At 40.1% G+C, this 288358-nt stretch overlaps 2 protein-coding genes, 1 long non-coding RNA gene and 1 pseudogene across 12 annotated transcripts; 1 reads left to right on the top strand and 3 right to left on the bottom strand.

The window, feature by feature from the left end:
• Positions 1-84990: 84990 nt before the first annotated feature.
• On the bottom strand, positions 84991-112678 carry LOC139357812 (uncharacterized). The gene is made up of 4 exons (XR_011611594.1): positions 108770-112678; positions 86591-86770; positions 85441-85510; positions 84991-85218 (listed from the first exon to the last, which is right to left on the bottom strand). It is a non-coding gene; the product is annotated as an uncharacterized lncRNA (long non-coding RNA).
• A 4601-nt stretch (positions 112679-117279) lies between these two features.
• Positions 117280-117524, bottom strand: LOC112423681 (V-type proton ATPase subunit e 1 pseudogene; annotated as a pseudogene).
• A 2617-nt stretch (positions 117525-120141) lies between these two features.
• LOC105464820 (family with sequence similarity 98 member A) lies at positions 120142-135619 on the top strand. Its single transcript, XM_011712908.3, has 8 exons — positions 120142-120297; positions 123816-123964; positions 127093-127227; positions 130776-130960; positions 131973-132053; positions 132602-132718; positions 133575-133742; positions 133828-135619. The coding sequence occupies exons 1-8, from the start codon at positions 120245-120247 to the stop codon at positions 134503-134505; spliced, it is 1566 nt and encodes a 521-aa protein (XP_011711210.1). The 5' UTR covers positions 120142-120244; the 3' UTR covers positions 134506-135619.
• Positions 135620-155230: 19611 nt separating this feature from the next.
• On the bottom strand, positions 155231-282845 carry LOC105464819 (RAS guanyl releasing protein 3). 10 transcript variants are annotated; one of them, XM_071076494.1, is made up of 20 exons: positions 282572-282844; positions 271128-271251; positions 248670-248766; positions 207121-207192; positions 206491-206623; positions 201720-201822; positions 198307-198369; positions 197620-197751; positions 196215-196362; positions 194258-194431; positions 193765-193881; positions 190914-191189; positions 184321-184398; positions 179121-179237; positions 175136-175251; positions 169294-169441; positions 163468-163504; positions 161351-161476; positions 160657-161015; positions 155231-157062 (listed from the first exon to the last, which is right to left on the bottom strand). In XM_071076494.1, the coding sequence occupies exons 5-20, from the start codon at positions 206501-206503 to the stop codon at positions 157015-157017; spliced, it is 2055 nt and encodes a 684-aa protein (XP_070932595.1). In that variant the 5' UTR covers positions 206504-206623; positions 207121-207192; positions 248670-248766; positions 271128-271251; positions 282572-282844; the 3' UTR covers positions 155231-157014. The 10 variants fall into 10 exon arrangements, with proteins under 10 accessions (XP_070932595.1, XP_070932592.1, XP_070932591.1 ...); XM_071076491.1 differs by lacking the exon at positions 207121-207192 and adding an exon at positions 203142-203338; XM_071076490.1 differs by lacking the exons at positions 207121-207192; positions 248670-248766 and adding an exon at positions 203142-203338.
• Positions 282846-288358: the final 5513 nt, after the last annotated feature.

Here is a 288358-nt window from a genome sequence, read left to right as displayed (position 1 = left end):
TTGGGAGGTCAAGGCGGGCAGATCACGAGGTCAGGAGATCAAGACCATCCCGGCTAACACAGTGAAACCCTGTCTCTACTAAAAATACAAAAATTAGCCGGACATGGTGGTGGGCGCCTGTAGTCCCAGCTATTCGGGAGGCTGAGGCAGGAGAATGGCGTGAACCAGGGAGGCAGAGCTTGCAGTGAGCCTAGATGGTGCCACTGCACTCCAGCCTGGGCAACAGAGCAAGACTCCGTCTCTAAAAGGGCCTTCCCGTCTAGCCCTTCCACTGACCTGATTCAACCCTGGGCCCCTGGCATTTGAGTTATGCTGCTTCACATCCTCTTGCGTGCCGTTGAACCTGTAGTTTTCTCTGCTTAGCAAATCCTTTTTTATTCTTTAAAGCCACCTTTTCTGAAAGCCTTCCTTAGCCCTCATACTCAGAGTTCCTAACACCCTCTTGTGCCTCTACTCTATACTGTGCACTTTTTATTGTTGTACATATCATTGTAAACATCTGCCCATTTCTGCTGCTCAACTGCACTGTTGTTTCCTTGAAGTCAGAGACTATGTTCTATTTAATATCAGCCCCTTCAGTGCCAAGCCCTTCAGAGACACTCAAAAAGCCTGCCTCACCCTGATTTCATCAGGAAAATAGTATAGACAAGACACAAAATGTATTTGTAAAATAGATGCCTAACTAGTAACCGTTTTACAATTGTGAAATCCATCTTAGTAGAAAGGTTACCTTTCACTGGGCCCTAATAAAAGAGGGTCTATTAGTCTATTTTCACACTGCTGATAAAGACATACCCAAAACTGGGAACAAGAAAAGATTTAATTGGACTTACAGTTCCATATGGCTGAGGAGGCCTCAGAATCATGGTGGCAGCAAGAGAAAAATGAGGAAGAAGCAAAAGCGGAAACCCCTGATAAACACATCAGCTCTCATGAGACTTACTCACTATCACGAGAATAGCACAGGAAAGACCAGCCCCCGTGATTCAATTACCTCTTCCTGGGTCCCTCCTACAATATGTGGGAATTCTGGGAGATACAATTCAAATTGAGATTTGTGTGGGAACACAGCCAAACCATATCAGAGGGGCAGATGTACACTGTTTGTATTGTAAATGTAACTGCCGGGCCCCAGTTTCTGCAAGTATCAGGGGTCTACAATCTTAAGGACTCCCATAGACTACTACATTTTCATACTCACCCACTTCAGTTAAACCCTCTAAGTTAGCAGTTTCCACTCTGTTAACAATTTGTCATGAGTATTTATTCGTCTTCCAGTTGACTTGAAATGAGAGAAAAGACAATGGGCAAATCAGAACAACACCTGAGTGAACTGTTCATGTTCACAAGTGTGAAAGCTACCAAAGCCATCCATGAATTGAAGAAGAACTCTTGGTTTGCCAATTAACAGAGAACAAGAGTATGCTTCCAGGAACCTTCCTGGGGGGCACTGCATTTTAAAATTGACCATTGATAATAACAATGATGAGCTCAACAAGAAATAGAATCTTACCCTCCCGACAATTCCCGTGTTCAGAAGGGACAGTGTTCTAGCAGAACAGTCAGTCAGTGACTTTCAAGTTAAAATATTGTGTTTCAATTCTTTTAAGAGCATGTGGCCTTCAAGAAGATATTTAACTTTGCTTAGCTCGACTCTCCTCATCTGTAATACAGAATTATCTGTAACTCACATCATCCTTGTGAGAATTAAATAAATAAGGTCATATGTGAGAAAGTGCCTAGTCTAGGCTCTTGCCTGATTAAGGTTTTAATAACTCTTCACTCAAAGCAACAAGTGTTTTCACCAAATGCATTTTCCTTATGTTGTAAAACCCAAGCACAGCAAATCAGAAGAAATTGATTCTTATAGATTAAGATCATCATTCAAACTCACCGGCATGAGTTTAAGATATGTTGATTTTGAATTTCTCATGTCAATCTTCTATACAATCAGAAAATCACTTTAAGAAGCTATGACAAACTGCCAACCATATATATGAGGCTATAATACATTTGATTTTTTTTCCCTGAATAAGCTGTTTGAAGAATGATAGCTAGACAGTAAAAAAGAAAATCAATCCCTCTGGAAAGTTAGTAGCTTTATATACCTTTGCATCCCAGAAAATACCTAAGCAGATTACAAGCTTTCTACATTTCTGAAAAGCCCATTTTGGTCTGACCACCTGTGTTCTAAATTGTACAATAATGGAATTTTAAAAGGTCGTGTGATAGTAAATCTCTCCAATCAACATATTATAAAACCAACACCACCAAAAATTTACCTCTCCAGCACAATATGGAAAGACAACTGCTCAGATCTCAGAGATGTAAAATGTTGAGCTTATTTTTTTAAATCATGTTACTCATTGATTGTAAGGTTGGTAATACTTAGACACAATGCTTGAATTGAGAAAAAAAATAATCTGCAAGCTTTTGTGTCTTTTGGTATGCAAAATGATAAGTCCTGTCAAGTAGACTAGAGGATAAAGTAAATCTTTATTAAATAAAAAAACTATTAACCGGCCTTTGGTGTAGCCCTGCTTGATGCAAATTATATTACTTGTCAAGACTTTTGTTTAGTCACAAATAAAAGGTTTAGTGGATAAAAGTTTGGCCTTTCGCTACAGGTTTTCTGCCAAACTGTGACCTGAAATGAATGAATTGGTATTGAGTGGGGCCTCCTGACTCTGTAATTTAATGCTGACAGTAATTAGCTAAGAAGGTGGTGTTATAATGAAAGCCCAGAGCATAGTGTTTATGTGATTTTACACAGCTGCAATAGATGGCACCTCCTTTTTCCGTCTTTTTCATTTACTACCTCTGAAAAAGAAGAAGGTGCAAGTCATAAAAGACACAGGCTGCTTGACTCTCTGATAAATCTCTGGACAGTGAAGACCTTGGCTTTAAATTAGCTGTCAGGCTTCAGCCATCTTACTCACTAGCTCACTCTGGAGTTAGCAACAGTGCAAAGAGATTATAAATGGATGCCTATGTCTTGATTAATGCCCTCTTTAGTAAACAGACTTTACACATAGAGCTGTGGCATAGCAGATGCCCTGTTATAAAGGTTAATCTTCACTTCAATAGCACATTCAAGACACCACGCTTTTTCACAGTTCTTCTCTTTTCTTTCTGAATTTCAAATTCTCTTAGAATAAATGAGAAAGAGGAAACCTAATAGCAGAATCAGGATCTATTGTTAGAAACTTCCTGTGTAAATAAAGGATCATTCCTGAACCTCTGACGGTTTCATAGAACAAAGGAAATCCTCTGTACCAGTCCAAATTGAAGACTTTCCTCCTTGGCCTTTAAAAAAAAGCTTTAACAAGGAAGGCCCACACCTAAGTGACCCCTCTGTGCTTCTAGCTCGGGATAATTTGCTTGATGGAATGGAGCATCAGGCTGGAATGGAGGTTTTGCACCAAGTAGTCTAATGTTAGGTGCCAGCAAGTAATCCGACTTTATAACCAAACACTGAGAATCCATTAGGGGGCCTGTCCTTTTCCAACTGCTGCCCGTCTTCGTGTTGCCTGAATGTCACTTGGTTACACAGGAAAAAGATGGGGAGAAATGAGGATGCAAAAAGAGGCAAAAAGAGTGTGCTAATACATTTTTACTTTATCCAAAGTTTTAGTTCCAGAAGAAATGTTGATATGAGATTTTTGTCACATCAATTACTCTCAATGAATTGGAAGCAAATCTTCCTTTCATGTGTTTATTGACATTGTCATTTACTCAGCTTTATAAAGTGTTTTGTTGACATAAATTAGATCTTTGTTTACTCTGTTCCAGACAAGAACAAAAATAAAATTCTCATAAAAACGTCTTTAATACTTTGCTATCCTAGAAAGTAAGCAATTCTGCCTAAGATTAGTAGGTTACATTAGTCCATTTCCAAAAGGAAAATAGTAAGAAAGCAAAAAGAATGTACAGAAAATTGGTTAGAAATTCCAATTAATTCTAGTTAGTTTTTCAGTCTTTTTATTCTATATACAGATAGTGTTTGCATAATTTAATTTGGATTTTCAGAACACTAATCCTCTCCATGTTTAAATGAAATAGACAAATACACATCCCCAAAATTGAGGGATTATATGGCCATTTGCCACTGTTCGCCTCCAATTACTGCATGTTCTTACTCTGCATCGTCTTTCTTCTTCTGAAGTAAAATCCTGCTGTAGTAAAGAGACTTCTAATGTAATCTGAGTGAAATCTATGGTCAGTTGATAGAAAGATTCATGGTGCCCCAACTACCCTCTTGTCTTTATCACTAAGAACTCAGAGAGGAGGCCGGGCGTGGTGGCTCACACCTGTAATCCCAGCACTTTGGGAGGCCGAGGCAGGCAGATCATAAGGTCGAGAGATCGAGACCATTCTGGCCAACATGGTGAAACCCCGTCTCTACTAAAAAATAAAAGATTAACTGGGTGTGGTGGCGTGTGCCTGTAGTCTCAGCTACTCAGGAGGCTGAGGCAGGAGAATCAGTTGAACCCAGGAGGCGGAGGTTGCAGTGAGCCAAGATCATGCCACTGCACTCCAGCCTGGCAACAGAGTGAGACTCCATCTCAAAAAAAAAAAAAAAAAAAGAACTCAGAGAGGAACCATTATGCCCTGTGAAAGAACCATAAGAACCAGAAACTGGCAAGTAAAAAATACAATGGGAACCCTCCTTCCTTGGGAAAATAGGGACTACTGGGGTTAAGCAAGGTCTAAGAATGTGGAGCAAAAAGAGCATATTTTAGGACCTGGGGAGCAAAGAGTCCAGTCCTGGTTCTAGTCCTCTTACTATAGCAGAGTTGTAGACCCTGCTTAAGCAAACAAAATACCACCTATATGGGATTTGAGAACCAAGATCAACCAAAAGCAGAACAAAGTGTTAAGAAGAAAAAGAGATAATACTTCTTTTGAAGAAAAATTAGGATATATCTTTTTAAAGAGTTAAGAGTATTTGTGTTGGTTGGTTGGTTGGTTGGTTTAAAGGTATCCATAGCACCAAGATGCTTTATGCCTAGGAAGTTGAAGCACTTTACACCATATAAACAAGCAGCATCCCAGAAAGGGTGACAGTTGCCTGAGTGTCCTTTCTATAAAATTTCAGATCCAAAGTTGGTGATAGGATAAGCCTTGCATTTTGGACAGAAAAGCATTGGCACAAAACAGAAATAAGCTTAAGTGCCTTTGGAAAGAAATGTTTTATATATTGTGATAAACTGAATAATAGCCTACAAAGATATTCAGGTCCTAATTCCTGCAACCTGTTTAAGTTTAGTTAAATGGCAGAAGGAACTTTACAGATATGATTCAGTTAAGAATCTTATGATAGAGGGATTAGCCTGGATTATGCAGGTGGGCCCTAAGTGTAATCATAAATTTACTTATAATAGGAAGTGGAGGGAGATTTGACAACACAAGAGGAGAAGGAAATTCAATGACAGAAGCCAGAGATTGGAATGATGTGAAGAAGAGGTGAAGTCAAGGAATGCAGGCAGCAACCAAAAGCTAGAAAAGCAAGAAAATGTATTCCTCCCTCACTACCACCACTCCAGAACCTCCAGAAAACCCAGCCATGGCCACACTTAGACTTTAGCCCAGTGAAGCTAATCTCAGACTTTTGGCCTCTGCAATGGTAAGAAAATAAATGTGTGTTGCTTTAAGCCACTATGTTTCTGGTAATATGTTACAGCATCAATAAGAAACTAACACAAAAATGTTCTGGGTTCAAGTTAATATGAGGCAGCCAAAGACATAAGAAAGGTAAAATATAAAAATAAGTAAAAATATGGTAGTAAACTCTCTAGTATTTTAAAGAATGAATCTCAACTTCTAAAGCATATTCACCCAAAGCTAAATTTACCAGAAGTGGATGGCTTCATGTAAGAAACCACTACAACATTCCTAGTGTTATTTCATCTGATTTGTAGTTGGTTAAAAACTATGTTTATTTTGATCAGTACTTCTTTTCTTTTTTGAAACAGGATCTCCCTCTGTCACCCAGGCTGGAGTGTGGTAGCATGATCATAGATTACTGCAGCCTTAAACTCCTGGGCACCAGTGATCCTCCTACCTCAGCCTCCTGAGTAGCTAGGACTACAAGCACTCGCCACTACCCCTGGCTCATTTTATTATTATTATTAATTTTATTTATTTATTTATTAAAGACAGAGTCTTACTCTGTCGCCTAGGCTGGAGTGCAGTGGCCGGATCTCAGCTCACTGCAAGCTCCGCCTCCCAGGTTCACGCCATTCTCCTGCCTCAGCCTCCCGAGTAGCTGGGACTACAGGTGCCTGCCACCTCACCCAGCTAATTTTTTGTATTTTTAGTAGAGACAGGGTTTCACCATGTTAGCCAGGATGATCTCGATCTCCTGACCTTGTGATCCGCCCATCTCGGCCTCCCAAAGTGTCATTTTATTAATTTTTTTTGCTTGAAACAGGATCTTGCTATGTTGCTCAGGCTGGTGTCCAACTCTGTGCCTCAAGCAATCCTCCCTCCTCAGCCTCCCAATATGCTGGGATTATCAGCATGAGCCACCGTGCCTGGCCAGTGCTTTGATTTCTAAAGTCATGTTATACTAGCTACTCCTTAGAATTATTTTAGTACTCTCCTGTGTTCTCATACTGCAGGGGCTAGAAGTTTGGGAGCCACATTAACTCAAAATCCCTTGCCGGTAGGATTTCAGTTGAGATTCCACCAAAGTGAAGACTTACAGGAGATTTAAAAGGCAGAAGGGAATGGAATCCCTTCTTCCTTCCACAGAAGTTCAGACTTCACAGCAATGGGAGCAGCAGTTTCCATTTTGGGTCTTATGGTCTACAGTCAGGCTTCAGCTGGAATGGGGGCAGCACCTGCCTACAATTTCCTAGTTTGTGGGAGGACCTCTGCTTTCTGCTTTATCTTCTTCTGGTTTTTCCTACAATTTTGTAAGCACCCTGCAAAACATTATTTTCTCCTCAATAATTTATATTTTTCTCATTGAACTCTGATTCTTACAAATGAGAAGTCAGAAAAGAAATTTTTCCTTTTTAAAAATATCTAGAGCTATGTTTCTCAATTAAGATAACTACAAAACATATTGATTTGAAACTCCCAAAATAGTTGCTAACATGTAATTCAGAACAACAAAAGTTTTCTGTCATGAATTTTGGGATATACAAAAAACAGGAAAGAATAGTACAGATAATAATGGAGTTGGGCTGTGTGGGTGGCAGCAGGGTTGAAGGTTCACCTTATAAATACTATATTACACAGGCCCATTTGTACAAGTTTCTACCACTGGGTAGAAGTAGAGAAAGGCTAAGTTCTGGCATGGGTAAGGGAACAAAGGACACTAGACTGCCATCTTGCAGTTTTCTATTTCTCTTTAGTATTCTTCAAACACGCATAAAGAACTATGGCTGTTTTGTTTGGTTGTTTGTTTCCAACATACCTAATACTAGAAGAATTAACCTCTTGCCCATATCCTTCACTAAGTCTATATGAAGGTTAGCTGTTATCCTGCTAGTCTAACATTTAGGTCATTTTAAAAAATAACAGGCTGGGTGCGGTGGCTCACACCTGTAATCCCAGCTCTTTGGGAGGGCTAGGGGGGCAGATCACTTGAGGTCAGGGATTCAAAACCAGCCTGGCTAACATGGTGAAACCCCGTCTCTACTAAAAATGCAAAAAAATTAGCTGGGTGTGGTGGTGGGTGCCTGTAATCCCAGCTACTAGGAAGGCTGAGGCATAAGAATCACTTGAACCCAGGAGGTGGAGGTGGCAGTGAGCTGAAATGGCACCACTGCACTCCAGCCTGGGTTACAGAGCAGGACTCCATCTCAAAAAAGACAAAACAAACAAGCAAACAAAACAAAACAAAACAAAAAACCGTGTTATTAAGAAATAACATAAAAATTTTAAAAATTCACCTTTTTAACGAATATAATTCAGAAGTTGTTAGTATTATTATATTCACAGAATTATGCAACTGTCACACTATCTAATTTCAAAACGTCATCACCTTTAAAGGAATTTTGTTGTTCCTTTGATTACACATTAGTAAACATTACCCATTTCACTTTATCTCAGCTCCTGGTAAACACTAATCTACTTTCAATTTTAATGGATTTGCTCTTCTGGGCTTTTTTGTAAATTAAATTATATAATAGGTACACTTTTGTGATTGGCTTCTTTTATTCAGCATAACATTGTAAAAATTAATCCATGATGCAGCAAACCTCAGTGCTTCACTTTTTTTACTGCCAAATAATATTTGGTCATATGGATATACCACATTTTGGTTATTTGTTAATCAATTGATGGATATTTGAGTTGCTTCCATTTTTCAGCTATTGTGAGTAATGCTGCTATGAACATTGGCATTCAGGTTTTTTTGCAGACATGTGTTTTCAGTTCTCTTAGTTATATACCTACATAAGAGTAGATTGCTGAATCATATGTTAGCTGTAAGTTTAACATGTTGAGGAACTGTTAACCTTTTTTCCAGAATGGCTATACCATTGCACAATCCTATCAGCACTATGTGAGGGTTATAATTTCTACAGATCACTGTCAACACTTACGATTTTCTTTTTCTTTCTTTTTTTTTTTTTTTTTTTTTGAGATAGGGTCTTGCACTGTCACCCAGGCTGGAGTGCAGTGGCACAATCTCAGCTCACTGCAAGCTCCACCTCCTGGACTCATGCCATTCTCCTGCCTCAGCCTCCCAAGTAGCTGGGACTACAGGCACCTGTTACCACGCCCGGCTAATTTTTTGTACTTTTAGTACAGACAGGGTTTCACCGTGTTAGCCAGGATGGTCTTGATCTCCTGACCTCGTGATCTGCCGGCCTTGGCCTCCCAAAGTGCTGGGATTACAGGTGTGAGCCACTGTGCCTGGCCAACAGTTACTATTTTCAAACTAGTGGGTTGTAAGTATTATCTCATTGTGATTTTGATTTGCATTTCCTTAATGACTAATGATGTTGAACATCTTTTCATGCACTTATGGTCCAGTGTCCTATAGTTTATATAACTTGTAAATATGTTCTTCATTCTATGGGTTGTGGTCAGTTTCTCAATGGTGCCCTTTGAAGCACAAAGTTTTTAATTTTGATGAAGTTCAATGTGTCTGTTTTTCTCTTTTGTTATTTTTGTTTTGGTGTCATAGCTAAGAAACCATCACATATTCCAAGGACACAAAGATTTACTCCTGTGATTTCTTCTAAGAATTTTATAGTTTTAGCTCTTATATTCAGGTCTTTGATCCATTTTGAATTAATTTTTAAATATGGTGTGATGTGGGGGTACAACTTCATTCTTTTATGTGGATATCCAGTTATCACAGCAGCATTTGTTGAAGACTATTCCTTCTACTACTGAGTTGTATTGGTCCCCTTGTCAAAAATTTGACCATAAAAATAAAAGTTTATTTCTGGATTCTCAAACTATTTCATTGATCTATCTGTCTATTTAAACATTAGTGCCATGCCACCATGATTATTATAGCATGGTAGTAAATTTTGAAATCAAGTAGTTTGAGTCACCCAATTTAGTTCTTTTTCAAGACTGTTTTGCTTATTCTGAGTCTTTTACATTTTCACATGAAATTTAGGATCATCTTGTCAATTTCTGCACAAGAGCCAGCTGAAATTTTGTTAAGCGTTAAACTGAAACTGTAAATCAGTTTAGGGAGTATTGCCATTTTTAAAAAGTTAAGTCTTTCAATCAATCAGTATTGGATGTCTTTCCATTTATTTAAATCTTCCTTCATTAATTTATTTCAATAATGCTTTTGTGGTTTTCAGCATACAAAGCCTACACTTCTCATGTTAAAGTTTTTTCCCAAGTATTTTATTCTTTTTGATGCTAGTTTAAATGGAATTCTTAACTTCATTTTAATATTGTTCATTGTTCGTGTATAGAAATACAATTGATATAGGTAGATTGATATTGTAACTTAAAACCTTGCTAGATTTGTTAATTCTGATAGCATTTTTTTTTTTAACTTTTAGGTTCAGGAGTACATATGCAGGTTTATTATATTTTTAAAATTCTGTATCATGGGGGTTTAGTGTACAAAGTATTTTGTCATACAGGTAATTAGCATAATACCAAACAGGTAGTTTATCAGTCCTCTTCCTCTTCCCATTCTCCACCCCAGGTAGGCTCTGGTGTCTGTTCCCTTCTTTGTGTCCATGTATACTCAATGTTTAGCTCCTACTTATAAGTGAGAACATGTGGTATTTGGTTTTCTGTTCCTGCATTAGTTCACTTAAGATAGTGGCCTCTAGATCCATTCATGTTGAGGCAAAGGATATAATCTTATTCCTTTTTATGGCTGTGTAGTATTCCATGGTATATAGGTACCACTTTTTCTTTATCCAGTCTACTGTTGATGAGCACCCAGGTTGATTTCATGTCTTTGCTATAGTGAATAGTGCTCCAACAAACATATGAGTGCATGTGTCTGTAAGGTAGAATGATTTCTATTCCTTTGGGTATATGTCCAATAATGGGATTCCTGGATCAAATGGTAGTTGTTTTGAGGAATTGCCACACTGCTTTCCACAGTGGCTAAACTAATTTACATTCCCACCAACAGAGTATAAGCATTGTCTTTTCACTGCAACCTCACCAGGGTCTGATATTTTTCAACTTTTTAATAATAGGCATTCTGACTGGTATAAGATGGTATCTCATTGTGGTTTTGATTTACATTTCTCTAATGATCAACCATATTGAGCTTCTTTAAATATGCTTGTTGGCATTGTGTATGTCTTCTTTTGAAAAGTGTCTGTGTCTGTGTTTTTCATATACTTTTTAATGGAGTTGTTGGGTTTTTGCTGGTTAATTTGTTTAAGTTCCTTGAAGATTCTTGATGTTAGATCTTTGTCAAATGGTAGTTTGGAAATATTTTTCCCTAACCTGTAGGTTGTCTGTTTACTCTGTCGATAGTTTCTTTTGCTGTGCAGAAGCCCTCTAGTTTATTTAGGTCCAATTTGTCAATTCCGTTTTGTTGCAATTACTTTTGGCATCTTCATGATGAAATCTTTGCCAAGGCCTTTGCCAGAATGGTATTCCCTAGGTTTTCTTCTAGAATTTTTACAGTTTTAGGTTTTACATTTAAGTCTTTAATCTATGTTGAGTTTATTTTTGTGTATGGTATGTGGAAGGGGTCCAGCTTCATATCTTCCATATATGGCTAACCAGTTATCCCAGCACAATTTATTGAATAGGGAGTCCTTTTCTCATTGCTTGTTTTTGTCAACTTTATCAAAGATCAGATTGTCATAGGTGTGTGGCCTTATTTCTGGGCTCTCTATTCTGTTCCATTGGTGTATGTGTCTTTTTTTCTACTAGTACCATGCTGTTTGGGTTGCTGTAGATTTGTAGTATAGTTTGAAGTTAAGTAACATGATGTTCCAAGTTTTGTTCTTTTCACTTAGGATTACCTTGGCTATGTGAGCTCATTTTTTGGTTCCATATGAATTTTAAAATCTTTTTCTTTCTAATTCTGGGAAGAATGTCATTGGTAGTTTGATAGGAATAACAGAGTCTGCAAATTGATTTGGGCAGTATAGCCACTTCAATAATATTGATTTTTTCCTATCCATGAGCATGGAATGTTTCTCCATTTGTTTTGTCACTTCTGATTTCTTTGAGCAGTGTTTTGTAATTCTCATTTTACATGTCTTTCAACTCCCTGGTTAGCTGTATTCCTTGGTATTTTCTTCTTTTTGTGGCTATTGTGAATAGGATTGCATTCTTGATTTGGTTCTCAGCTTGGACGTTGTTGATACATAGAAATACTACTGATTTTTTGTACATTAGTTTTGTATCTTGAAACATTGCTAAAGTTGTTTATCAGACCTAGGAGCTTTTGGCCAGGGACTATGGAGTTTTCTAGACATAGAATCATTTCATCTGTAAATAGAGATAGTTTGATTTCTTCTCTTCTTATTTGGATGCCTTTTCTTTCTTTCTCTTGTCTGATTGCTCTGGATAGGACTTCTAGTACTACTTTGAATAGGAGTGGTGAGAATGGGCATCTTTTTCTTGTTCTATTTCTCAAGGGGAATGCTTTCAGCTTTTGTTCATTCAGCATAATGTTGGCTATGGGTTTGTCATAAATTGCCCTTATTATTTTGAGGTATGTTTCTTCAATGCCTAGTTTGTTGAGAGTTTTAAACATGAAGGGATGTTGAATGTTATTGAAAGCCTTTTCTGCATCTATTAAAATGATTATGTGGGTTTTGTTTTTACTTCTGCTTATGTGATTAATCACATTTATTGATTTATGTATGTTGAACCAACCTTGCATTCCAGGGAAAAAGCCTACTTGATTTTGGTGGATTAGCTTTTCGATGGGCTGCAGGATTTGATTTGCTAGAATCTTGTTGAGGAATGTTGTATTTATATTTATCAAGAATACTGGCCTCTAGTTTACTTTTTTGTGTGTGTTGCAACCAGATTTTGGTGTCAGGATGATGCTATGTTGGCCTCATAGAATGAGTTAGGGAAGAGTCCCTCCTCAATTTTTTGGAATAGTTTCAGTAGGAATAATACCAGCTCTTTTTTATACACCAAGTAGAATTTAGCAGTGAATCCCTCTGGTCCTGGGCTTTATCTGCTTCATAGACCTTTTATTACTGATTCCATTTTGGACCTCATTAATGGTCTGTTTAAGGATTCAACTGTTTCCTGGTCCAATGTTGGGATGTTATATGTTTCCAGGAATTTATCCATTTCTTCTAGGTTTTCTAGTTTGTGTGCATAGAGATATTGTAATAATCTATGAGATTTTTCCTATTTCTGTAAGTTTAGTAGTAATGTCCCCTTTGTCATTCTGATTATGTTTATTTGGATCTTCTCTCTTTTTTCTTTATTGGTCTAGCTAGTGGTCTATCGATATTATTTATTCTTTCAAAAATACAACTCCCAGGATTGTTGATCTTTTGTATGGTTTTTTGCATCTCAGTTTCCTTCAGTTAGCTCTGATTTTGGTTATTTATTGTTGTCTGCTAGATTTAGGGTTGGTTTTCTCTTGTTTCTCTCTGTGTGATATTAGCTTGTTAATTTGCAATCTTTCTAATTTTTGGATGTGGGCATTTAGCACTATAAACTTCCCTCATAACACTGCTTTAGCTGTGTCTCAGAGATTCTGGTATGTTGTATCTTTTTCTCACTTGTTTCAAAGTATTTCTTGATTTCCACCTTAATTTCTTTGTTTGCCCAAAAGTCATTCAGGAGGAGGTTGTTTAATTTCCATGTAATTGTAGGGGTTTGAGCAATTTTCCTAGTATTGATTTCTATTTTTATTGTGCTGTGGTCCAAGAGTATGTTTGGTATGATTTTTTTTTTTAATTTGCTGAGGATTGTTTTATGGCTGATTTGTGGACAATTGTACAGATATTCCATGTGCAATGAGAAGAATGTATGTGCTATTGTTTTGGGGTGGAGGGTTCTCTAGATGTCTATTAGGCCCATTTGGTCAAGTGTCGAGTTTAGGTCCCAAATATCTCTGTTGGTTTTCTGCCTTGATAATCTGTATAATACTGTCTGCGGGGTGTTGAAATCTCCCACTATTATTGTGTGGTTGTATAAGTTTCTTTATAGGTCTCTAAGAACTTGCTTTATGAATCTGGATGCTCCTGTGTTGGGTACATATATATTTAGGATAGTTAGGTCTTCTTTTTGAATTGAACCTTTTACCATTATGTAGTACCCTACTTTGTCTTTTTTGACTGTGGTTGGTTTAAAAATCTATTTTGTCTGAAATTAGAAAAGCAACCTCTGCTCTTTTCTGATCTCTGTTTACTTGGTAGATTTTTCTCCATCCCTTTACTTTGAGCCTATGGGTGTTATTGTATGTGTGACATCATACAGTTGTGTCTTGCTTCTTTATCCAACTTCCCACTTTAATTGGGATATTTAGCCTGTTTACATTCAAGGTTAATACTGATATGTGCAGATTTGATCCTGTCTTCATGTTATTAGCTGATTGTTATATAGATGTGATGGCATATTTGGTCTGATGGTAACAAATTCCCTTAGCATTTGCTTGTCTAAAAAGGATCTTATTTCTTCCTCACTTATAAAGTTTACTTTGGCTGTAAATGAAATTCTTCAGATGAATTTATTTCCTTTAAGAATGCTGAATATAGGCCCCTACTGTCTTTGGGATTGTAGGATGTCTGTTGAAAGGTCCACTGTTAGCATGATGGGGTTCCCTTTGTATGTGACTTGCCCCTTCTCTCTAGCTGCCTTTAACATTTTTTCTTTCACATCAATCTTGGAGAATCTAGTAACTATGTGTCTGGGGATGGTCATCTTGTATAGTATCTCCCAGGGTTTCTCTGCATTTGCTGAATTTGAATGTTGGCCTCTCAAGCAAGGTTGGGGAAATTTTCATGGACGAGATCCTGAAATATGTTTACCAAGTTGCTTGCTTTCTCTCTTTCTCTTTCAGGGACAGCAATGAATCATAGATTTGATCTCTTTACATAATCCCATATTTCTTAGAGATTTTATTCATTCTACTTTATGGTTTTTGTCTGTATTTTGTCTGACTGAGTTGTTTCGAACAACTGGTCTTCAAGCTCCAAGATTCTTTCCTCAGCTTGGTTGATTCTGCTATTAGCATTTGCAATTGTATGACGAAATTTTTTCTTTTTTTTTTTGAGACGTAGTCTCGCTCTGTCACCCAGGCTGGAGTACAGTGGCACGATCTTGCCCACTGCAAGCTCTGCCTCCCTGGTTCACGCCATTCTTCTGCCTCAGCCTCCTGAGTAGCTGGGACTACTGGAGCCCACCACCATGCCCGGCTAATTGTTTGTACTTTTAGTAGAGACGGAGTTCCACCATGTTAGCCAGGATGGTCTCGATCTCCTTACCTCGTGATCCACCCGCCCTGGCCTCCCAGAGTGCTGGGATTACAGGCGTGAGCCACTGCACCCCGCCCATATTATGAAATTTTTGAAGTGAGCTTTTCAGCTCGATTATGTCAGTTTGGTTCTTTCTTAAAATGACCATTTCATCTTTCATCACCTTATCATTCCTTAGGTTCCTTGGATTGGGTTTCAACTTTCTCCTGAATGTAGATGCCCTTTGTTCCTGTCCATATTCTGAACTCTATTTCTGTCATTTCAACCATTTCATCCTGATTAAAAACCATTGCTGGGAAATTTGCATGGTTGTTCAGAGACAAGAAGGCACTCTGGCTTTTGGAGTTATTAGAGTTCTTGCACTGGTTCTTTGTCATCTGTGTTGGATTATGTTCCTTCAGTCTTCGAAGTTGCTGTCCTTTGGATGGGTTGTTTTTGGCTTTTATCTTTCTTTGATGCCCTTGGAAGTTTGATTGTGGTATAAGGTGGGTTCAGTTGACTGGGTTCATTTCTGGAAGATTTTAGTAGGCCAAGGTCCAGCTCAGCACTCTTGGTCTGTGTGCTGTAACTCTGTGGGCTCGTACCAGGCCTCCAGATTTGTTCTGTGGCCCCTCATCGTTAGTAACCTGCTACACTGGAGGGGCTTAGGTGTTCCTGGTCTGCTAGCCACAATACTATGATGGGTGGTGCCAGCCAAAGCACTTCATCAGGATGGTGGCACTGGCATCCATGCTCACTCACATGTGCCCACAGTCGTGGCAGCATGGCAGGGTGCATGCGCATTGCCAGGGATGGGGAACCAGCAGAAGCAGGACTGTAGTGTTCCTGCATGTGCTTGCACCAGTGACTGGGCACAGGTGGAAGTGATTGCTGGTGTCCATACTTGTGTTCCTGCATGTGCTTGCACCAGTGACTGGGCACAGGTGGAAGTGATTGCTGGTGTCCATACTTGCACTTGCAATGGCAGTGGTGGCATTCTAGGCAAGGCACTGGTGGGTGCAAGGTTGCTGGCCTCTGTGCGCATGTTCACAGAGGCAGCAGTGGCAGTGTTGATTGGGAACAGATTGCCATTATCCACGACCTCATTCAAGCCAGTGATAGTGTTGGTATAGGACAGCAGGGCTGCTGGCACCTGTGTGTGCATTTACACTAGTGGTGGTGTCATTGCAAGGGCGGTGGGCAGGGACACTGGTGTCTGTGCACTCATTTACACCAACAGCAGTGGTGTGGAGTTGCTGGTGGAGCCGTGGAGTTGCTGACATCCATGAGTGCCCGTGTGTCAGTGGAATGTCAGCAGGTTGCATTCATGGCAGCAGCAGTGGCACAACAGAGTGCATGTGCACGTGTTTGTCAGCGGAGGAGGGAAGAAGAGGTCAGCCTGTGTTCATGCTCCAGCAAAGCAGTAAGGGGGTGGCCATGGGCAAGCATGTGCTGGCAAAGCAGCACAGCGGAGGCTGCAGTGGGAGGAGGGTGCAGGTGGGCTGGTGCATGTTGGTGGGGATTGCTCTGCCCGAGCTCTCTGATTATCAGGCAGAGTCTTCCAGCAAAAGAGCTATAATGAGGGCACCCAGGAAGCACCCTGGTTGGGCAGCTGAGGCTGCGCTTTCTGCGGGCATGACGAGGCTGGGGCCCTGAGAATAGCCTGGGCACTCAGATAGAACTGGACTTATCTCACCAGAGAGCTTGTCCTGCTCTCTCTAGGTTAGACAGTCACCCTGTGGCCAAAGTGTCCTAGAGGAGCATGGCAGCCTTGGAAGATGGGCGTCCCTGGCCATGTTCCACTGCAGACATTCCCTCACCAAACCCTCTGGGCTCCACGCAGCCTGGGGTCCTGCTCCTACCACCTCTTTAAGCAGCTCCCTTTGCCTGCTCAAATGTCCATGGGGCTTATGGGGTTTCCTATCACCTGAATTCCAGAGGTCTGTGGCAAGAGTTGACCGTTCCTCAACTATTCAACTCACCCCTTCCCCAGAAGTTGCTGAGAGCCCAGCATGAATCCCGGTGCTCAGTAGCTCCATGCAGCATTCCCAGCTTCCTCCTCCTTCAGCCCAGTGTCTGCATCCTCCCTCTGTCCAGTCTCAATGCATTCCCTTCAAAGATCTGCTTAGAGTGTGCCAGTCTTCCCAATGCCCTAGTCTCTCAGTGGCAGATGTTTTTGCTGGCTGTGTCTAGTTCGCCTTCTTGGCTCGAAATTATGATAGTATTTTAGTGGATTCTTTAAGATTATCTATACATGCCTTCTGTGAATAGGGAGAGTTTTACTTCTTCCTTTTCAATCTGATGCCTTTCATTTATTCTTCTTGCCAATTACCCTGTCTATAACTGAGAGTCCAATGCTGAATTAAAGTGACAACAGCAGACATTCTTATGCTGTTCCCAGCTGTAGGGGGAATCATTCATCAGTTTGCCATCAAAATATAATGTTTGCCAGGAATGGTGGTGCATGCCTATAGTCATAGCTACAAGGGGGGCTGAGGCAGGAAGATTGCTTGAGCCCAGGAGTTTGAGGCTGTGGTGAGCAATGATCACACTTGTGAATAGCCACTGCACTCCAGCCTGGGCAACATAGACCCATCCTAAAAAGTAAAAAAAAAAAAAAAAAAAAAAAAAAAAAGACAAAAATACAAAATCAGTATTACTGGGCCAAATCAAGGTGTTAACAGGGCCATGCTTGCTCTAGAGACTCTAGAGGAGAATCCATCTGCTGCCTCTTCCAGCTTACGGTGGCTGCCAACATTTTCGTTTTTCTCTTGTGACTGCATCATTCAAATCTCTGCCTCCATGGTCATATTACCTTTTCTCTTCTGTCTGTTTACTGGTCTCTTTTATAAAGACACTTACGATTGCATTTAAGGCCATGCAGATAATCTAGGATCATCTCTCCATGTGAAGATGGTTGACTTAATAACACCTCAAAGACTGCCATGTGAGGTAATATTTACAGGTTCCAGGAAATCAGATGTGAATATTTTTGGGAGGGGCTATTTTTTCACAAATTTTGGAAGAATTTGTTAAGGAGTAGTATGCATTCTTGTTTTTCAACATTTGGTAGAATTCACCAGTGAAGCAATATGGAGAGAGCTCCAGCAAGCTTTTCTTTATGGCAAGTTTTAAAATGACATATCCAATTTCTTTACTTATTACATGTCTTTTCTAGTTTTCAATTTCTTCTTGAGCCAATTCAGTGGATTGTGACTTTTTGGAATTTTGTTCATTGTATCTAAGTTACCTAATTTTGTTATATGGTCATTCGTGTATTCCCTTATAATCTTACGTATGTCCTTAAGATCAAAGTGATTTCCTGTCTTTCATTTCTGATTTTAGTAATTTAAATTTTATTTCTTTTTATCTTGATCAGTCTAGCTAAAGGTTGTCAATTTTCTTGATTGCATAAAAAAATCAAACTTCATTTTCATTAATTTCTGTATTGGTTGTCTGTTTTCTATTCATTTATTTCTACTTTGATTTTTATTATTTATTTTACTGGTGCTTTTTATTTCTTCATACGGATTCAAGTTACTCTGCAATGTCCTTTCATTTCAATTGAAAGACTCCCTTTAGTATTTTTAGTAGGGCAGGTCTGCTAGCAACAAACTCTCTCCATTTTTATTTATTCTTAGAATGCCTATTTCTTCTTCATTTTGAAAGGATAGTTTTGTCAAATATTGTATTCTTGGTTGATAGTCTTTTAATTCCAGTGCTTTGAATACATTAAACCTCTGCCTTCTGGCCTCCCTAGTTTCTGCTGAGAAATTAGCTGTTAACCAAATTGAAATTTTTTTTATGTGATGAGTTGGTTCTCTCTTCTTTCTATATTCTGTCTTCTTGCTTATCCCTCAACAGTTTGATTAGGATGTGTCTAGATATGTATCTCTTTGAGTTTATTTTACTTGGAGTTTGTTAAGCTTTTAAAATGTTATATTAGTCCATTTTCACACTGCTGATAAAGACATACCCAAGACTGGGAAGTTTACAAAGGGAAGAAGTTTAATGGAGAACTCACAGTTCCATGTGGCTGGCGAAGCCTCACAATCATGGTGGAAGGCAAGGAGGAGCAAGTCACGTCTTACATGTATGACAGCAGGCAAAAAGAGAGCGTGTGTAGGAAAACTCCCATTTTTAACCTTATCAGAACTTGTGAGATCCATTCACTATAATGAGAACAGCATGGGAAAGACCTGCCCCTATGATTCGATCATCCCCGACCGGGTCCCTCCCACAACACGTAGGAATTACAGGAGCTAAAGATGAGATTTGGGTGGGGACACAGAGCCAAATCATATGAAATGTGTAGATTAATTATTTTCAGCCAATATGGGAAGGTTTGAATGTTATTTCCTCAAACATTCTTTTACCCTCTTTCACTTCCTCCCCTCCATCTGGGAATCCCATTATGCATTTGTTGACATACTTCATGGTGTCATTCTGTCTCTGAGGCTCATTGTTCTTTTGTTCTTTTTGTCAAACTAGAAAACCTCAATTGATCTATCTTCAAGTGAAAAGAGGCTGAGAATAGAGCAAGTTAAAATACCACAAAGCTCACTGTTTTACCAAGATTTAGTCATTTTTCTTGAATAAATGCTCATCAAATGTTCACATCCTAATTAATTTCCAAATTTCTGAAAATGTTGATTTTGACCATTTTTGCTAGCATCCTCATTGCTTCTATAGAGAAGTCGATTTTCCAGGGTTATTACTCCACTATTCTGGAAGTACAATCTTAGATCATATTCTATTAAAGGAGCATCTGTCTTCTTCCTGATCTTAAGTTACATCACCATGCCCTCTCCTATTCTTTTTGGCATAGGAAGTATCAATCCCTGCTACCCCTTAGCAGATCTCTGACATTTTGGGCTTTAAAAAGTTTTACTGTAACAGGTATGGAAAGAGCAAGTCAAACACACTCAGTTTTTATCTTTCTTTTTTCTCAGCAATGAGAAAGTAAATATAGAGAGAAAAGAAAGAAGGAAAAGCTAAATTCAGATAGTCTTTCTTTGCTATAGACTTGGGATTTTTTTAATGACAGTTTTGTTTGCATTACTGATTTTCTGTTATCAGCCCAAAACTGTAATAGGATCAAACATTGTATCTATAATTATACATAATATATATAACATAAATAGTAAGCATGTGTAGGGTTAAACTGTAACACACCTAAAGACATGATGAAATTGAGGGGAAAATTATAAGATAGATTCCAAAGACACGAAATTTGGGTATTTTACATTTTGCATTAGTTAAAAAATAAACTATAGCAGTAAGCCTAACAGTTCGATGTTGCCTAACTATATCTTATCACATCCATGACAGCATTGTTTAATTTATTGCATACTTGTATAACCTTATTTTTATGAAGCTGTATTCTACATAGTATCCTCTTAAACTTGTACAGTATAAAACACTGTGTTTCTCTGTGTGTGAGCACCACCAAGAGCTAGAAAAGACAGCCTTTCCTGACATTTGATTATTCACTAAGACTAATATGGCAAGTGATATGGACAAACAAAGGCAGGCTGAGTTCATTCCACATCACCTTTCAAGACAGAACAAAGAACCTGCCTTTTTTTAATCAGCTGAGGAAATATGGTATGATCATTACTAAGGAATATGAATGAAGCAAAATGATGCTATCTTAGCATTCTGAATCTTTACCTAGATGAATACATGACTATAGCTGCCAGGAGGAAACAGATACCAACTTTGTAGTTAAACCTAACTACATGTTAAAATTAAAGATATCTTGGATAAACAATATAAAACATGGCTAATGATTGCTTATTACAATCATTTATACAGCTTTAAGATGTTCATAGAAAATATCATTAACTGTCCTCTCCATTTGTGCTTCTATCTGCTAAATATATGGCTTATTTGTCATTAGGTCTTCTACTTATTCACAGTTTTTTTTCCATTTATAGCTGATGTGTTACTTTTTGAAATTTCAAATCATAAATTTATTTGAACACTGTAAGGTGTACAATACTCTGCTAGATGGTCCACAAAGGAAAATATAAGTTAGAGTTTCTCTCATCAAGCAAACTAAAATCTCAATGCAGAGGGAGGATAGTGGCAGTGGGAAATAAGAAACATTTGTTCTGTGTTTTAACACTTACACAAAAATCTTAGGATGTTGATTCAGGACATTTGTGGACCCTCCCCCTCAAAAAAGAAAAAAAAAAAAACCGTTGGCATGTTTCTCTCCCTAATCTCTAAGCATGACCTTTCGTCTGATTTTCTTTTTTTTTTTGAGATGGAGTCTCGCTCTGTGGCCCAGGCTGGAGTGCAGTGGCCGGATCTCAGCTCACTGCAAGCTCCGCCTCCCGGGTTCCCGCCATTCTCCTGCCTCAGCCTCCCGAGTAGCTGGGACTACAGGCGCCCGCCACCTCGCCCGGCTAGTTTTTTGTATTTTTTAGTAGAAACGGGGTTTCACCGTGTTAGCCAGGATGGTCTTGATCTCCTGACCTCGTGATCCGCCCGTCTCGGCCTCCCAAAGTGCTGGGATTACAGGCTTGAGCCACCGCGCCCGGCCTGATTTTCAAATATAGTCATGGTAAGTTAATCATTCTTCAATATATATTTTAGATAACACTAATTAAAATACATGTGTTTAGTTTCTAAAGATAACATTCCCTCAAGTACTCTCAGAAAGTACTTATGAAGTCACTAAAAAAATTAAAAACTCCAGGCCCAAGGAGGACATTTCTGAAAGCAGTGGCACAAAGATGAAAAGTCTTTTGTAAATGTTGATTGGTAGAGTGAAATTTCACTTATAATATGAATGTTTTTCCTGGTACCTAAGAAAGCTAAAGAAATATTTACATGCAGATAAGTAAGATCTTTAGAACCAGACATTATTTAAATAAAGTGTACCTACAAATAAAATACAAAACATTTTATTTGCTTATTGGCATATTAGGTAACTATAATGACATAAGAGAACCAGAATAATGTTAAGATGAAAAAGAAATAAAAGATGACAACAAAAAATATTTATAGAGGAGGGGACATCAGCAAGAGGGCATAGTAGGGAGCCCTACACCCTCCTTCCCGCAACAAACATACTGACTCAGCAACAAATTCACTTTCTGAAAAGTTTACAAATTTCCTTTCTGAAAAATTCAAAAACTAATTTAAAGGCTACTGTACCCCAGGTAAATGCAAAACCAGACTCTAAAGTTTGTAGGGAGGTTTGGGACACCCTCTCACCAGAATCCCTAACCCTGGATCAGTGCTATGTGATCTGGAAGAGACTACCTAGCCCCAGCTTCTCTCAGAGTAAAAAAAGAAATCGTATAACTGAAGAACACAATAACTGAACTAAAAATTTTACTAGAAGGATTCAACATCGGCCGGGTGCGGTGGCTCAAGCCTGTAATCCCAGCACTTTGGGAGGCCGAGACGGGCGGATCACGAGGTCAGGAGATCGAGACCATCCTGGTTAACACGGTGAAACCCCGTCTCTACTAAAAAATACAAAAAACTAGCCGACCGAGGTGGCGGACGCCTGTAGTCCCAGCTACTCGGGAGGCGGAGGCAGGAGAACGGCGTGAACCCCGGAGGCGGAGCTTGCAGTGAGCTGAGATCCGGCCACTGCACTCCAGCCTGGGTGACAGCGCGAGACTCCATCTCAAAAAAAAAAAAAAAAAAAAAAAGAAGGATTCAACATCAGATTAGATCAAGCAGAAGAAATGATAGCAAACTCACATACAGGTAATTGGAAATAGCTTAGTCAAAGGAACAAAAAGAAGAAGGAATTTAACAACTATCAGAAACTACTATGAACACCTCTATACACACAAACTAGAAAATGTAGAAGAGAAGGATAAATTCCTGGACACATACACCCTCCCAAGAGTGACCCAGGAAGAAACTGATTCTTGAACAGACCAAAAATGAGCTCCAAAATTGAGTCAGTAATAAATAGCCTACCAAACAAAAAAAGAAAGCCCAGGACAGGTGGATTCACAGCTGATTTCTATTAGATGTACAAAGAAGAGCTGGTACCACTCCTACTGAAACTATTCCAAAAAATTGAGGAAGAGGGACTCCTCCCCAACTCATTCGGTGAGGCCGGCATTATTCTGATACCAAAATCTGGCAGAGACACAACAAATACAGAAAACTTCAGGACAATATCCTTGATAAACATTGATGCCATAATCCTCAACAAAATACTTGTAAACAGAATCTAGCAACACATCAAAAAACATATTCACTGTTGATATGGTTTAGCTGTGTGCCCACCCAGATCTCAATTTGAATTGTATCTCCCAGAATTTCCACATGTCGTGCAAGGGACCCAGGGAAAGGTAATTGAATCATGGGGGTTGGTCTTTCCTGTGCTACTCTTGTGATAGTGAATAAGTCTCATGAGATCTGATGGGTTTATCAGGGGTTTCCACTTTTGCTTCTTCCTCATTTTCTCTTGCTGCCACCATGTAAGAAGTATCTTTCACCTCCCACCATGATTCTGAGGCCTCCCCAGCCATGTGGAACTGTAAGTCCAATTAAACTTCTTTTTCTTCCCAGTCTCAGGTATGTCTTTATCAGCAGCATGAAGACAGATTAATACAGTAAATTGGTACCAGTAGAGTGGGGTATTGGTGAAAGATACCCAAAAATGTGGAAGCAACTTTGGAATTGGGTAACAGGCAGAAGATGGAACAGTTTGGGGGGCTCAGAAGAAAACAGGAAAATGTGGGAAAGTTTGGAACCTCCTAGAGACTTGTTGAATGGCTTTAACAAAAATGTTCATAGTGATATGAACAATAAGGTCCAGGCTGATATGGTCTCAGATGGAGATGAGGAACTTGTTGGGAACTGGAGCAAAGATGACTCTTGTTATGTTTTAGCAAAGAGACTGGCAGCATTTTGCCTCTGCCCTAGAAATTTGTGGAACTCTGAACTTGAGAGAGATGATTTAGGGTATCTAGTGGAAGAAATTTCTAAGCAGCAAAGCATTCAAAAGGTGACTTGGGTGCTGTTAAAAGCATTCCATTTTAAAAGGGAAGCAGAGCATGCAAGTTCAGAAAATTTGCAGCTTCATGCAGTAGAAAAGAAAACCCCATTTTTTGAGGAGAAATTCAAGCTGGCTGCAGAAATTTATATAAGCAGCAAGGAGCCTAATGTTAATCCCCAAGACCATAGGGAAAATGTCTCCAGGCCATGTCAGAGACCTTCTTGGTAGCTCCCACCATAACAGGCCTGGAAGCCTGGGAGGAAAAAGTGGTTTCATGGACCAGGCCCAGGGTCCTGGTGCTGTGTGCACCCTAGGGACTTGATGCTCTGTGTCTCAGCCGCTCCAGCCATGGCTGAAAGGGGCCAACATGGAGCTCGGGCTGTGGCTTCAGAGGTGGGAGCCCCAAGCCTTGGCAGCTTCCATGTGGTGTTGAGCCTGCGGGTACACACAAGTCAATAACTGATATTTGGGAACCTCTCCCTAGGTTTCAGAAGATGTATGGAAACACTTGGATGCCCAGGTAGAAATTTGCTGCAGGGGCAGGGACCTCGTGAAGAACCTCTGCTAGGGCAGTGTGGAAGGGAAATGTGGGGCCAGAGTCCCCACACAGAGTCCCTACTGGGGCACTGCTTAGTGGAACTGTGAGAAGAGGGCCACCATCTTCCAGAACCCAGAATGGTAGCTCCACTGACTGCACTGTACAACTGGAAAAGTCACAGACACTCAATGCCAACCCATGCAAGCAGCCAGGAGGGAGGTTGTACACTGCAAAGCCACAAGGGCGGAGCTGCCCAAGACCATGGGAGCCCACTTTTTGTATCAGCATGACCTGGATGTGAGACCTGAGTCAATGGTCATTTTGGAGCTCTAAAATTTGACATCTCTGCTGGATTTTGGACTTGCATGGGGCCTATAATCCCTTTGTTTTGACCAATTTCTCCCATTTGGAATGGCCATATTTACCTAATACCTGTACCCCCATTGTATCTAAGAAGTAATTAACTTGCTTTCGATTTCACAGTCTCATAGGCAGAAGGGACTTGCCTTGTCTCAGATGAGACTTTAGACTGTGGACTTTTGGGTTAATGCTAAATGAGTTAAGACTTTGGGTGACTGTTGGGAAGGCATGATTGGTTTCGAAATATGAGGACATGAGATTTGGAGGGTCCAGGGGTGGAATGATATGGTTTGGCTGTGTCCCCACCAAAATCTCAACTTGAATTGTATCTCCCAGAATTTTCACATGTTGTGGGAGAGACCCAAGGGGAGGTAACTGAATCATGGCGGATGGTCTTTCCCATGCTATTCTCGTGATAGTGAATAAGCCTCTTGAGATCTGATGGGTTTATCAGGGGTTTCCGTTTTTACTTCTTCCTCATTTTCTCTTGCTGCCACCATGTGAGAAGTGCTTTTCACCTCCCACCATGATTCTGAGGTCTCCCCAGCCATGTGGATCTGTAAGTCCAATTAAACCTCTTCCCAGTCTCGGGTATGTCTTTATCAGCAGCATAACAACAGACAGATACAACTGTGATCAAGTAGACTTCATTCCTGTGATGCAAGACTGTTTCAACATATGCAAATTAATCAATGGATAAAAAGAACTAAAGACAAAACCACATGATTATCCAATAGATGCAGAAAAGGCCTTCAATAAAATTCAACATCCCTTTATGTTAAAAATCTCAATAATCTAGGTATTGAAGGAACATACTGCAAAACAATAACAGTCATCTATGACACACTCATAGCCACCATTACACTGAATGGGGAAAAGCTGGAAGCATTCCCCCAGAATACCAGCACATGACAAGGATGCCCTCTCTCACCACTCCTATTCAACATAGTTTTAGAAGTCCTGGCCAGAGAAATCAGGCAAGAGAAAGAAATAAAGTATGTCCAAATAGGAAGAAAGGAAGTCAAAATATCCCTGTTTGCAGATGACGTAATTCTATATCTAGAAAACCTCATAGTCTCGACCCAAACCTCCTTCAGCTGATAAACAACTTCAGCAAAGTTTCAGGATAAAAAAATCAATGGACAAAAATCACTAGCATTCCTATACATCAATAACAGCCAAGCCAAGGACCAAATCAGGAACACAATCCCATTCAAAATTGCCACAAAAAGAATAAAATACCTAGAAATACAGCTAATTAGAGAGGTAAAAGAGCTCTACAATAAGAATTATAAAATACTGCTCAGAGAAATCAGAGAAGACACAAACAAATGGAAAAACATGTCATGCTCATGGATAGGAAGAATCAATATCATTAAAATGGCCATACTGCCCAAAGCAATTTACAGATTCAATGCTATTCTTATCAAACTACCAATGACATTCTTCACAGAACTAGAAAAACTATTTAAAAATTCATATGGAACCATAAAAAGATAGCCAAGGCAATCCTAAGCAAAAAGAAGAAAGCTGGAGGCATCACATTACCTGACTTCATGCTGTACTATGGGGCTACAGTAACCAAAACACCATGGTACTGATACAATACAGACACATACATCAGTGGAACAGAATAGAGAGCCCAGAAATAAAGCCAAACATGTACAACTATCTAGATTTTGACAAAACTGACAAAAACAAGCAACGAGGAAAGGACTCTCTATTCAATAAATGGTGCTGGGACAACATATGCAGAAGATTGAAACTGTACCCCTTCCTTACATCATATACAAAAATCAACTCAAGATAGATTAAAGACTTAAATGTAAAACCCAAAACTATAAAAACCCTGGAAGCCAACCAAGGCAATACCATCCTGAACATAAAGACAGGCAAACATCTTATGATGAAGATGCCAAAAGCAATCGCAACAAAAGCAAACATTGACAAATGTGATCTAATTAAACTTAAAACCTGTCCATGCGTGGTGGCTCACGCTTGTAATCCCAACACTTTGGGAGGCAGAGGTGGGTGGATCATGAGGTCAGGAGTTCGAGACCAGCCTGATCAACATGGAGAAACCCGTCTCTACCAAAAATACAAAATTAGCTGGGTATGGTGGCACATGCTTGTAATCCCAGCTGCTCAGGAGGTTGAGGCAGGAGACTCATTTCAACTCAGGTGGTGGAGGTTGCAGTGAGCGAAGATCGTGCCATTGCACTCCAGCCTGGGCAACAAGAGTGAAACTTCGTCTCAAACAAACACACACACACACACACACACACACACAAACAACGTAAAAGCTTCTGCACAGCAAAGTAAACTATCAACAGAGTAGACAGCCTACAGAATGGGAAAAAATATTTGCAAACTATGCATCCAACAAAGATCAGCACCTATCCAGCATCTATGAGGAACTTAAGCAAATTTACAAAGAAAAACAAATAAACCCATTAAAAAGTAGGCAAAAGACATGAACAGACACCTTTCTAAAGAAAACATACATGTGGTCAGCAAGCATATGAAAGAAAAAGCTCAATGCCACTGATCATTAGAGAAACACAAATCAAAACCACAATGGCTCACACCAATCTCACACCAATCAGAATGGCTATTACTAAAATGTCAAAAAATAACAGATGCTGGTGAGGTTGCAGAGAAAAAGGAACACCTACACACTGTTCTTGGGAGTATAAATTAGTTCAATCATTGTGAAAAGCAGTGTGGCAAATTCTTGAAGAGCTAAAAACAGAACTACCATTTGACCCAGCAATCTGATTACTGGGTATACACCCAGAGGAATATAAATCATTCTACCATAAAGACACATGCATTTGAATATTCACTGTAGCACTATTTACAATAGCAAAGAAATGGAATCAACCTAAATGCCCATCAATAACAGATTGGATAAAGAAAATATGGTACATATACACCATGCAATACTATGCAGCCACAAAAAAGAATGAGATAATGTCTTTTGCAGGAACATGGATGGAGTTGGAGGCCATCATCCTCAGCAAACTAATGACTGGAACAGAAAACCAAATACTGCATGTTATCATTTATATGTGGGAGCTAAATTATGAGAACACATGGACACAAAGAAGGGAACAACAGATACTGGGGCCTACTTGAGGATGGATGCTGGGAAGAGGGAGACGAGCAGAAAAGAAAGCTTTTGGGTAATAGACTTAGTACTTGGGTGACCAAATAATCTGTATATCAAACCTTCTAACATGAGTTTACCTATATAAAAACTCGCACATGTATCCTTGAACCTAAAATAAATATTAAAAAAAAAAGGAAAAATGAATTTAAAAGAGTGAAGAAAACTTAAGGCACTTGTAGTACAGCATCAAGCAGACTAATATACACATTATGGAAATTTAAGGAGAACAGAGAAAGTGTATTTAAAAAATAATGGTTGAATACTTCCCAAATCTGAGGAAGAAATGAGCACCCAGATCCAAGGACCCCAAAGGACACCAAATAAGAGAAACCCAAAAACTTCACACCAAGACATTTTAATCAAATTGTTAAACGTCTAAGACAAAGAGAAATTTTTGAAAGCAGCTAGAGAAAAGATCTTGTCACATACTAGGAAATTCCCAAAAGACTATCAGTGGCTTTTTCATAGAAACCTTGCAAGCCAGACAAAAGTGGAGTGATGTATTCAAAGTGTTAAAAGAAGAAAACCTGCCAGCTGGGTTCAATAGCACACACCTGTAGTTCCAGCTACATGGGAGACCTAGGTGGGAGAATTGTTTAAGCCCAGGAGTTAAAGACCAATCTGGGCAATATAGCAAGACAGCATCTCATAAATAAATAAATAAATACCATCTGCCAACCAAGAATACTATACCCAGCAAAACTATAATTCAAAATTGAAGGAGAGGCCAGGCACAGTGACTCATGCTTATAATCTCAGCACTTTGGGAGGCTGAGGTGGGCAGATCACTTGAGGTCAGGAGTTTTGATTAGCCTGGTCAACATGGTGAGATCCCGTCTCTACTAAAAATACAAAAATTAGCCGGGCATGGTGTTGTGCACCTGTAATATCCCAGCTACTCAGGAGGCTGAGGTAGGAGAATTGCTTCAATCTGGGAGGTGGAGGTTGTAGTGAGCCAAGATTGTGCCACTGCACTCCACCCTGGCAACAAAGCGAGACCTTGTCTCAAAGGAAAAAAAAAAAAAAAAAAGAGGGAGAGATGAAGACTTTCTTAGGCAAACAGAATCTGTAAATGTCTATCACCAATAGACTGCCTTGCAAGAAATTTTAATGGGAGTTCTTCAAGTTAAAATGTAAGAATACTAAACAGCAACATAATAGCATAACAAAGAATAAGACTCTTTGGTAAAGGTAAACATATAGACAAATAAAGAATACTGTATTACTGTAATGGTGGTAGGTAAATCATGTCTAATTCTACTGTACAAGTTAAAAGACAAAACTGTTTAAAATATATATAACTAGAATTATGTTAAAAGATGCACAATGTGAATAGATGTAAATTATAACTACAATAACATAAAATGAGGAGGGAGACATTAAAGCGTAGAATTTTTATATGCAATTGAATTTGTTATTAGCTTAAAATAGACTATTATAACTAATAGAATGTTATTAGCTTAAAATAGACTGTGGTTACCCCAAAGTAACCACAAAGTCTGTAGAAGTTACACAAAAGAAAAAGAGAATACAATAAAAGCATTTCAACACGAAATTCAACACAACACAAAGGAAGACAACAAAAGATAAAAAGACAGACCAAAGAACTATAAGATTAACAGAAAACTAACAAAAGCAAAACCAAACCCTTCCCTTTCATAATTATTTTAAATGTAGATAGATTAAACTTCTCAATAAAAATACATAAAATGACTAAATTAATTTAAAAACAAGACCCCAAAAATATTTGGAAACTAAAAACACACTCTTGAACAGTCATTTGGACAAAGAAAAATTTTTTTTAATTACAAAATACTTCAAGAGAAATGCAAACAAAAATACAACATACCCAATGTTATGAAATTCAGAAAAGTTGTACTAAGAGGGAAGTTTATTGCAATAAACACCTACATTTAAAAAGAAGAAATATCTCAAATGAACAACCTAACTTTCCACCTAAAGGAGTTAGAAAAAGTAGAACAAACTAAACCTGAAGTTAGCAGAAGGAAAGAAATAATAACAATTAGAGCAGACATAAACAAAATAGAAAATGGAGGAAAACAAATTTTAAAAATCGACAAAGCAAATATTTGGTCTTCTAAAAAGGTAAAATTAACAAACCATTAGCAAAACTAAGTAAGGAAAAAGAGTGAAAACTCAAATAAAATTGGGAACAAAGGAGGAGACATTACAACTGATGCCACAAAATGAAAAGGATCATAAGAGACTACTGTCAACAATTACATGCTAGCAAACTGGATAACCTAGAAAAAAAGTATAAATTTTTAAAAACACACCTTACCTAACCTAACCTAAGACTTAATCTTAAAGAAGTACAAAGAGAACAGACTTGTAACTAACATGGAAATTAAACAGTAATCAATAATCTACCAACAAAAACAGGCCAGGACCAAATGGCTTTACTAGTGAATTCTACCAAACATTTAAAGAAGAATTAATGTCAATTCTTCCCAAATTCTTCCAAAAAATTGAAGAGGAGGGAACACTTCTAAATTTACCTTAAGGGGCCATTATTACTTTGATAGCAAAGTCAGACAAAAATATCACAAGAAAATAAAACTGCAGATCAATATCCCTGATGGTTATAGTTGCAAAAATCCTCAACAAAATACTAACAAGCCAAATCCATCAGAACATCAAAAGGATCATACACTATGACCAAGTGAGATTTATCCACAAAATGCAAGGATGACTCAACATACAAAAATTAGTTAATGTGATATACCATAATCACAGAATAAGGAATGAAAGTTACATGATAATCTCAATAGATACAGAATAAGCATTTGACAAAATCTGATGTCTTTTATTGATTACAAAAAGAAAAGTCTCAGCAAACTAGGAACAGAAAAAAGGGCCTCAACGTAATAAAGGCCATATATGACAAGACCATGGCTGACATTATATTCAACAGTGAAAGCCTGAAAGCTCTTTCTTTATGATAAGGAACTGCAAGAATGCCCATTCTTGCCACTTATTACTGGAAGGTCTAGACAAAGCAACTGGAAAAAAATAATAAAAGGTATACAAATCAGAATGAAGGAATAAAATTGTCCCTATTGCAGATGGGATATTCTTTTACCTAGAAAATCCTAAAGACTACATAAAATTTTGTTAGAACTCATAAATGAATTCAGTAAAGTTGCAGGATATAAAACCAACATACAAAAATCAGTTGTGTGTCTATTCACTAACAATGAACTATCTGAAAAATAAATTAGGAAAACAATCTCATTTACAATAGCATCAAAAAGAATAAAATAGTTAGAAATAAGTTTAGAGAAACAGGTTGAAGACTTGTAAACCAAAAACTAAAAAACACTGATGGAAGAAATTAAAGAAGACACAAATAAATGGAAGGATATCCTGTGTTCATTAATTGGAACCTTTAGAATTTTTTAAATGTCTCTATTTCCTAAAGCTTTCCAAAGACTCAATGCAATTTCTATCAAATTTCATATAGCATTTTTACAGAAACAGAGAAAGAGATTCTTTTTTTTTTTTTTTTGAGACAGAGTCTCACTCTGTCGCCCAGGCTGGAGTCCAGTGGCGCAATCTTGGCTCACTGCAAGCTCTGCCTCCTGGGTTCATGCCATTCTCCTGCCTCAGCATCCACAGTAGCTGGGCATGCCCACCACCATGCCCAGCTAATTTTTTAGTAGAGACAGGATTTCACTGCATTAGCCAGAATGGTCTTGATCTCCTGATCTCATGATCTACCCGCCTCAGCCTCCCAAAGTGCTGGGATTACAGGTGTGAGCCACCACACCTGGCAGAAAAAGATACTCTAAAATTCATGTGGAACCACAAAATACAATGAATAGCCATACGAATCCTGAGAATGAAGAACAAAATTGGAGGCATCACATGTACTAATTTTAAAATATATTACAAAGCTACAGTAATCAAAACAGTATGTTACTGGCATAAAGACAGATAGGTTAATGAAACAGAAAGGGACCAAAAATATACCCACTCATATACAGTCAAGCAATCTTCAACAACCCAATAATGAATAATGAGATTGAAGTCACAATTAAAATCTTCCATCAAAGAAAATCCCAGGGCCTGATGGCTTCACTGCCAAATGTTACCAAACATTTAAAGAAGAACTGATACCAATCCTACTCAAACTCTTCAAAAAATCTGAAGAGGAGAGAATATTGCCAGACTCTTGCTACAAGGCCAGCATTACTCTGATACCAAAACCAGATAAGGGCAAAAAAAAAAAAAAAAAAGAAAAGAAAAGAAAACTAAAGGCCAATATCACTGATGAACATAGATACAAAACTCCTCAACAAAATACTAGCAAATGAAATTCAACAACACATTAAAAAGATCAATCACCAGGGTCAAGTGGGATTCATTCCATCGATGCAAGGCTAGTTCAATGTATGTAAATCAATATAATCAATAAACATGATACATCACTTAACAGAATCTACAAGAAACACCATATGATTGTTTTAATAGATGCTGAAAAAGCATTTGATATAATTTAACATCCCTCTATGACAAAAACCCTCATCAAAATGAGTATAGAATAAACATACCTCAAAATAACAAAGACCACATATGACAAACCCACACCTAACATCATATGAATGGGGGAAAATGAAGGTCCTTCTACTGAGAGCTAGAATAAAGGGTGCTCACTCTCACCACTGTTACTCAACATAATAATGGAAGTCCTGACCAGAGCAATTAGATAAAAGAAAAAAAAGAGGGGGCATCCAAATTGGAAAGAAAGAAGTGAAATTAGCCTTGTTTGAAGACAATATGATCTTATACCTAGAAAAACTAGAAACTCTACCAAAAAACTCTTAGAGCTGATAAACAAATTCAGAAAAGTAGCAGGATACAAAATCAGCATACAAGAATCAGTAGCATTAAATACACCAACAGTGAACAATCTACAAAAGAAATTAAGAAAGCAATTAGATTTCCAATAGCTACCAAAAGGTAAATTACCTATGAATCAATATAATAAAAAAGTAAAAGATCTATACAGTAAGAACTATAAAACAGATTTTAAAAATGAATAAAAAAATTAAAAGATATTCCATTCTCATGGGAGGGGAAGAATTAATATTGACAAGTGACAATACTACCCAAAGCCATTTACAGATTCAATGCTGTCCCTATGAAAATACCAATGACATTCTTCACAGAAATAGAAATCAAAGCTGTATAATTTATGTGAAACCACAAAACACCTCGAATTGCCACAATTCTGAGCAGAAAGAACAAAGCTGGAGGCATCACACTACCTTACTTCAAAATTTATTATAAAGTGAAAGTAACCAAAACAGCATGTTTCTGGTATAAAACAGGCACATAGACCAACGGAACAAAACAGAGAACCCAGACATAAATCCATGCATTTACAGCCAGCTCTTCTTCAACAAAAGCACCAAGAACATACAATGGGGCAAAGATAGTCTTCTCAATAGTGATGGAAAAACTGGAGAATTATATGCAGAAGAAAGAAACTAGACCCCATTTCTCATCATACACAAAAATCAAAATGGATTAAAGACTTAAACCTGAGACCTGAAACTATGAAACTACTAGAAGAAAACATTGGGGAAACACTCCAGGACATTGGCCTGGGCAAAGATTTTTTGTATAAGACTTCAAAAGCATAGGTAACAAAAGCAAAAGTAAACAAATAGGATTATATTAAATTAAAACTTCTGCATTGCAAAGGAAATGTTGCAAATCAACAGAGTGAAAAGACAACCCACAAAATGGGAGAAGATATTTACGAATGATCCATCTGACAAGAAACTAGTAACCAGAGTATATATGGAGCTCAAACAAGTCAATCACAAAAAAACAAATAATCTAATTTTAAAATAGGCAAAAGATCTGAACAGACATTTCTTAAAAGAAGATATACAAATGGCCAACAGGTATATGAAAAATGTTCAACATCACTAACCATCAAATGCAAATCAAAACCGCAATAAGATATCTTACCCCAGTTAAAATGGCTTATATAAAAAACAAACAAAAAAAAACAGGCAATAACAGATGCTGGCAAGGATGTGGAGAAGGAGAATCCTCATACATTGTTGGTGGAAATGTAAATTAATACAGCCACTATGGAGAACAGTATGGAAGTTTCTCAAAAAACTAAAAATAGAACTACCACATGAACCAGCAATTCCACTGCTCAGTATATACTCAAAAGAAAGGAAGTCAGTATATTGAAGGAATATCTGCAGTCCCATGTTTATTGTAGCATGATTCACAATAGCCAAGATATGGAATCAACTTAAGTGCCCAGCAACAGGTGAACGAATAAAGAAAATGTGGTGTATGTACATCCATGTGACAACATGGATGAACCCAGAGAATATTATGTTAAATGAAATCAGCCAAGCACAGAGAGACAAACATTGCATGTTCTTAGTCATATGTGGGAGCTGAAAAAGGGGATCTCATGAAGACAAAGAGTAGAATGGTGGTTACCGAAGTCTAGGAAGGGTATGGAGGAGGGAGGAATTAAGGGAATTTTTTAAAAAGAACATAAATACATTTATTACCATTGAACTGTATACTTAAAACAATAAAGATGGTGAATTTTATATATATTTTGACTTCAATAAAAAGTCCAGTTTTTAAAAAATCATGTGCATTATACATTCATCCATTTATTCATTTTGCAAATAATTATTGAGCACCTCCTCTGTGCCATGTACAGTTCTGCATTCTAGCGACAGACTCACAGGGCAAAATCACTGTGTGCAGGATGATGCTTACATTTCAGTGGAGGGAACAGATTAAAAGCAAATAAATACACACCATAAGGCCAGATGGTGGGGAAAAAAAAAATGCAAAGGAATGTCAGAAGAGCAAGTGGTGCTATTTGCCAGGAAAGACCTCTAGTTTTTTTGCCATCTGAGTCTAACCCAACCCTTTATTTGGAAAGTGCCAAGGTCAAACAATATAACTCCTTCTCAATTCATTACTATTAACCTTGCCACAAGGGTACAAAAAAAAAATCTCCCAAACTTCCCAACTGAGTATAACCAACGAAATCTTGAATACTTAGCCTTGCCAGTTAAAGCCGGCCAATTTTTGCAAAATATGCAATCTTTATCCCAAAGCCAGGTTGGGGAACCAAGAAGAAAGATTAAAGACACGGTCACACCCTTTGAGTATCATCAGCTGTTGCCCAGCATACTCCTGACTCCTATATGACACTTTTTATTTCTCCAGCTAGTTCAGAAGACTAGGTGGCTTTTATATAGATACAGAATAGAGGTAGAAAAACAGCCTGCGATTCCATATATGTCTTATAAACTATTCTGTTGTTTTGTCTTATCTGTTTACAATACACTATTTATTTATTTATATTTGTACAAGACATCCCGTTATACACTTTAGTTCAGGCTTTCCTGGTATGAGAACTTAATATACAGAAACATAACTCAATATTTTAATAAGTTATATAGAAATGTTTTCACCCCCCAAAACATGCCCTGGGAGAAACACCAGATTCTGCGAGCTACACTGTTTATATCTTTGTCAGAGCCACTTGTAAGCTGCAAAATCGTCCTTACTCTTTCCTTGCTATCTCTTAACATGGATGAAAATCTAGCATATGACGTTTATCTTCCACCAAGGTACAAATAATCCCAGAGGGCAGAAAGCCTTTGATTCTATTTGCATCTATCTAAATTGACTTATGCAGAATTTGTGTTCCCTCCCACCATAACATTTTAATAAGTGTTTACATACTACCACTCCCCAAAGACTCAGCTGATAAAATTCTGTCTTGGAACTAATTATACTTCAAGACAGTCCTACTCTCCACGGACATACTCGAGACAGAAACATCCAATCCTGATATTTTAAATGAATGCAGAGCTCCGCCTTGTGGATTCCATATGTAAATGCTACTACTTCCTAAACAATGCTGAATTCACTAGGGAAAAATAACCTAAGTGGTACCTTCCTTTGTAAAAATATTCTCAGATTTAGGAAACATAAGTGTGTAAAATTGGCATCTCTGCCTAGTGTATAAACTTTACTGGATAAATGAATGCTCATTCATGTATTTAATTTCAGATTCGATCCTGTTGGGTTGTTGTCTTGCTGTTTCAATATTCAATGAATACTTTCGCATATGCTACCGCCTTGAATACTGTGGGGTTCTGAGACTTAATGAATATGCAGCACCGCCACTCGTGAAGAGTAACATAATGTGTTATGGTATCGTCCCTACTTTTTATTTGAAAGGATTTTCTATCTTGGTGTGAAATGCAGTACATAACAACCAGGACTTAGGGATGCAGGCAGGGCTGCTTCCTGGGCCAGTCGCCAGTGCAGCCGCCCAGGGACTCCCATTCATAACAGCCTCTTGTTTGGTGTTTAATGCGCTGCAATCTTTGTCTTAAAATTCTTACCAATGTTATCTTCAAATTTGTTTTTGTAAGTAAAGTCTGATGGGACAATGGAGCATATGCCAGAGGACTTGAAGTCTTGGCTCTGAGCAGTCCTGCCTCCCACTGCCTTTCTGGAACAGGCTCCGGGTTGCCAGGCTCCTATCTCCAGGGTGCTCTGAACCCGATCCAACCCTCCATTTCCACTCCCCACCACCACTCGGCTAATGCTGCCACCCTCCACCTGTGGTGGAGCCCTGGGTATGGGCACGAGGGGCCCTTGGAGTCATGCATATGGGAATGCACGTGCCCCTATCTCCGGGAGGGACATGGCAGTGGCCAGGTCCTCTTTCTGGGCTGGCAGCTCCACAGCATGCTTAGTAGGAGATGTGGTGAGGGGCTAGGCTTTTACCTAACCCAAACCAGGTACCTTATGTATCACGGTGAGGAGGTTGCAATCCCTTGGGGATCACCTGTCCACTGTTGGTTAAAGCAAAAGTTCCAAAGGAAAGGGAAACAGATTTCTCTCAGTGGTTTGGTGCTAGCAGGAGGGGGACCCCCAGCAGCTGGTGGGCACAAGCATAAGTCACAGGATGGGGTCCCACAAATGTCCCCATGCCCGAGGCAGTATAACATGAAGTAGCAAATAAAAGACACTGTGACAGACCAAGACAGATTGTGGAAGAAAAGGGAAAGTTTTTAATTTTTAAACAAGGGCGCTACATTTTCATATTACACTGGGTTCAGCAAGTTGTGTAACCAGTCTTGATTATATGCTTTCGCCAAAATGCTTTCAAACTTTTCTCAAAATTCTGTATCTTTTTCCTGTCAAATTATTTGTCTAATTGGATGTAGAGAAGCTGTTATAGATAAAGAATGTATGAAAAGAATGATTCATTACTGGCCAGTCCAGAGGATGTGGTCTATAACTCAACCCCACAAGATAAAACTCCAGCTTCTGAGATCACCTTTGTAGCTTTGATAAAATATTTCATGGGCTAGAATCAGTTGCACATAAAGAACCCACCATGTGAGCACATGTAGGTGCCTTAATTCTTTTTCAAGATATTTGCAATCGTGAATCCTCATCTGTATGTAACAGAAGTGTTAGCACTGACTGGGGATGCGCCAGTTGGTTGAGGCTTAGTAGCCCACATTTTCTAAATAATTAAGAATGAGGCAGGGCGCAGTGGCTCACGCCTGTAATCCCAGTACTTTGGGAGGCTGAGGCAGGTGGATCACCTGAGGTCAGGAGTTCGAGACCGGCCTGACCAACATGGAGAAACCCCATCTCTACTAAAAATACATTAATGGGTGTAGTGGCACATGCCTGTAGTCCCAGCTACTCGGGAGGCTGAGGCAGGAGAATTGCTTAAACTTGGGAGGGGGAGGTTGCGGTGAGCCGAGATCGTGCCATTGCACTCCAGCCTGGGCAACAGGAACAAAACTCTGTCTCAAAAAAAAAAAAGGAAAAAAGAATGAGCTGTAAAAGGTATGGAATAAAATCCAGGATATGAGGTGATGTTTCTAAAGTATTAAGAAAGGGAAATAGTGGAGAAAGTTTGAAGCATGGCTTTCAGATGAAATAAGGAACAAACTTCCAGGAGGTGCAGAGAGAACAAGAAAGTGTATCTTGGGATATGATAACAAAATTATACTGACAAAATGCTGACTGCATCTGAAGCATTTGATGAAGAGGAAAATAGAGAGGCACTGACAGATTCAAAGGATTAAAATGACATAATCTCAGTGACGAGTTGGCTGACATTGTGTTTAGTATTGAATTAAAAGAATAAAGATTAATGAGAAAATGGTGAGTGGCACAACTCTAACCTAATGTGAAAAGATAGAACATTTAACTCATAATAGAAAATTAGTTTAATGGTCTATAGCCATAGATAGATCGATAGATAGATAGATAGATAGATAGATAGATAGATAGATAGATAGATATAGAGATAGATAGAGAGAGAGAGAGAGAGAGAGAGAGAGATAGAAAGAAAGAACCAGGGACTAGATAACTAACTTGGAAAGGTACTAACTTGGCAATACAGAATAAGAGACGGAAAACTCTTTTCTGATCAATGTAATGCAGAATTTTAAGGACTGAGCAAGAAGAGTGGAGTAAATATGTTACCAGTAACTCTGAGGTGCATTATTAGAAGAATAAGTGTCTCAGAGACTGAGGAGAGAAGCTGCAAAGAGAAATAAAGGAAATGCTTGAAGGGGCAGAAACATGCCCAGAGCATGAGCCATTGGCTGAGCAGGAGAGAGTTCAGGGCCTTAGCAGGAAACCTGGTGATTTTCCACAAACAAATGAACCATGGTTCACAGGAGGCCCCTACATTACAATACACTCAAACTTGCCCTAAATGTTCATGCCTGGATTTCTCCAGCAATAAATCCTTCTGGATGAAGGGCACTGACCCCACACCCAGAAGCTCTAACTTTCCTACTGATGAACTGTACAAAATGAGAACTTGGCACCATAAGCCTTTTTTTGAACACAGAGACAATCACATTTAACTAATAAATAAATTATAAATGCCCTTACAAGATCAAGAAAAAGTAACACAGTGTTTTCTACCAAGTAGACAAACCATAAAGCTTCCTTCTTTCCTCCATCAACTCCCCTAAGTTTTTAAATTTCCATTTAAATACATTGTTCAATCTAAACTGGCATTTTTAGCAAGAAAGAGAGAGAACCAGGAGAACACACTGATCACAGAAATCTTTGCCGAGGTTCATAGTTAAATCAGAATGAGATGTGGGCAATGTGTAATGAAACACATATTTAAAGTTTTAGTCACAGATGATTGTTGCCACGTCTATCAGGAGGGTGTCTACCAATACAGTATTTACTGATGATTCTACAACATTCCAGTAATTTGAAGTTAATAGTGTAATTGATCATGGCCTGGTTTTCTCAGTGTTTTTTTATGTTTTTAGGATATTGTCTTATATGATCATGCATTGCTTATCAACAGCGATATGTTTTGAGAACTGTGTTGTTAGGCTGTTTCATCACTGTGTGAACATCGTAGAATGTAACAAACCTAGACGGGATAGCCTACTACACACTTGGGCTATGTGGTACAGACTATCGCTCCTAGGTTACATACCTGTACAGCATGTTACTCTACTGAATGCTGTAAGTATTTGTAACACATTGGCAAGTATTTGTGTATCTAAATATATCTAAACATAGAAAAGGTGCCATATAAATTATAAAATATTTAAAAATACTACCCCTGTGTAGGGCACTTAGCACACATGGAGCTTGTAGGACTGGAAGTTGTTCTGGGTGAGTCAGTGACTGGAGAATGAATGTGAAGCCCGAGGACATTACTGTACACTACCATAGACTTTAAAACACTGTTTACTTAGGCTACACTCTATTTATTTATTTATTTATTTATTTATTTATTTATTTATTTATTTTTGAGACAGAGTTTCGCTCTTGTTGCCCAGGCTGGAGTGCAATGGTGCAATCTTGGCTCAGCTCAACCTCTACCTCCTGGGATCAAGCAATTCTCCTGCCTCAGGCTCCCGAGTAGCTGGGATTACAGGCATGTGCCACCACTCAGGGCTAATTCCGTATTTTTAGTAGAGACGGGATTTCTCCGTGTTGGTCAGGCTGATCTCGAACTCCCGACCTCAAGTGATCTGCCCGCCTCAGCCTCCCAAAGTCCTGGGATTACAGGCGTGAGCTACCACACCCGGCTGCTACACTGAATTTTTAAAAATATTTTTTCAATAAATTAACCTTAGTGTACTGTAACTTTTTAACTTTATAAAATTTTTATTTTTTATAACTTTTTGACTCCTTTGTAATAACAGCTTAAAATACAAACATATTGTACAGCCATATTCTATAAGTGTTTTTGTATTCAAGAAAAAAAAATTTACTTTTAAAATCTTTTCTTAAAAAATCAGCTGGGCATGGTGGCTCACACCTGTAATCCCAGCACTTTGGGAGGCTGAAGCAAGAGGATCACCTGATGTCGGGAGTTTGAGACCAGCCTGGCCAACATGGTGAAACCCCATCTCTACTAAAAATACAAAAATTAGCTGGGTGTGAAAGTGGGCACCTGTAATCCCAGCTACTCGGGAGGCTGAGGCATGAGAATCGCTTGAAAGTGGGAGGCAGAGATTGCAGTGAGCCAAGATCACACCACTGCACTCCAGCCTGGGTGACAAAGTGAGACTCTGTCTCAAGAAAAATAAAAACATAAAAATAAATAAATTTTTTTCTTAAAACAATAAAATTCAAGCTCACACATTAGTCTAGGCCTGTCATCACTAGGCAATAGTAATGCTTCAGCTCCATCATAATCTTACGAGACCACCATCATATATGTGGTCCATTGATGACTGAAACATCTTTATGCAGGGCATGACTGTATTTTACTTCACAAACTTTTGACTTTATTTCTGGTAGAAATTTTTTTTGATGTTTCTTAAATATTTCTTAACTTCTTGAAGTTACCCGGACCTGTGAGTTAATGGAGAGGTTAACTTCAGTCTAGCCCCACAAACTTCGAATTGCTTTAGGGGAAGTGAATACTAAGAAATAAGATTCCTGCCTTTTAAATTCAATTCTCAATCTCATTTGCTACAGAAAGTTGAAAGTCAACTGCTCTGCATTTAAAAAGCTTTATTTTGCTGATAAATTTAGAAATCCTGAATATTGTCTTATTTGAAATAATCACCTCCTAAATTCACTCCTGTAGCTAAACGGGAGAATCATCATAGATTCTATTCAAGGTCATCTACCCTCTAGGTCAGTCGTGCCCTTGGATGGCACCTTCTAAAGGATGCTACATTTTTTTTAAGGAAGAGAAGCAATGCTTAGCTTAGCCAGAATGTCCTATCTCAAAATATGACTTAGAGCAAATTTTCTGAACATTTTTCTGTTATGTATCTCTATGGTGGTTTGGTGTGAAACTTATGAACCCTTGTCAGAATGATATTTTCAATTGCATAAGGTCATGTACAAGATTAGAAAGAAAACAATTACACTGAAATATGGTAGTCAAATCATTTCTAAACTATTATAGAATAATGCATTTTTAATTTATTAACATATTAATAAGAAAATTCAGCAAAGAACCATACCATCATAACTTTAAAGTGTGATTAACAAGAAAGACATTTCAAGATGCTGCAAGAAATGTGATATATCACGTAAATATCTATGATTTCTGTTGATGTTAAAAGCACTGGTACTAATAACACTTCCATGGTATATTGTCTACATTCACAACCAAAGGAAATGCTGGATATCAATTAGATGTAATTCTTCCACTCAAAGTTGCTAGACCCCTGTTTCTATCCGTGAACACTCACGGGATTCATGGACTAGGTTAAGAACTCCTGAGTTAGGGGAATTTAACAGCTTCAAGAAAGGGGCTTGCGTGTGGTGCTTTGGGAAGCCAAAGCAGGAAAATTGCTTGACCCCAGGAGTTTGAGGCTTCAATGAGTTATGATCACATCACTGCACTGCAGCCTGGGCAACAGAGCAAGACCCTGTATCTAAAAATATAAAAATAAAAAGAGTTTAAAGAAAAAAAATGCAATACTAGCTCGTTACTAGGTTACATTTCCTTGGTGCTGATGTGTATAATTGCTGCTTTTAATACAAGTATAGAATTATCCTTTACATTCAAGCCTCTAAATTCTCCATATGTTCACTACTTTAGTGATTTGTAGATTCTGTTATAATGAAAGTAAATTCTATTCTTTTTTTCACCCAGGCTGGAGGGCAGTGGTGTGATCTTGGCTCACTGCAGCCTCCATCTCCTGGGCTCGAGTGATCCTCCCACCTCAGCCTCCCAAAGTGCTGGGATTACAGGTGTGAGCCATTGCACCTGACCCGAAGAGAATTCTATATGTAGCATGTTCATCTTGACTTAGTTCCAAGGATTCTTCCAAGGATATTCCAAGGTAGATCTAGAACATGATACTGATGAAAATATGACAAGGAGGCTTCCATGTTGCTGCTCCAGTAAGCCAAATCTTCTCCTAATTGCATAATGTGTAATGTTTAGACTTTCCCAGATTAGTGGTTGATTTCCTGGAAAAACTTTGTAAACACTAAATAGTCAATAAATTGCCATCTACAAAGCAGGAAATTTCAAATCCACGCCAAATACAATTTCCTTCTCATAAACACCAAAGAGTTTTTTCTGAAAGGAGCTCAGTTTCAAATATAACATGTTGTAGTTCACAATTGTTTATGCACATAAGCTACTAGATGACTGCTAATTGATTGCTTTACTCATTTATTTTGCAAGGAGTTTATCATAAATCTTAATAATGACAATTTACTTCCTCACACTAGACCAAGTTACATCATTAATCAAGCTGCTACAGTTTGAAATGAAAAACAAAATATTTCAGTAAGCAGTTGTTTAACAGAGAAGAAAATTTCAGTGTGTTGTTTTCATTATGATCACTTATGTAATAGTACCATCTAGTGGATTCTAAGCCATAACACAGGAAACTAATAAATACTAAGCTCTGATTTAGGAAAAGTGTATGTTTCTTTTAAAAAGGTTTTGTTGTATGTATATTTAGTAGACTTCTTACATCCTCACCAAAAGTATCTAGGCCAGGGGCAGTGGCACATGCCTGTAATCGTAAGACTTTGGGAGGTCAAGGTGGGTGGATTGCTTGAGCTCAGAAGTTCAAGACCAGCTTGGCCAATATGGTGAAACCTTGTCTCTATAAAAATTATCTGGATGTGGTGGCACACTCCTGTAGTCCCAGCTACTCAAGAGGCTGAGGTGGGAGGATCTCTTGAGCTTGGGAGGCAGAGGTTGCAGTGAGCCAAGATTGCACCACTGCACTCCAGCCTGGGTGACATAGCAGGACGCTGTCTAAAAAAAAAAAAAAGAAAAGGAAAAAAAGTATGTGGGTATACATAACCGACAAAAGACCTGAAAGTAACTAGAAAACACATTGCTTACCACACCATGAAGTTTTATTTTTAAGACCGAGATGGCTTATTTGAGGAATACAAAGTAAATATATAGTTATTAAGTCTTATTAAATTTCTGTTGTCCACATTACAGCATGGGTATTCCCAAAGAGTAACATGCTAACAGTGATGACTGCATAACACTAGCCAGATAAGGCTACAGATATATTCAGGGGACAGTAAGTTATTGAGCAACCAGTATGACATGTATAGTCCTAGGAAGATAAATACAAATAAGATAAACTTTATGACCTCAAGGATTTCAAAATATTATTGGAATGCCAAATAAAAAATTATAAACAAGTGTGACCAAAGAGGTATAGAAAAGGTATAGTGTTAGCATAGAGGATGATATATAGTTAGCTCCCTAGCAGAGGATCAAGTAAAGCCTCCTAGAGGAGTAACAGAAAACTTGACTCAAAGTGGCTTTAGCAATAACACTTCACATAACAAGAAGTCCCAACATACAAAAGCCCCAGGCTAGGCTAATCTGGCAATTAATTCAGCATTAATTTTGTGATGTTATCAAAAGCGAGGTATGAAGGAAGATGCCAGTAGGTGCTGTCCACCCTGGTGGAAAATGGTATTTTTATCACTGACATGGTTCAGAATGTCTGGTGCACGGTGATCATCAAAAGCAGATAGACTTCAGTCAATTTTATTATTGTTTTTAAATTCTCTACAGACAATCCAGTCTTTTTTTGCCTTTATTGTGTAGTATCCCATAGTAAGGAAGAAAATGCACAAAAGTAATTTTTCTTTTAACTAAAGGAAGAGAGAGAGGGAACAGAGTACACTAATCACTAATTGATGGTGCCTGTTTTATATATCCTGCTGGACAGAAATGCAAGGAAACCTTATCATAGCAACAGAGAGAGCCCTCCTTTGGTGACCCAACTGTCACTCCGCGAGTCTGTTGCCTGGGAGGATCTCTCTTGTCCCCTGTCCACCTGGACTTCTGGTTTTACTCTCCAAGATGATATCTTTATCCACTGTCCTCATGACTACATGCAACAGGGTGAGATGAATGCCTTCTTGAGCACTGCACATCTTTAGCAGATTAATGCATCTTGATTCAATTACTGGTCAAGAAACGTAATTGATAATGTTTGGTTTAATGAAACAGATGGCCATTTAGAGCAATGCGTATAACACCTCACAAGTTGGAATTTAATAGAAGGGGGAAAAGAATAAGAAATGGGTGACAGGTAGGCAAATAAATAAATAGTGTCTGCTACCGTCATTCTGTGGAGGATATTTTAAGGGTAAGCTTGTATTTTTTATGCACAGATTCATGGAAACCAAGTAGGGTTTATTCTAGAAATGCATAGTGTGTTACAACTCACCATATTAAAATATCTAAGCAGGAAACTTATATGACAACTATCCTAAATACTGAAATAGAAATAGGTAGATATTTCCTGAATATATTATATATTGATGTATTTATATTTATTTTATGCTATGCTATTTAAATATTATATTTATTTATATTATATTAATTATATATGCATAGTTCTATTTCAATCCCAAAGCCAACATAGCAGGACTAAAGGCAATCCTATTAAAGTTAGGAGTAACACCAGAAAGCCCTAATAGTGTGAAACAAAAACAAAAAGAAAACAAAAGTAAGACAAGGAGGGTACCTGTCCAGGAATCTATCAAAATGTAACAAGGTTCACTTGGGGGACTGTTTCTCCAGGGTGACCACAGTGCTCATTTCTACCCATTGAACAGATTGTAGATTCCAACTAGAGATGCAAGGATTTATTTTTGATGCTGTACAGGTTTGGCAACCCCTTGTACATGAACTGCCTTTAACTTAGCTGATGGATCTACAACCAGAACCAGGTATCCTCAGGAACCCAGGGGTATGGAAGCCATCAGGAAAGCTGAGTCCTTGCCTCTAAAACATGCAAAGAAAGGGTGATTAGATGCTTTTCCCTTTACCTCTGAGATGCCTTTAATACCTGGTTTATTTCTTCCATGCATATACCACTTTCACTTAAAAATGGACGTTTCTTGAGCAACCCACTTTGTTGGGGTTCTCATTTGGGATTCATCAAATGATAAGAAAAACAAAACTTAAGCACACATGACCTGCCTATGTTACTCTGTGTCTACCAGCACCCAGGCCGAGGTGGGCGGATCATGAGGTCAGGAGATCGAGACCATCCTGGCTAACACAGTGAAATCCCGTCTCTACTAAAAATACAAAAACAAAAATTAGACGGACGTGGTGGCTGGCACCTGTAGTTCCAGCTACTCGAGAGGCTGAGGCAGGAGAATGGCGTGAACCCAGGAGGCGGAGCTTGCAGTGAGCTGAGATCCAGCCACTGCACTCCAGCCTGGGCGAAAGAGCGAGACTCTGTCTCAAAAAAAAGAAAAAGAAAAAAAGAAAAAAGAAAAAAAAAAGCAAAGAATACTCTCTGAAATGAGACGGTGGTGCCAGGAAAGTGCTACTAACAAATTCCAAAGGGCATCATTGCCTCATGGTCACATCTTTTTTCCCATGGGTTCTGTTCTATAAAATGTCATCACTGAAACATGCTGTCCAGGTGACTGGCCACAGTCTGAAGGAGTCTGTACCGATTGTTAGAGAGCTTCTAAGGCATGTTGCTGGTCAAAGTGGATGCCTTTCCAGCAATCTAATGGCTGGGCTGAGGAGAATCCCTATATGAGATAAGAAGCACATCCAATACTGAACAAGTTTACCATAGGCACTGCAAAACTTGGGTTTTGGGAGGCTTTTAGACCAAAACTCAGATAGTTGTCTATTTATCTAGGACAGACAGTATGCTGTCCCTATCTCTAACAATAAGAATAATGCCATTCTTGTAGTGGTAGTAAGACAGCTCTGGTAAGGTTTCATTGTTTCCTGTGTCTCAGCCTATCCAATGGTGAAAAATCGAGAGAGATTTAAAGTTGTTTTAAGGCAGCATATTGAATATGAGTGTAATCCAAGTCCCATGAAGTCAAACAGTGTCTGATCGTAAGGATGCAGTAGAATCTGAAGAAAACATTAGCACGTCCACCAGCATGAGCCAGGCTCCCCAGTCCACCCAATGGACTCTGTGATTATTATATCTGGCAGTGCAGGGGCAAGGAGGACTGCCGCAGCAAAGAGCTTGCAGCAGCAACCCACAATGAGGCATCAAATACCAATGGCTTTGTCACCAGCCACCTAGTGGTGCTAGTAGGGTGGAAGAAGTCTCTTTAAGCATGCCTGCCTCTGCTAGTTTCTTGATCAGTGTATGAACCTCTTTTCATCCTTTGGCCCAACCTGGTATCCTACACTGCTTTACTGATACCTCATAGCTGAGCTGGGAAAGCCCTGGTGAGTCTCCGGTTGCCCATTTGTTCTACTACCACTGTTCTAATCATAGCATTTCCTTATTAGGAGCATCCCTTACAATCAAGAGAAGATTTACGTAAACTTAAAACAAATCCAACCACAATCTACTTAGGAAAAGGAAAAAATGGATAAGACAAGGATTTTCACTATGCTCATTAGTTTTTAATATTGTTCTAGTAGGTATTAGCCAATTCAATTAGACAGGAGAGGAAGTAAAAGAATCATTAATTATAAATGATATAATTGTATATTTGGAGAACCAAAAAAGATAAAAGAAACATCACAAACAATAAAATAATTCTCTCAAGTGGGTAGGCTCAAAACTAATGTATAGTTATTAATAGCCTTCAGTGGTCAAACGGCCAATTAGCAGATATATTGGAAAGAAAGAGATCATTTAAAACAATAACAGAAGAGATTATTTATGTTGAAACAAATTTAAGAACTGCATTGGGCTGGGAGCAGTGGCTCATGCTTGTAATCCCAGCACTATGGGAGGCCGAGGTGGGTAGATTGCTTGAGGTCAGGAGTTCGAGACCAGACTGGCCAACATGGTGAAACCCCATCTCTACTAAAATACAAAAATTAGCAGGGCGAGATGGCTAGTGCCTGTAATCCCAGCTACTGGGGAGACTGAGGCAGGAGAACTGCTTGAACCCAGGAAGTGGAGGTTGCAGTGAGCCAAGATAGCATCCCTGCACTCCAGCCTGGGTAACACAGTGAGACTCTCGCCACAAAAAAAAAAAAAAAATGTATTAAGAATATAAAAACACTATAACATGTTCATTGAGGTTAAAAAGACTTAAACATATGGAAAAAATATCATGTGCTTGGCTTAGAAGACACAGCATCACAAAGATGTCAAATATTTATACATTAATCTAAATTTAGCATACTCTCAATTTTAAATTCCAAAAGGATTTTTTTAATTAAACAAGCAGATTCTAAACCACATTGAAAAGTAAGTAAGAAAATGAAAACAGATGAGCAAAAACTTGCCCTATCAAGCTGGAATACTATGCAACCATAAAAAGAATGCAAGAAGCTATTTATGTACTCATATGGAGTCATCTTCCAAGATACATCGTTAAGAAGGAAAAACAGGGGTCAAAACAGCATCATATTATGCTGCCAGGGGAATATAGAGAAACTATTCTATTAAAACATATCAAAAAATGATGAGCTTTTAGGAGGGGAACTAGGTATCTGAGGAGTAAAATTGAAGTGTGACTGTGAACATTGCGAATATTCTGTTTGTTTAATGGAGCATTATCTGTCTTTTTAGTTTCAAAGCATAGTCCAACAATGTTTGAGTAAAGGCAAAATAACTTGGTCTCACCTCTTTTTTTATCTATTTATTTTTTATTTTTATTTTATTTATTTATTTAGTTAGTTTTTTTTGTTTGTTGGTTGGTTTTTTTTTTTTTTTTTTTTTTTTTTTTTGAGACGGAGTCTCGCTATGTCGCCCAGGGTGGAGTGCAGTGGCCGGATCTCAGCTCACTGCAAGCTCCGCCTCCCGGGTTTTTACGCCATTCTCCTGCCTCAGCCTCCCGAGTAGCCGGGACTACAGGCGCCCACCACCTCGCCCGGCTAGTTTTTTGTATTTTTTAGTAGAGACGGGGTTTCACCGTGTTAGCCAGGATGGTCTCGAACTCCTGACCTCGTGATCCGCCCGTCTCGGCCTCCCAAAGTGCTGGGATTACAGGCTTGAGCCACCGCGCCCGGCCAGTTTGTTTTTTTTTTTTTTTTTGAGATGGAGTCTCGCTCTGTCACCCAGGCTGGAGTACAGTGGCGCAATCTCGGCTCACTGCAAGCTCCACTTCCCGGGTTGATGCCATCCTCCTGCCTCAGCCTCCCGAGTAACTGAGACTGCAAGCACCCACCACCATGCCCAGCTAATTTTTTGTATTTTTAGTAGAGACAGGGTTTCACCATGTTAGCCAGGATGGTCTCGATCTCCTGACCTCGTGATCCACCTACCCTGGCCTCCCAAAGTGCTGGGATTGCAAGCATGAGCCACCACCCCCAGCCCTCACCTCTTTTTTTAACAGCAACAAAAACAAATCTGGATCATTAAAAACAGATTATTTATTTGTTTGTTTATTTATTTATTTATTATACTTTAAGTTCTAGGGTTCATGTGCACAGCGTGCAGGTTTGTTACATACATATACATGTGCCATGTTGGTGTGCTGCACCCGTTAAGTCATTACTTACATTAGGTATATCATCTATTTAATTAAAGACAGGTGATCATCTAGATCATTAAAGACAGATCACTTATTTCATTCAAAATTCTCAAATTACACATAACTCCAAAAATCATATCTTCCCTTTGAAGACAGTCATCTGGCACTCCTGCAGATATAGTATTTTTGTGTATGAATAGTCAGGGAAGGCAAAAAAAAATTATTTGTTAAACAAATCAAGTCCTAAAGTGTTTCAAGGAACACATTTTTGCTTTGTAAAAACTAATACATTATCCTAGTTTTCACAGTTGCTTTATTGTTTTTTCCTAGTTTCTTGAATATCTAACTTATTTATTTTGATTTTTCCAAGCATTTGATACTATGAATTTTCTCCTGTGTGCAGCTTTAGACATACTCCCTAACATTATTTTTTTTATAGAGTTAGGGTCTCACTGTATTGCAGGCTAGTGTCAAACTCCTGGGCTCAAGTGATCATCCCACCTCAGCCTCCCAAAGTGCTGGGATTATAGGAGAGAAACACCACACCCAGCCAATTCCCTAACTTCTGATGTTAGTTTTCTCATAGTTTAAATATGTAGGTTATAATAGAAGTTTGAATATTTCTTTGACCCAAGCTCAAAAACTTACTTTATGACATAAAATAGTTTTATTTAACACTTCCTTTGAATTAATTATAATATTAGATTTATACTTGTAATGCAGGTCTGAAGAACAAGGGATGTATGTATGGATCATCAAATCTTACCTTATTGAAAAAGTTTCTGATCACTGCTGATTCGTCATCATCTTCATCTATCTAATAAAGTCAGTTTGGGCTGGGTGTGGTGGCTCACACCTGTAATCCCAAAATTTTGGGAGGCTGAGGCAGGAAGTCACTTGAGTTCAGGAGTTCACAATCAGCCAGGACAACATGGAGAGCCCCTCATCTCTACAAAATTAAAAAGGTAAAAAAATTAGCCAGGCATGATAATGTTCACCTGTGGTCCCAGATACTCTGGAGGCTGAGGTGAGAGGATCATTTGAACCTAGGAGATTGAGGCTGCAGTGAGCCATGTTCACACCACTGCACTCCAGCCTAAGAAACAGAGACAGACCATGTCTCAAAAAAAAGTCAGTTTTGACATATAGGGGGCTGAATCTCTAGGGTGGCGTAACATGGCTGATTTCTGCGAAATGAATTACTAAATAAAAGAACAAAACAATTATATCCTGAGTAACGATCCTACCCCTCAGGCAATCTTCTTTACTGCTCTGGTTTTCACAGTTTTTGACCTGACAGAATCATTATAAACATCTATTATTTATAAATCATTCACACAATGGACCACAGAGGATTCTTTGTCACAGCCTCTCACTTTTTATCTTCACTGCATCTAGCTTACTGATGGAGTGCAAAGAAGAAGTAGCCCTAACCATTCCAGGAATCTATGCAGTGGTGTTCTGCATGAATACTTACTCCAAAAGCTTTTTATTCTTTTATCAACAGAGGATGACTTTTCACAGAGATGACACTTAAACAAAATAGCCTCCAGATTTCACTTAATAAATGAATTTTAACATAACTCCATAGGCAAGAAAATAATTTAGATTTTATTTCTAATATTACATTGCCATGCTGGGCTGCATTTCTGAATTAACTTCTTTTTAAATAGCATATCAGAGTCCAAATAATACTGATGCAGAATTTTTCTCGGCCCTTTTGCCAGGCTTGCAGCAGGGGGCACCCTGTCTACTCGGCCCACTGGGCCACCTTTGGCTTGTACTATGGCCCATGGCTCCCATGGCTGCTGTGACTGCACAGTCAGTCCCTGCATTCAGTGGTCTCCAATTCTTGTCCAACATCCAAGAAGAATGAGGTCACACTGACAATTGAAGGGTGATGAGGGGAGAGAATTTTATTGAGTGATGAAACAGCTCTCAGTGGAGAGGAGAGGGGAAGTTTGGGTTGTCTCTGTCTCCTGCCTGAAGGTAGGCAGTCCCCACTCCTGCCCAAAGGTGGACAGTTTCAAAGTGTGGCTGAGTTCAGGGTTTTCACAGGCACAGAATGGGGAGGGCATACTGATTGTTTTGTGAGTAAGTAAAAAATGTTAAAACAAAGGCACCACTCAAAGGTGGTCACAATAGTGTAAAAAAATTATGGAAGGTTAGGTATATGTAAAATAGATGAAAGCAGGGATCAATAAGAGGAAAGTGCACCAAATAGGAAGATAGGTTCTCAATCCAATCTGTGGATTTAACTTGTAGCATGACTTTCAGGCTTTAAACTGTCTTCTTTGACTTGGAGATGGGGTTTCACTGGGGACTCACTCCTCTCTGCCTAAGCATTTTTCTTCTTTCTACCTCTATCATTCCCCACTCTGAAGAAGTACATTTAACTTCCATTAGGATAAGAACGATGACCAATTTTAACTACTTCATGCAGACAGGGCCTGTTATTTTGGGAAAACAGCAGTCAGATCTCCCTCAGAGGCCTATCTAAGGGTCCCTGGTAAAAAGAAGTCATCATCCAAGGCTCTGGTTGCATGAACATTGGAGTTCGATGGCCTGAAGCAAGAAGAGAAAAAGACGGTTATTAGAAGACATGGATTAAATGGAACAAGGGGATAAGGACAGCTCAAAAATCCCCAGGCTGCTGACATGCCCAAAAACTGGTGGCTGTATTAATAGTTATGCCTGCCAAGATTTGGGTGCATAGGGCTTGGTTTTGTTTAGTTAGCTCCTTTGGTCTTATTTTCCCAAAAAACAAACCTCCTGGTATGGGCACCCTATTTACTCCTATCACCTGGCAAGATTTGCAAGATAATTGCCCAGAACTAGAATATTTGATCCAGATTTTTACATTACCTATTCCTTTTGTTCCTTCTGAGCTGCAGCTGGAGATCACTGGTTGGTTCACAGGAATAAGCAGGGTTAGTCTAACACATACATGAAAACTTAAAAAGCAACTGACGTGACTAGAATTTAATGACAAAAGTTTAAGTTTTGAAACATAATTTTCTCTCTCTAGTCCTCATTTTTGTTTAGAAAAAAATCATGATAGGACTGATTCTTTTGCAAAATAAACTTTAGTCTTATACTTGGCCTGAGTATTTGCATAAAGTGCAGCAAAAATAATTATTTTCATATACTCTTTTTAAGTGGGCTCTGATGGAACTCTGTTCCATAAGGAATCTCAGACAAGACTTTTTAAAGCCAAGCCCAGACGTGGGTTTTTATCCTCAAATACCTTTGAGTTTCCAAATTCCTCTCTTGTTGGGGTCCCAAGATAACTTGGGGCTCCTGAGCCTGTTAGAAAATGACATTCTTTACTCAACACAGGTTAGCAACCCTGTACAGGAACTTTGTAGACGAGATATGAGGCCAGTTTTCCCAAGGGGGTTTTATTGGCTCTGCAAGTAAAGCTTGGTTCCTTAAAGGGAAGCACATCCTTCCAGTGGAAGCCTTGGTAAAGCAACCAGTCTCTCCAATTGCATCCTGTTGCAAGAGAAAATGGATTCTTATTGCACTTATGCAAACATATTGCCATAAGTTAAGAATACTCACAAATAGCTTCCAAATTCTAGAGAAACCAGGCAGAGAGAAACAAATATGCTCCAAATTTTGTTCACAGGCGTAGACGTTACTCAATTGTCAAATACTGTAGCTAGCTCAAAAGAAAAGTTTCCTTGAGTCTCAAAAACAAAACAAGGATCAGCAATGTTTTAAGCAAAAAGTTAAAAAAAGATTACTTCAGTTCTCTGTCGGTTTAGTTCATTCAATTAACTCTTTTCTGCTTGATACTCATGAACATTTCATCTCTTCATGAGTCTTGAATATTTTTCCTTTATTCCAATGTCACAATCTCCAAAGACATCAGGAACCATCTTTTGAAAAGGATCAAAACAAGACAAAAAAACAAAAAACATGATTGACAAATTTGGTTATTTCTATAGTTTACAATAACTTAACATAGTAACCTTAATTATAATTGACACATATACTTAGACATTAGAATTTTAGAAATCCATACAATTTTGGAACACATATTATTATTCACTAAAATATAACCTGAACAAGATTAAACATTATTTTTATTCTGACAATCCCATGTAACTAAATATGTCAGATAATCCTGTTTACCTCTCTTTTGGATGCTTCAGGAGCCCTCTGTAGCATTCAAAATTCAGGAGTCAGAAAAGACTATTCCAAAGCTGAAATTTGATTTTGGGAAGCCTATGAAATATGTTGAAGGTATAAAACACTTGATATTATGAAATAGAATTCCAGGTTACTGTAAGTCATTTATTTAGCCAAAATGACGACTCAAAAAACATTTTTTTTGCAGTTGCAAGATTTAATAGAGTGAAAACAGAGCTCCCATAAAATGGGAGGGGACCCAAGGGGGGTTGCTGTTGCCAGCTCGAATGCCTGGGTTTATATCCCAATCATTGTCCCTCCCCCTGTGCTCTCAGGTGATAGATGATTGGCTATTTCTTTACCTCCTGTTTTAGCCTAATTGGCATTTTAGTGAGCTCTGTTTACTACCTGACTGGTCAGGTGTGAGCTAACTAGCAAGCCCTGTGTTTAAAGGTGGATGTGCTCACCTTCCCAGCTAGGTTTAGGGATTCTTAGTCGGCCTAGGAAATCCAGCTAATCCTGTCTCTCAGGCCCCCTCTCAACAGGAAAACCCAAGTGCTGTTGGGGAGGTTGGCCGACAACTGTTCTAACTGCTTCTTGCTGAATTGGGGCGTAGGAGGGGTCGTGCAGTTGAGATTTCCTCAGAAGGGGTGTCTTCGATGTCATCAACATCAGAGCATGGGCTAGCAGGCTGGTCCAGGGGTCCGTGGTAGATCTTAGTCATGGACTGCATCTGGGGCTCCATTTGAAAAACCATTTGTAGTTTTATAGCTTCAATTCTGGAAGAGACAAACTTAACAAAGAAGTTAAAGATACAGGGATTGAAATGCAGTGCAGGAGATTATTTCTTTGGCACACTTCACAGGCCCTGACTATCTGCTTGATAGTTTTGAAAAGGCCTGGTCCCAGGCCGGGCACCGTGGCTCAAGCCTGTAATCCCAGCACTTTGGGAGGCCGAGACAGGTGGATCACGAGGTCAGGAGATCAAGACCATCCTGGCTAACATGGTGAAACCCCGTCTCTACTAAAAAATACAAAAAAAAAAAAAAAACTAACTGGGCGAGGTGGCAGGCGCCTGTAGTCCCAGCTACTCAGGAGGCTGAGGCAGGAGAATGGCGTAAACCTGGGAGGCAGAGCTTGCAGTGAGCTGAGATCCAGCCACTGCACTCCAGCCCGGGCGACAGAGCAAGACTCCATCTCAAAAAAAAAGAAAAAAAAGAAAAAAAAAAGAAAAGGCCTGGTCCCAAAAATAATGATTTGGCCATCTGATGGGTGCTATCAATGCCTATGTGAAAGGTTTGGTGAAGGGTTTTAAGTAATTTCCATTGGTTATCTGCAGGCAAAAGTATTTTCCCTTCTTTGGTGGCTAGCCATCCTGGGGGGGAGGAAACTATGTCCTCGTGAGGTTCTCCATTGTCTTTCTTCAGCTGAGTACTGGGGCTTGGTTTCCCATGGGGGATTACCCCATACTAGGGGTCCTTCTATAAGCATTTCTAATGGAGGGTCCCACCTTGCGGCTCTTTTGGCTTCAATATCCGCTTGGCAGTTCTCTTCTATTTCCCTTTCCTTTCGTTTCTGATGACCCCGGCAGTGTAAGACTGACACCTCTTTAGATTTCTGTATAGCCGATAATAATCTCCTAATGGCTTCCTGATGTTTGATAGGTGTTCTCTCAGAAGTTAGGAATTCCCTTTCTCTCCATATTGCTGCGTGGGCATGGAGGACTAGGTAAGCATACTTAGAGTCTCTCTATATATTTACCCTTTTTCCTTCTCCTAATTCTAGTGCCTGAGTGAGGGATATTAGTTCTTCCAGCTAAGAACTAGTTCCTCTAAGGGGATTAGTTTAAAGTATTCCATTATCACTGACCACTGCAAACCCCGCTTTTTGAAGTCCATTTTCTACAAAGGAACTTCCATCAGTATACAAGTTGAGGTTGGGATCAGTCAAGAGAACTTCTAGAATGTCCCCTCGAGCAGTGCAGGTTTGAGCAATTACTTGTTGACAGTTATGTTCTACTTTTTCTTCATTGTCTGGAAGAGATGTGGCTGGATTAAGAGTTGCAGAAGTGTGCAGTTGCAGCACTGGTCCTTCAAGTAATAGTGCCTGATATTTAAGCAAACGGTTGTCTGACAGCCACAAGTCTCCTTTAGCAGTGAGTATGCCGTTCACATCATGAGATGTCCACACAGTAAGATCTCTTCCTTGTATCATTTTAACTGCTTCAGATACTAAGACTGCTACTGCCACCACTACCCGTAAACAATGAGGCCAACTCTGTCACTACATCAGTTTCCTTACTCAGGTATGCCACAGGTTGCAAGCTGGTCCCTCGGACCTGTGTAAGGACTCATAGAGCTATTCCTATTTTTTCTGTGACATATAAAGAAAAGTCTTGCCCTGTTGGCAAGCTTAACACTGGGGCTTGGGTTAGGGCCTTCTTCAGGGCCTGGAAAGCCACTTCTGCTTCAGGTGTCCATCTTACTAAATAGGTATTGGCTTTCTGAGTTTTCTTAATTAGTGTATATAATGGGCTGGCTATTTCGCCGTACCTGGGAATCCATATTTGGCAGAAGCCTTTTATGCCAAGGAATCCTCTTAGTTGCTTTAGTGTTTTGGGATGAGGATAAGTCAGTATAGGCTGGATACCTTTCTCACTGAGGGTGCCTTTGGATAATTTTAGCCCTAAGTATTTAGCCTGCTGTGAGCAGAGCTGAGCCTTTGGTTTGGAGACCTTGTAGCCACAGGTGCGAGGAAATTTAAGAGTGCTTGGGTGGGGCTGGGCGTGGTGGCTCACGCCTATAATCCCAGCACTTTGGGAGGCCAACACAGGCAGATCACAAGGTCAGGAGATGGAGACCATCCTGGCTAACGTGGTGAAACCCCGTCTCTACTAAAAATACAAAAAATTAGCTGGACGTGGTGGCAGGTGCCTGTAGTCCCAGCTACTTGGGAGGCTGAGGCAGGAGAATGGCGTGAACCCAGGAGGCAGAACTTGCAGTGAGCCGAGATTGTGCCACTGCACTCCAGCCTGGGTGACAGAGTGAGACTCTGTCCCCCACCAAAAAAAAAAAAGAGCACTTGGGTGGCTTGATGGCACAAGGTTTCTGAACAACGGGTGGCTAAAAGTATATCCTCCACTTACTGAAGGACAAGAGTGTCCAGGTATAAGAACTGGCTCAAGCCTTGGGCTAATGCGTGGTCAAATAGATGGGGGCTACCTGTGAACCCTTGGGGTAAAACAGTCCAGGTGAGTTGAGACATTGGGTTTGAAGGATCTTCAAAGGCAAACAAGAATTGAGAGTCAGGATGTACAGGGATGCAGAAAAAGGCATCCTTAAGGTCCAGGACTGTAAACCACTCTGCTTCCTCTGGTATGTGGGAAAGCAGAGTGTAAGGGTTAGGTACCACTGGGTATAGAGGGAAAACAGCCTCATTGATAATCCTGAGATTTTGCACTAACCTCCACTGTCCACTGGGTTTCTGTACTCCTAAAACTGGAGTATTGCAGGGGCTATTCCATGGTTTACTAGGCCTTGGGCTTTTAGGTCCTTAACAATCTTTTGGAGGGGACTCGGGTCTAAGGGGGTACTGCCTTTGGTAGGGAAAGGAGGCGGAATCCTTTAGTTTAACTTGAACAGGACGAGCATTCTTTGCTCATCCATAGTGTCCTTCTGTTGCCCAGACTTCAGGATTAATTCCTTCCTCAAGCAGGGGACAACAAATGGGTGTTCCTTCTCCTATGTTCAGGTGTATAATGGCCCCTGCTTTTGCTAGAATGTCTCTCCCTCACAAGAGAGTGGGGCTTTCAGGCATAATTAGAAAATCATGTGATAAGAGTAAAGTTCCCCAGTCACAACTTAGTGGCTGGGGATCTAGTGACTGGCTGTCCTAGGACCCCTCGGATATTGACAGATCAGGAGGACAGTTGTCCGGGACAGGAGAGTAAGAATGAGAAGGCCGCGCCAGTGTCCAGGAGACAGTTAACATCCTGGCTGTCAATGCTCAAGCATACCTGGAGCTCTGTGAGGTGATGGCATGGGCTGGCGCTTGCCCCAGGCACCCTCAGTCCTGCTGCTGGATCATCTGGTTAGTGGCTTCTGACTCATAGGACCTTCATCCCCTGGGGCAGCGGGTCTTCCAGTGATTCCCTTGACATAGGGGGCAAGGATGAGGGGGCGGCTTATTTCTATTCGGACAATCTTTTTTAAAGTGTCCTTGTAGAATGCACTGGAAGCAAGCCCTGTTAGACATTTGATTTGCTCAGTCTTTCCGTGTTCCAGAGCCTCCCAAGTCTGCTTGCCTGAGGGTCATGACTAAAGCAATGGCCTTTTTATCTGTTTGTCCTGTTCTGCCTGCTACTCCTTATCTCTATTACAAAAAACTGAGGTTGCCAAGTTCAATAGGATTTCTAAGTTTTGCTCCGGGCCTAAGGCGGACTTTTGAAGTTTTTTTCTAATGTCTGCAGCTAACTGAGTGATAAACTTATCCTTTAAGATTAGTTGGCCTTCAACAGAGTCAGGTGACAAGGAGGTATGCTTCCTCAATGCCTCCCTTAGTCTCTCCAGAAAGGCAGTAGGATTTTCTTCCTTTCCCTGTGTTATAGTGGACATCACTGAATAATTCATAGGCTTCTTCCTAGTGTTCCTTAGTTCTTCTAGCACGCAAGTTAGCAAATGTCTGCAGCACCAAGCTCCATGTTCTGATTCTGTGTCCCAATGAGGGTCTACACTGGGAACTGCCTGCTGGCCTGTGGGGAATTGTTCTCTTTCCTCTGTTGCCATCCTATCATTGACCTGACTGAGATAGCAGAGATCACCAAACTCTCGGGCTGCAGTTATGGCAGCACTTCTCTCATTTGGAGTTACTGTCTGATTTAGAAGTAACATTATATGTCTCCATGTCAGATCAAAGGATCGTCCTAACCCTTGTGAAACACCAATATAGCCATCAGGGTTATCTGAGAATTCACCTAGGTCTATTTTAATTTGCTTCAAGTCTGAGAGGGAAAAAGGTACATACACTCTGGGCCGAATTCTCCAGAATACATCTTAGGGGCGTTTTTGCCTTGGGGGGGGAACATTTCCCATCTGAAAAAAGAACATAGGGATGCCAGTACCCCTAGTCATTTTCTGATGAGCATTAGTCTTAGAGCATCCTCTATGGTCCTAATGCTTATTCCTTTCCAGGGTTCGTAACCACCCATGGACCTCTGCTTATCAGATTAGTTATGGTCACCGATGTAGCAGTCCTGCACCTGTATTCCCACCTTTCTTGACCACAAAGAAAGGGGTCCTGGCTGCTGGATTCTAGTGGTCCTTTACCAGCATGCCCGACATTGCCTTTGCACTCAGGGGTGAGTTCCAGGGCTGGGCGGGGTTCATAAGTATTTCATAATAACCCAGTTGCCCCATCAAGATGCATTCCTACAAACAACAGTTCTTATGCAAATTCATTTCAGAGAGGGTGTGGGTAACCTTTTGAGTCAGGATTGAGATACAGGTTTTGATTCTGTAAGTACTTTAAGCTTGGCTGAGTGCAAACAGCTTGCACATTTGAGCAGACCAATTATTGGGCAATTTTCTTAACTCTGCTTCTACAGGAGTTTCCCTCAATTATTGAATACCCATTGTGTTTTTTTCTCTATCACCTGGGAGGAACTATCTATTGTCCTGTCCTGAAGGGAGTTCCTCCAAGGTCTGGTCGGACCTTTGTATGGTAATTAAGATTTAAATCCCCTCTTAGGAAATCTGCTGGGTTAAGGGAATTTTCAGTGGTTAATGTTAAATTATCTTTCTCTAACAGAATAGCCCCATACTTTAAGATTTTTGAGTTAGTAAGCTACCTTTTCGCTTTTTTGACTTCGGATAGTTCTGAACTGGTGAGTTGTGCTCACAGTAAGGTTTCCTCTAAAGGCTAATTTTCTACTTTCTTCTGTTAGCAAAGCAGTTGCCACTACAGATTGAATGCATTTGGGCCACCCACCAGTTCCTGGGTTAAGGATTTTTGATAGGAAGTCTACTGGTTGTCAATGACTTCAGTGCTTTCGGGCTACGCCCTTATTTACACTGACAACAAAGTGGTATTGTGGAGTGTTACAGGGTCATGGAGAAAACCTTCAGTTATCAATTATAGGTTTTAAATTTGCCCTGGCTTTTACAGAAATAGGGTAAACTGTTTTTTCTTTACTACTTCTATCTTTCTCTTTCTCTCTTACCTTCTCCTTTCTGTCTTTGTAGATGGATTTTTGGAAACACAGTGGAAGAACGTTCGCTTGTTGCCCCCATTTGCCACTATAGGAATATGCACTTCCCTTTTATTTACTCAATTTGCTTTCATCCTGATGTATTATGTTGTTGTAGACCCAGTTCCAGTTGTTAAAGTGCTAGTACTGGGTTATCAGTTCTAAGGCCCTGGCAAGGGTGGTGGGGAATGGATCCCACATAACTGCCCGCGTTGAGAGCTGTATGCCTAAATTGGGAGGGACACCAGGGATAAGGCTCCCTGGGTTCTTGGCCTAGGCGCCTAAGGATGCAGCATAGGACTTCCTTAGATCCCTTTGGAGATACAACCTGCTCTAAAACTTGGAAGAGGAAGTGAAAGTCTGAAGTATTAGTATCTAGGAGGCAGGGATCCGAGGAAGTAGATTTAGAGGTAAGGAGAATTTGGGGGCTACACCTTCAAGAAATTCATGGTCAGGACCCAGAAGGTATGGGTCAGAAGGAAAGGCAGGGGCGCACACAGGGGCGACTGTTGAGTAGGGACTGGCTGCCCCATAATCTCAACCGGCTAATGCCAGGAGTTCAGGATGACAGGTTTCTGCCTCTAGCCCTCAGGTTCCCCAGGAAAATTGAAAGCAGAAACTGGTTCCAGGCAGACCACGCTCCCAACCCAAAAGGGTTGGGGTTGTTAGAAAGCCCTTTCCCAGACAGCCTCACACCTGAGTCTGAAGTCCAGCGGCCACGCTAATTGTTTTTAACTGGCCAACAGGTGCCCGGTATTTTCCTCCAATTCTAAGGAAGGATAGGACAGGATAGCAAGGGAAAGTGGTCCAATATTACTCACTGCTTTGGAGGGCCCTTTGTGGTCGCCAAAATGTCACCAGGGGTGTCCTTGTTCTTAGAGCTCCCAAGATGGTGGCGGCTGCTCTCAAGATGGCAGCAAGCCTCTTATTCTTTGACCTGGGGTTCTTGGCCTCATGGATTCCGAGGAATGGAATCTGGGCCATGTGGTGAGTGTTATAGCTCTCTTAGAAGCCGTGGGTCACGGAAGAGAACCGTGGAACCCAGCGACTAGTGTTCAGCTCGATTAGGATGAACCCAGGCACTTAGCCATGCAGAAACAATGGTGAACCTTTAGTCCGATCAGGGCGGCAATGGGTGCCTCGCTGGATCAGGAGCACAGCGGACACCGTGCGGGATCCATAGAGGTGAAAGTCAATGGCGGGTCTGCAACAGCAGCGTTCAGCAGTGGTGGAGGGCGAGCAAAAGCTCAGCTCGAGCCCTAACAAACATGGACCAGTAGAGTGTGCAGTTGCAAGACTTAATAGAGTGAAAACAGAGCTCCCATAAAATGGGAGGGGACCCAAAGGGGGTTGCCCTAATTAAGCTGACTTTTAACCATAACACTCTCTCAAAAAAAAATCCTTTTAAATCCCTTATTACCCAACTTCAGCCACACCAAGTGGCCAATATTTCTAGCTTTTAAACTTTACCAAAAGTAACCTCATAGGTGAAACCAACAAGCCTCAACTAAGGTTATGACTTAACCGTGAGTGTACAAGATATTTTCAAACAGGTGGTAAGCAGCTTTTACAAAATCTAGAATCTTTAAAGGTAACTCACAGAAAGGAAGATTTAAGAAAGGAAGCTATTATGGAAGTTGTTCATGGAGGGGAAGAGAATCAGCAAATGGTAAAAGTCACACAGATATTAACCAGAAAGTACTCATTCCCTAAGCCAGGATTGAACCTGGGTCACCATTGTAAAATGGCGGAGACCAAAAAAGTACTGCCACGTGGTTACAAGGTCAAGCTCCCAAGTACCTAAAACAAAACGGAGACCTCATCCCATTTTTTTTCTTCAGAGACCTATAGCAAAGTTAGTTACTGACCAGTTTGCCAGGCTGGCTTGAACAATGGGCTTATGGGGTCCTAGACCCACATTTTGTCGTAAGGTACCCCTGTTTCTGATAGAAAGATACAGAAAGACAAATTCTTAGCACAAAGTACAACAGATTCTCTACAGCTTAAGACTCATCTCACAAATCCTTTTTCCATTAATCAAAACATTTCAGAGGATATAAACAGTGATTTTTATCATTCATTCAAACAGTTTGCACAGAGAGAGAGAAAAACCAGAAGTCTGACTGGTAAATAACTTTTACTCTTTTGCCAGCATATCAGGCTTCTGGGTTCCCTTCCCCCAAGCTATGAAGCCCTTTGACCCTGGAGTTCTGCAAAGGGGGAGCAGACAAATAGGTTATTTGCGTACTGTAAACGTTGTCCTTCCTCAAGAGATTGCTCAGAGTTTTCCAAGTTCATTTTTTAAGTCAAGTGGTTTAAGGTTTGTGGAAATTAAACTTTTCACAGAGGGGAATGTCCTGTGGTATGGAGATACGATTATTCATCCATGAAGAGAAGACAGAGGAGGAAACAGGAAAAAGAAGGTTGATTTTCTCTTTTCAAAGGAATCCCAGTGATTCAGGATTAATTCAGGAGACATACAGACTGAAGATGGTTGGTTACCCATCTGGAAAGAGGGGAAAAAGGGATCCCTTAGTTGCTTTCTCTTCCTAGCAGATACCCGGGGTATGTAAGGGAGAGAAAAAAAGGTATCCCTTTTTTCTTCTGTGCTTATATCCCCAAGTCCCAGCAACCTTGGCAGGTGTTTCCTATTGAGTACCAATGTGGCTTTCATCCATGTAACAGGGAGGTCTAGAGGGTAGGAATTATCTGCACCCACCTACATGCTAGCCTATCCTCCCTGCTGTCAGTAACTTCATCTATGCCATGGATACAGGCATGACCTCCATCCATGAAATGAGGGGTGCCTAATTGGCAGTAATTAGTCATGCTCACCTATGCTGTGCCCCTTAACGTCCATTGTTGCCTGCCTCTGTATCCCTCAGATCCAAATTTTCCTTTCTAAGGCTTCAACCTAAAGCTTGGAATTGAGTTTGAGACAAAAAGATGCCTCAGGAGGATGCATGGACTCATAAAATTAAGTCCCAGGTGGCCCTCTCCAAACTTGCAGCCAGCAGCCAGTGGGAGCACTCCTCTGTTGCTTCCTTATTATAAGTAGAGTGGTAAGGTGAAGCTGTGGAACCAGGTTCTCCTCAAACAAGAGAGAGAAAAGGGACCTGGCCTAATAAGATGGCTTCTAAAAGGAAAAAAAAAAAAAATCCCTTGCATAGAAAAACTCCCTGTATCCACAGGTCTATGTTAACTCCTGACATGGTGGAGAAAAGAAACAAAACAGCTTAGGTGCAAGGAGGGGAAGGTGCCTGGGGGAATAAGCCTCTTACTCTTATGCAAATGGACTCCTTCAACAGGGAAAAAGCTCTTAATTGCTGCCTCCTCCCTGTTTCTAAGAATGAACAGAAACTCTGTTGTTCTGAATTACATTTTTGACGACTGGGCTAAGTGCCCAGTCTACCCAGTAATATTTCTGTAGTTTGCAACAACACGCTTAACATTATAAAAGAGAGGTAGGGGCCATTATGACCATGAAAGGAAGAAGGAATATATCATAGAAAAGACTAGAGGTCTTGGCTAACAACCTGTTAGGTGGTCGGAGACTGGAGTGAATCCAGGGACCTTTGGATAACATTGAGGTGTAACCTCAACCAGATGCCCTCAGTTTTCCCAGGACTTCCTTCCATTCATGTGCAATGGTTAGACCTCCGTGAAAGGAAACAAAGCCACCATTCCCAACACCTGGGAGTGACAGGTTGGTATCCTTCCAACAAATCCCAGACAAGCCCCCAGATACAATGCAGGACTTTTCTCTGCCTTTTTGCCAAGCTGACAGCAGGGGGTGCCCCATCTACTCAGCCTTCTGGGTCGCTTCTGGCTTGCACTCCAGCCCACAGCTCCTGTGGCCATCACAACTAAGCACTCAGCACCCATGTTTAGTGGATCTCAAATTTTTGTCCTGCATCCAAGAATGAGGTCACACTGACAACTGAAGGGTGATGAGAGTGGCGAATTTTATTGAGGAATGAAACAGCTCTCAGCGGAGAGGGGATGGGAAGGTCAGGCCATCTCTCTTGCCCGCCTGAAGGTGGGCAGTTCCCGCACCACCCAGAGGTGGGCAGTTTCACAGTGTGACTGAGTTCGGGGTTTTTATAGGCACAGAATGGGGAGTGTGTGCTGATTGGTTTGTGAGTATGGAGAAACGGTTAAAACAAAGGCATCACTCAAAGATGGGCACAACAGTGTAAAAAAACAATTAGGGAAGGGTAGGCATATGTAAAATAAGTGAAGGATGGAGATCAATCTGAAGAAAGTGCACCAAACAGGAAAACAGGTTCTCAATCCAGTTCGTGGATTTAACTTGTAGCTTGGCTTTCAGGCTCTAAACTGTATTTGACTTGAGGGTGGGGTTTCACTGGGGACCCGCCCCTATCTGCCTAGGCATTTGTCTGCCTCCTGTGTCTATCAATACCTCGACTTATGGGTTAAGTTGATGAGGTAACACTGACAGGCAAAATAGTGACAGATAAATAAATAATGATTGGGCCAGGCATGATAGTTCACACCTGTAAGCCCAGCACTTTGGGATGCCAAGGCTAGAGGATCACTTGAGCCTAGGAGTTCAAGACAAGCCTGAGCTGAAAGGAGCTGGGCACATTCCTCAGCCCCGGGCTCAAAACTCCCTGAGCCTAGCACAAACACATCCCATCCTCCCATCCCACCACCATATATCTCTCAAACTCCCTGAGCCCAGTACAAACACCACCTGGAAAGTCTCCGATAAGGGGACAGCCGTTCAAGGTTACTGAAAGCGCAGGAGCCAAAAGAATTTCTTTGTTCCCCTGCAACTTTCGGGCTATAAAAAGCAGAAGCTCGCATTGTTCGGGGCCCTCTTGTATACTGTGTAAAGGAGGGACCAGGTTCGAACTTGTAGTAAAGATCCTTGCCGCTTGGCTTTGACTCTAGACTCTGGTGGTCTTCTTTGGGGAACAAACAGTCTGGGCATAACAGAGCAACATAGCAAGATCCCCATTTCTACAGAAAAAAAAAAAAAAATCAAAAAATGAGCCTGTCATGGTAACATGCACCTGTAGTCCCAGCTACTAGGGAAGCTGGGGCAAGAGGTGTTTCACGCATCCGTATGAAGAGATCACCAAACAGGCTTTATGTGAGTAACATGGCTGTTTATTTTACCTGGGCACAGGCAGGCTGAGTCCAAAAAAGGAGTCAGCAAAGGGTGGTAGGATTATCATTAGTTCTTACAGGTTTTGGAATAGGCGGTGGATCTCACAAAGTACATTCTCAAGGGTGGGGAGAATTACAAAGAAACTTCTTAAGGGTGCGGGAGATTATAAAGAACATTGATCAGTTAGGATGGGGCAGAAACAAATCACAATGGTGGAATGTCAGTTAAGCTATTTTCACTTCTGTGGACCTTCAGTTGCTTCAGGCCATCTGGATGTATACATGCAAGTCACTGGGGATATGATGACTTAGCTTGGGCTCAGAGGCCTGACAAGAGGATTGCTTGAACCCAGAGGTTCAAAGTTGCAGTGAGCTATGATCACAACACTGCACTCCAGCCTGGGAAATAGAGTGAGACACTGTCTCAAAAATGAATAAATAAATATTGATTGAATGGGGAGACAGAAAGAGAGAGAAATTAGATCAGATAGATAGATAGATAGATAGATAGATAGATAGATAGATAGACAGACAGACAGACAGACAGACAGACAAGTTATTACCGGATCCCAGCAGGGTATCTTCTCACTGGGCTCTGAAACTGTTTAGCATGGAACAGCTTTGAAATCCTCAGATCAGCCTGTGGCTCTCAATTCTCATCAGAGTTCCAAAAATACTTCTTCCTCTATTAAAGTATTAGCTTACTCTAAGTAGTAGCTACACATATGGTTATAATTTCCAACTACTAAAATTTGCATTTGTAAAAGGGCATTCTTGGCACCCTGAGCACCTCCTTTGCCTCACTTCTGTGCCAGCGCTGTTGCTGGGCTACAAAGGGATTAGGTGAAGATCAGAACTGTAATAACACAGACATTAACAAATTTCCCACCTGGTATTCACAGTCCAGTGAAGTCTGCTCATGTCAGTTACATTTTATAGAAATATATAAAATTAATGCATGTAAAAGTAGTCAAAGCCTTTCAAAGCCCTTTAATTTTTTTTTTTTTTTTTTTTTTTTTTTGAGACGGAGTCTCGCTGTGCCGCCCAGGCTGGAGTGCAGTGGCCAGATCTCAGCTCACTGCAGGCTCTGCCTCCCGGGTTCACGCAGTTCTCCTGCCTCAGCCTCCCCAGTAGCTGGGACTACAGGCGCCCGCCACCTCGCCCGGCTAGTTTTTTGTATTTTTTAGTAGAGAGGGGATTTCACCGTGTTCGCCAGGATGGTCTCGATCTCCTGACCTTGTGATCCGCCCGTCTCGGCCTCCCAAAGTGCTGGGATTACAGGCTTGAGCCACCGCGCCCGGCCTCAAAGCCCTTTAATTATCTGCAAGTCTCACCAACTAGGCCCCGGATTGCCAGCCACTGTTCAGCATTAAAAATGATGTGTAAGAAAAAACTCAAAAGAATATTATCTGCAGCTCTGTGTTTTGCTGAAAACTTCTTGGTAGCTGCATCTAGTATTCAAATTTAGGTTTTGCTTCAAAATAGTAAAGTCTCACAAGAATATAAACAAAATAAACTAAGTAGCTCAGAAGATAATATTTCCTCACAAAGTAGCTCAAAAATAGTCATTTTCTATGGAATTACTTTTCCCCTAGGACTGTGAGTATGCTCTGATATTATCAGGAGTTTCAACTTAGCTGAATAGGGGATGTTACCTCTCGTTCTGTTCAGATACTATTAATAAGGATAACAGCATCGGCCGGGCGCGGTGGCTCAAGCCTGTAATCCCAGCACTTTGGGAGGCTGAGGCGGGTGGATCACGAGGTCAGGAGATCGAGACTATCCTGGCTAACATGGTGAAACCCCGTCTCTACTAAAAATACAAAAAACTAGCCGGGCGTGGTGGCGGGCGCCTGTAGTCCCAGCTACTTGGGAGGCTGAGGCGGGAAAATGGCGTGAACCCGAGAGGCGGAGCTTGCAGTGAGCCGAGATCACGCCACTGCACTCCAGCCTGGGAGACACAGCAAGACTCCATCTCAAAAAAAAAAAAAAAAAGGATAACAGCATCATATTCAGTATCTACATTTTTTTAAACAAATGCACTTAACAATGTATGTTTATTGTCTCTTACCCTCCTGATAACCTTGTAAGGAAGTTAATATTCCCTTTTCACAGCTGAGGAAGCTGATGCCTAGGAAGGTTAAGTGACCTGCCAAAGGAGACAGAATTAGAAAATGGAAGCACTATCATCACATTGAGTTGTGTCCAGTACCAAAGCTCTGTCAATTTTGTTACACCTTCCAGTCTGGTAAAGGCAGGGACCCTACAGTTCTTGTCCAAGGTGTCTCCTATGACAGATGGACACATCCCCATGGGGCTTTTAAGAATTTGAAGAAACACCAAAATATTTTCAGGAAAGTGAAACAAATAGTGCCAGAGGCAACACACATACAAGTGATCATGTTTCTTGCCACACTTCTCCATGATAGATCATCATCAGTCAAATTATTCCAGGCCATAACTGAAATTTGATATGACATAGATTATAATTAACTTGAAACGCCTTACATAATAACCTGCACCTTTCTCGCACTCAAATATGCATCACAGAATACAGAAGAATGAAAGTGACTGTGGTACAGGTACAACATTGAATGCATTCTAAATTATCATTAATGTTAAAACAAATCATTTGTAAGCTTTAATAGTTTATTTCTAGAAATCAATTTCTTGTGACATACTTCGCAGCTAGTTGTGATAGATCTCTCTGTCAACACCGCAGTTAGGAACCACTCATGTGGCATATAGTAGGCACTCAAATTTTAATTTTTTTGGATGAAAGCTATAATTTTCCTTAAATTAATGTAAGTATTGAGATCAAGCATGTGAGTAGCAAAGATTGCCTCCTTGACCAAACCATAGTCAAGCTCCTCTGAGCAATCTTTTTTACTAGGTGCAATTTTGGGTTCTTTTGAACTTCTTTGTGGAGTCCAGTTTTAGTAAAAATCCTGTGAAGTCTATCCAGAATCCTCCATTCATGATATCTGATGATCCTCAATATCTATCAAGTTTCTCAACCTCTACCAATCACCATGTGATGTCTGATCATCCTGGCCTGTCTTCAGCAAGAATCCTGTTAGGTTGATTTAGCCATAAACCTTCTTCCCCTTGGTGTTTCCTCTTAGTAATTTTCCATCCAATGGACTCCACCCTGCTCCTTCACTCCAAATTCTCACTTTTCCTTTCTATATTCAAAGGTGAGCCCAGTCTCTCTACCATACTGCGAAACTTGATTGAAATGGTCCCTGTACCTATCTTGATGGTCTTGTATAAAGTCTACTTCACCATGTTTTAACAAGTGTCATGAATAATTTTTTAAACTTTTAAGTAATGGGGTACATGTACAGGATGCACAGGTTTGTTACATAGGTAAATGCGTGTCATAGGGGTTTGTTATACAGATTATTTCATCACCCAGGTATTAATCCTAGTATCTGTCAGTTATGTATTTTTCTTCTTTAACATGAGAAAGGGAGAAATCAAAAAAGGGAGTAAATAAGTGATTCTGTCATCTGGTCAATGACTCAACAGCTCCCAGGACAGGGAATTTACTACGTCTTTAGGTGGCTCATTATAATATCAGAAACTTACTTAGATTTTGAGCCGAAAGCTTTTTCCCTAAAACTGCCACCCACTCATTGGTGCATGTTCTATTTCCTGCAACCGCACAGAACTACTTCACTCCAACTTACATGTGACAGTCCTAAAAATATTTGAAGAAAGTTATCACATTCCTTCTCTCTAGGCTAAACATTGTCATTTCTTTCAACCATATCTCCCACAGTGTAATTTTTAAAATCTCATTATCCTGGTTACTCTCTATTTGTCTTGCTCTTGTTTCCTTTCCTTCCATGCTTCCTCCACATTTCTTCGAATTCTTCCTGCGAGTGTTGATTCTGTATCCTTGACTACTCAATAAGAGTGTCTTTTTCATTCTATGGAGCAAAACAACTCATAATTCTGTTCTAGTGTTATCGTTCGCCTGTTGGCTTTTGATATTGCTGCTGTCACCCTAAAGTGGTGATTTTCAATCTGTGTTCCTGGAAACCGGAGAGCTCAGCAGAAGCACCTCCAGGTAGTTGAGGAGGAGCTAAGAGCTGGGAGTGGAAACCTCCCACATCTCTGCTTCAGCTAGAGCAACTATACTTTTATCCACCTCTATATCCAGCTTCTGCATGGAATTGCATTTGAAAAGATTGTTCTGAAAAAAAAAATTAAAGTTTTCACAGCATCACCTTTCAATAGAGGTTGGAATAGTACAGGAATGTGCAGAAGACAGCGGGAATCCTTGGAGCCAAAGAGGTTACCATAGATTTATTCGGGCAGGAATACTTTGTCCTAGGAACTCAGCTTCTTCTAAACAGTCCACCAACTTGAGATCAAAGTATCAATTGCATTCAGAGGGGGTTGCTTCTGTTCTTAATAGCACAGACACTTTCATCTTCCCCACTAAAATGAGCTCCTGCCTGGCATGACTGTGTGTAGCCAGCTCAATCCACTTAATTGTCACTGGGGACACAAAATGGGGCAATTCCATGGTATATGGGAATGGAATATCCTCAAATTCAGAATATGTGATGCTGTATTTCCATTCCCAAAGGATGGGATGAAGGTCAATGGCCAGTTTCTCCTAGGTAAGGATAGGGTCATTATTTGGAGGCATAATTAAGAACCATTTCCATGCAAGGGTTTAGGAAATTGGTCCTCAATTTTAACCACACATTAGAGTCTCCAAGGGAATTTAGATAATACCAGTGCCTAGGCATTATGCTGAGAGGCTCTAATTTAATTAGTTTTGGGTAGGACTCTGGCATCAGTATTTTTTAATCTCCCCAGGTGATTTTGACACGTAGTCAGAGCTGAGAACCTCTCATTTAAGATAAAACTAATTGAACATGATTTAAACAAGAAACCATTTGTTCAGGTATGGAAAGGCAGTAGAACTAATGGTTGAAGTGACTGAGGGATTTAATGAGACTAAAGAGATTATTCTGTGGTGAGCAGGAAGGGAAGAAGGTACCAGGAAGTAATTGTTTCATTTAGCATTTCTCTTGGACTTCAGAATGATACATTTGCATATTGGAAGGGTACATTTATGGTACTCTCAATATGCACCTCAGAAAGATTTTTAAACCATCTCTTACAGGCATAGACAAAAGGCTAGCCACAACCAGAAAGCTTGCTAGCCAATTGTTGTCTTAAGTATAGTAGAATCAAGGAAGGATTTGAGTCCAGGGAACTGAGACAAGGGAAAGCAGAATAAACTACATCAAACTTCTCTCTATCTCTCTCTTTTTTTTTTTAATAGAGACAAGATCTCGCTCTGCTACCCAGCTGGAGTGCAGTGGTGCAATCATAGTTCACTACAGCCTTGAACTTCTGGGCTCAAGCAATCCTACCACCTCAGCCTCCCAAATAGCTAGGACTTCAGGCACGGAGTGCTGCACTCAGCTAATTTTTTTATTTTTGTGGAGACAGGGTCTCCCTATGTTGCTCAGGCTGATCTTAAGCTCCTGGGCTCAAGCAATCTTCCCACCTCAGCTTCCCAAGATGCTGGGATTACAACTGTGTGTCACCACACAGAGCCCAAACTTCTCTCTTGTTTGCACTCTCAACTCCCTGGTCCCTTATCTTTCCTTTTTTTTAACTGTATTTGTTGAGTTCCTCTGTATCAGGCCAGATGTATTGAGTACAGAAAATAAAAAAGTGAAGACATTAACTTAGGGCTTGATTGCCAGTATGAGAGCTTATGGTCTAGCTTTTCCTTCCTTCTCATTCAAGTTTTTTAAGCAGCATGGTACATTCCATCTGTCAGCTTTCCCACCTCCAATTCAGATCAATCTTCCTTCCTTTCCATTGCCCTATAACTTGCAAAGCTATAATCACCCAATGGGTTTTCCTGCCCACTGCACAGAAAAAATCAACTCACTGAGACCAAGGCATTGCAGTAAAGAGTTTAATTAATTCAAGTGCACCCATGTGGCAGATGGAGTTATTACTCAAACTAGTCTCCCCAAAGGCTTGGAGGTTAGGATTTTTATGGCAATTTTGTGAACAGAGGGCTAGGGAATGGATAATTCTGATTGGTTGGGGATGAAATAATAAGGGTGTGGAAAATGGTCCTAATGCACTGGGTCCACCTCTGGGTGGGGCCACAGTACAGTTGAGTCCGGGTGGAGTCAGTCTGAAAAACGTCTTTAAAAAAACCAATCAGGCCTGGCGCAGTAGCTCATACTTGTAATTCCAGCACTTTGGGAGGCCGAGGCAGGTGGATCACCTGAGGTCGGGAGCCTAACCAACATGGAGAAACCAGCCTAACCAACATGGAGAAACCCCGTCTCTACTAAAAATACAAAATTAGCCAGATGTGGTGGCACGTGCCTGTATTCCCAGCTACTTGGGAGGCTGAGGCAGGAGAATCGCTTGAACCCAGGAGGTGGAGGTTGTAGTGAGCCGAGATCGCGCCATTGCACTCCAGCCCGGGCAACAAGAGCAAAACTCCATCTCAGAAAAAAGAAAACAAAAAAAAAAAAAAAAAAAAAGGAAAAAACGATCTTAGGTTCTACAATAGTGATATTATCTATAAGAACAATTGGGGAAGTCACAAATCTTGTGACCTCCTGCCACAACTCCTGAGCATTTAGGGATTATAGAAACTACACCTACATTGAATGTGTCAATCAAATTCAAATTAAAATACATGTAATTGTTGAAGAAATGGTTTTCCAGAAAAAAAAAAGTAAAATATTTTATATCTTTTTTTTTTGAGACAGGGTCTCACTCTGTTACCCAGGCTGGAGTGCAGTGGTGTGATCGTAGCTTATTGCAGCCTTGAACTCCTGGACTCAAGCAATCCTCCTACCTCAGCCTCCCAAGTAATTGGAACTACAAGCATGCACCACCATATCCAGCTAATTTGTGTTATTTTTTGTAGAGATGGGATCTCACTATGTTGCCCAGGCTAGTCTCAAACTCCCGGGCTCAAGCAATCCTCCCACTTTGGCCTCCCAAAGTGCTGAGATTATAGGCATGAGCCACTGTGCCTGGCCTTGTTTTACATCTTTTTAATGAGAAAAAGAATTACAGGTCAATGAGATGCTTAAGACAGAGTTTGAATCTCTTCCATTTTTCCTGAGTCTGATATAACAATTAACATCCTTTATAGTCAGTACTCCTGGGAGAAACCTAAAAAAGAAGCAGGAAGAGAGGATATTTAGAATTTATTTTTTTAAGATATAATAAGAACAAGAGCTATACATAGAGCAGTCTCTATGTGTATTTGCATAGAGATGTATGGCTCATCAGCTGAAAGAAACTCAGACAGTGTAACAAACTTTCCTTGCATTTCTCAAGGTACATGATAGAAAATCCAGTCATAACTCAAAACAAAATTTCTTAAATCCTTTTTCTCTTTTTATTCTTCCCAATTTTTTCACGCCTCCCCACCAAGAAAACTGTCTGTCTCCAGCAGCTAGCTAGGTACACCCCCCTACACATCTTCATCGCTTCCTACCACTCATCTCTTAGTTTCCCAACTTAAGTATTTTCCTTTTCCTCTAACCTTTCTTGTCTTATACCTATCCACTGGTTTTTCAGATTCCAGAGACCTTTTTTTTTTAGACACAGGGTCCCCCTATGTTGCTCAGGCTGCTCTCAAACTCCTGGGCTCAAGCGATCCTCCCACCTTGGCTTCCCAAAGTGCTGGGATTACAGGTGTGTGCCATCACACCCAGCCCCAGATTATTTTAAAATCCTGGAATCACGCTGGTAGAGACAGAACTCTCCTTAGACGCTAAAAAGAGGAGAGAATCTGTGTAAATGAATACAAAATTACCTTTAGTTAGTAAAAGGGTAGGAGAACTCTCTTTATGAATAAATCTTGTTTCCACCACATTCATCTATATAGTATGTAGCTGAATGGGAACTCATCCACACCATCTGCCCACTGACTTCTAAGTCTGGAGGGAGGCAAAGCAACTCAGATTCAGAGTTCTCTGTTTCCTCCATAAAAGTAAACTGCCTCTAACGTGTCTCTTCCACAGCACATATAGCACCAAGAACACTCTAAGAAGTCCGTTCAACGTTTCCATCAGAAGTCAAAACAGAGGATGACTTACGGAATGCCAGTGGGGTGAGGATTTTTTCAGGACTACTCCCCCCAAAAAACCAAACATTATAAGCATGCAACAATTTAATGTCTCTTCAAATTCCCTAAGGAAGAGCATACAGCAAATGAAGAAATATACTAAATATTGGTAAGAACAGCAAGAATCTGTGGGATTTAACCCATGACCCAGTCCCTCCCTCACCCCCTGAGCTCAACATAAGGAAAGTTTCGATCTGGGTAGGTGAGGCTAAGAACACAGGGCTCCCTGTCTCTCCAGTTCCCAGTCAGAAGCTATGAAATCTCACCAGGAGAGGCGTGTTGCTAGCATTGCTCACCCCCCAACTCTGAGCTTCCTGTGGCAGAGACTAAATTCTAGGTGAATATAGCCAAGATGGTGAGGGCTCCCTGCCTCCACCCAGCTTCCACACAAAGGGTGGAGGCTCTACCCGAGTCTGGTATAGCAGGCCAAAAATCCTGGAGGCCTCATAACCTTCACTGATATGGTTTGGCTGTATCCCCACCCAAATTTCACCTTGAATTGTAATAATACCCAAGTGTCAAGAGGAGGGCCACGTGAGATAATTGAATCATGGCAGCAGTTTCCCCCGTGCTGTTCTCATGGTATTGAATAAGTCTCAGAAGATCTGATGGTTTTATAAATGGAAGTTCCCCCTGCATAAAGGTGGCACCAGTCTGGGGTTGGATAGGTAGTTGCTGGGTAGGTATACTTGCAGAATTATTATTTTGTGTTTAAGATTATCATGACCTTTGTACAAGGTTATGGTTTTTGCAGGGTCTTTTGTAATAGTTTTTATCAAGCATTTATGCATGAGAACCATCCCTTCATGGCATTCCTCAGCTCTATTTGTCAGATTGTTTCATTTTGTTTTTAACACAAGGAATTCATTCCATTTTTATTCTAATAACCTTCACATGTAACTCACACACAGGGAAAAAAAAGGCAGGCAGCAAAAAAAATGCCTGTGAAAGAGTTCAGATATAGTAGATAAGGACTTCATATGAGCCATTATAAATATGTTCAAAGAACTGAAGAAAACTATGCTTCAGCCAGTGATGGAAGGTATGATGGCATTGTCTCATGAAATAAAAAATATCGATAAAGAGATAGAAATTATTTTTAAAGGACCAAATGGAACATCTGGAGTTGAAGAATGCAATAACTGAAATAAAAAATTCACCAATGAAGCTCCACAATAGATCCAAACTAGCAGAAGAAACAGTGAATGTGTAGATAGATCAATAGAGATGTTGCAGATCAATAGAGATGTTGCAGTCAAAAAAAAAGAGAGATTAAATAATGGTGAAAAATGAACAGAGCCTCAGAGAAATATAGGACATTATTAAGAGCAACAAATACACATAATGAGAGAGACAGAGGAGAAGAGCAAGAAAAAGGAGCAGAAAAAATATGTGAAGAAATAATGGCTGAAATCTTCTCAAAATTGATTAAAAAACAGAAATCTGCATATCCAAAAAGTTCAAAACCTCCAACAATAAATGCAAAGAATAAATGCAAAGAGATATACTTCATAGTAAAATGTTGACAGCCAGAGATAAAGGGTACATCTTGAAAGCAGAAAGAAAAAACTACTTATAAAGCAGTGCTCTCCAACCTTTTCAGCACCAGAGACCAGTTTCATGGAAGACAATTTTTCCACAGACTGGGAGTGGGGGTTGTGGGTGGGAGCGGCAGGGGTGGTTTTGGGATGAAACTGTTCCACCTGTGATCATCAGGTATTAGATTCTCATAAAGGGTGCACAACCTAGATCCCGCACATGCATGGTGCACAATAGGGTTCGTGCTCCAATGAGAATCTAATGCCACCACTGATCTGACGAGAGGTGGAGCTCAGGCGGTCATGCTTACTCACCTGCCACTCACTTCCTGCTGTACAGCCTGATTCTTAACGGGCCATGGACGGATCCCTGTTTTAAGTACAAGGGAACCCTAATAAGATTAACAGCTGACTCCTCATCAGAAAAAATGGAGGCCAGAAACAATCACTTGATACATTTAAATTGCTGAAAGAATAAAACTTTTAATAAGGATCGTATATCCCACAAAACTGTCTTTTAAAAATAAAGGCAAAAGAGGCCAGGTGCAATGGCTCACACCTGTAATCCCAGCACTTTGGGAGGCTGAGGTGGGCAGATTACCTGAGGTCAGGAGTTCGAGACCAGCCTGACCAACATGGAGAAACTCCATCTCTACTAAAAATACAAAGAATTAGCTGGGGGTGGTGGCACATGCCTGTATTCCCAGCTACTTGCAAGGCTGAGGCAGGAGAATCGCTTGAACCCGGGAGGCGGAGCTTGCGGTGAGCCGAGATTGAGTGCCATTGCACTCCAGCCTGGGTAACAGGAGCAAAACTCCCTCTCAATAAATAAATAAATAAATAAAATAAAAAATAAACAAATAAAGGCAAAATAAAGACATTCTGAAGAAAACAAAACTGAAATAACTTGTTGCTAGTAGACTCACTTTACAAGAAATACTAAAGGAAGCTCTTCAGGCTGAAAGCAAGTGATCTCAGACAATAATTAGAATACACAGAAATAAACAAAGAGCACCAGTAAAGGTAATTATGTAATTATAGAAGATAGCAAAATGCATTTTTTTCTCCTTTCATCTCTTAACTTATTGGAAAAACAAATGTACAAAACAGTATGTATCTTTTTGCATAATCAGGCCTGCAACACATACCAATGTAAACTATCTTAAAATTACAGAACAAAGGAAGGAATGGAAGAGAAGCTGTATTGGAAAAAGGAAATAATACCAGATGGTAACTTGAATCAACAGGAACAAAGAAAGAGACCAGAAATGGTAAGAAAGGTAACATAGCACCATTTATAAATATATTATTGCTCTCCTTTACTCTAGCAGCTTCTTTAAAATACATAAAATTATACAAAGTAATAATTATAACAATGTATTCTTGGTCTTGTAACATATAACTAAAATATGTATAACAATAATACCGCAAACAAGAGAAGTAGGACTAGAAATATATAGGAGCAATGTTTCAATATCTCACTGGACTTTAGTATAAATCTAAAGTACAATTGACCCTTGAACAACACAGGTTTGAACTACACAGGTCAACTTATATGTGGATTTTCCTACACCTCTGCTTCCTCCACTTTCAACCTGAAGACAACAAGAATGAAGACCTTTATGATGAGCCACTCAATGAATAGCAAATATATTTTCTCTTCCTTATGATTTTCTTAATAACATTTTCTTTCACCTAGCTTACTTTATTATAAGAATACAGTATATAATAAAAGTAACATACAAAATATATGTTAATTGACTGTTTATGTTATCCATGAAGCTTCAGTTCAACAGTAAGCTCTTAGTTGAATCTGGGGGGAGTCAAAAGTTATACATGGATTTTCAACTGCATTGTGGGGGTGGTTCCCCAAACCCCACATCATTCAAGGTCAACTGTAGATACCATTAAGTTATGAGGTGTATGGTAAGCCCTAGAGCAACCACTGAGAAAATAAATGTAGTGAAAACAAATCATTAAAGGAATTAAGTTTTTCCACTAGAAAATATTCACTTAGTACAAATGAAAGCAATAAAGGGTAGAAGAACAAAACAGTCATGAGACATATAGAAAACAAAGAGTTAAATGACAGACATTAATTTAAATGTATCAATATAACATTAAATGTAAATGATGAAACAATCCAACTAAAAGAAATTATCACACTGGATTAAAAAAATAAGATCCTATCATATGCTGTCTACAGATGCAAACTTTTGAATTAAAGATACAAATGGGTTGAAAATAAAAAGATAAAATGGATATATCATGGAAAGGGCGTGTAAAAACTCTTGAACACGGCCGGGTGTGGTGGCTCACACCTGTAATCCCAGCATTTTGGAAGGCTGAGGTGGGCGGATCACTTGAGGTCAGGAGTTCCAGACCAGCCTAGCCAACATGGTGAAACCCTGTCTGTACTAAAAATACAAAAAATTAGCCAGGCATGGCAGTGCATGCCTATAGTCCCAGCTACTCAGGAGGCTGAGGTGAGAGGATCGCTTGAGCCCAGGAGACAGAGGTTGCAGGAAGCCAAGATTTCTCCACTGCACTCCATCCTGGGCAACAGAATGAGACTCTGTCTCAACAACAACAGCAACAACAACAACAAAACAACTCTTGAACAAGGAGATTTGATGAGTTTCACAGGGAGGTGCTGGAGGTGGCCTGTCCAGAGAACATGGAAACTCAGTGTTCGTCTCCCCTACACCTTGCATCTCTTCCATCTGATTGGTCCTGAGTTTTATCCTTTATAATAAACCAGTCAATGTAAGCAAAGCATTTCTCTGAGTTCAGTAAATGTAAAGTATTTCCCTAAGCCATTCTATCAAACATAGAAGTGGGTCATGGGAGCCCTTAATTCATAGCTAGTAAGCTCTCAAATTGTGGAATCTGATGCTAACTGCAAGTATATAGAGTCAGAATTAAATTAAATTGTAAGACACCCAATTGATGTTCAGAGAGTTGGAGAATTGCTTGGTGCAGAAAAAAAATTCGCACATCTGGTATCCAAAGTGTTGGCTGAAAGTATAGAGAAACAGAGTGTGTTTTGCTCAACCACTGGTAATTGGAGACAAATACTGCACCTTCAGCACTACATAGAGCAATTAGGCAGAAGACGAACAAGAAAACAGAAGACTTGAGCAACACTGTAAACCAACTAGACCTGAGAGACATCTATTCAACACTTCACCCCAAAACGGCAGAATGCACATTCTCCTGAAACACAGAACATTCTCCAGAGGAGACCACATGTTAGGTTATAAAACACATTCCAATAAATTGAATAGGACTGGAATCATATATGTTATCAGACCACAATGGAATGAAATTAGAAGTTAGTAACAGAAAAAAAAAATTGGCAAATTTATAAATATGCGAAAATTACACAAGATATACTAAATAATCAATGAGACAAAGAAGAAACCACAAGCAAAATTAGATAATAAAATGAATGAACAAAAAGACATAATACACCAAAACTAATGCAATGCAGCTAAATCAATTGTGGGAGCCAAGAGAAAAACTTCCCTTTCACCCTCTGAAGTTTTGCTGAAAAGTCAACTCGCGAAAGGCAGATTAATTAGAGAAAAGGCATACAAATGTATTAACATGTTTACAGAAAGAACCACAGGATGACCACCCATTCACCAACAGAGTTCAGAAGCTTATATACCATTTCGAAGTTACAGAATAAATGGGGCTTGGATCCTGGCAAAACAGATTATGGGAGAGAGGAGAAGCAGAATTCTGTTGAGGGGCAATAAAGAGGAACAGAGATTAACTGATACATAATTTCCTTTGGATTTGAATGACCCTGGGAGAAAGACATTATCTTGTGAAATGAATTGTCAGCGGTTCAGATCTGCCTTCATGCTTGGTCTTACGGGAGAAGAAAAAACTACTTTTTTGTTTGTTTGTTTGTTTGTGTGTTTGAGATGGAGTCTCACTCTGTCACCCAGGCTACATTGCAGTCACATGAACACAGCTAACTGCAGCCTTGGCCCCCTGAACTCAAGTGATCCTCCCTCCTCAGCCTCCCAAGTAGCTGAGACCACAGGTGTGACTAATTTTAAAACTTTTTCTGTAGATTCAGGGTCTCACTATGTTGCTTGGGCTGGTCTTGAACTCCTGGGCTATAGCAATCCCTCTCACCTTAGGGATTGGGATTACAGGTGCGAGCCACCACATCCAGCCAAAACCATTGTTTTTTGTTGTTGTTGTTCTTGGTCAGGATTTGGGGCAGATAAACGAGCTTCGGAGAACAACTTCCTCAAGGCTTTGTGAAAGTAGGTGGTAGGGGGAGGTCAGAGAGACCATAAGGCTTCTTCTTCAGTTCAGCATGTCAAAGCACCACATTTTAGGGCCTCAGTTTTTGAGCCCCAACACAACACTCAAAGGGAAATTTTAAGCCATAGACATCTATATTAACAGAGAGGAATAATAACCTAAACTTGCAGCTTAAGACATTGGAAGAAGGTCGGGCATGGTGGCTCTCGCCTGTAATCCTAGCACTTTGGGAGGCCGAGACAAGTGAATCAGCTGAGGTCAGGAGTTCGAAACCAGCCTGGCCAATATGGTGAAACCCCCTCTCTACTAAAAATAAAAAAATTAGCCTGTAGTCCCAGCTACTTGGGAGGCTGAGGCAGGAGAATAGCTTGAACCCGGGAGGCAGAGGTTGCAGTGAGTTGGGGTTGCACCACTGCACTCCAGCCTGGCAACAGAGTGAGACTCCATCTCAAAAAAATAAAATAAAATAAAATAAAATAAAATAAATTAACACTTGGAAGAAGAAGAATAAATTAAACTGGGAGCGAACAGAAGAAAGACAATGCTAAAGGTGAGCGCAAAATTAAAAAAAAAAAAAAAAAAAGGAAAACAATCAAAGAAGCCAAAAATTGGTTCTTTGAAAAGATAAAGAAAATTGAATTTTAGATGCACTGACCAAAAATTAAGAGAGAGGAAACACTCAAAAATTTTCAATCAACAATAAGAGAGGGAACATAACGATCACCTTATAGAAATCATAAGAGTTATAGGTGACTACCATAAACAACAGTATGTCAACAAATTAGATAACGTGGAAGAAATAAAATTTTCTTTTTTTTTATATATATATATATATATATATATATATATATATATATATATATATAATTTTTTTTTTTTTTTTTTGTAAAGACAGGGTCTCACTATGCCACCCAGGCTGGTCTCAAAGTCCTGACCTCAAGCAATCCTCCTGCCTCAGCTTCCCAAAGCACTGGGATTATGAAAAATTCTTAAAAAGACACAAGTTGTTGCGGCCAGGCACAGTGGCTCACGCCTGTAATCCCAGCACTTTGGGAGGCCAAGGTGGGTGGATCATTTGAGGTCAGGAGTTCTAGACCAGCCTGACCAACATGGTGAAACCCCATCTGTACCAAAAATATGAAAATTAGCCGGGTGTTGTGATGGGCACCGGTAATCCCAGCTACTCGGTAGGCTGAGGGATGAGAATCGATTGAACCCAGAAGGTAGAGGTTGCAGTGAGCCAAGATTGTGCTCTGAAGCACAAATCCCATTCTGCCTTGAGACCAGGGCCCAGTCTTTTGCATGAAGGCTTAGTCAGTTGTTGTCTGTGTGCTGTCTGCAGGAGGAAGTAGGGGCTAAGTGGGCCAAGGCAATGCTCTGCCAAGTCCATGTTCTGGAGAAAGCGAGTAGCAGTGAGCACTAAGCAGCCAGCACTCAGTGTAGCAGGGGCTTGGGTGGGCATGGTTAAAGGGTACTGCGCTATTTGCACAGGAATTAACATCTCTTAAGAAATGGCTGCCACTCTTTCAGTGATTACGTACCAAGCACTGTACTCAAAAATGGGCTTAGATTTTCTCATTTAATCCCCACAACACTATGGAGAGATAAACAACTTTTTTCCCCCTTCTGCAGATGAAGAAACTAAGGCTAAGTAACATTAAATAATGTTTGAAATTACGGATAACAAGCCAGGGGAGATGGTTCACGCCTGTAATCCCAGCACTTTGGGAGGCCAAGGTGGGAGGACCACTTGAGGTCAGGAGTTCAAGACCAACCTGGCCAACATGGTGAAACTGCGTCCCTACTAAAAATACAAAAATTAGCCAAGTGCAGTGGCAGGCACCTGTAATCCCAGCTACTTGGGAGGCTGAGGCAGGAGAATCATTTGAACCTGGGAGGCGGAGGTTGTAGTGAACTGAGATCATGCCACTGCACTCCAGGCCTGGGAGACAGAGTGAGACTCCGTCTCAAAAAAAAAAAAAAAAAAAAAAAAAAGAAATTACAGATAATAAGAGGCAGAGAGAACCTGGATCAGAATCTAAGAAAAAAAGAAAAAAAAGACACATTTATTCAGTGCCATGATCAGACTGTTACATTTAGCAACCAACAGCATGGATGCAAAAAAAACAAAAAACAAAAAAACACACATTAAAACCCTTTGTTGGAATGCTTTACACTTTCCACACAACAGAAACTAAAATAACCTGTTATACAATTAGTCACAAACACAGTCCTTGAGTTTTTTGCCCATACACATGAGTATTTGTCTAAAACATGTCTTCTTTGTAGCAGCTAGGTCCTGCCACCACTGTGTTTGGCTGAGTTCACAATCTGTTGTAACCTGCAGCTTCCTTGTCACTTCTCTAGCTCTCCTCTTCTGACACTGCCATAGCTACTACTGCTACTAGAATGGCCACATCCACCTTGGTTTTGTGGTTTGGCACATAATTGGCCTCCACCACCATAGGGCCCAGAGCTTCTGCTTGCAAAGTGTCCTCCCTTCATGGGTCCAAAATTTGAAGACTGATTGTTATAATTGCCAAATAACTGTAGCTTTTACCACCTCCAAAATTGCTTCCATTATTACCAAATCCATTATAGCTATCCCCACTGCCACCATATCCAACACCACTGTGGCTGCCACCAAAGCCACCACAACCCCTGAAGTTTCCTCCATGACCAAAACCACCTCCACAACCACCACAAAAGTTTCCAAAACCACTTTGACCTCTTTGGCTGGATGAAGCACCAGCCGTCTCTTGCTTTGACAGGGCTTTCCTGACTTTGCAGCTGTGGTCATTCACAGTATGGTATTTTTGAATGACAACCTTATCTACAGACTCATGGTTGTCAAAGGTTGCAAAGGCAAAGCCCCTTTTCTTGCCACTGCCTTGGTCAGTGATGATTTCAATCACTTCAATTTTTCCATACTACTCAAAATAATTTCTTAGGGGATTCCTTCAGTGTCTTCTTTAACACCGCCAGCATATATCTGTTTCACAGTTAAGTGGGCACCTGATCTTTGATAATCTTCTCTTGAGATAGGTCTCTTTGGTTCCACAACTCTTTCATCCACCTTGTGTAGCCTTGCATTCATGGCGCATCCACCTCCTCCACAGTGGCATATGTGACAAACCCAAAGCCCCTGGAGCGCTTGATGTTTGGATCTCTCATGACCACACAGTCCATGAGCATTCCCCACTGCTCAAAACGGCTCCTCAGGCTCTCATCAGTGGTTTCAGAGCTCAGCCCTCCAATGAAGAGCTTCTGCAGCTGTTCGGGCTCTTTTGGAGACTCTGACTCAGACATGAGGGCAGTGGGAAGACAGACTTTAACGATGCTTCCTCAGTGGCGTCCACAGGCAGAAAGCTAAGCTTCCTTTTTAAGGTAAGAAACACTTTCCCAGAACCTCCCAGCAGATTTCCCCTGTGTTAGTAATTAGAATTATACCACATGATTATTTCTAACACAGTCACTAGCAAGGGAAACAGAATTATTACAATTGGCTTAAATCAGTCAAGATTCAGTCCCTAGGTCCAGGAAGAGGCCCCTGCCACCTCTGATGCATGGCACCATTAAAAATATCAGAGTGTTGTTAAGTGGAAAGAAGAGAGGATATGGGTAGGCAGCTGAGGTCTGCCATGGTGTGAAACAAGGAAGAGGCCCTAGATAAGGCAATCCTTGAGTTAAATTTTAGCATGCTAGTAGAGATATGCCAGATTAAGTGAACATAGGAAGGAGTGGCTTGAAGAGCAGGCAGGGCAGAGAGAGAGGCATTCTAGATAAGGAGACAACATGAACAGAAGTATAAAGGCTAAGGAGAGAATGAAAAACTATAAGCTATTTGCTGAGTTATAAAATGATAAAAGATGAGATTATTGAGCTAGCAACTCAAGTCAACTAGGTTTGTCTGTCTGCAAGCACAAGTGTATGAAACTAGAAGAGATAGGTCAAACCTTCTTTGGATTTCTATCAGACAGATTTTCAACAAATGGCCAGTTTCCCTAAGAGATCAAAATGAAAAATTAAAAAACTCACAAGTTCAGGTAATAGCTTTAAACCAACCCTCCTGTTTTTCCAAAGCACCTCCTTTTACCCATCTAGTAGCCAAATTTCCACATTCTCCCTCTCTTTCTCTCCTTTAGGCAGCACAGGTCTGCAAGACAGGGGCCAGATCTTTCAATAACCTGTGAACACTAGACTGACCACTTCATGGAGTGGCTTGTGATAAAGTGGAAGGTCTTGCCATCAAACATCCCATTATGTGTGAGCCTCTTTTCCTTGAAAGCGTTTTTCATGTAAGGTTTCCTGACATATCTGTATGTTCTCTTACTTTCACTGAATATATTTGACTGGAAAATTGGAAATAGCTTAGAGAAATTGAAAAGGGAGACATGAGGCTGCCTACTAGTAGAATCGAGGCCCCTTCCTAATTGACTTTCTCCTCCAACTGGGCAACCTTTGGACTCATGGTGCTCTTATGGAATCATACTTGCCCTAAAATTCGTGACTTCAAGAGTGATCTCCAACTGCCCTCCCCACAACACCTATGTAATCTAATAATTTGGGCTTTGACTGTAATCACAAATTCTCTCCCTCTATTGGGACCCGCTATGGTCTGAATGTTTCTCCAAAAATTCATGTTGAAACTTCACTGCCAAAAGAAGTGGGGCTGGCCGGGCATGGCATCTCACGCCTATAATCCCAACACTTTGGGAGGATGAGGTGGGTGGATTACTTGAGGTCAGGAATTCAAGACCAGGCTGGCCAACATGGCAAAACTCCATCTCCACTAAAAATACAAAAATTAGCCAGGGGTGGTGTGGGTGCCTGTAATCCCAGCTACTCGGGGGCTGAGGCAGGAGAATCACCTGAACTTGGGAGATGGAGGTTGCATTAAGCTGAGATTGTGCCACTGCACTCCAGCATGGGTGACAGAGCAAGACTCCCTCTAAAAAGAAAAGAAAAGAAAAGAAGTGGGGCCTCTAGGAGGTGATTAAGGCATGACAGCAGAGCCCTCGTGGATCATATTAGGACCCTTATTTTAAAAACCTTGAGGAAGTGGATTTGCTGTCTTCCATTCTTTGACCATGTAAGGACACCTAGGCAGGGTCATTTTGAGGAATGAGCCCTCACCAGACACCAAACCTGCTAGCGCCTTGATCTTAGACTTCCCAGCCTCCAGGACTGTGAGAAAATAAATTTCTGTTCTTTGTAAATTACCCAGTCTCAAGAATTTTGTTGTAGAAGTACACATGGACTAAGACAGGACCATAGCTATGAACACCATTCCATAAACTGCCTGATAGAAAACTGCATGATTCTCACATCAGGATCTATGAAGACAGAGTGCAGTCAGGGTCCACAAATGCATATCCTCTGTGTTCCTGCTCCTTAACCTGGGGAGGAGTCTCTAACCAACTGTAGATGGTGAAAGATCTGTTTAATATTGAGTCTACATGTCACCTTATCATCTTATGTAGGTTCAATGCTCCACAAAGCCAAAAACTACTTATCAGACATGGTATGAAAAAGATCAATTTTCTGTCCTATTCTAGTTAGGCAGTCCCATCTGTAGGGATAAAAGAGACAAAGGGCCTGGGAATCAGCCATGTTATTACACGAGGTGCCCAAATAAAAGGAACTTTGTTTATGAAGTGCTGACAAGAAGTGACTGAGTATCACCAAGACGGAAGAGCTCTTTTCTGGTTGAGGTGATCAGGAATCACTGTTTTGGCTACGGTGAGGATGACTCATCTTGGGATTCCGAGCCAAAATGCCATTTACACCAATAATAACAATATGCTGAAACTAATTAATACTTTATTCCAAGTCACTCCAGGCATCTAAATAATAGGAAAGATCAATTTTTAAAATTATTTCCAAATTCCCCACAAGAGAAGTAAAAACCTATAATCACTGAAAATGTCTAATTTAATAAGAACAGAAAGCAGATGAAAACATGTTTATAATTCATGTCTGCCAAAGAGAATGAACTACTATGCACTTTAAAACTCCTCTTTCACTGGGAGATTAGGTGCAATAAAGCCCAGCACATCTTGTCTCAACCGTGAAATAAAATGATCATCTGCTTATCTATCATTTACCTCACACAGAGGGCTCACACCAATAAAACTGCAATTTTATAGAGCTATGAAGGAAGACAAAATCCATAAAACGTTCCGTACACTTTTATAGCTTAAAGACATGTTTCTCAGAAAGGTGAACCACATATTTATAAACAAGCCTATCTCATTGTCCTTTCTTTCTTCAGACTGCCTTTCTTCACAATATAGTAATTCCTCAGGTATTCGGAGGTCAGATTCCAGCAGCTCTTTACGTATCTGAGCATGATCATTGTGACTGGAATTTCCTTATTAGGAGGAAAATATTCTCAGCACTGCTGTCTAATGTCTGCTGAGTAGAGGCAGTCCTGAGCTGAGAGGAGGTAAAATAGTCACCACTGAGGAATCTCTTTGAATCTGCTGTGATTCTGGAGGCTGCCCGATTCAAAAAAATAAAAATAAAAATGTTTTAAATTGCCAAACCCCCTACTCACTGAAGCAGGAGAAAAAGAGATAGGACCAGAGATCATAAGTAAGAGTTAGGAGGTTTTCCTTTTCAAACAGACAAACAGCCTCTCTTCTGGAATCAACACACACTTTGGGGCCTTCTTTTGCTGAATCTTTGATCTTTTGGCCTCTGAACTACGTCTGTTGAATTCCATGGAAATTTATTTAACAACACTATAATCCAGGCATTGGAGAGATAATGAGGCCCCTCAGGAGCTTATTGAGTGGAAGAGAAACCGACAAGCAAACAGATGATTCCAATGCAGTCTATTATGAGTCAAATAGAAGCAGGCACCAGCTGTGGTGGAGGAGGGGGACGAGCTTAACCCTGTTAGAGAGTGATGGGGTTGTAGAGACATTATGGAAGGGTTCCCAGAAGAGCTGATGCTTCAACACAATTGAATTGATGTATTATGATCTGTTAAATACTAACATTTCATATCTATTAATGAAATTAAAAAATATATATAGACTACTTAATTTAAAAAACATAATGCCTGTTTTCTCATAAAATCATATAAGAAAATACTACCTACAAGAAACCACACACCTTGACCCTGTTGTCACCAGGGACAGGTCTCTGATTACTTCTCCTTTTATCTCTTCAAAAGATTCCTGCCCTGGATGGGAGAGAGATCAGAAAATGTGATTAGAATAATGTGGGAGATAAAATAAAATAAAGTGCCAGGTAACAAGAAGAAAAGAAGCAGAATATACTTTTTCCTGACTCCACACTTTCCATCTGCAGCAGCATAAATTGGAGAAAGACAGATGATTTCACTTAAAATCAAGATGAAACATTTAACTATGACATGGAACTGGAAAGCATCTTTGGTTATCTGAAAATGATGAGAAAAGCTAGGGGAATGGCATTAGATTTTATACAAGGGCAAGGAAAGGACTAGCTCCTGACTGGGTACAGTGGCTCATGTCTGTAATTCCATCACTTTGTGAGGCCGAAGGGGGAGGATTGTTCGAGGCCAGGAGTTCCAGATAGGCCTGGTCAACATAATGAGACCCTGTCTTATTTTTTTTTAATTTTTTTTTTTGTGACGGAGTCTCGCTCTCTCGCCCAGGCTGGAGTGCAGTGGTGCCATCTCGGCTCTCTGCAAGCTCCACCTCCTGGGTTCACGCCATTCTCCTGCCTCAGCCTCCCGAGTAGCTGGGACTACAGGCACCCGCCACCATGCCCGGCTACTTTTTTTGTATTTTTCATAGAGACAGGGTTTCACTGTGTTAGCCGGGATGGTCTCAATCTCCTGACCTCGTGATCCGCCCGCCTCGGCCTCCCAAAGTGCTGGGATTACAGGAGTGAACCACCACGCCCGACTGAGACCCTGTCTTTATTTAAAAATAAAAATTAAAAGAACTAGTGCCACAGAATAATAAAAGGGGAATAGTAAACAAGATTAAATTGCCTCATGATTTAACTCCAAAGCAGTGCTTGTTCAACATAAGAAATGCTGGCTAAGTCAAGGAGAAGGAGAAGGTGAAGGAGGGGAAGAGGGAAGAAGAAGGAGGAGGAGGAGGTGGAGGAGGAGAAGGACGTGGAGGAGGAGGGGGAGTAGGAGAAGAAGGAGAAGGAGAAGAAAGAAGACATAACATAATGACATTATGCTAAGTAAAATAAGCCAGATGCAAAAGGAGAAATAGTATATAATTCCACTTATGTGAGTATGATGGTTAAATATTTTGTTTACCTTTTGTTTTTGTAGAGACGGGTCTCACTATTATTGCCCAGGCTGGTCTCAAACTCCTGGCCTCAAGCAATCCTTCTCCCTCAGCCTCCTGAGTCACAGGGATTACAGGATAAGGATGATTAATTGTATATGTTGACATCAGTTCTTCCCTGGTTCTCCAGCCTGCTGGCCTTGCCATTCCTGAAAATAAATCAGTCTCTCTCTCACTCAGTCTCTGTCTCTATATGTGTATGTGTGTGTGTATAATGTATGTGTACACACACATGCACACACACACACACATATCCTATTGGTTCTGTTTCTCTAGAAAACCCTAACTACTATAATGGGATACCTAGAGTGGTCAAAATCAAGGAGACAGAATGTTAAATGCCAATGGCTAGGGGAACAGGGAATACAAAGTTATTGTTTAATGGTCAGAGTTTCAGTTTTGCAAAATGAAAAGAGTTCTGGGGATGCATAGTAGTGATGGCAGCAGAACAATATGAATGTACCTAATGCCACTGAACTGTACACTTAAAAATGGTTAAGGCAGTAAATTTTATATTACATGCATTTTACTACAATTTAAAAAACAAACAAAAGACCAAAAAAAAAAAAAAAACAGGTGAGAGGACATTGTTACACTTAAGTACATGAAGCCAAAGACTGGAAAAGACTATCACAAGCAGAGGAGGGAATGAGAAAAGACCCACAACCCAGTCATATAATTATGAAATTCCAGAACACCAAGGTTACAGAGGATGGTATGAAAACTTTCAGAAAGAAAAAAACATAAACATGGAAAAGGTCATTTATAAAGGTTTGAAAAACACAGAAAGAAAACAGAGAAACAGAGAGACTTAGTATCCATGAAACACAGATCCAGAGGTGTGACAAAAAAATATTCCCAGAGGATGGCTGTCCAACAGGCTGAGAAGGCCCACTTTCACCACTGTTATTCAACAAAGTGCTGGAAGTCCTGGCTAGAGCAATCAGACAAGAGAAAGAAAGAAAGGGCATCCAAATTGGAAAGGAAGAAGTCAAATTATCCTTGTTTACAAAGGACATAATCGTATATTTGGAAAAACCTAAGGACTCCACCAAAAAACTTAGAACTGATAAATAAATTCAGTAAAGTTACAAGATACAAAATCAACATACAAAAATCAGTATCATTTCTATATGCCAACAGTGAACAATCTGAAAAAGAATCAAAAAAGCAATCTTATTTCCAATAGCCACAAATAAAATTAATACCTAGGAAGCAAGCAAAGAAATGAAAGATTTCTACAATGAAATTCATAAAACATTGATGAAAGAAATTGAAGAGGACACAAAAAAATGAAAGATATTCTATGTTCATGGATTGGAAGAATCAATATTGTTAAAATGTCCATACCACCCAAAGCAATCTAGATTCAATATAATCCCTATCAAAATACCAATGACATTCTCCACAGAAATAGAAAAAACAATCCTAAACTCTAGCCAGGAACCCACCCTTCTCCTTCCAACACTTCCTGCCCCCTCCCATATCATTTTACCACAAAAAAAAGTGCAAAAATAAAATGTGCACAAATTCAGATTACTATTATAACATATGAATATAATAATCTAATGTAAAAAGCATATCATAAAAGGAAATTACATAGAAACTACTCTAACAGTAGTCTACATGTAGTGAAACATAAGCAAGTAGAGGTAATATGGAATCACGGAAAAAACACAGACATGGGGAGTTCTGGTTCCAGCTTTGAGTCTGCATCTGAGTGATCCTGGACATGTCAATAAGCTCTTATGGGTTCCATTTTCTTCCACGGAATCACTAAGGAGTTATGCTAGATCATCACTTGCTCAAGAATGATGAAACATGAGCCCCACAAAATTATATATTGGGGAAAAAATGAATTTGTGGTCCAATCATCTTGGGAAGCAAAACATTGCCTCTTTGACACTGCAATCTAATATAGATATGGCATTTTAAATGCCATATGGATATGTGAAATTTTATAGTAAATAAAACTTTATGTGTTTAACCTGCCTCATAAATCTATTGAGCCAGGTTTTCTCCTCATCATTTTTTTCCTTTGAACCGATTGGCAGTTCTCTGAATCATTGTTTTGTGGAAAACGTAGGTTATTAGTCCGTTCTAGCACTGCTATAAAGAAGTTCCTGAAACTGGGTAATTTATTTTTTAAAAATAGGTTTAATTGGCTCACCATTCTGTGGGCTGTACAGGCTTCTGCTTCTGGGGAGGCCTTAGGAAACTTACGATCATGGCAGAAGGCAAAGGGGAAGCTGGCATGTCTAATATGGCGGGAGCGAGAGGAAAACAGAGCGAAGGGGAAGGCGCTACACACTTTCACACAACCAGATCTCATGAGTACTCTATCACAGGACAGCACTAGGGGGATGGTGCTTAACCATTAGACACCACCTCCCGATTCAATCACCTCCCAGGCACCTCTTTCAACGCTGAGGATTACAATTCAACATGAGATTTGGGTGGGGACAGAGAGCTAAGGTATATCAATAGGGAAATACTAACCTAAAATAATTTTTAAGACAAACATTCTAAGATTCTTTCATTATACAAGACTCCACAGCAATACCCATACAATGGCCCTTGGATCAAACAGTGATAGATTTGGGAAATGTGTATATTTACATCATTTATTTCCATGATTCCTTTTTTCAGTGCTGTGAAATAACTTCACAAGAAGTCATTTAATATGAGATTATGAATGTCATTTCAGAAATAAAATCCTCATAAAATGAAATGATAGTTTCATTTTTTTTTTTTTTTTTTTTTTTGAGACAGAGTCTCGCTCTGTCGCCCAAAATGATAGTTTCAAAGCACAGCTTGGATCTATTTCTAAGTAGAAATAATTCTAAAATAGAATTATTATATCTACAACTTTTTCTGTGACATAAACAACATAACAGATAAATGTCTTCTTATCTTCTTATAAAGTGAATAAACACACACATAGAGACACTAACTCAACCCACCCTTACTAAGAAAATAGCAAACCTTCCTCTTTTGACAGAAGCAAATCTGAACAAGGAAAACGTAACGTATTATTTCATAACTATAAACTAATTTTCTTATAAATTTATGAACAGAGCTGATGAGAGCCTCTGTATGTCAATGCCACAACACGGAAAACACTTCTCCTTAGGAGCAGACAAGAAAGAACCTGATTAAAATGCAGTTGATAAGAACTGTCCATCATACATCATACAGAGCTGAGAGGAGCTCTCACTTTAATGCCCTGGCAAACTGTGGGAACAGATGCTGTCATTGGCTCAGGGGAGTCATCGAGGAAACATAAATATAAAAGAGCAGTTTTGCAGGAATGTTTAGAGGCCTTGTTGTAGCAGAGGGAGAATGGGTCTTCAAAGCGTATCTACCAAGATAAGACACGAGGGAGAAGTCTAAATTTATAACAATCATCAGCCGTACAAGAAGCCGGAGACCTTGACATCATTAGCAACAACTCTGTGTAGATTTTCCTCTGTGGGACGTATTTATGGGTGAATTTTCAGTCATTATTCCCAGTTCTTCCAATTAAGGTTACATGAAAAATCTAACCTGCCAGTATTAACATTCTATGGAGGCTTGTCTTCCTGAAATCAGCACCATAGCCAAGGTAGGAAAAAAAAGTATTTCTGTCCAGGCCAATTTAAAAATAAATTGCCATCTGCCACCAGCAGGAAAACTTCACTGGCCACATAACAAAGACACTATTCCAAGGCCATTGTTGAGTATCTGCTGCAATATGGAATAAAAAACTAAGTGTCCCTATAGGCTGTGGGACTCGTAGTTATTTAAACAAAATACAGATATTTTCCACTTCATTAGGGCTTAGTCAACTAATCTTTTGTCTTCTCTAGATTCATAGGCACACAATTTACTTGAAAATGATACTTTCTCTAAATTTTATCTTTCTAGTTAAAAATAACAATAATGTAATCCAGTTTTCAGTAGTTATTAGAATAAACCAATCTGGGCTGGGCCTGGTGGCTCTTGCCTGTAATCCCAACACCTTGGGAGGCCAAGGTGGGCAGATCATCTGAGGTCAGGAGTATGAGACCAACCTGGCCAACATGGTGAAATCCCATCTCTACTAAAAATACAAAAATTAGCTGGGTTTGGTGGCACGGGCTTGTAGTACCAGTTACTCGGGAGGCTGAGGCAGGAGAATCACTTGAACCCAGGAGGTAGGGGTTGCAGTAAGCCAAGATCACACCTGGGCAACAGAGTGAGACTCCATCTCAAAAAAAGAAAAAAAAAAAAAAGGATAAACCTATCTGATGAGGCATCATGCAGCTACAAACACGTCAAGCAGGAAAGAAAATTGTTAAGATTTTAGCAAGTAAACACTAAAATCTAAAGATCAGAAAAATTAAAAGAATGAAGCAAGCCTTCTTCATGTGAGTTAATTGCATTTTCCCATCTTATACCAATGTACCACATGGGCCACCAGTCCTCTCTCCCATCCCATGCTAGGAGGCACCATGGAACTGACCAATGAGAGACACCAGTCAAGGTACATTGACATAAGAATTTAATCCTGCTATTGGCTAAGGCTTCAAAGTAAAGGGAATTCCAAGATCACAAAGCTCCTTTGTCCAAGATCTAATTGGAATGAGCATACATGTAGGGTTAAAATTACTTGTGATTAGCTATCTAGGGAGATTGGGGGTATTTCGATTTTTTTAATTGAATTTTCTTAAAGTGAATTATATGTCAAAAGAAACAGGAGATAAACTATTTTCTGTATATTTTTAGAATTTGTTGTATTTTATAATGTTCAAATAATGTGGTCCTTTTTGAAGGTGATCAAAATATGACACTTCAAAATATGCCACTGTGTCATAAAAATTATTTTGAGATGAAGGTATTTTAACTCTGGAAATCCCTTATCTGCCCAAAAGTAGAGCCTCCCAAAAGAACTAATTGCCATGAATCCTGTCTCCAGAAGCAACTTTAATCTCAAAGACTAGGAGTGAGTTCGGCACCACATCTAAACAGACATTGACACAAGATTCAAATCTCCTATCTATTCTCCATAGAGCTCATTTATGCTTTTAAAAAGTTGTTTGTTTTCCCATAGTGCTTTTCCATTCCTCCCCTTTATCTATTAAAACGGTATATAAGCCCCAAATTCTAACCACCCCTTTGAGTTACTCATCACTGAACACTCTCATGTGTATGTACTTTGCAAGCATAAATAAACTCTTGTTTTTTTCTCTTGGTAATCTGTCTTTTGTCAGTTTCATTCACAAGCCCCCAGTTGCCAACCCTGAGTGAGTAAAGGAAAAGTTTTTTCCTCCTCTATAGTTCTCAGACAGAGGCCTAATTTGTTTTGGTACACACAGAGGTTTCTACTCAACAATATGAACACAAACATATCTAAAAGCCCATAACTTCTTTCGTATGTCCAGGCCTCAAATCCTTCCTTCTGTTGGCCTTACTATTGGTAGCATATGGCCTTCAATAGGTGTTTAGAGTCTCCGATTTAAAAAATTCAAAATTATGATAGCTGCCTCTGGTGCCAAAGTTGAGGCACAATTTGCCGAGGAATAGATTGTCTTGTTACGTGAGCTATCTCTTGAATGGCAGCTCCTTTAGTGATGCAGGTATAAGGCAGACATACAGCCCTTGTCCTCGCAGAAGATGTAACAGAGTCCTGTGGTCTTGATAAAGGAGCTCCCACCTAAGACCCCTTTGAATGCACTACTCAAAAGAAGAAATTGACCATTTTGCTTAAGGATCCCAAGACCCAAGGGGTGGGGGGAGGTGTGGATACTGAAGTCCCATTTGACCCAGGTGAACCTGGGTGGCTTAGACAGTAGTCCACTGGTTTAAGAAGATGTCATGAGCCTCAAAGTGGAACAACTGCAAGGAAACAGGGAGTTTCAGCTGGTAGCATGGGCTCAACTGAAAGGCAAAGTGTGGAGGTTGACCCTGGTACAGAGTGGAGCTGAGTCTGGAGCCCATGTAGATCTGCAGCCACACAATGTCAGGAGAAGGAGTTGAGCATGTAAATGTAACCTTGGAGGCCAACTCCAGGTCATCAATAGCAGTTTTTGCCAAGATCTGTGCCAGGAAGGGTAGCAGTGAAATAATGCCCAAGAGTTCATCAGGCTGTCCAAGATATTCAACAGCGTAACTGAGTGACAGCATCCAAAGCAACCATCAACTAATGGACTGATTGGACTTCCCACCTTGCACTCTGCCTGATGTGTGGAAGCACTAAGGCTTCAGTCCAAAGATTCTTGGGCAACTGGGAAGAGCAGAAGAAAGCCAAAGTGGGAGAAATTTAAATTCTTGCCAAGTAAGGTGTGTGGAGATGAAAATATGAAGTGATTTTCCCAAGCTGGTGAAACAGGTCATATCAAATACACAAAGAAAATCAGTTAAGTCATTTGAGCTAATAAAAGTATATCTCACAATTGTTTATTTAAATAAGATTGTTAATCATTTTTGAATGATGAAGTCTAGCAGTCAGACAACTCCCCCCCTCCATTCACACCAGAGGGGGAAAAGGTTAACTGATTTAAGAAAAACATCTCATAAATGTATTTTTTCTTTTTAGGAATATGGAGATGTCAATTTCAACATTATTATCAGAGCAAAAGAAAACAAGTAAGAAAACTAATCAGAATTACATGTTTCTCTTTGAAGGTTATTTTCATGGGATATAGCACCATTTTCTAAAGTCTCTGCAATTTTACAAGTTCTCTTTGTTTAAATTTTGCTTTCAAGGGCAGATTAATATAAGCAAGAAACAAGTTAGAAACAGTTACAAATATTCATAGGAATCTCTTTTATTGCACAGAAAAGCAAGATTGGGAGTCTAATGAATGTTTCTAGTGCTTTATCAAATTAGAGTATTCAAATGCTTTCAATGATACAGAAAGCACTGTCACCCAAAAGTTGAAAAACAGAGAACTCTCTTTCTCTTCATCCTGAGCCTCTTTCCTTAAATAGAAATATTTGTACTCACTAGAAATGTAAGCAAAAAGAAGGTTGTAGAGGTCAATTTTGTTGTTAGAAAGGGGGTGAGAAATGAATGTTTTACTTGGTAACGATGAAATAAAGGGAATATAGTGTAGGGGAGAAAAAAAACTTTCCTCTACCTCCTTAGGTTTAGTAACTGACATCCGTAAATTAAACTGACAAAATACGAGTTAATAGGAGAAAAGGTATAAAAATGTTATTGATCTTAATATTTTTATGTGCACAGGGTCTTCACAGAGAAGAAGTGAAAACCCAAAGAAGGAATTAAGACTCAAGGTTTATATACCATTTTAGCCAAGGGCAATAAATTATGGAGAAATGATGAGACAAAGGAAAAGAGGTTTGGGCTTCTAGGGCCAATAAATGTGGAAAAGTGACTAGGAAATATATGGGGGAGACTAGTGGAAGATAAGGGTTATTTTAGTAAGGTTTGTTTATGCAGACTCAGTGCCAGCTGTCTTATCTTCAGTGATAAGGGCTGCTCCCCTCAATCTGGTACAAGAGATGGGGGACATTTATGCCCCACTTTTAGGCAGTAAAAGGGAGGGCAGAGAGTTCTTTTTGTGTTTGCTGTATCTCAACTGCCTTCAGCTCAAAATAATCAATATGCCAAAGTGTCATATTTAGGGTGGCATATTCTGATACCTTTCAATACCATTGATCTTTCAATTTAGTAGGCTAGAAATCTTAAAATTACTTTAGGTGACATGCAAATTAGATAACCCATAAAAATATGGGTACATGGCCTCTAAGTATTTTGAGTGAAAGATCATAGGCAGAGACCGAGAATCCGCCACTGGGATTTTATTTCCATAGTACTATCCAAGTTATTGTTGCTTTTTTTTTTACTTTTATATGAAGAGAAAGATTATAAGAGAAAGTTGTGAATATAATTCACCTTTATTAGCTCTGCATAATAACCAGAACTATCACAAAAGACTCTACAAATACCACAACCTTGTGCAAAAAAATACTTCTGCAGGCTGGGCATACTGGCTCATGCCTATAATCCCAGCACTTTGGGAGGCCAAAGAGGATGGATCACCTGAGGTCAAGAGTTCGAGACCAGCCTGGCCAACATGGTGAAACCCTGTGTCTACTAAAAATACAAAAATTAGCTGGGTGTGGTGGTGGGTACCTGTAATCCCAGTGCCACTTGGGAGGCTGAGGCAGGAGAATCGCTTGAACCTGCGGGGGCAGAGGTTGCAGCAAACTGAGATTGCACCACTGCACTCCAGCCTGGCAACAAGAGCAAAACTCCATCTTTCTCTCTCTCTCTCTCTCTCTCTCTCTCTCACACACACACACACACACACACACACACACGAAAAAAAAAAATTCTGGAAGAACATCTGCCCAGCAATGGCCTGCCAACTTCAGACTGGCCCCACCCTTGTTACTAATCATTGTAACCAATAATCAATGTTAATTATCACAAAACAATCATTTAATCCTTCTCACTTTTCCTTTAAAATTTTATCTTCCTTTACTTCCCTGAATATGCACAGTTTCCTAAAGCACACATATTCCCATTACAATGCCCATTCTTAAATGAATATCATTTTCTTTTTTATTATTTATTTATTTATTTATTTATTTATTTATTTATTGAGATGGAGACTCGCTCTGTCGCCCAGGCTAGAGTGCAGTGGCCCGATCTCAGCTCACTGCAAGCTCCACCTCCCGGGTTCACGCCATTCTCCTGCCTCAGCCTCCAGAGTAGCTGGGACTACAGGTGCCCGCCACCACGCCTGGCTAATTTTTTTTTTTTTTTTTTTTTTTTTTTTTGTATTTTTAGTAGAGACAGGTTTCACCGTGTTAGCCAGGATAGTCTCAATCTCCTGACTTCACAATCTGCCCGCCTCGGCCTCCCAAAGTGCTGGGTTTACAGGCATGAGCCACCATGCCTTGCCAATATCATTTTTTTTTAGAGTCTTTCTATGTTTGTTATTTAGGTTGACACCCCCATTATCAACATTCCGTACCAGAGTAGCACATTTATTACAATTGATAAACCTATTCAAAGAACTTTTTTTTTTTTTTTTTGAGGCGGAGTCTTGCTCTGTCCCCAGGCTGGAGTGCAGTGGCCGGATCTCGGCTCACTGCAAGCTCCGCCTCCTGGGTTTACGCCATTCTCCTGCCTCAGCCTCCCGAGTTCAAAGAACTTTTTAATTGGCACATTTCTTTAACAAGTAATTGACCAACTGAATTATCCATGTTATTCAAGAGGAGTAACTCCTACTACAAATTTCCGTTTTAGGAAGGGTTAGTAATGGCACCCTGAGTAAATATAAAACAATAACTCTGGCCGGGCGTGGTAGCTCATGCCTGTAATCCCAGCACTTGGGGAGGCCGAGGAGGGCAGATCATGAGGTCAGGAGATGAGATTCCTGGCTAACACGGTGAAACCCCGTCTCTACTAAAAATACAAAAATAAAGTTAGTCGGGCGTGGTGGCGGGCGCCTGTAGTACCAGCTACTTGGGAGGCTGAGGCGGGAGAATGGCATGAACCCCGGAGGCGGAGCTTGCAGAGAGCCGAGATCCTGCCACTGCACTCCAGCCTGGGCAACAGAGCGAGACTCCACCTCTAACAAACAAACAAAACAAAAACCAGTAACTCTTTGAGCTTCAATTTCTTAACTGTAAAAAGGAGCCATGTTTTTGTTACTCATATGCACAGTTTATAGAAAAGAATTGTAAGCTTTTTTTAAACATATCTGGAAAATAATAAAAGCTAACATTTACTGAGAGCTTACTACATGCCAGGCACTGTTCTAAACACATTGCTTAGATTGCCTCACTCAATCCTCAAAACAACACTATGAAGTAGATTCTATTATGGCAGCAATTGTACAGATGAGGAGGCTGAGGCTCGAAACAATTTTCTGAATTTCCTAAAATCACACACATAATAAATGAGACAGCCAAGGAGTCTGTTGCTAGAACCTAGTCTTTTAACCACTCTATTATGCATAAAAAGAGAACAGTTAATACTGCTCTGCTTTTAGGAACTTCACATGTAGAAATAAAGAAAAGTCGTATTTTGCATACTGCTATTAATTGTGGTTTAGAGCTTGGTACATACTTAATAAAAGGTATAATGTTGAAATTCCTGATATTTAATTCCCTTGTTCATTAAACAAATATCTATTGAATGCTAACATTGTGCCTGACCCTGTTCTAAGTATTTAGAATGGTGAACAGGCACTTGATATTATAAGCTATCAGGGAAGTAAAAATTAAAGCCACAATGAGATAAAATCATGACCACCTACCAGAATGGCAAACATGAAGAATGCAATTACAAGAGTTGACAAGTATGTAGAACAACTGGAATTTTCATTTACTCCTGGTAGGGGTGTAAAATGCTACAACTTCTTTAGGAAATTCAGTAGTCAAAAAACGAAACAGGGCCAGGTGTGGTGGCTCAAACCTGTAATTCCAGCGCTTTAAGGCAGGAGGATCGCTTGAGTCCAAGAGTTTGAGATCAGCCTAAGCAACATAGGGAGACACTATAGCTCCAAAAATAAAAAAATTAGCTGGGCATGGTAGTGTGCATCTGTAGTCCCAGCTGCTTGGGAAGCTGAAGTGGGAGGATTGCTTGTGCCCAGGAGGTCAAGCAGTGAGCTGAGATGGTGCTACTGACAGCACTTCAGTCTAGGTGACAGAGTGAAACCCTGTCTCAAAAAAAAAAAAAAATTTAAACATATCTTATGACCTTATAGCCCTACTTACAGGTAATTATCTAAAAGAAATGAAGATATAGAAATAATATATATAGATACACCCACAAAGGCTTATACAAAAATATTAATAGTATAGCATACATACCAAAAAGTGCACAAGTCATAAGTGTACAGATTGATGCATTTTCAGAGAATAACAATGTAAACAACACTAAGATCAAGAGAAAGAATATTACAGCCATTCTCAGAAACCCCATCTCTATTTCTTCCCTTCTCAATTACTAGCCCCACAATGGTTACCTGACTTCCATGATGATAAACTAGTTATTATATAAATGGGATCATACACTATGTACTCTTTTGTATCTTGCTTTTGTTATTCAACTTTGTGTAACTCAACAATATTGTTGTGTGAAGTTGTGGTTTGTTCATCCTCATTTATGTAGAGCATTATTCCAATGTATAGGTGCATATTTGGCTGTTTTCCAGAATAACTGTTCACAGAGCAGAGGGAATACTCATGTCTGTGAGATACAAAGTCTGAGCTGACACAGATATTAAGGGAACCAAAATGCCATCATGCCTACCACACTTTAGCACTTCAAGAATAAATGAAGTTATAAATCAAGTCCATCTCACCATTAGTCACATAGACATACTCTCTGCTCATTTCCCCAGCCCCTAAGTGTATGATAGCCACCCCTAAGGATGGCTATGCTCAGTAGCTGAAAAAATGCCTCCCATTGGCTCTCTGACCATTAAGGTCTTTCTGGTGGAAAGGCACAGAATAAGCCTCTGAAACTGCCACCTTGACCTTTGGCTTCACCCTCTGGGAGGTTCTTCCTTTTCCATCACCCTCCTTAGCCACACTTGAAGTGGAATTAGATAGAAGCTCCTCCTTAGTACTGAGAAGTTTCTCAGGCTACTTCCTGCCCATAGCAGGTTGATGACCCAGGGTCATTGTTAGGTCTCAGTTAGTCATGGGCTTCTTGTTGACCATGTGGTTCCTTTGCCAGATCACTACTTTATTTTTTAAATTTTTTATGTATTTCGTTTTTTTTTTTTGTTTTTTTTTTTGAGATGAAGTCGTTCTTGTTGCCCAGGCTGGAGTGCAATGGCACTATCTCGGCTCACTGCAACCTCTGCCTCCCAGGTTCAAGCGATTCTCCTCCTTTAAACAGGCCCCTTATGTTCTGACTCCTGTCAGTTCTATATCCCTAGTTTTTACTTTTCTCCTTAGGGTACTCAGAATGCCTATGTATTTGCTCTCTTACATTCAAAATGCTCTCTCACAAATTAATTATGCATACCTGCTCTTTATAAGGCTGCAGAGGGATTGCCTTATATTTAATCTCTTTTTTTCTGAGTCACTAAAGGTATTTATTTACTGGGCTGGACAAATGTGGCCGGATGCTTACTCTGAAACATCTTATTTCATTCAGTTGTTTTAGTATCAGCGAGTTTGACCCTTGACACAAAGCTTAGTTTTAATCAGCTTTCGTTATTCAGAAGCCTTCTTAATATTAGCTTTTTCAAGTTGAAGTTGAAAAGCCATTGCTTCTTCGAAGAATAAGTCCCTGAATTTCAGCATTTTCTGTCCTCCTTTTCATTCCTGATTCCAAACACAGTAATTATTTTCTGAGTTCATCTTTTCCTAATAATGTCTGGCAAATACATCCAGTAGGAACCCACATAAGCTTCTAATATTCTATTTTTCTGTCTTGTCGTCTAAAGCTAAACTTTATTAGATATATGATACTTCTCCCAAGTTTTTGCAGAAAGTAGTTTTATCTACTGTTTCACCACTGCATAACATGGATTACCATCGTTCCAGCCTCTAAACCTTATCCATACCCTAATACTTTGGATCCTCTCCACTGCCAAACTTTATTAAATATCATTTTATGATGTTAAGTCCCACACTACAGAGGTAACTCACAGATTTACAGACCTTGCCACTCAATTCCAGACTTTTATCCAATGGCTTTTTTTTTTCTTTGAGACAGGGTCTTTCTCTGTCACCCAAGCTGGAGTGCCATGGCACGATTTTGGCTCACTGCAACCTCACCTCCCGGGCCCATTCTCCCACCTCAGCCTCTTGAGTGTGTGCCACCACACTCAGCTAATTTTTGCATTTTTTGTGGAGATAGGGTTTCTTCATGTTGCCCAAGCTGGTCTCAAACTCCTGGGCTCAAGCAATCCACCTGCCTTAGCTTCCCAAAGTGCTTGGATTACAGGCGTGCTTGGATAGCTCCATTTGAATTTCTCAAAGAAATGTTTCAAAATGCTTCCACATATCCAAAACTCATCTCATGATCTTGTTCCACAAATCTGTTCCATGGCTCCATATAGCAACTGAAAGACATCACCCTCCATTCAGTCATCCTAGGGGGTCATTCTTCATACCCAATCTTGCTCAGCCATCATATCTTGTGATGTCAGTGTCACCGTGATGTTGTGCAAGCTTGTCAATGACAAAAAGTGACCTAGAAGAATCTTTAGACTATAAATGTATAAAAGTATTAAATGCAAACCTTAATTGTGATCCTGTAGTACACAGTATTTTTTAAATGTGAAAGAGAAATGTACATGCATGTCATGCAGTATTTTTCTTTCCCCAAAATCTGTTATTATGTTGATAAAATATCTTATGATCAATTGTACAACCAATTCAATGCAATCAAAACAAATAAGTATTTTTACATACAAAAACCCACTTGATAAAAAGCAATAAACAACAACAATAATGCACACACAAAAAATTGAGAATCAGAAACTATGGATTCAGGTGTTGAAAACAGCCCAATTGTCCCATAGAAATGATATTTAAGGCTTTTTGAATAAACATATAAATTGACCCTCCTGGTCCTTAAACCTTGAAACTTACATTTGTCACATCTGAGTTTGTTCCTCAGGAACTGAAATCCATCAGCTCGCTACATCCAGACAATGAGGCACCAGATTCTTCACTCATCATGATTGCTTCCTAACCCTCTCTAATTCCTCCCGCCATATAGCTACATCACTTCCTCCACTATATAAAGGCCCCCAATTTTAGTCAGAGAGACAGATTTAAGAATGATCTTCCATCTCCTTGGCTACAGCAACCGATTAAAGCCTTCTTCCCTGTCAATACTTGTTGTCTCAGTGAGTGACTTTCTGTGTGGCAAGTAATGGGACCTAGATTGAACCCCTGGCTTTTCAATAACAGTGTCAGTTCATCACCTCTCATGGGCTGGAGCAGGTCAGTTCACACAAACCAGAAACTCTCTTTCCTAAGTAACTATACTGCCCAAGACATATTAGCCTGATGAACAATTACAGATGGTGAATTACCCCAAACAAATTATCAGTCTTCAGACAGTCCTCATTAGTGAATCCTGGAGTCAATCTGTTCCCGTCTCTTAGCATGGCTCCTGACATCACTTCTGGAGTAACTGTGGTGCCCATCCTACTGACATTTTCCTTTTTTTTTTTTTTTTTTTTTTTTTGAGACGGAGTCTCGCTCTGTCGCCCAGGCTGGAGCGCAGTGGCCGGATCTCAGCTCACTGCAAGCTCCGCCTCCCGGGTTTACGCCATTCTCCTGCCTCAGACTCCCGAGTAACTGGGACTACAGGCGCCCGCCACCTCGCCCGGCTAGTTTTTTGTATTTTTTAGTAGAGACGGGGTTTCCCCGTGTTAGCCAGGATGGTCTCGATCTCCTGACCTCGTGATCCGCCCGTCTCGGCCTCCCATTTCCAAGTCCACTACAATAACATGAGCCTTTTCTCCCTGATTACCACCTTCCCCTACCCCCTTCCAAGACTTTGGGTCATTAAACAGGCTTCCTTGTAGTCTAAATGTCTGTCATACACCTACAGTGGTAATTTTTTTTCCCTACAGTTCTTTATCCTCAATTTTCCTTCTTTATGAATCAGGCCCAGTTTTCCTTTGAACTAGGCTGAAAGTCCACTTGCATGTTATTACCTTATAATATGCTCAGAATCCTTCCTCTGTAAAAATAAGTCATTTAAAAATCTAAGCTGTTGGAACTTTAAAATATCTGAGCCTTAAGGGAATGTGATTGTGGTACCTGAGTCAACATAAGTAGGCAGCTGTCACCTAGGCCAGTGTGATTTTTGTTTCTCTGTTGTAGATTAACTTTTTTTCTTACCTACATTGTTTTGTAAAAGACAGTAATTAACTGAAGGGCACCAGAGAAGACCCCTATTGATCTTCATTATGAATTATCTTTTCTTCTTCTTTTCTCACACAAAGACTTCATGGTTATCACATTGTCTAAGATGGAGTGTTACACACATTCTTTTAAATTAGAAAGGGAAAGAAAAACAAACAATACAGAAAAGAAAACAAACTGTAACTAATTAAATTGTTTTAGTGATGGTAGGTGTTGACCCCAAGGGGAGGAGAGTAGAACTGCTTTGCAACTGTCCAAGCATACTCATGGAGGCCTAGCTGGGGTTCCAAGGCTTGCATGACAAAGGTGTCAGTATTGTTATCTACACTAATGCCTTTCAGTACAGCATTTAAGTGGACAGTGTCCTACAAAGTCAATAATGAGTTCTAGGATAAAAAAAGTGCAATTCCCAGTTTTAAAAGTAAAGATTTGAAAACATTAGTTTAGGGACCTGTAGCCCACAAAAAATCAGGATTTAGTCTAAATTGCAGAAAAAAAGAAAAACTTAAGAACATCTAACAACAAGTATACTATAGTTTTTAAAACATGATTTTTCTCTCTCCAGTTTTTCATTTTTACTAAAGGCAAATCATGGTAAGATCAATTTGCTTTATTATACTTGGCCTGATTATTTGCATAAGTGCAGCAAGAATAATTATTTTTCATATAGGCTTTTTAAACTGGCTTTGATGGAACTCTGTTCCATAAGGAATTTCAGATAAGACTGTTTTCAGATGAGCCCAGCCATGGGTTTGTACACTCAAATACCTACAAGTTGGGTAAATTCCTCTGAAAGTCTCAAGATAACCTGGGGCTCCTGGACCTGTTAGAAAGCGACATTCTTTACTTGCCATAGGTCAGGACAAAACCACTTTTGCAAAGTTATGACTGAGACAGTGAAAGAGACCTAACTTAACCAACTGCATCTTGCTTCTAACTCCAAGCTATCCTTGTTTATTCCTGCACTTAGGCTGAACTAACTTTGGCAAAAACTTATAATTTATAGTTTAAACAAAGATGGTAATAGCCCTTTCCCAAAGCAAACCTTCTTCTTGCCTGGGGACTACATTGCTTTTGTAGGACTAACATTAGTCACAAGATTAGAAATTGTGGTTTAGGAGTCATACAGCTGGAGACTACAAGATTCTGACCCTCCCTAAACTGCTCCTAAGATCAGTGCTTGAGACATTTTTCAGACCCTGCACTTGATGGATCAGTTGGCTCCACCCAGATCAACAAACTGGCTGATCTAATCTGTGACTCCAACCCAGGAACTGACTGAACACAAGAAGACAGCTTTGACTCCCTATGATTTCACCTCTGACCAATAAGCACTCTTGGCTCACTGGCTTCCCCCCACCCACCAAGTTATCCTTAAATGCTCTGGGAGACTGATTTGAGCAATAATAAAACTCCAGTCTCCTGCACAGCTGGCTCTGCGTGAATTACTCTTTCTCTATTGAAATTATCGTGTCTTGATGAATCGACTCTGTCTAGGCAGTGGGCAAGGTGGTTACAACCCCTTGGGTGGTTACAAGAGTTCCTGTACAGGGACTGTGTAGACAAGGTATGAGGCCAGGTTTCCCAAGGAGCTTTTATTGGCTCTATAAGTCAAGTTTGATTTCTTAAAGGAAAGCATGCCATTCCAGTAAAAGCCTTGGTGAAACAACCAGTTTCTTCAAAAGAAAACATTCTTAATACACTTATGCAAATAACTATATTGCCATAAGTTAAGAATACTCACAAATAGTTTCAAATTCTGGAGAAATCAGATAGAGCGAAACAAATGTGCCCCAAATTTTATTCACAGGAGTATGTTTTACTCAATTGTCAAAAGCAGTAAATAGCTCAAAAGTCTTCTTGGCTCTAGAGAACAAAAAGGATCAGCAATGTTTTAAGCAAAAAGTCAAAAAAAATATTACTTCAGTTTTTTATTAGCTTAGTCCATTCAGTTAACTCGTGTTGTGTTTGATATTCATGATCACTTCACCTCTCCATGAGAGTCCTGAAAGTTTCTTATTTTATTCTAATGTCATAATCTCCAAAGTTACCAGAAACTTGCATTCAAGAGCACCTGCAAAAGTTTTATACCTGATTATAAAACTATCTGTAAAGAGAACCAAATAAGACAACAATTGTCTGTGGATGACAAAAACATTTCAGGGCAGCCACAAAGACACAATTGACAAGGAAATGTATTACCTCTGTGGCACACAAGAATTTAACATAAAAATTATCATTATTACTGATAACACATACTGAGGCATACCAGAATTATAGGAATCTTATACAATTCTGAAACAGATACTAATAACATATTTGTATCAACATAACCCAAAATTAAACACCTTTTTATATTTGACAGTTTCCTGCATGATTTTAATACATTAAATAAAATGAATAGGTCTTTTTGGACTTAGGGGACCCAATTATTATTATTATTATTATGTTAATAACTTAGAATTTGATCTCTGAAGGTTTGTCAAATATCAAAGGTTTAAAACACTGGATATCACAAAATAGAATCCCAGGTCACCGTAAGTCATTTATTTAGCCAAAATGATAATTCAAAAGTTTTAAAAGAGAAAACCCTTTACTCTGCTAGATGGCAGACTCAGTTTTCCAAACAAGACCCAATAGATAGCATAAGGCTAAATGAGTCTGTCTCTTCTCTCTCCAATTCCCACTTTTTTTTGTAATTTACTTAAAAGGCAAACAAAAATCTTTCAGCATTTCTTAGTATTACTTAAAAATCATTTTTTTAAAAAAAAGAAGAAACAAAATTTTATGTTTACCTTAGTGCATCTTAAATGCTAAAGCTAGTTTTAAAAACATATTTTATAATCTATCCAGTTTTAATTAGTTTGACCATAAGGTAAGATTTTCGTAAACTTTTTTTTAGAATACTTTGTAATTTTTTTATTAACCAGCAAATTAATTTTCTAAGAAAACCCTGTTATTTGGACACACGGGCCCAGATTCTAGCCCTGTATCAGTGTGCTTTTATTCTAATGTTTAACCTACAGAAAAAAAAAATTAATCACCATTATATCTTAGCCAACTTGCTTATACCCACAGAACTTTTTTTACAAGAGCAGTCCTTCATGAAACCTGTTCAATTCGCTTAAGCCTTAAGTTTTGTCCCATTACTCTTTTACGGTAAGATAATCTTTAAAACCCTCTGACAAAATTACATTTCCTTTAACAAAAACTATCTTTCCATGCCCTCTTATACTTTTTTTTTTAACCAAAAACACATTTTACTTTTCTTATACACCTTGTATGTAAAACTGGTTTTCTTAGTAGTCTTAATGACTTGTTACAATGTTAGCTCTTAGCAAATTTTATTTTTGGTGAAATACCTGATAAGTAAGCAATTTTTCTCCACACGTCCCCAGGCCTTATCTAGAAATTAATGCTTCAAAGTAGATAAATTGAACAATTTTCAAAAGTCAAAGAAGCAGTTTATGACCTTCAAGCATTTAGCAAATTTGGTATTTTACCTTAATTTAAGTCAAATGTCCAAATTTTGAAGATATTTTTATTTTACCAATCATCTTTAATGCTGTCTTTATTTCCAAATGATTACTAAAGTCACGTGAACAAAAAGGCATTGTTCTAAAGTTTCTATTTTTCTGAAAAAATATTATTTAAGTGCTTATTTTTCTAAGCCAATTAATCAGATTTCTTCTATATAAACATCACACACACTCAACACATATAAATACACAGACAGATAGACAGAAGATCCAGCAGTTTTAAGATTTTCCATTTGCCAGTTTCTTAATTGGATTACTGACTTCAGGGTGGAGCCCTTGGAGGAACAGAACCAGGAAAGCTTGCAATTTCTAGAACCTAATAAGCAGGCACAGCTGGAAGGCAAAAACAACTCCCCCAAATTAAGGGTGCCATTTTATACTGGATCATGGATCCCCAAAAAGGAGGGGAATACTAAGGGAGAAGATAGTGCTGTGCTTCTACCATGCATTTTATTGCAAGGCAATTCAAAGATAATCAGCCCATTTTGTAATCACCCCATCCCCCATGGGAGTCTTATCTCTCATTTGGGGTGGTTGGGATGTTACCATATCTTCCAGGTGGCCAAGAGCATGCTTCTCTGATCCAAATATGCAAAGAGCCAAGTATTTCTCCATAACTGCCTCAGCCATCCCTTAAAGTATACACACAAAAGGCTAAAATGCAAAGTAATTTGATATCCCCAAATGTCAAAATCATCAGCTAACGCAATGCAAAGTAATTTTTGATACCCCCCAAAAGTCAAAACCATCAGCTAACACAGTGCAAAAGAGAACAGAGCCTTAGATTTTGAGAGGGATTTATTTTCTTTCAATTCCTGGGGTTCCATGGGAAAACAGAAGTTTCTCCCAGATGGGGTCCATGGTACCTCCTATTTTTCCCCAGGTAGCCCAGGCTGTTAGTAATTATCTTACGTTTTCTCATGTGGGCATCAACAGTGGCAAGAAGACAAAATGAAGAAAAACAGGTTGGTTGACTGAGAAGAAAAACTTCTTTTTTTTTTCATTTTTTTAGAAGAAAAACATGATTCAAGAAAAGAAACAATAAAGGTCTTTTAAATATATATAGCTTGAATATCTATTTTTAATCAAGCCAGTTTTAACCACAGAGTTTTTTTGTTAAAATAAAATCTTTTTTAAATGTCTTATTACTAGACTCTAGCTAGGACAGCCGATATTTCCGGCCTTTGAATTCTACCCCAGGTAACCTCCCACATGAAATAGTAAGTCTTAACTAAGGAACTAAGATTATAACTTAACCATTAACGCATAAGGTGTTTTAGAGAGATGGTAAGCAGTTTCTTTTTTTATTTTTTCTTTTCTTTCTTTCTTTCTTTTTGTTTTTTAACAAGATTTTGAATCTTCCCAAGGTTAGTTCAGAGAAAGGAAAATTCAAGACCGGAAATCAGAAGCTATCCATGGGGAGAGGGAGGGAACCTCAATACATGACAAAGTTACACAAATAACCAGAAAGGAATCATTCAGAAGCCAAGAATTGAACCTGGGCCACCGTTGTCAAAAGCTAAAGCCTTAGCTACTAAACTACACAGCATTGAGCAGTTTCTATTGTTTTTCCCAGAAGAAGTCTAGAGCAGCCAATTTCAAGCTCGCAAAGACTTAACTGCTCAAGGTAATTTTTAGGGCTGTGACATGAACCCCAATATTCCCGTCCTCTGGATAGTGGAGACCAAGATAAAGTATCCCCACATGGTCACAAGGTTAACTTCTTAAGGACACAAAACAAGACAAAAATTTCATCTGGTATTCGTTTCAGGGACTCACAGCAAAGTCTGTAACAGACCAGCCTACCAGGCTGGCTTGAAAAGCCGGCTTACAAGGATCCTAAGCCCACGTTCTATCCTGTGATACCCTCCTCTCCATTACAGAAAGACAAATTCTTAGCACAAAGTGCACCAGATTTGCTGTAGCTTAAGACTAGTCTCGCAAATCCTTTTTTTACTATTAATCAAACCCTTGCAGAGGAGACACAGTGATGTTTATCATTTACCATCACCCAACAGGCAGAGAAAGAGAGAGAAAGAGAGGCAGGCCAGAAACTTGACTGGTAAGAATTTCTTACTCTTTTTGCTGGTATACCAGGTTTCTGGGTCCCCTTTCTCTGCAGTTTCCAGAATAATGGAGAGGCTTTTGATGGCCCCATTCAGCATGCCATAGCTGTCGGTGACCAAGCTCCATTACGAAGGAAAATCATCCTTTTTGGTTTTGTGAAACTATAGGCAAAAGCTTCTCAATTATGCAAGATGCTGCCCGATGAGCTGCATAGGGAACCAAATTAACATTTCCCATCCCAGCGCAAGCAAAATACACATAACACAATGGACACTGGTCACCTCGCTCAGCACCCAACATCAACCTGGCAAGGCTGAAACTTTTTCCCATTGGTCCCTGTTGTCTTTCATCCACTCAAGGTGGGGAGAGGTGACCTCCATCTGGTAATTCAATGGGTGGTCTCTGGGCGAGATGAAGAGCTGTCACTCTCAATCAGGCCTGTTAAACTTCTTTCAGGACTCACTGAATGTGACCAGATAGATAAGGAGGGTTCTCTGAGTTAGGCCTGTTAGACTTCCATCGGCAATTCCTTCAGAGATATTATCCACATATACAAATACATACACAAACACGAGATGGACAGAAGGCCTTCCAAATCAAGATCCCTAACAAATAATTCCAGAGTATACCTTCCCAACTATCCTCCTATTCTCCATGTGAGAAATCTCCCCGAAATCTACCTGATTGAGGAGAAGTCTCCCGAACCAATATCCTTCTTATAATTTAGGGAGAGCCAACCAAGGCCTCTCAGGAGCCAAACCGGGACAGACACCCCATGGTGGAGCTACAGACACCCTGTGCAGTGAGGCTACAGACAGACACTCCACCACGGGGTGAGAGAACTAGTCAGGAGAAGGAAGGAGGCATTGGCAGTGCCTAGGATACTCACCCACCCAGACACCCTCCGATGGACCTGCAGACAGACACCCTGTGTTGGGTATACAATTACAGGATGTCTCCCCAGGACTATTTCTCTTTTGCAATTAGATCCTTGCGTGTTGGGTTGGCAGCACCCCACCAGTAGAAACAGTACAGGAGTTAGCCCCCAGTCCAAGAGAACTAGGCAGCTGCTTGGGCTGGCCTCTGTATCCATCGATGGGGGCAGGTAGGGCTACTGAACCATGGGCAGAGCCACAGGGGTAATCCCAGATGAGCCCCCAAATTTGTAACTGCCCAATGGGTTCACCTTGCCTGCTGCCTAGACACTAGCAATTTATCAAGACGGGGGAATTGCAATAGAGAAAGAGTAATTCACGCAGAACTGACTGTGCAGGAGACAGGAATTTTATTATTACTTAGTCCCCCCAAAAACTCTGGGATCAGGGTTTAAAAGGATAATTTGGTGGGTAGAGGGCCAATGAATTGGGAGTGCTGATTGGTTGGCTCGGGGATGAAGTCATAGGGAGTCAAAGCTGTTCTCTTATGCTGAGTTGAGAGACAGGACTAACTGGATTTCCTAGGCCGACTAAGAATTCCTAAGCCTAGCTGAGAAAGGTGACTGCACCTACCTTTAACACAGGACTTGTAACTCAGCTCACACCTGACCAATAAGGTAGTAAACAGGGCTCACTAAAATACAAATTAGGATAAAAGCAGGAGGTAAAGAAATTGTCAAATCATATATCGCCTGAGAGCACAGAGGGTGGGACAATGATCAAGATATAAACCCTGGCATTGGAGCAGGGAGGAGCAACCCACTTTGTGTCCCCTCTCATCGTATGGGAGCTCCGTTTTCACTCTATTAAATCTTGCAACTGCACACTCTTCTGGTCTGTGTTTGTTCCAGCTCGAGCTCAGCTTTCGCTCATCCTCCACCACTGCTGTTCGCCGCTGTCGCAGACTCGCCTTTGACTTCCACCCCTCTGGATCCGGCAAGGTGTCTGCTGAGTTGCTGATCCAGTGAGGCGCCCACTGCTGCTCCCAATCGGCCTAAAGGTTCGCCATTGTTCGTGCACAGCTAAGTGCCCGGATTCGTTCTAATCAAGTTGAACACTAGTCGCTGGGTTCCACGGTTCTCTTCTGTGACCCGTGGCTTCTAATAGAGCTATAACACTCACTGCATGGCCGAAGGTTCCACTCCTTGGAATCCATGAGGCCAAGAACCCGAGGTCAGCGAACAAAAGGCCTGCCCCGTCTTGGGAGCAGCTGCCATCGTCTTGGGAGTGGCCCACCACCATCTTGGGAGCTTGAAGAACAAAGGCCATCCCATAACAGAGTCAGTACGTGGGTGGGGGCCACAGAACTGGTTGGCAGGTCCAGGTGGGACCATCTGGCTGTTAGAAATGCAGAACCTTGAAAAGACATCTCAAAAGGTGATATTAGGTTCACAACAGTGATGTTACCTTTAAGAGTAATTGGCGAAGTTGTGAATCTTATGGCCTCTGGAATAATGGGTGATAATGTTTAGAATTCCAGCCCCTCTCATTCTAACTTGGTGGCTGATGGCCTTTCATTCATTTTACAAGAACAGTTTAGCTTTGGAAAGCGTTATTACTTAAACTATAAACTAAATTCCTTCCCAAGGCTAGTTTGGCCTACACCCAGGAATGGACAAGGACAGTTTAAAGGTTACAAGCAAGATGAAGTTGGTTAGCCCTGATGTCTCTCACTGTCATAATTTCCTTAATTATAATTTTGCAAAGGCAGTTTCAAAACTGTTTCAGGGGTGTGTGTGTGTGTGTGTTGTGTGTGTGTGCTCCTAAGTGTACTGAGACATGATGTAAAATGAGTTTCTTATTGATTGGCATGACCTTTGTAAGCAATGTAAGAATTGGTCTAGATCAGTGGTTCCTAAATTATGGTCCCTGGCCCAGCAGCATTAGAAATACTTGGGACCTAGTGATCATTAGAATTGCAAATTTGGGGGCTTTATCCTGGACCTACTGAACAGGGACAGGGCCTGGAAATCTATGTTTTAAAAAACATCCAGGTAATCCTTATGCACACCAATGTTAGAAAACCACTGGAATCTAGGTAATTTAGCTTTTCTCAATCACAGGAGAGATTGGAGCTTTAGAGAAAATTATTTCAGTGACTCTTGCTATTTTTCCCAAGTAGAAAGCTGGCATTTTAGAAGATACTGGGAAATAAGTTAGTTATTACATACAGTGGATGCCTTAGGGCAGGAGGGCTTAATTCTCTCTTACGAGTGGTTGAGAAGGGAGAAATCTAGAATGATCCCCCAAGGTTTTCTTCAGAGTAAATTTGAATGATGTCAAAAAAATAGTCAAACGCTGTAAAATATTTGAAGAAATTTATTCTGAGCCAAATAGGAGTGACCATGGCCTATGATACTGAGAACATGAGATCCTGAGAACATGTGCCCAAGGTAGTTGGAGTGCAGCTTGATGTTATACATTTTAGGGAGACATGAGACTTCAGTCAAATACATTTAAGCTACACATTGGTTTGGTCCACAAAGGTGTGACAATTTGAAGCGGGAAGCGGGGGTGGGAGGGCTGCTTCCAGGTTACAGGTAGATTTAAAAATTTTCTGGTTGACAATTGGTTGAGTTTATCCAAAGACCTGGGATCAACATAGAAAGGAAATATTGGGGTTAAGATAATGGATTGTGGAGACCAAAGTTCTTATTAGGCAGATGAAACCTTCAGGTAGCAGGCTTCAGAGAGAATAGATTGTAAATGCTTCTTATTAGACTTAAGGTCTGTGTTGATGTTAACGCTGGAGGATATAATGAGGCATGTCCAACCCCCACTTCCCATCATGGCCTGAACCAGTCTCTCAGGTTAAATTTGAAGAGTGTCCTGGCCGAGGAGGAATCTCATTCAGATGGTTGGGAGGTCTTAGAATTTTATTTTTGGTTTATAGTGACTTAACCCAAGTTTTCCAAAACATAAAGTAATCCAACCAAGGATTTGAAAAAAAAATTGTTGTGGTTTAAAATGTATTTTCCTCTTATCTCCATTGTGATTACAAACAATGATCCTATTGTGATAATGAAGAATTTAAATATATAACTGTTACTAAGAGTTGGAAATTATGATTTGCTGAGGACATTCAAAATCAGCCTCTGGTTCATTTATCTAATCATAATGGTCACATTTGCAAACTCTCTCTAGGACAGTGATTCACAGCCGCTATTCTGATTTAACCCTGTTTTGTTCCCAGTACACTCCCAATCAGTAGCATCTCTTGTCACAATGCTGTGATTCTCATGGGGACTAGGGGGGGCTATAGAGCATGAAAAGTCTCATTGAGGATTCTAGCGCACCTCCTTTCCCCACATAGACACCAAAAAGAATCTCTGCACTAGGATAAAGTACAAAGTTGCTAAGAACAATCTAAGTCAGCAGAGAATATATCATCCTCCCAGAATAGCCAAGTTTTAAATAGGCATTGACTGAGTTCCAGGATGATCCAAGAGCTCAGAGCATAATTCATTACTGTATACTTATTTATTTGCTGCAAAGAACCACTATTCTTTCAGAAGAGAGCAAAATCTGGTTATGAAAAAAGGAAAATTTTCTTGTCAATCAACTGATCAATATTTTTTATGGCTGCTGGATAGGCATCAATGTATTAGGCACTGTGTAGGACATGAGTGGGTTGAAACCGCCTTTGCAAAAGTTGCGTCAGTGAGAAAATTACGGCAGTAGGGGAGATCTGATGTAGCCAACTGCCCTCCTGCCTTTAGCTTTCAAGCAATCGTGCTGCCTTTAATTATTACTAGACTAGCTTTGGGAGACATTAAGTTTATGGTTTAAATGATAACAGCCCTTCCCCAAAACTCAACTGCCCTTGTAAAGCTAATGAGAGGCCACCAGGCTAGGAGGAGGACAGGAGCCTGAATTCTGCTAAGGTGTATACATAAATGATTGCCAGTCTTTATTCCAGAGGTAACAAGATATACAACTTCCCCAATTACTCCTGCAAATAACATAACTATTGTAGAATCTAAGACTGGCCTTTTGAGATATCTTTTCAGGGTTTTTACATGTCTGACATCTTTGCCTTTGGCTCCAACCTGGACCTACCCACTGCTCCTGTGGCCCCACCCAGAAGGGTGTCGGCATGCAGAAGAACCATTTCCAACACCCCTATGATTGTACCCACCATCCAATCAGCAGCCACTGCACTACTTCCCCTAGACTACCTTTGAAAAGCCCTAGCGCCTGAAATCCCACCTCTGCATGAATTCAACTCCATTGCAATGCTCCTGCAATAAGTCAGCTGTATCTGGGCAGCAGGCAAGAAGAACCCATTAGGTGGTTACAGTTTTACAACCACTGGAGAGAAAAGATCACAACACATGAAGTAAGCAACATAAAAATAAAACAATAATAAATGATAAATTATGAAGGACTACTTTTGAAACTGTCTGAAGTGGTTTTAAGAAACACAGATTCCAGCCAGGCACGGTGGCTCAGGCCTGTAATCCCCAACACTTTGAGAGGCTAGGGCGGACCAAGCACTTGGGCCCAGAAGTTCAAGACCAGCCTGGGCAACAAGGTAAGACCCCCATCTCTACAAAAGAATTTAAAAATACAAAAATTAACTGGGCGTGGTGGCATGCACCTGTGGTCCCAGCTACTCGAGAGGCTTGAGGATCACTTGAGCCTGGGAGGCAGAGGTTGCAGTGAGCTGAGATCACCCCACTGTACTCCAGCCTGGGTGACAAAGGACAGGGTCAGACCCTGTCTCAGAAAAAAAAAAAAAAAAGAAAGAAAGAAAGAAAGAAAGAAAGAAAGAAAGAAAGAAAGAAAGAAAGAAAGAAAGAAAAAAGAAATATAGAAACCTCACCCCTTAACTGCTGTGCTATGTCAGAATATGTGCTATGTCAGAATATGTGCTATGTCAGAATTATGTGCTGTGCCATAATATCAGAAATGCTAATGTAGACTCATCTCAGCAGAGGCAGGGCCCAGGAATCTGCATTTAAGTCTGCCAGGTTGTTATGATAATCAATCAAGTTGAGCACCACTACCTCAGAAATGCAGAGGAGAGGAAAATTAATTTTAACCAGTACTATCAGGGAACACCTTTTTTGTGGAGCAGTGAAGCTGAGATGGGCCCTGAGTGAAACTACCTTTGCAGAATTATAAATAATGAGAGAATTCTGACAGGGTTAACTCCACCTTGCTTCTAACCTCACAGGCTAAATTGTTTTTTTTTATTTATTCTAGCACAGAGGCCAAGATAACTATGAGAGGAATTTAGTTTATAGTTAAACTTGGAGGTAAGGAAAGCTAACTCGTCCCCGCCTCTGCCCTATCCCACCATGCCCACACACACTATCCAGAGATTGAAGCCACATTCTTAAGACACGGGTGAAATTATGGCAGGGGCTTGAACTTTGCTAAAGAATAGGCGTAGTTAGGCCGGGCGCAGTGGCTCACACCTATAATCCTAGCACTTTGGGAGGCCAAGGAGGGCAGATCATGAGGTCAGGAAATCGAGACCATCCTGGCTAACACGATGAAACCCCGTCTCTACCAACAATAGAAAAAACTAGCCGGGCATGGTGGAGAGCGCCTGTAGTCTCAGCTACTTGGGAGGCTGAGGCAAGAGAATGGCATGAACCCAGGAGGCAGAGCTTGCAGTGAGTCGAGATGGCACCACTGCACTCCAGCCTGGGTGACAGAGCGAGGCTCCATCTCAAAAAATAAAAATAAATAAAAATACAAATAAAAGGCATAAACAATGACCTGCCATTGCTTAATGTGTTTTCCTACAAGTTGTTAACTGACCCAGAGTCACATAACTGGGGCCACGACATTTATAACCTCCTCTACTATTCCTATAGATAACCTCACTATTATGAAAACTAAAGAACTGGATCACTGCGATATTTTTTAGATTCAGCATTTCAGTACCACCTGGTCCTGAGAACCGACTAAGCTACACAAAGACAGTTATAGACACTGTTGTGATTTCACCCCAGCCAATCAATTGTTCTAGGTCCCCAGCCCCCTGTCAGCCAGAGTACCCTTTCAAACCTTAGCTTCTGAATTATCAGGGAGACGGATTTGAGAAATTTCTCCTTGTTATTGCTTGGCCAGCCCTGCGATTACTAAACTCTTTCTTTGCTGCAATACCGGTTCTCATTGGTTCTTTTAGGGCAGCGGGCAAGAAGAACTAGTTGGCCGGTGACATGAGGACAGGGTAAGATGTGAACAAAGTAGCTGACAAAGCAGAGGGCTTATGTGTGTGCTCACCTGAAGCTGCCTGTGCCAAAATACTAAGGAAGGCTTGGGAGGACAGAATGAGTGCCCAAAGCAGTTAGAGAAGGCTTCTCCCAAACTGAGTCTCTAAGACTGAGCAGGAGGGATCTGCCAGGCAGAGATGAGGGAAAAGGGATTCCAGGCAAATTTGTACAAAAGTATAGAGGCATGAAAGAGCAAGTTATGTTAAGTGACTAGGAGGAGCTCCATGTGACTGGAATAGGCAGAGAAAGGAGGAGACGCCCATGGGAGACAGGGTAGAAAAAGTGATAGACCTGCTTAAGAAGTAAAAGACTAAACAAGTTTGGAAATCCCAAACCATAACGCAGGGCAAGTAAATGCCTGGATGTTCATGCATAAGACATACTGTGTGACTTACAGGGTCCAGAAACCAGAGAGAACTGGTCGATCCATGCCCCATGTTTTAAAGGGCAACCTGCTCAACCCAAGCCAATCATTGCCTTTATGGGCAATGAGGTTCCAGTGCTGCCACATCAGCAGATGTTTTTTCTCCAGAAAAGCCAGACACTCCGATTTTTAAAATAAAATCTCCAAACTTTTAAATGAAGGCTCAGTTCTTTAAATTATTAATCAGGCCAAACAAAATACAACGCTTGGCCTGGTGTGAAGCCAAGTTTATTACCTCTAGGCTACAGTCTAATAAGCTCTTACTGCATCCGAATTAGATGGGTGTCTATCTGGTTCACTGTGTGCCTGATTGCAGAACATGGCAACTAGGCTGAAGTTTTGTTGGGAGAAAAACAGAAATCAAATCTGGAGCTTTTATTCTGGAAAGATCTGGATATATCTTTGTGTGTGTTTTTGTATATATATACACATTTGTGTGTGTGAGTGTGTATATGTGTGTGTGTATATATACATATATACATATATACACACACACATACCATTTCCTTTGTTTAGTTTAAACACAGGCAAGATGTTGTTCTCAAACTTTGTAATATTCTCTAAAAATTGCCAGGGCTCAGAAACTATCCTAACATAGCCAGAGGAATGATTTGAAAAACAGCATTCTTTAGTAATATAAAGTATTTGAGACCACACAAGATTTAATTCTACATGCTGACTTAAAAAAAATAAAATAAAAAAGTCGTGTTTTCACTGTGCAAGCTGTAAAGGACTTTATTTAGTAACATATACAATCTTGCATTTCTGAGCAACACCAGTACATCTATGGTCTTCTATTTTCTCCTTGCTGGAGGGTCATTCTAAAGGCAAATTGATTAAAAATGGAAAATCCTGCTATTTTTCAGACAGTGTTCTTTTATTTTAGATAGTTCTTTTATTTGTTTTAGATGTCTATTTAATCATCTCTTAGAAACCAATCTATGACAAATCTTATATTTGAGCTTATACCTACCTCTTTTCCATGATAAAAAATTACTTCTACAGATGCTAGAAGTAACTTTCTTAAGGATGTCAGCTGCAAAAATTTTCAACTACTATATAATTAAAAACCTTCTAATAATACTATAAAACATGTTCCTCTGGAAACTGAAATCAGTTTTCAATTTTCCCATTTACATTTCTTTTACAAGTGAAAAAATTATTTCTCTTTATTGTTTTCAAAAAGAGCTAGAAAAGGTGTATCTTTAAGATCATTCATTGTTTCTACTCTCCGGGAAAGGCAGTGTGGTAGACAGAATAATGGACTGCCCCCCCCCCCCCAACCACCTCCTCCAAGACTATCTGCATCGTAATTCTTGGAACATAAGGGTATGGAAAAAGGGACTTTGCAGATGTGGTTAAACTGAAGATCTTGAAGTTGGGAGATTATTCTGGATTATCTGGGCAGGCTCAATGTAATCACAAGGATGGGGGTCCTTATAACTAAAAGAGGGAGGCAGGAAGGTAAGAGGGCATGACTGCCACATAGCAGGAGTTGGAGTGGTGTTGCTGGATGAAGAAGGGGGGGGTCACAAGCCAAGGGAGGTGGGTGGCCTCTAGAAACTAGGAAAGGGAAGAAAACAGATTCTCTCCTAGAGATTCCAGAAGAAATGCAAACCCACCCATTTTTGCCAGGTAAGACGCATTTCAGATGTCTGACCTCCAGAGCTGTAAGATAATAAATCTGTCTGTTTTAAGCCTCTAAATTTGTGGTAATTTGTAGCAGCAGCAGTAAGAATATGGACAGTAACCAGACTCTCTCAAAGATAGACACTAGAACAGCTTTATTATATGTTTTATTTTATCTATAGAAAACAGAAAAGTGATTTATTCCAAAAGAGGGCAGAAATGAGAAATTCATACTGAAAGTATAGCTTGGGCTGGGCGCAGTGGCTCATGACCAGGCATAGTAGCCAAGGTGGACGGATTGCTTGAGCCCGGGAGTTTGAGACCAGCCTGGGCAACATGGCAAAAACTGCCTCTACCAAAAAATTAAAAAACAGCCAGGCATGGTGGCCAGCGGCTGTAGTCCCAGCTACTTGGGAGGCTGAGGCAGGAGGATCACTTGAGCCCAACAAGTTGAGGCTATGAGATCACCACTGCACTTCAATGTCAGCGACAGAGCAAAACTCTGTTTAAAAAAAAGAAAGAAAAAAGAACACATAGTTTGGTGTAATTCTGTCGAGAGAGCTCTTTCCTCTGAACGTCCTCTCCTACTGACTGCCCCGCTGGAGTCTTGTCAAGCAGCACTTTCTAAATAGTTCACTGATTTCCATGTTATGAGAAGACAGGAGCCATCGACAAATCCACAAATTCCAAGGACAGAATAACGTATTTCTCAGAAGAAAAGCATCTTCTCTCTCTAAAGAGTGCATTATAATTTTGAGGAGTTGGCACAGTTTAGGTTAAGTAGGCACATCATTCATTAAAGCATAAAAAAGTTGAAGAAAAAAATGCTGCATTGTGTTAGACATTCAAATGCACTGTGGATGTTTAAGGCAGCTGATGCCCAAAATAAGCAAGTCAAGAAAAGAGGTGTGGTTTGGAGGTGATTTTTGCATCTAGAAGGAATTCTTTTCTCATGACTGCTAAGACTGAACACTGTAAAGCCTGTCTTCCTCAAGGCCAGTGACACTTCAGATACCAGATGATTTCATGTTTCAATTACAGTCTGAAGAGAGGGTTGAGTTGGCCAGGATCGCAATCAGCCAAAAGAGACAGCAACAATCTGAACAGGTAACCAACTTGGTAATGATAAGTCCCTAGTTAGGACCCTTAGGGATGAACCAAGGCATGAAGAAATCAATGAAACCCCAAAACGCGCTCATTGCAAAGAGAGGTATGGTGAGGCCCTGATATGCCATGCTTACCGCTGATCTGCCACCCCCTGCCCCTCTGCCTCACTTGGGTCCCACCTGGAAGTCATTTTTAATTAATTTTTTTTTTTTTTTAACAGAGACAGGGTCTTGCTATGTTGCTCAAGCTGGTCTTGAACCCTTGGCTTCAAGTAATCCTCCTGCCTCAGCCTCCCAATGTGCTGGGATTGCAGATCTGAACTACCGCGCCAGACCCTAGAAGGGTTTTAAGTCGGTATTTTATATTATTTTTGGAGAAAGAATCTAGAATCAAAGTCATCAGTAAAAGGGCATGTGGTGGCACTTGTGGGTGTGCCTTCTCACAAGAGTCCCCTTAAGTAATTATTCAGCCTCTTGGTGAACACTTCTAGACAGGAAGCTCATCATCTCTCAATGATACCTAATTCACTTTAAGACCACTCTTAAAGTGTTAAAAAATTCTTTCTTATACTGATCTGATGCAAAAACCGGAGCTGCCTCACTCCCAAATCATTGTTCCTTTCATTCTAGTAAACTCGGTTTGAAAGAGGTCTTCAGATACCAGGTTCCATTATACACGTAAATAATTTCTAAATAAAATGCAAAAGATTCCTAGTAGATCTCATTAAAATGATGACAATTTGTTTTTCTTTCTGAGCCTGCTTGGTAGGAAACACAATTTTGTTTAAGTAGTATTTAAAAGTTTTTTTAATTGCAGAGAAAGCCATTGTAGAATTACTTTAAACAATAATACATAAAAATTTCATATCAGCAATCCTTCATTTAAGCTAATGATGTGCATTAGAAAGAGAATACTATTCCTGCAAAAGCTGGATTTTTTTAAAAAAAGAAAGGGAATACTAATACTTTGAGGGAAGTCATCACTCGTTCATTCACTAATATTGTTATAGCTTACATCAAAAGTGAGTCAAGAATGAAACCCTTTTTCTTTCAAAATTGATTTTTGTATTAGGCATGACTTTTTGTTTAGCACCTTCAACAACCCTATGAGGAAAATAATTATTCCATTATTATAAGGTAAGTATGTGCAACATATACAAGTTTCAACAAATTCAAGTAGCTAAATTTTGCTCTTTTCACATCCTGCGTATTGAGATATGCCTCAATCTCAAAATCTAGTTCCATACTTAAAGGCTTTAAGATCTCTGAAGATTATTAAGCCACTCAGCCTTAGTGTCCTCATCTGTAGAATGTGACTAATATTTACACAGGCTTATGGTGACTGTATCATAATGTGGGTCAATGGAGTAGGGCCACATCAAAAACCTACCCCCACCTCAGATGATGCAAAATAAGGAAACTGAAAAAGGTACTACTGGCCGGGTACGGTGGCTCACTCCTGTAATCCCAGCATTTTGGAAGGCTGAGGTGGGCAGATCACAAGGTCAGGAGATCGAGACCATCCTGGCTAACATGGTGAAACACAGTCTCTACTAAAAACACAAAAATTAGCCGGGCGTGGTGGGGAGCGCCTGTAGTCCCAGCTACTCGCGAGGCTGAGGCAGGAGAATGGCGTGAACCCGGGAGGCCGAGCTTGCAGTGAGCCAAGATTGCGCCACTGCACTCCAGCCTGGGCGACAGGGAGAGACTCGGTTCCAAAAAAAAAAAAAAAAAGAAAAGAAAAGGAAAATGTACTACTACGGATAGGAACATCTATCCATCAGACACGAAAATGGTTGAGAACTACAGAATAAAATCAACAGGTATCAATATGAAAACTCTTTAATTAAATGCCTACACGATTTAACAGTATGCCAACTTATGGTTAAATATAGTTTTCTAATATGCCATCACTTTGGGAACATTTCTCATTTTTCAATAATTTCTAAGCACACACTCAGTAACTGCCAAGATACCATAACACATCGTGAACTCAATGTTTCACCCGGGCAAATCATGTCAAAAGTAATGACAGTACAGCCAAAAAGTTTATTCACTGTCTAAACTACGTGGATTTAAAAATGTTCTATTTGCTATGGAGTGAAGGTCCCCTTCTCCTTAAAATAACATGCTTAGTGTCTGGGAAGGGCTTTAGACGTCAGGTGGAGAATGCGTGGGGGGAAACGACGCAACTTTCTGAACATCCATAGTCTACGGAAAGTTGGCTCATCCCTAACCCTGAAATAAAGCTACTGAAGCCACAAGGAAATCATATGGCACGCTATCTGCCCTCTGCACTTGGCCCGTCTACCCGCGTCCTAAAGACGCGAGCGCAAGAACTCTCCCTTTCTCCGTGACCCGCAAGCTAAGGCTAGCACATGCCAGCACCCTACGAAGAGCCACTCGATCTCCTGTCTGGGATGCAGAGACTCGGTTCCACAGCCGACTCCACCCGAGTCCCGAGACTCTCCAAGCTCCTTCCCGGCCCGCCTCGCCCCCTACATTCGCACATGCGTACACCCAATAAAGAGAGCCGAGAGCACTCCCCCTCGCGTGGTCCCCACGCCCAGCTGCCACGCAGCCGGTCCTCCTGCCCTTCTTTGGGCGGCTGGCTTCACTATGCAGTAACGCGCATGTGCAAAACTGCGGGCCCTGCAACTCCGTAGCGGGCAGGGGTGGGGCGGCCGGTGGGACAAAGTGTCTTGCGCACGCTCCGGACATGCGCAGTGCGGGAACTGAGGCGCCAGCTGTCGATTTGGAAGTTCCGGGGAAGTCGCGCATGCGCGAGTGTACGCGTTGCCGGCGAAGAGGGGAGCCTGACGACTCGGAAATTTGAATACCACAGTAGCATGGAGTGTGACCTCATGGAGACTGACATCTTGGAGTCGTTGGAAGATCTAGGGTAAGACTGTCAGGGCACGGGTCTCCCAAGCCCCAGGCTGCCGGCCCCCTGGGAACACCTCCTGCGCCCCAGTCTGAGACACCTGCCTCTCCACGCCGCACCCCGTGGCTCCTGGCTGTTGCTTCCCTTTGGCCCCGGCACCCCCAATGCCACGTCCACTGTCTGCGCTGCTAGCTCGGGGTCCTCCAATCCCAACACCTCTAGGCCTGCCCGGTGCTCCCTGCAGCCGAGCTACCCGCAGCGTTTGTCAGTCATGCGTGTCATTGTCTGGGCTCTGGTTCTCGCCACCCCCACTCCCCGAGCTTCTCTCCTCGCTTCATCCTCCTGCCCTCCCCCTTAACCCCTCAACTCTAAAGGTTGTCAAAGTTGATTCTGCTTTGCTACTTGTTCTCCATATTTCCTGCTCCCATCTTGAGCCCCTACTCCTACCCCACCCCACTTTTCTCAAAATTTCTCCTTTGCCCAGTCATCTCTGCATGCACCCAGGCTTCCCTAAGCCACTTGTATGGGCGCTGCATCTGTTCCGCTAGCCAGCTCACTTGTACATCTAACCTATCACCACGTCCCTGGGAACCACCAGCAGTTTGCCTTGAGTCTGTGATACTCTACCTCGTTGAGCCCCATTAGACCAGGGTCGTCTTCACCCACGAAGAACCTGCATATTTGTTTTGCATTTTGTCTCTCCTCCTCCTGATAGTTATTCAACCATAATTCATCAGTATCCAGAAATTGGAAATAGGGTTTGTTATCTCACTGGGTCACCCAGATCAGTGTACTCTATTAAACTTGAGAACGTGGACCCTCTTGGGCTAAATGTGGTTCCAGAAACAAATTGTATGGTTAGATATTTATCTACAGGTATGGTATCAAAACAAAGTACAGATTTAGCTAGCTGTATTTCTAAGTAACACGTTCTTTATCAAAACTTTCTATTAGGTTTTTCCATGACAAGGAAACTTTTGAGAGAAACCTTTCTTTAGGAAGAAACACCTTGAGGATTCCCAAAGTCTGCCTATTTGAATAATTTAGTACCCTAGTAGAAATTTTTAGGAACAGAAGTAGTCGTGCTTATCATCTGTCTTTGTCAGAGTGAAATAGCATTGTTCTCTTCTTGGAAACTTGCTCTGAATTTTCATAAATATTCCAGACTTTAGGGGGCTTCTTTCTTTCATTAGGGCATATGTTAAAGTCATTCAGCAGAATAGTCTCTTTAGTTGACATCTCAGACTAAATTGCTTGTTCACACATGAAACCATTCATTCATTAGGACTTTTTAAGGAACAGTTGCTTTGTGGCAGTGTTGGGCACTTAGGGTACGAAGTGAGGTGGAAAAGGGGTTCACAGGATACTGGGAAAATACGCTGTGAGGAGCCCTGAGGAGGGTCCCTTTACTGGGAAAGGAAATGAAGTCCTCGAAGCTTCTTTCTGGAATAAATGATACTATAGTACTGAAGGAAGAGTGGAATGAAAGGAAGGGGGTAGACTTTATGAAATGTAGTCTTTCCGCATGGATGGTGGTCACTTAAGAATTGGCCACGGATGCTGTTTCTTCCCATTAATGTCTTTTTTTAAATTTTTGCACTCCTTTTTTAAACTTTTTATTCTTTTGGATACTATACAAGTAATTGTTACTGTAGTAATTGTAATCACATAACTACTTGAGATGGATTGTAATGTAAACCATGGATTTTCTGAAAACTGTTATAAATTTTAACCTTAACTACTTAGTTTGATGGCATTTAAACATTAAAAGTCAGCCTTAATTAATTGAAATGTACCTTTAAAGGATTCACTGAGAAATATTAGAATTAAATGACTCCCTTTTCTATTTATTTATTTATTATGAGATGAGGTCTCGCTCTGGTGACCAGGCTGGTCTTGAACTCCTGGGCTCAAGTGATCCCCCCACCTCAGGCTCCAGAATAGCTGGGACTGCAGGTATATGCCACTGATCCCGGCAAATGACTGTCTTTTATCTCTTACCTGGCACACAGTAGGAATTCAGTAACTACTTGTTGAATAAACTAATGAAGTCAAAATGTGAAACACGAGAAACTTCTAGGCCTAGTCTTTTGATTCCAGTGTCTAATAATATGCAGTTTATAAATCTAGATGCCAGACTACATGTGATCTCATTTTTTTGGTATATGATTTGTTTTCATTCTGTTGCATATACTGTATAAACCTGTAATCATATTTTAAAGGGATTGAGAACTGTCATTTCTCTAACATACCTGTAGTTCTAAACATTATATTACCTTTTTTTTTTTTTTGAGACAGAGTCTCGCTCTGTAGCCCAGGCTGGAGTGCAGTAGTGCGATCTCGGATCACTGCAAGCTCTGCCTCCCGGGTTCACGCCATTCTCCTGACTCAGCCTCCCGAGTAGCTGGGACTACAGGCGCCCGCCACCTCGCCTGGCTAATTTTTTTGTATTTTTAATAGAGACGGGGTTTCATTATGTTAGCCAGGATGTTCTCGATCTCCTGACCGCATGATCCGGCCGCCTCGGCCTCCCAAAGTGCTGGGATTATAGGCGTGAGCCACCATGCCAGGCCTAAACATTATATTATCTTAAGCATATTTACTGTATCATCTTGAGTAAGCATTATTATCAATATATAAGAGAATATAAAGCAATATGAATAATATGTATTTAAGATTACTTGGAGTGACAAAGATCTTATATTTTAGAATATTGGTGATTGGAGTTCATTGTGACTGTCATCTTTTATGAATGTTTGAACATTTAAAAAATTTTTTAAATTATATTGGAATCACTTACAAAGGATTAGGATTTAGACGCACCAGTTCATTAACTGGCCAATATTTATTAAGCTAACCTTGACATTTCTATGGTACTAGAATGTCTTACTAGTCTTAGCTGTCATTAAATTTATAAAAATGATATAAATGGTTAACCGGAAAGTTTTTACTTTTAAAGGAAGTCATTAAAAACCTAACCAAGCCTGGGCAACACAGTAAGACCCCATCTTTATAAAAAATAAAAAATTAGCCAGGTTTGGTGGCTTGTGCCTTCACTTCTCTTCAACCTAGGTGACAGTGCAAGACCTCATCTCAAAATAAAAACCTAATCTAGTTGTTTTCTGGAAAATTTTTAGAAAAGATAACCTAAGTTTTATTTCTGCAATAAGTTACAGTATAATTATCTATTACTTGTTAATTTGCTTTTAATACTCCAGTTACAGTAAGAAAATAAACCTTTTTACAATGAAAGCTTTTAGTAAATGTACAGAAGTTGACATAATTTAGTAGTATATGCGACTCTGTTAGATATTCACCTACATTTTGAAAGGTTGAAATGCAGCTACCATTTAGCTGCTTTTCGTAATGGTTCAGTATAGTTCTAAATTTTGTTTATATTTGCCCATTTAAAATTGATCACATAACTTATCTTTATTAAATTATTGCTTATATAAATAAAACCATAGATATGTTTTATCTGTAATATATTAGGTGTGATTGTATTTTCTTCTGAAATGTAATTTCTTGCTTGCCAGTTACAAGGGCCCATTGTTGGAAGATGGAGCGCTCTCTCAGGCAGTCTCTGCTGGAGCCAGTTCCCCCGAGTTTACCAAACTCTGTGCTTGGCTGGTGTCTGAATTAAGAGTGCTCTGTAAACTGGAGGAAAATGTGCAAGCAACTAACAGTAAGTAAATGTTCACTTTTAGGTACAAAGTATAAAAATAACATTGAAGTATTGTCAACTGAACATTATCAATACTAAAGCTGAAAGTTCCAAGTTTTTTGTAAATGTAAAAAATTTGTTAAGGGGCCAAGATTTTTTTCCCTCCATTGTTTTTAGAGGTGATTCAGAAATTGAAATATCAGAATAAAGTCATGTAACTTAAAAATTCGTGGAGGCTGAAAATAACCCTATTACTGAGAAACAGAAAAAGGGAGACCACAAGCATAGAATATATGAACTTCCTATATTTTGTAAGATGTTAAACGTAAGATCCTAGATTGATGGCTAGAACTAGATACTGGGATATTTTTCTTTTAGGACTACCAGATTCTAGAAGCATCTATAGAATGTAGAGTAAATGCATTATTATTCTGTTATGCTTGGGGAGAAAGAGAACACTTTGTTAAGACATTTTGTTTATCATAAGAATGCATTGTTACATACATCACAGTGCGATCCAGGACGATCAAATTTATGGGTCTGAGAGCTGTTCTGCATTTACCAGTTTTGTTTTCACTGTTGCACTAGTTTGTCGACACTGCAAAAGAGGCAAAAGCTTGGAACCTAACACTCTACCATCTGGTTCCTTCCTGCTGTAGGTAAACCTATAATAGGAGACCAAGGAAAATACCTGTTAACCCACCCTTATGGAGAACTATACATATAATTCCTTTTTTTCCACATAATCACAGTTTGAAGAGCTCACGTTCTTGCATGCTAGTGTGTGTGTGTGTGTGTGTGTGTGTGTATTTATATATATTTTAAATTTTACTTTAAGTTCCGGGATACATTTGTAGAACATGCAGGTTTGTTACATATGGATACATGTGCCATTGTGGTTTGCTGCACCTATTGACCTGTCCTCTAAGTTCCCTCCCCTCACCCTCCACCCCGCAACAGGCCCTGGTGTGTGTTGTTCCCCTCCCTGTGTCCATGTGTTCTCATCGTTCAACTCCCACTTAGATGTGAGAACATGTGGTGTTTTTTTTTCTGTTCCTGGGTTAGTTTGCGGAGGATGATGGCTTGCATGCTAGTATATTTAATGTGTACGTGTTAGTTGCATTCAATTCTAATTATTCAGGAGAGTATAGTGTAACAATAATGACAGCAACAGCTTGCATTTATTGTGTACTCCCTATGTTCTAAACATTTTATATGTGTTAGCTCATTAAACCTCAGGGCAACCCTATGAAGCAGGTTTTATTACTGTCATACCTTTAACAAGAAAGCCCAGAGAATTTAAATACATTGCCTGAGGTCATACAACCTGTAGGGGTGAAGCCTGGATTCACCCCCAGAACAGTAGTCAAGTTCTGAGCCAGTGCGTTTAAACACCATGCTATACTGCCTCTTGACCAGATGTTTCAGAGACTGTAGGAACCTTTGAAAACACCAGTACTAGATGATACCTATTTTTAACCTGGAGCCCCTTTCTCTCAAATGAAACATGATACAGAAGCTAACATGTAAAACAGGTTAAAAGGTGTTCTAACAAAGTAGAGACGAGGTAGCTTTAGCCCACCTCTTTCCTTCTCATCTTCCCAGCTGCCTCTAAAGGAGCTCTGTGGAACTCAAGGGCTCACAGATCACAGTTTGCAAAATATTCATAATGTAGTCTTCCTGTATTACAGATTAGAAAATGGACTCAGGTGATCGAGTGACTCTCTCAAAGTTTGTTAATTTCTTCCCCTTTATGATATTGAATAGAGAACAATCAAAATAATGAGGAAAGAGCTTTGTTTTTCCTTTGGTTCACCCAGTGAACTCTATACCTTTTTTTATATGCTGTAGGAGTACAAGACTGTAAGTCATGTTGGCTGTCTTCAAATTTTGTCTAATTGAGAATGTTACGCACAAATTAAACAACTGGCGCTAAGTACAGTCCTTTGTTTGTTTGTTTTTAGACAAGGTCTCACTCTGCCACCCAGGCTGGAGTGCAGTGGCGCGATCTGGGCTCACTGCAACCTCTGCCTCCCAGGTTCAAGCAGTTCTCCAGGTCAGCCTCCTTAGTAGCTGGGACTACAGGCATGCACCACGACGACTGGCTAATTTTTGTTATTTTTCTTAGAGACGGGGTTTTGCCATGTTACTTAGGCTGGTCTCGAACTCCTGAACTTAAACCATCCCCCTCCCAAAGTGCTGGGATTACAGGCATGAGCCACCGTGCCCAGCCAAGTACGGTACTTAGATGCTGAACCACTTTGTGGTTCATAGAGAGAGGAAATCAGCAAATACACGGGTAAAGTTTCAGCCAAGTACAGGGAAGGTTTCATCAAGGAGCAAGGCCACTGGGCTTTGATGGATGGGTGGGATTTGCTATAGGGGAAGAGAGTAGAGGGCATATCTGTCACAGGGAATAACTTAAATAAAGGCACACAGTGGAAATGAGACTGGCTATTCATGGGACAGTGAGGAGACTGGCCTGGCATAAACAACAGATATTTGTGGAGGGAAAGTAGGTGATTATAGCTGAATATGCTGGAAAGATCTAACCTAAGCAGCTATGAAGAATCTTTAAAAGCAGACAGAAAAAAAATAGATGAGATGAGGGAGGAATTAAGGAGCCATTAAAGACTCTCAAAATAAGGGAATGACCTAATGAATACTGTTTGAGAAAGAACATTTTAGATTGGGTTCAGTGGCTCATGCCAGTAGTAATCCCAGCACTTCGAGAGGCCGAGGTGGGAAGATAACTTGAGGCCAGGAGTTGGACACTAACCTGGACAATATAGTGAGACCCAGTCTCTACAAAAAAATTTTCTAAATATTAGCCAGGCATGGTGGCATACACCTATAGGCCCAGCTATTCCAGAGAGTAAAACAGGAGGATCCTTCAAGCCCAGGAGTTTGAGGTTGCAGGAAGCTCTGATCACACCACTGCACTCCAGCCTGGGCCTCAGAGTCCTTATTTCAAAAAAGAAAAAAAAAAAAAGAAGAAACTTTGCAGTGGTGTAAGAAAGGATAAATTAGAAGGGAAAGAAACTCAAGTTATGAAAATCCTATTAACAATTTCAATTGTATATAATCATTGTTATGCTAATGGAAAAATAATCACTATCGTTAAATAAGATTATTTTAATTCTTAAAAGGTCCAAGTGAAGCTGAAGAATTCCAGCTTGAGGTGAGTGGGCTACTAGGGGAGATGAACTGCCCATATCTTTCACTGACATCTGGGGATGTGACCAAGCGCCTTCTCATTCAGAAGAACTGCCTCCTCTTGCTCAGTAAGTTCCTGGCTACTAGAATATAGCTATTATTTTCTGTTTATGTTTTCCATGACTAGTAAACTGACTGTGTTTTTTTGTTTGTTTGTTTCATTATGGATATAATTCAAAATTCATTTTAAAAGAAAACTTCCTTAAATTTCCAATTTAGGAGCTGAGGGTAGACGTGTGCACTGGTAGCATTATTGTTTTCGTAACTGATACTCTTTCAGTATTTCAGCTTCAGTGGTACTCAGGCTGTTGTGCTTCTCCTAATGTGATCACTGGTAGTGTTGGAGTGATGCTTAAGTGTATGATCTTTACACTTGCATTTTAGAGTAGAAGCACATTTTTAAGTATACTAGGAAGATAGTGTGGAAATAATGGAGATTTTGTTTAAAAATTGATTTCTTTGAGGAGAGTAAGCATTTATAATAGTAGATATGGTTAATGGTTAATGTAAAGTATTTTGTCTTGTTGCTATTTCTTTGTGGTTGGATAATTGGGGATTTTGGTTTTGTTTGTAAATATTCTGGAATAATACTTGGATTGTTCTGGTACTTACTGATCATTCTGGGAAATACATTTTTATGAAAAGTTCTTTCCTTCCATGTTTTTTACATACTTACTACTGTTTTGTCTCTTCACACTGAAAAACAGTAAGTAGATTCACAAATTTTATTACCTTCTATAAACTTTCCAATAAATACAACCTATAGTCTTAACTCAGAATTTATGTAGCATTCTGAAGCACATTGACATTAAGCTTTGGTTAACTGGCTATTGTAGTTCTCATTAGGACAGATAATTCAGAGGATTTAAAAAATATTTGTCTTTACAACTCTGTTATGGTTTCTGAAAAAATGATACAACTTCAGTTTTTAAGGTTCAGTTAAAAAAAAAAAGTGTTCATAGCCATTATACTTAGGCACTAAGTTATTCCAGAATCACTTTTGTAACTTTCCCTTTGTCTGTCAAATGATTGTTATTGTGGGAATGTGCACGTAAGGTTAGGTGTTGCTTTGATACTGATATTGGTGCTGGTAGTTCTTACATATTCATTTAATACTCTTCATATGGTATGATTTCTGTAACTGATTCAATAGCAGTGTACTCAGCTGAGTCTTCCGTTATAGCATTGCTTATCCTTACCAATATTTGGCACTTAGAGTATGTTATCGACGTAGGAAGATAATAGCTGCGTGGAATGCTTACTAATGACCCTGAATAGCTAATTCTTCCAAAAAGTTCAGAGTTTGGCCTTGTTAGCTCTGATACTTATACAAACCACTTTGAATGTAAGTATAAAATGCCTTTCACACTTTTCTGTTTCTTAAGCAGACTTCAGTGAACATTATTTTGGACTCTGGGTCATAATTCTAGACTTTATTTTAATGTGCTATCATCACCTCAAAAGCTTTTCAAGATTATACAACTATTTGCTCTTCAATTAAATGGCTAAATCATCTAGTGGTCACTCACTTTTTATATTCTTCCTATATATATGTACACACTGTTTTCCTCTTTATCTTTGCTTCTGCCGATTCTCCCTTTCTAAAATATTCTCAGTTTGTAACCTCTCTTTATTCTAGCATTTACCTACATGTACTCATTTTCTGCTTGGTCTGTGTAAATATTTCTCATCTTTCGAAGTACCGGTTGTCACATCTGGATGCTATAATTTTACTTTTCCAGCACCCTTACCTCACTAATTCGAATCTTTTATTACATTGTATTTTAGGGGGGAAAACAAACCAGCCTCATTAGAATTGTTGGTAAAATAGAATAGCCTTTGAGTGAGTGGCTGAAAAGCTCTCATGTATCAGATTAAGGACTCTGGCTCTTTATTAGCCTTTTGTGGTTCTCAGAGTGTTACCCTTATGTAAATTAAGTAAGATATCTGAGTTCCTAGTAGATGAAGAACTATTCATCTTTTATTTTTGCATATATTCTTTATTCCTAACTAGATTGTCGGAAGAGATCATCTTTTTGATGTTTTAAAAAATTTTATCTTCAGTGCGTTTCCCAGTGCTTTGAACACATCGATTACGATTAAAGTTTTTTCACAGTAATTATATTGGTAACCTAATTTTGTGAATACCTGAACTATGTTATCCCAAATTTACAGAACCAATGTATTAAATCATATAGTATATGATTTTCTAGAACAAGAGTTGGCAAACTTTTTCTAAAAGGGCCAGATAGTAAATATTTTTGGCTTTGTGGCCCTAAGTTCTCTGTCACAACTACATACCTTTGCTGTTACAGCATGAAAGCAGCCATAGACAATATATAAATGAGTGAGTGTGGCAGTGTTCTAATAAAACCTTATGTATAAAAACAGTGGTTATTGTCATAACGGTGGGGTTTTACTATTTTGACGTTTTAACTCATAAATACAGTTTGCTCTATGGAACACGTTAAGATTTTACAGTGTCAAATCCATTTAGAATGACCTTTCCAGAAACTTAGATGTATTTATTGTTTTAGAACAGGAGTTGGCAGCCTTTCAGAAATGATTTGCTAAAATTATGGACTGTATCCTTCTAGCATTACATTTTGGGTGTAGGAAATTTGATACACAAGTTGACTTTTTTCTACTTCTAATAGGACCTGAGAGCCTTGAAAATATCTTTTTCCAAAACTGGTTTTGTTATAATCTCAGAAGAATCTCATTTTGTCACATAACCGGAAATCCTAAGATTCAAATGATTCTTAATCATCTTTTATAAAAATTGAAATGTCCTTGGGAATGTTAAAGGAATGGGATTGAATATTTATACCTTCAACTGAATTACCTGAAGCAGATTGCAGCCCTCATTATACCAGGCTGAAATCAGCACACAAGGGGATGATACTGACACAAAGGGGACTATGCCAAGAAGTGCTTTGAAAGTTTTATTGTTGTTTTGAAGGGAATGGGGTGAGGAAGGTAGGGGGAAGGTAGTCCTGAGAAGAATATAGATGAAAGAGGGATCTCTTTGAACAGCCAGAGGGCGACATAAGAATTGGAGACCATGGGAAAGGAACTCTTGGGTGCCTTCATGCTTCTCCTGTAAGTTAAGCTTTGACTTCTTATCACTGTTGTTTCACACCTCTTCTGGACAGGCTAATTATTGGGAGATAAGAGAGCAAGGTAGTTTTATCACTGATGCTCACAAGTAGTGAGAAGTAAAAAAAAAAAAAAAAAAAAGTCATTAAAAAGTCGTCACTTGCCACCTTTTCCAAAATTTTTAACAGATGCCAACCCCTGTTCTGGAGGTTCCTTAATACCAGAATTCAAGAATCCAAATTTTTAGATGTTACTTACCTCAATCCTTCGGTTTCAAAGGAGAATCGCTTATTTTAAAATTAACCTTTAAACATTACATATCGCTTAAATACCTGAATTACATAACCAGTTTATATCTTATTTCATTTGCAGGTGAAAGTGGTTTTTCTTTCTTGTTTTTATCCATTCTTGCAGCTTTAACAGTTACATATCATTAGGTCTATATAGTTGTGACTCCAGACTTATGACTATAACTATAGCTGTATCTCATTTTGAAATCTTATTTTGTTTACTTCAGCATACCTCATCTCAGAACTAGAAGCTGCCAGAATGCTCTGTGTGAATGCTCCTCCAAAAAAAGCTCAAGAAGGAGGCGGTAGTGAGGTCTTTCAAGAGTTGAAAGGCATATGTATTGCTCTAGGAATGTCCAAACCTCCAGCCAATATAACTATGTTCCAATTCTTCAGCGGGATTGAAAAAAAAGTAAGACCTTTAGTACCAAATTGTAGTGTATTAAAGGCATAGTCCTACATTTGTTTGAAATGAAGCAATTAATTTAATTTCTCTTAATGGGAACCGAATGTGCATATATTATTAAGTAATTGTTACTAAATGAATTTTGGGTTTTAAATCCTAGATGCCTTAAAGATAAACTAGTATGTTAGTCTTTTCCTAAAAACATGTTAGCATGTTTCTTTTTCAAAAAGGAAACTTTACACTGGTTTGCAAGCTAAAGTAACTAGATATAATGTAAAAAGGATTAAGATTTCAGTCCTTTTAAAAATTATTTTATCATTGAACTTTGATACAGTCAATTTAAAGTCTTTATCATTAAATGTTACCACCCTCCTCCCCATTGACTGGACAGAAAAGGATGTTAATATTTTTGTTTTTTAATCCAGTCACTTCTAACCTTATGCTTCAAATGACAAAATAGATTTGTTGACTGCTAACATAATCTAGTATGTGAAAGGAAATTAGAATTATTTTTATACTACACATTATCAGTTAAGATTTTCTATATAATTAATTAGGAACAAGCTATTTTAACAAAAAATGAGTGGAAGAGAATGGTATTTGTTATAGCAGAGTTATTCCCTGTATGTTTATCTGCTGGACTCTTAAGAATTGGTACATTTGCATTGTGGGGTAGACCAGCACCATGATGCACAAATTTGGCTGAACTCTACAGGGGAGCAGCAGTGTATCCATAGTCCATATTTTCCTGTGTGTTCATTCATCCATTCAGCAAATGTTCATTGAGTGCCTACTGTTGTCAGGCACTGTTCTAGGTGCAATGAAGGACTTCTGTAGGCGTGAGGAGTGGGACCAGTGAGTGTCTTTATCTTGTGGGTCTTTTACATTTGCATTTCAAAACATCCTCCACCTTTGCCTCTGTCAGGAATCTTTTGATGGCAAGATATGATGGGAATTGGGAAGATGAGGATGTTTTACCTTTAGAGTTTTTATTCATTTATTTATGTTTTTGTGTCAGTTAAAGGAAACATTAGCAAAAGTTCCACCTAATCATGTGGGAAAGCCTTTACTGAGGAAGCCAATGGGACCAGCCCACTGGGTGAGTAGTAATCATCTTGAGTAAACTTTGTAACGAACTATAGAGTTTATGATTTTCATGTCAACACTTACATTTTGTGCATTTTAAATTATGTTTTCTAATACGTAGTTTTCTAGTTGAATACCCTTAGAATCATTTTGTGAATCTGAGGATTTCTGCAGAATAATTTTGTGTAAGATTAGAAGCACTTTTCTCATAATTTGTAAATATTTCACACAGCTGATAAAAGTAAACTGAAATTGAGTATGATGCATGTTTCTCATTGCCAGATGGATTGCCTTCAAGCCAAAAACTTCATTGGGCTGAGTTTCACACAGTAAATTATGGGAAAGATAAATAAGAGTTGTGTATTTCACATATTCTTCATTTTGTTTTGAGAATCAGCTTTTTGTCACCTATCATTTCATGAATTGTTAGTATATTATATGGAATAAGAACTTTTGACTGTTAAATTCTGGGATCTCAGTTATGAATGACACAGACGTAGTTTTTGCCCTTTTAAATCAAGCAGATTTAAATTCTAACTAGTTTTTGAAATTTTGCTTCAGGAAAAGATAGAAGCAATTAACCAAGCCATAGCCAATGAATATGAAGTCCGGAGAAAGCTGCTAATAAAACGTTTGGATGTCACTGTACAGTCCTTTGGCTGGTCTGACAGAGCTAAGGTACACATTAAATAATTTAAAAGAGCAGACTATTTATAGACTTGGTCCCTGAACATCTAAACAATTTAGATACTTGGCAACTATGGGAGAAATACATAGAAGACACATGTAGGGATTTTTCCTTAGTGAGTTATTGAGTAGTGACTCTTTCAACTATTCAGCAATAATGAAAACATTTTTCAATTTTCTGTTTTTTAACATACCTGAATTTTACAGTTTTTATTGGAGAGAGTTCTTACTGTGAGAGAAATGGAGTTATTCTGAAAATTACTAAAAAAAAATTGATTTCAAATTACTTGTTTACTTAAACAATTTAATTTGCTAATAGCAGTTAGAAATATTGGATTTAGTATGATTTATAGAGAATTGGAGAATTTGATAAGACTTAAGTTTTTTTTTTCAGCTAAATGAGACAATCCAGGTAAAGACCTTGGTCATTCAGCAGATACTTATTACCTCATAGAAACCAAAGATAGGAAAATTAAAAAGCAAAATTGTTGAAATAACTTTACATTCTTATATTTAAATAGAGAATATGAATATGTTCAATCTGAGACCAATGATGGGGGAACCTTTTTATCATGTTGGCCTCATAACCCTAAAGGGAAGCGCTCCCACTCCACCCCTGCCCTCACTGTCCCTGTCATTCCTTGTTGTGTCAACAAGTCTGGCAGCTGTACTTTTAAGGTAGTTCTTGTCTACATAGGAGCAGTAGTGAGTATATAACTTTTCCTACCATCTGGAGCCTAGTAAATATCATTATCAGATATTTTGGAGACTTTTAACTTATTTAATATGTGTTTCTTATGTCATTTTGAAAATTGATATTTCTCTTTGAACACTTTTCTTTCAACAGAGCCAGACAGAAAAATTAGCCAAGGTTTACCAGCCGAAACGTTCAGTCTTATCCCCTAAAAGTACTATTTCTGTTGCCCATCTTTTGGCTGCAAGGCAGGACTTGTCAAAGATTTTAAGGACAAGCAGCGGCTCTATAAGAGAAAAAACTGCCTGTGCCATCAATAAGGTGATTAGAGTACCTTTAATTTTTTCCAAATGCATTTATTTCTGTTCGTAAAATAAAAGTTTAAAATATCTTTCCTATTCTGTAGGTGTTGATGGGCAGGGTGCCTGACAGAGGTGGTAGACCCAATGAAATCGAACCTCCGCCCCCAGAGATGCCACCATGGCAGAAGAGGCAAGATGGCCCCCAGCAGCAAACAGGAGGCCGAGGAGGAGGGAGAGGTGGCTATGAACATTCCTCATACGGAGGACGAGGAGGTCATGAACGAGGAGGTCATGAACAAGGAGGCGGGAGAGGTGGACGTGGTGGCTATGACCATGGTGGCCGAGGGGGAGGAAGAGGAAATAAGCATCAAGGAGGCTGGACAGATGGAGGGAGTGGAGGAGGAGGTGGCTACCAAGATGGTGGTTATCGAGATTCAGGTTTCCAGCCAGGTGGCTATCATGGTGGCCACAGTGGTGGTTATCAAGGCGGAGGTTATGGTGGCTTCCAAACATCTTCATATACAGGAAGTGGATACCAGGGTGGTGGCTACCAGCAGGACAATAGATACCAAGATGGTGGGCACCACGGTGATCGTGGTGGTGGTCGTGGAGGGCGAGGGGGTCGTGGAGGGCGAGGGGGTCGTGCAGGCCAGGGAGGAGGCTGGGGAGGAAGAGGGAGCCAGAATTATCACCAAGGGGGTCAATTTGAACAGCATTTCCAGCATGGAGGTTATCAGTATAATCATTCTGGATTTGGGCAGGGAAGACATTATACTAGTTGAGGCTACCGAACCTTACATTTTGCTAGAGCTCAAGTAATAGAAACTTAGTTTCAGAATCCTGAATTCAGCACCTATTTTGAATTAATGTGAGACCACAGGTGGCAGGCAGATTCCTGCTTGGCATAAGCATTTGTAGGTCTTCATTCAATTCTGTTGGATTTTTTTATTGGACTTACATAATGCTGTTTATTTGAGAAACACATAACATCTCTCCTTTCTATGAAAAATTTTTTAAAAGGTGATTAAAATTGCCTTTAATTGACCAGTAGACTAATTCCACAGTCAGAACATGCATACTTTTTTGAAGCAATTACTTGAATAAGTAGTTTTCATGTTTTCAATATGCAGTTTTGAAAATGAGGATTCACCTAGACTTTTTTAGATTTACTACTAGGAAACCTTCCTCATATGAATAACCATTTATATGTGTTTTGCTTAAAGTATTCCAATGCCTATTTCCAAGCACAGTTCTGCCCCCGGTTGACTTTTATGCCACGTGTGCTTCATGATAGAACTTTTAGGTCAGTTCCTATTAAATGAGCTCTTCTGCAGATAGCACATTCAGTAGCCTTATTTTGTTGATGGAATACTGTATCATATGCTCTAATCTGAAAACCTTGAACACGGCCAAAATCCATAAAGATTATAAAAGCAAACTAAGTTGTGAACCTCTAGTACATGTAGGCATTTAGTTAAATATAGCAATTCAAACTGACCTGCATCCATCCAAAACAAATTCCTCCTTCAACCTTATTTTTACTTGAAATTTGCTAGAAGAAATAGCAAACCGAAATTTGTTTTATGCATGAGTTAATACCACTGGCTCAGCAAATACAAGTTAGTTTGCTTTAGGCAGGAGACTTTTTTTGTAATGGAAGAAATGCACTACAAAGTTAAGACAGATTTTTGCTAAGTGCAGGAGGCCCTTTATTATTGCTGCAGAAAACAAAAGCCTGGCTGAGTTGATGTTTTACATTCTCCCTTACTGAAATCTACATGACATGATGCTTCTTGCTGGGTTTTTGTACATGTAAACATTGTCAAGCTGTGAAAGAAAATGGCTGGAGGTGTGCTTTGTGTGAAAGGTGAGCAATAAAGTACCTGTTAAGTTCTCTCTTTGGTTTGAGTTTTATTTTAGCTACTGAATTATTCTGGACTCTTGCGTCAAGCTAATGAGCTAAGGCTTTTGTTCCCAAAGATTCTTGAGTATTTCCTTAAAACCTAATTGTAGTGAAAGGTGATTCTTACCCTAAAACCTTAAATAAATAGAAAAATGGCTCTTTCCAGGTTTTCCTTTTGTAAGAAGCTAGAAACCGTCACTACTTATCTCTGGCCACTGGGTGTAGCTGTTGCTACACATACTAGGCAAAAATGTCTCAAGTTTTTAGGGTTTTTTTTTGTTATTTGCTTCTCCATTCTTCCTAAGATTGGGGGACTTTTTTTTAAAAAAAGGAAGTAACTGAAAATATAAACATGTTTGTTAAAAGAGAAATTGTATTTTCTTTCTACTACTAAATTGGGCTTTTTTAAAGAATCAACTCATGCCATTTAAAATAATCTACTTGCTACTGAGATAAGCACATTCTTCTGATAACTAAAACCATCGCTTTTAACTTTACTTGTTTATTTTTCAGCTAACGATTAAATTATTTTAAAATGTTCAAATTTGAAGACAATTTCAAGTATTTTATCATTAAATTAAGGTTTTAAGTTGTCTCGAATGTTGTGTTGGTTTCTTTAAACTGTTAAATAATTATGTTTATATAGGAATTCCTATTAAAATAAAATTGTAAAGTTTCATACTTTAAATGTATCGTATCTTAGGATGTATTTATATTTATTATTTGCTTTGATCTGTTTTGTAGCCTCAGACTCCATAATATACCTAATGAATACAGGTTTCATTCTTTAGAAAAATGTAATTTTGATTTATCTTTATGGTGAATAGATTGTTTTTTCAAATATAAGCATATAAGAAAGCAAATGATACATTTCTCCCTGATAGCTCTGAAATCTGCATCTCCTGCTTCAAACTAGATTTTCCCCCAACATTATTATTTTTTTAAACATTTTACGTTCCGGGTTACATGTGAAGGTTTGTTATACAGGTAAATTTGTGTCACAGCAGTTTGTTGTACAGACTATTTCATCATCCAGGTATTAAGCCCAGTACCCGAAGGTTATCTTTTCTGTTCCTCTGGTTCCTCCCACCCTCCACCCTCAAGTAGATCCCTATCTGTTGTTTCCCTCTTTGTGTTCATGGGTCCTCATCATTTAGCTCCCACTTACAAGTGAGAATATGTGGTATTTGGTTTTCTGTTCCTGTGTTAGTTTGCTAAGGGTAATAGCCTCCAGTTCCAGCCACGTTCCTGCAAAAGACAGGATCTCATTCTTTTTTAAGGCTATATAGTATTTTATGGTGTGTACATGTACCACATTTTCTTTATCCAGTTGGTCACTGATGGGCATTTAGGTCGATTCCGTGTCTTTCCTATTGTGAATAGTGCTGCAGTGAATATACACGCGCGTGTGTCTTTATGGTAGAATGATTTATTTTCCTAGGGATTGCTGGGCCAAATGGTAGTTCTGCTTTTAGCTCTTTGAAGAATCGCCATACTGATTTCCACAATGGTTGAACTAATTCGCACTCCCACCAACAGTGTATTAAGGGTTCCCTTTTCTCTGGAACCTTACCAGCCTTTGTTATTCCTCCCCCCACCCTCCCCGTTCTGAAACCATAAAAGAATTGAGTTTTTTCTCTTGAACATAGATCAAGTTCTCTAGAAACAGGATATTTCAAACCACCAGTTAGTTTTGTTGTTATATTAAAGTTCTTGGGTTTTATATAGAGAGTATCTTTTGATCTTATACACATTCTTAACCTTAACTTGTAGTAAGTAATGATTTACTGGAATAGTGCATATAAGAATTTCTTGGAGAAACAAGCAAAAAATATTAGGAGAGAATTTTTGACATATGAAATCTTAAGCTGTTATCTCTTAAAACAGATACAGTGAGACAGTACCTTTAGTTAATGTTCTGTTTCCTCCTACTACTAGGAACTAGAATAGGATGTCAGTATTCTCTATGAAAACTATTAAACATGTACCACTATCATTTTTATTTCTTGCTCTGTATCCAAACTAATCAAGTGTCCAACTGTGGCAGACATAGAATAGACAAATTCTTGCTGAGGCAAGACATTTGAATCATTCTATATATACTTAATTGATTTCCCAGTGCCCAGATTACCTCCATCCTTAGACTTAAATATTTTTAGGTTGTGCCCATTATGTCTTTCTGGATACTTTGTCTACCTATATTACATCCTTTTGAAAATAGATTTTAAATATGTTTATATTATTTAATCATACCCCCGTCTCCCACCTTAAGTAATTTGGATAGCATTTGATCCATTTGTTTTTTAACAGAGAGGGTTACCTAGATAAAATTTAGGTATTTATTTGTATTTTACCTAAATAAAAAAATGAGTTTACCTAAATAAAAAAATACATTCATCACAGAATACTTAGCATTTTATGACTTTTTATTTTCCTGTTTTTCTTGTTTCTGTCTTTCCTCATTATCATGGTAATAACTAGAAATGCTTTTTTGTGTGTGTGTGTGGTTTCCATATTTGTATACACCAGTGTATTCCTAGGGTTCAAATCACTGATTCAAACAGGTATGCATGTCAGTGTTTGAACTCACTTTTCCCCTTGCACAATTGTAGTCACCTGCAGATGTGTGGTTGTAAGTTGGAGTAAATGTAACTGTTGGTATGAGAACTTCCACAATAAATCATTCCCTGCCCACTAAATGTAAATAAAGAGGCCGGGGGCAGAAATGATAGCGGGGAAAAAAAATGTTTCCTAGGAATCTGGGTGGGGGAGAATCTTGGGGAGAAAACATCTCTTAAAATGATCAGTATTTGTTAAATTGAGTTATAATTTTTTCAAGAAGGAAGAAGGCCTGGCCAGGCACGGTTGACTCACGCCTGTAATCCCAGCACTTTGGGAGGCCGAGGTGGGCGGATCATCTGAGGTCAGGAGTTCAAGACCAGCCTGGCCAGCATGGTGAAACTCCGTCTCTACTAAAAATACAAAACTTACAAAACTTAGCTGTGTTTGGTGGTGGGCGCCTGTAATCCCAGCTATTTGGGAGGCTGAGGCAGGAGAATGGTTTGAACCCGGGAGGGGGAGATTGCAGTGAGCTGAGATTTCACCACTGCACTCCAGCCTGGACAACAGAGGGCAACTCCATCTCAGAGAAAAAAACAAAAAAACAAAAAAAAAGGAAGAAAGGCCTGTAGTTCGGTTCAATAAAAATGAGTATCTGCTATATTCTAGCACTGTGCTGGGCTGAGGTAGAAAGTCCATGCCTTGAGAAATGTCTCAGTATGGACTGAATGACAGAACCAGAAATATAGGTAATTGTAGCATAAATAATAATGAAAGTTCTGTGTGGGTACTAGGACAGCATAGTGTTTCCATATTGTTTATATGGGGTGGAAATTGGCGGAAATTGGCAGAAATTGGAAAGATTGCAGGGGTCAGTTAATAGAGGGATTTCCATGCTGTCCTGAGTAAGTTGGACCTACTTTGTGTACAGTAATATACCAGTAACACGGCATATTCAAGTTTGGCTCTGTAAATTATTGGCTCAAGAGTTAGGGGATAGACTCAAGGAGGGCAAAGATTGGAATCAGAAGCATAGAGCTTAAACTAATGTAGTAGATACAGTAACAGTATAGAAGGGGCGGATTTGAGAATTACGTAGGAAGCAAATACCATAGGAGTATATTAGAACAAGAAATTTAGTATGAACCTTGGTTTTTGGTTTTTGGTTTTTTTGGTTTGTGATTCAGTGGATGATGAACTACCAATTGAAATCGAAATTACAAGAAGGGGGAAAGGTGTGCTGGGGGAAATGATTTCAGTCTGAAACTCCAGAAAATGCCTGGAGGTAGAAGTTTGGGAATGATCAACATCCACTGATTTTTGCATTGAAACATTTCATCAGAAAAATGATTCTGAATTAAACCATCCGAAAAGGGAGGAAAGGGGCAGTGGACCAAGGATGAAATCTTAAGGATTAATCAGTTAAGGGATAGATGGAGCAGGGTCACAGAGTAAGAGGGACACCTAGAGAACAACGGCGTGGAAGCTTGGGGTTGGTACTATGAATGCTAATTTATTTTGTTACTGTTTATTGAGAGCAACATGAGTACTACTATTACCCCTCTTTTCACTTGTAAAGAGTGTGAAGCCAGGATAGTTGAGAAGACTTGCCCATATCCATATAGTTAGTAAGCAGGGGAGCTGGAATAAACCTAGGGCCATCTGGCTCCAGAGCTCAGTAATGCACAATTCCAGATGCTACAGAGAAATTCAACAAACTAGAGTTGAAAAATAGCCATTATGTCTTGCGGCGTTTTTGTGTTTCTGTTTTTTTCTGGTGGCATTTTCAAGAGCAGTTTCAGAATAAAAATGAGGCCAGTTTTCTGGAGTTTAAGGAAAGAATGAGAAAAGAAACCATAAATTTAGATTATAGTTGACCCTGAACAACAGGTCCACTTATATGAGAAAGTTTTTCAACCAAATGCCGCTGTAAAATACAGTATTCACAGGATGTAAAGACCTCCTTATAGGGACTGGCCGATTTTTCATATATGTGGGTTTTACAGAGCTGACTGTGGACTTGACTATGTGTGCATAATGGTATGTGCATTAGTTCAGGGGTCCTGGAACTAATCTCCTTGTGTATACCAGGGGACCACTGTAGTTCTAGAAGCTTCACTGAAAAAGGACAGAGTAAAATAACAGTATAACATTTAGTGGAATGAAGTGATGTACTCTGAAAGGTTACAAAAACCAGGGAAATCTTCAAGAAAATGTAACTGAAAATCTTTAAGAACCCGAAAGTATCAATAACAATTATTTAGGGGTTTAAAGCAAGCATATCTAGTACTGTCTCTCTTTATTTGTTTATAAGTGAATAAATGCATGAATGACAGGCCTAGACTGGAGTGATCATAGCGCACTGCAGCCTCAACTTCACAAGCTCAAGTGATCCTCCCACCTCAGCCTTCCAAGTAGCGGGGTCTACAGATGGGCACCACCACACCCAGCTAAGTTTTTTCATTTTTCATAAAGCCAGGGCCTCGCCATGTTGCCCATGCTGGTCTCAAACTCCTGGGCTGATGGGATCCTCCCACCTTGGCCTCCCAAAGTGCTGGAATTACAGGTGTGAGCCACAGCGCCTGGCTTCTTTCTTTTATTTATGAGGCATTTACAAAATGGTTGAGATAACAGACTTATTTGCAAAATACATGAAAAGTATTATCAAGTCCTCAGAACAGGTAGGTTTATTCCCAGTTATGCAAAGTTCCCAGCACCTATCAATGCATTAGTCAACACCAGCTGTAATATCTCTCAAGGCTTAACTGCTTCAGAATTGTTTCTCTTCCAGTAGAAACCAATTTATGTGGTATGGTGTGGAAGATGATCAATCACAAGTCAACTACAGAGAAATTTGCTTCATTCTAACCCTCAATTATTAGAAATTGGTGAAAAATTTTCTAATGAAATAAAAAGTAAATTACAACCTAAAAGGATGAGCCAGGGCTTTTTAAAAAATCTTATTTATAATGATAATGAAATGTAATAAATTTAAATTTTGTGGTGCCACTCTTAACGTTAACACCTTATCAAGTTATTTAAGTGCTTACTCCAGAAAACATAAAAGTAATAGAAAGCATTTTTCCCCTAGACAGCTACCCTATAACAAACTGGGGCAATGAAATTTGTACCTATGTTAAAATTTGAGAGCGATGGGTGGATGCAACAAACACTTGCCTAACAATTCATTTGAATTGCCAGGAGGCAGTCTGGTACACTAGCTATGTGATGTTGAGCAAGTTATTTAACCCATCATGTTCCAATCTCTAAAGTGAGAGTAATTCCCACCTTCTTAGAAGAGCTGGGAGGATTAAGTGTGATGATCCCTATAAAATACCTACCACAATGTATAGCACATAATACACACTCAGTATTTATTATCAATACAGAAGTAACTAATATTCAGGAACTTCCTAAGCACAATCTTAGGGAGAAATGTCTTTACTCCTCCTGGTTCAGGTTTGGAACAAATGTTGCAGAGAAAGGCATAGCACTCGATTATTGCCCTTCCTACAACTTCAAAACAGCCTAAGATATCCTGAGTACTCACACATAAAGATGGGCAATCTGCTTTGCATCTTTGTTTTGTTTTGTTTTTTGTTTTTTGAAACAGTACAACATGATGTTCAAATTTGCTTTTGTATTCTAGCTTTTTTCCTAATAAATTCTTTTCCGTAGTATTCAGTGTGTGACTATGTAGAATAGAGCTGCTGTGTAACAGCATTGTTAAGGACAACAAAGGGAGTGAGTTGAAGATTGGGTGGCTCATGTTACAGAATTTGTTTTGTTTTGTTTTGTTTTGTTTTTTTGAGACAGAGTCTTGCTCTGTCACCCAGGCTGGAGTGCAGTGGCGCTATCTCGGCTCACTGCAACCTCCGCCTCCCGGGTTCAAGTGATTCTCCTGCCTCAGCCTCCTGAGTAGCTGGGACTACAAGCACATGCCACCACGCTGGCTAATTTTTTGTGTTTTTAGTAGAGACGGGTTTTCACTGTGTTAGCCAGGATGCTCTCAATCTCCTGACCTCGTGATCCGCCCACCTCGGCCTCCCAAAGTGCTGGGATTATAGGCGTGAGCCACCACACCCGGCCACAGAATTCTTTTTATGTCCCTTCAGAACATTCCCTCTCATTGGTCATGCTTTTATTTTCCCATCAAAAACAAAATAGGCTGGGCGCAGTGGGTCACACCTGTAATCCCCGCGCTTTGAGAGGCCTAGGTTGGAGGATCACTTTAGGGCAGAAGTTCAAGACCAGTCCAGGCAACATAGCAAGACCCTATCTCTACAAAAAAAAAAAAAAATTATTTATTTTTTTAAATTAGCCGGGCATGGTGGCACATGCCTGTAACCCCCGGCTACTTGGGAGGCTAAGGCAGGAAGATCGCTTAGGCCCAGGAGTTTGAGGCTGAAGTGAGCTATGATTGTGCCACTGCACTCCAGCCTGGGCGACAATGAGAACTGATCTCTAAAAACTAAAAACATGGCCAGGAGTGGTGGCTCACCTGTAATCCCAGCACTTTGGGAGGCTGAGGCAGGCGAATCACCTGAGGTAGGAGTTCGAGACCAGCCTGAGCAACATGGCGAAACCCCATCTCTACTAGAAATACAAAAATTAGCCAGGTGTGTTGGTGCACACCTGTAATCACAGCTCTTTGGGAGGCCGAGGCAGGAGAATCACTTGAACCCAGGAGGGGGAGGTTGCAGTGAGCCGAGATTAGTCCACTGCACTCCAGCCTGGGTAACAGTGAGACTCCGTCTCAGAAAAATAAAAATAAAAAATAAAAACACAATAAGAAAGTAGAATGATGCCTATGATTTAGCATAGTGTTTTCCAAAATGGAATAAGGAATAGTGCATGAAGTCACTGCAAGAGATAATGCTGCTAAGTCAAGTAAATATAAGCAAGGGAATCAGTTTCTAGATCATCTTTCACGGTTACTTTTCCCCAAAACTAGCTGAGAAAATAACTTTTCCCAGTTTACATAAAGAAGGCATTCTAACCCTTTAAATACTTTTGCACTGTATGTATTTCCCTTAAGGATCAAATTGACCTGTCTGGGGATATTCTGAATTCAGACTAACTAAAACAATATAGGTTAGTTATGTGGGTTGTTTTCAATATAACTAGAATGTTTTATGAAAACAAAATCTATTAAGATACACTAGATAAAATAGATAAACTGATACATGATTTCTTTTACATTTAGAGATCTCTATGCAATAACCTACTTAAAACCTATGCTATCAAATCATGTCATGAAATATTTATTCCAATCACTGTCAATGCTCATTTCATCTTATAGCAAACAATAAACTTATTTAAATTTATGATGAAACATTTTGTATATAAAATTTTTTTTTTGAGACAGAGTCTCGCTTTGTCACCCAGGCTGGAGTGCAGTGGCGCCATCTCGGCTCACTGCAAGCTCTGCCTCCCGGGTTCATGCCATTCTCCTGCCTCAGCCTCCCCAGTAGCTGAGACTACAGGCGCCCGCCACCACGCCCGGCTAACTTTTTGTATTTTTAGTAGAGACGGGGTTTCACCGTGGTCTTGATCTCCTGACCTCGTGATCCACCCGCCTCAGCCTCCCAAAGTGCTGGGATTACAGGCGTGAGCCACCGGGCCCAGCCTTGTATATAAACTTTAAAACGATCAGGTAAACACAAGGGCTTAAAGACCACTAATTTGGTAAATGCCTTTATGTGTATCTGAGGGATACTTCATCATAATGCACTCTCCCAGACCAGAGAGGGGTTTCTCTGAATATGGTATACCAGATCAACCTTCTTTTTCAGACTATAACCTCTACCATTTTCTGTGATAGAACACCACCTTCGAAGTCATTTTAGCTACGGGAAAAATAAGAGTGATGGAAAGAGGATTGTATTAGGAGTTTTAAAAATATTCTTGTCTCAGTTCTGCTAATAACTAGTTCTGGATTTTTCTATTTCATTAAGTGATTATCAAAAGGATAGGTGCACATTCTGCTGCAGTCGGTCCTCACATTTGTCATTGTTACCTTGCCTGCAACCCTTTGTTCCTCTGTGACATAGACCCTAAGGAGGATCCATATCATTCTGTTACTATTATTATTAATACTATTCTTTAATTTTTTCTGAGATGGAATTTCATTCTTGTTGCCCAGGCTGGAGTGCACTGGTGTGACTCCGGCTCACTGCAGCCTCCACCTCTCAGGTTCAAGTGATTCTTGTGCCTCAGTCTCCCGAGTAGCTGGGATTACAGTGCTGGGATTACAGGGGTGAGCCACCAGACCCAGCCATATTATTATTTAATTTTTAAATAGGTTATTCATAGTTCAGAATTCAAAATGAAAAAAAAGAAAGTTATTCAATGAGCTCCTCTTCTCACTTTTGCCCCTCAGCCACACAGTTCCCCTCCCAAACACAATAGTTTATTAGGTATGTGGTATTGTCCTCTCAGAGATATTTTAAACATATAAAGGGAATAGATATATTCATTATTTCCCTCATTTGCATACTGATGATGACATATAATACATAATGTTTTGAAGCTTGGTTGTTTTTAAAAAATTTATCTTGGAGACTTCCTATCAATTTATATAGAGTTTCTTCTTTGTTTAAAACATCTGAATGGTATTACACTGTATGGATATAACTAACTAGGTCTTTATTGGTAGATTTTTGATTATTTCCAGTTATTTCCAATCCTGAACAATACCCTTGTGAAAACTCTTGTTTACTTTTAATTTCTCTTATGTCCAAGTGTAGCTTGAGAGATCACAAATAAAAGCATGGATTCTGGACACAGAGTGCTGGGGTTTGAACCCTGGCTCTACTTATGAGGTGTGTGTCTCTGCGCCTGCTACTTAACTTCTCTGCTTCAGTTTCCTCATCAGGTAAGAACTTTAAGATTAGTGCAGAGATTTGGTGACACGGCCTGTGTAAACTGCTTAGAACAGTGGCTGACATATGCTGTAGCTATTAGTTACTGCTATTACTACTATTGTTATTGTCATTCTCATTTTCTTTAGGATAAATTCTCATATATGTACTAAGTCAAAAAGAAAGAATGTTCCTAATCTTTATGGATGGCCAAAATGGTCTCCATTAAGGATATACAAATTTGTATTCCCAGTGGTGATGTATGAATAGAATGTCTCTCGCACTTGTGCCAAGAAGATATTCACATTTTTTTAGTTTGATGACTGAAACTGTTATCACAGTGTAGTGTTGTTGTTTTGTTTGTTTTGAAACAGTCTCACTCTGTCACCAGGCTGGAGTGCAGTGGCATGATCAGGGCTCACTGCAGCCTCGACTTCCCCTGGCTCAGGTGATCCTGCTGCCTCAGCTTCCCAAGTAGCTGTGTGCCACCACGCTCGGCTAATTTTGTATTTTTGGTAGAGATGAAGTTTTGCCATCAGCCTGCTGCCCAGCCTGGTCTTGAACTCCTGGACTCAAGCCATCTGCCCACCTCGGCCTCCCAAAGTGTTAGGATTATAGGCGTGAGCCACCGCTACCAGCCCACAGTGTAGTTTTAAGTTGCATTTCTTCTTTGTGAGGGATATGATGTGGTTTTATGAATCCCTTGGATTTCTTTTGGTGTGGATTGTCCATTTAATTCTTTCGCTCATTTTATTTGAAACCAGGACATTAGATTTCTTATGAATTTGTAGCTCTTTATATATTAGGTAAGTTAGCTCTGTGTTAGTGATAGGATTTGAAAATGTTTTAAAGTATTTTTTGTCTACTTTTCCCTTAACTTTTGGTATAATAAGCCAATCAGACTTTTTATGTTGCAGATTTTTGTCAATCTTCTTTCCTATGGCTTCTGGGAACTGTGTCATACTTAGAAAGGCTTCCCCTGTCCAAGATAGTAATTAAAAATAATTTTCATACTGTTCATTTCTATGGTTCTGTTCCTTTCCATTTAAATCACCCATTCATTTGGAATTATCATGGTGTAAGTTTTGAGGTACAAATTCAAATTTATTTTAAGATTGCTACCCAGTTGTCTCAAATCATTCATTGAGTAATAATGTTTTCTGAAATGTTATGAGATGCCCACTTTAGCCCATATGTTTAATTACTATATTGCTGCTTCTGTTTCTGGACTTGCTATTCTCTCTATGCAGGCATCTGTAATACATTATTTTACTGGTTGAGACTTTATGTTTTAATATCTGGCAGGGCTAATTAATATTCATTACTCTTGTTCAGATATTTCCTAGCTATTTGTGTTTGATTTTTCTCCATGCATTTTAAAATCAATTTGGTAATTCCAAAAACAAAATCTTCTTAGTGTTTTTGGAGAATCACAGTATTAAATTCAAAGGTTAACTTGAAGAGAACTGAAATCTTCATGATGATTTCTTCATAAGAACTTGATACCTTTCCATTCCTTTCAGTCTTCTTTTGTGTCTCTCATGAACATTTTAAAATTTTCTTCATATGGCTTGCTTGTTTCTTAAGTTTATTCCTTGATATTTTATCTATTTTCGTCACTGGTCTTTTATTTATGTTTTCTAACTGATTGCTGTCTACATTATGAAAACTATTTGTCTATTAATTTAATGCACAGCTACCTTGTTGATCTTTCTTACTGTTTGTAGTAAGTTTTCAGTTGATTTTCTTGGGTTTCTAGGTATAGGATTATATTACAGTAACAATTTTGCCTACTTTTAAATATACATCTATCTTCTTGTTTATTTATTTGTAGTATCTAGTACCTCAAAAGCAATGTTAGATAATCGTGATGACAAGCCTTGTTATCTTAGACAAGTTCTTACTATAAATGCTTGCATTATTCCTTCATTAAGAATCTGGGGCGGGGCATGGTGGCTCACACCTGTAATGCCAGCACTTTGGGAGGCCCAGGCAGGCGGAGCCCAGGAGTTAAGAGACCAGCCTGGGCAACATGGCAAAACCTTGTCTCTACCAAAAAAGATATAAAAATTAGCTGGGGCATGGTGGCGGGCACCTGTAGTCTCAGTTACTCAGGAAACTGGGGTGGAAGGATCGCTTGAGCCCAGGAGACAGAGGTTGTAGTCAGCCGAGATCATGCCACTGCACTCCAGCCTGGGCAACAAAACGACACCCTGTCTGAAAAAAAAAAAAAAATTTGTAATGGATCATGATGATTTTGGGATTGAAATAGATATATTTTAATCATATTTAGAAATTTTTATTTTGACTGTTAAGAAATTTTAAATCAAAATATATGTTGTATTCTGTCAAACATTTATTTAGCATTTATTATCATGATCATATAGTTTTATTCTTTATATATTTTTAGCATATTTGTATTAATAAATATATGAATATTGAGCCATTCTTGAATTTCTACTAATAATTTTCATATTTTTACTGTATTTACAGCATTCTGGTTTACCTTGATATTCAGAAATGAGATTTTTCCAGTTCTCTTAATTTGGACAACTCTTACTGGGTTTTGGTATCAATGTTATATTTTCTTTTTGTTGTTACTGTTGTTTTATTTTTTATTTGTTTTTTCACAGACAGTCCTATTGCAGAATAATATTATATTCCCTTCATTTAAAAGCTTCTAGAAGTTTTTTGTTTGTGTTTTAAAACAATGTAAGTTACACTGAAATTATTTACACTTTAAAAGTTTGATAAAAATTTTCTAAGCCCGATGCTAATTTTGGACAGTAGCTCTTCAACAACTTTACTTTTTTTTTTTAATTCTTAGATCAGTTTTTGTAAATTATATTTTCCTAGAAAATTATTCATTTTTGGTTTTTATTTTTTGCCTTGGATTTGAGAAGTTTAGCCATTTATTTGTACTCTTTCTTGTCTATGAATGTATTTAAGACTGAAACTTTTTCTCTGAGTAGTGCTGAGGCTGAATCTTGTAGTTATTCTGATCTGTATTTTCATGATCATTTGCTAGTCTTTGATTTCCTCTCTTATTCAAGAGCTCTTTGGAAGAGGTAGGTTTTGTGTTGTTTTGTTTTCATTTCTGAACTTTAGCTACTTCATTTTTCTGGTTTTGCTATCAAGTTCTAATTTTATAGCATTATAGCATAATTTCCTCTGTATTATTTCCCAGTATTGAAACTTGATATTTATCCTGTGGCCTAATCTGTGGTCAATTTTTATGGCTATCTCATTGGAGAAGATGGTACAGGAGATGTATCTCTGTTTTCAAAGGACAGAGTTCAATATGTACATTTATCAATTGTAGCATCATGGTTTAGAGTACAAACTCTGGAGCCAGATTGATGAGAACCAAATGTCAGATTCACTATTGTGATCTTATGCAAATTACTTCGTTTCTCTGTGCCTCAGTTTCTTCATCCATAAAATGGCTAATGGATATAATAATAGCATCTACCTCTTAGGGTGCTGAGAGGACTCAATGCATTGATATGTGCAAAATATTTTGAACAGTGTCTGGAATGAAATAAATACTATATATGTGTTCATTGTTATAAGTATTTAGATCTGCCTTTTTAATTAGTTCTAGAGCAGGAGCACTGTCCAATTGAAATATAATACAGGCCACACATTCAATTTCAAGTTTAAAGTAGCCATCATGTTAAGGAAGTTTTTTAAAAGTGAAATTTTATTTAACCCATTATATCAAAACCATTATTATTACCTGTATCAATAGAAAAAATTATTAACAACATATTTACCTTCTTTGTTTTGTACTAAGTATTTGATATCTGGCATATTTTGTACTTACAGCACCTGTCAATTTGGACTAGCCACATTTCAACTGCTCATTAGCCACATGTAGCCAGCGGCTACCGTGTTGAATGGCACAGGTCTAAGCGCCTTATTTTTTGTGTACTTGGTACTTGGTTATATCATGAGCTGAGTTAGATTATAATAAATATTCTATACCACTAATACATTTCTGTGTATCTTTGAATCTATTCTTTTTGTTCTATAAATGATGATGCTCTATAATTTGGTACAAAAATATTCATAATTATATTTTGATTGTGATCTGTGTCCTTTAACATTAAAATGGGCCTACTTTTGTCTCTTTCTGTCTTTCTGTGCCTTCTTTTTTTTCTTTTTTGAGACAGTTTCGCTGTTGTTGCTCAGGCTGGAGTGCAATGGCGTGATCTTGGCTCACTGCAACCTCCACCTCCCGGGTTCAAGCGATTATCCTGCCTCAGCCTCCCCAGTATCTGGGATTACAGGCATGCACCACTTCACCTGGCTAATTTTGTATTTTTAGTAGAGACAGGGTTTCTCCATGTTGGTCAGGCTGGTCTCGAACTCCCGACCTCAGGTGATCCACCTGCCTTGGCCTCCCAAAGTGCTGGGATTACAGGCGTGAGCCACCGCACCGGCCTTTTTTTGTGCCTTTTGCCTTAATTTTGTGTGATACTATATTTATGATCAGTGTTTCTTTCTGCTTGTATTTGTTTGGTGTATATTTGCCCATTTAAAAAAGTTTTCAACGATGTGAATCACTTTATGGCAGGTCTGTTGTGCACAGCATAGAATTGGGGTTTTTTGGTGGTGGTGGTATCAGTTTGAGTACCCTTTAAAAAAAATGAGTTTAGCCCATTTATATTTATATAACAGATGTTTGAGCTTAGTTCTGTTATATTAAGTTCTGTTTTCTATTTTTATAACTTTTAAACATCTTTCATATAGGGTCTCTTTGCTTTTTTTTTTGCATTTACGCTGATATTTAGAAAGACTTTAAATTTTGCTGTAATGTGGACCTTTATGTAGAATTGCCTTCACCTTACACTCCTCTTTAGAAAGGATTGCAGGAAAAAAAAGTGATCTAAAACCTGGAAATGAGGCAGAAGATGGCTGTATGTCCTTTGGGTGTCATTCTGCAGCAGTGTCTAACAAACCTGCCTGAGAGCCATCTGACTTTCTAGAAGCAGTTCTCAAGTTCGGTACCCAACTAGCATTAGCCATGCCAGCATCACCTGGGAGCTTAGAAATGCAAGTTCTCAGGCCCTGCCCTAGACCAACAGAATCAGAAACTGCATGAGGCCCAGCAATCTGTGCTTTAACAAACCTTCAGGTGACTCTGATGCAGGGACAGTGGTTCTCAGCCAGGAGCAATTTTGTCACCTAGGGGACATTTGGAAATGTCTGAAGACGTTTTTAGTTATAAAGGAAGTGCTAATGGTATCCAGAAGGCAGACGCCAGGGATGCTGTTAAATACTCTACAGTGCAAGGGACAGCCCCCTTCCCACTTCCCAAAAAAGAATTCTGTGTCCCCAAATGTCAATAGTACAGAGATATAGGAACCTTCTTTAGGGGAATGTAATTTTGTTTCATTTACTGTTTACTGAGGATTAGGTCTCAGTTTCTAACTTCCAGAAAATGGTTAAGATGCAACGGATTTTTATCAGGTAGAGGTGTAAATTATTTCTGTCTAGTAGAGAAGATAACCTCAAAGATTATGGTTTCATTGCCTTGTAGGATATTATATTCATGTGTACTGTGTAGCAAAATACCCTAATACCTAGTAACATAAAACAATAAGCATTTATTATTACCATGATTTCTGTGAAGCAGGAATTCATTAAGTAGCTTTAATTCTTGGAGAAACAATTTTCATATGCTTTGTAGCAGTTTTGTTTTCTGGTGAGTTCTCTGACATCTGTCTAACTGTCCTCTTTTTATCTTCTCATATTCCCTTGGTTTTGGTTTTACCTCTGTTTTAATTTTGAGCTTTTATTCAAAATCTGTGGGAAGTTCCTCTAGGGAAGGAACCAGGGTAGTGTTCAGGCCCCGTCAAATTTCTCTTACGATCCTAGGTTTTGAGTGTGAGTTCAGTTAGTCTTAACATCTTGCTGGGCACTGGCAACTATGGGATTTTCTGGTTTTTTCATCATAAAGATCCTCTGGCATTCTGCTGTCACAGAGGCAGATTGCTTCCAGCAAATACCGCTTGTCAGTGTGCCCTGGCTCTCCTGCTTCTCCGAACCAAACAGGCCCGGGAAGCTCCTGCCACCGGCTAACATGTCCTTGTTTCTTCTGTTGTAAACAAGGATTAAGGATTTGCACTTCAGTGTGTGCCCCTTCTCTCTGAGCGGGATATTTGCTGCCGCCTGGTGTGTGTGTGTGTGTGTATGTGTGTGTTGAGGCGGAATCTGTGTGTGTGCGTGTGTTGAGGCGGAATCTGTGTGTGTGTGTGTGTGTGTGTGTGTGTGTTGAGGCGGAATCTCTGTGTGTGTGTGTGTGTGTGTGTGTGTGTGTGTGTGTGTGTGTTGAGGTGGAATCTCACTGGCTGGAGTGCAGGGGCATGATCTTTGCTTACTTGCAACCTCCGCCTCCCGGGTTCAAGCGATTCTCCTGCCTCAGCCTCCTGAGTAGCTGGGATTTCAGGTACGCACTGCCATGCCTAGCTAATTTTTGTATTTTTAGTTTCACCATGTTAACCAGGTTGGTCTTGAACTCCTGGCCTCAAGTGATCCACCTCGGCCTCCCAAAGTGCTGCAATTACATAGGTGAGCCACCGCACCCGGCCTTGTGTGTATGTTTTAAATAGCGGCTACTGAATCCTTCTCTCCCAGAGCGATGTCAGTCCTTGTCCTCCTTCCTGCAAGTCCCTCCGTCCTGCAAGTCTCTGATGCTCTTAACCATCTTTCCTTTGTTGGGCCAGGATTTCAGTTCTCACCAGCTTTTTCTGCAAATTGAAACTGTTTTTTGTTTTTATTCTCATTGATGCTTTTTAAAATGATTTCCAGTAAGAGAAGGAATAATGATTTATTTTCCTCCAACTTTTTAAAAAATCACAAATCTTTATAAAAGTTTAAAAAATAGTACAATGAACATCTATGTACCCTTTACCTAGAGTCAACATTTTGGTATTTTCCCACATTTCTTTTTATCTTTCTGCACAAATAGAAACTTTTAAAAAATTTTGACCCTTTGAAAGTTGCAAATATTGATACTCTATCCCTAATTACTTCTCCTAAAAAGATTCTCCTACATAACCATAAAATTGTTACCACACTGAAGTGAGTTAACATTCATACAATAGTTCAATTAATATATATTCCTTACTTGTTTATTTATTTATTTATGTATTTATTTTGAGACACAGTCTCACTCTGTCACCCAGGCTGTAGTGCAGTGACGTGATCTTGGCTCACTGCAGCCTCCACCTCCCTGGTTCAAGCTATTCTCCTGCCTCAGCCTCCCAAGTAGTTGGGACTACAGTCATGCGCTACCACGCCTGGCTAATTTTTGTATTTTTTGCATTTTTTTAGGAGTTTCATCATGTTGGCCAGGCTGGTCTCGAACTCCTGACCTTAAGTGATCTGCCTGCCTCAGCCTCCCAAAGTGCTGGGATTACAGGCATGAGGCACTGCACTCGGCCTATACTCCATATTTAAATCTTTCCAGTTGCCCCCGCAAATGCCTGCTTTACTTTTTTCTTTTATTATTATTTTTAATCCAGACAGTGTCTTGCTCTGTTGCCCAGGCTGGAGTGCAGTGGCACAGTCATAGCTCGTTGCAGCCTCGAACTCCTGTGTTTAAGCAGTCTTCCTGCCTCAGCCTTCCAAAGCACTGGGACTATAGGCGTGAGCCACTGCCTTCTTCAATATTTGACCCAGAATCCAATCAAGGTTTATAACATCGCATTTCACTATTGTGTTTCATCCAATCTTTTTTGATCCAAAATTGCCCTTTCCCTCCTTTATCTGTTCATGATATTTTATTTTTGAGGTGTTCAGGCCAGTTGCCTTGTAGAATGCTCCAAGTAATTCTTCCTTTATGCTCCTGTGGATAAACTGCATGTCACTTAGATTCTGAATGGGCATGAATTCCAACATGATATGCTAGTGACATTTTTAAGACACAAGATAATCATTTTTGTTTGAGGTCTGAGTGCTCTCTAGACTTAGGCCAGCACGTTTTGGATGCAGCCAGGAGGAAGCCATTTCCTGATTAAGGCTTAAAATGCCAAGTAGTTTCCTATACTTACCCACCTTCAATAGTTGTAAAATACATTCCAGTTACCAAGTAAATGCTTTTTATTTTAAAAAGTAGCGTTTGTTTTCCTCCTGTCTCCATGTAGTAAACTAATAAATTCTTTTAAGAGCCAGCCTTTTAAATATATTTGTGTTTTATCCCATTTACATATACCCAATATATGGATTTTTCTCTAACCTCATTTACATTTTACACATTTGGTTTCTTAATCTTGCTGGTCTATTTTCAAACAGGACAAGACTAGTCAGTATTACAATCAAACCAGAACTAATCCTACACACACATAGTGCCAGAAATAAGAAAATCTCTTTTGACTATTTTCATTAATACTTCTGTTTAAATCTGTTTTTTTTTTTTTTTTTTTTTAGACAGTCTTGCTCTTTCGCCCAGACTGGAGTGCAGTGGCACCATCTCTGCTCAGCTCACGGCAAGCTCTGCCTCCCGGGTTCATGCCATTCTCCTGCCTCAGCCTCTCAAATAGCTGGGACTACAGGTGCGCACCACCACGTTCGGCTAATTTTTTTTTTTTTTTTTTTTTTTTTAGTATTTTTAGTAGAGACGGGGTTTCACCATGTTAACCAGGATGGTTTTGATCTCCTGACCTTATGATCCACCCACCTCAGCCTCCTAAAGTGCTGGGATTATAGGCGTGAGCCACCTTAAATCTTTTTTTTTAACAAAAAATTTAGTTAAATATTGAGTTTAGAGCCTCCAAATACACAGCCATATAATATACAGAAAATCTGGGCTCTTAAAACAATTTTAGAGAAGAATCCTGCTTAATTGCAAAATAATAACAACATAAGGTCTTTACAAATACTTTTACATATATTTACCAAATATATGTAAAATCTTTACCAAAACTCTATGAGGTAGTTGAAGAGGGTGGTGAAATCTCTCTTTTTCAAATGAAGAAATTGAGGCTCAAATAGATGTACCTGACTTGCCCAGGATTCCATGACTATAAGCAGCCAAGATGAGATTTCAATCTGGTTGGGAATTGCGTGCTAAAGGTACACTTTTGTGGTGCAGTTTCACTGAATTGATTTCCTCAGTCATTCTAGAGCTTTATATATTTTGGCAAAATTAAGATATTTCTCTTAGGAATAATTAAGCTTCCTACTATCAATAACAGTTTGACATGCTCTTCTGTAGAAGTCCTGCCTTCTTCATTTTTAAATTGCAAACTCCTCTGTCCATTGTACAGACTTACCATGAAAATCTGGGGACGTTATTGCTTCAGAGGATATCCACTCAACATAAGGGTTCAAATAACCAATCATGGCTTCTCTGGTTTAGGCAGATCTGAGAAAGCATCAGTCAATTCGTAGATGCTCCAATGAAGATGCAATTAAAACATTTAATAAATCCTGCCCTCATACCTCATTTTCATTGTTAAGAGTTTGCTTTTGTTTTTTCTTTCAATTTTCTGGGTGACAGTGATCATCAAACCTACAAAATTAAGGTCTGGAGGAGTCAATTGTGATTGTTCTTTTTGCTCCATCATGGATTTGCCTATTTTGTTTATTTTGCTGATTATGGGAAATTGATAGATTGGAAACATCAGAGTCATTGGTTGTCAGTAAATGATATAATCAAAATTATAAGGCAGTTTTGTCATAGACTTAAATTATTCTTCAGCAAAGTATTAATAGGTAGGGGTGTGTGTGTGTGTGTGCGCGCGCGTGTGCGTGTATACAGTAAGTCCTCACTTAACATGGTCTGTAGGTTCTTGGGAACAGCAACTTTAAGTCAAATGAAGTATTCAAACTGGTCCTCCACAAGGTGATTTCATTCAATTTCCTTTCATTACAACGTTGATGAGAAAAAAAGTTGGTCTTGTTATAGTTGTTTCAAGACCAACTTCAAGTTGTTAAAGTAGCAGTTTCCAAGAATCTATGGACAAATGAGGACTTACTGTGTATATACACACACAATATACAGGCACATATGTAATTTATATATGTATATACATAGTTATTTGTTCTTTTTTATTTTTTACTCGTTACATTTAATATTTTTGTCATAGGAAGGCTGACAATATAAAACTTCCTATGTATGAAAACTCAAAAATAACCAAAGTGGCAAGTGAATAATTCCTTTGAGAAGCAAAAGAACAGTACAATGTTTATTAACCACGTTTCTTCCTGAATTTTCTTCCATTTTTTTAAACACACAAAAAAGCTTTCCTGTACTTAGATTGCTGTTTTCTGTTTTTAATGTTGTTAACATGCATATTATTGCATTTATGGGTAGTAGTAGATAGTGTAATATACATGAAACCAACATCTAGGGATGACTGCCTTCTGAGTGCTTACAGGTGGCGTGTTCTCTTATTATCCAGCTTAATCACAGCTCCCTCAACTGATAACTTCACTTCATCTGCAGTATTTCCAATCTGTAAATCTGGTTGGCACAAGTTGGTTTTAGCATATTTGGAACTATATTTTAAATCACTGGAACCACTTTGCCTTAATGCCCATGGGCTGTCAGCTCTCAAAGGCCAAGACCAAGCTTTTCTTAACTTCGTGCATATAGCATGGGACCTGGCTGGAACAGGTACTCAACAATTTTGCTGAGCAGAACTGTCCTCAGTGGAGAAAAGAAAGGAGAAAGGCTTTACTGAAGACTGCCCCAAATACAAACAAATTCCATTTTAAATGGAATATATACACTTTAGCCCCCAAATGCAGACCAGTGCACCTCTGTGGGGTAGTTTCCGACTAGTCACCTGGTAACAGATCATTCCTGTCATTCACAGGCTCAGTCCCATCTCTATTTTTCAGTATCTTGAATCAAGCTCTCTCTCCTCTAATCATGGAAGAAATAGAACCATAACTAGTTATTTTGGGTAAATGGGAGCTACTTAAAAGATTGATATTTTAAAAGTTTAAATGAAATGTTAATCAAATATGGTTTGTGATTATTTTCTTTCTATGAATATTCTTTAATTGTGGAAGGCCGTTTCTTAGGAAGAGAACAAGGGTTTTCTTTTACAACCGAAAGTTTTTTTTGTTTGTTTTTTCATGAAATTCTTGAGTTTTAAAAAATTGATGGTTGTTTTGCATATCACCTAGTAGCTGATTCAAATGGTTTGTTTTTCTGTTAAATGTTAACCTTCAAAACTTGAATTTATTTCTTAATTGCTATTTCTACTTCAGGAATCTTAAGAAAGATGGCTTAACCCAGTCAGAAGGGACAAGCATAATTTTCTTCCATGGCTATTATAAGTATTAGGAGAGTTTTCACGACCATGCCATAGCTTCCTAGTGATGCAGAATTGGTAAGACTTGTGTGATATATACATGTGTGACTTGTTACATATCATAGCAACTGTATGGTAGGAACAATGTAAATAGCTTCTCTTGCAGTTGACCATCATTAGAAGAATCACTGCATTCCAGTGTCTGAAGAGCTTCCTTGTCCTCAGGAAAATGTTAAGTCCTGGTCCCATCCAAAAGGCACACCAAAAAAAAAAAAAAAATCCTCTAAATCATCTCCTTGTTAACTGTTCCCCGCCACAGCACACACAAAAGTTTATAAAAGTATTGAAAGGATATTCTCACAAAAAAAGCGAAGTCTTGAGTTTACAGAATGAGTATCAAGTACATGCAAAAAAGCTTTCGTTTCACCCGTATATAAATGGCTCTAGAGAAAGATACATGAAAAAAGTACTGACTACATAACACAGTCTTTGTGGCACTTAACTAGGGGTAGGGGAGCAGGAAATAAATAGTTCATAGTTAGGGTCAATTCTCTGTCCCATAGTCCAAACATGGAGATCCCACAGTGTCCCAAGGCAGTGAACATCCAGGTATCTTTCCAGATAACTTCCTGAGAGTCACAGCTTTCTTCAGAGTGTCTCATCTTGCCCTTCCGAAAGCCCACATTATTGCCTTCAGTTTCCGCAGCCTGAAGTCAGCCATCCTGAAACACAAATTGGAACCTATTGCATGGTTGGATCTCATGTAACAAAGTAAGAATGTTCCTAGAGAGCAGTTTTTCAGATGAATTTGAGGGAATATCTGAAATGATCAGTACCTCATAGTCTCAGGATTTAGTGGGAATTAGGAGATCACATAGGTAGCCGGGTGCAGTGGCTCACACCTATAATCCCAGCACTTTGGGAGGCTAAGGTGGGAGGATCACTTGAGACCAGGAGTTCAAGACCAGCCTGGTAAATATAGCAAGACCCCGTCTCTACAAAAAATAAATAAAAACCAGCTGGGTGTGGTGGCATATGCCTGCTGGCCCAGCTACTTAGGAGGCTGAGATGGGAGGATCGCTTGAGCCCAGGAGTTCGAGGCTGTGGTGAGCTATGACTGCACCACTGCAGTCCTGTCTAAGGGACAGTGAGAGCTTGTCTCAGAAAAAAAAAAAAAAAAAGAGAGAGAGAGAGATCACGTAGCTCACCCAGCACATGAACTCTTGAAGACTCCTATATGGAGTCCAACTAGGATGTTGACCTTAAAGGGTATACCACAAATCATTAGTTCCTCAAAATGATTCTTGTTAAAAGGTTTCCCTTTTAGAAATCCACAGTGTAAATTAGTGCATAAGGGCACTGAGAAAACCTATCAATCTACATATGTATATGTACATATGTATGACTATATATGTATATGACATATATTCACAAACATATTCCATTTTATTTAGTCAGCATTTCCCAACGCTTTTATGATAAATATTTGTTGACTAAATTTAATTTAGTAGAAGATAAAGGAAAATAAAAGAAGTTTAAAGGAAATGCATGTATTCTTACTGCCAAGAGAGTAATCTTGACCTGTTCTGACATGCAGGGGCTCTGTGGTCACTGGTGAGATGAGGTACACTGCCACAGAAAATGTTCATACCCTTATATTTTAAAATGAGTATAAATCCTAGAACTCTGTTGGAGGAAATACACGGATTACAAACACAAGTACCTTTTCTGCGTTCTACAGTTTTTAACTACAGGACTCACAAACATCATCTGATACTAAATAATAAATGTGTAGGTCAGTGCTCCTAATGCCATTTATTGGTCTCGCCTGGCAGAAAAAAAAAAAAAAAATCTTAAATTTAAAAACTCCTTTGTCTACATATTCAACCCCTGGGTATAATTTTGTCATTTTTTTTTCCTTCTTGCTTATTCCCTAAACAGGGCAAACATCTCATTTGTTACTGATTTCTATGGGACTGAGACTATATACCATACATATGCATTTCATGCAAGAGCATACTTCCTTCATTAATTAGCACAGATGAAATTAAATACTTGGGGTCAGTGAATCATCCCTGTGCTTTAAGAGAGAAAAACATGGCCGGGCGCAATGGCTCACATCTGTAATCCCAGCACTTTGGGAGGACGAGGCAGGTAGAATATCTGAGGTCAGGAGTTCAAGACCAGCCTGGCCAACGTGGTGAAATCCTGTCTCTACTGAAAAAACAAAAACTAGTGGGGCGAGATTGCGCCACTGCACTCTAGCCTGGGTGAAAGAGTGAGACTCTGTCAAAAAAAAGAGAGAGATAAGAACACAGAAAGGATAAGAGAGCATTTGAATATAAAAGTTCAATTTCCAGAAAACAAATTTAAATTTTTTTAAAAGCCCAGATACTTGTTTATATTTTCTTATAGAGATTAATGATCAGGAAATCTTACCTATGTGATTGTCTTACACCCAACAGGCTGTGAACTTCTCCTAACTCAGAAGCACAGTTTAAGTAACTTGAACTGTGAGAGGCCAATAGTAGTGAGCTCATGGCCAATTTCACTATTTGTTTAACAAAAGCAGGTTCTCCTCTGAATTCAGAGATGCCCATGAGGTGGGTGCCATCCTGAGCACTCTGGTAGGCATCCTGCCATCAACCTGGAGAAGTTCTTTTTCTGAGATTCCAGGGGCAGCTACAGCACCCATGGAAATAGCCTCTGCAGGCTGAGTTGGTATATGGGGTGACTAGACAGGGAATCCAGAAAATCTTCTTGCACAATGATTCTTTGCTTTTTTGGATCACATACCCGCATGAGAATCTGTTTAATGCATGGACTCCTCTTCCCAGAAGTGAGCATATGTTCATGTATAATTTTATATAAAGTATAAAGTGCTGTCATGAACCCCCTGAAGTCATTAAATAGACGTCAGGTTAAGAGCTGTTGGCACCAAATCATGATCTTTCTCTTATTCCCGTTTATATTCCCAGCTTGAACTGTGCTAGGCCAGTAAAAGAAGTGGGGGGATAGGACTGATACAATTGCCAAGATGATCAGTGGGGGAAATGTTAAAAATAAAGTGGGTGTTGCAAATCTATAGAGACAGAAAATAAATTAGTTGGCTGCCTAGGGCTGGGTGAGGTGGGGGAGAGTGACTACTCATGGGTGTAGGATTTCTTTTTGGAATAATGAAAATATTCTAAAATTAGATTGTAGTGATGGTTGCACAACTTTGTGAGTATGCTAAAAGCATACTGAAAGTATACTGAATTGTATACTTTTGAACGGGTCAGTTTCATGGCATGTGAATTACATCTCAAAGCTGTTTTTAAAAGTGGATGTTATACAAAACAAAAAAAGTGTTTCAGCAGAAACTTACAATAAACCTTGTATGACCAGAGATAATGGGTGGCCTCCTTATGCACTGCCTTCAATCAGGAAGGAACTAGGGGGATTTCTGGTTAAAGGTCATTAGAGTTTTTCTCATCATGGAGAGATGTATGGAGAGGTGTGTTTAGGTCTCCTGAAGAGTGGAATGTGGAGGACCACCCATAAGACTAAAGAGCACTGGCTTGATCCAGTAGGATCTCTGCCTAACCCAATATTCTGTTTATGAGAACGATTTGACAGGGCGGCATTGGCTGTCCTCCATGACATTGCTTTAAACGTTAGGAATATGATGCCAATTTTCTCAAATCCTTTCTCTTAATACACTATAGACTGTTAACTAATGAATTTATCTAACTCCATCTTGAATCAATTTCTATGTCAGCATACTCTAACAAATTCCATCTGCATCCTACTTTGCTTTGCATGATTTTGCTCATGCAGAGGCAGAGCCTGGTTTAGAGATCCTCAAGGGCCATGTATCTCTGATGCTTACCACCCCTTTTTCCATGATGCTGTCAAAAGCTTCTTTTGAGTAGAGTCAAAAGTTTCCAATTCTCCTTTATCTAAAAGGCTTTTGCTTCCACTGCCTTTCTTGACTCTGGCCCTGGTTCTAGCTTGGAAAACCAAGCTGATCTGTATTGTGTGCTGGTATCTTGGATATATAGTCAGGGGCTTCTGCGGCATCATTTCAGTGCGCACACATGACAGCCTTCACTAGGTTTCAGAACTTGATCTGGTTCAATTTTTTACATCATGAAACTGAGATCCACAAAGAAGAAACATATGTCCAGGGCCACATAGCTAGCCAGTGGCAAGACTAAAAGTGATACATGTCTTCATTCCCAACCATTCTGCTTTCAGAACTACCAGGCTGCCCCCCAGACCCTCTGTCACGCTCGTCTCAGCACTTTCAGCCTCCTTCTTCTGGTTTTCTTTGTGGGTTGACCTAGCACTTACCTCACCATCCTGTCTGGTCTCTTCTCCTTCATCCTGGTCAGGTTCGAACTCCGTGCCCCGGTCTACAACATCCACACCAGCATGCACCCTGGGCTTCTCATTTTCCCATTTGGCAAAGCCTTTGTCCTTTGCTGCTTTGTCATGGAACTTGGATTTCATTTTAGGGAAGGTGTGGGACCCTGAGTCCCCCCAGCCAGCCTCTGACCAGACAGGTTCAGTCTGGGTGGCCTGGCTGGTGGTGGCCCTCTGTAGCCTCACGGAGATCTTGCGAGAAGAGCCTGTAACCAGTGTGATGGCTCTGCTGTCTAAATCCCTGTGTCCAGCAGTGACTCCAGGGAACTCAAACACCTCATCCTGTGCTGGAAGTGAAAGAGGATGGTGATTATTTGACATCTGACTGCTTGATAGCAAAGCATCAAGGATAGTGCAAACAGCACGAGTCTGGCATGCAAGGTCCTAGAGGAACCGACGAGGAACAGAACTCAATTAGCTGTAGGCAAGCTACATGTTCCTGAGACTGGAAAGCAGAGAGAAGCAAGGATGATTCAAGGGTTTAGCCACTGCTGCTCACCCTAAAGAAGGCCTTAGCATTTAGAGAGACTGACTGGGTTTAGACCCAGAACCTAAATGAGGTCCAAGTGTGAGGAGGCAAGCAGAGAGAGACCATGGCAGCAAAGAAGGCAGAGGGCATTACCTGGGGGCAGCGAGGGGCTTCCAGGCAGTGACCCATGACCACTGCTCAAGGAGGGCGCCCGGGCAAATCTCCTGCAGGCCAGAACCAGGAGGTCTTTGCACTGTTTGTGACAATTGGCTCCACAGTCTGAAAAATTCCAAGGGTGTCGCAGATGATTAGTGTGTCTGATATTGACTGAGTTTCCAGGGTGGCACTTGATTTTTCAGCCCTCCCCTCCCCAACCCCAGTTTCTGTGTTGAATTTCAGAGTTGAGCTCAGGCCCATGGGGTGTGTCTAGCATCTGGAAAGGGGCCATTGGTCCACACTTGCCTTCCTGAGGTTCCGAAAGTTCTCTTACATTTGCTCAGCTTGATTCTCTATGCAATTGAGGACCTAATGAGCAATTGTGCCTAGGGAGCAAATAGAGTCCAGCCTGAGAGGTCAGTTGCCTTTGCCCAAAACTAAATGCAAATCAAATGGGGTTGAGAGTCTTTCCCAGGCTTAGATGGAATCCCCACAAAGAGAGCCTAAGGCAGGATGAGGGCAAGAAGCCTCAGCTTCTAGCCTCTCCCAGGCCAACTGCTGCCTCTGATCATTTATTGTGAGGAGTTCCTCCATTCAGCACTTGTCTGGACTTTTTTACTCTTCTTCATTTTCCAAAACCTTTCAGGGCCAGTGATTACATCTTCTGCTTCCTTCCTTTGTATAGAAACAGAATACAAGATGGGCAGATGCTCAGTAAATATGTTCTGTATTTGCTTATGCTTTGAAATGGTATGCAGTAGAGTCTGTGAAATTGCCCATTAGGATGTTTTAGATAAGGTAATAGAATGTTAATTACTACTTGGGGTAGAAAAATGTGGCCACTTCAGATGGTGGGTCCCAATTATTTCCTATGGTGAGGGTCCTACACTTCACAGAGAATCACTGAATAGAGATCATCATTTCTCTCCTACCGTCAAAGAGGACCTTTCTAACTATTTCCAATACCCATTTTCCCCTAAGTGATCTTGTTTCCAAAAAGTCTTAATGACGTGTTCAATTTATTTTAATTAGTTTTTTCTTCACTTTATATGCCAGTAAGAAAATACAAGAGATAATCCAAAGGTATAATATATTTTCATCTTTATAAAATTGCGTGTGTGTGTGTGTATTTTAGGGTATGAGGATAGAAACCAGAATAAAACAAATGACTCACTGCTGGGCAATAAGTTCTTGCAGTATCTTTGCTGCTTGAAAGTAAAAATCTAAGTTAGACCAAGGCAAGTGATAGAGAAGCACTAATGGGAAGGTACTTCTGAGCATTAAACAGTGGCTTCCATTGAGATTTGGGAAGTTTTTTGTTCATGCAAAATGAGGAGCAAATACTGGAAAATAACTGGAGAAAAAAGGCATGCTAGGGGAACAACATTCATCTGAAGGTATTCTGTGATTAAGATGTTTCTTTTTGAAGTTTTATTATATTTTTCAAAAGCATTGTAAGATTCTTAAAAGAACCATATAAACTATACGCATAGTGTCCAGCAACTTCTTAAATAACAATAATGTGTACTTGATCATATATGTACAAGTAGCAACACACTCCTAAATGCTTAATATACATGCATATAGCATTTGTCAAATATATTTTATTCAATTGTTTATAAACTTAATTAAATGGGAAATATAGAGGAATGCATTCACTGAAAAGGACAAAAATACATTTTAAGTTTTCTCCTTGTTTTCTGTTACCATCTATGTGATTTAGTAGAGAAAAGAATAGCTAAGTGTGAGTGGGAAGAAGTGCCTATGGATTATAGAAATAGTAAGTAGTGTTTTTCTTTGAAGGAAAATTTCTTATATACAGTATTTTAGCTAGGCTTGTCCCACTCAGAATTCCCACCTTAACTGGATGCCTCTGATTCAAAAGAACTAGATTTATGTGTGTTGATAAGAGTGGTTTCTAACAAGCTATAAAATTCCAATTTTAGCTCTCCAAAACTCCAGGAACTCCTCCTCAGAGGCAATCATTCTCAGTTGCCGTTGACCCAAAAGACTGAAATTCTGAATAATGTCAAGAGCTTTTGTAGTTTAACCAAATTTGTTTCTTAACCAAAATGTCACATTTTAAAAATTTTAACAAAATAACATTGATTTACCTTTGCATTTGTATCCTTGCTTGATTATGCCCCAGAGCTGTAACAAAAGACAAAGGAATGTCAGGGAATCTGAGGATAGATCTGGAAGGAAAACAAGGCCACTGAGAGGGAAGTCCTGGGAAGCTTCATGACTAGCCAGGCACAAACAGGATGTAGCCACTCTTAACACCCTTCCTGCCAGATAGAAGAACCCTCTCTGGGCCCCTTCCAGCTATGGTGATAACATGAGTTTCATTTCCCTTTTCTTTCTTGGAGCCAACTGGGAGCCAGGATGGGAAACTACTAAAGTTTGATGCACCAGACTTTGGCCTGATGCGCTCTCAGCAAAACGTACAGAGGAGATGGCCACTGGTCTTTGGGAGCCCCTGGCTCCCTCTTTTTAATGACACTAGCTGCTCTTGGTACCCACTACAGGAAATGAAGCAATGGAAGAAGCGCGCCTCACATGAAAGCATTTGGATTTTCCTAGGTTATTTTCTGAGTAGTATTTGTCCCGTGGAAAAATACAGAAGAGGAAATGATCTTAGTTATTCATGTCTTCATTCTCCGCATTTGCTCTATGTTTGGCCTGTGCCAGGGCTGTAGGAGATGTCGAAAAAGCTCAGATTCTACCAACCAAGGAGTCTGTGACTTCCTTGTGGTTAACGAGTAGGAAGTGACAAATCCCTGAGGCGAGATGTGAGGGCCCACAGTTCTACGAGGGAGCGTTTGCCCGGTGGGGGGGTTCAGAGGCAACATTCTGGTGGTGGTGTCTTTGCTCTCTAGACAGACTCCTAAACACCATAAAGAAGAGGGCCTTGCCATGCCCTTCTGTGCCTCCCCACAGCTCTTGCACGGGGTGATAGATTCACCAGAGGTGTACAGTATGGGTAATTAAATGGGCTTAGCTCAAGTTGGAGGAGAAGAACTATTGCTAACTTTTTCGTGTTTGGGTTAGATGGCTATTATCTACTTAATAAAATAATGTCGAAAAAAGCAGGGCCCACTGGGACTGATGGGGGTGCCGTTCACAATGCTCATAGTGTATTATAAGCGAACAATGCCCCCACATGTGGGCAGCATGGCCCGCTCTTCCAGAAGAGTAAGTCACAATGTGAAGTGACTCAAGATTACAGGAAAACTCCTTACTTCTTGACAAGGAACTTCCGCAAGTAGAAAACTAAAATTCCTTTGAGCCTTAACAGCTATTTGGTCCTTCAGAATACATATTAAAATGCAAATGTCGGTCAGGTGTGGTGGCTCATGCCTGTAATCCCAGCACTTTGGGAGGCCGAGGCAGGTGGATCACGAGGTCAAGAGATCAAGACCATCCTCACCAACATAGTGAAACCCCATCTCTACTAAAAATACAAAAATTAGCTGGGCATGGTGGTGCATGCCTGTAGTCCCAGCTACTCAGGAGACTGAGGCAGGAAAATCGCTTGAACCTGGGAGGTAGAGGTTGCAGTGAGCCAATATCCACTGCACTCCAGCCTGGCGACAGAGAGAGATTCTATCTCAAAGAAAAAAATAATAATAAATAAATAAAATGCAAATATCTCCTAGGACAGAGCAATATTTTGTCTTGGGGACAGGAAGGATTATTTGACAACTAAGTAGAAGCAAGGATGGCTGGAAGACAGAGGGGCATGATCCAGAAAAAGGGCAGTGGTGGCCAGGATCATCACAGCTTGATCTTTACGATAATCTAGTTTGCTTCTCTTTTATAAAAGGTAAATGTGATGATCCAGGAAGTTAGATAATTTCCAATCTCCCACAACCTGGAAATTCTTTCTCCAGAGCCCTTGGTAATGATAATAGCAATCATAATGATGATAGCTAACATTTCTTGAACTCTTGCTATGTGAGAGGCACAGTTTTAGGCTCTTTATACATATTAGCTTGTTTAATTGCTCATGATGTCTGTATGGTATAGGTAATAATATTTTTCTCATTTTTACAGACAAGGAGACTGACCTGCAGAGAGGTAAAGTCCGTTGGCAAGGTCTCATAGCTAGTAAGGGAGAGAAGAATGTGTCACTTGAGGGAAAGACAGGAAGCCATTGCTCCTGCATACTCTGTGTGTGAGCAAAGGCACTGAGGTGGGACAAGAAAGGGTAAGATTTAAGAAGAGACATCCTAATATCCAGATATGTTACATTATTGCATTGCTGCAGGAACTGCTGAAAAACATACAGTCAAGCAAGAGTGCTGGGGGTGGGGGTGAGGAGGTAGGTTTGCTCATGCTTACTTAATAGCCAGGAACAAACAGTAGCTAGGAAGAGGCACTGGGCCAGTGTGCCTGCCAAGAACAGGAGAGGATGAACTCATGTGGATGGGTATGCGGGAGTATTTCCCACAGTCCTTGGATTTGAGACCACCGGCTGCTGTCATATTTGGAGTAATTGTGGTGTAAGGAGCACTAGACTGAGAGTCAGGAGACCTGGGTGTGACTCATGGTTTTGCTGCTAATGATCTGTGAGACCTTGGGGGAAGTCACTTAACTTCTCCAGACCTCAGTTTCTTCATCTACAAAATAAGGGAATTACTAACACTCTTTCAGTTCTGGGATTCCAATTCTAAAATAAATCTTCTGCAGAGCAAGTCTGTTTGTCTTCCTTAACCTTAAAATGGAATTTATTTTAAAAGCAGATGGTTCTGGCACTGGAACCATTCTCCCACAATTCCTTTCAATGACACATCTATAGAGCTATAGTTAAATTCCTTTGAAAACCAATGGGCTTTTTAACATGAGTGTCAGTGAAGATCAAATCAAATCGTATCAATAAAATTAAATATATTTTAAAAACAAAAACAGCTGTAAAAATTTTAAATGAGTTAATTTCAATTAAACTCTCAAAGTATCAAGGAATACATAAAAAATGTGTACTCCAAGCCATGTGACGTGCAACATGTCTAATAGTATTTTATCATGCAACAACATGGTGGGTAAGTATTAACTCCCTTTTACAGATAGAAATAGACCCAAAGATGTGAATGACTTGGTCAAAGACATAGAGTTAGCAAGGGCAAAACAGAAATTTAACCCAGGGTTCCAGACTCCAAGTCCAGAGCTTTCTACTTCATCACAACTGCGTCAAGAATGCAGCACCAGCATCTCTGCTCCAATGAGTCAGGGGGACAGGTGTGGAACTTCCAAGAAAGTCTACCTTGCTGCTCCCACAGAACCAGGGCCTCTGTAAAAGGGAGGAACAGGACAGAAGGACTCGAGAGCAGAGATAAGACCTTGGAGTTTGTTTGTTTGTTTTTTGAGATGGAGTCTTGCTCTGTTGCCCAGGCTGAAGTGCAGTGGCGCGATCTCGGCTCACTGCAAGCTCCACCTCCCGGGTTCACGCCATTCTCCTGCCTCAGTCTCCTGAGTAGCTGGGACTACAAGCACCCGCCACCACACCTGCCTAATTTTTTATATTTTTAGTAGAGATGGAGTTTCATTGTGTTAGCCAGGATGGTCTCCATCTCCTGATCTCATGATCTACCCGCCTCAGCCTCCCAAAGTGCTGGGATTATAGGCGTGAGCCACCACGCCTTTCCGAGTTTTTATTATTATTATTATTATATTTAGAGATGGCAGCGGTGGGGGTCTCTTTATATTGCCCAGGCTGGAGTCAAACTTTTGGGCTCAAGCTATCCCCCTCCTTCAACCTCCCGAGCACCTGGGACTACAGGTCCATGCCAAAGCACCCGGGACCTTGAGATTTGGTAAGGGCCTTCTGACTCTCACAGCCCACCAAAAGACAGATGCGTCATCCTGACTTTTGGCTGAGCCATGCCATGGCCCAGCAGCCTGATCTTTTGTTCACTGGGTCCCACTGTGTAGGAGTGTGTTACACACGGCCCCATCCCACATCAGAACTTTCAGGTCTAAGTACTTCCAGAGATTTCCATCAGAATAGAGAAACTAGAGAAACATGAAAAAGGAGATCATTTTGTTTTGTTTTGTTTTGAGACTGAGTCTTGCTCTGTTGCCTAGGCTGGAGTGCAGTAGCACGATCTTGGCTCACTGCAACCTCCGCCTGCCAGGTTCAAGTGATTCTCCTGCTTCAGCCTCCTGAGTAGCTAGGATTACAGGCACCTGCCACCATGCCCTGCTAATTTTTGTATTTCTGGTAGAGATGGGTTTTCCCCATGTTGGCCAGGTTGGTCTCAAACTTCAGACCTCAGGTGATCCTCTGCCTTGGCCTTTCAAAGTGCTGGGATTACATGCGTGAGCCAATGCGCCTGGCCAACCATTTGTTTTATGATAAAATGGTCTGGTCACGCAATCCTAGTGGAGATACTAAAGAAGAACTTCACCTTCTCTGCAGTGAATAAAGAGAACTAGTTAGACTGGCTTTGCCCTGTGTCACATCAGCTGCTATGACCACCTGGGACCATCTTTGAGGTAATGGCTGCCTCTTATTTACCCATTCTCAGAGGAGTGTGTGCTTGAACACAGACTCCTGCATTTGGCCCCCCAAAGCCAGTTCTTTGAGCCTGGGATGGGAAAAATGTAATTTCTGGTAGTGTATAATATTGGCAACAAATTCAATATAGGTGAACAAGTCAACAGGAGGACATGCCTGCCAAATAAAGCTGACACGACTGAGCTCTGGCATCTAGAAAAAGGGGTGACTGTCACCGGGCGTGGTTGCTCACTCCTGTAATCCCAGCACTTTGGGAGGCCGAGGCAGGCGGATCACAAGGTCAGGAGATGGAGACCATCCTGGCTAACATGGTGAAACCCCGTCTCTACTAAAAACACAAAAAATTAGCTGGGTATGGTGGTGGGCGCCTGTAGTCCCAGCTACTCAGGAGGCTGAGGCAGGAGAATAGCATGAACCCAGGAGGCGGAGTTTGCAGTGGGCCAAGATTGTGCCACTGCACTCCAGCCTGGGCGACAGAGCAAGACTCCATCTCAAAAAATAAAAATTAAAAAAAAGAAAAGAAAGAAAAAGGGGTGATTGTCATACTCATCTGGGTGCTGGGCCTCCCTCACCTGGAATACCACATTTTCCATTGTATTTAACTTGGATATCAACTGGAAGACATTCAGGGCCCAAGAGTTTCTGTTAAGGCCAGGATCAAAAACTGACTTCACTTCCCAAAGAATTATCAAAAGTGGGGGAAGGAAGCATGCAGTCTTCATTTGTTGCAGTGGTGTAGGTGAAGCACAGGGCTGACAGTCAGTACACCTGTGTCGGAGTCCAAGCTCCGGTAATGATTAGCTGTGCAATCCTCAGAAACCTGGGTTATCCTCTCTGAACCTCTCTATCTTCATAAGCAAGATGATGAAAGTAAAATACCCACTTCAAGGGCTTGCTATGAGGATTAGTTACCATAATGTCTATGGAAGTACTTTGTTACCATCAAGCATTCAGTAAATGTTATTTTTTATTATAACCAGCTTCTCTCCAAAAAGATTTTTTCTTCTTTTTGGGTTGTGAATTATTGAACCATGCCATGATGGATTTCTGGTCACTAATAACACATGAAATGAAAACTGTAAGGAACTCGCTAAGATAAATGCACCTCTTAATTGCAACCACTTATGAATATTAGTGATAATGCCAGGGCTCATTGGGCTGACACTTTTCCCTGGCAGGGATTAATAAACAAACCCACTCTTTTGAGTTAACAGCCAACCTTCCCTGTTTTTGCTGGCCCTGCATTCCTAGAAAATAACGAAACCTTGCCTTTGGTGTTTAATCTTTAATTTCAGGGAGGCATCATGTTTTACTTCTGATTCAAAGCAGACAGCGAACTTTATTTGGTGTATCATTTTCCTACCCTTTCAGAATGCCGCGCAAATAACTACTTATGTAAGAAAACAACGAAAAACAGACTTACGAATCCTGCACAGTGTTCGCAGAAGGTTGGTTTGAGATAGGTCATCTCCTGAAAATTATGGATAAATCCTGGTCCCATTTTACAGTGTAGTTGGGATTTCGCTCTCAGGAAGTAAGCCATCATTTCATCTTTACTAATTAGGCCGTCCCTGTTAAGAGAATCCAAGAAGGGAGGGATCTTTGAATATCAGGTTGCTACGTAGTTGCCACACTTTAATCACCCACCTCCCAAACCTTTGTGGCCAAAAGCAGATGAGGAATATTCACTTCTCTATTACATCTCAGAGAAAGGGCGAACCTCAAAAGGCATCTTCAGGTGTTCAACGCCTTTTTCAGTGAGCAGAAAATTGTGTATGTGTGCACCCTGCATGTGTGTGTGTGCAGGAGCATATTCATGTAAGCACACATGTGGCCTGTGCACTGCGACACAGAAAGTCTTTATTATGAAAAGCAGCTTCCTGAAGGACATCTTTCTAGTCCTTGCCTAGCTGTAAGGTTGCGAGAATTAGGATGATGGAGAAAGGCAGAAAACTGTAATAACTGAGCTGACCATTCTCAAATTCATTCAGCTTGACCCTGTCCAGGCTCCTTGGTGATATTTTCACTCACATCTTAGTGGCTCATAGCCCATTCACTGTGACTGGCTGGGAGCAATTCTTCCAGATCTACTCCACACAGAACAAACCTCTGGTTCTTCCCACCTTCCTACCCCTGCTCACCACATACCCTGACTTCTTGTTTATCAAAAATGATCCAGTTGGCCAGGTGCGGTGGCTCATGGCACTTTGGGAGGTAATGGTAATCCTAGCACTTTGGGGGGCCAAGGTGGGTGGATCACTTGAGGTCAGGAGTTCAAGGCCAGCCTGACCAACATGGTGAGACCCCTGTCTCTACTAAAAACACAAAAATTAGGTGGGCACGGTGACGTGTGCCTGTAATCCCAGCAACTCAGGAGACTGAGGCACGGAGGCAGAGATTGCAGTGAGCTGAGATCACACCACTGCACTCCAGCCTGGGCAATAGAGCGAGACTCTTTCTCAAAAAAAAAAATAAATAAAATAAAATAATAATAATAATAATTGGATCCACTTGACACAGGTGAGCTCCATATTGCTTTTTGTCCATTAGCATGTGCTGGCGATCACACCTTTCCTTTCCGGTTCAGAATTCTTTTCTACCTCCTCTGTCCTCTCTTGGGGCTCCTCTCTCAGAGGAAATGTTGCCCCATCCAGCACTCTCCAGCCTCCCCGGGACTCTCCTCCTTCCAGGTTATGCTCAGTCTCTTTCCATTTCTTCTCCCGTTCACAAATATGCTCAGGACTTTCCCACCTGAAAAATCCCCTTTCTCAGTCCTGCCACCATCTCCAACAGGTGTCTTTTCTCTCTTCCTTCTTTTACTCCCGAGGTTTTCAAAAAGAGAAATCATTAGGCTCTTTGATCATTTCCTCCAGGTACTCTTTATGCCACTTGGGTTTCTAACCCTACAAATCTGTCACCAAGAACATCCTCAGTGGCCTTTTCTCATTGGCAGGAGGTAACACGGAGACATGTTTCCTTCTTTCGGCGCCCTCCCCTTAGGCACCCTGGAATTGCATGCCACCCCGCTTCTCCTCCTTCCTCTCCAGCTCCCCCTTCTCCAGCTCGCTGCAGGGCCCTCTGACTCCTTTCAATGCCTGCATGTAGGAGGGGAGTCCCTGAAGGCTCATTCCTCAGGCCCCAAGCTCACCTCCCTCTAAGCGTTCCCACCAGAGTTTGCTCACAAGATCGCGACTCCAGCTTACAGTGGGGCTGAAGACTTCATCTCCATCCCCAGCCCTGACTGTTGTCCTGAATTTTTGCACCACATCTTCAACAACTTGCTAGACCTCTCTTCCTGATAATCCACTCTCTGTCTCAATCAACGGATCTAAGTCCAACTTCATCTCTTTCTTCCCTGTACTGCCTGCCCAGGCTTCCCTGTTGCTGTTTGCTGTGCCACAATTTTCCCCCAGGCTTGAGAATTTGAGATCCCTTTCTTACCTCCTATGCAAAATAACTTTGATTTTTGTACATTATAAGTATTATTATTAAAGTTATTTTGCGTAGGAGGTTAAAAAAAAAAAGGATTCTAAATTCTCAAGCCTACTGGGAAATTATGGCACAGCCTAGCACCCAACAGTTATTTTTTCTGCTCCTCTGACCATCCATCCACCATCAAGGAGGCACCAGTGTCTATTATTCCCTTCTTTGTGTTCTTGAGTTCTCATCATTTAGTTCCCGCTTAGGAGTGAGAACATGTGGTATTTGGTTTTCTGTTCCTGCATTAGTTTGCTAGGGATAATAGCATCCACTTCCATCCATGTTCCTGCAAAAGACATGATCTCGTTCTTTTTTTTTTTTTGAGACAGAGATTCGCTCTTGTTGCCCAGGCTGGAGTGCAATGGCACGATCTTGGCTCATCACAACCTCTGCCTCCCTGGTTCAAGGGATTCTCCTGCCTCAGCCTCCAGCATGTGCCACCATGCCTGACTAATTTTTGTATTTTCAGTAGAGATGGGGTTTCTCCATGTTGGTCAGACTGGTCTCGAACTCCCGACCTCGGGTGATCCACCTGCCTCGGCCTCCCAAAGTGTTGGAATTACAGGCGTGAGCCACTGTGCCTGGCAATCTCATTCTTTTCTATGGCTGCGTAATAGTCCATGGTGTATATGTACCACGTTTTCTTTATTCAATCTATTATTGATGGGTATTTAGGTTGATTATATGACTTTGATATTTGAATAGTGCTTCAGTGAACACTAACATGCCTGTGTCTTTATTACAGAATGATTTCTATTCCTCTGGGTATATACTCAGTAATGAGATTGCTGGGTTGAAGTGTAGTTCTGTTTTCAGCTACTTGAGGAATCGCCATACTGCTTTGCACAATGGTTGAATGAATTACACTCCCACCAACAGTGTGTAAGTGTTCCCTTTCCTCTGCAACCTCACTAGCATCTGTTATTTTTTTACTTTCTTTCTTTTTTTATTTTTTAATTTTTTTTGAGATGGAGGCTTGCTCTGTCATCCAGACTGGAGTGCAGTGGTGCGATCTTGGCTCACTGCAAGCTCTGCCTCTCAGGTTCACGCCATTCTCTTGCCTCAGCCTCCCGAGTAGCTGGGACTACAGGCCCCCGTCACCATGCCCGGCTAATTTTTTGTATTTTTAGCAGAGACGGGGTTTCACCATGTTAGCCAGGATGGTCTTGATCCCCTGACCTCGTGATCCACCCACCTCAGCCTCCCAAAGTGCTGGGATTACAGGCGTGGGCCACTGTGCCCGGCCAAGTTTTTGACTTTATAATAGCCATTCCTGGCTGGGCACAGTGGCTCACACCTGGAATCCCAGAACTTTGGGAGGCCAAGGCAGGTGGATCACCTGAGGTCAGGAGTTCGAGACCAGTCTGACCAACATGGACTAGTCTGGCCAACATGATGGAACCTCGTCTCTACTTAAAAAAAAAAAAAAAAAAAAAAAAAAAATTGCCTGGCATGGTGGCGCATGCCTGTAATCCCAGCTACTCAGGAGGCTGAGGAATGAGAATCACCTGAACCCAGGAGGCGGAGGTTGCAATGAGCCGAGATTGTGCCACTGCACTCCAGCTTGGGTGAAAGAACAAGACTCTGTCTCAAAATAATAATAATAATAATAATAATAGCCATTCTGACTGGTATGGGATGATATCTCACTGTAGTTTTGACTTGCATTTCTCTAATGATCAGTGATATTGAGCTTTTTTTCATATGCTTATTGTCCACATGTATGTCTTCTTTACAGAAGTGTCTATTTGTGTCTTTTGCCCACTCAAAGGAATGGGCACTGATTTCATAATGAAGATGCCAAAAACAATCTTTATTATATATGAGATAAATAAATTTATTAATGCATTGTCTCACAAATTTATGACATCATTTGCTACGTAAATTTGTGTAACAGTACATTAGCCCATCTCCCCTCCTAGGGACTCACAACGTAACACACTTTAGCCTATTAAAAGCTTTGGGAAGTCACACAGTAAAGACACCTATTTAATGAGATTTAACCCTGTGTTTCTCACATGTGACTAGTTAGTTCCTTTTTCAAAAGTACTAATTGATAGCTACTTCTGTGGAACATCATTTGGAAAACAGTACCTTAGAGAAAACATCTTTTTGAGACTTTCCAGTATTAACCACTCAAAACTTTAGTGTCATGTAAGCAAGATATGAATAGTTCAAACCTTCATTCATAGAAAACAATTCTATAGATATCAGTAAGTAGAGATAATGATGATATAGAGAGAGAGATAGATGCAGATATTTGCTAGGACAATCTCAATTCTGTCTCTAGAACCAACAGATAAAAGAAACGAAGACTGGGAAGTTATTTTAAGTCAATGTCCTATTTACATGTCACTAATAGTAACAAACTAAGCAAAGAAGTGGGTAGTTAGCAGGCAATTTAAATTTTACTTTGTGAAGGAAGTTAATGTTTCTAATAGAATTTATTTTAAAAGTATTCTTTGTTCTGGGTATATAATGAAGATGAATTTAAGATTTTAAGTTATGTTAATGTGTCAAGGCTTTTCTTGGTGTGTTGAATTACAGATTTTATTTTCTTAAATTCAATTAAGAAAAAATGGCTAGAGACAAGGTCCCACCATGTTGCCCAGGCTGGTCTGAAACTTCAAACGATCCTCCTACCTCAGCCTCCCAAAATGCTGGCATTACAGGTGTGAGGTATCACACCTGGCCCCAGATTTCATTTTTTAAAAAAATCTCATACCAGCAAAAATATTAGAGAATTTTAATGTAATTTCATTTGCCCATTTACCAAAACAAAATCCAGCATTTCCTTACAGGTGATTTTTAAATTAGGAACTAATCTTGTACAATTAACAATCAAATTATTAATGCCAGGATTTCTCAGCAGTTTTTTTTCCAAATCATTATTTTCTTTTAATGAGTTGCATTTTAGTCTCTAAAGCGGTTTAATTTTTAGGAATCATTTGACACTAAAAAGCAATATATTTTTTCTTCGTTTATCAAGACAACCTTTGATCAATCAAAGGAAAAAGCACGAATGCTTCTTGGCTATCTGCAGCTATCGTCTGCTTTAATGAAGACTATAAATAAGTTTTTTGGTTTTTTTTTTTTTGAGACAAAGTCTTGCTCAGTCACTCAGGCTGGGGTACAGTGGTGCTATCTCAGCTCACTGCAACCTCTGCCTCCCAGACTCAAGCGATTCTCCCTCCTCAGCCACCCAAGTAGCTGGGATTATAGGCCTGTGCCACCACGCCCAGTGAATTTTTGTATTTTTAGTAGAGACAGAGTTTCGTCATGTTGGCCAGGCTGGTCTTGAACTCCTGGCCTCAAGTGATCTTCCTGCCTCAGCCTCCCAAACTGCTGGGATTACAGGCGTGAGCCACCATGCCTGGCCAAATTTTTTTTTTTAAATGCTCATGAGTTTTAAGATTGCCTTCAGGTCCACTAATGCCAAAGATTCTCCCAGGTTAGATCTAATTATATTTCTCCTCTACTCTTTTTTGGTGGAGATTTTTTGGGGTTGAGAGCTAAGCAATAGAGGCAATATAGCAAGTGGAGTGCTTGGATAATTTACAAATATGCACTTATGCTCAACACTGACAACACGGTCTGCCCTGTGATTCCATTCAGGTCATGTTCATACACACCAAGAAAATAATCAGTAACGAATTAAACCTGGCTCATCAAAGCACTAGGGTTAAAGCTGTCAAGATGTAAATTACAAGTTTCCCTTTTCTCCTCTGATAATAATTTTCTGCTTTACGATAGTTGCAGTAAAATAAAACAAAATTAAAACTTACTGATCTTTGTCCAGCACACAGAAGGAATCCAAGAAGGGAAAATTGGCAGCTATACTTTCAAAGTCCTCTTGGGAAATGTACCCGTCATGGTCATGATCATAGTTTCTAAATACAGACTGCAAAGGAAAGATCAGTATTTATTGAATGACTATGAGGCAGGCTCTGCACTTGTTATTGTGAAAGCAATGATAACCAGCATATGGTCCTTTCTATCAAGGAGCTTAGAATCTAGTGAAAGATAACTAAGTCAAGAAGCCTTTATAACATAAGAGACAAGTAGTTTGCTGAGGATAAAAACAGAGTAATGGTTGGATGTGGTGGCTCACACCTGTAACCCCAGCACTTTGGGAGCTGGAGGCAGAGGTGGGAAGATCACTTGAGCCCAAGAGTTTGAGACCAGCCTGAGCAACATAGAGAGACCTCATTGCTACCAATTTTTTTTTTTTTTTAATTAGCTGGGCATGGTGGTGCATGCCTATAGTCCCAGCCACTTGTGAGGCTGAGGCAGGAGGCTTGCTTAGCCCAGGAGTTCGAGGTTACAACGAGCCAAGATCACACCACTGCACTCTAGCCTGGGCAATAGAGTAAGGCATCATCCCAAAAAAATGAATTTAAAATAAAATTAAAAATAAAACTTGGGCTGGGCACAGTGGTTCACACCTGTAATCCCAGCACTTTAGGAGGCCGAAGTGGGTGGATCACCCGAGGTCAGAATTCAAGACCACCCTGACCAACATGATGAAATCCCCATCTCTACTAAAAATAAAAGAAAAGAAAAAAATTAGCCAGGTGTGGTGGCATAACGCCTGCAATCCCAGCTACTCAGGGGGCAGAGGTACGAGAATCGCTTGAACCTGGGAGGAGGAGGTTGCAGAGAGCTGAGATGGCACCATTGCACTCCAGCCTGGGCAACAGTAGCAAAACTCCGTCTCAGTAAATAAATAAATAAAAACAGAGTGCTATTGGTAGTGGGGAAAGAGGAGGTATATTAAGAAAGGTTTCCTGGGAAAAGCAAGGTTTAAACTGAAACCTCAGGGTTGAGTAGAAATTGGCTTAGTGAATTTATAAATTCCAATACCATGACAATAGAAAATAAAGTTTTAAGGTGTTATCTCAAAAAATAAACTGTACATTTAAGGCAATTCCAGTCAAAATCCCAGTAGGGATTTGTTTTAAATGAACAAATTGATTATAAGGTTCAAATCAAAGTGGTTACATTGAAAACAGGCTAAAAATTATTTTAAATGAAGAGTAATGAGGCGGAACATGCCCTTTCAGAAATCAAATATTCTACACAGCTACACTAATCAAAACAACATGATACAAATTACCATGGAGAGTGGAGTCCAGAAACAAACCCATGTATATCTGGGAATTTAAAATATCAAAAAGTGTCTTTTAAAATCCACAGAGAAATTATGGATTATCCAATAACCGCTACTGAGTTAAATGACTAATAATCTTACAAAATAAATTACCTCCAAACTAAATTCTAGATGTATTATATATTATTTATTTATTTATCTTTTTAGAGACAGGATCTCACTCTGTTGCCCAGGCTGCAGTGCAGTGGCATGATCATAGCTCACTGCAGCCTCAAACTCCTGGAATCAAGCCATCCTCCTGCATCAGCCTCCCAAAGTGCTGGGATTATAGGCATGAGCCTCCGCACTAGTGTATTACATAGTTTAATGCAAAAAAACCCAAAGCTGTAAAACGCCAAAGATAAATAGATGAAAATATTTTTCACATTTCATAATCTTTGTGTGAAAAAGGGCTTTCTTAGCATGACATCAATGTCAGAAGCCATAAAGAAAAATATTTTATTTAATGAAATGCAAAAAATTTGAACCAAAAAAGCTCAATTAACAAATTTTAAGATAAATGTCAAACAGAGCAAGTTATTTGCAGCATATGCGAGAGCAAAGACACAAAAGTCAAACAGGCAATCACCAAATAAAAATACAAATAGTCAATACATCCATGGAAAGTTATTCAGCTCTGCTAATCATTACAGAAATATAAATGAAAATAAAATCTTAAAATACTGTAATTGATCATCTTCTAGGGTATGAGACAATAGTTACTCTTGTATCAATTTAGTGATGTAAATAGCCACAATATTTCTGGAGGACAATCAGGAATTTTAAGTGCCTACTCTCTGACACAGCAATTCCACTTCTAGGAATCTGTTCTAAAGAACTCGAAGAAAGTTGCATAAGACATACATGTATATATGTATGTAGTATATCTGTGTTTATATATACATAGAGATAGAGAATAAAGTCATATAAGATAATCTACAAATTATCAGTGGTTATCCCTGGAGAACAGAATTACCAAGACCTGAAAGTAAAGCTTTTTATTTTCTATAATTTATGTAATGCTTTAATATTCTTGATGATTCTACCTTCCTTTATAATCAGAAAAGAACAAAAAAGTTTCCCATTGCCCTCTGCAAAATTAGGTTTTCAAAAACTTTTGTAAGTTCTTTCTGCAAACACATGTACACAAATTTATATTTGATTTTGATTCCAGTTTTAATTAATCTCTCTCCTTTTCCCAGTAGTTTCTGTCTGTTCTGTCTATCTATATTGCCCTGTGTTGCAAGTTGCTTCAGGAGTATTTTGGGAAGTAGTTAGGTATAAATGAATGAGTTAATTAAAAATATGACTCAAATGAGCCCATCTCAAGCTTTTTCATAGGTAACAGAATTGTGCAAAATCAGAAAACATTACCTTTTTATTTTTAAAATCCCAGTATCATTACTTAGCTATAATAAAAATAGCTTAAAAGTTAACTATTTTGGAATGCCTACTATTTATAGTTTAACATCCATATTTATACTGCAAGTAGATTTTTTGTGGAGTAAAATTCATCATAAAATCCAGGTCTTTTGTTTGATTGAACCAATGGTAAGGAATTTGGAGAATAAGGAAGAGAGAGTAGGTAAGGAAGACAGAATGAGACAGAGAGAGAGAGAGAGCAGAGGAAGTCAGTATGTAGAATGAGACTGGGAGAGGGAACAGCTCTGTCTTCCGTTTCCTGGCTTCAGACATTCCTGAGCTGCAACTCAGTCCTTGCATTCCCTGGGGGCCCCTGGATCCTTTTCTCACCTTCCCCAGCTCTAAGCTGGATCTGTTACTACCATAGGCTCCATTGGACCTTATCTCCTTCTCAGACCTTCCCTCACTAATACTCCTCTTGGCACCACCCTTTTCCTTCCTGCCTCACACGTTCCACAAAATTTTTCTTTCAGCACCTCCTAGTTCCCTAAATTATCCAAGATGTAAGACATTCTTTCTTTTTCTTTAAACATCTTCTCCCAGAAAAAAGCACATTCTGTCCCAAAGACTCAATTCTGTTGCACCAGCAGATGTACCTACCAATCCATTAAAGTCGACATTTAATTCAGGATCACAGTTTCCTGTACCCTAGATGTTTCTGTGTTCCCCCCATTGGCACTTCTACTCTTTTTTCTACATGGAAAACTCTGACAGAGCCTTGTCCTACATTAGGTGATTTTTCTAATCTCAATTACATTGGGCTGCTGTGTCATAAAATTCCAAAACTATACAAAAGGAGAAACTATCCAACTTACAGGATTTCTTTCCTGCCCTTGGGTAATCAATTTATTGGGCATCTTAGTGGGACCTATGTGGGTTTTTCATGGGTGATTCTAATCCCCAATCCCTTGAGCTGCTGACAATGACAGAGGTGGCAAATGCCTGGGAAAGAGAATTGCTGGGAGTAGCTGAGAGTATCTGGGCAAGAGAGAGTAGATTGACAACAAAGGGAAAAGGGCCTTCCTGATCGATTCTCCCCAGGGCCCAATGCCAGGTAGCACTAAGTGCCTGCTAAATTGTTCCTACCTGCCAGAGGGTTGTTTTCATAGATTCCATCAGATTCGTGGACAATCGCGGAATATTCTGGAAAGGGAAAGGGTCTTCAAGTGCCCTCTCTTTATTCTCCCTCAACCACTTACCTCAACTAATTTCCTTATGTGCTTGTTGATGACCGTGGGGTCTGGCTTTGGCATCACCCCTAATGCCCACTCGAGGGGCACCACAGGCTTGTTGGGTGTTGTAGGGGAGGTAGGCTGCTGACAAAAAACACACATATTTTTCAACTTTATTATTATTATTATTTTGAGACAGGGTCTGGCTCTGTCACCCAAGCTGGAGTGCAGTGGCATCATTTCAGTTCACTGCAACTTCTGCCTCCCAGGCTCAAGCCATCCTTCCACCTCAGCCTACCAAGTATCTAGGACCACAGGTGTGTGTCACCACACCCAGCTAATTTTTGTATTTTTAGTACAAATGGGGTTTCACCATGTTGCACAGGCTGGTCTCCAACTCCTGGGCTCAAGTAATTCTCCGGCTTAGGCCTCCCAAAGTGCAGGGATTATAGGCGTGAGCTACCACACCTGGCCATATTTTTCAACATTAACTGGGGCCTTGAGCAACTAGGAGGACCAGGGACACTGAGAAGAATGAATAAGTTTTGTATATTCATAATACCAGTAGAAACTTACATGTATGTATCTCTTAAATGCTTATAAAACAAGCATCTTATGTTGATGGAATCTAATCTGTAACTAAATACATGTTTAGATACTGCCTTTTGTTTAACAGCAACTTAAATTCTATTATTTTATTTTTATTTTTTATTTACTTTTTTTTGTTTTTTTGAGACAGAGTCTCTCTCTGTCACCCTGGCCGGAGTGCAGTGGCAAGATCTCGGCTCACTGAAATCTCTGCCTCCCAAGTTCAAGCGATTCTTGTGCCTCAGCCTCCTGAGTAGCTGGTATTACAGGCATCCACCACCAAGCCCAGCTAATTTTTGTATTTTTATTAGGGATGGGGTTCCACCATGTTGGCCAGGCTGGTCTCAAACTCCTGACCTCAGGTGATCCAGCTGCCTTGGCCTCCCAAAGTGCTGGGATTACAGGTGTGAGTCACCACACCCAGCCTAAATTCTATTATTTTAAATGGGAAAAAGCAGTGCACTCCCAGTCCGTCCAAAAATCCTATCCAAGTTCTCCAAATATCACTAAAACTTATGTATATAACAATCCATCATGGATTTTTGTGTAATACAGGATATAAAAACACCAGTTATCTAATTCTCTAATACTTAGTGATCAGTTATGGTGCATGCAGCAAATGGGTACCAGTGGGTGGCCAGGTTTATGTCCTCACGTCTGCACCTTGCTCAACACGCTTAAGCGCTTCTGACTGTTCTGCCAATCATTAGGTCTCTCTGGCCGTCTTTGGTGAACTCGCTTTCTCCACAGATTTTTCTGCATTCTCACAAGACATTTGCACATAAAACTGTGAGGAAGATGGTAGCATAATGCATAACATACTTGGACAACACAAGCAGAGAACACAATCCTTTTAGGAGACCAGCCAAGACTGGTGTTCACTTTATATCCTCTTCCTGAAAGCTTCATACAATGTCAACATGTTTGCTGGTGCACACATGCAAACCTATTTTTTTTTCTATCCTTTCTCTTTAATTTATATTTATAGAGGCTGGGCACAGTGGCTCATGCCTGTAATCCCAGCACTTTGGGAGGCAAAGGCAGGTGGATCACCTGAGGTCAGGAGTTCAAGACCAACCAGGCCAACATGGTGAAACCCCCTCTCTACTAAAGATACAAAAAACTTAGCTGGGTATGGTGGCCCGTGCCTATAGTCCAAGCTACTTGGGAGGCTGAGGCAGGAGAATTGCTTGAGCCAGTAAGGTGGAGTTGCAGTGAGCTGAGATTATGCCACTGCACTCCAGCCTTGGAGACAGAGCAAGACTCCATTTCAAAAAAAAATTACATTTGTAGATATATATACGTGTGTGTGTGTGTGTGTGTGTGTGTGTGTGTGTGTGTGTATTTTAGAGACAGGGTCTCACTATGTTGCTCAGGCTGGAGTGCAGTGGTTATTAATAAGCACCATCCCACTACTGATCAGCACAGGAATATATATATATATATATATATATATATATATCCTGTTAGTCCTGTCCCTCTAAGAGAACGCTAATACAATTATTTTCCCACTCCATCCCCTTTCCAGCTCCCCATCCTACTAAGAGCCACCTCTATCATTCAATAAAACCTCTGCATTCACCATCCTTCAAGTCCGTGTGACCTGATTCTTCTTGGATGCCAGACAAGGACCCAGGTACCAAGAAGGTTGGGTGTAAAAGCCTGTCACCCTGACTCTCCACTGAGCTGGCTAACACTTAGCTATCCATGGACAGCAACTGCTAAAAGAGCATTAACTGTAACACACCTCTAAATGCTGTCTTGGGGCCAGAGCCCAAAAGCACTCTCCCCGGCCCCCATGCGGCACCTGCTTGTCTGCATGTTCCCCCTCCCGCAAGGGGTTTGAATGTGGCCACACCCCTGTCACAAGTCTCAGTGAAGGGATCCAGGGAACTCTCCCATCTCATCAGGACATGTCAAATAGGCTGACACTCCACTTAGAGAAGAGACGGAAAGACTGGGAAATGTCTTGTGTTTAGATTCATAGGATTTTAGCACTTGGAAGGGACTTTTGAAAGCTTTTGCTCTTACAACAAATAAAAAGACTTTTGTATGTTTGATGGAAAAATCTCCTAAAATTGGAAAAAATTGATCCTGAAAATAAACTAAAGTAAAACTAAAGGCACACAAGGCAGACAAATGTGCTAAAATGGCCATTCCTATGCTGTTCCTGAATGAGGGATGGTAGAAGCAGAACTAGGATGGAAGACAGGCCTGGCACTGAATCCCAGCTCTCCAACTTAGCAGCTGTTTGATCTGAGTGAGATACCTACTCTCACCAGACCTAGTTACCTAGTTTCCTTCCTCCCTTCCTCCCTTCCTCCCTTCCTCCCTTCCTCTCTTCCTCCCTTTCTCTCTTTCTCTCTTTCTTTCTTTCCTCCCTCCCTCCCTCCCTCCCACTCCCTCCCTCTGAGATGGAGTCTTGCTCTGTTGCCCAGCCTGGAGTGCAGTGGCATGATCTCAGCTCAATGCAACCTCTGCCTCCTGGGTTCCAGTGATCCTCCTGCCTCCGCCTCCTAAGTAGCTGGAACTACAGACACGTGCCAGCAGGCCCGGCTAATTTTTGTATTTTTAGTAGAGACAAGGTTCACCCTGTTGGCCAGGCTGGTCTCAAACTCCTGACCTCAAGTGATCTGCCTGCCTTGGCCTCCCAAAGTGCTGGGATTACAGGCATGAGCCACTGCTCCTGGCCCAGACCTAGTTTTCTTAACAGAGTTAATAAGATAAACTGTGTATGATGCCCTGCCAGGCATTCAACAGCTGGAAGCAATTCTGGTGCCTAATTGGCGCCAAGAGGTGGAAATTCTGTATGCACACATACAACAGGGCTTAACACACTGTGGCCAGGTTCATCATGACAAAAAAAAAAAAAAAAAAAAGAATTAGGGAGGGGCTTACAAATTCCTTTTTGGTTTTCAAAAGCTTTGGCTTTCTTGCTAGCTTCCTTAGTCTTGCTAGCTTTAAAGAGTCTGGGTCCTCACTCCTACCATTGCATGTGCCACATCATCCCGCATGGCTCTGTTCTGCAGTATTTCCAGGAGACGAGCCTCCTGAGACTGGCAGGAAGGAGAACGTGCTCATGGAACCACATGCACTATTTTAAGAACAGATGCTACCAGCTCAACTGACTCAGACTCAAGTGCATGTCCTGCCAGGGCCAGAGAACGGCTCTCACTGCCATTTTGTCTCTTCGGTCTGATGGTTCAGAATCACAGTAGGTATTAATAAACCTAGGGGGCATAGTGACTATGTTATAGAGTTCAGCTGGTAAGGGTGAGATCTTTATAAGAGAACTGATCTCAAGATGTGATTATAAGAAGCAAGCATAGGCATTTTATCTTCAACATGCGAGCCTCAACCTCACTATAAATGTTTCTGTTTTGTTTTGGTTTGGTTTGGTTTTTTTTGAGACAGAGTCTTGCTCTGTCGCCCAGGCTGGAGTGCAGTGGCGCCAACTCGGTTCACTGCAAACTCTGACTCCCAGGTTCACGCCATTCTCCTGCCTCAGCCTCCAGAGTAGCTGGGACTACAGGCGCCCGCCACCACGCCCGGCTAATTTTTTGTATTTTTAGTAGAGACAGGGTTTCACCGTGTTAGCCAGGATGGTCTCAATCTTCTGACCTTAGGATCCGCCCGCCTTGGCCTCCCAAAGTGCTGGGATTGCAGGCGTGAGCACCGTGCCCAGCCAACCTCATTATAAATTTTAAACTCATCCAGGCATTTTGTATTAGTGCAAAGCATAGCTAAAATATAATGCATCCACTAAAACCAATGAGTGGTGTATATTCAATAATGCAATTTCTTCAATCTCATTATATAAAGTTTATTCACTAAGAGTTTGCCATCTACTAAGTGAGACACTACCCAATGTGACATCCAAATTCTGAGTTGAATCAATGGTTAGTAGAGAAATTTGTAAATTATGATCAAGATACTTAAAATTTTAAATCTAATTTTATGTTGAATGGAGCTTTTTTAAAGCTTGAAACAGTCTAAATGATCTTTAACATTAAGATGAGTTACTATTCTTTTCCTTTCTTTTTGGTCCTAGGTGTATTGAGTTCTTAGCAGGAACACAACAAATAGAAGATCAATTATAAAACAGAGTAATGAGAATGATGTTCTTCCTCTTTATTAGCCTCTGGTATGAAGATATAATTCTCAAACTGTCAGGGCTAAGCTGTCCCATTGATAAAATGGGAATAATGGCCGGGCACAGTCGCTCATGCCTGTGATCCTAGCACTTTGGGAGGCCACGGCGGGCGGATCACGAAGTCAGGAGTTTGAGACCAGCCTGGGCCAACATAGTGAAACCCCGTCTCTACTAAAAATAAAAAAATTTTAAAAATTGCCAGGCATGGCAGTGTGTGCCTGTAATCCTAGCTACTCGGCAGCCTGAAGCAGAAGAATCACGTGAACCCAGGAGACGGAGGTTTCAGTGAGCTGAGATTGCACCATTGCATTCCAGCCCAGGTGATAGTGCAAGACTACGCCTCAAAAAAAAAAAAAAAAAAAAGAATAATACCAATTTTTAAAATTCTTCCATTTTAGAACATAAAGCAACATTGTAATAGCCAATTACTATAAATGACAAAAAATAGTGAGTGGCACTGATCCTTAGAGAGAAAATAATACCTACCGATTTAGAATTTCTAGGCTCCAGCACCAGTGACAGTTTGTAAATATCATCTTCAGTGTGATAGAGGTCGAGGGAAAGCTACAACAAAATTAAAACAGATAAATATGTTGGATTACATTTATTTATTTACGTTGCTGAATTTTTGTTCAAGTTGAATGTTTAAGTTCACTGTCTAATACAGGAATTTGAGTAAATGCAGAACAATAAAAAGACGGCATGCAGAGATGGAAAATGAACTTTAAAAGAGAAAACGTTAATCCTGGTTAATCATCAGTATCGACAAGAACCATCAACTCAATTCCTCAGCAATATTTACTGAGCAGCTCCCAGGTGCTCAGTGCTGAGTCACAGATGAGGGCTACCTGATGTTTCCAGGCTGGAAGCAGGGACAGATGCAAACAATAAGAGTTGTAAATGTAATAAATGCTGCCTTTGAGGTTTGATTAAAGAACTGTGGAAATAAAGGAGCAGTTAACTAGGCTCCTATTATTTGAGAGCATTGTGCTAAGTCCTAGTGAGGCAAGCTGATATAAAATCATTCCTTGCCCCCAAGCGCCTGATAATTTATTTGAATAAATAGGGCCTGAACCTAAAAAGGTGTATTCATAGCAATAAAAGGCAGCACATGCTGAGTGTGAAGTAGTTGCTCCACTTTAAGTGCTCCAGGAACCGGTCAGAAATCAGGGAGGTAGCATAGTAAATACATGAGGGCAGAGGCTGTGTAGTCAGGCAGGGCTGGGTTCAAGCATGGAGCCTGCCACTGGCTAGCTGTGTAACCTTTAGCAAGTAATTTCCTCTCTGACACTCAGTTACCACATCTGGAAAATGGAAATGATCATAAAAGTCCCTACTGAGTTGGATTTGTATCAAGACCAAAAATGAAATAACGCATGTAAAGTATTTCACACAGGACCTGGTACACAGTAAAATCTAAAGAAGTGTTATTTTGTAGTGTTAATGTTACTGTGTTATTATCGTATTTGCTATTTGTTATATTATTATTATGCATAGGGGCCACTGGAGACGGAAATGATCAGGATGGATTCATGGAGGTCCTTGTGAACCGGAACTTAACCAGGGGGACTGGGACGGAATCTAGACAAAAGAGAGAGGAAGATCATTGTAGGCAAGGACAACACAGATCCAGATTGGAGAACGTGGATAAACTCTGTAAAGCCCTACAATGCATATTCTCACTCACCTGAAACAGAAGTCATGAGGTTAAAATAAGCCTGAACAATTCCCACCTACTCCTTTAAAGCTAGAACACTCCATGGATCACATCACTTCCCCGGCCATGAACATAACCAGTGCTGGCTGCCTTCTTTGACCATGTAGGAATGAAAACTGTTCTTTAACATATTTTATCTAATGTGTGTATGAGAGTGGAGTGAGGGGGAAAAGAAAGAAGGAGGAAGCCAGAGAAAACTCAGAGGTGAAGATGTTTTCAAAGATTCCTTTTCCTGTTCTATTTCCTTTAAAAAAGAAGTTGGCATTATAAAATTTCATTTTCAAATCATTCACTCAACAAATATTTATCAGTAATCTACTATGTGCCAGGGACTGTTATAGTCACTGTTCTAGCAGCTGCTTGAATGTAACATTTAAATTAAGGACTTCATAATCAGGTCACGTTTCTTTTACCTGCACTTTGTCACGAAGTTTTTTTTCTAAACAAAATAAAACTGATTTAACTGTGAAATTTCCCCAGTATCATGTCAAGATCATGACAATCCTGCTTACAAAAAAGAGACATGGTATTCACCCTCCCCTGAACAGCAATCACTCCTACCTCCCGGGCTCTGCCTTGTTACAGGAAAGGAAACCTCGACATGTCACAAACAAATGCCTTTGGGAGCCATTCCATTATATAAAAGAGTCGAGTAGGATGTGTGAAAGGTACATTTTGATAGAGACACTGGTACCACAACGTCTTATTTGGAAAACAGTCTTTGCAGATGTAATTTATTTAGGGATCTTTCCTCTTAGCGCCACAATTTTTAAAAAAATTATGATGATGAATGGGACCCAACACCGCTCTCCATTAGGGAAGTCACAGGGAGAGGTGTGGTTTGTGATGAACATCGCTACTCAGCAATGACAAATTGCTGTCAGCCTAACATTGGACCTTGAGTTGCCAAATCTTCTGATTTGTTCAGAGAAGCCAGAAATCTGGAGTTTTAGATAAACTATCCCAATTTTTAAACACTGGGAACTAACTAACAACAAAATTTTATGATTCCATATGGACCAAATAAAATACATCAGCCGTGGGCAGTTGTCTACTATTTTGGAATTCCCACAACAGACAACTGCACCAGGCTCTCAGTCTCATGAAAATGGACAGCACATCTGTCTTTTGCACCTCTGTATCCCCTGTCCCAGCTTGCAGCCTCGTACTGTGAAGGTTACATAAAGAGAGAAAACGGAGTGACTCCTTCCTTCTGAATTCCTTGTTATCAGGAGTTAGTGCAGACTTGGAGGAGTATGTTCCCTTCCTCCTGACTCAGCTTCCAAGTCCTGTGATCACTGGCACCAGCATCTGCTGGAGATGAGATGACAGCAGCACTACCACTGCCAACCAAGAATCCAAATTAGCCACACACTAAGGCGGGGAGATGCTCTTTCAAGAGAAACAGAACATCCTTGGGTATTTCCATGTGTCAAATGGATAACTGGCTCGGCGATGGAAATGTTTTGGTAGTCTCCAAATACTTGCTCTCTGCTTATTAGTAGTGCGAGCCTGGGCATGCAATTAACCTTCTTGAGTCTCAGTCTCCTGATCTGTGAAATGGGAATCATAAATAATAGCTGCCTCCAAGAACTATGGTGAAGATTAAATGAGCTAGAGTTTGTTTAGAAGGTCACAAATGCAGGGTTTGGCTTCCAGTCAATGCACGAGTCAAATGCCACTGTGCTTATCCATGAATGTAAAGCTGCCACTTGGGGTTACTCCTAGCATCTCTTCTTTCCCAGCCATGATTCTACTTCCTCTCTCAGATCTCCTCCGGGCTTTACGGACCTGCCCAAAGAGTGATCTGTTCTACTTTCTACACACCTTTTTTATAATATGGGTTGCTCATCAATGGAATCTCAAGAACATCTGCTTTTGTCAAACATATTTTGAGCCTGACTGTTTTTTTCTGACAAATGTTCCGATCCACTGTTTCAAGTTGTTGCATTTACCAACCTATCCTTTCAGCAAAGCTGGTTGCAGATTCAGTCTTCAGTAGGATCTACATTGGCTTGACTGTTTATCATAAAATAAAACACACCTGGACGTCAGACTGCCTCTACTCACCATTTTTGAAACTCTTCTTATTCTTCTTCTTCTTTTTTAAAAATGAGACTAAAATTAAAAATACAGGGGCTTTCCAGTTATTTGCATGTACTCAAAATGGTAAAAAGTAACTGATAGGGCTAAAAATACCATGAAAAGATTCAGACTATTTCATACCCCATGGAACAGAAGCATCAGCTTGTAAAACTCCTGGTTACGTGAATGGGGATGTAAGGGAAATGTCCTCTTCAGATATTCCCTGAAAAGAGGAACAATACGAATCCCAACAGTTTGGTGGCGTGGTCCTCCTTCCCTCAACATGCCTGGTGCCATATTCAAGGGGCCAAGGATACAATGATAAAAATGACAAACAAAGCTCCTACCCTCATAGATTTTGTCCTGTAATTACTTCCTTTACTGCACATCATGAAGAGGGGGAGAGAACGGTATTAATTAATTTTTACAGATGTGAAATAAATTAGATGTCAGCAATGTGCCCACATGAGAGAGCAAATGTCCATTTGAGGGGAACCTGGCCCAGGCTGCGATGCAGAAGGTTACTCCCTGTCCTTTGTAAATCTCAGTTTCTTCTTTTGTTTAAAAAAAAAAAAAAAAAAAGGACGGGGCAGGGGTGATATTATATAAAAGGACGGGGCAGCCTACCCAGGCTGCATTGCAGGGTGTGTGTGAGAATTTACTGAGGAAATGTATGTGAAAAGTGCTGTGAAAATTGTAATCAACTATTACAGAAAGTTAAAGCACTGCCCTACAGCCTACCACACAGAGTAGGCATTTCATAATTGTTGATGAACTTAAGGCTTCTCTTTTTCTGTCCTCCAGGGCTGTCCATCATATACAGGCGACCCCAGCTGGGGCCATATTTAGATGAAAACAATCACTTCAGGTGAAAATTTAGAGTCCTGGGGCAAAATGAATCACCCCTTCCGATGCTGGCATGTGGATGCCTTCACATGCATTGGGGCAGCTGTGGTCAGCCATATGATTCTAATCCAGATATGTGTGTGCTTCATAAAACGGCCACTGCACTCTAGTGACCACAAGATAGAAGCCTCCTCGGTCCTCATGTTGAGGAGATTAACTCCTCAGGAGTCAGGAAGAATGAATGTATACTGCTATGCACTAAACTTTCTTCTTGGCTGTGTGGGGAGAGAAAGGATCTCGGCTTGAAGTTTGGTGACTCATACGCAGGATTGTGCTATCGTGATGAGCTATCGGGCTGGTACTACAGAATCAAGTTGACTCTTGGATCCTTATTCTCAAGACTCCACCGGTTCTCACATCTAGAATCCTAGAAGTTTAGAGCTGGAAGAGACCTCACAAATGAGCATAAAACACTTATTTTTAAAAAGCCAAAGACAAGGCTCTTAGCAAGGAGAAAAAGCCAAGCAACTGCAGAGGGAAGGCTGAAAGCAAGGTCTCCCACCTAGGATTCTGCCACTACACTATGCTGCCCAACACTGCATTTACTAAATACGGCGCTTGATGGCTTCTAAGTTTTCCTTCAATATGAGAGAGAGAGAGAAAGATTCCTCCCCAGCAAAAAGGAATTTTTTTCTTAGCCTTTATTTCTAGAGTTCAGATTTTTTTCATTTGTACTCCTGAAATTTTATTGAAAATCCTTCGATATTTCTCTAAATATCTCTTTGTCGTAATGTTGCTTGTTTCATTTATAACTCAAATTAATTTCTCTACCCCATTAGTATCTTTTATCTCTATGAGAAATTGCCCAAGGGTAGGCACCTGCTCTCTGAAGTTATGCTTGACATCATGGACAGCTTCGACACAGACACTGGAAGCCTAGGCTCCACACGGAGACGGGTCTGCAGACATCACCTGCAGCTGTGGGTCTGCAGTCTGATTGGGGCTGCAACTCTGGTCACTCATTCATGGAAACATATTTACATGGCAAATCATTAATAAATGCAGGTGCTTCATATATACCATGGAATACTATGCAGCCATAAAAAAGGATGAGTTCTGTCCTTTGTAGGGACATGGATGAAGCTGGAAACCATCATTCTCAGCAAACTATTGCAAGGACAGAAAATGCAGCAGACCTAGGGGATTTAGGCTCTCAGAAATTAAGAGGAGCTATTGGTTTCATTTTCCACAGCCATACAAGGAAAACAGTTAATTCAGTATTGCAGCTGAGTTTCAGATGCTACAGTGTTATAAACCCAAACAGGGAAGTTGTACCTTTACTTTTGTTTAAGGAAGGGCGAGTGAATTTTGTTATGCCTCTTCTTCCCACAAAGAAGCAGCCAGTGGGAAATGTTCTCTTCTATACACCTGTTGTGTCTAGAAGTTCTAGGATGCGGAGACCAGCTAAACATGTGTGCCACAAATGCCAAAAAAGTATGAGTGGTAGGTGAACTTCTTTTCCTAAGCCACATCACTCCTAAATACAGCATGCAGTTCATTTATTGAGTTCCTAAATATGCCAGGAACTGTGAGAGGTGCGAGGGATATGATATGTAAGGCAGGTAAACAGAAAAAAATTGAATTCAGAGTGACTCCTCCTATAGTTAAGGAAAATAGAAAGTGCCAGGGTGACATGTGACAGATGCATGACTGCTTTGGAGGGGGAGAGAGAATGCTCCAGAAAGACAGGCTTTTGAATTTGAACTCGCCATATGGATGGGTAGGGATAGGATTCTCCCAGAAAGTGCAAAGGCCAGAAAGCAGAAGGCAGCATTTCGTGGAGTGCAAAGTACAAGAAGTTCAGTATTTCTCAAAGGCTGGTAAAATGTGGGAGAGGGTGATGGCAAAGAAGGCTGGGCTGACGGTTGGAGACTGAGTCTTCAAGAACCTTGAATGCCAGTCTGTAAACTACATCCTGGAGGTTTGGGAGGTTCGTAATGGGAAGAGGGGGATCACAGAGAAGGTCCTTGCATTACTCCAGGCTTCAGCTAAAGCAGTGCAGTGAGGATAAAGAGGAGCGGATGACCGGAGGACATATAGAAGGATGTGATGAGTTGGACGAATGTGGTGAAGGAGAGCGAGGGCTGAGACAGAGTGTGGAGGAGCTTCTCTAAAAACTCCAGAAGTGGAGTCATACGGCAGAGACTGGGCCCCTCTGAACAAAGGTAGATTTCTTTGCCCCAAGATTTGCTGGTTATGGAAAATACTAATCAGGGTTCCTTTTCCCTTGTCCTATGAGATTTCCTCTCATCTATTGACTCTGAAACCAATTTTCCTCCAGAATGAATTGCTGGCACACATCTTCCTATGACTCCTGGAAAGAAAGGTGCAGAAGAGTTACAGAGCCCAAACTTGGCTCCTTGGAACTCACCGTGAGCAGGTTGATCAAATCCATGTTGGGTTCTAGGTGGTGAGAGGCATTCTGCAGGGAGACTAGTTCACTCAGGGTAACGGAGAGCTGGTGCATTTTCACAATGTTCACTTTGTTCTCCTCCGTCCAGTCTGGGAAAATGACATGGACTGCTATCAAGTCTTTCAAGTGTACTCCAAGGATGGGGATTTTGAAGCCATCACAGTCGGCAAAGGCCTTGCGGTAATTGCAGTAATTACCGTTGGAGGAGACCAACTCTGTCATTTCATTCCAGTTCTGGGAACAGATGGAAAAGTAGAATTTTCAAACAGCTTTTTCCCTTCTGCACACCCCCAGGCCCTGCAATGTGTGGCTAGGAAATTCCTCAGCTACTGAGAAAAGTATCACTTGCACCAATGTTGCTACAGGGAAATATTAATCAGGAAAAAGAAAGTTAGAAAACGTACTAGGCCTGGCTACACATTGAGCAGCCGGTTCCATTTTGCTATAAAACGGAAATAGCCTACACATCTGCCTACCTACTAGAGATGTTGGGATATTAAATGGCATCATGTATTCTTAAGTGGGAGTTTATGAAAATATTACTGTCCACAAATGCAAGCATGTCGAATATTAAAATTTTTTAGTTGTTCCAAGAAAGTTGCATTCCAGATATTACTTGAGGTTAATGTGGGACACTGTGGGGTAGGGAAAGTTGCAATGCGTTATGAGATAGCTGTGGTTCTATATTCTGCCTAACTAGAAGGGTGACCTTGAACAAGTCACTTCACTTCTTTAGGCCTCGGTTTCTTTCTCTATAAGTAAGAGAAGTTCCAATAAATAATTTTAAAAGATACACTGGTAGTTCTCCAAGCCTCTATAAGCTTCTATCAGATTCTTATTCTTCACAACATTTAAAATTTGTTTTTGCTTTTTACTTGAGATTTGGTACAAAGCTAAAAGAAAATGAAATACTTATTACCTAATACGTTCCATTATACTTGGAATGAGTACAGAGTTTGAGGTCAAACAACAGTACTTCTGTCGTTTACTACTTCCTCTTGTTTATGTGGACAAGTTATTGTTGGTTGCTTCACAGTAACCAGGCATGGTCTTTCTAGTAGACCCCGATTTTAATTAGTCTACTCTCTCCCAAAGCAGCCCTTGTGACTCAGGCAGAGCTGTTTCCATTTCCAGGACCAAGAATGGGTTCTGATTTATCATCAGAGTAATTGCATCCCTCTAGTTTGTGACCAGTTCAGGAACCCAGGGTTAAGCCAATCAGTACGTCGTATTCCTCTGGCAACTGTTATTGGTCCAGGGATGGGCTTAAGACCTGAGTTGGCTCAAAAGATCTTTAATTCTATGCGTGAAGAGTTGAAGTGAGAAGTCTCCCCTATCTTCAGCTCTCATGAACAAGGGAACATAATTTTTCGGTTGCTACAGACAGCCCAATTAGGAGAAAAACCAGTTTGATGAAACAAACAAAAAAACAAAACTCTCTAATACTCAGAGGCAGGCAGAGACCCTGAGTCAGAGGTCTGATCAGACCATGCCTGCTCTGTCTCTGGACTTCCAGGTATGTCCCCCCGGGTGGAGTGCAGTGGTATGATCCTGGCTCACTGCAGCCTCAAACTCCTGGGCTCAAACCATCATTCCACCTCAGCCTCCCAGATAGTTGGGACTACAGGCACACACTGCCACACCTGGCTAATTTTTTTTTTTTTTTTTTGTAGAGACAGGATCCAGTTATGTTACCCAGGCTGATGTCAAACTCCTGGCCTCAAGCAATCCTCCCACCTCCACCTCCCAAAGTACTGAGATTGCAGGTGTGAGCCACCACGCCTGACGGACAATACATTTCCTGATTGTTTAATTGCTGTAGAAGTTTTTTTCTTTTTCTTTTAAACTCACAGCTAAAAGTGTCCATATTGAAATAACAAAGTGCACTCTTACGTGACAATCTTTTCATAAGGATGAAATGCTCCTTTTTGCTCAAGAAGAAAAAGAGAACTATCATGTCATAAAAATAAATACGGCAGAAATCTCAGTTTGGAAAATGATCACTTTTTTTTATATATATATACACATATTTTTTTTTTATGACAATTCAGTTCTAAATCTGAGGATTTGTATACAAGGCCTATGTCTTCCCTTTTCTCTTTTGATGTGCCCAACACAGTGTTATGAATAGTCGTTCAATGACTTTATTTCAGGAGTTAGGGTAGGAACTATTTCTGTCTTATTTACTTTGTGTATCACAGTGCCTATCACATAGTAGGACCAAACAGATACCTGTTGAATATGTTGGCTTTTGTTTTTGTTTTTGTTTTTGTTTTTTTGAGACAGAGTCTCCCTCTGTTGCCCAGGCTGGAGTGCAGTGGTGTGATCTCAGCTCACTGCAAGCTCCGCCCTCCAGGTTCACGCCTTTATCCTGCCTCAGCCTCCCGAGGAGCTGGGACTACAGGTGCCCGCCACCTCGCCCAGCTAATTTTTTTTGTATTTTTAGTAGAGATGGGGTTTCACTGTGTTAGCCAGGATGGTCTCGATCTCCTGACCTTGTGATCCACCCGCCTCGGCCTCCCAAAGTGCTGGGATTACAGGAGTGAGCCACCACGCTGGCCACCACTACAATATGTTAATGATATTCAAAGCATTCTTCCTGGGACACTTACCACCACCTCCAACCTGTTTTTCCAGGTGAACTCAGCTGGTGTGGTTATTCCCTTTCTACTTTGTCCCCATGTATAAACTACCACTGGTTTAAGAGGAAAACCTTCCCCCTCTGAGTGACATTTGTTAGGCGTATACTAAATCTGAACAATTTACAAATGCATTTTTTTACTTTTAACTAGGATCAAATCTACTGTACCTTTGTAACTTCTGAAGAAAGATGAGAATGCGTCTCTTTGAGGCGTGAAATGGAACTATGACTGAGGCCTCCCACCACTGCCATCAGGGTGTTAAAATTTTTGAGCTGAAGGAGCTTCTGCAATAAAAATGCATCAATGCTTTTTAAGGATTTTTAAATTAGTCTAAACTTTCTGAATTACAAGTACATTTATGCACAATTTTAATAACAAGAAGCTAATGAAAAAATTACATCAATTTAAAATGAAGCACAAATAGAATCAGAGAAATATATCTATTACTTCACAGAAAAATAGCTATGTTAAATGCTTCTAAGCATTGCTTTTTGAAAGCAATCTTCTTGCATGGCAAAAATACGATTTGTTCATTAGACATCAGCAAGTAGTTTAGTTGTCCAGTGCTCTTATACTGTGAACACATTTCCTCAAGGACTTTTCTCAACAGAGTGAATGAACATCTAGAACTCAAGAACCCAGTCTGATTACCAGACATACCTTTGCAACATTGATAAACTTTGTGATGACTTCTGCCCTTTGCTGGGGGGTTGGTTTGCTAAGAACCATCAATTGGACCCACTTAGAGATTCCATTAAATAAAGCTATCGATCTTTCCAAAGTTGGATTATTCTCCAGGCAGCCATGGATGACATAGCTTTGGTAATCAGTGAACTAGGAAAGGAAGATTCAGAGATTCTGAATTATAATGTAAAATCAGAAATTAGAATATTATATAGAAGAGGTAAGATATTGTTTCATAACAACAGAATAATTTCTTTTATTTCACATTTACAATGGCATCCTAAAAGTTTGAATATACATGTGTCTTTAAAATATTATTTTGCTGTTTTTCAAACCCCACTACTCACCCCATGCACAGACACCCACTACTACACATCACAGCTTTGGTGGGAGGAGAAAGAGGCAAGATTCAAAGTGGTATTCCAATGAGTTCAAAATTTACTGGGTCATAAGATCCACCTGTGGCACTTGGTAAAATGCTGGTTCCTGGGAACACCCTAGGTGTAAACGATCACTATCTTCAGAAGAAAAGCCAAAGAATCTCCTTTTTTTTTTTTTTTTTTTAGACCGAGTCTTGCTCTGTTGCCAGGCTGGAGTACAGTGGCGCGATCTTGGCTGACTGCAATCTCCGCCTCCCAGGTTTAAGCGATTCTCCTGCCTCAGCCTCCTGAGTAACTGGTACTACAGGTGCAAGCCGCCACGCCTGGCTAGATTTTTTGTATTTTTAGTAGAGATGGGGTTTTGCCATGTTGGCCAGGATGGTCTCGATCTCTTGACCTCATGATCCGCCCACCTTGGCCTCCCAAAGTGCTGGGATTAAAGGCGCGCTGGGCCAAGAATCTCCATTTTTAACACACTGCTGGTGATTCCAATCAGGCAAGTTAAAGATACAATGGTATACAATGAAGAGGAGGAAATGAACACAAATATAATGATTTCAAATTAGCGTCAGTTGTAAAGTTGTTTCAAGAAAAAAGAAGACAGAGGAAAAAAAATCAATTGAAGTAAGGCTGCTCTTTAGCAAGACAAACACATTTTCAAAATGTTAGCATGGAGGTCAAAAAATACATATGAGCTTTCTATCATATAAGCAGTGCGGGGGACTCCCTCCCATGGCCTGCCTGCGGGGAATCGTTAAGGTACCCTCCAAGTAGGATTACTTAGTGAAAGAATCAGTCTTTCAGAAATTCATGCTTCTAACCAAGACAGTCTTCTTTGCAAGCAATAATGTAATTCATTCTCCGACACCTTGGAAAAGGAGAAGGAGGAGGCGCAACTTCCCCAGAGCTTGGCGAGACAAAGCAAAGTGGTTGGCTGATTGTGAACCAATGTGGAAAATGTTATCATAACAGGAGGATAGAGAGCAGGAGGCTAAGAAATCACAGACCAGAGAAAGAAAAGGGGGAGTTAGAGAAGGAATGAGGCTCCATCAAGATGAGTAGGAAAGAAAAGTTTAATTCAGGATCTCTATCTCTGGGAAAGAAAGAACCTGATGTTGAGATTCTCCTTAAAGTCTACAATTCCTGTTTTCAACCTACACCCATAATTAGCCATTTATACAAATCCGAACCTAACTAAATATTTTTTCCCAAAAACGAAGGGCCTAGCAAAACATGTTCACTTGGGAGAAGTCAATGGAGCTAAATCAACCTTGAATGGTTAAATCTCCACTGACTATTTAGAAAAATCACGCTTTAATCCTATGAAAGGAGACATTGAAAATAGCGACAGAAATATAGCTCCTGAGCCATAAAATAAAGACAGGATAATATTTATCTTTGGTTAAAAGGGATTGTTCCTGTGAATTAAGGGCACTTTTCCAGCAGAGCACAGTGATAGAAGCTGCCAACACTTCAGAGTATGAAAATGCAGCTCTTGGGAAAGTTGGCATCGTGGTTGTTATCCTTGGAAGAATAAATGTCAAGTTTCTTACTGAGATCCTTCTAAAAGATTTATGCTCCAGAAAAGTGAGGTGCTCAGCCAATTCAATGGGCTCCAGATGGTCAAACAGCAGACAGGCTTTTCCCTTCTTGGATATTTTTTTCCTCTGTGTGACTCTTCTCATCCAGTCATAGGAAGGACTATAAAAGAAGAGTGAGTCCGGTCAATGTGTTGAAAGCCCATTTCACTCAATGGAAGTTATTAACCTACTGACTCTGTAACTCTTGGCTTGCTTCCAGGGGCTTGTGCAAAATACATGCCCTGTCTTTCATATTTGAAGAGAAAACCACTGACCAATTGCCAATAGAACATAAACTTGGAGTTGTTTTTCCAGACAGAGTAGGTTTTGCACTGATCCATCCAGAATCTCTTACTTAGTCTCTTTGTGACCAGCAAGGTCTGGATCATAAAGGAAAGGTCAGGGCTAGTATATAAATTTGGGAGTTTATCAGGATATAGATGGTGATTTAAGGCACATGGAAACCACTAGAAGCTGTGGTTCTCATACTTTAGTATAACATGAATTATCTGAAAAGCTTGTTATAAAGACAGATGCCTGGGCCTTACTGCCAGAGGTTCTGATTTATTAGGAATTATCTTGAATAATATGTTTTTTCACCAAACATCCCTTATAATTCCCGGATCATTCACTATTGATTACTATTGAAGAAGTATTCAATAGTAATCGACAGTGGAAAACAGAGATACCTAACACACAAGAACATACATTTGCAAGATGGATAACCATATTTAGGATCATCAAATAGTCTTCCCTGTGCAAAGTTACCTAGTTGATACGAAAGTGGCCTAATTGCACCAGTTACCTAATAACTGAGCTAACCAGCTCCTGACATCTATGGTCAACCACCATAAGGTTGTTGTTCTGAGGCCAACCTCAGCAGCACCATGGTACAGAGCTTCTCAAGCTTGCATGTGAATCACTTGGGGATCTTTAAAGTGCGGATTCCAATTCAGGTTAAAGGTAGAGCCTAGAGGCTGCATTCCTAATGAGCTCCCAGGTGATGCTAATGTTGCTGGTCTGCAGACCACACTTTGAGTAGTGAAGGCATAAGAGATGTTAACTAGATTCAGACTCAGTAACTCATACCGAGCGTCTATTGTGTGTCAAATGCTTTCATGCATTATCTTATGTCCTTATTGGATGTTCATAATAATCCCACGAGAAAGGTACTGTCCACATTTTACAAGTAAAGAAACTGCAGCTTGGAGAGATGAGTTGTGTCCAACACGGCTTGTACTCACTGCAGCAAGGCTTTTCTCACAGAAGCAAACCTAGATTCAGGAGTGGGATGGACTCAGGACAAGTGGGGTGATCACTACTTCCTCCCCTAAGCAGTGGACTCATCGAGTGTGAAAGACGTTGGTGCCACTCTTACATGCTGGATATGTCGATGAGGCTGACGTGTTTTTCATATCCTAGTTGACTAGCTACTTCCCGGAATTCCTCAGTCATACGAATCAAACCAAGATCCAAATTAAACTCTGCAGGAAATTTCAGAATCCAGTACCTGAAAGGCATCGAATATTTTTGGTAGCTGGAATATTTCAAGTTGGATATCTATGGAAACGATTGTACCATTTTACAGACTACATTTAACACTGAATCCAGGACCATACTTCAAATTAGCCATCTCGTGTCTCCAAACCCCCATCCATCACGTGGAGCCTCTCTCTGCCCTCCTCCTATCTCAAACCACTCCCATTCATAGCCTCTCTTTCAGTTGAGAGGAAACCCTTCCTTCAAGTCATGGTGAGTAGGTGGGAATGGGTGTGGCGAGGGAGTAGAAGAAAATAAATCCACCCTTTCTAAGAGCTAGTTTCATTCCTTAATCACATTTACTACTACTTAATCTCTAGTGCAAAAGATAAAGTTTCCCCCCACCCCACCCAACAGAGGAGGGCCAATTTTAACAAAGTTGGTGGGAGGGGTATCAGAGTAGACTCTGTTGTCAAACTAGGTCTGCAGCTTGGGGAAAAGGAAATTGTCAACAATTGCAGAACTAGAAACTACAACCGTGCCAGAACTAGAAGCTACAAGAAATTAAATTTGTAAATGTATTTACCTCATGAAGTAGCAGATCTTTAATCGAAATTCATTGCAGCTTTCTCCAGTGGCATTTCGATACGTAAACCAGTTAAAGAAAAAATTCGTGCACCTCATTTCCTTTACACACACCTGCAGCTGTGCCCTCAATGTATATCAATTCCTAGTAAGAGGACCGTGCTGGGGACATTTGGGGTTATAAAGACACTCAAATACAGAGAGAAGTGGCCTCTGATGACTTCGACACTGAACAATTGAAACTTGATTTATTATAGCTCTGGAATATATTTTTTTGGTCTGAAGTAGAAGCCAGTTACAGGATTAGTTTTGCCTTCCTCCACACTTAACTAATAACTGCCAATTGTAATTACAAATAGACTGGCAACTATACATAATTAAAATTGATAGTACAGAGAAATACTATCTATTTTTATTTTATTATTATTATTTTTTGAGACAGAGTCTGGCTCTGTCACCCAGGCTGGAGTGCAGTGGTGCAATCTTGGCTCACTGCAAACTCTGCCTCCCGGGTTCATGCCATTCTCCTGCCTCAGCTTCCCGAGCAGCTGGGACTACAGGCGTACGCCACCACACCCGGCTAATTTTTTGTATTTTTAGTAGAGATGGGGTTACACCATGTTAGCCAGGATGGTCTCGATCTCCTGACCTTGTGATCCGCCTGCCTCGGCCTCCCAAAGTGCTGGGATTACAGGCGTGAGCCACCGCACCTGGCCGAGAAATACTATTTTAACCAAAAAGATTTTGCATTTAGGATTAATGCCTTATACAGTTATGCACCACATAACGATGTTTCAGTCAATGAAGGGCTGCATATGAGACAGTGGTCCAATAAGATTAGAGTGGGATTGAAAAATTCCTGTTACCTAGTGACATGGTAGCCAGCATAATGTTGTAACCAATGCATTACTCATGTGTTTGTGGTGATGATGGTGTAAACAAATCTGCTGTTGTGTGAGTCATGTAAAAGTCCAGTATATACAGTCATGTACAGTATATGATACTTGATAATGAGAATAAATGACTGTTACTGGTTTATGGACTTACTATACTATTTTTTGTTGTAATTGTAGAGTACTCCTTTTACTTATGTAAAAAAAATTAAAAAGTTAACTGTAACACAGCCTCAGCAGGTTCTTCAGGAGTTATACCGGAAGGAAGGGGTGTTATCACAGGAGATGACAGCTCCATGCCTGTTACTACCCCTGAGACATTCCAGTGGAATAAGAGGTGGAGGTGGAAGACAGTGATACTGATGATTCTGAGCCTGTGTAAACCTAAACTTAGGCTAATGCATGTGTTTGTGTCTTTGCTTTTAATAAAAAAGTTTAAAAAGTAAAAAAAAAAAAAAAAAAAAAAAAAAATTTAATAGAATAAGTTTGTAGAATAAAGATATTGAGAAAGAAAATATTTTTTACAGCAGTACAATATATTTGTGTTTTAAGGTAAGTACTATTACAAAAGGATTAAAAAGTTTTTAAAGGTTTATAAAGTATAAAAGTTACAGTAAGTTAAAGTTAATTTATTATTGAAGAAAGAAAAATATTTTTATAATTTGGTGTAGCCTCAGTGTATAGTGTCTATAAAGTCTACAATATCGTACATTAATGTCCTAGGCCTTCACATTCACTCTCCACTCACTCACTGACTCACCCAGAGCGGATTCCAGTCTTGCAAGCTCCATTTGTGATAAGCGCCCTATACAGGTGTACCACTTTTTATCTTTTATACCGTATTTTTACTATACCTTTTCTATGTTTAGATACACAAATACCCACTATTGTATTACAATTGCCTATAGAATTCAGTATAGCCACATGCAGTACAGGTTTGTAGTCCAAGATCAACAGGCTGTGTAATATAGCCTAGATGTGTAGTAGGCTACAGCATCTAGGTTTATATAAGCACACTCTATGACATTTGCAAAATCATGAAATCATCAAATGATGATTTCCCCGTCGTTATGCTATGCGTAACTGTATAGGTACTCTAATTTCTTCTTTAATATTTGAAAATGTCATTTTCAGGTACCTTAATACTCAGGTTGTGTTATTTACTTGTAAGTGTATTTATTCATACTCTTTTAAACAAATATTTATTGAGCTTGTGTATATGCCAGGCACTGTGGATATAGCATGAGCAAGGAATCCAAAGGGAGGAAAATTTATAGAAATGTTGATTCACAGGCGGTCTTCAACTTTCCCACATTAAATGTTACTATGCCTAAATATCCCTTTTTATTTGTGTCTCATGCACTGGTGACCATGCTGAGGGTGAGAACACTGTTGGTGGCTACATTCTTTGGATAATGTCTAGATTGCCATGAGTATGACCAGACTGAGCCAATGCCCTCCATCCTTACCTGTGTTCTACACTTCAACAGTGGACGCATATGACCGTTGGACTACCAGGAGTTAGGATCTTGCTCACTTCCATGGACCTTATAGACTCTCTAATATCCTTTTCTGCTCTGAGGTTGTGAGGAGGATGAAGAGAAGTAGAAAGTGGAGGAAGCTTGAACTGAACAGGTGGACACCCTACTGGCTCCAGAAGCCTTGGCAGGCCCTAACAACACTTGATGGTGCCTCTCCCTCTAAGGTGGTGCCTCTCCCCCTAAGGCTCCCCCTCCCTGTAGCGGTTCTCACTCATCTCCAGGGCCTCATGGGCTTGAAGAAGGCAGAGACTGCAGGCACCAACATTAGAGATTGTATAATAAGCGTTGGCTCTCAGGGAATAGAACCTTTTACGAATGGGAGACTGCATCTTCAGTCATTTGGCTTTCAACCACTTTTCTGGACTGCATGATGTAGAGAAGTGGTAGACTGCTAAAAGCCTTCATTATGGAAGGATGTTTCTAACCATGTGGGATTTTTTTGTTTTCATTTCAGAAGAAAATCTAACATTAGTATCAGTCAACAAATTATAATAAGCCTGCTAGAATGTTCATTGTGTCTTGGCAGCAAGGGAAGATGTGAAAACTAAATGGATGTTTGTGCCCAAGTGAGAGCATATTATTTTGGCTGTATTTCCATATGATTAAGCTGCATCCTCTATGCCCACCATTTTGCCATCCCAGAAGAAACAAATCTGGTCTTGAATCATTGTTAAATATTCTCTCATTGCTCTAATAATAGAAATGTTTAAGACAAGTTAGAAACATCCAGCCTACAGTTCCTGCTTCATTTTACATCTTAGTGATTATTTTCAAGTACAGCCAAAACATCCAGATGGAGAGTCAACTATCTGGTCTATCATCCAGATGTGTTTCGTCTAGACATCTACATATATTCGCAAAACAGCTGGATAACCAAAGACTATTTATTCATCTTAATTTACTGGCTTTGGATAGACACTCTATCTAAATACAGAGCTTGATTTATGGTTGTAAAAATTACACAGTAGTTGAAAAGATATATGCAGAGAAGTTTTTCTGCCAACTCAGTGGAAGATAAATACCATCGGTGCATCAGTAGAACTATTCTTGGCAAGTAACTATTATTCAGCTCTCCATTGTCATCTGTTAAAAAAATAGAACAAGAAGTGAGGAGATAACAGTGCTACTCTTTACTTTTTCTAACATCAATAGAGAAGCGATAGTATCATAGTGTCAAAAATTTTTCATAGACAAATGAATTTTTTTTTTTTTTGGAGACGGAGTCTCACTCTGTCACCCAGGCTGGAGTGCAGTGGCACAGTCTCGGCTCACCGCAACCTCTGCCTCCGGGGTTCAAGTGATTTTCCCGCCTCAGCCTCCCAAGTAGCTGGGACTACAGGTGCCCGCCACCACACCCAGCTAATTTTTCTATTTTTAGTAGACACGGAGCTTCACCATATTGGTCAGGCTGGTCTTGAATTCCTGACCTTGTGATCCTCCCACCTCAGCCTCCCAAAGTGCTGGGATTACAGGCGTGAGCCACCACACCTGGCCAACCAGTGATCTTTTACCTCCTACTTTGGCTAGTATTTCCTTGCAAGTAAAGGTGGGTGGGTCTTACCCTTCCTCTGGTCTACATTGACAGATTTCATAAATAAAATTCAGGACAATTAGTTAAATTTGAATTTAAGAGAAATAATGATTAATTTCTTTATTGTAAATATGTCCCTGGCATTATTTAGGTCATACTTACACTAAAAATGTTTGTCAGAATTCAAATGTAACTGGTCATCCTGTATTTTATCTGGCAACCCTGCTCTGGTTTAACTCTGGTTTCTAAGTAATCTATTTAATAAATAATACTCCCATGTGGGTTGACTTTCTTTGTGCAAGGGATAACTCAATATGCTGTGGTGGATATGAAAACAACAACACAAGGAGCATACAACTATAAAGTGTATAATCTAGTAGCAGATATGACATGTTTGAATGTAGAATGCAGTAAATTGTGCTACTCACATTCATCTGAGTCAAAAGACCAAGAAACAATTATAGAGGCATTTGCTATGTGCTATAAAGAATTACAATGGGATGTGAGATGGGGGAAAAGGCAAGCAGCGTTCCTGACCAAGGAAACTAGGAATGGTACTATGAACATCTGAGAAGGCCCTGAAGCAGAATTTCAATGAAGGGAATATGACCAGTGGATGGTGGTAGAAAGGTACAGGGAATGTTCCAGAAACATTAAGCGGACAGTTTGACTGGGGTATGAGCTGTGGGCAGTAAAGGGAAAGAAATGTGGAGGGCAGTGAAGCTGGAGAGACAGACTGGGGTCCATCCAAAAGGCCTTAAATACCAAGGTACAGAGACTGAACTCTGTTCCACAAGCAACTTGCCTCTGAATAGAGGAAAGTGAGAGCATCGAGAGATCCAAAAGATATGAAAGGAGAAAAGGCTCGTACCAAACATCTCAATGCAAGTGTGCAGCAGTTCATCTAATGTTGCTGCTTTCCCAAGGCCACTTGATCCCATGGTTATTTAGCCGTTGTCAAAAAACCAGAGACATTTTCAGCATCAGATAGACCATCTCCATAATCATGCAAGTCAGTGACGTTAGTGCCTAGTGGTGACCTGTCCTTAGTTGTACTTCAAGAAAACTCTAAAAAAAATTTAAAAATTAAAAAAACAAGAGAAAGTTATTAGACTAGAGTTCAGACCCCATTAGAGCATCACTTGTCAACCTGAAAAGATAATGACTTCCATAGACAGTATCTTTCTACAAGAAAAGTATCAGTGACTGAGATTACATCAACCTTTATGATGCCAAAAATACCTGCTAAGCTGTTCCTGGGGATGGATGGTGCTTGGAGACCATGGAAATGTTCCCTGTTATATACCATTCCATTTCACAGCTAAAATTTTTTAATGCAATGTTTTATACTTTCCTCGTATCTTTTTTTGTTTTGTTTTGAGACAAAGTCTCACTTTGTCACCCAGGCTGGAGTGCAGGAGTGCAGTAGTGCGATCTCGGTTCACTGCAGCCTCGACCTCCCGGGTTCAAGCAATTCTCCCGCTTCCGACCCCCCAGTAGCTGGGACTACAGGCACACATCACCACTCTTGGCTTTTTTTTTTTTTTTTTTTTTTTGTAGAAATGGGGTTTTGCCATGTTTCCCAGGCTGGTCTTGAACTCCTGACCTCAAGTGATCTACCTACCTCAGCTTTTCAAAGCACTAGGACTACAGGTGTGAGCCACTGTGCCCAGCCACCTTTCCTCATATTCTTAAGTGATAAGATATTCAAGAATATTATAAATGTTACTTGGTTTAATATTAATAAAAGAATATGTAAGGAAAAAAATTTTAGATGCAAATATATTTATAAACATTATCCTCAGTGATTCATAAATATTCAACAACTATAAAAAATTCTACTTGCCTGAGAGTAAGATTATTCTTTGCAGTGGTAAAAATACCACTGTTAATTTGTTGAACACCCACATTATGTACTATGCACCATTTCAAATGTTTTGCATATATTGTCGAACTTGACCTTCACAACAATGCTGTGAGGTAGTAATTATTATTTCCAGTTAACAGATGAGTTGATGGGATTCACAGTGATTTAGCAACTTACCCAAAACCATACAATTATTAAGGCCTAGAATCAGGACTCCACTATAAAATAAAGCGTCTGTGTTCCCTTTCTTCTTACTACTTCGACAAGCATGGATATCACAAACCATCATAGTTTTGCCTGCTAATCTAGTGTAAAGGGTATCACTCCTCCACATCATCTCAGAAAGAAGATGTAAGGCAGATTATCTGTTACAGAGGTAGAAAGAATATGTGGGGATGACAGCTATCCCATTTGCCAGCACTGTTGTGAGGAAAACATGATTGGCAATAGCCTCTTCTAGTTGCTTACACTCAAAAGCATCACTGCTGGGTAGACATCATCACTTGATTTTACAGAGCAGGTCCTTGATGCCAGGTCCCCACAGGACTTGGAGCAGGACGGAGGCTGTCATGATGTAAGACATTTATTTACTTCAGATATTTTAGTAGGTAAATGCAGCCATTGAGGATTCATCTCATGAGCTGTTGAAAGTCAATGTCTATTTTACTCTCGAACTTTATTTATTCAACTGGCAATCACTGAGCACCTGGCCTATGCCAGGCACTTGGTTAGGCATTGAGGCTGCCAAGATGAACAAATCATTGTCCCATTCTTACCTTCAACAGGCTCATAGTCAACTTCAGAAAACAAACATGTGAATGAATAGGAAAAAATACCTAATGTCCATATGATGGTTGTATTAGTTCAGTGAGACCACTGGAGTGACATTGGAATGAGTCTGTTCACCAGGCACATAACTCTGGGGGGAAAATGTTTGCCCTCTATTCATTCTGTGAAAGAACCAGATTCCTGTGCTGAAGGTACCATTCTTAGAACATAAAATAAAGGGTTATTTCAAGTGTTCAATAAAAACAGCAGAAACGCTGGATCAAATGTTCTCCCAATTCTGCTGCTCAAATGATTTGTGAAAGCAGATTATTAAAGTCATCTGAAACTAACTCTTTTATATCTTTCAACAAAGTTACCTTACCTGTAAGGCCTTTCCTGCCCTATTTAAAACAACGCACCTCTCAGCTCTCACCCACCTCTCACTTGGCATGTCCTACCGCCCTTCCTGGATTTATTTTTCTTCATAACACTTAACACTATCTGACAAACTATATGTTTTACTTGTTTATTTGTTTTTAAATCTCTGTAGTGCCATAAACATAAGCTCCAAGATTGTAGAGATTTTTGTGTTTGTTCTCTGGTATACTCCTTAACGCCTAAGGTTTTGCTTCTCACATAAAAGATACTCAAAAATTATTCACTAAATTAATGAACGAGTGGATTAGTGGATGAGGAAATAAATATCATGAAACTTGTCAGAGGTTTGTCTTTGAATATGAGTATATTTATGTGAGTGTGTATAGATACCATATATTTTTAAGAGACTATTTTTAAAGTTTGTTTACTAAATCAGCTTTAAGTAAACATCACTGGAACAAAAATTTCTGCCAGTTTTCTAAACTTAATATAATCGCCTCTATTAATCATGAGAACTTGCCTTTTCCAAGACATTCTGGGGCAGAACTTCTCTGATTCCTCTAATGTCAACTCTATCAGTACCCTTAAAAGTCAAGATTGAACAATTAACAAGTTTGATTACCTTCAGGTGTATACAGACTTTTTTTTATCCTGTTACTCACTGAACCGTAGACATATTACTTAGAACAAATAGGCCTAGACTAAACTTGTTTCTCAATTCGAAACCAAAATTATTCAACTGAGCTGTTTGGGGAAGGTGTTGACGTCCCCATAAGGGGTTAGAGATAACCTGGAACCAAAGACTCATCACCATGTTTAGGGTTATATTTCTGATCTGCAAAGAAACTGGCACATCATGGGCCAGGTGGGCCAGGCTATCAGGTTACAATCTGTTTCTGCAATCAGTAGATGTGTCTGAGTCTCTGCTCCGCCTTCTGTCACCTGCACATTTACCTGAGATCTCATTTCCTACGTGTGGACATTATTGTGTCTACAACTGCCTTTTTCAAAACAAGGCTTCTTTATTACAAAAGCAATATACACTTATTATTTAAAATAGGACATTAAGGAAAAAGTTATCCTTAATCTCATCATCCAAAGATAACTCCTATTAACATCATAGCATGTTTCTTTTAGTTTCTCTAGGCATATTTATTTTTTTATGAGAATTCTTACATAATTTATGACAATTTAAAGAAATACTTACCTGTTGTTTCCATACAGATAGAGTTCCAAATCTGAAATAATTTTAAGGGCAGTTAGCACCATTGGGAAATGCACAGAAGAAGCAGTCTGTAGAACTGGTTTATTCAACCTGAATGGTAAGTACTTTGGAGAACCTGACAAAAGAACAGAAAGAAGCCGCCGTACAGAATTAGATCACGATAACCCCAAAGAATCCACATTGTGTTAAAGCATTTTCAAAAACTTTGAGTTATAGGTGGTATTTGAGATTTTGTCTAAACTTCACCCACAACATCAATTAACAAGGGCAAATATTCAAAATAGTTATTTGGTAACACAATTTTTTTTTAATCAAGTAAGCTTTTTTCAGCCTATTAAAAACCCACACATGGGACAAAGCCAAGTTCTACACACATAGTATAAACTACTATTTCATGCAAATGTACTTTTATCAGTGGATTACTCATTAAGAATTTCCAAACACTGACTTTGAAATGTTAGTAAATACTTAAAACGGTCTGTGGTCGTGATCACTAAACTCTGACCCTAAATCACTACTGATTGTCTCAACACGAATGTCAATGTTATTTTAGAGCAGGTTGTTTAGTCTCCCAATGGGGACTTAAGGACTTGCTGTTTGTTTAGGACTTGCCGTAGTGTTGATAGGTGCTCTCCGGCTGCGATGAAAATTATTGCTCTCCAGCATAGACATTTTCTCCCAAGTCTGAAAGGGACACAATAAGCCAAATTTCTCCCAGGGTTTGAATTATTTCTAAAAGAAAAGTGTTATTTTTAAAGGGCAATAGAGTTTTGTTGGGTGTGATTTCAAAGGCTATGATATGTTCCTGTAGCAAAAGGACGTTCATTAACATGACTTGTGAAGCCTCTGTTGTCAAAAAACATCCTTCTGAGGTTGCCTAAGACAATAAGAGCTGTGCTCCCAATTTTAGAAATAATAAAAGGAAGCCAATTCCACGAAACTGATCATTAACAGATAAAAATGAGCATACCAGGCTCTTGACTCAGAACCTCTCCATTAAAAAAAAATTGGGTTTCAACATTAGGTAACCGAATGGGGAAAGTCTGACTTATCTCTGAGTAAAATGCCATAATGCTGTGTACTTTATTAGACTGTTTAAGGAGTTAGTGAGGTCACATAAAGTGAATCCATCATGGAGCCTACAGAATGCTGAATGCTCAATGTGAAGCTCACACTACTTCTTCCCTTCTCATATTAAAAGTCTTTTAAGTTGAGGCCTGAAGTAGTGGACCAATTTGTAGAAGTGACAGGGAGAGAGATGTTCATTTAGAGAAGAGAAAAGATATTCTAAGAAAAAATACGGTGACACTGGAGCACCTATTAGTGGGCCAGGGAGCCTCACCAGCTAGGGACTCCAATTCCCAAAGGTTCTCAAGTCAAAGTTAGGTCATGACTGTCAGAGATGTTGTAGACTAAATTCCCAGACGGTGTCTAGGAAGTATGCCAAAATGACAGGGAAGTTTTCTCCTGGCTCTAGAATTGTAGGATTTATAAGGTGAAATACTGTAACTAGTAAGTGTTTAACAAATCGTTTTGAAATGATGTTGGCCATATTAGAACTTTCAACGATTGTCTTGTCTATCATATTATCTCTATTCCAAGATAAAAGAATTTCTTGAAGATCCTTCACTGCTAATGGCAGTTATTATCTTTATGCATAAATGACTACATAAATATCTTTACATTTATACGACCTCCATATGGAGACAAAGAGATTTTTCTAAATGACTATAAAACAAGTGGTAATTGTTACAAACCTTGAAGTCTTAAAGATTAATGCCAAAGATGTCAGCATTCATTGTTCTGGAAATATACAAACTTAATTTCTCTTTATCACCACAGACATGAGATTTTTTTAAAAGTTCTGTGATTATATTACCTGATACTCCATAGGAGAATTGAGATTGAGTTTAGTAAATGAAATGATAATAAAAACTCTGAAAGATAATTAATTTTTTTGATAATACTTACCAAGGATCTACTAGACACCAGACACTGAACAGAACACTAGAGTGGCTGGTAGAAGGGGCTGGTGTTGGGGAAGGGAAGGATAAATGGATGAGCAAGACAGACACAATCCTTGCCTATATAGTCTAGCAAAGAATGAAAGGAAGAATTACAATAAAATATCCTATGGAGCACAGAGCAGGTAGGGAGGGGCACTAATTTAGTCTAGAAGCCTGAGGAGTTTTAGCTTGGTAAAGAAGATGGCAATTACGAGAAATCGAAAAGACATTTAGAATGACTAAAGTGTTATGGCAAGAGATGAGACTAAAAAGTCAGTAGAAGTAGCCCATGACAGTATTGTAAGCTTTAGTAAGGAGTATATACTTTATCCAAAGGGCAACAGGAAGCCATTGTTTGAAAGGAGAGTGGCATGATCATATCTGGATTTTCTTTTTTTCTTTTTTTTTTGAGATGGTCTCACTCTGTTACCCAGGCTGGAGTGCAGCGGCGTGATCTCAGCTCACTGCAACCTCCGCCTCCCAGGTTCAAGTGATCCTCCCACCTCAGCCTCCCATGTAGCTGAGATTACAAGCATGTGTTACCACACCTGGCTAATTTTTGTATTTTTAGTAGAGATGGACATTTCCCCATGTTGGCCAGGCTGGTCTCAAACTCCTGACCTCAAGGATCCACCCACCTCGGCCTCCCAAAGGGCTGGGATTATAGGCATGAGCCACCGCACCCTGCCTGATTTTCTTATTATTTCATTTCCAATGGTATCTTAACGCCCTCTTCACCATATCAAGCAAAGCTGGGTGAAATGGGAGCTAGGATCTGTGCCCTGGTGAGGACACCACCTAACAAATGCCAGCCCTGTTTTAGTTCCGAGGCTCGGAGTTATGGAAAGTGTGACTAGATCATAATAATAAAAACTCAGAATTGCTTCTTGAATGCAGGGGAGGTTTATATACATTGTTCCAGAAGTTATCTGAAATAATTTTAGAAACATGACATGGATGGGTGATACAATAGACCAAAGAACAAGGAACACTAAACTTCCTCTCAACAACAACAACCAAACAAAAGAAAACCTCCAGGAGAAGAGAAACCTCAGCCTTCTACTCTTGACAGAAATAATCCCGATAATTCTGGTTCCTTTCTTCTCTTTTCACAATGGCTTTTGTACATTTTCTCCTCTTGATAAACCTCAGAACTGTATCCATCATACCTTCTGGCAGATGACTGTGTCTCCTTTTTAGAGTAAACGGAAGTTGCCAGACAGAAACTTCCTTGACTTCCTTCCATAAAAATGACAACTTTACCTACATGAATGCCCTTTTTTGGGGTCTCTCCTGCTATTGCATTGGAAGAAGTGGCCCTCTTCTTTATTCAAGGTCATCCCTCCACCTGTGCATGGATCCCTTACTCTTGTCTTCCCAGGGACCATGTTACATGAATTAACTTCTCACTCTTTTGCCTCTTCCTCCAGTATTTATTTTTCCTGCTAAATCTTAGCACTTAAAGATGCCCAGGTCTTAACTCAGAAGTCTGTAATGGATATCTAGAAGTTAACTCAAAATTTCTCCTTGATATGATCAAGGGAAATCATTGAAAACAAAATTTCTCCTTGGAGTCTCAGGCATCTCTAAATCAATACAGCCAAAATGAACTCATCATTTTCCTCCCATAAACTTCCTTCTCCTCCCCTCCACTCTCAATTTCTCAATTGCAGGAGAATAACACCATCACCCAACCAAATATCTAGCTAGAAATCTGGGAATTACCTTTGATTCTGATCATTCCCCATAGCCAATGGATCAGTAAATCTTTCTGAATCTGTTTTCAAAAGAAATTCTGCAACCAACCACTTCTTTCCCATCTCCATGGACACATGCTGGTTTAGACAACCATCATCTCTTGCCTGAACGATTTTAACCAATTACTAACTGGTTTCCCCATCCTCAGTATAGGTCTTTACTACAATGTATTCTCCATTCTGCAGCTGGAAGAATCCAGATATGGGCCAGGCACGGTGGCTCATTCCTGTAATCCCAGCACTTTGGGAGGCTGAGGCAGGTGAATCACTTGAGGTCAGGAGTTTGAGACCAGCCTGGCCAACATGGTGAAACCCCATCTGTAATAAAAATACAAAAAGTAGCCAGGCATGGTGGTGCATGCCTGTAATCCCAGTTGCTTGGGAGGCTGAGGCAGGAGAATCGTCAAACCTGGGAGGCGGAGGTTGCAGGGAGTCGAGATCCTGCTACTGCACTCCAGCCTGGGCAACAGAGAGAGATTCATTTCTCTCCTATCCTTTGACTTGATCCAAAATATTTCATCCTGGTAACTACCACCTGAGCCACCTTTCTTATGATCCCCACCTTCCCTAATAGGCTTTCTGTATCTCTGCCCCACCACTCACACTCTCCAATGCTCTCATTAACTGAGTCTTGCTCTGCCACCCAGGCTGGAGTGCAGTGGTGTGATCTCGGCTCACTTCAACCTCTGCCCCCCAGTTTCAAGCAGTTCTCCTACCTCAGCCTTCCGAGTAGCTGGGTTTACAGGTGCACACCACCATGCTCAGCTAATTTTTGTATTTTTAGTAGAGATGGGGTTTCACCATGTTGGCCAGGATGGTCCTGAACTGCTGACCTCAAGTGATCTGCCCACCTTGGCTTCCCAAAGTGCTGGGATTATAGGCATGAGCCACTGTGCCTGGCCTCAGTTGACTGTATTTGAAATTCTTTGTTTATTTCTGCATTGGTCTTGTTTCTGTTTAAATTTGCCTGCTCATTCCTTTCAAGTTCACTCCTCTGTTCTTTGGATTTCTCTTTCTACTTCATTTTCTTCAATCAGGTGTTCTTCCCAGTGTGCTCTACCAAAGTCATACTGTCATCACTGTCAAACTTGTTTCTATCACAAACCTACTGGGATAGTACGAATATAAGAAATGGGCCCGGTGCTCATGGCAAAGTTCATTCATTGTAAATGGATCACAACTGATGACATGAAGACTAAAATCTCCCATATTTATGGATGTTGAAGCAGTATATCCAAGGGTTATTTAACAATGACAGCAGGAAGGAGCCATGGTTAATACAGTAATTTTCAACTCTAAAAGAAATTTTTTGTCCTTCTTGCATTGGGTGTGTTTATTTAATGTGATAATAGGATTTTCCTAGATTTTAATATTTTTGTTGTTTGTCTGTTTTATCCTGAAAAGAGATTTCACTAAGTTAATGGGGAATTAATAATCAACATTGTGCTGGACTTTAGAAAATGAAGTAATAACAGCATCTACAAATACCATTTGTTGGTGGCAATGTAATGTGACAGATACAATGTTGGGAAAATTACCTACATTATCTTTAAATGTTTTAACACCCTGAAAGCTAAGTCTTATTTTCTCCATTTCATGGATAAGGAAATTGAGGCCTACAGAGGTTAAATTACTTGTCCAGTATCATGTTACTAGTTAAGTTACAAAGCGAAGTCCATCTCCAAAATTTATGTTTTTCAACTACCCACAAAAATTTTAGCTGTTGTTAAGTCCTGCCCATTAGATCAATTTCCAGACATTGTCTAGAACAAAGGTTTGTTATTCCCTCTGTTTGGCTGGTAAGCATCCTATCACTGGCCCCTATTGTCTGAAAATGAATAACCTTCACTATTACAGCAAGCTTGGCAACTCAGGGAATCACTGGTACCAAGTACTGAACAGAAGTCAATAACCAGCTCAGAGCTCATCTCACAAGACCTCGCTGCATTTTCTGGTAACAAGTAATAAGGCTTAACTGCATTTTATTTATGTTTTCTTGGTTACTGGTATTGAATACTGGCAATCAAACCAACATATTTACAGCTACCTGCCACAAGTTGAACAAGAAATGAGAATCTTAGAGAAGCTTTAGTAATAAATACCATGAAATTCCGAAGTCCCACCAAGGGGATATTTTCCTTGCATTTGGCTGCAGCCAAACATAGCAGGGAAATAATATATACACGTTCTAGACACCTGCAGTTGGATGGCTTCCAGATGGACACATTCAACCACATTGAAGGATTATGACCTACTACAGTAACTCGAGTGTTCACTTTCTAAATAATACCTCAAAGTAAGACCCAGAACTAGGAAACTTGAACCTCAGAAGTTAACATTTTAAACTTTAGGAAAATCATTTTTTTAAAGATCAATATTTTCTTCTCTCAAAAATGCCAATATTATATTCCTAAGAATCCTGTTGGCCGGGCATGGTGACTCATGCCTGTAATCCCAGCACTTTGGGAGGCCGAGGTGGGCAGATCACCTGAGGTCAGGAGTTCAAGACCAGCCTGACCAACATGGAGAAACTCCATCTCTACTAAAAATACAAAATTAGCTGGGCATGGTGGTGTATGCCTGTAATCTCAGCTACTTAGGAGGCTGAGGCAGGAGAATTGCTTGGGCCCAGTAGGCGGAGGTTGTGGTTAGCTGAGGTCGGGCCATTGAACTCCAGCCTGGGCAACAAGAGCAAAACTCTGTCTCAGAAAAAAAAAAAAAAAGAATCCTGTCTGCGGTCCTAATGCTCTGGAGGTACCTGGTCTCAGATTCCCTGAAATAAAGTCACATTCCCTTACTCCTTTCCTTCAGAGTGGATTTGATGCTGATCATAATGATGGTGGTGATGGTGTTGATGATGATGATACGGAGAAGGAGGAAGAGGAGGAATCATTTAGGTGCTCTTCATGTTGGTCACTGTGTTGAGGTTTTTCCCCAACAAACTCTGGGAGGCCAGGCCCCTCCCAAACAATCTAGCAATAACTAAAATGCGGCTAAATCTTGCTTGTTACTTAATTCTCGCAAAAAAATGCAATGAGGTCTTGTGAGATGAACTCTGAGCTGGTTATTGACTTCTGTTTAGTACTTGGTGCCAATACCAATGTGCTCTGCCTCATGTGCTCACTATGAACAGGAAGGCATTTTTAACAACTGCATAAGTAAAATTCTTAGGGATCATCCCACTGCATCCAAATGACAATCTCCAAGGATAGAATCTACACAAAAGAGGCTCCAAGAGAATGAAGACATTACATAGAAAGCCTCTAAAAAGCAAGAGAATGTGAACAGAAGGCATAGCCTGGACCACAAAATCTCTCCTAAACTACCATCACTCTAGGATGGGAGTGGAAGCTGACTGTCACGAAAAACAAGGGAAAGGATTTGAAAACAGGAATTTTAAGTCGCTACACAGGAATGCAGCAAGAAGCACTAACATAATGAAAGACTGCCTTTAAATGGACCTGCAGGTTCTCAGAGAAAGGCATTAGTTTGGCGGGCACAAAAGCCAACGTTTATTGTCTATTAAACATTAAACACAATGTTTATAGCAATAGGCTGGAGGTGTAGACAGCCCATTCTCAAGAGCATACAATCCCATGCAGGAGACATATAAATCAGTTATTATAAACCAATGAGTCCATTAAGTCTGGTGACAGAGACAGATGCCCAGGGCATTGCAGGAGCACAGAAATGGGACCGAATTCTACCCACGGAGATCTAGGAGGCCTTCTTGACAGGAAAGATACTAAGCTTTATGGGTCACAAAATTACAATGGAAAATACAGGCTAAGTCCAATAGTGTCAGACAGTGAGGTGTTTGGAAATATCTGAACATGATTCCAGAATTAGGCATAGGATAGACAAATGCAATTTGCAATCCAGAAATTTATCACTATGTGAAAAATGAATAAGAACACACGTGAGACAACAATATTTAGATTAAAAGCTGATGACAGAGAAAATGTTTGGGGTCAGGTAGGGATACATTGAGTTCTGAACCATCTTTGGATATTTTTAAAGGTACGAATAAATGAAAGGATTGTAAAAAGCGTAGGGGTTGCACAATGCTGCTTTATTTTTATTATTAATTTTATTATCCAGTTTCACTATTGACAGTGATAAGCTTTAATAAAGATTTCCTTTACCATTTAGACACTAACTTTGTATACACAGATATTGAAGATGTAATATAAATTTCTCTTTTCTAAGAGAAACTGTACTATGTTATTATCTAAGCGAAAACATTTTGCTCCTATTTAGAAACCCACGTGTTTATAGTACTCTTTTATGGGATGGTAACGTCTCAGTTTGAAATTACTTCTGAAATCAGGGATTTGGAGCTAGACTTTTTATTGGAACCAATTAACGGTAAAGTACAGAAACAAAAAAAAGTGTGTTTAAAATTATTTCTGTGCTTTCAAATAAAGTTACACAGCTTGAAGCCCATAATTAGAAGGTTCCACTTAATGACTTTGTCATTCCCTTTTATTTCAGTTGTTTTTCCTGCAGCAAATGGTTCTTCTTTTCTCTAAAAGAAAAACAAATCTCAAGAGGCAACGATATCCGTGTTTCTCCCATCTAAGACATCAACTAATTTCACCTTACTCCTGAAAAGAACTCACAGTCCATACTTACAAAACAAGAAAATACAAGTGACTAGAAAATGTATGTAGTATCTTAGGTCCCATGTAACTTCTCTGAGGCTCACTTTCATCATCTCTGACATGAGATAAAGACTACTACTCTGCCCTCCTTATCAGAACAAAAAAAATTCATTTCAAAAATGTTTTAAGAGTACAAATCACAGTGAGAAAAAAGGAAGTCCTAAAATTGTGAAATGTTCCCAACTAAATTTGTAAAGTGGTTATTTGAAATTTAGAATATATATTTTCCATTAGAACAATATTATAAGTGGAGTAATAACAGATTTACATATGGGAAACAGTCTGTCAAAATACTAAAAGAGAACCTTGGGAGTTCTTAAGAATTTTAGAGGTTGATAAAGTGGTTTGTTAGCAGGCCAGATTAGCTTTCAGAAATGCCACAACTCTGAGAAACTAGGGTTTCTGATGGGTATTTTGGACTCATTAGTGCATCTAGAGAGACAGAGAATGAGAAAGAAGATAGAGGGAGAAGCAGCTAACTTTCCATAAAGTAAAGGTTGAAGAGTTAGAGGAAGGCTGGGCATGGTGGCTCATACCCGTAATCCCAACACTTTGGGAGGCCAAGGCGAGCACATCACCTGAGGTCAGGAGTTCAGGACCAGCCTGAACAATATGGTGAAACCCTGTCTCTACTAAAAATGCAAAAAAATTAGCCAGATGTGGTGGTGCGTGCCTGTAGTTCCAGCTACTTGGGAGGCTGAGGCAGGAGAATCCCTTGAACCCGGGAGGCGGAGGTTGTAGTGAGAAGTGACCCAAGATTCTGCCACTGCACTCCAACCTAGGCAACAGGGCAACAGAGGGAGACTCAGTCTCAAAAAAAAAAAAAAAAGAAAAAAGAAAGAGACAGTTAAAGGAGACCAAGGAATGGGAATAAGGATGTTGTTGGTAGGTTGTAAAAGGAGGAATTAATGAATTGTAATTTACTAAAGTGTGAGCAAATTAAGACAAATGAAGGGAAGCCCAGAGTGAACTAATTTCCCCTGACCTGCCGTATGAAGGTATCTGCACCCCCCTCCCATCCCCCCACCCAGAAACAGCACCATGCCTTTCTTCTCTCTTCACCAGCTCCTTGGTGTAACTGTCTAGAGTTCATGTGTCTTACCACTTCTCCTTCCTCTAGCTTGTAACTCCCCTTGTGTTTCCTCTATGTAGGTAAACGTGAAGTGCCTTCTGGCCAAAACCAAACACTAACAAACAAACAAAATTTAGCAACCCTCTACTGGCCATCTCTCCCATCCCTCACAGTCAAGTAGAATTTGCTGGTTCTATTTGATCCTCTCTTTAGACCATCCAAATCAAGCTCTGTCTAACTCCCCTTCTACTTCCTGCCCTCATACTCCACTCAAACTACTCTGGCAAAAGTCATTACACCCACTAAGCTCTCTTCATTGTCTTCTTACGCTAAGGTTCGGCCGCAGTATAGTACTTCTTGACCACACCCTCCCTTAAATTCTCCTTTTGGCTGGTTTTCCTGGCAACATCTCTTCCTTGGTTTTTCTTCCATACCTCTGGTCATACCTTCTCAGTCTCATCTGCAGACTCCTCTCCTACTGCTAGCCTCTAAACTGCCAACGGTTCTCAGGTCTCCACGCTGAACTCATACACAGAAGTGGCTTCAACTACACCTCCATGTTAATGACTCCAAACCAGAGATCAGCTACACGTGAACTGCAGAGGAAGGGAGTAGGATTTGGAGACAGGCGGACTTGGGATTGCATCCTAGCTCTTCTACTTACTAGCATGTGACTTTGGGCAAGTTTTACTTAACTTTTGGGTAAGTTTTCGTATCTCACCCTCATTCATTGCTAGTAGAAATGTAAAATGGTACAGTCACTTTGGAAATGAGCTAGGCAGCTCCCCCAAAACTTAAACATAGAGTTACCATATGATCTAGCAAATTCATTCCTAGGTACATACCCAAGAGAACTGAAAAATGTTCATAACAGTACTATTCATAATTTCTGCAAAGTGAAAACAACCCAAATGTCTATCAATCAATAAATGGATAAACAAAATGAAGTATCTCCATACAATGGAATATTATTTAACAATAAAAAGGAACTAGGTACTGATACATTCTACAATATAGATGAACCTTGAAAACGTTATGCTAAGTGAAACAGGCCAGACACAGAAGGCCACATATTGTACAACTCCATTTATAGAAAATATCTAGAATAGGCAAATCTATAGCAACAGAAAGGAGATTACTGGTTGCCAGGCACTGAGGGAAGGCAGGAATGGGGAGTAACTGCAGTGGGTTCACCGTTTCTTTTTGGAGTGATAAAATTGCTATCCAATTTGGAGAACCTTGTGAATACACTAAATACCACTGAACTGTGCATTTATTTTATTTATTTATTTTTTGAGATGGAGTCTTGCTCTGTCGCCAGGCTGGAGTGCAATGGCGTGATCTTGGCTCACTACAACCTCTGCCTCCTGGGTTCAAGCGATTCTTCTGCCTTAGCCTCCCAAGTAGTTGGGAATTACAGGTGCGTGCCACCACACCCAGCTAATTTTTGTATTTTTAGTAGAGATGAGGTTTCACGGTGTTGGCCAGGCTGGTCTTGAACTCCTGACCTCAGGTGGTCTGCCTGCCTCGGTCTCCCACAGTGCTAGGATTACAGGCATGAGTCACCATGCCCAGCCTGAAGTGTGCACTTTGAAGGGGTAGGTTCCAATGGTATATAAACTATGTCTCAATGAAATAGTTTTAATTAATTAAAGGATATGTGGGAATGTAAAATGGTACAGTCACTTTGGAAATGAGTTAGGCAGAATATAAAGGACATAAAGAATATGTCCTCACTTTTTTTTTTTTTTTTTTTTTTTTGAAACAGAGTCTTGCTCCATTGCTCAGGTTGGAGTGTAGTGGCACCATCTCGGCTCACTACAACCTCCGCCTCCCAGGTTCAAGTGATTCTCCTGCCTCAGCCTCCTGAGTAGCTGGAATTACAGGCATGTGCCACCATGCCCGGCTACTTTTTGTATTTTTATTAGAGATGGGGTTTCACCATGTTTGCCAGGCTGGTCTCAAACTCCTGATCTCGTGACCTGCCTGCCTCGGCCTCCCAAAGTGCTCGGATTACAGGCATGAGCCACGGCACCCACCCGCTTCTCCCTTTTTTAACCTGCTGTATCTCCTATATTTTCTTCCTTGGTCTGTGGCTCAACCTGCCTCCCAGTATTCCATGCCAGAAACTTGGGACTCACCCTAGATTTCCTAGCACCCTCTTTTGCCATCCCTCATGCCCGAGTCTGATCACCTACCTCTCAGTTCTCTCTTTTTCTCCCCCACTGCCCTTCGTCTCCACCACCTCTCCTGGGTTCAAGCTGTTGTCCCGTTTTCCCTGGCCCACCACAATGTGTCACTCCTCAGACTTCCAGATGGGTTCTCACTTCCTGTTTATCTCCCCTCTCTCCTGGGGCCAAATCAATCTTTCCAAATTATCAGAGTGATTGCGGAACTCCTCTCTCCAAAATTCTTCCACAGTTTCCTGTGGTCTTACACAAATAGAAAGTCCTTTCCACGGCATACAAAGCCTGCCCCTGCATTCCCTCCTTCCTCTTTCCTCTCTTTACTCCAGCACACGTGATACTGCTGTGAAAGGGAGCTCCGGTTTCACAGACCCCATGCTTTGCACACATTGTTTCTTTATTCTTCTGAATGTCTCTCCTCTCCCAATACTTACGCTTGGCAATCCCCTACTCACTTTTCCAGAAATCTCCTCCTCCCTCCTCACCCTTCCAGGTAGATTTTGGCACTCAGCATACTGACTTCCTTTAGCTTTGTAAAATTTATGTTACTGAATGGTTCTGTTGGTCTCTCCACCGGCTTAAGAACAAAACTGTATTTTTTCTAGCCCCTAGCCCAGAAGTATGCCTGATATCTTTATAGGACTACCTTTCTCTGCCATCATATTCTTCTGACATGGTCTCTAAACTTCAAATTGGTTTCTTTAATTTCCTTCTCTAATCTTCTCTTCTCTTTTTTTTTTTTTTTGGATTTGATATTTTAATGCGGCATGTAATTCTCTGAGTATAGCTCAAGGCATAGGTGATTTGACCCAAATCAGTTGACCCTTACAAGTGATTTGGGTCAAATCATTTATGTAAATATTTCAGAGTTTTTAAATGCCGAGATTTTGCTACTTAATTAACATTGTGCATTGAGACACCAAAAACGGGTTTTTGTTTTGTTTTGTTTTGAGACAGGGTCTCACTCCACTGCCCAGGCTGGAGTGCAGTGGCGTGATCTTGGCACACTGCAACCTCCACCTCCTGGGTTCAAGCAATTCTCCCACCTCATCACCTTTCAAGTGGCTGGGACCACACGTGCGCACCACCACACCCAGCTAATTTTTGTATTTTTGGTAGAGATGGGGTTTCACCATGTTGCCCAGGCTGGTCTCGAACTCCTGAGCTCAGGCAATCCACCGACCTCGGCCTCCCAAAGTGCTGAGATTGAGCCACCACGCCTGGCCAAAAACTGGGGTTTCAATCACTATATAGAGTGAGGATTAGATGTCTGGACAAGGCCAGGGAGATAGGTGGTTTGCCTTAGGGAGGGACTCACTGTTCAGTATAGGGCTAGGAGGAATCTTAGGAGGGGAACAGAGGTCAGAAATGGGAGGGGGTTGGAGATGAGCCTAACCTTATTCTTTTCTTGATGTTTTATTATTGAATATGTTTATTCCTTTTATATTAACAGGCCCATAATGCAATTTCAAGATATGCTTTCCAATTTTTAGTATTACAGATTGTTAAAGAGAATAAAATTACAGTGAATACTTCTCCAGTCACTTTCTTGTCTGTTGAATAAACACTTATTTCTGTGCCAGACACTGTGATTAACACCATGGCAGAGGTACAAGTATATGTCAGGCACAGAATGTGATCTCGGAGGCTTGAGGATCTAGAGAGGGGGCACACATGGACAGAAGTTACGATCCAGGGCATTATGAAAGAGTTGTGAGAGAGGTAAAAACAAGGTGACTCACGGAACCGAGCTGTGCCTAGCCACACAAGCAGGGATGCACTGGGCAGAGAGCAGAAGGAGAACGCTGCACACAGAGAAAATGGCACTGAAGAAGGCGGGGAGGCACGGAAAAGCAGGAATGCTCACAGGATGGTGAGGTCTTCAAGTTGGGATTAAAGCATATATTTGTTCATTCTTTCACTCAAAACCATTTTAGGCCAGGCACGGTGGCTCGCGCCTGTAATCCCAGCACTTTGGGAGGCTGAGGCAGGTGGATCACGAGGTCAGGAGTTTGAGACCAGCCTGACCAATATGGTGAAACTCTGTCTGTACTAAAAATACAAAATAAGCTGGGCGTGATGGCGCATGCCTGTAATCCCAGCTACTCAGGAGACTGAGGCAGGAGAATCGCTTGAAGCTGGAAGGCAGAAGTTACAATGAGCCAAGATCGTGCCATTGCACTCCAGCCTGGGCGACACGGTGAGACACTGCCTCAAAAAAAAAAAAAAATTTATTTTGAAGGAGAGAGGGACTATCATGTTCTGAACATCATAACTAAAGCTTCTGTGAGAGCCCATGTGACATAACTCACCATAGCCCTTCCTTGCGGGCCTTACACATTGTACTCGTTCTTTAATGAGTTCTTCTGTCATGAAATGAGAACTAGTTTAGAACTAGGTTAAGAGCCTGGACTCTACAGCCAGACCACTGGGATCAAATTCAACTCTTGAACTTTCTAACTGTGTGGTTTGGGGGCAAGTTATTTAATTTACTGTGTGTCTGTATCTTTATCTCTATGATAGAATAATACTGATGTCTGCGTTGTAGAGTTGTTATGAGAACTAAATAAGTTAATAATAGATAAAGTGCTTATTAACTGGCACATGGTAAGCCTTCAATGAGTGTTAGCTGCTGTTATTATTATCTTGGTAAGGGACCAAAAGCTGCCCTCTACCTAGGGATGCAATGATTCCTATTTCTGTCACTCCTCTCAAATTCATAAGCCACATATATATTACTTACATATACCCATTTTGCAAAGAAAGGAAGGAAAGAAGGAAGGAAGAGAGGAAAGAAGGACTGGAGAAAGGAAGGGGGAAAAGGCAGTGTAGGCTAGAAATTTGTGTCACGAAATGAGAACTAGTTTTAAATCCCATTTCTGCTATGACTTAATCCGTATTTTCTTAAATGAAAATTCTATAATATGCTTCTTACTCTGTATTATTCATTATTTTGGTAGGTTAAAATTAGCTATCTCTGGGCATACCACCCAAACCATTCAATGATATCTTTATTGATCAATTTACTATCTAATTTTTAAGAGGTATTTATTAAGCACACACAGAAAGTATTCAAGGGCATACAAAGACACATATCTTCCCACAAAGAGGTTAAAGAGCAGGAGATTTCAGTAGATACATTTAGAAATGTCAGTAATAGACCAATGAATCTTGAATGTGATCCAAATCTGGAGATTGCATTTATTCTTCTGTGGAATGAAAATAAATGCATGTCATGTTATTAATGTCCCTAAAACAATTTGGGGGAGTGGATAGTACACAAAAACATTTCCACCAGAAGTTTTGCTAACAGATCTACTAGTCATAATAAGGATGCTGAAGAGTTGAAATAGTAAGTGAAACCACGCTAGGACTAAAATTAAAAAGAGAACCTCATCAGCTTCTGTGGTAATTTGTGGGGATTTCACAAGTCTGCAAGTTCACAATTTTAGACCCTTGCCAATCTTTATCTCACCACAATATCTCATTTCTACTGGCTTCTTTTCAAACTTTGTTTCTAATCTCTAGGTCAGGAAACGGGGCATATATATATTTATTTGATTATCGTAGCACCCTTTAACTATTAATCATGCAAAACTTGAAAGTATTCACCAAGCATTTAGGTAAAAAGATACTTCTCTAATACTAAATGTAACACAAACTATTTTATTATTTATTGAAACAAAAATACAAATTAAAATGTACAAATCTGACAGTAACTTATTACTACGTACTTGAATTGGGAGAAAAAGAAAAAAGCTACCATTAAAAAATCAATGAGTAGGAAAAAAATGCTGAAATATCTAAAGCTGTATCTACACTTGAAATGTCAAGAAATACTCAAGACCCAAAACGTATCGCTTTCATGCATCTAAAGCAATGTGATGGGAGTACAGGTTTGTTTTTTTGTTTGTTTTGTTTTGTTTTTGAGATAGGGTCTCACTCTGTCACCCAGGCTAGAGCGAAATGGTGCAATCTTGGCTCACTGCAACCTCTGCCTCCTGGATTCAAGTGATTCTCCCATCTCAGCCCCCTGAGTAGCTGGGACTACAAGCATGCGTCTCCACACCTTGCTAATTTTTGTATTTTTTGGTAGAGACAGGGTTTCACCATGTTGTCCAGGCTGGTCTTGAACTCCTGACCTCAAGTGAACCACCCACCTCAGCCTCCCAAAGTGCCGGGATTACAGGTGTGAGCCACTGTGCCCAGCCCAAACATTTATTTTTTGACAACTAGAAAATTCCTCATGTCATCTAGATATATCCAGATCTCCATATCTTTGTTGTAACAGAGGCCCTATCTGAATCATTCTAATGAATTGTTTATTAAGGACCATATTCACAGCAAGATGACTACAGATGCCATAAGCCTGACATCAGCAATATCTCACTTCAATGTGCTATGGATCCTAAAAAAATCACGCATTCCATATTAACCCAAGAACTCTGGCTCTGATGCTTCAGGAATGAAATGCAAGAGCAGAGTTCCTGTCCACACGCTATAAACATTGTCCTCAAATGCCTTGCTTTTTAAACTTTTTTCTCTTTATCTGATAAAGCCTATTTAAAGACATACAAATAATGAACCACGAATCTTTGTACTTTCTCCAAATCAAAGATGGTGCAAGCTAATAAGTTCCACCTCACTCAGCATCTACAGGTTATAAACAGATTTAGCCCTTAGATGTATGTTTTTTGTTAGGCCCATACAGGATTGGCTCTCACAGAGTTTCAAAAATTTTGAATTAATTGTGAAAATTTACAAATCTGAACCTTTACTTTAAAAATCCAGTTTTCTAGATTCTTGTGGAAAAACTGGTTCTGCTAATTTTAGGGCTGCATCTCCATGAAGCGACATTTGGATGGAGCTGAGCAGCAACTGACTGACTCCCAGTTCCCCAAAGTCCCTCCTACCTTCTGCTGTCTCCCCAAATTGAGACCAAGTGACATTACCATTTACCATCCCATTAAGTGCCTTTTCTCTTTTAGTAGATTTAAGAGGAAAGTGAACTATCACTTGTTCCAAACAGAAATAATTGTTTTCTTTTTTTAAGAGACGAGGGCTCATTATGTTTCCCAGACTGGTCTCAAATTTCTGGGCTCAAGCAATCCTTCTGCCTCAGCCTCCCAAAGTGCTGGGATTACGAGCACGAGGCACCATGTCTTGTCCAGAATTTTTCTTATTCCTAATTAGTTTCACTCATTACATCATTATAATATCTTCCTGGTCCTGTAAACCAGGGGTCCCCAACCCCTGGGCCATGGCGTGGTCCATGGCCTGTTAGGAACCGGGCTGCATGGCAGGAGGTAAATGCGGGTGAGGGAATATTACTGCCTGAGCCCTCCCTCCTATCAGATGAGCTGCGGCATTAGATTCTCAAAGGACCTCAAACCCTACTGTGAACTACACATACAAGGGATCTAGGCTGTGTGCTCCTTATGAAACTCTAATTACTGCCTGATGATCTGAGGTGGAACAGTTTCATCCCCAAACCATCTTCCCAACCCCTACCGCCTGCCCCGTCCATCAAAAAATAGTCTTCCACAAAATCAGTCTCTTGTGCCAAAAAGTTAGGGATTGCCGCCGTAGACATCTGCACTTACAAGTGCTAGCTCAGGCTCACTGGGCTGCCTACTGACACCACAGATGCAAAAGCTAAGGAGGATCTTTCAAAGTGCAGATCTTTGGAATGTTACTGTTTGTGGACTGGACAAGGAAGAATGACAAGACAGTTACTACGCTTACTTAAGCCTTCTGACATATGTTTACTCAAAACGTAATTTCAAATTGCAAGACAAATTTCACCTCTTGCCTGAACAAGAAAGTAAATTCGGAGATTTCTGCAGCATTTGTCAAGCTTGGTTATTCTAATTTTTTTTTTGTTATTTATTTCCACTTGTAATATCCTCTACATGTCTAGATTGCCTTCAAGTTTTAGAGTTTCCTCAGATTTCTGGTTTATTCTTTTATATTAATAGAAAAAGTTATCATAATCAGCAAAATAGGCAGTCATTAATGTTTTCTAAAGAGCAGGGGACTGGGTGCCAATGCCCCCTCAGTACTTTACTTTGTAAACATTTAGAGAAACTAGAATGTACATTGGGCTACCTGAAAAAAAAATATGTACCTGTTCCTGCTTAGAGGCAAACATTTTCAGATTCCACACACTATAGTGAGTATATAGTTTCACTCTCTCCCACTTCCTCTCCAGGTCGGTTTGGATTTGTTGACTACAACAAGTCACAGCTTACTTTTCCATGTCAGACTCAAGGAAATCATAGATATTCATCACTGTAGACCCTTCAGGATAATTTCCTGTAGGATAATTTCTAGCCCTTAGAATGAGTCACTTGTATAATTAGAGACTATACAAGTTGAACTGGTACTCTACTTTTGTTGTTGTTTGTTACTCTAAAAAGAAAAACCAGAAACCAGGGAAGGGTTATTTACTGGTCAGTGCAGCTGTGAGCCTTGGTGTCTAAGCACCTGGTTTCATCATCTTGGTCATTCACGTCTTCTGATAGTGTTTTTAGTCTACACAGAGAAAACCGTAGCTCCAATAGAGAAAGAAGTTGTGCTAGTAGGCGACACGGAATATTCCCACTTTTTAAGGGGATTTTTTGCTTAGTTGCCAGTTTAACTACCTCATGCTATAAAGGAGAGCCCCAAGGCCAAAATGATAAGGTGATTTGCCTAAGTTGTAAATGGTGAGTTCATGAAAGAAAGGAAAATATTCCATCATAGTGAACTTCTATAGAATCCAGATTCATACTGAGGCCTCTAAGACATAAAAAGTATATAAGGCAGTAGGCTGATTTTGAACTAATGCACTTGCTTTAAAAACATCTGGGTTTTCTGACACAAAGTCACCCTTTGGCCATTTTGATATGGAGAAATGAAACAGCTATATGCTATCATCAGTCATGGAATTTCTGCTCACTGGTCTGATTTCAAGGGAACCTATTTTTTTTAATTTTGTAAAGATTATTGTGGTCATCTCTCCTAATCAAAGCCTTTTTTTTAAAGTCAGCAGTCTGGTCTAAAACAATAGCAGGGATTTCAATAAAAAGCTCTAATCCCTGGCTGTTGGGTGCCGGGCATCTGAAGCAGGTCTGGATGTCTGTGAGATGGGTGAAGGTGACTTGGTAGAGGTGAGCTTGAGAAGGTGGGGTCTGGGAACTCTAAATGGGTCTTGGCACAAACCATTGGTTCTCTGGCTCCAACACTTGGGTCCTGACACTGTTCATTTACTCCTATCACATTGAATCCCACAGATTTTTCTGGTTTCTTTTAGCCACTCAAACCTTGGCTTCTCTTTTTAACTATTCCAGAAAAGACTTTCAAGTGCTCCTCTGCACAGTCCAAACTCACTCTGACAGCACCAGTAGGGACTCTGCCCCTGCTCTCCCAGGTGTTGGACCAGCTAGTCTGCATACCGCAGCTCTCACTGTCGTTGTCCCCAAATTCTACCCACATCAGACAATGGCAGCTTTCTCAAGAGGGATAGGGATGGGGTAAGTGGATTTGTCTGGAGCAAATGCTTCCCACATATCAGTTGTTTAGGGCTCAGGTGGCTCCAATCTTAGCCGTGCGGAGATACTTGCCTACTTTACTAAATGGATGATTGTGTCTAGGAGGATGCATGCCTCTTATTAAATGCTTAAAAGGAAATTCAAAGAGGCCCCTTGGTTCTAGTAGACAACCAGCCCAGTGAAATGAACACCTAAAGAAGAGGTACACACTCAGCATGATGGCACATCATCCTTCTGGGTGACCTTCATACTTCACCCTGTCACTGCGGACTCATGAAGCCTGGGCAGAGCGAGCCAGGTGTGATACTACTGGCTGACCTGCTTCGGTGTACCAAGGCTCTCATACACCTCCCCAGAACATTCGCTCACTGGAACGTTCCCCTCCCCATCCTGGTCCCTCCATGGATCGGTAAGCGTGAGCACAGCTACATTACAGGCCAGGGCAGCTTCCAGGATAGAGACCTGTCTTAGCCCAAGCTGGTATAACAAAAAACCATAGACTGGATGGCTTAAACAACAGAAATTTATTTCTCATAGCTCTGGAGGCTGAGAAGCCCCTGGTGAGGACTCTCTTTCTGGCTTGCAGATGGCCACCTTCTTCCTGTATTCTCACATGGCAGAGGGAGAGAAGTCTGGTGTCCCTTCCTCTTATAAGGACACCAGCCCTATCAGAGATTACAGCCCCACTCTTGTGACTTTGTTTAACTGTAATTACCTCCTTATAGGCTCTTCTTCAAATACAGTCACACTGGGGGTTAGAGCTTTAACATGTGGATGCTGGGGGCACAAAATTCAGTCCACATCTAGGCTGCCAACCAACGATCGGAGATCTGTACAACCCTGAAATCATACACAGAATTTTGTGTATTTGTGTCCATGGGCTTCTTTCTAGGGTAAAGGCCCATAGCCTTCCTTGGGGGCTCGAAGGGGGTCTGTAATAAAAGTTTCATAATCTCTACTCAAACACACAAAGGCCAATTGCCCCAGAGGATTTCTGAAGAAGACAAAGGGAAATCAGTATTCTTGAGGTTCTACCACTCAATGTTATTTTTTATTACCTTAAAGCAAATGAACTTGCCCAATGCAAAGGGGGAGGAAAAATAACTTCACCTCCTGATTCTCACCATCAGCTGTTTGGAGTCACAAAAATTTAAGATACTGAAGTTTTCATCTCCTCCCAAGATTCCATGAGCAACCTCAGACTGAACATTCAATTCTGAAAACAGGTTTTCTCTTTCGCAGAAGTACCTATGATCCTGTCCAGGTCTAGATCTACTACTCCTGACTCCTGCCCATGAAGTTGCCTCCTTCTCCACTTTGTTCACCCCCGTTACCCTTCAGCACCTTGGCCAGATGCCAGAAAGTCCATTGTGCTCTAGCCTAGGCCTCAGCCAGGGACTACTGTGCTGTGCTGTCCACCATCCTCACCTGGCACCTCTCAGTGCAGGGCAGCTAAGAGATGGCTACAAGGCTGCATAAACAATTATATAATTCTAGCCACATCACAAAAACACTATCCAATGGTAGCTTTCAAATAAGACTTATAACAATGAGGACTGTTGATATTTTGTTGGCTCACAAACAACAGGAGTTCGGACGCAAATGCAATGTAGTCCTCAGACTAAGGAAATTGATAATGCATGCGATCTCTACACCATCTTGTGTGCAATTCTGTATGTAGTTAGTGTCTTTCTCCACAGGATATTAAAAAGCAATTACCTTTGTCCTTTAAAATGCTTTGGCAAGTAATAGCATTATTTCTATGTTATGAATAAATAAGTCGGAATACAAAAAGATTAAGTATTAATACATTTCCAATTGATTAATCAATCTACCCGTCAACCAATAAGCAGTTATTAAATAGTATCTTGTTTCTTTTTTGTTCTGGGTGACACTTAAGTGTTACTTTTTTTATTTTTATTTTTTTTGAGACAGAGTCTCGCTCTGTTGCCCAGGCTGGAGTAGAGTGGCACGATCTCGGCTCACTGCAACCTCTGCCTCCCAGGTTCAAGTGAGTCTCCTGCCTCAGCCCCCCAAATAGCTGAGACTATAGGCAATGCACCACCACGCCCAGTTAATTTTTGTATTTTTAGTAGAGATGAGGTTTCCCCATGTTGGCCAGGCTGGTCTCAAGCTCCTGGCCTCAAGCAATCCACCTGCCTCGGCCTCCCAAAGCTCTGGGATTACAGGTATGAACCACCTGCCTAGTCTAAGTGTTATCTTTTAATATAATAAAAGTGTAACTCTGACAACAAAAGCAGCTAACTCTTACCCTGTCACAGAAAAAAACAATGTGTCTGTTTTAGGCCCAGTATCCAAATCTATCCAAATCATTCTTTGCTGGCTAAACAAATATATGTCTACCTTCCAGACATTATGCCAGGGCCTGGGTATCCAGCAGTGAATTAAACAGGCCAGGTGAGAAACTATGTGTGAATCTTGAGTTGCAGTTACATATACAAATTGGAACTCCAGGGAAAGATCTGAGATGGAATTTACAATTGGGAGTTATCACCAGGTGAGCAGCATTTAGCACCATGGCAATGGTTCAGATTGCTCAGGGAGCAAGTATGAAGAGGCAGGACTAGAGGACCCACTCTTAAGCCTTGGGCTTTCCAACATGTAGAGGTCAGAGAGGGGAGGAGAAGCAGCAAAGCATCTTGAGGAGCTCCTGTCAGAGAAAGAGAAGGAAAACTTAAAAGCACGCTGTGCCATGAGGCCAGGGATAGAATGGAAGCTGAAGCTGTCAATCATGTTGAATGCTACTGCGAAGTTAAATAAGAGGAGAAGGGGAAATTATCTGCTTTTTAAAAATTTAATACAAGAAGGTCACTGGTGACCTTGACAAAGGTAGTTTTACAGAACTGTGGGCAGAGGCTAAGTTGGTGTGAGTGCGAGAGTAAATGAGAAGCAAAGAAACAAAGATAACGTGTGTAGAATATGAGCGCAACAAGTTTGTTTAGAATTGCAGTGAAGAGAATTTGGCAGAGGTTGTGGCAAGCAAAGGATATTTTTATAAGATGAGAGTTACTGAAGCACACCTATGCACTGATGAGGAGAATCTAGCAGAGGAAGCTGAAAACTCAGAAGGAAGAGAAGATAACCAAAGGGAAGCGGATGGGTTCCAGTTACAATATGAAAGAAGGAAGAAAAAGAACGTGGTTACAAACATGGCTAATAGTAAGGGGAACATGAGAAAGAATCTCACAAATCAGAGATATATAGTCATCAGATTGGCAGCAAGGGTGTATCAGATCAGCCTGCTCTGATGCCTTCAGTTCTCTTTTCCTGAGTTTTTGAAGATGAAAAAAGCCAGAAACAGAGAAATGAACTTCCCAAGTCCCAGGATCAACTGTCCCATGACTTATGACCTAAAGATCCTTTGTTCTGTCCTAATCAGCAATGTGTCAGCTGGGAGCAGTGGCTCACACCTGTAATCCCAGCACTTTGGGAGGCTGAGGCAGGAGGAGTGCTTGAGCTCACAAGTTCAAGAGCAGCCTGGCCAACATTGTGAAACCCCCTTCTTTACAAATGATAACAAAAATTAGTCAGGTGTGGTGGTGCCTGCCTGTAGTCCCAGGTACTTGGGAGGCAGAGGTTACAGTGAGCCAAGATTGCACCACTGCACTCCAGCCTGGGTAACAGAGTCAGAGGTCGCAAAAACAAAACAAAAACAAAAACAAAAACAAAACAGAAACAACAATGTGTCCCTCATTGCTTTGAATATTTTCCTGCTGGCTAAATATCAGTATCCTTGCCTGCCAACATTTGATCTTTTGGACACCAAAGAGTGCTGTCAGCCTGTGTTGTGAACCACTCAACGTGGCTTTTCATTCTGAAGGACTGGCCATTTGACATCTCATTTCCACCCTGACGCCGATGCAGCAGTATTTCTGCAAGTGTATTAGGCCATCGCCACTTACTGCTCAGCAGCAGACAAGCAAAAATGTTGCATGTAACTCATCTAAAGTGTCTTTGAAGGAGTGTTTGAGTGAGATTTTTAATTGTTTCACATAGATCGGGATTTCTCAACCTTGGTACTATTGACATATTTGGTTGGATAATTCATTGTCATGCAGGGCTGTCATGAGCATTTTGGGATGTTTAGCAGCATCCTTGGTCTCTACTCACTAGATGCCAGTAATACTCCACCGCCACTCCCAGTGGAGACTACCAAAAATGTCCCAAGACATTGCCAAATGTCCTTTGGAAGGCAAAATCACTCTCAGTTGAGAACCACTGATATAGACTGATGCCATAACATCAAAATGGAAACCAAAAAAAGTCAATCAAACCCCTAAAATCTTTTCTAGTATCAGAATGTCTGTTTCTTGTGTAGGCAAATGCCTGGCTGTTTGACTGAGTTTTTCAGTTTCCATATGAATACTCGATGTCTTCATCAACAAAAAACATTTAAATGAACATGTCTTTTAGACATCATTTCAACTTGATTTTTAATTCTTGAACCAATCAGCAAGATTTAACATGTCAGAATTTGACATAATTGAGAACATTTTAAAGCTTTCTAGGTCCAAATGGATCCCCCCGCCTGACTAACTGGCGGATTTTGGCCCTTGTTTTATTCCTGTGTTAATCATTTTCAGTTGTGTTTTATTTTTGCTTTTTGTCATAAGCTGCTTTAATCCTCTTCTGGAGGAAGTCAGCAGGTAAATGTGAACACAGGCATTTTTTCTTCCATTGTGTATAGAGAGTTATTTCTTGTCAGAGAATTTTACCCCCTTTCCAACAGCCCAACTCCTCGGTCCCATTGAGCCTTGAGCAATCTCACAATGACTTGATATAGAAGGCATTACCTTTTTACTAATAAAGCATCTTCTGTGTTCTATTATTACTATTCAGAGTTGTCAGAGGTAAGGAGTGATGCTCAATGAGAAACTATTAGAAGTAATTTGTTCTAGTACAAAATCTGTCAGTTACTGGCAAAAAGCTTGCATTTTTAGGTGTCAGTTTCTTTACATTCAAATTCAACTAACATTTATTGAGAGGAACGTGTTTTGCCAGGACAATACTTGATAGTTACTCAAAGGCTGTTTTGTAGTAGAATGTGGCTGCTCTGTATGGCAACAACTTTTGAAAATCAAGAGATTCTCAGTTTCTTGCTTTCATAAATAATCAAGTAAAAATCAACTATGAATTGTGTTAATCTTTCTTGAATCACGGCTTTTCCCATTGAGAAAATAAATGTATACGTTTAATCTCTCTTGTGTAAAGTATAAATTCTGCAATAACAAACTATAGTTGGTAATATACACATATACATGATAAAATGTTTAGGAATGAAGTGTACTGCTGTCTGCAACTATGTTGCCTGGGTTGTTCTCAAATTCAGGAGCTCAAGTGATCCTCCTGCTTCAGCCTCTCAAAGCACTAGAATTACAAGCATGAGCCACCATGGCTGGCTTTAATGGCTTTCTTAAGGTGGAGCAATCAGAATTATTCTAAATGCTCTGAGTCTCAAAGTTCTGTTGTTGTTTTCTTGAGATGGGGTCTCACTATGTCACCCAAACTGGCTTCAAACTTCTGGGCTCCAGCAATCCTCCTGCCTCAGCCTTCCAAGTAGCTAGGACTACAGGTGAAAATCTCAAAGTTTTGTTTGAGGGTAGTAGGAAGATATTTTTTTATTTGTTTCCTATAGTCTCTGTATAATGCTGAACAAGGCTAACTGCTTTTCAAGGAATCCTTTCCCTATAAGGCTAATGGCATGTTCATATGCTGATTATTCAAATTAAAACCTCCAAAACTTCTTTAACTCCCTCCTTTTCTGCATACCCAAATACAATTAATCTCAAGAACTATCAACTTTACCTTTTAAACATTTTGAAAATTCTTCCATCCTCTCTATTATCATTGTCTTGGTTCAAACCTATCTTTGGAGTCTTCTTTTGGTCTTTGGTATTTTTCTTTCTCTGATCTGTCCTCCTTATTGCCTTCAGAGATTTTTTTCCAGAATGTAAATGTATTCATGTCATCCCTCTACTTGACAAACTACAATAATAGTTAAGAATTATTATTAACTATTTTGGATGTCTGAATGACATTGTGAACTTTTTAAGAGAACTTATCTTTTAGAAACACATACTAAAATATTTACAGATGGAATGATGAAATATCTGGGATTTACTTCAAAGCTAATATGGGAAGAGGAGAGCATCAGTAGGGATATAAATTAAATAAGAATGACCATGAATTGAAAATTGTTAAAGTTAGATAATAAATGGGGGTTAATTATACTATTTTGTCTATTTTTATATATGGTTGAAATGTGCCGTAATAAAAGAATTCTTTTAACTCTAAACAGTTCTTGAAAATACTGATACATTTCAGAAGGGCAAACACTACTGTTAACCACCTGGAACCACCTTATCTTTGCTCCTTTTCTCCCCTCCATCCTCCACCATGTACTACTCTATGACTCAGCTCTATCAAGTTACCTGTTATTTCTGGAACACACTCTTCCAAATATAGTCTTTTTCTTCTTGAACAATGACTTTTGATCCTTTTATACCCAGCTTAAATGTCACCAACCCGAAGGAATCATCCCTGATTCATCCTGATACAGTTAATTATCTCCTCTCTCTGAATTCCCACAGAACATTTTGGAAACATCCGCTTTTACAGAAATACGTTTATGTATTGTAAGATGATTATTGTTACCTTTTAAAAATATTGATCTATTTAACTAAACAGTAAAATCCTATGGGATAAATTCTGTATTCTTCATGTTTGTGCAATATGCAGCACAAAAGCATATGCTTAGAAATACCAAGTGAGGCCAGGTGCAGTGGCTCACGCCTGTAATCTCAACACTTTGGGAGGCCAAGGCAGGCAGATCACTTGAGGTCAGGAGGTCAGGAGTTCAAGACCAGCCTGGCCAACATGGCAAAACCCCATCTCTACTAAAACAAAATACAAAAATTAGCTGGGTGTGGTGGTGGGCACCTGTAATCCCAGTTACTCAGGAGGCGGAGGCAGGAGAATCACTTGAACTAGGAGGCAGAGGTAGCAGTGAGCCAAGATTGTGCCACTATATCCCAGACTAGGTGACAGAGTGAGATTCTGTCTCTCAAAAAAAAATTTAAAAAAAAAAAGAAATACCAAGTGAATCATCTTGTATGAAAATATATTCTGGATTTTGTCCCTTACTTTTGTTACCTAAATGTAAATCCTGGATTCTACTAGACTGTATTTCCTGAAGTTTGGTTGAGGAAAATTTCTAAAACTGGTGATTAAAGCTCAAAACAATTTCCCAAATATATTAGCCTCTCATCCACAAGTTAGATGTGAGATGGTATTCCAAATAGTTGCAGAATTTTATGCATGACACATGTCTCAGTCATCTTTGTAGCTGAAAAAGACAAACCTTCAATTCTTACATAATAAATCCACCATCATTGGCTTAAGTCAACCAAAGTTCCCGCAAATTCCAAAGAGAGGTTGAAAGCAATATTCCTTCTAAAAACATAAAGAATTAAAATGCATGAGATGTTTTACACTGGTTCTGCTTCAAGGTCTGCTTGGCCCTTTTATCTATCTGTAATCATGGCCCCAAGAAACATTTCATGGGAATGAATATGATTGTCCCTCTTCGTGCCAATATTATGTCACTTCTCGTAAAAACCAAATACATTTTAAAGCAAACTGTCACTGCTAGTTAATCAGCTAGTCCAACAGTCAAGATCTTTTCCATACCTGTCACCATCTGAGATAGTATAATGATTTTTGAGTGTTGCCAAAGGCTTAGCTCTGCAGTAGCACCCTGCCAAAGATACAGAGCAGCACAGTTGAGAGAACACCTCAATAATAAAAACTGAATGTGTTCTGGGTAGAAGCTAAAAAGAGACTGCAGGGTGCAATTACAAATCCAGAGTCCAGGGATATTTCTTTGTCCTACAGCATCCTTCTAATATAAATGGGTATGTAATAGGCATGACATGACATAATATCAATTGACATCATAATATCAATTGACAAGGACAGCAGAATCCCAACTCCACAGAATGGCTTCCCTTTTCATAGAGTTTTGTTGTTGTTGTTGTTATTGTTTTGAGATGGAGTTTCACTCTCGTTGCCCAGGCTAGAGTGCAATGGCACAATCTCGGTTCATCGCAACCTCTACCTCCCGGGTTCAAGCGATTCTCCTGCCTCAGCCTCCTAGTAGCTGGGATTATAGGCATGCACCACCACACCTGGCTAATTTTGTATTTTTAGTAGAGATGGGGTTTCTCCTTGTTGGTCAGGCTGGTCTCAAACTCCCGACCTCAGGTGATCCGCCCGCCTCAGCCTTCCAAAGTGCTGGGATTACAGGCGTGAGCCACCGCACCCGGCCGAGCCGAGGGTATCAGCTTTAACATAGACACAGTGAGAGACAATGTGATTGGATGAAAAAGGCACCTACTTTGTTTCCAGGCAGACTAGGACTAGACTCTTACTCACTGACTTGTGACCTTCTACAAAGTATATGACTTCTCTAAAACTTATTTTTCTCTTCTGCAAGAGTGCTAATGCTGTCTACCTCTGAGTGATGTGAAAATAAATGTTGCTTTATTTCCTCTCTCAATAGCAGACACAATTTAAATGCCTACAAGAGAAGGAAAGTAGAAAGACAGGAATTCATTTCAGAATCAAGAGTGACTGGGGAGAGAAATGGATTACAGAGAAATCTCCAGCACCACCATTCAGACTGTGCACTGTCCTTGCCATCAAAAAATAATGATCTCTAAAACATCCTGTCAACTCAGACGATTTTGAACGGCAAGCATTCCATGCATAAATGGAATACTTTCTACTTTTAAAAAACAGAACTGAAAGCTGAGCAGAATTCAAAGTTCAGTCAAATTGAACTCATGGTATGAGTTTTCCAGAACCAAATATGGAGATTATACCCAATTCTTATTTAAAACTGTTTAAAAATTCTTGAGTAGTTTATGAGCTCCAGAAATCTATATTAACTTGAGACTTGAAGAGATTCATCCCCGATAGTCAGTTGTTAGAGTGTGGCCAGAAAAGGACATTTCTTCTTTACTCCTTTCATTCCAGGTCTAGGGAGTTCTGTAACACCAACCCACCTGTGCACATTCCTAGGAAAGAATTCCTCCTGGTGTCTTCCCAAAGTTCATTTATGTAAAAGACTCCAAAGAAACTTGGTTCAGCCAAATTTGAATTGCTGGATGGAGGGGAAATTTTTACTTTCTCAAAACAAAACAGAGAAGTGACTAAGCCAAATTTTTTTTTTTTAATGGAGTCTGATTCCATCACAGATTGATCACCTCTTTGCCTGAGTTCTTCCATAGCTTGTCACTACTCCTTTTGGTCAATTCATTAACTATTAAGGTCTCTAGCATAGTACAAACACCCCAAATGGGAAAAGGACAAGCAATTAAAACTGCATACACACAATCAAATGCAGTTGTCTGTGATTTTTGAAATGATTCAACAATAGAAAAGTAGTGACTAGGCCAGGCACAGTGGCTCACACCTGTAATCCCAGCACTTTGGGAGGCCGAGGCAGGCGGATCACTTGACATCAGGAATTCAAGACCAGCCTGGTCAACATGGCAAAACCCCGTCTCTACTAAAAATACAAAAATTAGCCAGGCGTGGTGGTACGTGCCTATAGTGGCAGCTACTCAGGAGGCTGAGGCAGGAGAATCGCTTGAACCTGGGAAATGGAGGTGGCAGTGAGCTGAGATTGTGCCACTGCACTCCCGCCTGGGTGACAGAGTGAGAATCTGTCTCAAAAAATAAAAATAAATAAATAAATAAATAAATAAATAAATAAATAAATAGTGGCTAAAACATGCTTCTGGGATTAGATATGAATTTAATTTTTTTCCATATTATTTTCCCTACATTATTAGTTTTCCGTCAAAGTTGCACTTGGAACATATTAAGAGTTGAAACTCTGAGAACACTTACAATACTTTAGCAAATCAATGGCATAATGATCTTTCCAAGGGGCTTAGAACCTACTGTGGGGTGGAGATCAAACCACCTAAACCAACAAAGATAAGGCAGCATTTGACAAATAGAGAAGACTTCAGAAAATAAAATTACCAATCTATTCAAATAGAAACTTAAAAGATGGGATATCTACAACCACAGAAATCATTTATACATTGAGTTGAATTCTCCATTTACAATAGGGGCATCAAGGTTTCTATTACCCCACATTCTACAGACTACAATCCAGGAAGGTATACTTCCAACTTACTATTTCATATTCTTTTTTTTTAAATCATAGTTGTTCCCTTTTGTCCTCTTGAAAGGTGAAGAAAATTCTGATTATCACAGTAATCACTAAAGAAAAATGCTCTTTGAGTCAGCTCAGACATTAAATGTTTTTCAGGATATTTTTTAATTTGAAGAAGGCTACCTTTCACATTCATACTCAGAAAAAGTTACTTTAGAAAGAAACTCTATAATAGAGACTCTTGTCACAAAGCTGTCCACATGTTTTTCCCCTACCTCTAAGCCCTGGTCATTACAACATGCACTGTAAAATCATCAGGCAACATGAACTGCCATTTTCATGACCTTGCCAACATTCGGATGATGCTGTCATACAATGAACTGAATGGCCATATTGGGAAACTGACAGATAGTGAAACATCTCCATTATTCAAGCAACTTAAGACTCTCTCAGTTGTGGGCAGATAATCATGCAGAGGGAAATGATCACAATGGACACTATTCATGGTGTTTAGAGTATATTATACCTCCACAGGAATAAAGGTGCTGTACCCAGGCAGAACTTTCAAGAATGCTGATGGTTTTGTTGGGCAAGGAGAGTGCACACTGAAGAGCAGACTGCAGTTTTCATATCACAGGAAACAACCAAATTGTCTCTCAAAGCTGAATGTTACATCATGCCATAGTTGGTATAACTCCAACTTGACCACATGAGTCTTCAAGACAGAAAAATGATCACTAAGTTCCTTTAAAAATAGTACCCTAAGCTAGCCAGGCACAGTGGCTCACGCCTATAATCCCAGCACTTTGGGAAGCCAAGGCGGGTAGGATCACCTGAGGTCAGGAGTTTGAGACCAGCCTGGCCAACATGGTGAAACCCTGTCTCTATTAAAAATACAAAAATTAACTGGGTGTGGTGGCGCACACCTGTAGTCCCAGCTACTCAGGAGGCTGAGGCAAGAGAATCGCTTGAACTTGGGAGGTGGAGGTTGCAGTGAGCCAAGATCGTCCCACTGCCCTCTAGCCTGGGCGACAGAGGTGGGACTCCGTCTGAAAAAAAACAAAAAAAATTACCCTAAGCAAATACTGTGTCTGCCGACTAAGCTGACCCTGTTTCCAAAGTCAAATGTCCATAGGCTTTGGAAATATCATGAGTGGCATGTCGCAAATTGGTCATCCATTCACTCTTTGCCTATCAGAAGAGAATACAAATTACACAACTTTTTACCACCAAAGATAACTCCACAGATTATGTAAGTGCATGGTCATGAAATAGTTGAAATTGGTCTTTTTCTGAAAGATGGCATAACTAACAGAAAAAGCTTGGCACTTGGAGTCAGTAGACAGGAGATACAGTTGAGCTCGGACAGTTACTTTTCCCATGACCATAGACAAGTCACTCATTTTCTCTCGTCCTCTGTTTCCTCTTGGAAAACAATGGTGATGATACACTCCCTTTTTCATGGGATTATGTCAAGGTGCAAGAAAGTGCCTTATGCCAGTATATATAAATGCAGAGGTTCATCTTCTCAATACCAAAGATGTGTTCAAAGATCAAAGCACAGTGACTCTACACACTACAGATTCTGAAGCTATAATAATCACTTGAAACAGCAAAAAAATCCAAAGACTTCAAATCCCATAGAGCAGTGGGAATATGACACTGGATCTGTTAACTCCAGAGACAGTGAGAAATCAATATCAAAGGAAAGGGAGATTCAAGAAAGTTAATTTTTTGGAAGCAGATGTCTTAGAAACACATAAGCAGGCAAAAATGAAGAAATAAAATAGGCATTGTATCCCAGAATTTGTTTCCGTATTGTAAAAGGCCCCCCAAAACGCATCAAGCATTTTATTTTCTTTCAAACGAGCTCTAGAGTATGACCTGTGGACTCTGTCGTGATTCTGAGTCCACTTCACGTGTACCCATATGACACCCCTGTACAATGCCAATTTCTATGGAAGTGAGCAATTCCTAGCAAGGACTGGAGGCAATTCCCAGGGGTTGTGGCCTAGCAAACCACATCACTGACTACTACTGAGTTGGGCTTAGTTTTAGAGGCAGCAGGCATGTGGGATTAAAGATTAAAAATTCCTCTTTCATGCTATAAATAGCTTGATCTTCAAAATGTGCAATCTTGTCAGAATGACCTTGCAGAAACATTGATAACTTTCTCAGAGATATCCACACATGGCATACTTGTGCTTGATTTTCCTCCTGATTATTCAAAGGTCCCCTGCTGATTATGTACTACCTGGTACTCGTTCCCATTATCTCCAACCCTAATTTTGACACTTAACCTAAAGTGGAGGAATGCGGGCAGCAAGCGACATTTTTAAAAGGATTCAGGAGGAGGCAGGTTTCTTAAGGGCTCTGCATGTCTGATGACCCAGAAAATCCACAGGTTCATGGCCCACCCATGAGACCGCCAGAATTTTAGATATGCAACTGGTGTGCAGAGAAGTGTGACTCAGGGTAAATGGCAGGTGCAGGCAGCGGAGAAGAGCACACCTCTCCTCCCTCCCTCCTGCCAGCTAGTCCCCTGCCCTGTGACCCACCCCCTACACCCACAGCTCAAAAAAATGGAGCAGAGTGGCAGAGTGCATGGTTTCTATTCATCAGCAACCTACTCAGACAACCAACCTTCCAGGCTGAGCACAGGGAACGGGTCTGATAATAGCTTTATCAACACTAAGCCAGCCATTTGGGGTGGGGCATGGGCGGAGTGGCTGTCTTCCAAAGGAAAGGAGTGACAGGAAAAATGGAGGGAAAGGCCAGAAGGGGCATGGGAGCCGTGTGCTGGAGGTTAATAACAAAGTTCCCAGTTGCTGTTCTTACCAACATCAGGACCGTCACTGAACTATTTTCAAAGAGAAAAACATGCCACCAGCCAGTGATCCTATAGAGCTTGGGCTTGGACTGTCCCAGGGGGAAACCTAGCCCTTCCTGTCATGGAGAGCTCGAAGAGGCCATAACACACATTGTGTGTGTAATCATATTGTGCTGGAAATACTCTCATTTGCATGTTGTGAGTTTTTAAATTTAAATGTGTGGGATTCCACTTTTATTTTTTAATGTCTACAGGTTCTACAGTCAGATCCAGGTGTCCCTCCTGTCTGTGTTACGTATGGTCAAGTAACTAAGGGGTTTCTGAACCTCGGTTTCCTATCTATAAAACTGGAATAATAATATATAGCATATAGAGTTATTGTGAGGAGACTATGAAAATAAATACACTTGTTTAGCACATCATTTGGCATAGTAGGTGCACAATAAATGTAAGGGATTGTTATTAGCATTGAAATTATTATGGTAATAGTCGTAGAAGCCTCGAGCTGTCTCTTCTGGCTCTGCACTGTGACTTCAATAAATTTGCTACAGTTTCCTCATCTTTGAAATGAAAGAGTTAAATTGCACATTCTGTCATTCCTATCCAGGTCAAAACATCTTTGAGTCAATGGATGTGCTATCTGCAAGTAAAATCATTATTTTTTACTATTTTGCTATTAATATTTTGAAAAGTCAGGGTATCATGGGTTTTTCAAAAGAGTCTGTTGGCTCTCAAAAATATAGCAGTTGGATAATTCAACTGCTCCCATTTAGACCTTCCATTTTATTATGGGAGGCTCGATGATTCCAGAGACACAGTTTCACCAGAGGGTTCTCTTCCACTATCAACCTATGGAAGAAATGAAACTATACCAGGAACAAACTCCCTAAAGAATGACTCAGGAGGACCCCCCTCCCCCAGCAGTCAGACAGGGAAGTCACAGACCACATGGCCACCGGCTGACCCAAGGACCTCACACAAATGCCATACCGAGGAACAGAGAAGAAGTTGGGACTATTTTTCCTCATTGGCCACTCTAGGTTTTGTGGATTCTTCTACATTTTAAGGAAAAGAAGGTGGAGAACTTCTCAATGTCAGGCTAGCCATTTGTTTAGACAAGGCATCTGAAAGTGCTTCCATCAGAGAACATTGGTTGGTGTGGTACTCAAGACCCACTGTGTTAAGGGAAACTCGACCACAGAAGTGGCGTGCCCTGGGTCAATTTTAATCCATTCTCCACAAACAACAAGGGGTGGTAAAGGTGGGGAGAGAATAGTGTCCCCTCATGGCAGGGGGCAGAGGGTGAAAGAAAATCGTGTAACTTGAGCCTGTTTGAGAATCCATTTGTCACACGAGGAAACAAGCGCACTCCAGGTTGTCCTAGGCTTATCACAAGCAAAACAACTATTTGGTGAGACTTCAAATAAAAACAGCCCCTCTCTACCTGCCCTCCTCAAGGTCCATGCTATCTCCAGAAACAGGAACCTGTTTGGTTATCTCCCTGCAGCCTCTGATTCAAAGACCTGTCACTTTGAGAGGTTTACGTCATCAGTTTAGAGCTCTGCCCTCTCTCTTTTCCCCTTTTGCCTTTCCTCTGAAGCATTCTGTCTGGTGACTACCAAGGAAGGACAAAAGTCGCTGAACAACAGCTCAGTTCCAGCATGGTGCCTGCTTTGCTGCTCTCCCAAGAGCAAGCGCCATTACTGCTGAATGAACCTGAGAAAGAGCCGGTCCTCTCTGTAATTTGGATGCCAGGCCTCCCAGAGTTAATCATCAGCTGCAGGCAGCACTTTCCCAACCAGGTCATAAACAAGGAAGAAACAGCCCGAGCATCACGAAAACACTAAAATAAGGAAGACCGGGGCAACTGAACATTTAAAAGTAATGAAGGTGAATTAGCTTGTTGGGGGGGAAATAAAGTAGCTATAAAATACAGCTTTCAATTAGTTGGAAACCATGCAAGAAATCTAAGTATGATTTCTAATGTGAATCTAAATATTATTGTGTCAATCTTCTATACTGCAGACAGTTCTACACAGTTAAATGAGATATTCTCAAAAATTGCATAGGAAAAGCCAAATCAGCCATACAACAAATTCACAAGTTATTTTAAACAAGTATGTTTTCAGGTTTCAGTGGTAGAAACAGATTAAAATCAAATCTAGTCATCAACTCACTTCAATGAAGTCTCTACTTCATAACCTGAATCTTGGCTTTGAACCTAAACACCATGGACCAGAAAAATTCCAAACACTGGGAAACAAACTCGCTGTTTCCTAGACAGGAGTGAAGCCACATGCCCCGTTCATCCTCAAAGTTACAAGATACCATTGCCGAAAATAACAGGTTCTGAAAAAGGGCTGTGAAAACACCAATGGCTGTTAACAGGTACAAATAAAATATCTCCTCCTATCGTGCCAGAGGGAAACCACAATCAAAATAATAAGTTTTTGGTGGCTTGCAACACACACACGTACACACACACACGGAGAGAGAATGAAAGAGAGAGAGAGAGAGGAAAGTTCTCTAGTTACTTACTGGGGTGGTTTTGTCGTGGTGGTATTTTTCACATCAGCACTCTGCCTGTCCAGCTGCCAAGTGCCGGAGCACGCCGAGAGCAGCTGTTTCCTTCAGGCTGGGGCTCTGAGTCTTAACCAGTCACATGTACCTCCTGATAAATACCGCCCGCCACCGTGCCAGGAGGTCAGAAACTGAAGATCATTCTTCTCCTCACTTGCAAACCACCTCATAACCCCTAAGTTGGCTCGGCCATCTCATAAGCATGCAGAGCAGGACATTCCACAATTTGTTTTCCTTTAGTGACAAAAGCCAAACAGCTGATAAGTCACACTGGAGGGCAGGTCACTGCAAGTGGAAAGTTAAATGTGTTTGCGTGTGTGTGTGTGTGTGCAGGGCGGGCGACTGGCAGGCTCCATGCCCTTTCATTTCACTGAAGTTTTCACTGGGGCTCTCCAACAGCAAGAGAAAGGATCACCAACTCACACAGCAGGTGGAAGTTACTCTGTGTTAACCCCGGAGTACAACTGTTTGGTTTCGTTTTCTCAGAATTCCAGGCTCCAGTTTGTTAGACCAGCCACAAGCCTGACTAAGTGGCTGGTGCTGGGGAAGGCAGACCCTCACTCATCATCTAAGAATGCTTAGGTTGGACTTCAAAGGCTGGGGCTGCTAAGCCAAGGGACTCTGAGGAGCAAATATGGGAGGGGTTAATGAAAACTATCAAAGGCAGCTTTATCAGAAGAGCTGGAAGAGCTCGTGGAAGTTATTTCAGGTGGCTTTAGACCAAACTTCCGCATTGTTATCTGTTGAATTGCCTCGAACAGTTGAGATTATCAGTGAGTGTGAATGCAAACAGAAATTATCACCAAGTCGACAACGCACTTTACAGACGCGCTGCTGCCCCCTTTGGTGTGCTGGGAACTTGGAGCAAACTGCCGTTTTCTGTGCTGCTCGCAAACATGACAAACCATCCCTGATGTTTCGTTGAATTCATATGTCTCACCTGAGCTGATGTTCCTACCCTTCCCTTTTCATCCTCCCTTCCAAGGAAAGCCCTTGAAGTATCTGACTTTGCATAGTGTCTGACCTTGGATGTCTGACTTCTTGCTATAGTAAGGGTGACACTTCCCCCAATCAGTGTCTGACACTTCCCCCAATTCAGGTATGACATACAGGCAGCCTATTTGGCAAAGTGAACATCCAGAAAAGACGGTTGAAGTCCCCCAGGGGATTTCTGCACCATAACGAGCCTGTTAAACTATTAACCCTGATTTTTAATACATAATATCTTACTCAACGTAAGAGCCTGTGTGAGTAATCTTTTATATTTAGGCTTTGTCTCATAATAATTTACAGTGTTAATCAAACCAGAAATTTCCCTCCATACAGAGGATACAGCGTTTTCTAGAATAACAGAAAAAGACAAAAACCCTTGGTCTCAGTAATTTGTTGTCAACTTTTGAGAGCCCAAAGAGCAAATGGGAAAATTTTGTAAGCACCAAAACAAATCCCTTTCTCAGCATTTAAAGTTAGGAATAGAAATAAACTTCAGATATAAAAATGCAGTGCACTAAAATACACATTTCCTTCACAGGCATTTTTGTTTATGTGTTGATGTGACAATCTTCAATTAGAAACAGAAAAAGAGGCCTACTGAGGATTTGAAACATTATTTTGATTTACTTATCCACTTGTATTTACGGTAATAGGAACTTTTGTGATCTGATGGCATCCATCAATCACTTTGTTTACAATTGACTGGGTTAATTATTCTGATGATTCATTGCATGCCACATAGTTAAAGAAAGAGAGACTTCTAGAAACTCCTCAATGCCCAACAGAGACAACAGCCTCAGGAAAGGTAAGTAGTATTAGTCCATTCTTGCATTGCTATAAATACCTGAGACTGGGTAATCTATAAAGAAAAGAGTTTAATTGGCTCGCAGTTCTGCAGGCTATGCAGGAAGCATGATACTGGCATCTGCTCGGCTTCTGGGGAGGCCTCATGAAACTGACAATCATGGTGGAAGGCAAAGTGGGAGCAGATGAGCCACATGGCCAGAGCAAGAGCAAGACAGAGAGGGGGCACTTTTAAATGACCAGCGCTTACCAGAACTCACTCACTATCGGTTGGGCGTGGTGGCTCATGCCTATAATCCCAGCACTTTGGGAGGCCGAGAAGGGTGAATCACCTGAGGTCAGGAGTTCGAGACCAGCCTGGCCAACATGGCAAAACCCTGTCTCTACTAAAAATACAAAAATTAGCCGGGTATGGTGGCATGCTTGAGCCTGGGAGGCAGAGGTTGCAGTGAGCCAAGATCAAGAGTGCACCACTGCACTGCACTCCAGCCTGGGCAACAGAGTGAGACAGACAGAAAGAAAGAAAGAGAGAGAGAGAGAGAGAGAGAAAGAAAGAGACATAGACAGAGAGAGAGAGAAGGAAGGAAGGAAGGAAAGGAAGGAAGGAAGGAAGGAAGGAAGGAAGGAAGGAAGGAAGGGAGGGAGGAAGGAAGGGAGGAAGGGAAGGAAAGAAAGGAAAGAAAGAAAAGAAAAGAAGAGAAAAGAAACTCACTCGCTATCATAAGAACAGCACTAAGAGGATTGTACCAAACCATTAATGAGAAATCTGTCCCTATGATCCAATCACTTCCCACCAGGACCCACCTCCAACACTGGAGATTACATCTCAACATGAGATTTGGGTGGGCACAACATCCAAACTATATCATAAGTGTAAAGCAGGAGTCCCCAGCCCCCATGCCATGGATAGGTACCTGTCTGTGGTCTCTTAGAGGCCAGGTTGCACAGCAGGAGGTGAGCAGCAGGCAAGCGAGCATGACCATCTGAGCTCCGCCTCCTGTCAGATCAGCTGTGGCAATAGATTCCCATAGGAGCATAAATCCTATTGTGAACTGTGCATGCGAGGGATCTACACTGCATGCTCCTTATGAGAGTCTAATGCCTGATGATCTGAGGGGGAACAGTTTCATCCTGAACCCATCCCCATCCCCCCACTCCCAGTCCGTGGAAAAATTGTCTTCCATGAAACTGGTCCCTGGAGCCAAATACATTAGGGACCACTGGTGTAGAGATTCTTTTCTAGTTCTATAGCAGGAGAGGAAGGGATGAATCCTAAATCTTCACTATGAAGCAAACTGTTAACACAGAAGCCAAGACCCAGGACCCTTTCAGTCAGAGTCCAGGACTGTGACTAAAGGTTCTACAATGACACAGCCTTGCAAAGAAATGGGGGAGAGCCCATCTTTCTGCCCACACTCCCTACCAGTTCCAAGCATTGCCTTCGACTCAAGAAGAGGTGCCCTATTCCTGTCAAGAGGCCACCTCCCACCTGGGCTTTGTGTCTCACCATGTGTCTCCCACCTGCTTAGGACTCTCAACAACAGCCATGCCTTCCCTTGCTCTCAGCGCGCACTCCTCATTAGCTAAACATGCTCACGTTCTCACATTGTCTTTATATCCCAACAGTCTTTCTGATTTTTGCTCTTTTTTTGTTTTTTGAGATGGAGTCTTGCTCTGTCGCCCAGGCTGGAGTGCATTGGTGCAAACTGAGCTCACTGCAAGCTCCACTTCCTGGGTTCACGCCATTCTCCTGCCTCAGCCTCCCGAGTAGCTGGGACTACAGGTGTCCACCACCATGCCCAGCTACATTTTTTGTATTTTTAGTAGAGACGAAGTTTCACCGTGTTAGTCAGGATGGTCTTGATCTCCTGACCTCGTGATTCACCTGCCTTGACCTCCCAAAGTGCTGGGATTACAGGCGTGAGCCACCGCACCCAGCCAGCCTTGCTCCTTTAATTACCGCCCTAACTCCTGCATTCCCTCCACAACTAAGCTCCTGAAAAAATACTTGTCTCCACCATCTCACATCCCATTTAGTCTCAACCTGCTTGTGGCTTGGCTTTTTTCCCCCACTTCACTGAAACTGCTCTTTCCAAGTCCCCAAAGACCAAAGGTAACTGAAACTTTAAAAATTTTTTTTTCTTTTAATTTTTTTGAGACGGAGTCTTGCTGTGTCACCCAGGCTGGAGTGCAGTGGCATGATCTCAGCTCACTGCAACCTCCGCCTCCCAGGTTCAAGCGATTCTTCTGCCTCAACCCCCCGAGTAGCTGCGACTACAGGCACGTGCCACCAGGCCTGGCTAATTTTCATGTTTTTAGTAGAGACAGGGTTTCACCATGTTGGCCAGGATGGTCTCGAACACCTGACCTTGTGATCTGCCCGCGTCAGGCTCCCAAAGTGCTGGGATTCCAGGTGTGAGTCATCTTACTTGAACTTTTGGCTCTGTTTGTCCCAACTGACCAAGCACCCCTTGAAAAACTCTCGCACAGTGTCTATAAAATTTTACTACTACCTCCTTCATCCTCCGGTCTGGACTTCTCTTCTGCTATCTGTCCCTTAAGTGTGAAAATCCTCTGTTCTCATCTTGCACTCTTACCATCCCTCATATGTTCTGATTTATTACTGAAGGTCTGTGGTGATTTCCTAATTAATCACCTTGCCTCCAAAAAGCCTGTCTCTGCTCTCAATGTATGTTTTACACGCTAGGACTGAAAGCCTCTCAGGGCCATCATAGGCAAGTTTGTATCCTCAGAACCTAGGACAGGGCTTGACTCCCACTCTAGCTGCCTGCTGCTTTTGTACATTTCGCTGCGGTTGCATTTCTTTCTGTATTATAATTAGGTCTACATGTGTCTGTGTTCCATCCAAAGGTTATCAACCTAAGACAAAGCTTATGACTAATTCATTTTATATCCTGCAATGCCTAATACAATGCCTGGCATGTATGAGACACATGGTGGAAACAATTCTCAATGAATAAATGAATAATTAAAGAGAAGGATCTTCTGTCTAGCCCATTAAGAAAAAAATATAAGAAAAGTTTGTAAAACTTGATTTTGTATTAGGCTACCAAAAAAAATTGTAAGTAATTTCTTTCCAAAAGAAATTGTCAGACCACATTCTATGATCACACTGTAACAAAACTATGCATTAATTACAAAAGGATAAGTCAAAAAGACCCCAAGCTCTTGGGGAAACTTCAGAGTTCTTAAAAAAAAATCATTGATTGGAGAATAAATTAAAAACACAATTACAGAATGAATGCTTAGAAGGTTTCAGTGATGAGAATACCACATATCAAATATTGGGAGACACAGCCAAAATAATAATTAGAAGCAAACTGACCCAGGAAGAAGTCAAAAAAAACCAACACATCAGTAACCATGGAAAAATGTAAAAGTTAATAAGAAATGATTTCCAAAAAAAGCTTTTAGTTTAGATTACTTACACAATCAAGTTCTCTCTGAACTTCAAACACAATTAATTCCCATGGTATATGAAGTGTTCAAGTGGACAAAAGTAACAGAAAGCTAACATAACACCCTGACTTAAAAAAAAAAAAAACTGATAAAGCATAATAAAGAACCGCACAGACTAACTTCGTATGTAAATATAGGTTACCCTAAAGATGTAAAAAGTAAGGCTGGGAATAGTGGCTCACCCCTGTAACCCCAGTGCTTTGGGAGGCCAAGGTGGCAGGATCACTTGAAGCCAGGAGTTCGAGATCAGCAGGGGCAACATAGTGAGATCCCATTTCTACAATTTAAAAAAATAGCCCAGTGTGATGGCAGATGCCTATAGTCCTACCAACCTGGGAGGCTGAGGCAGGAGGATCACTTGAGCCCAGGGGTTCAAAGTTGCAGTGAGCTATGATCACACCACTGCACTGCAGACTGGGCAACAGAGAAAAACTTTTGGATTGCCACAATCATCTTGAAAAGTCATTCGATAAAATTCAATATCAATTTTTTAATTAATAAAACAAAATTAAAAGACTGATTCTTAACATGACACTCACGTTAATTCAAATCTCAGATCAAACACAGGCATCATACTTAGTGGTAAAATACTAGAAGTATTAATGTTAAAATCAAAAACAAGAAAAGCATGCTCATTATCACTACCATCCATTTAGCACTGTTCTAGACATTTGAGCCACTGCAACCAGGCAAGAAAAAGAAATGAAAGAAGAATTTTATGAGAAAAATGGAGGCAAAAATATTCAACCTGCAGATTGAGTAATATTCATTTTCTCAATAGAACAAACTAAAATTTGCTTCTACATAATTAAAAAGTGAGGTGAACAGTTACAAATAAATATACAAAAATATATATAAAATAAGTATACAAATTAATTATTCTGGCCACAGAACAATTATATGGAAATATATGAAATTTTCTATATAACCCACAAAAACTTAGAAAATATAATAGAAAATAATTTTTGGCCAGGTGCAGTGGCTCACGCCTGTAATCCCAGCACTTTGGGAGGCTGAGGAGGGCGGATCACAAGGTCAGGAGATCAAGACCATCCTAGCTAACATGGTGAAACCCCGTCTCTACTAAAAATACAAAAAAATTAGCTGGGTGTGGTGGCAGGCGCCTGTAGTCCCAGCTACTCGGGAGGTTGAGGCAGGAGAATGGCGTGAGCCCGGGAGGCAGAGCTTGCAGTGAGTTGAGATCGTGCCACTGCACTCCAGCCTGGGCGACAGAGCGAGACTCTGTCTCAAAAAAAAAAAAAAAAAAATTTCTTAGTTATGGTATTATTGATAATAGCAACAACAAAAATAACATTTCTAGGAATAAAAAAGTGAATAACCTATATAAAAATTTAACTTTACTGAGAAAATTAAAAACAGTTTGATACATTTTTCTGTATTGGAAAATTTTTCTCTATTGGAAAACTTAACATTGTAAATATATTAATTCTCCCTCAAATTAATGTATAAATATAATCAAATTTTGCTTAAAATCCCAAAGAAATTTTCCAGACAGGTCAAAAATCCTAAAGTTTATTTTAAAGAATAAAAAACTGAGAATGGTAAAGAAAATTTTAGAAAAGAACCCTGAGGGAGATATTAGGTACTAAATAGGCTAAAAATAGCGAGAATTTAAAGTTTGGTACTGGTGCCAAAAGAAGTAGAGCAGTGGAACAGAGCCAAAAGCCCAGAAATACACATAGAAGTACTACAGTAAAATGTTTATTGTATTTGTTAAATACGGTTTTTAAACTCAGTGGGAAAAGAATGAACTATTCAATAACAGATTAAATCATTAACTATTAGGAAAAATAAAGATGCAATCATTACTTCATGCCATACACAAAGTAAGCATGGTAGACTAAAGAGTTAAACGTAAAAATGATGTACAGCCAGCACAGTGGCTCCTGCCTGTAATCCCAGTACTTTGGGAGGCCGAGGTGGGCAGATCATCTGAGGTCAGGAGTTTGAGACCAGCCTGGCCAACATGGTAAAACCCCTTCTCTAGCAAAAATATAAAAAACTAGCTGGGCGTGGTGGTCCATACCTGTAGTCTCAGCTACTCGGGAGGCTGAGACAGGAGAATTGCTTGAGCCCGGGAGGTGGAGGTTGCAGTGAGTCAAGATCGTGCCACTGCACTCAGCCTGGGTGACAGAATGAGACTCCATGTCAAAAAAAAAAAAAAAAAAAAAAAAAAAAAAATCACATACAAACTTGAAGAGCATCACGTGATTGGTTTTATAATCTTAAAATTGTTTTAATCATGATTAAATACTTTTGTCCTGAAAATGTTTTAATCACAATCACAACAGAAGGAACTATAAAGACAAAAGTTCAATATTTAAACCATAAAATGTAAGACTTATAAAAGTAAAATATAACCCAACTGTAATCAAAATTAACTTACAAATATGAGATTAAAAAGTGAAATACATATGGTAAAGGGTTAATAGTCTTAACATATAAATAGCATTTACAATTAACAACTGGATATTAATAAATAGTTCACAAGGGAAGAAATATAATGACCAATATAGACATGAAAAAGTCAGCTTCCCTAAAAAAGGAGTATAAATTAAACAATAAGATACAATTTATTATCTATAAACTTGACAAAGATGAAAAAATGAAAATTCTCAATGTTGGCAGGAGGTTTGGAAAATGGCACCTTCATACTCTACTAGCAAGAATATAAACCGTACAACATAGGGGGAAGATAATTTTGTAGTGTATATCAAAAGCTTTTTAAAATGTGAATACCCTTTAACTCAGCAGTTCCTGTTCTAGAAATATAACCCAAGAAAAGAATATAGATTGCATATGTATGAGGATATTTCACACAGCATTACTTATGCTAAGAAAATATTAGAAACAATCTATGTGCCAGAAGTAGTTGAATAAATTAGAACATATTCATAAGATGTAGTACTATGTAATTATAAAATAATGTTGAAGTGGCTGGGTACAGTGGTTCGCACCTGTAATCTCAGCACTTTGGGAGGCCGAGGCAGGTGGATCACAAGGTCAGGAGATCAAGACCATCCTGGCCAACATGGTGAAACCCTGTTTCTACTAAAAATACAAAAACTAGCCCGGCATGTTGGTGCACCTGTAGTCCCAACTACTCAGGAGGCTGAGGCAGGAGAATTGCTTGAACCTGGGAGGCAGAGGGTGCAGTGAGCCGAGATCATGCCACTGCACTCCAGCCTGGGCGATAGAGTGAGACTCCATCTCAAAAAAAAAAAAAAAAAATGTTGAAGCATATTAGTAACACGGAAAAATAGTCGGTATCGATTAAGTGAGATATACAAGTTACAAAAGTTTATTCAGTACAATTCCATTTTTCTAAGAAAATATGTGAATATGTGAAAAATCTGAAACATTATATATCAAATTTTTAACAGTGATTATTTCTGGGAGTTGGGGGTCACATGTATTTCCTCCTTCTTTATGCTCATCAGCATTTATCTACTGTTTCTGTAATAAATATTTATTAGTTCATTTTTTAATGAGATCTTTATAAAATAAGAAAAGAGATACTGGACTTACAAAGACACTTAAGTACTTCAATCATCTACACAAAGAGAAAAAAACAAATCATTTACACTAAGAGAGAAAGAAAAAAAAAGCCTCACCATCCATTAAAAAAACCAGTCACTATTTCCCAAGTCTTGCTTTTTTAACTTTCTGGTCCTGGACCCGGTATTTGACAGCAAATCTCTGAAAGGTTTCAAGGATACAGGAAGAGGGGGGAAGTGTGGTCTTGCCTGAGCACGTCTTATTCTGTTTCTCAGGGAGGTCCCAAAAGGGTCTTTGTGTCTATCTGAGACACCGCCTTAGGTAGAAATTCCCAGAAGTTACCAATCTCATACAGGCACTGTCAGATAGTACAACTTCCCCTGCCAGCAGCTCCCCACTGAAGCTATGGGTCCATTTGCCCTACGCCAAATTCCACACAAGCTGCCTCAAGTTGGGAACGCAAAACCTGCTGTTAATTTGAAGCACTAACACACACCACGTCTCATCCCATCTCTGCCTTCCTTTCCTTTCAGGAGACTTTGTATGCAACATTCTCTCATATTCCTCCAGCTCAGTAAATTCTACCTTGTGCAATCTCTTTTTCAGACACATAAACCTTTTTGATACCTTCTCTTTTTTCCTTAAAACACTTGTCTAAAAATCATGAGTGTTTTCTCTAGCCTTCTTGTTCTTCCCTCTTTCTTCCCTTTGTACTGTGTGTGGGCCAGAATAAGCATCCAGTCACAGTCAGTTAATTACAAGAGTTGTGCTAGCTACATGCTGGTAACAAATAAAAAGAAAAAAAAATTTTGAAAGCATCAGAGAGTAGAGTTTGCAACCTCTAAAACTCCTGAATGAAACAAATCAATATCAATAACTGAAAAAATATATAGTGCCTATGTTCAATGTGCATTGTATTTAGGGATTCATCAAAGTACTTGATGAAAATCTCTGCTCTCAATCTCTCTGGGAGAAAAGAGGAACGTGTAGAAAGGCATATATAAGTAATCATAATTATTATAAATGATACCAAGTAGAATTTATTAATATATATAGTTAGTACGTTACTAATATATAACAAGCTAACACCTGTGCAAAACACTCATTTAATTCTCATAGTAATGATCTAAGGAGATGCTATTATTACCCCTAGATGACTTTTTGTGAGGTTAACTAGGCTGCCCGCAACTAGTGAGCAGCAAAGAGGGATGTAAACCCAAGTCTGTCTGACTTCAAACCCTGAGCATTTGCCTCCCCAGAATGAGTGAGCAGCCATAGAAGTTTTCCTCCATTGAAATCTCTCTTTTTTTTTTGGAGACAGAGTTTCGCTCTGTTGCCCAGGCTGGAGTGCAATGGCACAGTCTCAGCTGACTGCAACCTTCACCTCCCGGGTTCAAGTGATTGTGCTACATCAGCCTTCCGAGTAGCTGGGACTACAGGTGCCCGCCACCACACCAGGCTAATTTTTGTATTTTTAGTAGAGACAGGGTTTCACCATGTTGGTCAGGCTGGTCTTGAATTTCCGACCTCAGGTGATCTGTCCACCTCAGCCTCCCGAAGTGCTGGGATTACAGGCGTGAGCCACCATGCCCAGCCCCCTCCACTGAAATCTTAAACCCCTCAAAGTTGTCCATGAGGGTTGGGGTAAACTTCTTTCAAACTCCTATTAATGTCAATAATTGGACCTCTTCCCATGAATCACGAATGTTCTTAACAGCACCTAGAAAAGTGAACCCTTTTCAGAGGGATTTCAATTTATTCTGCTCCTTTCAATTTACTCTGGTCACATCCATCAGAGGAATCACTATCTATGGTAGCTATAGCCTTACAAAATGTGTCTCTTAAATAATAAAACTTGAAAGTTGGAATTACTTCTTGATCCATGAGCTGAGAATGGATGTTGTATTAGCAAGCATAAAAACAACAGTTATCTCTTTGTACGTCTACATTAGAGCTCTTGGGTGACCAGCTGCAATGTCAATGAGCAATAAGAAGCGATCTTTTTTTTTTTTTGAGCAGTAAGTCTCAACAATGGGGCTAAAATATTCAGTATACTGGCTGTAAACAAATGTGCTGTTATTCAGGTTTTGTTGTTCCATTTATAGCGCAAAAGCAGAATAGATTTAGCATGATTCTTAAGGGCCCTAGGATTTTCAGATTGGCAAATGAGCACTGGCGTCAACTTAAAGTCACCAGCTGCATTAGCCCCCTAACAAGAGTCAGCCTGTCCTTTGATGCTTTGAAGCCAGACATGGACTTCTTTCTAGCTATGACAGTCCTAGATGGCATCTTCTTCCAATTTAAGGCTGGTTCATCTACATGGAACATCTGTTGTATAATGTAGCCACTTTCATCAATGATCTTAGCTAGTACTTGTGGATAACTTGCTGCAGTTTCTCCATCAGCACTTACTGTTTCATCTTGTACTTTACTTAATAACATGTTTGTTTGTTTGTTTGTTTTTGACACAGGGTCTTGCTCTGTTGCCCAGACTGGAGTGCAGTGGTGTGATCATAGCTCACTGTAGCCTCAAACTCCCGGGTTGAAGCGATCCTCCCACTTCGGCCTTCCACCTTGTGCTTTTATGTTATGGAGATAGCGTCATTCCTTAAGCCTTATCAGCCAACCTCTGCTAGCTTTAAACTTTTCATCTGTGGCTTCCTCCCCTCTCTCAGCCTTCCGAGAATTGAAGAGAATTAGGACTTTGCTCTAAATTAAGCTTTGGCCGAAGGAATATTGTGGCTGATTTGATCTTCTGTCCAGACCACTAAAACTTTCTTCATATCAGCCATAAGGCTGTTTTGCTTTCTTGTCATTCATGTGTTAATTGAAATAGCACTTTTAATTTCCTTAAATAACTTTTCCTTTGTAGTCACAATTGGCTGTTTCGCACAAGAGGCTTTCATCACGCCCTCCTCACTAGGCTTCATCATGTCTAGCTTTCGATCTAAAGTAAGAAAATTGTGACTCTTTCACTTGAACAATTAGAAACCATTATAAGGTTATTAATTGACCTAATTTTAATATTGTTGTGTCTCAGGGAATAGGGAGGCCTGAGGAGAGGAACAGAGGTGGGGAAATGGCCATTGGGTAGAGCAGTCAGAACACGCATAGCATTTATTGATTAAGTTTGCCATCTTATATGGGTGTGGTTTGGGGTACCCCAAAACAATTACAATAGTAACATCAAAGATCACAGATCACAGGCTGGGTATGGTGGCTCACACGTTTAATAATCCGAGAGGCCTAAGTAGAAGAATTGCTGGGGCCGAGGAGTTTGAGACTAACCCGGGCAACATAGTGAAACTCCATCTCTTCAAAATGTAAGAACATAAATCAGCTGGGTGTGGTGGCACATGCCTGTAATCCCAGCTATCCACTTAGCTAAGGTGGGAGGATCACTTGGGCAGGGGAAGTCGAGGCTGCTGTGAGCTGTGATTGGCCACTGCACTCCAGCCTGGGCAACAGAGCAAGACCCTGATCACAGATCACCAAAATAGAGATAAAATATAATAATAATTTAAGGTCAGGCACGGTAGCTCACATCTGTAATCCCAGTGCTTTGGGAGGCTGAGGCAGGTAGATTGCCTGAGCTCAGGAGTTCAAGACCAGCCTGGGCAACATGGTGAAACCCCAACTCTACTAAAATACAAAAAATTAGCCAGGTGTGGTGGCATGTCCCTGTAATCCCAGCTACTTGGGAGTCTGAGACAGGAGAACTGCTTGAACCCAGGAGGCGGGGGTTGCAGTGAGCCAAGATAGCACCACTGCACTCCCGCCTGGACAACAGAGCAAAACTTCATCTAATAATAATAATAATAGTAATAATTTAAAAGTTTGAATATTGCAAGAATTACTAAAATGTGACAAAAGAAATGAAGTAAAAACATGCTAATGGAAAAATGGCCCTAATAGACTTGCTTGATGTAGGGTTGCCGTAAACTTTCAATTTGTAAAAAAACTTAGTATCTATGAAGTGTAATAGAACACAGCACAGTAAAATGAGGTATGCACATGTACAAATAAAAAGAACGAAAGGGCTGGGCGCGGTGGCTCATGCCTATAATCCCAGCAGTTTGGGAGGCCGAGGCAGGCGGATCATGAGGTCAGGAGTTCGAGACCAGCCTGGCCAACATGGTAAAACCCTGTATTCACTAAAAATACAAAAAATTAGCTGGGTGTGGTGGCAGGCACCTATAATCCCAGCTTGCTCGGGAGGCTGAGGCAGGAGAATTGCTTGAACCCAGAAGGCAGAGGTTGCAGTGAGCCGAGATTGTGCCATTGTACTCCAGCCCGGGCGATAATGCGAGACTCTGTCTCAAAAAAAATAAAAAGAAAAAAAAAAAAAGAATGGAGGAGCAGACGGTCTCTACCAGAGGAGGACTGCAGGAGGCACCTCTATACCCCAGCCTCTGTGGGCCCCCCTGTCTTCAGCATCCTGGAGAAACTCCCAAATTTCCAGACAAATTGGTCCAGATTAACAATCATCTTCCCCTTTCAGTTCTCTTTCTTTTCCCTGTCTTTTAGCTCTTCTCTTTTCTTTCCTTCTATTAAACTTCATTTACTTTTTAAAACTTACTAGCTTTAGCATAATCGCATTTCTTTATTATAATTCACTTAAATTTACCTTTATGGCAGTGTTTTTCTCTTAACATTTTCTGTCCATCTAATTATCTTCTATAAACTAGCCTAGATTTCTAGCTGAAGCTGGATTCAGTAAAACCTGAGAAGGAAAATTTAGCGTTCATGCCACAAAACACCTTGTTTAGCATAATTACTCACATAAAACTTGCTCCCCCAATTATTTTTATTTCAAAACCTTGATTTGACAGCAACTTTCATTCATTTTTGAGGCTCTCACTCCTATAAACTGCAGATGAGTGGTAAAGGTAGTCTGAATCTAGATCTTCTGAAATGCCACTGTTGATTCTGGAATTCTTTTCATTCTTGAAAAGAGTTTCTTATAGTAAAATAAATAAATAAATAAAAATCCTGAGGCAACCTCTGCATTTTTCTGAGAATCATTTTAGTGTGCAGAGAATACTATAAGGAGAATTTTCAGATTTATGACTTCCTTTCTATTCAAGCATCAGCATAGTTGCTATTTCAAAGCAGAAATACAAAGCTGATTCAGGGATAAATGACACAACGTAAATATTTAAATTCTTTTCCTTGAAATGTGTGATAGCTTAATGCATGAGGTGGGGAGTGCAATTTGATCTTCATAAGAACCACAGGAAAAGTGCAATTAGAAACTCTACATCCGGCCGGGCATAATCCCAGCACTTTGGGGGGCCGAGGCAGGTGAATCCCCCAAGGTCAGGAGTTTGAGACCAGCCTGACCAATATGGTCGAATCATGTCTCTACTAAAAATACAAAAATTAGCCAGGCTGTGGTGGCAGGCACATGTAATTCCAGCTACTTGGGAGGCTGAGGCAGGAGAATTGCTTGAACCTGGGAGGTGTAGGTTGCAGTGAGCCGATCACACCACTGCGCTCTAGCCTGGACCACAGAGCAAGACTGTCAAAAAAAAAAAAAAAAAAAAAAGAAAAGAAAAGAAAGAAGGAAAAAGGAAATAAACCTCTACATCCTCTAGTTCTCAAATGCAAACTCAAGGCTTCTTCTGCCTCTTCTGCTCATCTTTGCATCACAGCCTCACTCTAAATCAACAATCAACACAGGCCTCCTTTTGAGTCCACTAAGCTGTTCTGGGTTCACATGGCAGTCCACTAGCACTGGCTGGAGAATGGCTGGAGAATGATGCTCACTTTCTTTCTTCCTTTCTTTTTTTTTTTTCCTCTTTCCAAATGAATGAATTTTTACATCATGGCTGTAATTATAAAATAGCCATGTTAATTTGATACCAAATCCATCTGCTCAACGTTGTGCATAATTTGAAACAATGTCAATGTTCCAGCTAATCGCTTTTGCTCTTCACTTTAATTACCAGATTATCCAAACCCAGCTAGCTAACTACAAGTCCTATTTTCCAGCCTTAGTGCCAAACCCCTTGCTCAAGTTTTAATTCAACCATCACAGCCTCTTGGTTATAACCCCGTGAGGCCTGGGCTTTTAACCTCATTTCCATTATTCCATGTCTTTTTCTGAAGTATCACTCCCTTTGTCATACATTTCTTAAATAGCACCATGATTTACTTATACTGTATTTGCTCAATCTTTTGGCTGCAGTCTCGGTATTACTTATAACTTTGTGTGTAGAAAATCTTTGGATAAAATATTCTTGTGACTTCCTGGAAATCCATAGCAGAGTAAGAATCTGCCAAGGAATGAGGATCTAACATTATTGCTACAGGATTTCTTATTTGTAGATCACAAGACATAAACTAAGAACGCACTTTCAGAAACACATTTTAAAAAGTGGTAGGAGCCAGACACAGTGGCTCACGCCTGTAATCCCAGCACTTTGGGAGGCCAAGGCAGGTGGATCATTTGAGCTTGGGAGTTCAAGACCAGCCTGGCCAACATGGTGAAACTCCCGCCTCTACTAAAAATACAAAAATCAGCCAAATATGATGGCGGGCACCTGCAATTCCAGCTACTCAGGAGGCTGAGGCAGGAGAATCACTTGAACCCAAGATGTGGAGGTTGCAGTAAGACGAGATCATGCCACTGTATTCCAGCCTGGGTGACAGAGCAAGACTCTGTCTCAAAAAATAAATAAAATAAAATAATAAAATAAAATAGTGGTAGGGAAATTTCCAGTTTTCCCTAACATTTTAGTTAAAAAATGAGTCTTCTCAAAGCTCATATTTGTGATTGCCAGTCTCGTTAATAAAAAGTAATAGATCAGTTTAGGCTGGGGTAAAACTTCTCAAATCGAGAGGCAGGGGATTGGAAGTGAGGGGTGGGTCTTGATTCCCTAATCTAGACCATCAGCAGTATAAAGCTCAATAAAGCTTCTTGGTTGGTGGAAATAAACACATGGCAGTGAGAAATCAATGCAGAGGAGCACGGATTGCAACACTTGAAAACTATCAACCTAAGCAGTGAAGTTTGATAGGGATTTGAATTCCTGTAAATCCTTTTAGACTTACATACTAATGGCCAGAATACTCACATTATCACATTGAAGGATAGTTTTGTTTCCTTGCTTGTCCTTATTGACAAGCAGGACTCCTGTGTGTGTGTTTCATGTTATATTTAAATCTGGCTGGGTGTGGTGTTTCACACCTGTAATCCTAGCACTTTGGGAGGCTGAGGCAGGCGGATTGCCTGAGCTCAGGGATTCAAGACCAGCCTAGGCAACAAGGTGAAATCCTATCTCTATTAAAATACAAAAACATTAGCCGGGCATGGCGGCGTGTGCCTGTAGTCCCAGCTACTCAGGAGGCTGAGGCAGGAGAATTGCTTGAACATGGGAGGTGAAGGTTGCAGTGAGCTGAGATCATGCCATTGCACTGCAGCCTGGGTGACAGGGCGAGACTCTGTCTCAAAAAAAAAAAAAAAAAAAAATCTAAAAAACAATACATGCCCACTGTAGCAAGTTGAAGAGTACAGACATATACATAAAGAAAAAATGTAATAACCCTCTTTCCTATCCATTCTCATTTCACTGAGATAACACACATCTTTCTCTATCCTGTACCAAAATGCAACATGGGATAGAAAAGGGTATCTCCTATATATATATGTATGGGGTTCCATTTTCAAATACAACTTTCAAAACCCCATTACTCTGTAAATTGATTTTTCCCTTAATAATGTATCATGGTCATTTATATTGGCTCCAAAGTCAATCATACAGACTTGATTTATTCTTTTTAATAGTTGCATTCTACTCCACAGTATAGTTATATGATAGTTTATTCATTATCTGAATATTTAAAATGTTCCCAGTTTTTGCTTCTATGAGCAGTGTTGCACTAAGCATCCTGGTACATGTATTTTTAGTTGCTAGTGCTTTTATTTCCATTGTATAAAGTTCCAAAATTGGGAGTATTGGGATTGCAAAGTTATTCATTTACAATTGACAAAGATTCTTTCCTTGACCAAACTCTAGCCAGGCTCCCCTGAGCTCTCTTCTCAACTAGGCCTCAATCCTGGCCTATAAAGACTTGAACAAACTCTCATATGGAGTTTGGAGAGAACTCAAGGCTGCCAAAAAATTTTATTGCTTGTTCCAGTCAACACCAGAGGATAAGGCCTCTGTCCCCCAGTCTCTCTGGAAAGACAGAATCCTAACTTCAGCATCTTCAGCTAGCAGACACAGCTGGCTTTATTGCATTTACACTGACCAACCCTTTGTAATTTTTCACTTTCCTGACTTTACTGAGGCCCTCCTTGTCCCCTCCCCACTCCCTTATTCTCCCTTAAAAATGCCCAGTCACTTCTGTACAAATCAAAGTTAAGCTCAGTTCACACTGGACTGTTTTCCCTATTATAATAGTTATAACTGATTAAAATGTCCTTACCACTTTAATTAGTGTCTGGCTTTGTTTACCTTTAATGCTCTATATTTCCAGTTATTTTTCCAAAAATGAACTAAAAGCAATGCAAAGTTATAGATTTAAAAGGTCTCGGCCGGGCGCAGTGGCTCACGTCTGTAATCCCAGCACTTTGGGAGGCCGAGGTGGTTGGATCACGAGGTCAGGAGATCGAGACCATCCTGGCTAACACAGTGAAACCCCATCTCTACTAAAAATACGAAAAATTAGCCAGGCGTGGTGGCAGGCGCCTGTGGTCCCAGCTACTCGGGAGGCTGGGGCAGGAGAATGGTGTGAACATGGGAGGCAGAGCTTGCAGTGAGCCGAGATCACACTGCACTCCAGCCTGGGCGACAGAGTGACAGAGCAAGACTCCATTTCAAAAAAAAAAGAAAAAAAAGTCTGAGAAATGTCCACTTTGAGGATCAAGATTATAATATGAGAGGCTCTAAAAATGTATTTCAACATTATATCCCACCAGGCATATTTATGAAATCATTTATGTTAAAAATGTTAGCTTTGTTTTTCATGTAGAATCATAATTTAAAAAAAAAAGTATCTTAAATCCAACTGATTAAAATACATTACAGTTAAAAGTTAGCGTCTATTTGCCAGGTGTTAGTCTTTATTATCTGCACATACCACAATTTCGATGAACTCTAAAGATCACTGAAGCCATGGAATCAATTGCTGATTGGGTAAAAGCAATATTTTGTAATGAGCAAATGTGAACTGATGTGCTATTAAGGACAAAAATGTTAAGGTTGGACTGAAAACATTTTATTGTACTTTCACAGCATGCAGTGGTGCTGGTGGAAAAAGGGTCAGTCACCTTCTCACTGTTTCTACCTTATTTTCTGCACTGTGGCCTTGGAAACTGAAGAGCCAGCTCTTCCACATACCATCTGAGGCAGGAATAGGGTCCACTATCTAAACAGGGGCAAGGGGCACCCCGTGTCTACAGCTACACTCCTCCTGGCATGGAATTGTATCTATACCCACCTCTTCTGAATTACATGGCTTCACCACATAGTTTGATTTGGGGCTTTGTAGTGAGAGGTTGAAATATATCTGTCTATATTTTTAATAGCATATATATTCCATGTTACTGTTAACTGATATGGCTACACCAGCCAACACATTCTAAAACACAAACAACTGAGCACAAGGTTCCCTGCTGCACAGAAAAAATAATAAATTATATTCAATATAAATTAAGGGAAAATTATTCACATTGCCAAAGCATTCTTTGTTTTAGAAAGCTACTCATTAAAGTATTACAAGAAATGTGTGCACCCCTGGTGCACTAAAAATGGCATTCAACCAACCAAAATTCAACTCATATGATTCAAGAACACATTTATTAAGTAAAATAAACGTAAGTCCGATTTTGGACCCAACTTACTGGTCCAGATGGTCTGTATCCTTTCTTTCAGAACAACAAAAAAGGTAGGCAAGCAGTTCCTAGCTGCCTGTGATAGACAGCTATTTCACAACCTCCCCAGGGTGCTCAAAAGTCACCTGCTATAAATAGCTCCTCAGCGCTCACATTAGAGTCTTCAGTTGAAGGGCCAGGTGAAAATATAAATTGCCTGAAATATGTCCCCTCCATTCTAATTCCATAGGCTACTATTTGCTGAAAATTCCCAGTAATCCTCCTGACAATTTCACTATAAATACACTTAGAAACTTTTTAAAAGCATTTTCTAAACTAGTAGGAGAGGTAGTGTGGTGAGGCGTAAGAATGCTGCCCACTAGGAACAGGAAACCAGGATTCTCGTTCCCCAATCAATCACTTAAGAGCCAAGTAAGTCACTTAAGCCTTTAAGAATAAAATTCCTCATTTGTGAAAAGGAAATGATAATGCCCAACTCAAAGGGTGGCAGTGAAGGTTGGAAATAATGCATTCCACATCAGGATTTCATCTTATAAAAATGACATGACATTTGTAATATCAAAAAAAAAAAAAAAAAGGAAGGAAGGAACCTAAAAAAAAGAGGCGATTCATCAAAACAATCTTAATGCATTCATTCAAAGCTCTATACATCATGTAGCCATGAAAAGGATGAAATGGAAAGATGGTCTTGATGCAGTAAGTTTTAAAAATGGGCTGAAAACATCAAAAAGGATGAGTTTGTGTCCTTTGTAGGGACATGGATGCAGCTGGAAACCATCATTCTTAGCAAACTATCACAAGAACAGAAAACCAAACACCGCATGTTCTCACTCATAGGTGGGAACTGAACAATGAGATCACTCGGACTCAGGAAGGGGAACATCACACACCGGGGCCTATCATGGGGAGGGGGGAGGGGGGAGGGGGGAGGGGGGAGGGATTGCATTGGGAGTTATACCTGATGTAAATGACGAGTTGATGGGTGCAGCACACCAACAAGGCACAAGTATACATATGTAACAAACCTGCACGTTATGCACATGTACCCTACAACTTAAAGTATAATAATAATAAATAAATTAAAAAATAAATAAATAAATAAATAAAAATAAATAAATAAAATAAATTAAATCTCAAACAACCATATGGGGACATAAAAAAAAAAAAAAAATTGGGCTGAAAAAAAAAAACACTACGCATTTAGCCTCATTTTTAGTACAATAAAGCGTGTTTTCAAATGCACATAAAATATCTGCGTGACAACAAACCATAAACATATATCCACTCTGAAGAAAAAATGAGGGTTCCAGGTCTTTTTCAAAAAATATGACTAATTTTAGTTGAGTATATTCATTTATAACAAACTTGGATTGCTTCTATAATTAAAAATTAAAAACAATAAAGAAAACAATGGAAATTAGTGTGAAGAAAGCACTTAGCGGTCGGGCATGGCGGCTCACACCTGTAATCCCAGTACTTTGGGAGGCTGAGGCAGGTGGAACACTTGAGGTCAGGAGTTTGAGACCAGCCTGGCCAACATAGGGAAACCCCATCTCTATCCACACCTGTAATCTCAGCTACTCGGGAGGCTGAGGCACAAGAATCGCTTGAACCCGGGAGGCAGAGGCTGCAGTGAGCCAAGATAGGGCACTGCACTTCAGCCTGGGCGACAAAGCCAGACTCAATCTCAAAAAAGAAAGAAAGCACTTTGCACAATGCCTAGTACACTTTGATGAATGGTGATTATCATAGTTACTTTTGTGCGGAAGCTACAGAACTCTTTAAGTAAAACAAGCTTACATAAAACTAGCAGACCTTGGTAACATGCAACCAGTTATGCCTGTGTGTGAACTGGATAAATTATTTTTAGAAAAATAAGTTTTTAAAAAATTGTGGTGATTATCTCATGGATATATAAATATGTCAAGACCTCAAACTGTATACTTTAAATATGTGTGGATTATCATGTATCAATTATACCTTAATAAACCTGTTTAAAACAAACAGAGTGCAACTAAAATTTTCAACAGGAGTAAGATGGAAGACTGAGATCTGAATTTAAAGTTCCTAAGGTCTTTATGTTATTCAGAAGACTGAAGACTGAAAAAGATATAGATTATGTAACTTTCAAACCAATCGAGGGGAAAATTGGAATAAAGAAAATTTGAAATATCCAAAAGAAGTCAGGAGAGAGAGAATTATTAATTGAAAATAAAAAATAACATTAATATCTCAATCATCACAGTGTCGATGGTCTAAACTCGCCATTAAAATGTAAAGACTATCATTACATAACAAACAAAAAGATAGATCCATTTTTACTCAGTTCGATTCCACAGGTGTAGGGCTATATGTGTGTAGTAAGAGGATCAGATACCTCTCCCCAACTCAACTTCTTTTAACTGCTTTTCTGAAGCCTTGAAATTAATTGAAGGAAAGTTCTTTATACCAAAGATAACAAAGGAAAGTAACTTTGGTGGGAAGAGGAGAGGGTGGGAGAAATGGAAAGGAGACAAAAGAGAACTGGCAAAGAAAAATAATGTTTCCATGCCACAATTTCAGCAAAAGGGTAAATTAAATGCATGTGAAATGGTCTAACTGATATCCAACTGGTTTATTGAAAATGATGTACCGCTTGCTACCTAAAATGAGACACTCGGGGCAGGGTGGGGCTAACCTCTGGGACCTCCTAGCTGCTCTTCCCCCCAGGAGGTGTCATGGTGAAGACTGCTTTCCTGAATAGTGGAGCTAGAGCTCCTCTAAGGAATTTGAACAAAACCAGGCCAGATGATACAATTCATTGGTTCTTTCATACAGTCTGCAAAACTTGGTTAGATGGTTTTAATCAATCTTATCAAGGAAAACAGACGGAAAGTCCTTCCCAGAAGTTAATCCTTCAGTCTTATTCCAAAAGTAGGACACATAACTCCTCAGGCGGTCTGCGTTTGGCGGCACTTTCCCAGTCTCTATCGATTTTACATGTGTTGGGACTGATGTTGAGGGAATTGTGGGTGAGATACTAGGAAACTATGGACATTAATGCAGTTCATTGCCTGTAAGCAGCATCTCTCCAGATATCATTCCCAGCCCAATTATCTACGAATTTGGGGTCCCATACTGATCACTGGGATGATAAAATAAAAATTGACAGGACTAAGAATCAAAAGATATAGCTTCTTATCCAGCCCTGACTTAATCCACTCAAGGGACAGTGATTGAGTCCAGAACATTACCATTACGAGTTCACCTCAATGATCAAGCAACAAGATGAGAATGGCAATGTTTGTTTCATGAATTTCTTAAGAAGAATTGAAATAATATAGAAAAATCTTCTTTGAAAAACCATAATGTATGGTAAAGTGGACTTTTTTCTTACATTCATAAGACTGTTTTAAGCTTTCACGGACCTTTGCCTACATGACATCATCTCCTATAGAAGAGGGTGAGAAGCTATAGTTGACATCTATGCCATTGTCTTCCTCACATTCCCACTCTCCTCCATCACCACCTTCAACTACCCCATCTGCCCCACATACCTTGGCCCAGATGAGCATGTGACTCAAACTGAGCCAATCATAGTCCCTCTCTTTTTTTGACCACATTTGAGTATTCCAGGAGTAAGCATGTGATTGAGGTGGATGATTCCCTAACCAAATGACTCCCTTCCCCAAATTTTTAGGACACAGAACCAGAAAATCCTTTTTCTGTGGCCAAGATACAAGGTATAAAACTTACAACCTATCAGCAGTTATATTTTCTGCCTTCTCTATAGCTGAGAGGGAGAACTTTTCAGTTAATATTCCAGTTCAAGTGTAATATGCCTTTAGGTGGGCATGGTCCACAGACCAGGGGCCCCCAGCCTAAAAACCCTATATTTTACCCTGTTGAGAGAATAAACTTCCAGCCTTCTGCTATGATGAGAGATGGGTGATCTCCCACTTGTGCAAAAACCCTTTGATCTCATCTTAATGGGGTTTCAAAGGGAAACAAAGGTAGATAATGTGTGTGTTAAGCCCGTCTTCAGCTGGAAGCTCAGAATCTTTATAACACACTCATTGCTTTTTATAATATTCTTAATCCATTTTGATGTCTCTGGCTCTTGGGGCCCAAATACTGCCATGTCTACCCGAGACTCTACCTTGGCCACATCTTTCAAGTCTTATGCTCTGTATTTAAAACCATCCCTCCTCCCATACAAATTCTCCTTTCCTTAGTTACAGGGTTACATCAAACAGAGAAAAGCATAGATGCATCGATGTCATATCAAAGTAACAGGAATTCACTCACTCCTCTCAGGACTATGTATGGCTTTTTAAAAAATAACTTTACTTAAAAAGTAGAAGAAGACAGTGAAAAACACAGCCATCTTAATCCACAGAGACAACTTCAAGAGAAACCAAACCTGCTGACACCTTGATCTTGAACTTGACATCAGTGTTATATCAAAGTAACAAGAATTGACTCACTCATCTCTGGACTATGTATGGCTTTTAAAATAATAACTTTTACTTAAAAGAAGAAGAAGACAGTTAAAAACATAGCCATCTCAATCCACAGAGACAACTTTAAGAGAAACCAAACTGGCTGACACCTTGATCTTGAACTTCAGCCTCCAGGATAGTGAAACATAAGTAAATTTATCTTGTTTAAGCCAAAAAAACCCCCACCTTATTGATTTGTATGTGTGTAATTTCAAAAATCATATATGTTTATCATAAAAAAACTTATAAGTATAGAAAAGTACAAAGAAGAAAAATAAGATCAATTTTAATTACATCTTCTATAAAATTATTTTGGCATATACGTGTGGTAATCTGCAGATGGCCTCCCAAGATCCTTACATATCCTCATGTAGTCCTTGCTCATGATGAATCAGGACTGACCCTGTGTGACCAATAGGATACATGAAAAGTGACGATGTATGACTTCCAAGGCAAGGTCATAAAAAGCCTTGCATCTTTCATCTTGGTTTCTTGAATCTCTCACTCTGAAAGAAGCCAGTCAGATGCCACCTTATGAGAGCATTCAGTAAGCCCCATGGAGAAGTCCACAAAGAAAGGAACCGAAGTCCTTAGCTAACAACCAGCACCAACCTGCCAGCCATGTAAGTAAGCCACCTCAAAAGCAGACCTCAGCAAGATGGTGGAATAGTATTTTCCAGCACCTATCCCCTTGCAGACACACCAATTTGAACAACTATCCATGCATGAATGTACCCTCTCAAGAACTAAAGAATCCCAGTGAGAGATTACATAGTTAGGGTGTAGTACAGAAATAAGAAAAAGCACATTGAAGAGGATGAGAAAGAGTTTCATATTACTCATATCACCCCTCCCCCAAGGGGTGCACAGCACAGAGAAAGATACTCCCCCTGTGGGGGAAGGAGAGTGAACTGAACACCTTACTTTGCTGTGGACCCCAGCATCGGGCCCAGTTTAGTAAAATCCAGTGCCAGAGCAGCCCTCATGATCCCAGGGTCTGGGCTAGCACCTGTGGATAAGAGCATCCAGGGCTACCCTAATGCTGGGCCAGCCCCTATGACCCCAAGCTGCAAGCAGGCCTCTACAGCATCAGGTTTCAACTCCATTCAAGCACCACACCAATTCAACAGCCCTAGGCTCTACACCCACTCCAGAGTCATGTCTGCCACAGCAGCTCAACCACTAGGCCAACCCCTGTGGACACAGGCTTCAGGCAAGTCCCAGTAACCACGCTAGCCCTTGTGTGGACTCAGGCTCCAGACCCATCCTAGCACAAAGTGGGCCTCTGTGATCAGGCTCAAGGCCCATCTTAGGGACAGGTTGGCCCCCATGAACCCAGACTTCAGGCCAGCCCCTGCAAACACAGGATCCAGATTCATTCCCATGAACCCAGAATCCAGGCCCACCCCAGGAAATCCAAGCTCCAGGCCTTCCTGCCTGCTGACTCAGGCACCAAGGCAACTTGCCTGAGAATACAGGAGCAAGCCTGCCCTCAGATTCCACCTAACAACCCACCCAGAATCTCTGGGTACTGACTGGTGAGGGCTTTCCAAAGCCAATATGTAAAAAGTAGAACAGGTGCTTACTTCTTCATATGCATAGACATCAACATATAGCCACAAAGATAGTGAATAATAGGGGAAACAATACCACCAAACAACAAAATTAAGTAACTGACCCTAAAGAAATGGAGGTCTATGAAATGCCTGTCAAAGAATTCAAAATAATCATCTTAGAGCTCAGTGAGCTCTAACTAAATCAAATCATGAAAACAATATGAAAGCAAAATAGGGGATTCAATGAGGGTATAGAAACCATAAAAAAGAACAAGGCAGAAATTCTGGATCTAAGCAACATAGTAATGGAACTGAAAATTCCATAGAGAGCTTCAACAGTAGCCTCAATCAAACAGAAAAAAGAATCAGTGAGCTCAAAGACAGATCATTTGTAATATTCAGCCAGAGAAACAACAACAACAACAACAAAGAATAAGTAAGAATGAAAAAAGCCAATACGATATATGAGACAACATCAAGCAATCCAATACATACATTAGGGGATTCACAAAAGTAGCAAAGAAAGAAAAACAGAAGAATGCTTATGTAAAGAAATAATGATAAGAAACTTCCCAAATCTGGAGAGGCAAATGAGCATCCAGATCCATGAAGCCCAAATAGCCCCAAGCAGATTAAATATAGAGAGATCTTCACCAAGACACATTACAATCAAATTCTCAAAAGACAAAGAAAAAACTTTGAAAGCAGCAGTAAATGAAATTGAACCCTTATGTCACATACAAAAAGGAACTCAAAATAGATTAAAATGTAAACTCAAAATAGATTAAAAACTTAAACTTAATACCTGAAACTATAATAAACTACTACAAGAAAACATAGGGAAAAATCTTGACATTGGTCTGGGCGATGACTTCTTGGATATGACTCCAAGATTGCATCAAACAAAAATGCTTCTGCACAGCAACGTAAATAATCAACGGAATGTAGAGCCAGCCTATGGAATGGGAGAAAATATTTGCAAACTATATATTATATCTGATAAGGGACCAATATCCAAAATATGTAAGAAACTCAAAGCAATTCAATAGCAATAAAACAAATAATTCAAGTTTTTAAAATGGGTAAAGGACTTGAATCAATATTTCTCAAAAGAAGAAATACAAATGGCCAATAGGTATATGAAAAAATGCTCAGCCGGGCGCAGTGGCTCACACTTGTAATCCCAGACCTTTGGGAGGCTGATCATGGGCAGATCACGACGTCAGGAGATCGAGACCTTCTGACTAACACGGTGAAACCCCATCTCTACTAAAATTACAAAAACAAAATTAGCCAGGCACGGTGGCGAGCACCTGTAGTCCCAGTTACTTGGGAGGCTGAGGTGAGAGAATGGTGTGAACCTGGGAGGCGGAGCTTGCAATGAGCTGAGATGGCACCACTGCACTCCAGCCTGGGTGACACAGTGAGACTCCGTCAAAAAAAAAAAAAAAAAAAATGCTCAACAGCACTAATCACCAGGGAAACGCAAACTCAAACTACAAGGAAGTATCAGCTCACACCTGTTAGAATGGGTATTATCAAAAAAGACAAAAGAGAACAAGTGTTGGTGAAGATGCAGCAAAAAAGAAATCAGCTATTTAACATACTTATCACCTCACATACCAATCAAAAAGGAAATCCTTACACACTGTTGGTGGGAATCTAATTAGTACCGTCATTAAGGAAAACAATATGGAGGTTCCTCAAAAAGTTAAAAATAGGGCAGGCGAGGTGGTTCACACCTTTAATCCCAGCACTTTGGGAGGCCAAGGTGGGTGGACTACCTGAGGTCAGAAGTTGGAGACCAGCTGGCCAACATGGCAAAACGCCATCTCTACTAAAAATACAAAAATTAGCTGGGAGTGGGGGTGGTTTGCACCTATAATCCCAGCTACTCAGGAGGCTGAGACAGGAGAATTGCTTGAACCCAGGAGGCGGAGGTTGCAGTGAGCTGAGATTGTACCACTACACTCCAGCCTGGGCGACAGAGCAAGACTCCGTCTTACAAAGAAAAAAAAATTTAAATAGAACTATCATATACTTCAGCAATCCCACTTCTGAGTATTTATCCAAAGAAAATGAAATCAGCATGTCAAAGAGATACCTACACCCCATGTTCACTGTGGCATTATTTACAATAGCCAAGATGTGGAATCAACCTAAGCATCCATTGACAGATGAATGGATAAAGAAAATGTGGTATATACAATGGAATGCTATTTAGTCTTAAAGAATAAGAAAATTCTGTAATTTGCAACAACATGGATAAACTTGGAGAATATTACGCTAAGTGAAATAAGCCAGACACAGAAAGACAAGTTCTGCAGGATCTCATTTTTATGTGGAATCTTAAAAAGTTGAACTCAGAGACAGCGAGTAGAATGAGGGTTGCAAGGGACTGGGAAGGGCTAAGAATGAGGAGATTTTGATCAAAGGGTACAAAATTTCAGTTTGACAAGATGTATGAGTTCTGTTGTACAGCATGGTGACTATAGTTAATAATATTGTATTGTATACTTGAAAATTGCTAACAGGATATATCTTAAATGTTCTCACCACAAAAATAATAATTGGTATATGAGGTGGTAAGTATGTTAAATAGCTGATTTGATCCTTTTGAAATGTGTACATATATTAAAACATCATGTTTTACATCATAAATATATACAATTTTAGTATGTCAATATCTTAATAAAGTTTGGGGGCTGGAAATAAAGAATGAAAAGAAAAGTAAATCTCTAGTCCTGATTGAGTCTTCCGAAGACTCTAGTCCCAAGTGACATCTGACTGCAACTTCACAAATGACACTCCTTAATCTGACCTTCTCCTGAATTCCTGGTCCATAGAAATCATGCAAGGTAATAAATGATTACGGTTGTTTAAAGGCACTTAGTTTTGGAATGATTTGTTACACAGAAATAAGTAATAAAATATCTTTCTTATCTTTACTAAAATGCATAATGGGCAAATATACAAAAGTTTGAATTTTCTATTTACTATATATCATACCAGGCTGGAGTGCAGTGGTGTAATCTCGGCTCACTGCTACATTTGCCTCCTGGGTGCAAGCCATTCTCCTACCCAGCCTCCCCAGCAGCTGGGACTACAGGCATGCACTACTATACCCGGCTAATTTTTGTGTTTTTAATAGAGATGGGATTTCACCATGTTGGCCAGAATGGTCTCAATCTCCTGATCCCGTGATCCGACCCCTTGGCCTCCCAAAGTGCTGGGATTACAGGCATGAGCTACCGTGCCTGGCCTAAATATTCTTAAATATTCCAATGTCATCAAATATTCTGTCATATATCATCAAACATGTTTTTTTCTAGATGTCTGCACAATACCCTATACTCTTTACATAGTATAATGTATTATGTCTTAAAAGTAGATGTCTGAAAAAATAATGTCTCAGTTGTAATGATGAAAGGTTGGTTGAGAAAAAACATGTATGCATATGTATGCAAAGTAACTCTGTATGCTTTGTTAATACTTTCATTCATTCATTCACCAAATTTAAGATTAGGAAATTGGTATGTGTCATGCACCTGATCTTATGTCTGGTAATCTAGGAGAGGTAGAAATGATTAAGACATGGTTTAAGGTCTCAATTCACACTCGCACAGCACTTGGCTTTTGTCTAAACCTACCTAAAGCCCTAAACAGAGAGTAATCACATATCTGGTATGTATAATTTGAAAAACATGTCTAATCTCTACCACATATAAATTTGTGTCCTAATGAATCTCATTACAACAAACGATACAAAATATTACTTAAACATTTATTATATGTAAGATTATATCTGGTTCCCGGAGGGATTTCTTTAAAATAGGTTTATGGAAACATAATTCACATACCATACAATTCACTGGGTTTTGTTATATTATATAGTTAATTTTAAAATTGTAATAAAATATATATAGCATAAATTTGCTATTTTGACCATTTTTATGTGTACTATTCAGTAGTATTAATTACATTCACAGTGTTGTGCAATCATCACCACTATTTGCAAAACTTTTATCACACCAAACAGAAACTTTACAACTGTTAACAAATAACGCTTGGCTGGGCGCGGTGGCTCACGCCTGTAATCCCAGCACTTTGGGAGGTTGAGGCGGGTGGATCACGAGGTCAGGAGATTGAGACCATCCTGGCTAACAAGGTGAAATCCTGTCTCTACCGAAAACACAAAAATTAGCTGGGCATGGTGGCGGGTGCCTATAGTCACAACTATTCAGGAGGCTGAGGCAGAATGGCGTGAACCCAGGAGGCGAAACTTGCAGTGAGCTGAGATCGTGCCACTGCACTCCAGCCTGGGCGACAGAGTGAGACTTCATCCCAAAAAAAAAGAAAAAAAGAAATAACTCTCTATTCTCCCTTCTCCCCCAGCGCCCAGTCACCTCTAACCTACTTTCTGTTTCTACGAATCTGCATATTGTAAATATTTCGCATAAGTGGCATCATATAATATTTGCTCTTTTGTGTCTGGATTATTTCACTGAGCATGACATTTTCAAGGTACGTTCATATTTTAGCACATATGAGAACTTCATCCCTTTTTGTGGCTGAATAATTTCCCATTGCATGTCTATGCCACATTTTGTTTATCTCTTCATCTGTTGATAGACATGTGGGTTGTGCCTGGTTGTGTCTGCCTTTCAGCTATTATAAATAATGCTGCTATGAACATTAGTATACCACGGAGGGATTTTTTTTAAAGCACAAAATAAGGCCCAGACATGAAGGAATTTATAATTAGGTTGTTGAGAGAAGAAACTCTTGGAAAATTAACCACAGAGGCAAATAGTAGTTGAATATATTAAAGAAACACCACCAGACATGGGATTAAATATATAAGAAAGTATTTATATAGCATTACAGTATATAAATGTTATAGCATTTTTGAAGAGAGCAAATTCACTCAAGACTGGTGACAGCTTCATCATCAAAGGAGGAAGAAGAAAAAGGTTTTTCACTTCACCATTTACAAAGTTTCTGACATCACAGATTCAGTGGGGTTGAAAACAGGCCATCAGATTTTATGTGTTTAAAATCTGAAAGAGAAGTGATAAAATAAAGGTGGTATGTGATAGAATACTCACTGAGAATACTGGCAGTGAAATCAGAGAATCCAAATGGGTCATCAGAGGGGTGCCCCAGGTTCAGGTAGATTGGGTGTAGTTTCCATGCCAAAGAAGAGATATGGATGTTTTAAAAGAAAATATCCTAGAAACAAAAGAAATTGAGAGAAGACATTGAGGAATGATGCATTCATTGACCAGAAGGTGGGGAGACAGTTTCAGATAGAAAACACAGATGTGGGCCGGGTGCGGTGGCTCACACCTATAATCCCAGCACTTTGGGAGGCCAAGGCAGTTGGATCACTTGATACCAGGAGTTCAAGGCCAATATGGTGAAACCTCATCTCTACTAATACAAAAAATTAGCCAGGCATGGTGGCGCATGCCTGTAATCACAGGTGCTCAGGAGGCTGAGGCAGGAGAATGACTTGAGTTCAGGAGGCAGAGGTTGCAGTGAGCCAAGATTGGGCCACTGCACTCCAGCCTGGGTGACTGAACGAAACTCTCTCTCAAAAAAAAAAAATTGTGCACACTCCAAGGCTGGGGCACCTCTTTGAGTAGCATGTGGCACAACCACCCAATGCTTTGTCTTTGTCAGAGGGCCTCCATTACCAGAGAAACAGCCCTAGTTCCCAGCAGAAGAAATAAGATAGTGTTCCAGAACAGTCTGTCGCCCTGGCCCAGCCTCCTGTTCCTTGGGCTACATACATAATCTCAACTCACTTGTAGGTCCCTGATTCTCTTGCTGTTTTGTGAAATCAACCTGTGGGACCACTCAACCCAGATTTCTTGACCTTCCCTGAAGGCCCATTCATGCCTGACTTAGTCACTTCTTCCACCTTTTTTTTTTTTTTTTGAGATGTAGTCTCTCGCTCTGCAGCCCAGGCTGGAGTGCAGGGGCGCCATCTCGGCTCACTGCAAGCTCTGCCTCCCGGGTTCACACCATTCTCCTGCCTCAGCCTCCCGAGTAGCTGGGACTACAGGCACCCGCCACCAACGCCTGGCTAATTTTCTGTATTTTTAGTAAAGACCGGGTTTCACCTTGTTAGCCAGGATGGTCTCCATCTCCTGACCTTGTGATCTGCCCACCTCAGCCTCCCACAGTGCTGGGATTACATGCATGAGCCACCACGCCCCGCCCACGTCTTCCTCATTTTCTCGTGATATTTTTTTTAAATGGTAGTCTCTGCAGGATCCAACCGTTAATGGCACTCACCAAGAGATTTTTCTTTAACTGACTTGGAAATTTGTATGTGAAGGCTAGTTGCATACATTCCCTCCCTTCCTCTTCCCCATCCTAGAGGCTGTTGAGGATCATTTCTTGAGGCTCAGTCCTCTAGTCTTCCCCACCCTTTCTCCCAGGAGAATGGGACAATCATGCACAATTCTCATGTGTCTGAATATTTAATTCTAACCATTCTCTTCACCTTTCTCTCTTCTACTTCTCAGCCAAGTATTACTTCAGAAAAATCTCACCCTATTTGGGAACCAAAAAATTTCCACAAAAAATTACCCTACTTGGGCCCGGCATGGTGGCTCGCGCCTGTAATCCCAGCACTTTAGGAGGCCGAGGCTGGCGGATCACAAGGTCAGGAGATCGAGACCATCCTGGATAACACGGTGAAACCCCGTCTCTACTAAAAATACAAAAAATTAGCTAGGCGTGGTGGCAGGCGCCTGTAGTCCCAGCTACTCGGGAGGCTGAGGCAGGAAAAACGTGAACCCAGGAGGTGGAGCTTGCAGTGAGCCGAGATCACACCACTGCACTCCAGCCCGGGTGACAGAGTGAGACTCTGTCTCAAAAACAAAATAGGCAAACAAACAAACAAACAAACAAACACCCTATTTGGGAACCAAAAAAAAGTATGGCTACACATTAACAGCAGCGCTAGACATACTTTGTCCTTCAGGAAAAGGCAAGTACAAAGTTTAACTGTAAAATTGGACATAAAAGCCTAAAAAACGTCTCTCTACCTAAGAGTCACTTAGATAAGGCAGTCCCCTTAAAAAAAAGAATTCCATCTATTTCCTCATTTTTCTTTTGTAAATTTGCTTTTCCTCCAATATTAAGAAACAACATAAATATGATTTATCTCTTATGCTTGTCTCTGACTCTAGTACAGCACCTGGCACTTCTTGGATTCTTTACTAGTGTTGGCTGCTTTGAATATAAGGTGGTTTTGTTGATCCAGTATATACTTTTTCTGTTTGGTTAATTAATATATTATTGATATATTAATGTGATATAATTATTAGCATATTAATATATGATATAATGTATTAATGTAGAAATAATACATTAATAGATTTCACTGAATAATTTAAAATGCATACATATTTAGAATAAATAATATAATACATTATAAATACATTGTAATAATTTCATTGTAGATACGTGGCATTTTAGGTGCAGTATGCAGTCACTATTTATAACTTTGTTTCTATGGGGAAAATGTAAAGTGAATTCAGAGGGCCAAGAAAATTATTAAAAACCAACTTTTGGACCATTACCAATTTGTAAATCAGGCAATGAGTGGCCATTATTTATATATGTCTTTAACTTTTATTTTGATTTCAGATTTTTCTGACTGGTTAAACTCTAGTTTCATAACCAAATCCTCATGGAATAAGATATGAACCAAAAATATGATCATTCCAGTTGGCTGCAACTCATTGCCAGGATTTCAGAGAACTGTGTTTCCAGGTCTCTGCCACTGGTGGGGCCATAAGAACCTACAGTGTCTTCTGATTTTATCCACTTCCACCAGTTCTATTTTTGTATCTCCAAACTTAGCACACAGAAGCTATCTTTATCACCCCAGCTGACTGGCATGAGAGTCCCCAAGGCATAGTAGTTATAGAAGATTATTATAGCATACTTCCTATCCTTCAAATAAGACAATGCAAAATGCAGAAAAGACATCAGCCAGTGGTCACAATGTTGGAAGTATGTGCGTGTGTGCATGTGCACTTGCGTGTGTTTTCTTTGCTAAAGATTTATTTCTTTGTACTAAGTTGTAGGCACTATTAGGAGCATAATGTCTATAATGGTTTTTGGAACTCAATTTTAGGCGGTGTAATTGAATCTATTCCTATACCTAAATTCACTTGAAAACATTATGATAAAGTCTTTTACAACCACATCATTCAGATTTCAAATTTGGATAATTTTTTTAAAAACTTCTATCGCCCTATTTCTCAATTGAGGAATCCACAGTTACCCAGCCCAAGCGAAGAGCTGAATCATTCTAATAAGCCAGCTCTCCAAAACTGCCATTCCTTGGCTTGCTATTCAACTATTCAATTTTACTTGATACAGAATGTTCAGCTCAATGTTTCGGAATAGAGATGACTGTGAGTACAGAAAAGGTAGCAACATCTCATAGTCTAAATTTCACATTATTTATGTAGCTGTGGGCGGCACCGTAGCCCTTCTGTTTAGACTTGCACTGTCTTATACAGTAGCCACTAGGCACCTGAAGCTATTGAGCACTTGAAATGAGGCTAGTCTGAGCTGAGACATGCAGTAAGCATAAAGTACACACTGGCTTTCAAAGACTTATTACAAAAAGGGAATAGAAAATGTTTTATTAGTGGTTTTTTATATTGGGTGCACGTTGAAATGTTATCTTGGATATATTTGATTAAATCAACTATATTATTATTATTATTTTAGAAAGAGTCTTGCTCTGTTGCCCATGCTGGAGTGCAATGGTGCAATCATAGTTTACTGCATCCTCGCACTTCTGGGCTCAAGCAATCCTCTCACCTCAGCCCCCTGAGTAACTAGGACTACAGTTACTCTCTGGACTGGTAGACCATGGGACTACCACCATTTCCAGCTAATGTTTACTTTTTTTTTTTGTGGAGACAGGGTCTTGCCATGCTGCCTAGGCTGTTCTTGAAATCCTGACCTCAAGCAATCCTCCCACCTTTGCCTCCCAAAGCACTGGGATTACAGGTGTGAGGCACTATGCCCCACTCCTTAAACTATGATATTAAAATTCATTTTATCTGTTTCTTTTTATTTTTTTAAATGCGGTCACTAGAAAATGTAAAATGAACTATGTAGGTCACATTAGTGGCTCACATTCTATTTCTATTTTATTTTTTATTTTACTTTATTTTTAAAATTTTTTTTGAGACAGGGTCTCACTTTGTTGCCCTGGCTGGAGTGCAGTGGCGTGATCATAGCTCACTGTGGACTTGAACAACTGTGCTCAAACAATCTTGTCAACTCAGCCTCCTGAATATCTAGGACTAGCAGCATGTACCACCATGCCCAGCTATTTTTTATTTTTATTTTTTAGAGACAGGATCTCACTGTGTTGCCCAGGCTGGTTACCTGGGTCCAAGTGATCTTCCAGCCTCTGCCACCCAAATTGTTGGGATTACAGGTGTGTATTTCTACCGGACAGTGCTGTAGGGTGTTCCATAATCAATAGTAATACCAGTAAGTAGTCTTTAAAACTGGAAGTCAGAGCTGCTGCTTCTCCACATCGAGCTCACCAGAGGAGAGTATGACTTGGAGTGATGTAACAGCCCAGGCACGTTTAGTTTCCCCATCCAAAGAATTTCAGTAATACCCAACAAGACAGCTATGAACACAGGCCACTAAGAGAAAGAAATAAATGTTACCACCTTACTTAACTGTTTCCTAAGTGATAACACATCCCTTATTATCATCGAAGGGATTGTTACTTGTGCCCATTTCATGGCATAGAAACTAGATATTGAATCATTAATTCACTTGTTTTGAGTTTTTGTTGTTTTATTCTCCCGCCCATTGCTATCAAAATGAAGACCAGGGACAATTCAAAAAATAGAAACATGAATTTTCTATTTATAAATGTAATGGAAAGTAACACTTTTAAGATTCTATGTCTGGGCAACAGGCAGTTATTCAGAGGCAAGAGAAGTCACAGCAATATCGCTGTGCATTTCACTGGCTATGCGCACAGGGAGGCGTTCACACTGACCCTGAATATTAATAAACATGAAAAGTTCAGCACCAAATCCCTGTTGTGGGATTACCGGATTACTGAATTAAAAACACATTGGAAGTCATTGCTGCCAGCAAAGAATTGTGTAACTGCTGATAAAAAATATAAAAAAAATAGTGATTTCAGGAGTAGACTGAGAACAAAACAATAGTATCTTTGTAATGTTCTGAAATTGCTGCATGAATAAAGCTGAGACGGGCTCCCCTGCATTTCCCAGTTTGATTTGCTGACCATCTTGTCTGCTCGTAATTGTTTTCTGCCATTCATTTCCTCCAATTGTCAATTATTACTAAAACAATTATGAAAAAAGTGCATGTCTTTGTTTCCTGTTGCTGATGAATGCAGTGAAGTCATAGAACAGGCCAGTGCATCATAATCTTTTCCAATACAATGGATTACGCTGTCACAAACAGGATATAGCCCTTTAGTTGGAGGAGAGGCCATCAATGGCACTGCATTAGTGCAGACATATTGTCAGCCATGACAGCAAGAAATCAGAACAGACTTAGCTCTGTACATTTGGAAAACATACTGGGTTTTGTTCCTGATTATAAAAGTAGTACATGCTTATTTATCCTGGAGACAAAGTAGAAAATCAAAAATCACCATTACCCCACCAACCAGAAATTTCTTTTTTTTTTTTTCTGAGACATAGTCTCGCTCTGTCACCCAGGCTGGAGTGCAGTGGCGCGATCTTGGCTCACTGTAACCTCCGCCTCCTGGGTTCAAGTGATTCTCCTACCTCAGCCTCCTGAGTAGCTGGGACTACAGGCATACGCCACCACGCCCGGCTAATTTTTGTAGTTTTAGTAGAGATGGGGTTTCACCATATTGGCCAGGCTAAGAAATTTCTATTGTTAACAGTTGATGTATGACTTTTTAGCTCTTACTTCTTTTTCTATATGTACATATATATATTTTTAAGCAAATGGGATCACACTATATAAATAATTTTGTAGACTTCTTATATGCACTGAATGTAAGTATAAATGTTCACTTAACATTTACTATGAACAGTTTCCAATGTCATTAAATATTATAATGTAATTTAATGGCTGTATAAAATTTCATATTGTGGAATGTCATTTAATAATTCCCTTTATATTTAGGTTAGTTACAAAATGTATCTGTTATGAATAGATAGAGTCTTTTACATTCATTATTGTCTGAACTTATGATGTCTTTAAGAATAGATCCCTAAAAGATAGACTTTTTGCTTTTTACTAACATATTATATATTTTAAAGTAAATATTTAGAATCAAAAGTCTAGGAAATCTCAATAAAAAGGCACGTATGTGCATTGAAAGTTTAGTAGCCAAACATAATATATGTGCCTGCCTAAAATGGTAAACAGGTGAAATACTTTTAATGATTAGAAAGTTTAAGATAAATCTAAAACTGGTCTATTCAAAATGCCTTTCAGGCCAACAAGCTGTAAGGGTGTATGTAATTCCACGAAGTCTTCTTCCAGAATTTCTAGCACGACTAGCCTCCAGCCCATGTAAGAGCCCAAAGATGATTCTGCAAACTCTTGATTATGCTATTTAGGGATTCCTGAGGAACTTGCTTCTAGTGCCTGGCTCTGCGGTCTCTGGGCTGAACGTTGTTATCTGGTATTGCCACTAGAGGGCAGCCAGGGACAAGGAGAGGAGGTTGACACCCTTGGTCTTGTTTTCTCTTCAGCCTAACCTTTTTCTAAAAATTGCACGATCTCATTTATACGTGGAATATTTTTTAAACCCTAAAACACAGAGATACATAATGAAACAGTGGTCACTAAGGGTGGGAGGAGGGGGGAAAGGGAAATAGGGACACATAGGTCAAAGGATACAAAATAGCAGACATTAAAGAACAAGTTTGGAGGTTGGGTGCCGTGGCTCACGCCTGTAATCTCAGCACTTCGGGAGGCCGAGGCAGGCGAATCACTTGAGGTCAGGAGTTCAAGACCAACTTGGCAACATGGTGAAACCTTGTTTCTACTAAAAAATACAAAAATTAGTGGGTGCAATGGCGTGTTCCTGCAGTCCCAGCTATTTGGGAGGCTGAGGCACAAGGATCACTCAAGCCCTGGAGGTGGAGGCTGCAGCAAGCTGAGGTTGTGCCACTGCACTCCAGCCTGGGTGACAGAGGGGGACCCTGTCTTGAAGGAAAGAAGAAAATAATTTTAAAAACCCCACAGGTTTGGAGGGTTTGGAGATCTGTTGTCCAACCTCAAGATGAAATTTAATAAAATTGTATTAGGGATTTTTGTAAAATAAGTATGTTTTAGCCACCCATGTCACACAAAGAGGTAACTATATGAGATTATAGATACTTCATCATAATCTTTATTTCACCAGATAACCAAGGGAAAATTTAAAATGAGCCACTAAGGGGAAAAACAATTCAGGAGATTAATAAATAAGGAGAACCTCTGGGTATAAATGATTTCCATTTTCTCAGAGAGAGTAACCAAAAGATGGAGAATTCTATGAGGGCCACCAAAGTTCGGAACAATAGAAGACCTGGAATCTGGCTAAAAACTGGGTTCTAGCGTGAGCAATTGGCACCCTTAGCTCTTTGCAGACGGAGAACGTGAATCTAGAGCCAGAGGCTCAACATTCTGTATATGAGTCCCAGTTGTGAGGGCTTTGGCTCCTACACACGGTGTTTCCATTTTCCATCTGCCTCTCATTAATGATGTGATCATGGACACGTTACTTAATCTCTCTGACTTCACTTTTCTCAACTACAAAATGTGGCTGGCAATGGAACCTGCCGATAGATGACTGCAGAGGCAAAAGGAGATAATGGAGATAAAAGGCTTGACATAGAGTAAGTGTTCAATAAATGTTGGCCATTTTTATTTCCAGTTCTTACCTCCCTCCTAAGCTGTTTTCCATTCTCAGCTGTTTGCTTACTATTTCTATCTGACTATTCCATCATTCCCTCAAATTTCCTATGTCTGAAACCAAAATCCTCATCCCTCTCACTAACTCCCTGACCTGCTGCTGTCTCTTTGACCATTTCTTTGAATGGAGCCATAAAACATAACATCCTCTTGAACACATTCTCTCCTTCTATAACCATACCCAATTAGTTTACAAAACACATAAATTTGTTCTCAGATTTGTCTCCAGTGGGCTTCTCTCTCTCTGTTTTCATCAGAACCCAGACCTCAGTGCCCCGATCTCTTCCCCAGCAAGTTCTGCCTCCAACCGGCAGATTTTATGCATGCCACTTCCCTTTTCAGAACTTCTCATTGGCCCCAGGTATCTTTAAATTCCTGACTCCTTAGTTCACCATTAAAGTCCCACCACCTTCTGAACCCAGCCTCCTCCAGGCACTTCTTTCCTGCTCCATAGGCTCATTCCCTCTGCTGCTGTCAAGCTGGCTGATTCTCAGTTCCCTTGAAGAGTTGCCAGATTTGGGAAATCAGAATACAGGGCCCCCAGCTAAGTGTGAATTTCCAATAAACAACAAATAATACTTTCATATAAGTAGGTCCAATGCACTAGGTCTCGTACACAGTCATGCAGTAGGGCACACTTAGACTAAAAAAGTGTTTGTTGTTTATCTGAAATTCACATTGAACTGGGCATCCTATATTTCATCTGGCAGCCCTATTCCTTGGGCGCAGGAAGGCCATTCCTGTCTCTGCTCACGCTCACAGCTCCATTCTTATCTTAGATGCCCTCATCTCCCTCTATCCATCAGATCTCCTCCTGCTCACCAAGATCCAGCTCAGCCTCAGGCCTCCATGAAGCCTGTCTGGATCAGGTCTTCCTTAGGTGTCACTCATTATCTACATCATTAATTTGGCTCCACATATAGGATGCCTTGTGTCCTGTATACTTCCCTTTTTCCAACTTAACATTGAGTTTATGAAGGATAGAGATTATAAGTTAGAAAACTTAATAAACAGGTGTGGTGATGCTTGTAGACCTGTAATACAGGATGAGACAGTACAACAAATGTCTCCAAAAGCCAACTGTCTGAATTTAAGGTGCCTGTAAATACACAAGAATCAACATGCAATATCCCTCTACCCCATCCAGCATCAGGCCAGATGGCAGGTGGGTGTAGTTTCCCATCTGAAGGAGAAGGAGACTTTAGCATGCTTCTCCCACATCCCTCTTCAACACATCCCGCAAGTTCCACATTGTATTTGGTGACATCTAAATTTCTTGCTGCTTCACATGGTCTCTTCCTTCGGTAACCCAATTTTACTTGTATTTAAATGTGAAGGCCAGGGTTGGCTCTACTATGTAAACTGTAAACACATAGTGACTGTAGGAGTTTTTCCGGAAATAAGGCAATACATTTCTATGTAATTAATAAAAAAGCTTAAAAAATTGATAATTTTTTTCAAAATTAGCTCACTCTAACTTAAAATGTTCTCAGCAGCTTCTAGATACATCACAACAATCTGTAGAACTATTAAGCAATTTCCAAGAACTATATTTTAAATACCTGGCATTTCATGAATACTTTTTGTTGTTGTTGTTTATTTGGAGATGAGGTCTCACTCCGTTGCCCAGGCTAGAGTGCAGTGGAGCTATCCCGGCTCACTGCAACCTCCACTTCCTGGGTTCAAGTGATTCTTCTGCCTCAGCCTCCCGAGTAGCAGGGATTATAGGCATGTGCCACCACGCCCAGCTAATTTTGTATATTTAGTAGAGACGGGGTTTCACCATGTTAGCCAGGCTGATCTCAAACTCCCGACCTCAGGTGATCCGCCCGCCCTGGTCTCCCAAAGTGCTGGGATTACAGGCATGAGCCACCACGCCCGGCCCATGAATACATTTATAAATCTATGGCCATCTGGAAACCAATGACCAGCAATGAGCCTTTTACAAGTGAAAAATATATTCTTGGAATAATACATCTAACTCATAATTTTATCTTTCTTAAACCTTACATACAGTTAAAACAATTTCATTCTCATAATGTAAACATGTGAAGGTGTCAAATGTGAACATTGTTTTGAAACTCTAAGGGAAGTAAGTTCAACATGATCAGAAATGAGAATTGCTGTAAGCAACATTGCTGTCATGAGAGCCATGTGGAGTGGCAATTAATTAAGTCACCTTAGATTCCGCTCTGTGGAAGAGCTAAAGTGGACTCAGAACTGACTCTGCAGCACTGGAATGTCCTGAAAGTAAATGCTGAGGGTTTATTTGTTTCTTCAGATCTATCACATTTATTCAGATTAATTTCATTTCCCTCTGGTTTTTTTTTTTTTTTTTTACCACTTAAGTTCAACTAAGAAATCATGCTCTTTCTATTCAAACATATTATACTTTCTAACAGTTTCCATGGAATTATAATTTTCTAATCAGTAAAAAATAACCCTTAAATTCTCCCAGGAAAGAAGACGGCCAGTGGGATCCGCACTGAGCCAGAGCCGAGTCCTGGCCTCCTGTGCCGGTTCTGGCTGGCTCTGCTTTTCTGGCTTCCAGCTTTGCTATCTTCTTGGGACAAATTCTAAACATCCCAATCTCAAACAGGGATAGGGCGAAATAACAGCCACACATTTCCTTCTGTTCTTCCTTTTCAATAATCCACCAGAACCGTATTCCTTTGTTAAGTCATTGTGGTAACATTAATCAAGTTACTCCAAGACACAAATGTGGTTATTATCAGCAGCGGATGCAAATATGGTGCATCATTTAAACAAATATGCTTGTTTAATGGCAAAGAATGTTAAAAGAATTTGGAATGTCCCTAGAAGCTTTCCAAGTTTTTGTGGGCAGCATCAACTGTTCCTGGATTTAATCCATTTCCTTTCGACCTTACCATTTCCAAACCCAGTGACATTTTTCAAGGCACTCAAAACAGAATGAACGAATGTTTGGAAATAATAATTTAGATCTACATAACTACTATGAACACTTTCTATCACTGGAAACTATTCAGTGCTGTTTTTTGTGGTTCTAGAAGATTCTCCATTGTCTGAAAAATCAATGTTCAAGAGAAAAAACCTGTATTAAAATTTTTTATCTTTGCTTAATTTTATGCAAAATTTAAATTTTATATGTAACTTTTATACAATTGTCCATTTCTGTTTGAAGGCCTATTTATTAAAGGTATTCTAAACTATTATTGATCAAAGAAATTGTAAGTGGATTATTAATCAGCAATTTGAAAAGGGCAGACAAGCAGACAAATGTCAAAAATATATTTTTAAAGGTGATCATCAATGAAATTATTTATACTATCTAAACCCCTGATAATAATGAAACTGAAGACAGTTCATAGAGACATTGTCAAGAAACAACGTTTTAAAATATTTATTGTAAAAAACTGAAGATGTCATAACTGAGGGTGATTTCTACATTTCTTCAGATATATAAGCAAAGCATATTGAAAAGTTACATGAAGATCGGACCTCAGATCATATCCATTGTCTGTGGCTAATATCCATAGTTCATGAAGTGCATTAAGACGCAACAACAGACAGATTTTTAAATGACACTTACCTTAATTTGCAGAACTGCAATAATGATCATCCCTATAGTGAATCGTCTTTTTCTTTCCGCTTCATCACCTCTAGCAAGTTTCTCTTCAACGTGCCTAAACACCTAGAATTCCTGTTCTTTCTTCTAAAATGCTGTCATCACCTCCATTGCCCAAATCCAGTTCAAAAGTGGGGAGGGAAAAAAAAATTGAAATTTGCAAGCTGTTTACGCCTAACAACAACATTGAAGCTGCTAAGCTTTGAGCTCAATGAATTAAAGGTTGTTTGGCTAAATGGCAGGCAGACTTCCTCCTATTCTTTCCGAACTTAGTTTTCCTGCCTCCAGTGGAGCTTTTTCCTTTCCTGGGCTATAAATAGGCTGGTCGTAAGAGTACTGAGGAAAGAAGAAGGCAGGAAATGTATTGGATTTCAGAAAGCAGCCTTAGGTATATGAGTGCGTGTGTGTTTCTTTCAAATGAGTACCAACAAACAAACTAAAGAAAATTTGGCCTCAAATAATTCAGCTTTGGTCTGTGCACCATACTCAACATTTTCTTTAAGTTCCTATAGTCTCAGTTTTACTATAAGTTGTCATATCCTATAGATACTTAAATATGGTTGATTCTTCAAAGTGGGAGTGTCACTCTGGAATGAAGGGACACTTTAATTTGTGACATACATATTTTTTGCTCTTTCAAATATTGTACTTTGCATGCCATGCTTTAAAAACATTAATTTTAAAGACAATTTTTAAAGCTGTTATTACTTAAGGTCCTTCATATAATTCTATTCGATGTCTATGTATTGATTTGTTATCTAATAGTCATCTATTTATCTGTCACCTCCCTCCCTTACTCTGTCATTCTACACTTACTGTCTGTCAACAGTGTTTGCTTTAGCCACCCAGTGTTTGTTTTAGCTGCTCTTTACGTGGGTAACACTTTGAGAAGAAGCACAAGGAATTTCTCCATAGGAGGGGCTACTTAAAGAGTGGTCCAAGGACCAGCCTGGCGCGGTGGCTCACACCTATAATCCCAGCATTTTGGGAGACTGAGGTGGGCAGATCACGAGGTCAAGAGATCGAGACCATCCTGGCCAACCTGGTGAAACCCCAACTCTACTAAAAATACAAAAAATTAGCTGGGTGTGGTGGCGGGTGCCTGTAGTCCCAGCTACTTGGGAGGCTGAGGCAGGAGAATGGCGTGAACCCAGGAGGCAGAGGTAGCAGTGGTCCGAGATCGTGCCACTGCGCTCTAGTCTGGCAACAGAGCGAGACTCCGTCTCAAAAAAAAGAAAAAAAAAAAAAGACAAAAAAGAGTGGTCCAAGAACCAGTAGCATCAGTAACCCTGGATCAGAATCTCTGGGGCTGGGGTTCAGGTGATTAACTTCAGGTGATTCTGATGCTTACTAAATAGGAGAAACACGGGTCTACCTAATTACTTTGTGTGCATGTTTATTAATATCCCTTCGAAAAGGAATTTAAGACAGTAGATTTTTTTAAATGTAAGAATCAGAAAATAATGTATGTGCTTTTTATGCTGGTGACCTCCATCTAGATGACTAGAAGAGTTTTCAGATCTAATGTTAAGAAGACACACTAATTTCCCAATTACTTAGAGAAGCTACCTAACGTGAGGCAAAAGCAGTGGAAAGAACAAAAGGATGGTATTTAAGAGAGAGACAACAGCACTCACACACCGTGAATAGTCATCACACATATAGATAAATCCAAAGCAAATTTTACCAACACGTGTATCTGAAAATTATAAGTTGTCTGAAATAAGACAAAACCAAAGTAAACAGTGAATAAATGAAGCTTCTAATGGAAATAAAATGTCCCAGCCCACCCCCCCACTTTTTTTTTTGAGACAGAGTCTTACTCTGTTGCCCAGGCTGGAGTGCAGTGGCGTGACATTGGGTCACTGCAACCTCTGCCTCCCAGGTTCAAGCGATTCTCCTGCCTCAGCCTCCCAAGTAGCTGGGATTACAGGCATGTGCCACCACGCCTGGCTAATTTTTGTATTTTTAGTAGATATGGAATTTCACTATGTTGGCCAGGCTGGTCCTGAACTCCTGACCTCAGGTGATCCACTTGCCTCAGCCTCCTCAAGTGCTAGGATTACAGGCGTGAGCCACTGCGCCTGGCCCCCAGCCCCTACTTTTGTTTAGCAATTTGATTATTGTTTTGAAACCCAGTCATTTCTTGTCCATGCTTGGGTTTCATATTAGGCCTCCATATAATAGAAGCAATAGGTTGAACAATGAGCTCAAGCCAGAGCTGATAAGGAAAAAGTAAGGGTGTCCACACCCTAAGTACAGATTGGGAGGAAAAGGTTTCTTCAGAGAGAAAGAGAGAGACAGAACAGCGGGGAGAGAGAAAAAAAAGAGGGAGAGAGAAAAAAAAAGAAAAAGAGAGGTGAATGACTTCCTTGTAATAGCAGAAAGGAAGAAGGAAGTCCATGGTGGTCAGGATATAACAGCTGCAGTGTATTGAAAGAGCTAGAAAGTACATGAGTTGACTTTGGCAAGAAGATGGCTGGCAATGGGGTAATATGTTTTTGGGAGCAAACCATGCTCCCATGTGAGAAGAATGAATGCTTCTAAGAAACTCCAAGTACATTTACCAGGCTTCTTTCATTGTCCTCTGGAAACATTCCTTCTATTTTTTTGTGGGGAAGTATTTTACTTGTCAAAAAGAACAACGTCACAGAAATCCCCGTATTGCCCATCTCTAGAAATGAATCATTCAGATGTCTACGGGAACAACAAGGCTCTGTATTCTTAATCTAAAATTAATGACAGACTCTCCCAAAAGGCATAGGGGAAAAAGTCAAAGGCCTTGTTAGGAAAGATAATGTATGACATTCTTCAATTATTTTGGTTCTGTCAACGGAGGAAAATATGGTTTTTAAAATTGAAGTCACCTAAAAAGTTTTCAATATATACAATATAGAGAAAACCTAAGCAAAAGTCCTCCAAGAAAATGCAAACAAAGAGTCTGCATATTATTGCTTAACTAAGATGAATGTACTTATGCATCTGAGCCTGTATGTCCCATATGTATTTTTAATAGTAGCTTATCTTTGTCCCCAAAGTACAGAAGCTTTAGATAATGACCACATTGTGGGCTATGAACGGTGTTCCTTTGACTTGAATTGTTGCATCATACTAATGAAAATAAGTCAAAACTGCTAGAATTACCACTCAAAAGAACACAGGTTAAGGATGGCTCTCTAAACCATGGCAGGAATACGGAAAAGGTGGTTGAAAGTTAGGAAGGACTTCTACATATTAAAAATACGATATAAGAGTTACCGACTCTTTGAAAGAGCTAGAAGACTTAGTGGGATAGAAACAAAGCTTTTCCATTAATTTAAGTTGATTTGTGTTCATCAGTAGTTTATTTAGACTGATTCTCAGTAAACATAATGTTAAAGTTACCTTGCAAATTACAAAAATCTTGGCACAAATGAAACTGTGCAATATCTCCCAAGAGAACCCCAGCCTTGGTAAAGTTCAGTTGGAAAATCTAAACCAGACTGCCTTCCCTGCACTAGGCTTTGGTTTCTATTGGTATTCTGTCACTGTGCCATGCACCTAAAATAAAACAGCACAAGTTTTTTGTGTAACAATAACAAAAAAGACAACTTGAGACTCCCTGATAATAAAGTCTAGAGCTCGTTCAGTTTTGTTGAAGCTGAAATCTGATGTCATAATAACTAAAGGAAATTCTAATTGGTGTTATGGTAAAAGTTTTCCTACTAATTCTGAAACACGGACTCTCATTTTGCTGTTTCTGCTAGTTGTATGTTCCTTTGGGAAATGCCTTTGGACTCAACTCTAAGGTTGTTTGTGAAGCTTTGGAGGAAAAGAAGAAGCAAAACCATCACTGGGAGTAAAATACACAGGAAACAAAACAGACCATGGTAGAGACAGCTCACGGCACCCATCTGAAGGCAAAAGGGACTGCCATGGGCGCCGAGAGCATGCACACCTAACTATTAGCTGATTGTGTGCAGTATTTGGAAGGAAGGAGGGAAGAAAGGAGGGGAGAGAGCAGGGCAATGGAACTGATTTATCCAACAACAATTAAACTTTATCGTTTTGGCAGTCACTGTAGTTGAGTAAAAAGCCAAGCAGGGCCGGGCGCGGTGGCTCACGCCTGTAATGCCAGCACTTTGGGAGGCCAAGGTGGGTGGATCACAAGGTCAGGAGATCGAGACCATCCTGGTTAACATGGTGAAACCCCATCTCTACTAAAACTACAAAAAAATTAGCCAGGCGTGGTGGCGGGCACCTATAGTCCCAGCTACTCGGCAGGCTGAGGCAGGAGAATGGCATGAAACCGGGAGACAGAGCTTGCAGTGAGCCGTGATAGCACCCCTGCACTCCAGCCTGGGCAACAGAGTGAGGCTCCATCTCAAAAAAAAAAAAAAAAAAAAAAAGCCAAGCAGTAGGTTGGTTACTGAATTAATAGTCTATACAGGTTCCTTGCTTATACAATAGATAAGTTTGAATTCACAATGGGGTCAATATACTCCATACTCCGCCGACACACATAGTTATGCAATTGAGTTTATATTTAAGATCAGCAAGGTGAACACAGCCATCAGCTTTATAATTCTAACAAATTGTAGGGTGCAAATTCACACTGGTTAGATGAAGCAAGTTAAAAATAACTGAGTATTCAGAGTGACTAAGAAAATCTCTCTTCCTTGCTGCCACTGAAGAAGCCAGCTGCCTACGAAGACGACCACATGGTAAGGAACTGAGGGTAGCTTCCCTCCAACAGCCACCAAGAAACTGAAGCCCTTTAGTTTGACAGCCTGCAAGGAACTGAATGTTGCCAATAACCACATGAGCTTGGAAGCAGATCATTCCCCAGCCGAGCCTCAGATGACCAAAGTTCCAGCTAATACCTTCTTGCAGCCTTTTAAGACCATGAGGCAGTGACCCAGCTAATCCATGTCTGGCTAAGCCAGCTATAGGAGAGGAGCTCCTGTCAAGGTGATTTGCAGTCTTATGTAAGGTAATCATGTACATGTGATCCTGGACATGCAAGTCACCTTTACTGCATTCGGTTGTCTAGAAGCAGGTCACAGGTCCTTCCTGTGATTGGGTGAGGGATCAAGGCTGTGACTACCAAGAGTGGGATCATGAGGTCCCCCTGTTGTCTGTCTGACACAATGGATGACTGACCTAGAAAGAAGAAGAAAGTAGACATCATACAGACCATCCTGGCTAACACGGTGAAACCCTGTCTCTACTAAAAATACAAAAATTCGCTGGGCGTGGTGGCGGGCACCAAGTAGTCCCAGCTACTTGGGAGGCTGAGGCAGGAGAATGGTGTGAACCCGAGAGGCAGAGCTTGCAGTGAGCCAAGATCACGCCACTGCACTCCAGCCTGGGCGACAGAATGAGACTCCATCTCAAAACAAACAAACGAAAAAGAAAGTAGACATCGTACACCAGGTGGTTACTAAAGGATAGTTAGGGACAGTGCTACCCAAAGGTAAAATAGACAAAAAAACTTAATTTTTCCTCTTTCAAACCACTGGGAAGTGCACTTCTTGAGAAAGATCAGGACATCTCTCTACCGTTATGCACACTTGAGTAACTCAGGGACCTAAATGCCCTCATGCTGTATCTTTGAGGTCCTTTCAGTGCTAAGCTTCTGTGACTTCAGACCTTCCTTTCTAAGCCTCTCAAGACATTTTGGAATGCCATAAATCCTGGCTGTATTCATACAAAGTGCTTTGATAACCAGTGTGTCACTGTTGACGTCTTTATAGAACAATACTGGGGAGA

This window comes from Macaca nemestrina, chromosome 13 (genome assembly GCF_043159975.1).
Source record: "Macaca nemestrina isolate mMacNem1 chromosome 13, mMacNem.hap1, whole genome shotgun sequence".
Classification (NCBI taxonomy): domain Eukaryota; kingdom Metazoa; phylum Chordata; class Mammalia; order Primates; family Cercopithecidae; genus Macaca; species Macaca nemestrina.
Note: the sequence above shows the minus strand (reverse complement) of the source record. Positions and strands in the feature narration are given on the sequence as shown.

What these genes read in the sequence shown, in the direction of transcription:
- LOC105464820 (XM_011712908.3), top strand. Translation starts at nt 120,245, where the DNA reads ATGGAGTGTGACCTCATGGAGACTGACATCTTGGAGTCGTTGGAAGAT. An exon ending in TCAGCGGGATTGAAAAAAAA is followed by an intron (nt 130,961 to 131,972) that starts GTAAGACCTTTA and finishes TTTTTGTGTCAG; the next exon opens with TTAAAGGAAACATTAGCAAA. An exon ending in GCTGGTCTGACAGAGCTAAG is followed by an intron (nt 132,719 to 133,574) that starts GTACACATTAAA and finishes TTCTTTCAACAG; the next exon opens with AGCCAGACAGAAAAATTAGC.
- LOC105464819 (XM_071076491.1), bottom strand. Translation starts at nt 203,211, where the DNA reads ATGGGATCAAGTGGCCTTGGGAAAGCAGCAACATTAGATGAACTGCTG. An exon ending in TTTCTTCAGAAGTTACAAAG is followed by an intron (nt 191,190 to 193,764) that starts GTACAGTAGATT and finishes ATCTGTTCCCAG; the next exon opens with AACTGGAATGAAATGACAGA. An exon ending in AGCCTAGAAATTCTAAATCG is followed by an intron (nt 179,238 to 184,320) that starts GTAGGTATTATT and finishes GTTTTTTGTCAG; the next exon opens with CAGCCTACCTCCCCTACAAC.